The following is a 285502-nucleotide window of genomic DNA, read 5'->3' as shown; positions in this document are numbered from 1 at the left end:
AGTAAAGCTTCAAAAGAACGATTGTGGTTTGATTCCTACAAAAAACAAACCAAATAATGAACCTACAGAAGATATTTGGAAGTAAGATATTGAATTGTGTTGAAATAATTATTGAGAAAATAAATTTAATCGTTAAATTGATTATTATATTATTTGATTATTTTAACGATTGTACAAAAAATTGTGTGTATGCCATAGCCGCGAAACTTTAACGACCTCAAGATTATTTTGCCTCAGTCGGAGGCGGTCTACCTTGTGACATTTTGTTTAGTTCCTTTTGATCAATAGTTTCTCGATTAGGTTTTACAATCACTCTTCAACCTGTATAACTGATAAATTTTTTGATTTATTCATGAATTCTCCTATTTCATTGATTAATTTTTTCCTGAGTTCTACTGATTACTGGCCTATTTTTGAATTATCCCATGCTGCAGGTACACTTAGATCAAAATCTTTTATTTACTGAATAGTTTTTCCTCTTCATTTTACCTTTTCAAGAGTTGAAGAGGGTAGGTGTCCTTCTAGTACACATTTCTTTTCTTTCCAATCACTCTTTGAGACATCTGTTGAAATCTAATGATTGATCTATTCATGATCATTTTAATTTGTTCTTGAGTCCTACATTTATTGATTATTCCTGAATTTTGCTATTCCATTAATACTACCAAAGAATGATCAGATTGACAAATCCACTACATTTCATTTATTGATTTATTAGTTAATTCGTCTATTTCATCACCTTACCAAGCATATGAATTGAACTCTGTTAGATACAAAATTATCAATTTAATTTTTTTGGAGACTTTTCTATCTCTGCCGGAAGGTTCGAGATTCCTCTGCTGCGATTGAGCTCCTTGAACATGTAGTTAAATACAAGTAACAAAGATATGAACCCTGCAGTTCACAAGGGTAGTTTTGAAGGATGTATATGAAGAAATCAATTATTCACTCTGCATTTATTAGCAAAAATTGGACACCTAATATAAATAGATTATTCCATTCCATATATAAAACTTCTACAAAATTAGTGTTTCTAAGAAATCACTAGCTTGTCCTCAATACCTGCTTCAAACTAGAGCTTCAATGAAATAACATATTCAATTTCGTAAACAGTCAAACTTGGAAATATGTTTTTTAAACTTAACGGATTACATCCTAGATATTTTTTCAATAAATAAAGCTCCCAGAATTCGGATCTACGTATGATTACATATAGTTAATATTTAATATAACTTGATTAATATAAATAAAAAAATAAATCATAATTGAATATACTACAGATTCACCTCCATGGACCAAATTGAAAAAGATTTTGGTTAAAATAGATTATTGACTCGTATTTTGATGAGTTATTGAAAATTTATATTTACAACAAATTTTTCATAATTTGACAGATTTTATAACCTCAATATTCTTCTTTTCAATAGTCTGAATATATTGTATGATGAACTTGGCTGGATATCCAACTACAATACAGACATAAAGTAAAAATTTAGCAAAATCCCAAAAATATGTACTTATTAACAATTTTTCGAATTTATTACGACTTTTTGTGATGAGAAAATTTAATAGGCACATTTCAATTCAATGGTTTACATTTTTTAATAAAATCAGAAGTATGAGCTGTCATATCACTCATCCTATGCCCACTTGAAACTGGGATTTTGTTTCAACAAAGAATTAGTGCTATTAGTGGTGGCTTCATTTTGATTTCTTTTGGTGTCGAAGTGGTGATTATAAACTAAAAAGTGATTTTCCTCTATTTTTTAAACAGGTAAGTCATTTTAAATTGATATATCTTCACAAATTCTAACATGCGAAATAATTATTCATGAGATATTACTCGAAACTTATAATTTATAACAAAATAAATAATATAATAAAGTATATTCTTCGGTAATATCCCAAATAAAAGTCATAATTCTCAATACATTTTAATAATATATATTTCAAGTTTCATTGAATAAACTACATCGTTATTAAACACGGTTTGGACAACTTTAAATTTCTTATTTATATATTATAACTTTTATGATTAATCGTATCGTATTATAGTTTAAATACACGCTGGATACAAACTTCCCATATATTCTTCTATAACCCTTTAAGACCCGGAATTTAAATCATCCTCTGCCTATGTTGTTAGCATCGTCGTGCTTTATTTGCAGTTGTCTTTTCTTGGAAAGTTTCAGATGACAATCACGAGAAATCACTCTTAACAACATATTAATTAAACATAAATTAGCTTGGGCGGCAAATTTAAAATCTATAGGCTTTAGACTTCTAAACTTGCATCACAATTGTAATATTTTGAAACACTTAATAACACTATTAAAATAAGCAACACTTTAAAATAGAGAAAATGAGTGAAGTTGTATACATGAATAGGTATTTAGGACTGTATATCAATAAAAAAATTTTAAATATGTGCGATGAAAAAAAAGGAATTCCAATGTACATTCTTAATAGGGCATTCCAAGACTTTGACGTTTTTTAATACCAATATGGCCACTGAGAGGCAAACATAACCTTTTGTTAACTTTATTCGAACGGTCTTTCTCGTGTTTCTTAATAAGCAGTGACTATTTCCAAAAAATTTTAGTGGAAAATCCAGAATCCAAATAAATATTGTGGATATTTCGTCCCTTTACAGATAATGAATTGACCTTTAGTGGAAGAATTCTTTCAAAAGTGATAAATATGGACGTTGTTAGCTATCTAGAGCTTATTAATAGTTGTTATACTGCAAACAAATAAAAATTTTTAGAAGTTTAAATGATTACACATATTTTGATGCAGGCTTTGTAAGCAATTGTGGGGTGATTGTAAGAAATGAATATATCATAGTTCTGGGAAATGTTCAAAATACAACAGATGAATCCTTGTGGCATTATTCATATCATATACTCAAAAGTTTGGCTCTGATAATAATGTATCAAGATTGTGCTGCGGTTTATAAATTTTCAGTCCCAATTTTAAAACAGTCGATTTTCACCTAAATAGTTACGTGGAATGATTCCTTGAATGCAAAATGGTCAAAAGACAAAATTCATTAATCTAACACACATAATATGTAAAGTATTTTCAAAATAAGTGGAAGCCAAGTAGGGTTAAATACAAAACCTATATGCCAAATATTTATAATCTTAGTTTAATCCTAATTTAGCCAAAGTAAGTAAGTAATACGTTGTTACTTGGTGACAAAATGATGGGTCCAGTAATATAACTGTTTTCAAAAAATTGTAAGTTGCTAAGCCAGTATAATAATATGTTTTTAGATCCTCATTTTCTAAGCTTTCATAAGTCAAGGCCTGAGTCAACGTTGATGATAGAAAAGTTTCAGTTAAATGTTCAATTGTAATATCTGTTTGAAAACCTTTACTATTACTAGACAAAATGTGTTGTTCTACTAGATTGGAATCATTTTCCATACTTCCTAAATTTACTGAGTCAACCTCAAGCATATTTTAGTTTTAAACTATTTATTTTAATAAAACTATTAAATTATTTCAACTAAAAAATTGATATAAGTAACAAAACCATGCAAAACTGACAGAACAATATTCTTTGTTTGCCTCCCAGCGTACATTTGTTCCTTGAATAAGGTGTTTCTTCTTAATATTATGTGTACAGATTTTTGTATAACATTTCTTTGATTACAAATGATTTTTCATGAGTCTGATTTTACATCAAATATTTTGTCATAATATTCTTGACTCAGAGCAATAACGAATAGTTTTAAAAAAACTTCTCCTGTAGGTATTTTGTTTTCTGTAGTCTACACTAATTTTCTTATAGCTACCTCATCATCTCTACAAATATTAGTGATATTTAATGGAAATATAATTAATTCACTTGGAAAACAAAACTCTATTGAAAAATATTCCTAGTTGAAAATAACCAAATATAGTATCTATATAATAGAATTTGCGTAGTCCCAAAAATAAATATTTAAGGAGTTATCAATAACAAGATATAATGAAGTAGAAAATTTAAACAAAGTGAAACTAATATTTCATCAAATTAGAATTCTGACGTAACATATATGTAAGAATGAAAGGAAGGCTAAAAATTGAAAGACTTGTAGTGTCCCAACAGCAAAAAAACAGTTTTACAGTATAAATTGCTTTGAAAGTTCATAGAACTGACTCTGGCTCATATTTTTCATGTTTTTATCAGTATGCAAAATAAATGTATGTATATATGGAATTGGGGCAACGCAAAGGATCTATTGTGTCCCCCTTTCTTGCTGCGATACTGGAGAACCCAGTGTTTATAGTGGATCTATTAATCCCACTCCTTTTAAAAAGTCTAGAATGTGGTATGGCTTTAATTGCCTGAGATCTTTGTCTTCTATTTCATACGTATCCAGGTCTAGTGCTCTGGAGTTCCTTAGTGTTTCACTTTGAGAGAATGTGAATAGAGGTTTCGTCCTCTGTGTGACAAAATGTGCACGCCACATTATCTGCTAGGTCTAGCGTCTTCAGGTGTTTATTGAGGGGACAGTGCCCTGATAGAACTCCTGTTGTTATTCGTAGATTGTTCTTACTTAGGTTGACATAATCAGCAGATTTACTCTGGTTATATTTTCCCCGAAGAGTCTTTGCCTGTCTCAGCCACTGTAGGTTGTCCCAATAATTGGTAGTGTTTTGTTTCACTACCATTGTTGAGCTAGTGCAGGTACCATTGGCAATACTCCCCTCTGAGTCCATGCCTCAGAGGGTCATCACTGTCTTTTGTGTTTCTATTTTTTCGTAGAAGAGGAGGATTCCCATATGAGATAATCCTCCTTACTTCCACCCTCCATATATCGAGGGAAGATTGTTGAGAGGTTTGATTGGATCTTTCAAGCCATCTACATCTACCTCCGCCAGTTTTAGAGAAACCAAAATAAAAACTCTATTTCTGACAGTTTTTTAATGACATATTCAACAATATTTTTATCTTGTACACCTTTATTGATATTCATGAGAGTGAAACTGACTTTCTACAACTTAAAATCTGGATTTGGTTCTCTCCAAAAACAAGAACATTTAAGCTTATTTTACGTTTTGATTTATATATTCTGTAAATTTATATGAACTAAATCCTTATGTAGGATAAATATATATGAAGAAGCATGCTTGCATGCAGGAGTTTATTTTACAGGTGTGACTGATGACCATACAGTTTATTTAAAATATTGAAATATTTTTGTGTACTCAATTTTTTCTTTTAGGAAATCTTGTACGTATTTCAAAACCAATTGGACATTCGAAATAAACATCATGCAATGTATGAAATGGTATTAAAAAACAATTTTTAGATAGATTTTTGTGAATCCTATTGACACTTATTTTACTTATAGCTGGGTCGATGTTAAAGAGTATATTAGACTACATTGTTACCATGTCTGTTGCTCGAAATGCTATGCTAACTTAAAAAATAGTTTTTACGCATGTACGATTTGCCGTGAATTAGGTAAGCGTTTTTCAATTAATCTACAATGAACCATCAAAAATAACTGCCATATTTTATACTACTTTAATTTTGTATTATTTTAAAAAATTAGTAAGAAACTAATATTGATAATACAACAATCATCATCCAAGGATCTCATTAACAAAATTGTTGTTATCAGTGATGGTATTCATGGGCGTTAGAGCTGGACAGTTTTAATACTTCTATTGTCTTCAAACTTGCAAAAGTAATTTGATTGTGATATACCTAGTATTTATTTTTGTTGTCTACTTTCTAAGTTCTTGATATGAAATATTGTGAGAAAGTAAAATCTTTAATTAAAAGTGGAAAAATAATATGTAAATGTTTAATTGGAAATCGCAAAAATTTCAAATTTCCAACTACATAAGAAAACCATTTTCATCGGTTTTCAGTTGTGATGTCATAGGTTTAAAGAAAATATTGAGCATCTGATCACGAGGTTATCGTTGCCGACAACGTAGTGTGCTCTGTTATAATTCAGTTTTTATTTATTAGTTACGTATAAATAAAACATTTTTCTATATATATGAAAAAAGTGAATAAAGGTCAAGTTTTTACATTATTACATAATCAAAAAATAAAAATATAATAAAGTTAATACTACAAAATATTGAAATAAGTTTACTTTGAATCTTACTTACATTAAATAAAAAATAATTACACCTCGCAGGATCGCCAGAACGACCAACACTTTCAAGCCATTTTTGTTGTATATTCGAATTTCTTCGCAGCATAAATAAACTTTATCAGGTATTTTTACATTCTCGCACACAACACGATTTATATACCTTTAATCAAAGTTAATTGATAATGCTTATTTTAGAATAACTTTCGTTTTTACTTTGTATCATATGTTCATTATTTATTTTATACCTATGACGACACGTAATATGACGACCTTACTGAAATGTTTAAACTAACTACAAAATTTTTGAATTTTCAATAATTTTTTTCTCTATAAATATCGAGGAATTGAAAAAAAAAGTATAATAAAAGTATATAAACTATCCAAAACTATTTTTTTCTCAAACCATGGAAGTACCCTATTGAATAATATTAGTTCTGAACTAGTTGTAAGCAAAAAAATATAAAAAAATATTTAATTATTTTTGTCAATCCATGCAGCAAGGCATTTGTTGGCTCAATATGGAATTCAACTAAAAGAATCGTCTTCAGAGGAGAGTTCTGAAGTAGGGTCGTCTTCAGATGAAAATGAGACTTCTGAAGAAAAGTCAATAGAAAAAGGCGAGTATGTGATTTCTGAAAACGAATCGTCTTCAGATTATGGCAATTATGTGATTTCTGAAAACGAATCGTCACCAGAAGTATTTGATTTCTAAAAACAAATTTTCTTTAGAAGATAAAAATCCAGATAATAATGAAAAAGAATTACCCCAAGAAGATGTCAATCCAGAGAATAATGAAAAAGAATTACCCCAAGAAGATGTCAAACCAGAGATTCATGAAGAAGAATTGCCCCAAGAACATATCAAACCAGAGATTTATGAAGAAGAATTGCCCCAAAAAAATGTCAAACAAGAGATTCATGAAGAAGAATTACCCCAAGAACATATCAAACAAGATATTTATGAAGAAGAATTATTCCAAATAATTATCAAACCAGAGATTTATAAAGAAGAATTATACCAAGATGATTTTGAATCGATAATGTACAAGTCTTCTTTAAAAAAAGAAAAACAGAAGCATTTGATTGCAAACAACGATAAAATGACTTTTAGAGATGAGATAAAGACTGAAGTTGAAGAAATAATTTATGAAAATTTGCCTTCGACCTCTAATTATAATAGAAGGTAATAACAACACATTCATTACAATGATCAAATTGAAAATGCACATATTTTACAAGCACAATACTTTTTGTTTTTTAGTTGTCTAAATACAAACACTCCGCAACAAATATCACACATTGGCGAGTGGAATACCACTTCAAGAACAAATGGAAAATCACATACTCCAGGTATTTAATGTTATGTAATCTAAGGATTAATGAATAGATTTCTTAAAAATTGCTAATCTTCTTATAAAATATATTAAATTATTTTGATTCTATTTCATATGGAATATATAATATTGTTATGACACAATCAGTAATGAAAGCTCTTGAGGAAACTTAACATACATATTTCAATGTATATTTAACGAATTAATAAAATCAATTTTCTCTATATCACATTATATTAAATTAATAATAACATGGTATACAAAACCAACTTGGTCCTCAGTGATTATGTGTACTATCATTATTTATATGGATGTTTTCATATAGTCTTAACTGTTTTTGTATTTAAGCTCAGATACATAATATCAGTGCAAAATAATCTCTTTAAAAGTAAATAAATTAAATTTAGTAACGTGGCTTGGCTCCTTGAGCTCTAATCACAACAACGCCGTGGCATACTTGTGATCAAGTCCTCCAAGTAATTTTCACACACATTAACCTACTCCACGGTCAAAATTAGTTAAGGGCTCAATACTGTACAATGCAAAAAATGCACAATCATTTGCCAATTCAAATCAAATCTATAACGCATTTCGTAGGAATTTGATGGCATATTTACTAGAACGTGACTTCTACGCTATAAACGACTTTAATTCTAATACTAATATTTAATTCGAAGCATATTACACAATGTTGGTATTGATTTTTAATACATATTTCACTTGTACATTTTTAAAGGTAATATTGTAAACAATTTTTTCACAATAAACATCACTCACTGTTGTTGAAGGTGTGAATCTCACCCTTCTCTAAATATTGTCCAACACATACTCAATAAGGTTCAAGTCCACACTGCGTGCAAGCCAGTCTACAACTTCAATATTAACCTCTTGAAGGTACTGGTGTATCATTCTAGCGACATGGGGACGTGCGTTAATTATGTCAAATTTCTATTTGCATTCCTCTAAAAAGCGGGAAAATATGGATCAGAATAGTGACTTAACAAAATGGAATAGGGCTTTTGGTAATATGGCTAATCGTAATACGGTTTATAATAGTTGTGATGACAGTGTATTTTGGTATTCTACTGATTAGAATTGTCAGATACGGGTAATGTTTTAGTAAAGACCGTGATAAGATCCAAAATCGTCTGTACAAGAGAAAATACATTATATATTGAACTAGACTTATAATCGAGACTATTTATTCAAAAAGATAACTACAAATATGTCCAAAGAAAATTATGAAATTACTTAATATGATTAAAACAAACTTTCTTTGAAATTAGTAATGTCTTTATATGATTTTGTAGGTTATCCAAAACCATGCACTTCTCAAGATGTTAATTTGGTCAATCGATACCTGGAATCTTCACGTCAACCAAATACTGTCTCAGGTTCTGCAGAGGTTGCATGTCTAAAAAGCAAAAAAGTTGCTCAACTTCCTAGAATAAATATGGATCAGAATCGTGAATCAAAAAAATGGGATAGGGCTGATGGTAATACGGTTTATAATAGTATTGTTGACAGTAGATCTTAACATGATTAAAACAGATTGTATTTTGGTATTCTATTGATTAGAATACCAAGATAGAAAATCAAAAGTCTCTTCTAGACAAGAAAAAACATATTATTTATTGAACTAGACATATAATTGAGATTAATTATTCAAAAAGATAATTATAAATATGCCCAAGGGAAATTTTGAAATTCCTTGATGTGATTAAAACAATCTCTCTTCAAAAAAGTAAAGTCTTTATATGATTTTGTAGGTTATCCAAAACCAAGCACTTCTCAAGATGTTAATTTGTTCAATCGATACCTGGAATCTCCACGTCAACCAAATAATGTCTCAGGTTCTGCAAATGGTCCATGTCTAAAAAGTAAAGAAGCTGCTCAACTTTCTAGAATAAATATGGGATCAGAATAGTGACTTAACAGAATGGAATAGGTTTTTTGTTAATAGGGCTAATTGTAATACGGTTTATAATAAAACGGCTAATCGCAATACGGATAATCGTAATACGACTGATCGTATTACGGCTAATCGTAGATAATACGTTTTATTATAGTAGTCATGACAGAAGATCTTAATATGGTTAAAAAAGATTGTGTATAAAAAACAAAGAAGCTGCTCAGTCTTATCGAATAAATATGGATCAGAATGGTGAATCAAAAAATTGAAATAGGGCTGAGGGTAATACGGCTGATCGTTATATGGATAATCGTATAACGGGTTATAATAATACGTCTGATCGTAATACGATTTATAATAATAGTGATGACAGAAGATCTTAGCATGATTAAAACAGATTGTATTTTTGAATTCTATTGATAAGAATTGTTGGGTTAGATAATTTTTTCATAAAGACCGCAGTAAGGTTAAAAATTGAAAGTCTATTCTGTACATATTTATTATCGAATTAGATAATTTATACAAAAAGTAAATATAAATATGTCCAAGGGAAGTTTAGAAATTCCTTGATGTGGTTAAAACAATTTTTCTTTACAATTATTAAAGTCTTTATATGATTTTGTAGGTTATCCAAAATCTCAACGTCAACCAAATAATGTCTCAGATTCTGCAGAGGGTGCATGTCTAGAAAGCAAAAAAGTGGCTCAACTTCCTAGAATAAATATGGATCAGAATCGTGAACCAAAAAAATGGGATAGGGCTGATGGTAATACGATTTATAATAAAACGAGTGATCGTAATTCGGCTAATCGTAATACGGTTGATATTAATACGACTGATAATATGGCTGATAATAGTACGACTAATAGTAATACGGTTTATTATAATATGGCTGATCGTAATAAGGTTTATAATAGTATTGATTACAGATGACTTTAATAAGGTTGAAACAGATTGTATTTTGGTATTCTATTGATTAGAAATGTCAGATTCAGGTAATGTTTTGGCAACGACCGCGATAAGATCGAAAATCAAAAGTCTCTTCTATACCAGGGAAAACACATTATTTATTGAACTAGACATATAATTGATACTAATTATTCAAAAAGAATTATAAATATGTCCAAGGGAAATTTTGAAATTCCTTGATGTGATTAAAACAATCTCTCTTCAAAAGAATAAAGTCTTTATATGATTTTGTAGGTTATCCAAAACCAAGCACTTCTCAAGATGTTAATTTGTTCAATCGATATCTGGAATCTCCACGTCAACCAAATAATGTCTCAGGTTCTTCACTTGGTCCATATCTAAAAAGCAAAGAAGCTGCTCAACTTCCTAGAATAAATATGGATCAGAATCGTGAACCAAAAAAATGGGATAGGGCTGATGGTAATACGGTTTATAATAACACGAGTGATAGTAATTCGGCTAATCGTAATACGGTTGATCTTAATACGACTGATAATAGTACGGCTAATCGTAATACGGTTTATAATAGTATTGATGACAGTAGATCTTAATAAGGCTGAATCAGATTGTATTTTGGTATTTTATTAATTAGAATTGTCAGATTCAGGTAATGTTTCGGCAAAGACCGCGATAAGATCGAAAATCAGAAGTCTCTTCTATACCAGGGAAAACACATTATTTATTGAACTAGACATATAATTGAGACTAATTATTCAAAAAGAATTATAAGTATGTCCAAGGGAAATTTTGAAATTCCTTGATGTTATTAAAAACAATCTCTCTTCAAAAGAGTAAAGTCTTTATATGATTTTGTAGGTTATCCAAAACCAAGCACTTCTCAAGATGTTAATTTGTTCAATCGATACCTGGAATCTTCACGTCAACCAAATAATGTCCCATGTTCTTCACTTGGTCCATGTTTAAAAAGCAAAGAAGCTGCTCAACTTCCTAGAATAAATATGGATCAGAATCGTGAACCAAAAAAATGGGATAGGGCTGATGGTAATACGGTTTATAATAAAACGAGTGATCGCAATACGGATAATCATAATACAGTTTATAATAGTAGCGATGATAGAAGATCTTAAAACAGATTGTATTTTGTTAATTTATTGATTAGAAATGTCAGGGTCAGGTAATATTTTGATAAAGACCGTGATAAGATCGAAAATCAAAAATCTCTTCTATACGAGAGAAAACAAACACATTAGGTATTTATTGAACTAGACATATAATCGGGACTATTTATTCAAAAAGATAAATATAAATATGTCCAAGGGAAATTTAGAAATTTCTTGATGTGGTTGAAATAATCTTTCTTTACAATTATTAAAGTCTTTATATGATTTTGTAGGTTATCCAAAATCTCAACGTCAACCAAATAATGTCTCAGATTCTGCAGAGGGTGCATGTCTAAAAAAAAAAGAAGTTGCTCAACTTCCTACAACAAATATTGACCAGAATCGTGAATCAAAAAAATGGAATAGGGCTGATGGTAATACGTCTTATAATAAAACGGGTGATCGTAATTCGGTTAATCGTAATACGACTGATAATAGACCGCGACTGATCGTATTACGACTAATCGTAATACGGTTTCTAATAGTAGTGATGACAGAAGATCTTAATACGGTTAAAACTGATTTTATTTTGGTATTTTATTGATTAGAATTTTCAGGTACAGGTAATGTTTTGGTAAAGACCTCGATAAGATCGAAAATCAAAAGTCTGTTCTATACAAGAGAAAACACATTATTTATTGACCTAGACATATAATCGAGACTATTTATTCAAAAAGGTATCAATATGAATATGTCCAAAAAAAATTTTGATAGATCACAATAGTGAATTAACAGAATTGAAGAATTGAATACGGCTTTTGGTAATACTGCTAATTGTAATGCGGTTTAAAATAATACGTCTGATAATAATACCGTTGATCGTAATATGGCTGTTCGTATTACGGCTAATCGTGATACGGTTTATAATAATCCGGCTGATTTTAATACGGTTTATAATTATAAGGCTGATCGTATTAAGGATATTCGTAATACGGCTGGTAATAGTCAAAAGTCTCTTCTGTACAAGAGAAAATACATTATATATTGAACTAGACATATAATCCAGACTATTTATTCAAAAAGATAAATATAAATATGTCCAAGGACAAATTTGAAATTCCTTGATGTGATTAAAACAATCTCACTTTAAAATAGTAAAGTCTTTATATGATTTTGTAGGTTATCCAAAACCAAGCACTTCTCAAGATGTTAATTTGTTCAATCGATATCTGGAATCTCCACGTCAACCAAATAATGTCTCAGGTTCTTCACTTGGTCCATATCTAAAAAGCAAAGAAGCTGCTCAACTTCCTAGAATAAATATGGATCAGAATCGTGAACCAAAAAAATGGGATAGGGCTGATGGTAATACGGTTTATAATAACACGAGTGATAGTAATTCGGCTAATCGTAATACGGTTGATCTTAATACGACTGATAATAGTACGGCTAATCGTAATACGGTTTATAATAGTATTGATGACAGTAGATCTTAATAAGGCTGAATCAGATTGTATTTTGGTATTTTATTAATTAGAATTGTCAGATTCAGGTAATGTTTCGGCAAAGACCGCGATAAGATCGAAAATCAGAAGTCTCTTCTATACCAGGGAAAACACATTATTTATTGAACTAGACATATAATTGAGACTAATTATTCAAAAAGAATTATAAGTATGTCCAAGGGAAATTTTGAAATTCCTTGATGTTATTAAAAACAATCTCTCTTCAAAAGAGTAAAGTCTTTATATGATTTTGTAGGTTATCCAAAACCAAGCACTTCTCAAGATGTTAATTTGTTCAATCGATACCTGGAATCTTCACGTCAACCAAATAATGTCCCATGTTCTTCACTTGGTCCATGTTTAAAAAGCAAAGAAGCTGCTCAACTTCCTAGAATAAATATGGATCAGAATCGTGAACCAAAAAAATGGGATAGGGCTGATGGTAATACGGTTTATAATAAAACGAGTGATCGCAATACGGATAATCATAATACAGTTTATAATAGTAGCGATGATAGAAGATCTTAAAACAGATTGTATTTTGTTAATTTATTGATTAGAAATGTCAGGGTCAGGTAATATTTTGATAAAGACCGTGATAAGATCGAAAATCAAAAATCTCTTCTATACGAGAGAAAACAAACACATTAGGTATTTATTGAACTAGACATATAATCGGGACTATTTATTCAAAGATAAATATAAATATGTCCAAGGGAAATTTAGAAATTCCTTGATGTGGTTGAAATAATCTTTCTTTACAATTATTAAAGTCTTCATATTATTTTGTAGGTTATCCAAAATCTCAACGTCAACCAAATAATGTCTCAGATTCTGCAGAGGGTGCATGTCTAAAAAAAAAAGAAGTTGCTCAACTTCCTACAACAAATATTGACCAGAATCGTGAATCAAAAAAATGGAATAGGGCTGATGGTAATACGTCTTATAATAAAACGGGTGATCGTAATTCGGTTAATCGTAATACGACTGATAATAGACCGCGACTGATCGTATTACGACTAATCGTAATACGGTTTCTAATAGTAGTGATGACAGAAGATCTTAATACGGTTAAAACTGATTTTATTTTGGTATTTTATTGATTAGAATTTTCAGGCACAGGTAATGTTTTGGCAAAGACCACGATAAGATCGAAAATCAAAAGTCTCTTCTAGACAAGAAAAAACATATTATTTATTGAACTAGACATATAATCAAGACTATTTATTTAAAAAGATAAATATAAATATGTCCAAGTAAAATTTAGAAATTCCTTGATGTGGTTAAAACAATCTTTTTTCAAAATTATTAAAGTCTTTATATGATTTTGTAGGTTATCCAAAATCTCCACGTCAACCAAATAATGTCTCAGGCTCTGCAGAGGGTGCATATCTAAAAAGCAAAGAAGCTGCTCAACTTCCTACAACAAATATCGATCAGAATCGTGAATCAAAAAATTGTAATAGGGCTTTTGGTAATATGGCTAATCGTAATACGGTTTATACTACTCCAGCTGATTTTACGACTATTTATAATTATATGGCTGCTCATATTAAGGAGATTCGTAATAAGGCTGTTAATAGTAGGGTTACTAGTAATACCATTGATGATAATACGGCTAGTCATAATACGGATAATAATAATATGGCTGATCGTTATACTGCTAATGGTGATAAGGCTGATTATAATACTGCTAATCGTAATACAGCTGATAATAGTATAGCTGATCGTAATACGGCTGATCGTAATACGGCTGTTAAGCGTCGTTATCCATATATAAGACCCAGACGACGTACAACTTATATAATACCAAAGAAAAGGAAATTAGACGATAAACGTCCTAAATTGTAACAATTTAGTGACTTTTATAGTTATTGATGTATCCTAGTAACCTTCCTATTTTGGCAAGACCACATAAGGAAGCACCTGATAAGTGCTACATAACCTTGCCTACCATGGTTGCTACTATGGATTGCAATAGATGAATAAAGATCATATTTTGGAATTCTTGTAGGCAGTACTTTTACATATAAGGTTTGTCTTATTTAAATGGGTCGGACTGACTGATCAAAAGTATCGATCCAGAGGTGATTGCAATTTAAAAAAAGTTTAAGGATAGTTGACAAAGTATGGAGTACTTACAGTAGCTACTTTTGGTGTTAGTAGATCAGTGAGATAAAATGTACTGTTGAAATATGGAAGGGATAGGATACTTCAGTTAATAAAAAATTCAGTGATATTTGTTGTTTCTCGTAGACAAATGATTGTGTTGTATTGATGTTTGATAAGTTTGTCTACGAGCTGATTTATTTATTTCAATTTCTTCATTTTTTATGCCTTTATTTATTTGTTAGTTCGATTTATCTGTTAAAATTTGTAATAGATTATTGTTACTGATATTTTGTTCATATTTTAAATAAAATCTCTAAAAATAATTGGTGGTGTCATCTATGCTTTATTTCCTAATACTTTTCCTAAATCGATTTTTCATTATAGAATTTGCTCTACAGGCAAAGACTGTAATAACGTTGTTTCTTAAGTCAAATCAAAAGTTGTATAAACAACCAAAGGTGAATAATGAAAAATGATATATTTCATTTGCAACTCAATACATCAATTTTTTAATATCCATTTAACTTGTTTTATTTTGTATAATATAAATACTGATTTATAATAGAAATTTTCAACTTCGAATGGATTTACGGAACACTGCATCAAATCCGTAAAAGAAAGTAATTTCAATAAATTTCACAAATATAGCAGCTAGAGTAATATCCAAAATGAAATTTACATATAAATTATTAATAGCAATTATACAAGCAATATTGTCTTGCTTTAACAAGAAATACCCAGTGTTTGGAAAGTGGATAATTTAAAACCGAAAGTTCGTATTCGTAGACACTTCAGTAATTGTTTGCGCATCCTCTTTGGGAGGCCGCTTTCGGCGCTTTTGTTTTTCGTGCAAATCACAAAAAACAAAATGGTGTATATGTATTCAATGTTTTATTTTGGGTTTTAAAGCATAACTAGAAATAAAACGAACTTTTTAGGATATATTTTAAAAAACTAAATGCAGTTGAGTTAGAAGTTATGAATAAAAATGATCGTTTACATTTACGCAAGAAGTTAGGTAAGATCGTGGGAGGCATGGTGTTTCATAAACTCAACAATAACGTAAATAAATATTACGGGTTTGTAGTAAATATGTTATAAAAAAATATGAGAGAAAACTCATTTTTTTTTCTAATTAAAGCCAACTATTACTGTATTCATAATGGTTATTAGAATTATATAATTTTTAATTGTTTATGCTAGAAATAACCTTGTTCTAATTTACATTTAGTATTCTTTTATTTACTAAAAATCAGTAAAATAAATATTCTGCTTGCTTTAGGGTAATTTTTAAGTTATTGAAACTAAAGAAAACGTAGAGATGAGTGTGAACCTGTTGCACTGGTTATGTGGGGTGGGTTTGTCGAATCGCTAGTTTAGCAAAAACTGTTTTTCTGCATTATGAGGGAAATGGTAGGAGGCTGTTGTGTTTGTTCTGACGATAGAGGCTGGTCTGAGAATCCACTTGTTTACTGCGATGGACAATCTTGCACTGTAGCTGTTCACCAAGGTAATTATAATTTTGTTTTAATAAGAAGACTAAACCTAACTCTATGAGATGGATGTATAAGATTTAATTGAAAGTATTTTGTTCATAAATATTTCAGAATAACTATTTTTGTATCATTGCGTTTGGCATGAATCTTGAATATCTTATCTAAACGATCTCTAGCTATTTTCTATAACTGATTCACAATCATATAGTCTATGTACATATTTTCCTCTCAACTCACTACATAATGTTTATAAATTGTCATTGTTTATCAAAATTTTTGGTTATATTTTGATGATGAAATAAACTCTTGTGATTTACTAAACTTTTCCTCTTTTTCCGTTTATAGGAGAATGACCACAATAACTAAAACTGCTGAGGTACTTATAAATCAAAGGTCTACATATAAAACACGTGCTTTTTTGTTGATGGTTTTTTTTTGAATTTCATATTTACATTTCTGTATCATTTGTTCCAAATCTGTAAGTACATTTTCCATATTACTTTTTTTGTTAACCAATTTTTCCATACTCTATTCTTAAACCTTTGTGAGACAGAAATTTCCATATGAAAACTCTTCTGAATATATCTTTTATTCATACCAGACCATTACAAGGGGACTTATAAGTAGGACTAAATAATGTGATAAGATGGTTTTTTTTTATATTTATTGATATAAAATTTTTATGAATGCTTCATTATAATTATTCTTTCTATTTTTTCAGCATGTTATGGTATTGTAACTGTTCCAACTGGTCCTTGGTATTGTCGTAAATGTGAAAGTCAAGAAAGATCTGTTAAAGTGGTAAGTTTATTAAACACTTTGTTACACATATGTAAACTCGTTTCATAATACTGGTCGTATTTTTCTACTCATATTATTTTTAACATTATTTTAAATAATGTGGAAATTTTAGAAATGTGAATTGTGTCCCAGCAAATATGGAGCTCTTAAACGTACAGATACTTCTGCTTGGGCCCATGTGGTCTGCGCCTTGTATATTCCAGAAGTCCGATTTGGAAATGTTACAACTATGGAACCAATTCAATTGCAGTTGATTCCTGCAGAGAGATTTAATAAGGTGCATATGATTTATATAATTTTAGTATTTACATTGAATAATTTATAATCTACGTAATAATACATAAGCTCAGTCACTTGAGCCTAAGTCCCTATAGTACATCTTACATCTAAAGGTCAAATATTTTTTAGACCTCTTTTTTTGTATCAGAGGTTTCATAAATTAATAAATATTTCTGTCAAATAAGCCATGAGATTTTTTAATTTTAATCTATTACTCTGAAGAGTGAATTTCATGTTTATTTATAATTTCCCAATGTATCTGGAAGACGATTTGGGAAGAATTATTTCTATTCATAATATAATTATATAGTTTGAGATGATTCTATATTCTTAGCAAAAATTGCTAGTTTTTGTAGGTGTAATAAAATTTATATAAATACTTTTTCTTTAATTTATTGTTTTTAAATAGGTATGTTATATATGTGAAGGAAAGAAATCTTCAAATGCTACCATAGGAGCTTGTATGCAGTGTAATAAAGTTGGTTGCAAGCAGCAATTCCATGTTACTTGTGCACAAGGATTAGGTTTACTGTGTGAAGAAGCTGGAAATTATTTGGATAACGTTAAATATTGTGGCTACTGCCAACATCACTACAGTAAACTGGTAAGTAAATTAGATTATTTCAAATATTAAATAATAAAACAAAGTTTTGAATTAGGTATTGATCAAAAATAAGTTTATTTAAGCTGTCTTCTATATTTATGGGAATCAACTGTGTAAATGCTTAGACAACAGTAGCTGTGTGCAAACTGTTTTAGCTTAGGAGTTACATTGGACTATAACCTTAAGGATTATGGAGCACCTATCAGAGCTATTCTTCCCACTATCTACAGATTGATAGTTATAACAAACTTCAGTATTTGCCAAGAAGGAAAGATCTTTGCTTTTACAGGTTTCTTTTTTAAAGCTTCTCTTCAATAGCGAGGCGACTGTTACCTATAAAGAAGCTAGTGATAAGGTGTAGCTTAGATTTACTGGGAGGTGTCAAATTTCAAAGGAACTTTTTGTAATGATCCCTTCCAGGAAGCCTCTGTCAGAGTGCATCTACTTTCATCCTTCTAAAACTGTTTTTTTATTGCATTTTACTACATCACATAAAGGTGTGTAAGCTGCTGATACATCAATTTATAAACTATTTATATATATATTTAAATAATGTAAATTTAGGGAAATATGAGAAATCATATTGGTCAGCTGTTATGTATTGATCAATACAAATTAGAAGTTTGTTCAAAATTATATATTTCTTTACGAATAAAATTACAGTTTAAATGTTAATGACTAAGTATTTTTGGCTTTTTTGGCTTGATTAAGTGTATGTTGAAATTTTTCAGAAGAAGGGTGGTAACGTAAAGACAATCCCCCCTTACAAACCTGTAGCTAACGAAGCACACAATTCTGATTCAAATTCTGAGAAGGAACCTGAAGGAGGCCCATCAAATTCCAAAACAGGTGTTTCTCCACCATCATCAGGTAAACGAAAAGCCATACAGAGCAGCAGCAAAGCTCCGGCAGCAAAAAACGCTGGTAAGAACAGTTCTCAACAACAACAGCAACAACAAAAATCCGTCCATAATAACAAAACAAGTGAAAAGACTAAAGCGACTGTGAAAATATCAAAACTCGACGAAACAATACTGGAAAGTGGTGAAAATAAAAAAGACACTGAAAGTGAACAAAAAGAAACTAAAGACAATAAGGTATCAAAAAAGCGCAAGGCTAATTCAAGGACGCCTACACCTGTTAGTGGAACACCTAGTGAAGTGAGTGTTGTAACTACAGTGACAAGCATAGTTACACCAACTAGTACAAGCACAATTAATGATAAAAAAAGTGCAATAAGCGATATTATAGATAAAACAAAAAAAGTAAGTTTGATAAATTGTTAAACCTCCATTCCAGTTATTAATTATATCTACTGTTTATTTAAGTTTGATTTTCAGGTAAAATGTGATTTTTCACAAAGGTATGTTCACTACACAATTACACTCTCAGGCTCTCATTTTGATAACACAACTTTTCGAATCAAATCTCTGAAGACAATAACTTTATCAAAAAGCACTTCATACAGTGTAATTGTGTCAGTGTAGCAATAGTAACAGTGCAATCAGTATTTTTAATCATGCGGAGTATTTTTGTTAATTCTGGTCATTAAAATTTATAAATAACAGTATGATTTTTATAACCTAATATGTTGACAATGCTGGGAACTGTATTATACTGCATTCTATTTGCTTTTGTTCCTCATAATATTTAGTAAATATTTTAATCTAAATTTCTTTCTATAAACAGTATAGTCTAGCTACATCTTCAATCAATACTATACCTTGTGCAACAAATGAAATATGTATCGAATGAGTTGTATTTTCGTTATGATTTTTAGTCATCTCTACCTGACTTGATTAAAAAATAGATGCACTCTGTATGTAAATTTTGTATGTATAACTAATTCTCGTTATTTTTCTATCGCAGCTGACCCAAGATATTTTCTATTGATGTTTGCTATTTTTCTTCTATCATCTCATCAAAATTCTTGCTTATATGTTCTTGAATCAAAATGCAATAAGAGGATAGAATATACCTCTATATAAATTCTTTGCAATATTTTTATTGTAAACTTGGCAAACAATTAAAATCACCAATTTAAAAAAAAAACTTCTGTATTTTTTTTAAATACAGTGGGATATTATTTGTTATCATAGGTAAAAGTGGACACCACACAATTGATTTTAACTAATCAACCAGTGGTAGCCCTAACTTCGATATCTCCTATAAAAACAACATCTCCAGCTACAGCCATAGAGACAATAACAAGTAGTGAGCCTACGGTATCAGCTCCTCCAATCATCCAAACAACACAAGTACCATCCCAATCACTTGTAGTATCTGTTCCTTTAGCAAATACTACTCTAAGTCCTCACAAATCCATTCTCAATAATCAGACGACAACCGTCGTACCACCTGTTGTTGAAGAAAGAAGTAGTAGCATCGGAAGTACAGAAAGAAGTACTCCTGTCATTATTAGTAAGTATAGTAATTTCTAGTAGTTGAACTGTATTAATACCTGGTTTATTCTGCAGATAATATGATAGGAAGCAGCAGTAATCAGGATTTTCTAACTTCCGATATGAATTCAGGAGGTCTTAAGATAACTTATGAAAAACAGGTGGATTCCATAAATACAGAGGTAGATATGGAATTAGACCTGGAACCCACCCCATCCACTAATGTTGAAGTACCTGCTAAAAGAGGAAGGTGAGTTGGATTATTCAAGTTTTTTTTTATTCTAGAGAAGTTAATGAGTTTTATAGAGATTTTACTATTTATAAATTTAAAGAATATTTCGAAAAAGACACAAAGGTTAGGTTAGGATAGTATTAGAATAAATATATAAATAGAAAGATACTAGGCGAGAAGAGATAAAAGTCTGCAAAGATTAGAAAAAGAAAATATGATTAAAGTTAGATAGGTAGTGAAGATAACACAACTGGGGGAAGGTTGCTTGAACATTAAATACTTTTTCAAAAAAGATATGTCCAAAGAAATGAAAATTCTTGTTTATAATTTTTTTGAGTTACGGACAAGCTCCAACGTATATTTTTCCAAAGATATTGATTCAAGCTGTGTTATTAAATGTACTTATTTATTTATCATTAAAGATCTCAATCTCAATCAAATGAGAAGACTGACAGAGCAAGTCGCAGCAGAAAACGCAATAGTACTGGTGGATCCAATTCAACACCTGCAGCCCTCTTAACCAGTAACACTACTCTGCCTAAAAGATCTAGCAGATCAACGCATGTAACTCCTCCTCCCTCTACCGACTCTCCTGGTGCTTTTAGTTCCATAGTGCCTCCACAGATAAAGGATTCCCCACCTAGTAGTCCAAGCTCTGAAAGCCAAAGTGTTCCTCCAATAAGTAGAAGAACGAGAGCTAGAAAAAGTGACTCATCTATCATTGGTACTGGATCTGGATCATCAAAAGATAGCAAAGATGTTAAAATGTAAGTCCTATTTTTTTTCAATTATCAATGAATGACTGATCTTTTTTTAGATTTCAAAATGGTTTATCTGCTCCTCATATGTTGGGAAATCAATTAAACCCGAATTCGACGATGCATTCGAAAATGAATGATCATTTAAATAATGAATTAGAGGCTCACAGTATATTCAACCCTAACGAAAGCAATTCTAGTCTTGTAGGACCCCAACTACACCAGAGAGTACTTCAATCAGTAAGTTAATTCTTCTTGATAATTTTAAAATAGTAATATTATTTTCGTTGATATTCCAGGCGAGAGCTAGTAGTACTGGATCTAGTACCGCTTCTGGTGGTAGTGGATTGTCCTCTATGTTGAGTGGAGGGGGTGGTAACATACCTCAAACATTGGACCAACTCCTCGAAAGGCAATGGGAGCAGGGATCCCAGTTTCTTATGGAACAAGCCCAACATTTTGACAGTAATATGATTTTCCATAATATTTTCTAAAACTAGCTAAATAAAACAATATATTGAATTGAATGGGAACCCCAGAAAATCTAGTTTTTAATTAATAACAATTGAAATTGTTTGTTACATTTTCCTGCACATAAATACACCACAAACAATTAGTTTATGGTTATTAACTGGATTGTCAATGGTTTTACTAATTTTATTTCATAAATCTACTAATTTCATTTACAAATTTATTTAAAATCACAAAATTGTTTATATAATCATAATTGATTGAGTTATGGTTCAAATATTACCAATAGGAATAATCTGTATTGAATGTTTCACAGTCAATATTTCAGTGCATTTTATATTTAAAATAGCTTCATGTGAGTAGAATAATGAAATAAACTTCTATTATTTCAGTTGCGTCACTTCTATCCTGTTTACATCAGTTGCGAGCTGAAAATTTACGGTTAGAAGAACATGTGAGCTCTTTGATACAAAGGAGGGACCATTTGTTAGCAGTTAATGCTAGATTGGCAATTCCTCTTACCAATCAACCACCTGCAGCTCCATTATCGACGCATTCCCATTCAGGTATTTATTTATTTAGACATACAATTTTGTAATGTTACACATTTTCAACATGTTTTGAGGTACTTCACACAAAAAAATCAGGAAATCGAAATAAGGAATGTTTCCATATTTTAATTTTCTTTCCATCAAAGGAGATTTATGCTTTCTTGCTCCCTAGTATATTTATTGGTGTATATGTATTTGTATTTTTAAAATGTAAAACTATAAATTGATTTTGTATGTAGAATTGTGACTATTTCCACTGATATTTTTACTATTTCTTTTAGGTTTCTTACTATTTTGTTTAATATTTTGTCTCTTTTTTATTAAAATAATCAAATATTCGATTATCTAGTTGCTTAAATTTATATTCATAAGGTTAGGTTATGTTAACAGGATGATCTCCACTTTTCAGCCGAGATCCACTCGGAGGCCTTAGGCTCATTGTGATGCTCTTGCTGACCTTTCAGTCAGCACCATTTCACTACCCTTCCATATCTTTTCCGTTGCCAGGTCCTTGCTCCCTTTCCAAGCTTTTCCAGTTTGCAATGAAGTGATTCAGGTCCTTAACACCCTGCTCCGCTGCTTCTTCCAGACATTCCAATGTTCCACTCCCAATATATAATATATATATATATATATATATATATATATATATATATATATATATATTCATAATTGAACTGTACTTTTTCATTCTTGTTTATTTTCTTTTAAGCCTGCTGCTTCAGTTAGATATCAAACACTGTTTTCATTCGGCCACGAAACGTTTCCATAATAAAAAACAATGTACAGCAAAAATATTTTATTTTTTTGTGTTTTACTAGTTTGATTGTGAAAAGATGATGATATTGTAGAATGTGTTAGTTTGTAAAAGAGGTTTCAGAATCTTCACAAATAAATAATTTTTTAAATAAACCATAATGCATTTGGATTAATCTGCTACTGAAATTTGCTTTTAATGAAATTCTATTTCCGATTTTGTTTAGTACTCGCAGGTTGATCGTGTTTAGTAAGATGATTTTGTACAGAACTGATGAAATTTCTCGTAATTTGTAAAATCGGCCACAAATTTATATAATTCATAGTTTGGGAATCTGTAAATGAACAAAAAGTTTTACTTTAAGGTAGATAAGTTACTAAGAATTCAACCTAATTTTAGGAATTCTATCAGATTACCATGTTTCCTTTGGTTTTCTTATTATTAAATTATTTCTTCTATCTTTGATATTCCTTTGCACTTTTATTATCATGATTTGATGAAATTGTTATAAATTTTGTGTTTATGATGAAATCGCTTTTTAAACGAATCGTTTTAAGTGTAAGGGAAGATAATAGAGGAAAGAATAATATTCGAATAATATCTTCATAAAAAAATATACATAATTACCTCAATTTTCTAGTTTCACTCCGCTAGTCTTTACTAGAGGCCATACTAGAATAATATAAACTATTTTGTATATTATGATGAGCAATTTTTCAAAATATTTGTATAATTGCATGTTTAAATATCAAAATTAGCTTTTGCTGATAGTAAAATTTCAAATTTTGACATTGGCTGTCAACATCAAGTATTTTTTTCATTAGATTGGCCTTAGATATCCAAGTTCACCAGCCAGAGGTAAATTTTATAACAAATTTATGTAGATATTTTGCCAAATCCACTATTCATGTAAAATCAACTTTTAATAAATTCTTTCATTTACAAATATGAAATTTGCTCACAGTAAACAATATCCATCCATCAGTGGCCGCAGTACATGGAGAAGTACCTAGGTCGTCGAGACATGGTGGTGGTTATCCCAGTCATCCTCAGTCATCAGCTCAGCATCCCATGGAAAATGGTTTACCACCTGATACATATCCTCCTAATTCTCATCGAACCAGAAGTCCCAATAATCATGGCAGTCAACCAAGTCCCAATGTGAGGTGAGAGTACTTCTATTCAAAACATTAATATTTATGTATAAGTGAAAAAGTTTTCACAATTTCATAATTTTTCATATGGTATTGTGTTCATTATTTTGTTTTTCGATTATGTTTGTTAAATAACAAAATTCAATTGATTTTTTGCTTGTTTGTGATTTTTTTCAGATCTTTCTCCAATAAAAATGATTTTTTTTCCAATTTAAAACAAAGAGCATTCAGACTAATATAGATTACCTTATATATGTCACTGAAAATTTTCGGGACTTTAAAAGTTCCATAACATATTTATCTATAAATATTTGATTTTACTATCAAGAGTTTGAGGGAGAGTAGGATTCCTGTTATAGAAAAACTGTCTGATCATTCAAAACTTCTATAAGTTACTGACTCAAAAACCAGACAGTATAATTGTGAGTGTAATGGTAGTTGAAATAATTTATTCAGTATTTGCTGCTTGGTGAAAATAAATATCACTATCATACATGTTGCTTTGAAATGTTCTTTTGTATGTCCAAGAAGAAAGTTTTTATAAACATTCAATAACCACGTTAGGATGTAAGCTTGTAAATTAACTTGGTTTATTGCCAAAATTCTGATTTTATAGTGGTTGTAAGAAAGATAAAGTGCATTCGATATCCAATATTTGACTATTTCAGTCGTGATTCCCGAACTATACACCGGAGTCAAAAGAACTTGTCTTCTATGATTTTTTTTAGATACTGTTAGTCCTTTTATTGAGAATTAGAAAAACTTAATTTCTTTTGAATTAGTAGATAAGTGTTTTGTTCATCATCAGGTTATTTGGTGAAGTAAACTCATACTCCTCATTACTTTCACACTGGATTTCAAATCTACAACTTTATTTTAAAGCAGGTGAAATAATGAAATACATTTGTACAAATGTACAAATCAGAATTTTTATCCAGAAAGAAACTTCATGCAAACATATTTATATTTCGAATTTTAACAAAGCTGACATGTATTTTAGACATTCACCAGCTGGCGCGTACACCAATAGTAGTCTACAAAGACAGAATGCAGACGGACGTTCTGTGTCTGCACTCCGACCTCCTCAGCCTTATCTGTTGTACGATAGGGCTGGAGGACCTTCTCCCCAACAACAGGTATTTCCTCTCTCACTTCTACTCATAAAATTCTGTTCTTGCTTGAGTAAAACATGCTTGAGGGAATGCCTTAGTTGAAATACATTTTCTATGTATATATTCAAATACATTTTTTTTAAATTCTCATGGTATACGTCATTGTAGAAATAATGCTGACCTACTACCTCATTTCATTAAATTTTGTTGCTCATTATAACCATTAATTGTGATAAAAATGATGAGGAATAGGGTACTTGCTTTTTTTAAAAGTATTTATTTATTTATTTTATAAGTTCTTGATGTGAAATAATGTCAAAAAGTAAAATATTTAATTAAAAGTGAAAAAATTAAATATATATATTTATAAATATAAATATTGATCAAAGACTTGAAAAAATATAATAAAAGTTGTATATAAACTATCCAAAACTATTTTTATCTCAAACCATGCAAGTACTCTATTGTTATACAGGTAAAATTTTTTGTATTTTTAGAAGACATTTTATAATGACCTATTTACTTGAGAGTTTATTTTAAAATTAATCATATCATCTGTTTTGCTTGGATATTACGGTTCTTTGTTTTTTTTATTACTCAAAACATCTCGCTTTATGGTAGAGGGCTCGCAGAGTTCAAAAAATTTGCAACTAAAAAATAGAATCATAAGTTGACGGCTGTTACGAAGATTCTTGCATAGTCGATATAATTTCAACCTTAATTTGCAAAAAACAACATATAAGAACACTGAAGAAACATTTGATTTTTAAATGTATTGCAATTAACTGGAACTGGTACTAGTTTTCCAGTAAATGTTTTTTCTCAATATGCAGATTGACTATAGTACATTAATCAGTTGAAAATTGATTGTTAGTGCTGCAACCATTTAACCTCTTCAATATTAACCCAAAATTGAAGTTCCAGTACAACTGATAGAATCTCCGTAACAGTTCCATTGTACAACATTGAACAGAACAGAATATTTGGTATAATAATTTATCAGATGTATGTAACATTTTAAAAAGTATTGTATTGAAATAGCATTTGAAATATCTGTAATTTAATGATTGGGAGAAAATTTTACTATTTTTGTTTCTGTGTTTGTATAAATCGTTTTTACTCCAAATATTTTTGCACTGTTATAAATAGATACCGTGATTAATTGTATAGTTGAATGGAAAATATAAGTTAGTATTTATTTTTTGAAAAATCAACTGAGAAACTTTTAGATGTTTCATTACATTATTACTTGTGTCAATTTATTTTGATTTGTATCAGTACAGAATTGATTTGTGTTTCTATCATCAGAAAACAATTAATTGAAAACAATCGGTGCATTAGAATTGAGCGTATAGTTCAGTAAAAAAAAAATGAAATATTATTTAAGGAGTGAGAGGCTTAGACAGATAATACCAACTCGTGTTTAGTATTAATAATTTTTATTAAAATCAAACCTGTATGCTTATGTCTAGATTGGCATATTGTATAATCTACTGATTTGAATTTGTTAATATGAAAGGCCAAGAAACGGCCTCTTTACGAGAATTTTTATTTTACAGATGGTAATACGAAGAGACAGGGGCGATAGAGAATCGGATATGCTTCAACATGCCTCTAAACCCAGCTGAAGTCAATTTGTTGACCCATCTTTTAGTATTAATAAATTATTAGACTTGCATTGACAAATCATTAACGAAAAAAATTATTTTTTATAGGTTTGTCATAGGTATTGATTCAGAAAAATTAGAAATGTGAGATTATCAATTATGAAATTTCGGCAAAAAGAATAGTCAATTTGAATAAGGAAAATTTAACACAGAATTATATACATTCTTATATAAATTGCATCTTCTTTAATCGAGCTTCATTCCAAAAGGAATACAGTGTGTTTGGAATGTTGCTACAGAATTTGAACCACATTTTTTGACCTAAAATAACTTTATTGATGTGCTTATACAAAAGTGTTTTTCATTTGTTGTGACCGATACATGTTGCCTCTTCGCAATATCTCGAACAGTTATATGACCATCCTCTTCAATAATGACTTTGATTTGGCCATCATCAACTTCAGTAGGCCGATCAGAATATAAATCATCTTTTAGAAAAAAATCTCAAGAACGGAATTTTTTTATACCAATTCTGACACGTGCAATACCATCATAAACTTCACATATTTCTTTGTGATACGCCTAAGGGTTGATGTTCACATTTAAGTAACATGAGATTTTTGCAGTTAATTTTTTTCTGCTGAAACAAATGTTAAAAATACTTTAACAGCTCTACAAAAAATCTGAGTGTTTACTTATTTCGATAACATTTGCTGTTTAAGAGTTATTCAATGATGAAGTTGTATTCCTAGTTAAATTCATCATTTTCCTATTCTTTATTTACTATCGTTTTTTGTTTGCAATAAAATTATGGAGCAACCGTATATTTTGTAAATATACGGCCTATCAGAGTAACCGTGTATTTTGTAAATATACGGCTTATTGGAGTTACCCCATAATTTTATTGCAAACAAAAAGCGACGGTAAGTAAAAAATAGGAAAATGATGAATTTCATTATAAACACAAATTTTTCGTTGAATAACTTTTAAACGCGTTAAATTTCCTACAAGAAATAACTGTTAAAGTATTTTTAACTACGTTTGTTTGAGTGGAAAAAAATTGACTGCAAAAAGTGCAAAAATATCTAGTTGTTTAGATGGGAAATGTATATGATTTAGGCACGGTTTAATGTCAATATTAAGGATTGGTTTGGGTCTGATATTTACATTCTATTTCCAATACAATTTGAGAAATAATGGACCCCCTACTGTCTATAAGAGGCCCAAATGTGTTGATAGTAGTAGTAATCAAAAAAATTATTGATAATTTATCAAAAAAATAGGAAAATTGCATTCTCTTATTAATAACCATGTTCGATTAAAAAAGATGCAATATTTGTACAAGGTGTCCAAAATAGTATTTATTATTGAAAATGTAAGTAAGTGGCTGATTAAATATTCTTAAAAATACTTTTTAAGTTGTTTTGTTGTCAATAAAAGTTAACTATTATCATTTAGAACTCTTCCCATATAATTCGGAAAATGTAATAATATACATTGTGAAAATTATTTTTGGGCTAGAGACTCTTACCACTATTGTGATCTATCATGTAACTTGAGGGTCTCATTACCTTCGAGACAACCAAATAAAATTAATAAATTGAATTTATGAAGTTTGTGCCTCAATTTTAAATAAAAACGATATTTTGCTAATAAAAATAATTTAAATACGGCCACTAAAGTGGATGTAGTTTGATCGAAATAGAATTGAAGCATGGACGAGTTTCATATATTATTATTGCAAGGTGCAACCAAAAAACCTAAATAATATGCCACATAAATTTGATAAGACTTTTTTTCCTTCCTGGATCTAGAATTTTCTGTGTTGATAAATCTTTAGTGACATTAATGATTGAAGCTTCTCTATTTTTTATAGATCTTCATGGATATAAGTAATTGATATGTTCAGATTGACATTATTTTTATAAAGTTTCTGAAGACAGTTGTGGTCTTAGTCTAATTAATCACCCATTACATATTACGTTTTGGTGTTTGATCAATGTCTTATTTGTCATTGTTAGGAATTTCTGGACATCTTGAACGAATGAGTATGTACATACGTTTTCTAGTATTTTTTGAGGCTGATAGTAACTCATATGCCAAAAATCTAGTATTCGGTTTGAGTTTTGCTCATTTTATATATTTTTTATTAAAAAAAAACTTCACCAGTTTGTGGTTGAACTTTTGAACTGAATTATTAAATTATTACTGATTTTTTTTTTAAATTATGATATGTATGAATTCATTTTTTAAAATATGTTTTCATTTGTAAAATATTTTTACTGAAAGTTTGTTTAGGGAAATTTGTTCACGTTTTTAATTGTTACCAGTGAGTACATTACTTAAGTATTTTAAATGATTTTTATTAAAAAAAAAAACAAAAACAAAATCGATGCTTTGTAGTAATCTAAAGGGGTGGAATGAAAGATTGCATGTGAATGTATGAATTGAAAACAATACGAGTGTTTAACAATAGATTGCGAATTTTTTATTTAAATATACAAGCGCACACTTCCTATAGCGGTCCCTAACTGACGACATCTGAAGATAACAAACATTTTAATTTCTAGTTTTAGTAATAAATGTTATTATTTTTTAAAAAGTTTTCAATGTCCCAATGGACAAATTTAAATTAATAACCTGCCCAATTTTATCGACATTGCTTTAGAAACGTATTTTTAAATATGACATTATTATTTTATGTAATAAACTTACTATTTGTCAAAAAGTATATTCTCTTCTAATTTTTGTAAAATTGACGTTTTTATTTTTTTAAACTGACTAGTCCTTTTTTTTCAATATATAATTTTTTTAAAATACTTGTTTTCGTATTTTAATGATGTACCTGAAGTAAATATCATTAGTTTCTCATTAAATAACTAAGCTGTACAGAATGTCCGTCTATTATATATATTTTGCATGTGAAAAACTTGATCGTAATTATATTTTTGTTTGGCTCAAAAAATGTGAAGAGTTAAATTGCTGTATATAGCGAATCTGTCATAGTGAAATCTAAATAATATATTTTTTGTATGATTAGTCTTCATCATTTTAACATCTTATTGTTTCACTCTTCTTAACATCAAATTATTTATATTTATTTCGAAATATATTCCAAACATATAGTTTTAGAATAATTGCTAATGTATATTTATCACTTTAAAAAGATCTTGAATCATGATAAATAGATAAATATACAATATTGTTACCAAAAATCGACGTCAAGTAGTTGAAACCTAACAATACACCTGCTTAAATAAATAATAAATATTCACAGATTCTAGATTATCGAATCTTTATAAACATCTTAATTCTTATCATATATTACTTAGTATTGAGCTTGACTTGATGACTGGATAAAATCTGTACTGTAATGCCATTTCTATTTCAATATAATGTGCTGCTATAAAGTGCTGATTAAGATTAGAATTGTGATTTTCTTTTATTAATCTGAAAATTGACAAAACTCTTGATCCTTTGGGCTAATATTCTGCATTGAACCTCCAATGTCAGTTTTAAACCACAGATCAAGGTTTTAACGTTAGCGACGCACACGGGGACCAAATGCATGAGTTCTTGGCAGAAATTATTTCAAGGCATTAAATTGGTGAAAAAAGAATTAAAAGCACATGTCTAGTATTTAAGCATGTTCTATTATGGCTAGGTCATGAATTAAAACTTTATGTATTGAGGGTGGCATTGGATATCAATTATACTTTTCCACAAAGTCTTGCATTCTCCATAGCATATTTTTAGACCTTGTTCACATTAATTAAACCGTTTGATAAATCTAATATCCAATCCAGTAATCTTTGCTGCAACTTCTGAAACGCTGAAAAATCTCCTAGCCGTATTCCCAAAATTACTGCTTCTGGTCTTTCATTTTGCCAAATAATTAATTGCTGCTGCTCTCCTGGATTGCTTAAGAGCAATAGTATGAGTACAAGGGATACAAAGAAGATACTAGAGTCTTTAGCGTTTGGGTCAGAAAAGAACATTCTGACTTCAAATTATTTAAAGAATCCATTTTTGGCGCTTCCACAACTTCTTGTTGTTTTTTTTTCAACGTTTTCAAATTTCTTGTATGCCAGCCTGTATTTGGCAGCTCTTTGGCTTTGGCTGACTTATTTTTCAAATTTTTTGTGTTCCTAACAAAGGCATAACCATATTTTCATTCTTATATTTTGAATCTATATCTTTCTTCAAACGTTTGACGAGAAGCACTACTTCATTGTCAGATCTTTTTTGTTCTTGGTCCATTTTTGTTTCACCATCTTACTTAAACAATTAAACTTTAAAATCAATACAAGCAGTATTATTTTGTCTCGGAAAAGTTTATTTATATTATTCAACTATAACCTGTGAAATAGATAAAATTTGTTTATTCTTGATTTAAACTAGAGTTTATAAACTTCAGTTGAATTTCCAGTTTTACACCAGGTTCTAAAATTGATCCTCAAAGATCCATATAAAACGAGATCTTTTAATGATAGTTCTATTTACGTATACCAAAACAAAAGTGAGTTTTAGTGGTCTCGATGATGGATGGTTTTCATTCATCATCATATTTTAAACGATACTAGGTACTACATTTTGTTTCATAATCATTTTGAGACAGCTAATAATGACGGACATCCTGTTGACGAAGCGAAAAATTCAAAATTTTAACCCCAATTATATATTCAAATACTAACTAGTTTAAAATATAGAATTACGATGTGAAAGAGGTCACCTTTGATGTAGTTATATAAACAACTATTGACTGAATTGTTATATTTGGAATAAAATTGTAGTGAAAAGAAAAAATAAAGCCAAGAAAAATGAAAATCAATAAATTGTAGGTAGTTATTTATTCATTTCATTATGAACGATCACAATTGTTTGATTTTGGATTTTTTGTAAACTTTAGTTTTAATAGACGATAGATTCTAGTATCAATAGTAACATAGATTTGGATGAATCTCAGGGAAGAAAACCTTATAAATAATTAACTGTTTAAATTACTTGTTGCCAGTACACAGCCATATTAGTATATAATAAAAAAACAATTGTAAATATTAGACCTTGGTAGTTGCCATGTTTTTTTCATAAATTAGAATAAGGATCTTAAAATCTAGTTTTTTAAAATACTAAAAGGATCCCTATTTTTCTGCTTATATTTTTGGGGTTTTTGTACTTTTATAAATTTAGAATAGGGAATTTTAGATACAAGCTGGTGTGAATATACATTTTGATTATTATTATTATTATTATTATTACGTTGTTTTGAATATTGTAAAGTTGTATATTTTTTGTTTTTGTTTGTAATATAAGTATTTGTAGAAAGTATTTTATTTCACTTTCTATCTCCTTGATTAAAAAAATACACAGTACATTTTTATTTAATTTTAATTTCTAATCCTTCATTATTGTCTATATAAGGACCCAAAACGAAATTATTGGAAATATAGTGAAAGCAAATTTTCTATGCATGGACTCTAGAAAAAAATCTGTAGCTTCCATTCTTTTTCTGATTTTAGTGTATATGAAACGAAAAGGAAACTTAAGCAACGAAAAAAGGTTATAATTAACACTAAAGAAAATACAAGATTAAATTTTCCAAAATAATTATTTATTTGAAATCAACCTATCTTAACTTCATTCCACGTTTTGTTTTATGCAACAATGCGTGAATTTTTCTCCAGGTCTTCTGCAGACCCCTCATCTTATATCGATACCATGCAAATACACTGCTTTCGTCTGAGGAGAGAACAAAGCCCCATTTTTCGTCAGTCCAATTAACGTCTTTGCAAATTATAGGTGGCTCAATGAGGACTCTTCGATGGTAACGACTGGAAACAGCAGACTGATTCCTATTCAGCACACTAGTCACTTCTCACTAACTCTGGACTTGTCGCAATTGGGTGACCGTTTGAGCCAGAATTATTGTTTGTTGTTAATGGAGATTTATATCGTTTGATGGTCAATTGATAGTGGTGGGTCATGTAGATAACCTTTTATAAGGGACAATCACCCCGAATTAACACTATTGTAAACAAGAATATGATTTCATATTCAGATTTTTTGCCAGTGACTTGCGAACGCATGGGTGTCAGCTGAGTCGTTTTTTTTTGCTTAAGAGGCTATATTTCAACCATTTCCTTTTGTTTCACCAAAGAGGAAAACGTACGATAATAGCAACCAATATTATCCCATATTCTATCGCAAATCTGACAATAATCACGATATATGCTAATTACATTGTTTATATTAATTTAATGAAATTATGTGAGCCCACTTGATAATCACACTACAACACAGAACATACCTGCGGTGCTTGCCTGGGTAGGTACAAGGTGAGAAAGTAGCTCCACTAACAAAGTAACTTTGACAAAGTTATATTTCATCTATCAGACAAATTAGTGACTAAGTACAAAAATTATTCAGCCAATATTCAATCTGGGCTAACAGTGGGTGTTAATATTTGCTTTAAAAATGTATTAAGAGGGTGCGCGTGGAAATAACAAACTTCGAATTAATATGGTATGGTAAACAATTCGAGTATGTGGTCATCTAATAATGAGTAAAGTTTTGCATCTAGATCACAAGAAATAGAAAAGAACGATAATTATTCTAAATAATTGAATATTTATATACATAGACCCTCATATAATAACAAAATTTTGTATATTTAGAAATCAAATTTCAATAGTTATATGGACACAACAGTTATTGAATTATTTGGTTTATATAGATATTTTAGAGTTGGTTGATGTGAATACCAGCAAACAAGAAACCAAGGAAAAATGATTAATAAATACATTTGTTCATTTCTGTACGAAAATTCATGTAAAGAATTTCAATGTCTTCTTCACTATTATTTTTTTTACGTTATCATCTGAGTCTTCTCTGTTATTCTGGTATTCTCCTCTGCTTTGTTTCAAATATCTTCTGATATTTTTCAAATATTTGGCATTTGGGGAAATGTGGCCGCATTAGGAATGGTGAAAGACAATGTTCGCTGGTAGTATTCATTTCCAAATTAGATGCACTAGCAGATGCAATAGGATTAATCATAAAATTTGAGCTTTTTTTAGCCGCTATTCTAATTCTTCATTTAGTACATTCTCGTTTGATACTGGACTTATTCTCTGAATATTATCTGAATTGGAAAACGCGAGTAAACAGTTACTGAATTGAAAATTATAATTTGATAGTTCAGTTATTGAATATTTTCATTCAATTCCTCAATGACAAAACAAACATAACCAAACAAAAATATGAAATTTCACAATTCAATATCATTAAATACGATATTCAAGAAAATATTGTATTCAAAATTATTAAATCTAATGTTTTTTAACAAAATCTTATCTGAGAAACGGTATCAAGACTGCAACAGCACTTCACAACAATTTTCATATAATCAATCAGCTGTCTGGAAAGCATTTGGCACATCGCAGAAAAAATCGTAGTAATGACATCTAGTAACAAGTGCTGAAAAAATCGTTGCGCATTTCCTTATTATAGATTTTTAAAAAAGATTTGTCTAATAACTATGTACAGTATTTTCCAAAATCTAAAAAAATTCTATACCACCGAAAATTAGATAAGAACCACAAGTCGTAAATTTAAGGTTATTTATTGGGAGGACATTGTACAGGGCCGCACTATTATATTATATTACTTGGCACTTTCCATATAGTTTAAAGAGAAATTTGAATTTTACAAAAATTTATTTGATTGTAATACAGGATATATTTGGTATACATTGTTGGCTTCTAAATCTTAATATAATGGGACTGATGAATTTTAATCTTAAATCGACCAAATATTAATACATAAATACTTACTTATATTACATTTTATTTAGTACTATGGTAAGATGCTTATCCCTTGGACGAATAAAAATATTCGTCCAAAGCTTATCCATCATATTATAGATATTTGTATATGTACTTTGGTGCACCATTGCCTTTATGTGTTTTTTTTCAAGAGCTATCGAATTATCCACAATTTCTCAAACTGTACTTTAAGGGGTGCTCAATAAAGCTGAAGTCTCTTTCAACGAAAAGTATTTGTCGTGGTCCGCTCTACTAATTTTAAGTAATGACTTCTAACTACCATTTGCGCTGTTTAGTTGACATTTTGAAATACATCATAGAATTTATAATACATTCTGTTTCTTGGCTGGAAATTAACTGACACAGACTACGGCGTTGGGACCATACATAATCTGTTAGGGTCAGATATGAATATAAGGGTAGAGTCTATTCAATTGTATGTTATATACTAACTGAAGGCTAGTCACTTAATTATAGTGAAAAATTCTACTAGATCAATCAAATATAAACGAGCCTTGGTCAGATATTTGTGTGTGATTGGGCATTTGTAGTAGCCTTTTCTCCCACATGAAATACTTCTCCATACCTCTACTCTACATAGTCGTTAGGTTTAGATCACATCAATCGGTTTTTCCAGTGCTTAAGTTAGTAGTCCTTACTATGAGAGGGGAATCGGCCCATCTCTGTTGAGCAACGCATAATAAGGAAGTTCCTTGTCTGTAAAAATATGAAACCAGTTCGGGGAATCTACCGTCTCAAAGTTATGAGTGAAGATTTGGTAAAACGAATGAAAGCAAGGCCATCAACGTGTTACGAATCAAGCTCATACCCGTTGTCCTCGCACCAGCGTGACTAATTAAAACAATCCACGTGTTAGTGATCTCCACTACACAGTGCTTCAAATTTCGGAAAAATCAATAATCAGAAACCAATTGGGCTTCAGAAGAATTTCGTTGAGTTCTTAGGTTGCTGAATCAGAATCATTAAGCCCACTCGTTTTGAATAAGGTAAAGCTTGAAATTGTCACATATGACGACACATGGGTGCATGATACGCGTGGGGTATTATGATGCACAGTGCATTATAATACCCCACGAATCGAAGCATTATAATACCCCAGGCCCCAACCAGCTTCGACGTAACTGAAACTAATACAAATTAATTGGATAACACTCGATCATCCACTTTACAGTCCAAAAACCTGTGATTTTAACCTGTTTGGACCTTTCAAAGAGGCGATTTGAGAACAACTATCAAGTGGAAACGTTCCAGCTACCCATTCCAATACCCAGACGTTAAATCAAATGTATTGGTTGGGCAACTAAGAACGGCCGTAGGTCATATTTTAAACGGATTATATTACAGCTTCAGTTAAAAAAAGTGGCCCTGAAAAACACGTGAACGTTATTTTCAGAATTTCATGATCACCACTAGAGAGTAATTAGTTATGTAAGTTGTTAATTGTTAGATTTGTTATATGGTTTATTTATCGATTTGTTCACATTGTAGCTTTACATTTAGATAAGGCTATCTAGCGGCAATACGATTATTATGAAAATAATTTAAATGATAGATAGGCCAATGTTAGAACTTTTCATCTAGAATAAATTTTTAATTTCGATTTGGGCAAAACCAGCCTAACAGATGTTTGAAGAAAAATATCTCGGGACAGAAAAGAGATATCGACATGCGGCTTTCGCTATTTATATTAATTTAGGATACTTTTAAAAGATGTACTTAATCTTTTATGTTTCTATTTAAATTTCTCAAAAGAAATCACAATAAAATATATGAAATAACGCCCCATTTCTGGACAAAAGCTCTTCCAAACAACATTAAGTTTATAAAACTCTGCCATGAAGAACCGGGGTTACAGGCCTTTTTTCACAACAAGGTCCCCACTCTTCCCAACCTCTAATTTGAAGAAGTAAACTAAAACTTGTGGAATAGAAAGCATGCATAATTTGTTGAAGAATCCGATTATCGTAAATGAAGTGTCACTTAATTGGATAAATTGAAATTCTAAAAATAATTGCCCACCCGGTATAATAGAAGAAATGGTATTTTGTGGAAAATTTTGATAGAAATGTAGCTGTAAATTTTGTTTATTCTAAAAAGCTTGTTGTTATGCAAACTAAAGCATATATGGAAATGAGGCTAAATTATTGTCCATATTTATCAAATCAAAGATTATCTAATAAGATAAAGAAAACTGTTACATTGGTTACTTTGTTGCTAATCCTGATATTCGTACAATTTTTATGAGTAATTGACTAAAATAGAATTTATAATAAATAGGTGTGTTTACAATAAATTCATTAAAATAATCTTGAACTTAGTTTATAATTACTGTGAACTTGAAAACTACTCATTAAATCAGAGACTTTTTTATACATCAATTCTATATTCTTATACGGCAAATCTTTCCAACAATTATTTTAAATAACGTTTGATATATTGTTAGAGATATCAAAAAATCTCACTATAGAACCAGAGGGTTGCATAACTGGGGTGCCTCACTTCTTTTTAAGCTACGTCTTCTTTGGTTAGGTTATTGGCGGTCTAGAAATACTGCAAGAAGACACCCGTTACCAAAATCATGTTCACAATTTTTTGAGTAGAAAAATTCATATTTTTCATCGACAAAAGAAAGTCAAAAGCTTTCTCAATAGTTTCCAATTTCCAACGAAAACGAAAGGATCAGCGCAAGCACGAACGTTAGAGTTTATAATTCCAACTTAGGGATCACAAAATAAGATAGAAAAATTCACAGCTACATAATCATTTGTACTAGAAAATAGAGAATGCTCCTTCTATTTGAAAGAAGAAAGAATTTTCATTGATCCTGGAAATAATATTTTCTTTTTCATTTTAATGTCTTGTAGCTTTAATCTTAGTAACACCAAATTGATCATTCTCCCAAATATATAGTTTCAGAATAATTCCTAATTAGATCTTGAATTCGATACATATTGGTGACGTCAAGTTGAAACCTAACAAACCTGCTGGTATAAATAATAAAAATTCGTAAATTCTGGATTATTAAATCATGGCGTACACATGTTAATTCTTATCATATATTATTCAGCAATGAGTTCGGATTGATAATTACTGGATAAAAATATTTCTTACTATTATGTCAATATTAACAAAAAATTCCGATTGCAAGTTCTATCATCAACATAGAAATCATACATTCTCATAAGCCTCAAGCAATTCTTCAACAATAAGCTGTTGCAAGAGTCGAACTTAAAAAAAGCGATGCTACACTTGGAAGAAGAAGATAAAAAACTTCCAGTAATTGAAAAATAAAAATATTATAAAACCTGCTGGAGACCAACCTTGTATCTTCTTAATTTCTGCGAAAGATGAGGAGATCAAGGAGGTCATTGGGATTAAATATTCGATATAATGTAATAGTAAACATCTTCATTAACGAATTCAGGCAGTTACTACAATAAAGCTTGAACTTACTGAATATTTTGTAATTTCGTTGAATTCATCAAATATTTTATTAAAACCTAAGCTCAAGGCAAAATCGTGAAACATGATAACTTGAAAAAGCTAGGTTGGATTTCTTAGTTTTATGTTTGTGGGTGAACGCCTATAAAAAATGGTACCCGTGGTTTAAGCTCAAGGTATATTCCACAAAGAATAGGAATATATACTTTTATTAACCCCACACAAGCGTGAAGCTATACTTTGAAAGATAAATTCGTCAGTTATTTCATGGTTCGTTCTTATCCTATATTCCCCTTCACTAACTTTTACCGGTCCCATTATTGTTCTGATTATCTTTCTTTCCGTTCGTTTTGTCTGGGGGAATTATGATGGTTTAGTGTACTTCGAAATAATTCCAGATGGTCGAGGTTTAGTTAACCGAAAGCGGTTTCTCTTAGAACAAGAGAATTCTAAAACACACACTGTGCAAGTAACGCGGAAGAAGATCGAAGAAGTTGGTGGTATTGATCTTCTACAATCTACGACATTCAGCATTTAGTCCGGATCTTGCACCGTAAGATTACTATGGCGAAATTCTTGCAGTGCGAAAATGTTTTGTATCTAAGCCCAAACAATGGTTTCACCAAGGTTTCAAAGAGGTTGTTGAACGCTGGGTTAAAACCATAAAATACTTCGAATATGTAGGCTTTCTACTTAAATAATGATTCAATAAACAAATGAATTGGAGACCGAGATTATCTATGAAACACTCTTTATAAAATATATAATATTTTGAGATTAGAAAATTATGATTTTCAATAAATTTGCGAAATGTGAATAGATTAATAATTTGTCTAAGTGAGACAAGTGATCCCGAATCATGGGCAGTTTCAGAAAAGCCCTTAAATGTACCTTTAGCATCGAATACTTATTCTACTTTAAATCGAATTGGTTCATATTCATATCTCATATCGACTGAAATCGACTAGAATACGCGCCTTGAAACTACCAGAAAACATCAAATTTTCCATATATGGAACGAATATTTTTGGTCTATGATTTACATTATCATCAAATAAAGTGGATAGATACTATAATGGTTGATTTTGCCGGATTTTGAATATGAAAATAATGGAATTTCGTTACTATTTCGCTTTAATCCTAGTACCTACCTATATTGTAAATACGGAACAGGCGCTTACGATGATATTTATTATCCAAAAAGTTGGTAATTGTCTAAAAATCATCCCCCACCTCCTATCGACTTGGGGTTATGAATAATTTTAATTGTTAAATGACGTAACCATAAGTAATTATTATTTCAACATAGAAAAATACATATGGAAATATTGAAAATTCAATAACAATTTTTTTTTGGTAAAATAGGATAAAAGAGGATCAAGGGGTGTGGAGGGGGCTTGTTAAAAGAGCACGGAAAGATGTTGTATAAATAGTGTTCTTGAGTAGAACCTAACCTAACTTAACCTAACCTTACTTAAAAAACAATGATTAGGGGATGATTTTTAAATAATTACCAAAAAGTTGTCTAGAGAGACGTCCTTCTGTCTTTCAAGTTGAGATACTAGACAGTGGAATTTTTAAAGATCTTGAAACTAATATGTGTTAGGTGTACATAGGAATTTTGTGGTTCAGTGGAAATATATCTCAAATAAAATTGGTGAGCTCTTTTATCTTACCTTCCTCCAAAATCTTACAATTGAGGGTGATTCATTTCATATATTTTACAACAAGTTACGATTGTTAAATTGTGCGAGCAGTTTGCAAATAAATTACAAAAACATTTTTTTATTTCATAAAACAAATTAACATAAAAAAAATAATGTTTAATAAGTTGATGAGATATTTTTTATATCATTTTGGTCAAATTTATGATTTAATTATATAAGATATTCATTTTATAGTTCAAATAATATCAAAATTTTAATTCTGTTTTAGAAAATTCCCTCAATTTATATTCTTCCCGATATTTTTGTATTTTACTGAACCCTTTTTGACAATAGGATACTTTGATTGTTCTTTGTCCTATTACGAATGGATTACCCTATAAAAACACGGTTGAAATAAAAAAAATTAAACTTCAGCCTCTGCATGTGAGCATCGAACCGAGTCATGATTTGTGGTGGTTATAAAAACCAGGCCAACGCAGTCGATCCAGTCTTATTCAATTTAGAACGATTCGTCCAACGTTATACATATAACGACGTTCACTAGAATAAAAGTTATAAAATATAAAATTCGCAGTGGATGATAAAAAATTTGATCCATTGTGAATAACTAATTTTATATATAATAAAGAAATACAGTGCTTTGTGTAGGAAGATGTAGAAAATATAATACGTGCAACATGACAGAGAGACAAGATTTTGGCAAAAAAAAACGTGAAACAAAATGTACTTATTTTTATCACAAATGTACCTACTGTATTGTAACTCGTACTGAAAATTTTTTTTACAAGTAAGTAACCTAGGTTAGTTATTTTTCGTTACAATGTTGTGTGCTGGATATTGATCTATTTTAATGGCCATAACAGAGGCTGACTACAAATAATTTTTCACAATTTGTTAATTCCAATTTCACTTAATGTTTACTTGCCTTTTTGAAGTATATTATTCCTAACGTTAAGACTTGACGTTTGAGGAACTACTTCCTTAAACTACCTCCATAAAAATTGAATTCTCTATGCTATTTTATTTTACATATATCCTTTGGAGTTATACAACTTCCCCAGAATGTTTAACTTTTTCTTTGGTTGTATACAAACAAAAAGTTGTTCCTAATTATTGAGAGATTTTTTTTTCAAAATTCTGCTCCAGTTAATCGATTTATTCCAAAAAACATTCATCTTATTTCACCAACCAACCAAGATAATTATATCTTAAACTATTTGGTGCTGATACCAGAACTCTATTGTAGTAAATAGAAATGTTCCGTCCTCTAACTAATTTTTTATATGTAGAGGCATTTTTCCCAACATATTCATATCAGCTTCCTCAAACGATTATCAAACAACATCGCGACTAAAATTATATAATTAGGACATTTGGTTATTAAGTCAATTATTGGTCATTTTATAAAATCATCTACCAGTTATTTTAAAATGAACTTGGAACATTCTAAATTGTTAGTTTGTCAATGTAGTCGCCTTTAAATTAATTACCTTACAATTACATTGGGGTATTCGGGTTCAGACACGAAAAAGGAAGTAGTAGAAGCCTTATCTTCTATAAATATTGTGAAAAATTTTTATAAACATGTTTACGCATTTATTAATCGATTTATATATTATTATAAAGATCTATCTGAAAAATATAAAAATAGATTTGTTATTAGAACAATTCCAAAATATTTCTCATCATTTTTTCATGAATTCAAATATGAAGTTTGACAAAACATTTAAATAATTTAGATTACAGATAATATCGAGTGTTCCAAATATTTACTGCTCTCAGTCGATTTAGTTCCACAGATCTATTAGATCAATGATAGCATAAATATAAAAACATTCCATTATTTCTGATTAAAGATAATAAAGACCCCTCGTGTGAGACGTGGTCCACGTATCTCCGATAGTCCCGATATTAATCTAAAATCTACCTATTTCCATTATCTGTGCTTTACTTGAAAATTTGTCCCATAATATATGATTATATATTTAAATTATACTCCTGTGTTTTTTTGTTGATAATCTTGAAGAAAAATATATTTAATATAAAGTGTACTTCAGTTATTCTGGTTTTTCACAATCGAGTTTTTTATGACTACACTGTATTTTGTCGATACGTTGTTTGTTTATTATATGACCTTCAACTCTTTTTTGTTAATGACATTAACATCTCTCTAACATCCAATTAAAAATCATAAGACAAATTACTTAATACAAGTTTGACCAATAGTAATTAGTGACTAATTGGTGTAGATTTAAAAAATGCTAGTTTGATATCAAATTATTAATTATGTTCAGTGTTCAAATTTCAAGGATTTTATTGACTCAACTGTATATATATATATATATATATATATATATATATATATATATATATATATATATATACGCTTATCGAAAGCAACACTAACGTGTGAAACCTTATTATTACTTAGTTATATATATACTATACCGATTCTTTTAATATTTATTTGATTATCTGAGATAGTTCGTTATCGTCCTGTAAAACCATGAGTTTCCTTTCTTTTTTTTATTGATGCTTTTTAAATTCGCTAATTTACTCTCTAACGTACGAGCACTTGATGAGCAAACTTCTAGCAAAATAGCTTATATTCAGAATAAAGAAACTTCGTTTTGTGATGAATTTTAATAGAATACGGTACTGTGTAGTGTATTTCAAGGTCACAAAAGGCCGGGTGTGTAGTAGTATAGGGCAATCTCATCATTCATCTAAAAGAGCAAACTTATAAATGACGAATAAACAACGTAGTAATCTGGTGAGGACATTGTAAACAGAAACTTGATATCAGTTGTCTAACCATACTTGAATGAGAGGTCATTATCGCCTATCTCGTAGACACAAAAGGCGTTACGTATTAATTTGTGAAGAGGTTAAGAATTATCCAATATAAATTGTTTTTACAAAATTTTAATTACACTTTTTTACACGTTTAGGACAAGCAACGGTAAGATGTAAGATGTTGACGTGTTTGAAAGAGTGTTTCAGATTATTGAACTCAGTATTTACAAATTGACAATTTCATATTTATGGCTCGGAAATTGAAAAATTACCTCGAAAGCTGACAGTTGCCATAAATGTTCTTTGGTCTCGGGAACTTCGGATCGGCTATATGAAATATTCCGGAAAGTCGTAAAAATTGTGAAATTTTTGTTGATCTAGAAAACGACGTGAGATTTATAAAAAATTTCAAATGAAAGTTATAGATCTCTACATCGAAATACTGAACGTTGTGGTCAACAGTCACAACTTATCAAAAGGTCTACAATCAACTTTGACCAAGTTTTTTTTAATATATATTTGCAATGTTAAAAAAAATACTTGTTGCGCCGAAGATTATCTTAATAATGTTTCATCTTTTTCGAAAAGATAGAAAAGTTTTTAATGACTTGTTTGAAAATAAGGAAAGGAAATGTTTTTTATTTATTTATTTTTGGGATGTGCTAACTACACTACAATTTTCAAAAAGAATTGTTTAAGAATAAACACTGCATCTATAAACTCAATCCAGACCTAAAACCTGGCTGTAGTTGAATTTTCATCTGAAACTTTCGACATTTCGCGTCGTTTTTGAGATCAACACGAAAAATTCAGCTTTTTACTGTTTTCACGAATTCTGGACGACACTTTTTACCCGGTTAATGCGAAGAACGAGTTGATTGGACTATGTAATTGAAACTTCGGTTTTTTATTATTCAAAATATGATACTCATCAACGAGTGTTATATAATCGAGATGATACTGATATTATTTGAATTACATTGAAGTACATTTAAATTGGTCTATTTTCCTATTTCACTATTCTCTTAAAATTTCGTTGTAGATAATTACCTATTTAAAGCACCACTATGAACAAATTTATCGAAAGATCTTAAATACACAATAAGTTTCAATATATATTATTTACGAAACTATCGTGTCAGAGTTTAGTAGTGTATGTAACAAGTATATGTATTTAATAAGTTGACAATTATTTCATATAATTTCAATTGAGTGGAGTATGACTTTGGACTTTGTAGTCGTTGAAGAAACTGAATAGTTTGTTTTGTGTGGTGCCGAGTGCAGTATTTTGACTGTCCATAATATTTTTCTATTGACACTGGAAATCAGATAATGTTGATTTAGCAGCCCTTAGTAACACAATGATAATACTATATCAAATTATGCTTACTCATAATATCAAATTGAATTAAATTTTCGGACATAAAAACCATAATAATAAAAATCAAATAAAAATACAAAAGGAATTACACATTTCTGAGCAACAAGATTAACAGATCTTGCATTGTTTTTGGCAACAATGGCACAAGTGAGAAGCTTTCCTTTTTTCTTTATATCACACACAGGGTTTAAATTAAGAAGTAGTGGGGCCCGGGGCTAAAATTGACTCGAGGCCCACTAAAGAAATCAAAATCAGTTTGAAGTAAAAATAAATTGAAATCTTATCCATTTCATTTTAAATTTGTAAACAATTTTTGGTACTTTGCTACTGGATTCGTATATTGCTTTTAAAATAAATTAGGGGCATGGGGCTTCAGACCCCCCTAGACCTTTCCTAAATCCGACGCTGATCACACATATAGTATGTTTTTCTTTTTGTTTTTTTTTTCCACGATACAAATACACCGGTACGCCGAATTGTCGGCTCAAATTTGACACGCCTCGCGCGTATCGTCACGCTGGAATCAGAACGTTTTCTTGGCGATTAGGTTGGACTTGTACGTATTTACTGGTTATTGTGTGTTAATAACACACAAAATGCTTATTTTTCTAATAGTTATACTTATTTTATGTTGTTGATTCACCTGCAGAATTATAAACAAAAACGATTTCAGTCTGGTTGGAAATATTCCATATTGTTCCATTCATTTCGAAGATGATAGTTCCATGTGATGCAGTGTCTAGGTTTGAAACATTGTTTAATTTTCTATATGTATATGATTCGATCTAAGAAAAAACAAAATATACCCGTAATATATCAAAAACGATTTTTTAAACATCCAGCTCCGGTCAGTGCAAAACAGTTATGTTTATCAACCAGGTACGGCTTGAGAAAAGATTAGCTGGCTTTGGAAACTAGTAGAACTGGAAGAGCGCTTGTGGTAAAAGGTTAAGGACTGAAAAAGATTTTATGTATGTGTATAGTTTAGGGTGGTATTTACACTGCGACCCAATAGATCTATTGTTTCTCCTTTTTGGCGATGTCGGAGATCATCAGTGCTTACAGCTTATCTATCGATCCCACTCGCTCCCAGGCGTTCCATTGTCTCTCGTACTTCGATAGAGGTTTCGTCCTCCCTATCTACCTCATTTTCTAGTATTTTCTCTATTGTATTGTAGAAAATTCCATAAAAGGGTCCAGGACTTACAAAAGGTTTATCCGCTCCTACTTCATTTTGTCCAGCTCAATTAACTAAATAAATAAAGTTTGCCAAAAATATATTTTATCGTTTTCATTACAGCTTGGGGGTTATAATTGGTACACATCCGAAACGTACTATAATAATATGCTGGATTGTAGTAATATTAAGCGCACTAGGATTCTTACGTTTCCGTCAAGAAAAAAATCCTCTCAAACTTTGGATTCCTCCTGGAACTACTTTTACAAGCGATTCGGAATGGCTTATGAAATCATTACAAATTGGATACCAAGAAGAAGCAGTTATGCTTACGGGCGAAGATGTATTGACGCCTAATTATATACAGAAGGTGAGAATTACGATATTTCAATCGTAAATATATTTTGCGGCAAATCTTCGACAACGCATATACATTGCTACTTAAATTTTGAGATAGGCAAATAAAAACAAATGCTATAATTGGATATGGATTTATTGTTTTCCAAAATATTCTCAAATAAGATCAATACACTTTTGCATGCGTTTGAACCAATTGTCGAAGCATTTTTTGTTTTGACTGTTCGAAAATGTTGTTTGTTTGAAATGACGTGTGAGAGAGCTGCGATTGGTTTATCTAATTTTTTCGAACACTTCCAGCATACAAATGCTGGCGTACCATTCAACTTTTGTTGGATTTGGTTCGTCTTAAAAGACGATCTTGTAATCTCAGTTTACGCACAGCATCGACATTTTCTGGCACAATCTGTAACGAAGTACGACCGCGATTGAATTCGGAAAACCAACGAAACACGGCGACTCGAGATCGTGTTTCATCACCAAAAGTCGAAGCGAGATGATCGACACACTGTTGTTGGTTTAATCCACGTCCCAAGTCATAGAAAATCATCTGTAAACAACTCAAGTAACACTCCTATGACAACACGTACAACTGTGTACGTGCACCATTGAAAATGTAAAACTTTATAATGGTAAAGTCAAATTTGACATATTCGCATCAGTGCTGCAATATCTCAAAACTTAAGCACCAACCCTCGTACATTAAGGTGCTTGATTTTCTAGAATTTAATTAGATTATATCCGTGTATAAAAAAATACACTTGTGATTTTAAAAAAGGGGTAAGGTTATAGTGAAGCCCCACTAAGTTCCACCAAAGGAGAAGACGAAGGATTGAAAAGTTACTAGTAGCATAACGCGATTAATGACCTTTCTTTCGTTATCATTTTTTTTTTTTCAGTTATATAAATTGGATCAAGAACTTCGTGAAACAAATAGCGCTAAAAACTTAGTGTTACAAGACGTATGCTTTTTGTAAGTATTTCATAATTAATATATTTTATTATTACAAACAGAAAATTAATTATTTATTTTTATCATCGTGAGTTTGTGATTTGACTTTGTTAAAATGCTATAAAAAATAATAAAAATCAGCAATAGCTACTCAATTTTTCAATAGAATTTTTGTTTTACTGGTAATAATACTGTTGATAAGAGTAGGTACTAGTTATGAACGATTTGAGCAAAATTTCCTTATCAATTGTTTAATTTTCAATACTTTCAATATTTCCCACGAAATTAGTTTCATTGAACCACGTCATTGCTTGTTAATTGCAATTATTAAATGGTGCACTGGATATAATTTCTTCTAATTACATTTTTTATTATTTTTTTCCAAAACAAAATCATAAATTAATTTAATATTCTATTTTTGAACTTGAATAATGAAAAATCATCAACTACTTACCAATACATTATAATATGTAATAAATAATTTTGGGTAAAGACTGTTAATAGACTTTCAAATATAGTTAAAAAGAGTTCCTGTTTCTAAGGAGCATAATTCATCCCTTTTTGCTTAAGAAACCGCCCTCTAATTTCAACTTCTACTAGTTTTTATTATTTTTTTCGATAACTGTTATCTACACAAGAAAAAGGAATCTTGTATATTAAAAAAATTGATGGTTTCCATTCCGAGTCCGTTCTGGCGTTCTACCCAATACACACGTTCAATCCTCAATATCTCAGGTTCTATTCAAGATAGAGACTTCGTTTTGGTTTAAGAACACTCGCTGAAACACCTTCTTTCTTTTGAGTTTTTCAACACTTAAATCGGTTGATTTGGAGAGGAGCTAGGCGCGGACATTCAATGTGGAGTTATGGATTTTTGTAGGTTTTTGGCAATTTTTCTACATTCAAAGATCTATATCCCAGGTTCTATTCAAGATAGAGACTTCGTTTTGTTTTAAGAACACTCGCTGAAACACCTTCTTTCTTTTGAGTTTTTGAACACTCGAATCGGTTGAGTTGGAGAGGAGCTAGGCGCGGACATTCAATGTGGAGTTATGGATTTTTGTAGGTTTTTGGCAATTTTTCTACATTCAAAGATCTATATCCCAGGTTCTATTCAAGATAGAGACTTCGTTTTGTTTTAAGAACACTCGCTGAAACACCTTCTTTCTTTTGAGTTTTTGAACACTCGAATCGGTTGAGTTGGAGAGGAGCTAGGCGCGGACATTCAATGTGGAGTTATGGATTTTTGTAGGTTTTTGGCAATTTTTCTACATTCAAAGATCTATATCTCAGGTTCTATTCAAGATAGAGACTTCGTTTTGGTTTAAGAACACTCGCTGAAACACCTTCTTTCTTTCGAGTTTTTGAACACTCGAATCGGTTAAGTTGGAGAGGAGCTAGGCGCGGACATTCAATGTGGAGTTATGGATTTTTGTAGGTTTTTGGCAATTTTTCTACATTCAAAGATCTATATCCCAGGTTCTATTCAAGATAGAGACTTCGTTTTGTTTTAAGAACACTCGCTGAAACACCTTCTTTCTTTTGAGTTTTTGAACACTCGAATCGGTTAAGTTGGAGAGGAGCTAGGCGCGGACATTCAATGTGGAGTTATGGATTTTTGTAGGTTTTTGGCAATTTTTCTACATTCAAAGATCTATATCCCAGGTTCTATTCAAGATAGAGACTTCGTTTTGTTTTAAGAACACTCGCTGAAACACCTTCTTTCTTTTGAGTTTTTGAACACTCGAATCGGTTAAGTTGGAGAGGAGCTAGGCGCGGACATTCAATGTGGAGTTATGGATTTTTGTAGGTTTTTGGCAATTTTTCTACATTCAAAAATCTATATCTCAGGTTCTAATATAGCTACAGAGTTCGTTTTGATTTAAGAACACTCGCTGAAACACCCTCTTTCTTTTGAGTTTTTGAACACTTAAATCGGTTGAGTTGGAGAGGAGCTAGGCGCGGACATTCAATGTGGAGTTATGGATTTTTGTAGGTTTTTGGCAATTTTTCTACATTCAAAGATCCATATCTCAGGTTCTAATATAGCTACAGCGTTCGTTCTTCTCTATTACAATGATTTCTGATACTTATTTAATGGATTCGATGCGAGTGAAGCCGTGGGTAAAAGCTAGTAGAATCTTAATTATTCGTTACAAGATTCTTGATTATGTTTCATAAATAACTTGTCTCCCATATTGAGCTCTATACTTGGAACTTATTTGAAGTTACGTAAGACTGGTGTAGAGTAGTACTTAATACATTTTAAGCTTTATAAATTTACAAAAAATTAAATACAAACATTGTTACTAACAATATTACAAATAGATGACTTTAAATCAGTATTTCTTATATGTTTGAGGATACGTGATTAAATGCAATGCAATAATGGACACTGATAGTAAACATAATATTTCATTTCAAAACTAGTAGAATTATCGAAAAACATAGTACAATGCATAGATAACCTTTATATGCAGAATGATAATGAACAACCAGAACGGGAACCATTATAAAATTATCTACTTTCGCGTTATTTTAGCCAACTTGAAATAAAAAAATTAACATGACCTTGTGTCATTGTGAAACCGTCTATAAAATGTTTGTACGACACCCCCTTGATGCGAAAACCTTCAGTGGCAGAGAAAGCTTTAACTGAAGATAATTTGGTATTATTGAATAAACAGTAGTTAGTTCTAAAATGCATTAGATCGACAAGACAAACAAATTGTAAAAAACAATATTTTTTGCATGTAACATTCTCTGAAGGAAATTGATAGAGGGTGGTTTGTTGAGTGGAAGGGCTTTGAATACCTTTCATTTGGATATTTACTAAGAAAAGAAAAAGAAAAACCCAATTAACAATACATTCAAATGATTTATATTTGGTTTCATTCGAGACGTAGGGATTTAATATTTCTTTTGAAAACATTTTTTTTCCAGAATTCCAAAAGTTGACAGAACACTCTTAAAATTTCTCGATACGAATAATACAAAATCGGATCCGAGCAAAGATTTAAATCCCATGTTGTACTGCAGTTTCATTGAATCCATGAAAAAGGAATGCTACATGAAAAGTATATTAGATTTGTGGAATTTCAAGAAAGTTGACATAATGAATCTCACCAAACAAGATATTGTCAATGCTATCAACTCAGAATCATCAGAGTGAGTTTTTTTTTACTATATATATAAAATTATTGATTTTTTCATATCCCAATTTACTGTTTGTAGTAAAGGTATTATAATAAAATAAAAGATGTCATTATCAATCACACTATGATCATAAGAATAATCACAATCAGAATGATGTTTAATCACCAAGATTGTCAAGATTTCTCTATTTTATTCCACGTTTTTCACTGTGTCCAATTACACTAATTTAAACGCTTTTTATAACCCAGCTGAAAGTTTTACAAAAACTTTGTTTTTTTTTTTAATTCGAACAATTTATCATGAACTATAATTAAAAAATGTCAAATTTTGGTCTCATTTTTATAGTTTCTCTTATTATGGACAATTATCCCCAGCATATTTTAATCACAAAATCTCTGATAACGTTCTCCAAAAATGTTTGAACACGCTTCCCCTGTTCAGGAAATGTGTTGAAATTTTTTCATAATTTTTACTCTTTTATTTTCCATTTTTGGATGGCTTTCAACCAACTTATTCATTCACATATGAGAGACATTCAAACTAAGGATCTTTTATAATTTTAAGGAACGCAACAAATATTTCCTCTATTACTTTTCCTTCTCTAATTATTGTTTGCAAATACAGGAATGCATCACAATTCATAGCGCTACCTTCACAAAGTTTTTCTTATCCCCAGTTTAATGTGTAAAGGGGGTGGAATAATTTTTTGAAGCTTACGTTGTTCGGAGTATACTTGTTTCGAATAGACAATACTTATTTTCTTACATAATGCTCTCTTGTCCTGCTATCTCACAGACAGACAAAGGAAATAAGAGTAGAGTATTCGGTAAATCCACCTTGGAAACCCAATAACCAACCGATGACTCTGAGGATGCTGCATACTTATCTTCTTCATACTTTATTAATTATATAACATCTTTCAAATGTAGAATTTAATGAAACAATACTTGTCTTAATTTTTGTAGTGTATCCCACTGTCTTTATAACTCAAAAATAAGTCATTTTCATGATTGCCTCCAGGTTGTCTCCATGATATTTGTGAACCAACTGACCATTTCAACCTTTCACACTTTATATATTGGTTCATAATTGAAAATAATGAATATATGCACTTCTTAAAGATCTAGGTGATCTCTTTTTTAATAATTTAAACTATCAACAAAACATAATAAAAATAATAAAAACGATCAAAATTTTGTACTTTTTATTCGACATTTTAATTGAATTTGAAACAAGATATTGGATGTCGAGTAAGAATTGACGAATATTAAAGTTGAGTCACCTTGTAGGGTAGGTGAAAAAAGTATTTGGTTGAAGAAAAAAATGTGACGTGATAGAGTATTTCTGCTAAAACTTTTAGGTTTAAGGAAGGTAGGTTGATACATTTAAAAACATTTGTTTTAGGAAATATAGAAAAAGTCAAAATGTGTAAACTGGTGTTATGTTTTGTCCTATTCTAAGTGTTAATTCTTTGTTCCATTCTCATTCACCGTTCAGATTTATCTTTTTTTGCCCATTGCAGTTATTTTCTTTGCATACATTGTTATAAATCTTACCAAGGCTTTATAGATGTTTATTGTTCCTTAGTTTTTTATCAATATTGTGTTTGATAATTGTACACATTTTCTGTTATCACAACACGTAATGATACATGAATTTTTCTACAATACTTGATAATGTTCAAGTACTTGCAACTTGAACATGTTTTATGTTTACATTGTGAACGAGAAATGGTTTTGATTGTGCAAGTTTAGTTTAAACAAAAAACGCTTGTTACAATGTGATTATAGATTAAATAATCTGGGATTTAACGTCATCAGTAAAAAACAATAACTTACACTTGTCTAATGATAGATTAAAATTAAATTAAAATAGATTACATATATGTATAAAATTCTTCATCATGAATATCAAAATAAGGATAAAATCAACTTTGTTCCAATAAGAAAAATTAATTTTTTCTTTGGTTTCCACATTTTTAGAAATGGTTCAAATTTATAAGAACGAAAAAGCTGTAAATGATAAAAAAGATCTAAATAATTTAAGTAATTTAAGGTGATTTATTGATCAAAATAAATAAGCAAATTGTCAGTGTCAATATCATATTTTGATAAAGACTTGAAGAAAAGTCGAAATGTCAAAATTTATATTTCTTTTAACAACTATCAAAAAAACTATTTTATAACAGAAGAGACCTAAAATCAAGAACATTTAGATGCATATTTCTTTAATTTCTTATTTCTTAGACCTTTTGATGTTTATGTTTCTAAATCTTCTTGATTTTAGGTCTTTTCTGTTCCAAAATTAGTTTTTTTAATTAATAAGATAAAATTTCGTTTCGACTTTTCTTTAAATCTTCATCAAAATATTTTATCTGTCTTTCGGGGGTCACGAATTTATTTATTTTCAAAAAATAATATTGGTAGTTAAACCAAGCACAATACAAAAAGTCATTGATAAAACAGTACAACCGGGATAATCTAAAATAAATAAAAGTAGGTTTGTTGAATCTTTTGAAAAAATAATATACAAGGACCATGTAACATACTAAACCATGAACATCTGCCTCATACAAAATGTAGAACAAGTTTGGTTACAGCAGTATTAATATATAGCAAATAAGAACTATTCATTATTTAAAAGAATCAGAAATATGATTGTGGTGTGTAGGAAGAGGAAATGCTTTTAACGTGGCTACGAATGATACTGACCGTCCGAGTTCCAAAACCAACGACCCACTATTGGAAGACTTATGCAATATTAAACCCTAGCAAAACTTTGATAAATGAAAACATAGTATAATAATGTAGGACAAATAAATGCCATTGTTTAGCGACTTTCTTAATAACTCATAATGTCTGATAAAAAAATTATGTTTGAATTTGAAATAAATTTGAATTTGGTAGTTAGTTCAACACGAACATAGAAGCTAATATACCGAGGAATGTTCTAGAAAAATACCCATAAGTTCACAGAAAAAAATGTTAACCATTATCCCACATACTTTCTTGAATGAATTACTAGTTGCCAAAGTTAATAACTTTTGAATCACACTGTTTGGAGGGGACGAAGAATAACTAAACATACCAAATTCCCATTTCTCTCTAGACCTGGCAGATTTTATTTAATAGTCTCCATTTTTAATTTGCGTGGGTTCTCAATTTTGATTTTTCACTTTTCTGGATCACCAGATTCTCATTTCAGACCGAAAGCGATAGATTTTAGTAAAAAAATTTCCATTTCTCATTTGATGGATTTTTAGTTTTCATTTTCCACTATTCTGGATTACCAAATTCCCATTTCTGTCTAGACCTGGCAGATTTTATTTAATAGTCTCCATTTTTAATTTGCGTGGGTTCTCAATTTTGATTTTTCACTTTTCTGGATCACCAGATTCTCATTTCAGACCGAAAGCGATAGATTTTAGTAAAAAAATTTCCATTTCTCATTTGATGGATTTTTAGTTTCATTTTCCACTATTCTGGATTACCAAATTCCCATTTCTGTCTAGACCTGGCAGATTTTATTTAATAGTTTCCATTTTTAATTTGCGTGGATTCTCAATTTTAATTTTTCACTTTTCTGGATCACCAGATTTTCATTTCAGTCCGAGAGTGATAGATTTCAGTAAAAAATTTCCATTTCTCATGTGATGGATTTTTAGTTTTCATTTTCCACTATTCTGGATTACCAAATTCCCATTTCTGTCTAGACCTGGCAGATTTTATTTAATAGTCTCCATTTTTAATTTGCGTGGGTTCTCAATTTTGATTTTTCAGTTTTCTGGATCACCAGATTCTCATTTCAGACCGAAAGCGATAGATTTTAGTAAAAAAATTTCCATTTCTCATTTGATGGATTTTTAGTTTTCATTTTCCACTATTCTGGATTACCAAAATCCCATTTCTGTCCAAAACTGGCAGATTTTATTTAATAGTCTCCATTTTTAATTATGGTCTCGATTACTCTTTAAGGCACACATCTAAAACAAACTTATGTAATGTATTTTTTCATAAAATTTTGTAATTTTTAGTCAACTTCTTGGGAATCTTAAAAACTTCAGAGACTTGTTGGGAATGGTGGAAAGAAATGAGACCGGACATATAATTAGAGCACAAGCTTTATACAACTACTGGTATTTAACTAAGAATTTTTCGGCTATAGATGTTGATAAAACTGGAAATATGGCTGGAACGGGGGACTGGGTATGTAAAATGATGAATGTTTATTTATATATGAATTAAGTTATAAATTAAGGTATGAAACCGAAGTAATGGTTAATAAAGGTTAATTGTAGGTTGTTCTTAAATTTCCGCCGAATCTTAGTTTCCAAAAAACACTAAGCTTTCTCTTCCGATTCTTATATTCGATATAGCTAGTTGTTGAAAGTAGTAAATTATGAGAAATAAAGGTTTTATATAGGTTTTTTCAAGTCATATTAGTACACAAACAGATTTTATGCCACAAAGATCAGACACAATTATATTATTCCAGTTAAATAATTTTTGAATAAGCTTATGGAACCTGTACATCAAAATAGGAAATAGTGTAGGGTGTGTATCATTCAAATTATTACCTTGAGTTGGTGTTACTCAAGCTCTGATTAAAATTTACATAACGTTGATCTAACAGCTATAAACGTTGCTATTAGAATTTAACAAAGTTATGCAAATATTGGAATTTTTTATTTTGAAATAAATTTTAAATTCGGTAATAATATAGCTATAAAATCGTACCATTACTGCATGGAGTGATAGAATCTTAAGTTGAACAAAAAACATGTTATAAACTTACCATAATAAATATTTAGCCTAATTAGTAAGCAGACAAATGAATAAACAATCGGATGGAAGATTTTTTTATTTATACCATAAATTACTGAAAATCAAATATTAGTGAATAATTTACCATTGTCGTTAGAGCAAATGATACAAGGGAATTCTAAAAGTATATACCAGCAATTATAGTTTTATTTCATTCATCTATTGTTTGAATTGTTTGAATCATTACCCAATTTACTTAAATGGATTGAAAATTTTCAGGCAACAGAAGAAGCTGTTGATTGGGAAGGCATGTTTTTAAATGTGATGGAAAACTTCAGTAATTCCAACGAAATTTTTTATTACGCAGGTAGAAGGTTAGTTATTTATATTGAGTGATGCTTTTTCATAAAAAAACTAAATTACTTCTTTGTAGATTCAAAATAATTATAATATACTTATATTAATAATAATTTACATTATTTAATATAATCTGAAATAATCATATACTTTTCATTATTTAAGCTTTGGTGACATAAGCAATGACTCTTTGTTTCAAGACATGGATTTGATAATTTATGGCGTAATAGTTATGGTCGTGTACATTCAACTGGTCATATCAAAATTTAATTTAGTTGAAATGAGAGTAAGTCCATCCAACAGAGGAATTCTGTATGCAAAGATTTTTTAAACTATGATCTCTTTGAAATTTGACATAGTCACAGCACATTTTGTTAGTGACAACACAGTAAAAGAAAAATATATTTTATTTTATCAATTTTTAACAGCAATACTGATACTTTTAAGATTCTTTCCTAGGAAAAAGTCCACGTCTAGTGGTTGTAGTATATCAGAATTATTTTATGATAATAAAAACTCTTCGCTACACAGAATTCCACAATAAATTCCCGATCTAAAAAAAATAACACTTAATAAAGATTGTTTTAGGCTCTATTGGTTTACTTTCTGTGGGAATGTCTTTTATAGTTGGATCTGGATTGTGTTCTCTTGTAGGAGTAGCTTATGGACCAGTCCATACTTCTTTACCATTTCTACTCATGGGACTAGGTGAACAAAATTATTTATATATTAGTTTTTTAATAATTAGTAACCGAGTAACGGTTTTTCTAGAATTTCAAACTGTACTATTCAATTTATTTAAATTTTGTTTGTCAGAATAATAAACTTTGCAACACATCTTTCCCTGATCCATTTTAATACAAATAGTAGTACTTCCAACCCCTACTTGATTTGACCTCAAGCATTTGTAGCATTTTGATATCATGTTTAAATAATTACACAATCATGTACATCTGAAATCGAAATCTATAGTGATTACAGCTATTTTAATCTATTTATGTATCTATTCTGTGTGAACATTTCACTCTAACAATATTTGGAAATGTTTTAGGTGTGGATGATATATTTGTGATTATGGCCTGTTGGGAAGAATTATCGATGGAGGAAAAGAAATTATCAATACCAGAAAGAATCGGACTAACCCTTAAACACGCTGGCGTTTCTATAACAATAACTTCAACCACAGATGTGATAGCTTTTATTATTAGTTCCTCGACGGTTGGTATATAAATTTTTTTTCAGTATATCAACTCATATTTTTATGTACAGGAGCTGTATAAATTCCATTCTAAAATGTCTTTTATTTTTAAATAAGATTTAATAATTTTCAATATTGATTATCAATCAAATAATGTACAACACCCTTTTGACAATCTTTCAGATCAGTGTACTATATGCAGAAAAATATAATCACAATCAATACGTTTAATATTTCTATCTACCGTTTGAAAGTTTGAAGTTGATAAACTGAATGCTTTTTAAAATATATTACACAATACAAGACACTGCAATTCCTAACTAATCCCACCGAGGACATAAACTGAACTGAAACAAAAAAATCATCTCTCGTATAAAACAAGTTTCAAAAAACTAATTTTCTTCCAGATTTTACCATCCTTAGAATCATTTTGCATATATGCGGCCGTAGGTGTACTTATGACGTTTATCTTTGCCATAACATTTTTTGTTGCCTGTTTTGTTTTGGATCAACGAAGAGTTGAAGCTAACAGAAACGGCGCTTTCCCTTGGATCGTACACAATAACTACAAACCGAATGAATGCAGTCAAATAAATTTTACAAATCTCATATTTAACAAAGTATACTCCAATGTGATACTGACCATACCAGGAAAGGTAAGTCAAAGGATTTATTAATTGCCAGTTCAAAGTTTATCATTTTGAATTATTTTTCAGATAACTGTGATAACAATAAGTATTATTTGTGCTGGATTCAGTATACAAAGTACGATGCAATTAGAACAAAAATTTAACCCAGAATGGTTCATTCCAGAAAAAACTCACTTGGGGAAATTTTTTACTGCAAGAGATATGTATTACCCTCATGTAGGTTTCGACGCAGGATTATACATGGGAGCTGTTAATTACAGCCAAGAAATACCAAAAATAAAAAAAGCTGTCGATGAATTGAAACGCATGACGAACGTGACTGAAAATATTGTTTCCTGGGTGGATCCATTTCGAGATTTTGTTTTATTCAATTATCAACATGGTGCGTTCACATCATTCAACTTTTATTCTATCAGCTTTTATCTGAATAATTGTTCTGAAATCCAATATCCATTTTTTACTATGATTCACCAAAATACTATTAATACAGTCGTTAACAGATATTTTGACACCAATGGTGCGTGAATTTGTTTTGCTGCTACACTATCTGAAACTAATAATTTCACTATTCAAGATTTTTCTTTGTACAAAAATACTGTAAGGCATCAACTTCACGCGTGTTCTTAAAAATGTAGTACTACTAAAGCGATGTGGGCGTTACGTAAATTGTCGCTTTATTGAGTTATTAACAGTCCACTTATTAATAACCCTTCTTATTAGAAGGTGTCCATTCTTCGTCTTGACTCTACTCGAACTCTCTGCACTTTTACTGAAGTAAGAGGATGGATACTTAGAGATAAGTTATGTTCTATCCCACAAATACAAATCTAATGGCTTCATCTCTTATTGGATGACAAAATTAATTAAGTATCCGGTATTAATGAAGGTATATTTGAATGTTAATGATTTACTGTACAATTATTATTGTTACAGATATTTATGTAGAGCCGTTGGATGATGATAGATTTGATATATTTCTATCCAAATTTTTAATGAGTCCTTGGAACGCTCAGTATCAAGCCAATTTTATTTTCGAAAGAGATTTGGAATGCGGTTTACCAGCGCCAAAGATAAAGGTATAATGTATAATTGTAATGGTTTATTTTTAATTTTTTTAATTTTAGCTTTCGACCATTAATTTCTTTTTCCGCAAATCAGAACAAAGTAGTGACCAGATCTCAGCCATGCATAAAGTTAGAACTATTGCTGAAAACATGAATTTCACAACAGGAGATAAATTTGCAACTGTTTGGTCAAAATTTTTCGCAACGTGGATAACAGACGAGGTAAACAATGTTAAATTGTATCATTAGATTGATCACATAATAAAAGATACACGATGAACAAAATTTATAATTAACTAAAATGTAGATATGGGAGATATAATTGAAATTATTGTTTTTTAGTTGATTGGCATTGAAGTAACTCGCAATTTAGAATTAGCTCTTTTGTGTGTGATGCTGTGCACAATCCCGTTAATAGCAAATTGGCAGATTTGCTGTTTAATTTTCTTCTGTGTCCTCATAACTATGGTGAATGTTTGTGGTTTCATGCAACGATGGGGTGTAACAATTGATCTAGTTTCTTGCATTGGATTAGAACTTGCCATTGGATTGTGCGTAGATTATGCTACGCACGTTGGACATACTTTCTTGACAGTATCAGAAGGTAATAGAAGAGAAAGAGTTATTAAGTCTGTGACATCGATTGGTTCGGCTGTTTTGTATGGAGGGTTATCTACATTTATTGGAGTGTCTATGATGAGTTTATCTTCGACATATACATTTCAATCTTTCTTCAAAGTAAGTTTAAAAGTGTGAAAACATAAATATTTGTGTGTGTATCAAACACTATCAACTTTAGATACACAATAAATTGATATTTAGATGGTAACTGAAATCATTAACCTTGCTAACATATATTTTTTTGTTTTTAGATATTTTTCCTCGTTATTATATTTGGACTTTTCCATGGTGTAGTGCTATTACCTGTGATACTAAGTTTTATTGGACCTGCACCGTACCCGAGCCATAAGAAGATACCTCACCAAGTAGTGGAATTAGACCCTCTCAATGATAATCGAATTAATGAAAATTCAGTTTATTAACGAATATATTGTTTGGGGTTTTTGTTTTCATATTTAATGGAAATCTAATAATGAATTCCTCGTATATACGCGACATTTCTAGCACAATTTTTTTTCTATATAGTTATTTGCATATGTTGAGTTTTGAATAAATCTTTGTCAATTATTGTGTTTTATTCAAGAGGACATTCTTTGAAGACATTTTATGATGAAGCTTTTGTGCTAATATCTATAGTGTAATAAAATGAGGATTTAAATTACTGTAGGAAACGCTAACTTGCTTTTCTCAATACAAGTTGATATTATCATACATTTGAAGTATTTATTGTAAATTATTGAAATTCATATAGGGAATAGAAATTTATAAAGAACAAAATCCGAAATCAGTTTTTAAAAGTGTCAAAAACCCAAAAAAATTCAAACAAAAAATGTAGGGATTAAAGTTCCTCACATAATAGTTGAACGTATTAGAAATTGATAATTTAAATTCATACTTATCTGCGCGGTAGAAAATAATTGAGAACCGTCCCCGAAATCAGAATTTTTAATACATCAAACAAAAAATCTAGAGTTTAAAATGATATGTTCTATTGAAAAATCCAGTTACGCTTAATATTGGTGGTAGAAAATAATTGAAAACAAGTCCAAAAATCAGTTTTTTGAAAATAGTTCCAAACATATGGAAAAGTTAATACAGAAAATTTGGAAATTAATTTTTACATGAACGTTTTAAATCTTATATGAAATTCAAACGTGTATTTCATTTGGGTGATACTTGAAAATACCTTAATGAAAAATGTTTTTAACAAAAAATGTACCTGCTGATTAGGTTTTTTATATAGGTAATCGTTTTAAATCCTGTTTCACGTATTTGCATTTGAAAAATCCGATTTGAGAGATAAAATAAAAATTATTTTCAAAAAATAAGAAAAAAAGCCTGAAATCAAAAACGTAATGAAACGTAAAAACAAAAATGAAATGTTTCTGAAATAAGAATACATTGAAAACAGTTTCAAACAAAGAACGTGGGGATTAAAATGCTTCATAAACTGTATAGCAGAATTCGAAATATAAAATATTAAAATTTATAACTCGGCTATGTAGCATATTAAAAATTCAGAAAAAAATCGAAATATATGAGTTTTTATAAAATCGTGCCAATCGGCATAATGCGATTTCGTCAAATATTTTTCCAATTTTGTTAATTAATTATTGTGGCCTAATGGTCACTTCTGTTATGTATCTAAAAGAAACTAATATGTCGACCCCCACTCAGTTCGATTTGTTTAAAATAACATTTCAACAAATAGTTTTTAGTGAGTAAATGATTCTAATTCGGTTAAAGTACGCAGAAAATTCGTGGCTATATCATTTCAACAGATTTTAAAAAAATCTCGATAGTATAAATGCTGTATTACTATACTATATATTTTTTTTATTTTTCCTTCTGTTGTAGTGCTATTCCAGTCACCCTGTATGCGTCATCTACCCAGGGGAGTTTAAATTACTTTGTGATCCTATTGTAATTAATCGAGAACGTATATTTCAAATTATTTTTCACTCTAGGGCTGTTTGAAAGCATGAATATGGAAAAATCATCAACCCCTATATTATAAATATTCTTTTGTACACCTACACAAGGTTAATTTTATATCTATCTGTGCAACTCATAAAAGCAAACCCTGAGTTAAATACGAAGTGTAACGATTTTTCCCGAAAAACGTACGTCATTACTGGCTTTCAAGAGCATCAAGCTACCTACCACCTCCGCCTCTGTCCCGGCGTCTTCTGACGTCACAGCTCGGCGCTTGCCTGATCGTCGTTGGCTGATATCGATTTTAGTCCACTGTGTAGTGTATGACTTACGTCAACCATGCAGTCGGTATGTTCTAAATATTTCGTCTATTTATGTGAAGTGTTGTGGTATTGTTAGTAAATTGTTTGTTGAAAAAAAAAACACACTACACGGTCTCCAGAAAAATATTATTTATCTCATCCAAACGTGTACCTATCTTCTTGAAGACTTTGGATTTTTGAAAAAAATATCTCAAGTAGGATGGATACTTTTCGAAAGACAAATGTTTATCTAGAGAGATGGGGTAGGCGATACTTAATCATTTAAATTAACTGTTTTATAACTTTTTTTTTACTTTGTGAACAACATGAAGAAAAGATTTCCTTTTTAGAGGAGTATAGTACAGAAGGTAAGTTATTTTGATTTATTCTACAAATATTTGAAAATTTCGATAAAACATCCCAGTTTACAAATTTCAATTAATTCAAATAAACTTATATTATTATATGGTTGACCTGAATACCTCACTAACTTCAAGATAAAAAAGTTTAAAAATAAAAGTATTGTTATATTTTGACGAAAATTTAGTATACTAATTTTTTTAAGATGCGTGGCTCAAGAAGATAAATTGAATCAAAATAGGAGGAACTAAAAATATACGAAGATGGGGAATTCCTGCAGCAGCGGACAAGCTCATAAAGATAAAGACAATATGTCGCAAAGGTCCGAAGAGTAAGTTTTCGATTTAAAATTCTTTCTACTTAATATTAATTTCTCTTGACATATCAACTACCAAAACCACTATTTAATCAGAAATAAAATTACAACACTTATGTAATAATTGTAAAGTAACTGTCAATTTAGTCTTAAATCAGACGAGAATCATATGCACTATGGATTATTTATACAAAAAAGAAGAATAGAAGAATAAATTCTACCATCCCTTTCACGTGTTATTGATGGTTAAGGAAAAAGTAGAAGAAATCAGAGCAAATTGTGGAATATAACAAGGATTTAAAGAAGACTGCTATAAAATAAAATCATAGATGTTGAAACATAAAAACGCTATCAAAGAGACATATAAATTAGACAATATGTACAAAAACAGTACAAAATTATACCTCTGAAACAAAGATACAGTCGATGTAATGAACCACATCTGAGGAACGGTATACCAAGAAATCAAAAACCATTTTTTGCACAATAATTTATTATATTGTACTTATTTGCTAAGAAAATCGGCTTTCCATCCACTTTGGCTCCCTCTGATTACATTCTGTTCCCAAACAACAAAATAGATTGCTGGGAAGCGATTTCGAACAAATAAATAGGCGATGGCAAAGACTAACGCGTATTTTGCGTAACTTGCCAGATTATTTCTCGAGTAGTTTGAGAAAATTAGACTGGGGAGACGGTTAAATGGTCCTTGTAAGTGTGTTTCAAATTATTAACTTAAAATATATTTTTGAAAAACTTTTTTGCACAATTATATATGTACTTGTTCACAAAGCAAACTAACTGTTTGTAACTGACTGTAACTAACTGATAAAAAAAATGTATGAGAAAGTATTTTTCTATGAAGGTAAAATGAAGATGAACTCTTCGCACTGTGACTCCTTGGAAACTGCATCTTAACGGTTTTTAAAAAAATTACTTTATTCTTATAAATTATTATTATTTTTTTGTGAAAGATTCTCGGTGGGTAGTTTCTTATAGATTCATAAAAAAATTATATTACAGGTAACCTGAAACAAAAATTAGAGCCCGTCGTGGGTGTGCCATTCTAAATAACGAGATCTGACTCTAAAAGGTATTCGATTTTCGTATCGACTATGAACCAATTGACTAACGGAACGAGATATTTATGAATTTAATGTTTAGTGTCTTAGTCAAAAAAATTCCTTAATAATTGTTGTTTTGCCTTTTAAGAACGTTTAAGAATTATTTATGGCATTTAATTCGAGTCATATGAGTAATAATCAAAATATTTACATTGGACAACCGTCACAGCAAGATTGCAGCATATTTCTAAAAATTTAAATATCTAAAAATATACCGTGAAAATACGAATTTAATCAAGTAAATTTGGTGACATATCACGAATTTATGAAGGTGAGATTATTATTAGAAAGCGACACGTGATTCCATAAATGTTTCGGTAATTTCGAAACCGAGTCTTTTAAATATAATCTTCTTCAATTATATACCCTCCACTATATTTATGGAGTTAATTTTGTTGTAGTATGAATGAAAATTTTTAGAGTATTTTGGCTAATTAACAAGCTCGTATGGGGGGGACTACACATTGATTTAATACAATTTTCACGTACATATTTAAATATTCACCTATTCTAAATTGTGTTGTTTGTGAGAATTTTGTTCTTTCTGATTCTATAGCTGTAACTGTTTTACTTTTTTTCTAATTTCGTTTCTAACTTCGATTACAATCCGTTTAAATTTAAATATCGCATTTTTATTTATCTTTTTTTCAATCTCAATATTTTATACCCTCGATCTTTATTAAGTGTATCATCCCTAAGTCGGTTGATAATTTTTAAAAAAGTTTACCGTTTCGTCTATTTTTTACTTAAAAGAAACGTTTTGAGCTGAATGATAACTTATTTTGTATAGTTCGCCAATTTTTTATGTACCATTCGTATTTCAAAACGAATTTTAATGCCAAACTATTAAATAAAATGTACGTGTTGTTCATACGGTGGCCAAGTCGAAGTTTTTCTAATAAGTAGTTACTACTTATTATGTCTTCAATTAAAATTGATTATTGTTGTGTTTTTAAAAGCCAATTACGCAAATTATTCAATATCTATAAAGGTTATTTCCCTTTTGACGTACGCAAGTGTGTTTGAAATTTCGAAATGTTTGCATAAATACACTAGAAGTAAATCATATTTGAAGTTTATGAGGTTTTAATGGCGGTTGGTGTGGACGCTTTTCAAAACATAACGTAATAGCATATTTTTTTTGTTTTAGCTAATTCGTTAATTGAGGTAGATCATGTCCTGTAAATCTTTTATACAAATATAAATATTTGTGCAATGTTACCCATTTATCAGCTGCTATTCATGGTTCAACTGAAATAATTGCAACGCAAACTTCCTGATTATCACACTTTTAAAAACAGCGGTTGTGTGTAGTTATGCTTCAACTGATTGAAATTTTGTTTGAAAAAAACATTTAGTTTAATGATAACGCAAGACCTTGACGACTAGAAGCTTTAAATCATGATAAGTTAGAAAAAAAATATGTCGTTCTATTTTTTAATTGCGATAAAATTAGTGAAAGAAAACGATAACAAAGGATTCTAGACATGTCTATATATGTCTATGGAAATAGATGATTGAAGTTTTTCAAAAATTACTTTGAAACTCGCTTTAGTCATAAAGAGATCAAATGATTTAGAATTTTCATTAGATAACTGGCTCGAATTTTAGCTCAAGACCAACATTCATAGTGTTATAGTCTACGGCAGGGCTTCTTAAACTTTTGTCATTCACCACCCCATTTATGATTTATTTATTAGATAACAATATACATATGAAAATATATAGTTTTAGATTTCGTTTTGAAACATTTGAAACGTAAAAAATTTGATGAGATGAACGTGCCTGCTGGACGTAAGACCTCTTCATCATTTTTTAGAGCTGAACGATATTGGGATTTTATATGTGTTAAAGCTGAGAAAGTATGGCAGAAGTACATTTAACGCCATATCAGCGATTGTGGGGAATTCAGTTCTAGTTCCGATCCAGAATTCAGTCAAGGGCTTTTTTGAAATTGTAGTTTTAAGTTTGAGTCACTCGAAAGCTCAGCAAATTCCTCTTGAGCTTTATATTTATTATAAATATTTAATATAAAATATGTACGGAACTGTATTTCTTTGCAATAAAAGTTTTGCAATGAATTTTCTCGATTACAAAATTGTCGACACTGGAAAACATTCCGAACGAATTTTTTTCGAGCCTACTTTTCCAAATGTTGATCTTCTCTTCCAAAATTTATGATCTCAACAGCATCCCGAAGCACATCGTTCAATTCTGGTGCTAATTTTTTTGCTATGAGCAGCCTAACCAACATTTTTGCCCGTCATCGCTCTTGCACCATCTGCGCATGTTCCACACCAATTTTTCCAAATTTCCATTAGAACTTACGCGTCATGGACGAGCGCAACCGGGGTTTATGAGATACGAAATATGTCGGACAATTATTGGTTAACTTTACACTATTTAGATTGAAACCAAAGCTAATAAAATTCTTCTAATTATAATGAATTTTGTTCTTTATTTTATTATATAAATCACTACTAAATTAAAAACAAACTTATTAATCTGAAAAGCAAAACTCTTCGGTACTGAAATACACAGAATACAAAAAATTATATCACTTGTATTGCATTTGAAGATATCCAAATTAAGCTGTTAAATTTGTGTATAATTTTGACAGATTACATCAGAAACAAGACGGAAACTAACGTCGCCGTTGCGAAAGTATTACCAAGTCTAAATAGTCACTCTTCTGTTAAACCGCCCTCGTACACTTGGTAACTGATACGTCCCGGACAAAAAGTGAACTTAACAAAGAAGTTTTAGGTGTCAATTTATGCTTTCTATTATTCTACCCAATGTGTGGAATTTCGTTATTTTTTATTCTAATAAGAAAATGTTCTTTTTAATTCACCAATTAAATCAACATATAGTTCATCTGATTTAATCCTAATTTATTTATTTTCTTAAATAGGACTAATTTATTGACTTGATCCTAGCAAACGAAAGAAAAATACACCTCTTCATTTATATCTTCTTTTAAAATCAAAAATTCGGTCTATTTCTACAAAACTACAAACCACATATTTTTTCCGGGCAACTAGGTGCAGTGTTTCGAAACATTTACGTCACGTTGATGACGTCAATGGGTAACAGTGTGTAATCGTATTTGGAATCTCGTGACCTAATTTCTCTTTTCTAGGACGAGCACACATAAAATTCAGCGACTGTGTCCCTGACATGCAGGAACCTTTTAAAAATTCATGGGAATCGAATGGATACATTATTAAAACTGAATATGGGATCAATATAGAAATATATTTTTGATTATTAATGCACTATGGTTGCAACAAATACAGTGTTTATTTACTCAAGTGTCGATTATGAAATCTGTATTTACTTCTCAAATATGTTTGGAGTATTCTCTGACGTTAATACTACACCCTTCAATGATTATATATTGATATGCAATTTGCGAAAGCATTCAATAAATTTAATACTATTATACTATACAAAGAAATATTTTATCTTACGGTAGTACATCAACGTAACGTAATAATTTGTGTTTATTTTGAATAATATGAAATATACGTGTTAAAAACAGATGACGATATAATTTCGTAACCTTGAGCTAATAACCTGATCGTAATAATCAAAACTCAGTTATTTAAGCCAAAAAAAGTGGGGCAATTTCGGAATGGGAAATAATAATTTGTTATACTTATGACGTTATTAGAGTTGGTTGTCTCCAAAGTATTAGTACAGTAGAGTAAGTTCGAAAAATGAACCACACATCGATTATTTCGGAGAAGGACATATATGGACCACCAATAAATTTTCCTGAACTCTCAAATAAATTCCACTGAAGTTCAGGAAACTGGAAATTTGAGTTTTAATCTGATCTCTTCAATTTTTTTTCGACCCCTTTTTTTTAAAAAAATGGTAAGAAATTTTCAAACTTCTTTCGTTCATTTATGCTGTAAGTATATAGGGTAATTATACACTTTCACAGTCACCTGGTTTTTTGGTTAGGTTAGGTTAGGTTGGCTCTAGAAAATCGAAAAATGTGTATAATTACCATAATTTTTTGTAAAGGATTATTTTGCAAAACCGTTTTTTTTACGATTTAAAACAGTAAAACTATGAGAAATTTTCATTCCAGCTATTTCTACAAATCCGCCGTAAAATGGAACATTTTGAGACCAAGATCATTAAAATCCATCCATTTTTCGATTTTCTAGAGCCAAAAAACCAGGTGACCGTGAAAGTGTATAATTACCGTATATAGAAATAACAAAAACAAATTGATATTGAATGGAAATATAGAGAAAATGTTTCTAGAAGAGCTGGAATTACCGTTGAATTTTGGGAATTCAAAATGGAAATGGAACAATTTCAAGATGCAGTTTGCTGCGTTCAATTTTTTCGGGATGTCTTTTTTGAATGAAAATTTACCAAAATATATATTTATATAATAATAACCCGCCTCTGAAAAAACTGATGTGATTTTCCCGGACTATAATATAAATCTCTCGTACGCGTCTTAAGATATTCAAGGTTAAAATAATGGGTTTTTCTGAATATGACGATTTTAACGTCACCTTCCTAGATATGGATTATAAACTAACTTATTAATAGATAAACTACAAGGGATCGTTCGATTCAATACAGGGGCGGCACTTAGCTTTTCGATGTTAAAATTGTTATTTGGTGACTGCCTTGTAGTTTATTTCGACGTTCTGCTTAGTTTTTTGTTCCATTATTACAATTTTGGATATTCTCACTCATGGGAATTTTTGCTAAATATCTCATCATTCGTTGTTAATCGACCACACACTTAAGAAACACTGTTAATTCAAAAATCATTTGATATAGTACAGTGTTTAATAGTACGGTAAATTTATATGAATTAAGTGACACTCGGAAATGTTGAGGAATTAATAAAATATATGGTGTTGCATTGAATTATAATGGAATTTAGTCAGTTTATATGTCATTTTGATCAAGTTCCAATTGATTGAATATATTGAGTCAAAAACTCAGTTATAGAACTGAAAAAAACAGCACAGTTACGACAAAGCTAATAAGTAATTTTACTTTCATATGACACACATGTACTATATATTAGTTACTAACTATTGGAATCACTTTTTTTTCATAACCTTATAAAAATCAACATCCCAATAGCAAATGCTCGATGAACCCTTTATTCTTTGTTGTTCAAGATCGGGAAGTTATCAAGTTAGATCAAGTTTACCTACCGAGAAACAACAAACTTTGCTGAACCACATAACGCCACATTCAGGTGTTATTTTGGAACCCACTACTGCCGGAAAACCTCAACTACCATCGGGAAACATTCCATCCAGTACATCGAGTACTTTAGAAAAGAAACCAAGCTTTACGAAAGCTTTTAAAGGAGCAACTATATCCAGTGTATCAGGTAACAGTAAAATAATGGTTCACCATCAATCAGTCTCTAGTGCTCATTGCTGGACGTAGGTCTCCCTCGAATTTTTTCACCCTCACCGGTCCTGCACTACTTGGATCCATTTTCATTGGCAAAAATGTGCCTCTGCAGATGAAATCAATATGTTTTTTTGATTACGTCCAGTTCATCCTATTTAAATTTGCTTATCAAATGTATCCAGGTATTAAGTTTATATTTGTTTAAACAGTTATTTCTCTATTCCTGTTATAGATTCGGTATCGTTAAGTTCGCCGCCGGGAAATCAAAGTCCTAAGGAATTTGAGAAAATATTCGACGGGAACGTTCCCAAAGAAGTCGGCGCTTTGTCTGAGAATCTCCAGAATTTAATCATGGGAAAAATCGCTCAGTCTAAGACGGTTCTCAAAAGTAGAAAAATAGTTATATACGTTTGTGCGGCGGATTCACAAGGTAACTGTCCCTTATAACATGTCATAGGTGTAGAAGTTTATTGATTGAAATTAATTCCTAATTAATTCGGTGGATGTTTAAAGTCAGTGGCGTGGGTAAAGTGGGCCCACGTCTACGGCCTCAGTCTTAGAATATTGGTACTGGTATAATAGCAAAACAAAAATGAAAATATAGTTCTCCTGAACCTTGAGATGGATAATACAAAACATAATTTCCAGTTGTACGCTTAAAAAAGGCGCGGCAGCATTTCGCTTATTTAATCTTGGTTTATGTGACTTAAGTAAGTAAGAAAGTTTGTCTATGAATTGGGATTCCTTGATATTTGGTTGCCTCGCTGTCTCATATCCGTCACCACTACTCAAGTAACAATATGACATATGACAGAAGCGAGTTTCTGGTAGATTAATACTAGAGGACAACAACAAAGCAAACATTAATGTTGTAAACAAGGAAATCGCTCAAGTAACAAAATGCAACTCTTTATCCTTTTTTCCACTATTATAAGTAGATATACCATGTTTGATAAGACATATTTATTGGATATATCTGTGAAACGAAAGAAGGCTTCGCTGATGCGACTTCACCTATATTACTAGGCCGTTTTCTAAAACTGCCCCTATTAAGGTAACTCGATGAACAACAAAAAGAATTTAATGCACTTTGCTCACACCAAAAAAATGTATTTTCTTCATTAACTACTATGTTTATTTTTACTATGAGTTTTACTATGTGTTTTCATATAGTGTTGAAGCTATCAATTCAAAAAAAGCCTTATGCCGTACAAGTTATTTTTTCAATAAAAATTCATAGTTAAAAGCAATCGGAATTGAAAACGCGAGGTTTGCGAAGCCGTAAAATTAGATATTAAAAAAATTGATCAATTGAACTTTTCATTTAAAAAGTGTGATACGAAAGACAATTTCTCTCTCATATGTAACATGTTAGTTTTCTTTTTTTCCTTTTAATGTCCTCTTAAAGGAAATCTTGGTATGTGGGTTTGAACACGGCCACTGCAATTCCCTCCACACCGGTTATGGAGGAGACAGTCAGTGGATAGTTCAATTACGTTACAATGTAATCCATATTGACCTGAAAAAGTCTAATACGTACACGTATTTTGAGATACACTTAAAAAGTTGTTCCAAAGCTATATTTTTGGTAAGAAAGAGCTGTTTCCATCAATCAGGTTCTTAGTATTCTAGTATTCCCCATCACTTATTTGCAGTTAAAATTGGTTTTATATAATAAATATTATCTTTTTAGACTGTAATGTTGAAAAGGGGGCTCTCCATAACGTCATTTATCCTGAATTAAGGGCGAACTGTAGATCAAGAGGTTATGAATTGCATATTGTAGATTTACATTGGAAAACGCTGTTGGAAAAACAACAAGACCACGAATTTCCTGAATTATGTATTGGAGAACTAACGAGTACGTGTTATGAAGAAAAATGCAGCAAAAAATTTATTACTGTTTGTTTGTAGGACAAATGGAAGTGGCTTATATCATACCAGTTTTATATTTGAATAATTCCCTTGGTACCCAACTATTACCAATCACTATAGAATGTCAAGATTTTAATATGGCAATGGAAAGTGCTGAGAATCAGTCTGCTCAAGGTTTACTATCTAAATGGTATATTCGTTTAAACGCACTTATATTAAATAATTAACAATAATATTTTTATAGGTATATTTTAGATAGTCACGCACAACCACCATGCTACAGATTGCGACCAATATCTTGTCATATTCCTGGTTTCAAAGAAACTTCTCTACAGGATAGAGAACGGGCTTTTGCTGAATGGGCGATTGAAATCGATAAGATGTTGGCAGTACTTATAACAGTTTTTTCGCAGGAACTTCGAGACACTTATCTAACGACAGTGGTCGAACAGGTAAGTGGTAATAATAAATCCAGCAGGATCATTATTTTATTAATCCGTTTCATAGGAAGTTCATAATACAGTTTTCATGAGCCAAGAATTAGCTAAAAGATGTATATGGTTGAACAGGGTGTATACTCCTATTGCTAAAACCCCTGAAAACATGAGCCCAGGAAAAGCGGAAGCCCATAGAAGACTAGATATTTTACAAAAGGATTTGAAGGTAAAAAAACTAGACCGAGTTAGCAGAGATTCAAAATCTTCAATTTTAGAATCAACTAGCTGAGAAGCATATCGTAAGAATACCAGTGAAGTACGTGGAAGGTGGTTTGAATGTAAAAATACCAGAACATGAAGAATATTTAGCAAACGTAGTACACCATTTGAGGAAACATCTTAGCGAAATGATAAAAACGATCATAGATGAACATCAAAATAAAACGATGTTGAAACCTAGCTACGGCATAGAAGCTACATTATTTGAAGAACTAAACCAACAGACCACGTTTTGCCAAAAAGCAGCACAGTGTAGTACGGATCGAGAACAAACTATTAATAACGTTAAAGAGTAAGTATTATTTGTTCGTTAAACAAAGTCAAGTATAATACATTTTTTTAGGTATATAACCGGTAGTAGTTCTGCGCCATTAGTTATTTACGGACCTAGTGGTAGCGGTAAAACCACTCTGCTTGCTAGAGTTGCCCAATGTTGTCAGTTGTGGTTACCGGAAGCTTTTTTAATAGTTAGATTTATCGGCATCAGTGCCCAATCTAGTACCGTAGAGCAACTTTTAAGTTCTATTACCAATCAGTGTTCCATTTTGAATTATGGTCATAAGTGCTATTGTACCAATGTAAGTACTAATCAGTAGTTTTTTTATATACCAAGCCCGATATTTTCAATACAAGTCTTCCTTAACCTGCCTCTAAGAATAAGCGCTTTTTTCTTGCTAAAACGTTATTAATGATGACTGTTGTCTTTGCCAAATACTTCTTCCTTGCACAATTCTACCATCCACCCATAATACGTGGATTGCCTCTTTAATTTTTACAAAAAGTGGAACAAAAACAAACTGGTGTTTCATTGTTTTTCATTCAAATAATCAAGTGTTTGTCTTTTGTTAGATGCCGATCTTCTTTAATGATGTTGGGCACAGCGACAACTGATTTTGGCCAACCTTTTCGACATTTATCATTGACGGATGCACGACCAATAATCTTCTCTGATATTGCTTAATTTCCAAAAATTGTACGAAGCGCTACTATGCGTGCTGTTGAGCAGGGCATTTTTAGAAATCATAAAAGATTCAAACGTTAACCATCAACAACTTTCTAAATTTCAAAATTATATTATTCTAGTAAAATGGCATTCTGAAAGATTTTTGAGTATAGATAATTTGCATCCATGTTTTATAAGGCTGTATGAATGATTTGTAAGTTTCGCATTTACAAAAAGGGAGGGCGCTTATTCAGCTCTGTACTTTGTTACACATGACGGCGGGTTAAATAACGATTTCATTGTTTTATTGGCACTCTCTGGAGGTAGTTCCGTTATGTGCTTAATTGGTGTTGCCATATCCGTTTTTCCATCTGCATACAAATTTGTACGAACAGCGAACGCAGGTTAATCAGAACTATGTATGGTAAATGGTGAATACGCATTTTTTATTGGTTTCCAAGGTCCAAGAATTTCCTTGAAGGTCGACCCGTGATGCCCGGAGTGATGACATAAAACTCTTCTTAATTCATTCCAGTTAGGTTTACGATTATAATGCTTTGTACTAAGTGGTATGGAAGGACCGTGGTTGTGATTGTTACCTACCTAGTGAAATGCACCATAAATTTAAAGACTTTTAAAACATTATAAGACATTTAGAACTTTATAAAAGTTAAGTGACCATTAGTTATGCATAAAAGTTCTCTTCTTTTCCAGAATATAGAAACTTATCAAAAGGTACTTCCAACTTTACTTACAGCGAGCTGTTTGCAAAGACCTTTGATAATACTCTTAGACGGCTTAGACCAAGTTCGAGCGTACAGTTCTAAAAACATAGATTGGCTACCTACGGAGTTGCCAGATAATATAAAATTAATAATCTCTGTATCAGAGTCCAGTGATATGCACATCAAAATTAGCGGAAAACTTAACGAAGATAGTTTTATAGAGATGCCAATTCTAGGTGAGGCAGAAGCGAAGAGCATTCTCATGTCGAGCGTTATGCAGTACAATCATAGTGTTAATTCCAAAATTCAAGACTGTGTTCTGAAATCTGTCCAAGAATGTACGATTCCTTTATATTCTAAGGTGAGTGAAAAATTATTGAAAATAAAAATTGTTGATAATTTTTTGAATTTTTGCTTTGAGGTTTTGGCGTGGCAAACATCTTGGTGGGTCGATAATGAGCATGATATTCTCCCAAAAGGTCATGTTAACGATCAAATCCATCAGATGTTTGAGGAATTGGAAGCTATCTTAGGTGAAACGCAAGTTCAACATGCTTTGGCTTTATTGACTTGTACCAAACATAGTCTTACAGATTCGGAAATGATAGATTTATTAGCTTTCGATGAAAATTTCCATAGTGGGATGACTTATGGTAAGATCGTTTATATTTAATGCTCTATTAATAAAAAAAATATATATTTCATTTTAAAAAAATTTCTTTTCACTTGATTGCCCACACCTCGCTTAATAATTCCATTCACAGACATCCTTGAATGAGCCACCTTCCCGCCGTATTTTGGTCTGCACTTAAAATTTGACATTTTTAACTGAGCTTCATGGCCACAATTGATTTATTTTTCATAGTGTCGTGGTCTCCAGCATGTTTAACATGGTCCAGATTGAACAAGTACTTGGCTCCATTTCTTCATTGGACGATGACTGGGAAGGCTTTGGGTGTTCAATGGAAAGATAACTTGTTGAAGCGAGCAGCGTCAGAGAGATTCAAAAGTCATAAAAAATGGGCTCATCAGATGTTGTACGATTATTATAACGTAAGTGTATATTGCAGTTTTAATAAGCATTCTGGTAGTTAACGAGTTTTTCTTCCAGGGTCGATGGTGGAAAAATAAACCTACGAACGTTCAAGCTCGTCTAGTAGTCCAGGAAAATTTATTAGGAAAATGGTATGATGATGGTGTGGATGGTTTTCAGTTAATTTTGTTTGTTCATTATCATTTTTTTATATAAAATTTGTTTGCATATGCATGTATATAATTATTTTGTTTTTGAAATAAAGCTTTCAATTTCTAATTATTTTTATTTATACTTTGCTTTTGTGTTGGAAGCTTTTTTCTGTTCTACCAATAGTAATTATCATCATTTTTCATACAAATCACTTCGAGGAAACCAAGTTTCGGCATTTTTATGACCACCTTCACCTTACACAATAACTCTATCATCTATTTAATTTTGTTAACAGTTACAACCGCCGGAGATTGGACGAACTTCCTTACCAACATTTCCAACTCTATTCCAACCTGGAAAATTCGCCATTTCTTTCTGATATTTCTTGGATTTATGACAAAGTGTGCGGGTCGAACTGTTATCAAATTTTAGAGGATATCAATTTACATTCTCACCCGACCAACCAGCTTACGACTATCCTAAAAAATTTCATCGAAACTCACGCGGCGATCTTGAACTATGATGGAAATCAATTTTATTCGCACATGTACAAATATCTGACGGAGAAAATCAACAAAAATGAACTAACTATAGAAAATGGCGATTCTAGTTTATCGAAAGTGTATAGTGTTTGTAAATCCCCTCCCGTGTTATCTTTAATGGCTGTTACCGAAAATGAAGCGGATTTATTATCGGAAGAAGTAATGGGAATAGATAGCGACGAAAAGACTTTTGATTTAGTAGTGAGACTTCCAAAGACTGATCAATTCATCGTCACCGTTTCTACGAATAAAAAGGAACTTTGTGTCTGGGATATTATTAAGTAAGTTTACTATATATTTATATATAACCTGAACAAATGAAAAAAATCGACACATTCGTTGAATATAAACGTTTTTGTTTCCTTCAATTTGGAATTGTAAAATCCATTTTAGTTTCGAAGTATTTATGAAATTAAAATATGAAGTAATTGCACAATTATGTTTCAAGATCCGTTTTCATCTTATTATATTGGCAAGGAGCATTTAATGACCTTTTTGATTTCTAAATTGTGACGGTTCGTGTAAATTAATCTATTTTTTTCAAAACAATCAACCCGAAACTTGAGTAGCGAAGAAATATGGAGTTAAGGAAAGGTGGGCTGACCCAAAGGCAAGTTGCTCGTTATATGAACAACTCCCAAGGAGTGATCAAAGATTTTTTAAATCGCGAGGCAGACGATAACGGGAAAAATAAGACCTTCAAAATTTTGTTTTGAAATGAACCTCAAAAACAGGAGCATCCTCAGCAGTGATTATGAAGCGATGTAATCTAGGGTGTAATGATAGCTTAATCAGAATGTTGATAACGCAAGGTAATTGCGAAAATCGCAGGTTACAAAACACCATTTGCAACGCCTACTGAATTTTGCTGAAAATGCTTATTACATTGTTCGAAGAAGAACAAATAATTTTTTAGTAGGATAACGAGCCGATTTATACTGCACGCTCTACTGAACAATGAGTTGAGGATTGCGGAATTAACATTTTGTATTAGCCAGCCCTTAGTCTGGGTACAATCCAATAGAAAATTTGTGGGGAATTATGGCAAGGGGCTTCCACGATCTTCAGAAGCCAGAAATTAATTGTTGTTGTGGAGGTGAAAAAAAAATGGCAGAAGTTCTCATTATTGAAGTGAACTTACTTATTGAAGAAGCAGAGAACATTTTTTTTGTTATTTTATACTAAGTGGAGCTAATCTTGACAATATTATAAAAGTTTTTGGAACTACTGATTCAATTAAATATAAAGTAGTATCTTTTCACTGAAATTCCAAAATAAATGACTTAAACTGGTTAAAACAGTTTTTTTCCATTGAGTTTATATTTTTCCATAGAACGATATGTGACTAAAGTTAGTTGAAGATTCATCAAAAAATATTATTTTTTATCATCAGTAACTGATAAAGATATTTCGACTCACCACGTCATGAATGTGTGCATACTGAATAAGCCAATGTAATAATAATTACATTGAAGCCTTTTTTTAGGTTCAAATATTTTTATCAATCATTATTCAGATATTTCCAATTAAATACAAAATTCAAACAAAATAAGAATGAATTCTGATTGAACAATTTGATTTTCATCTTGTGTGTGTTCCGTTCAACCGTGAATCACACCTGCACCAAAGATATTTCAACAAGTTTTAAATCAAAAACTTGAATATGATTTATAAAAATTTCTGTTCAGTTTCCATTCCTTATACACATAAGTTAAAAATAACGAATCATAATAAGATGTGAAACAATGTCCTTTCAAATCACTTTTGTAACTAATATATGAATAAAAAGTAATTTTATAACCGACCGTCAATTTTGCAAAGTCAGTTGAATTTCTTGCTTTAAGACTGGCCTTTTCGGAAACTATGATCGGGTTAACGCAATCATGACCTGATTGTAAAGTAATTCGGTTCCCGTTCATTGTCGTTCGGAAACTGAACGAAGTAATTTGGATTGAAACTATATTAATCGCTATCAAATTCATTCATTAAACACCACAGACCATACCCTTGGTTTGTTCTGTGTTAAACACTTTGTCGACGAAGCCCATGGGCTCGGCACGCAACAAATATCGGTGAGTTTTGTGTCAAGTGTCAAATATGGCGTCTGAAATACTTTTTTGGGCATTCCATATAGCGATCATTGTGGTGACGGCGAGAATGTCACTCATGACGTCATCGCAAGCAACGCAGATTATAACCATGAAAATCTGTCTCATTATTTGATGCGGTATGGGATATTATAAGTACTTTTGAAGCATTCTTGTGACACATTACCAAATATTTTACTATCGCCGCAGAAGATATTTTGATTTTATTTTAATATAAATTCAATAACTTACAAATTATAACATAACCTCTTGAAGCTTTCGCTTCATTTTTTCCGTTTTGGCATTAGTTAATATTTATATCAATGCCTTGTAAGCCATTCCACTGGGGTTTACGATTATCACGCTTTGGACTAAGTGAAACAGAAAATATCGTGGTCATTAACGTGATTGTCGTGAGTGCTTAGTGGAATTCCCCCTTTTATGGACAGTTTCTATAAGTGGAAGCTGTTCCGACTAAGGAAGACAGAATTACAACGATTTCTCTAACCTCCGTGGTCCCAGCTCGGTTCTGCGCATTCTCAAGCATGTGCAACCTACAAGAGGTATCTTGAACGAGAGAAAAAATAGTATATTGTCGGCACCTTAATAGCGGGAGATTCCTTCCAGTTTAAACTGTTCATATAACCACGAATTATTAGTTTGTCTCTTCCAGTTTTCGATTAATTGCTTACAAAATATATACCTATGGAAGCACTTCTTTGTAACCATACTTTTTACTATAGATTACGTTCTTGGGCCCTTCTATAGCCTCATTGAGTAATAATGTAAATTCCGTATTTGTTATTGCATCCAATAATGTTAGAAAATATTTGGAGTGGCCTGGTTCTATTTCAAAACCACAAATGAAGCCCAGAAAGTCATCTGGTTTTCGAGGGAAAAGGGCAATTGTGTTTTACGCACAGATCTCAACATACGTTTGAGGCATTGCGCACACTTGTGCTCAAGTTGTGCGATTGGAAAGCAACAATTATCGAAACCTTTATAGCATTCATACCATACCCTTTTTCTACATCAGTGCCCTTATAGAAGGTTTCTGAATAGTTATTTATCGTATACAGCTGGAAACTTTATCGAGTTTTTTCCCATATGAGACACTCCTCCTCCTCTTCTCTCTCCATAGTCATGGATGTCAAATGTGATGAGTTGACGGGTTGTCTAGTGTTGGTTTTTTTTTTTAATATTGCAGGTTATTAATCCTTCGTACATAGTTATTTTTCATTTATTTCATTGAGCAAACTTAATAGGATAGTAATGCTGGCTGTTTTTATACGTTTTGGCTATTTGACATAAAAATACCTACCTTGATATTCAAATTTGGTGATAAACTTTTTTGATTGGGTAAATCGCTAATAAATACTTAATAATTATTTTTGAAAAACTTATCTAAAATCTATTACATAACAATACAGACTAAAAAGTTCTCATTCTGGGTTAGGACCCCCAATCAGGTGATAAGTGATCTGATCCGCCAAGAACATTGTTTCTACAAGTCTTTTTGTGTTATTACAAAAATCAGTTTCAGTTCCATTTTTAACTTATTTGGAAAAATTTTGAATTATGAGATTTCAATTAGGAATTCATTGTGAGGTATTTAAATAAATGTGCTTGTATATTATTTTTTTAGTTGCCAGCCAGTAAGAAGACTGCAGAACGTTCCACATCCTATAAATTTAATTCCTATAGATCAATTTAAATGTATTGTATTGTGTAAAAGAGAATTAAGGATATTCGATTTAAATTCTGGTAGTTTTTTAACAAAATTGAAAGGTGTCATGAACCAAAAGATGCCCTACTTCGGGCTACACGACCAATCTCATTTGGTGGCACTCAGTAGAAATAGAATGTATATAAATCTTATGAATTTAGAAAATGGTAAGTTTACATGTTTTTTATTCGAACTCGAATTTTATATCAAAATACAAATATAAGTATCTTCCCAACTGAAGTGAATTGATAACGTTCTCAACTTGTTCTGGTATGAATACTATTGAATCTTTAAAATCAAAGATTCAACTGTTCTGGCATTTACTAAATCTTTTGGGGTTTCTAAACGGCTAATATTTTCAATGCAATATGTAGTTGTAATAGCTTAGCCAGCAACAATAACAGCCAGACTATGCAATATATTTTAGTATGTCCCTGCCACTATTGCCAAACGTGTTTGGTATCGCCGCTGTAGTTTTTGTACAATTACAAATCTAAAAAGCTCAAAAATATTTGTGGCTTAACTTACCTCAATTGTTGACTTTTAAGTTAGTCAGGTTTTAGTCACAATTGAGTCTGCTGTGTGTGCAGACATGTCACTAACCAGTTGTTAACTTAAGTCACTTTTGAGTTTAGTTTATTTTCAGTGGCTCCGTGTGTATTGAGAGTAAATGTTAGAAGAAAGCAAATTTAGAATAAACTGTATTTTAGGTGATTGCGTAACCACATTCAAGGCAGGGGAAGACCGCTTTCTTAATTCTCTGCTGGTTTCAGGGGATGGGAGGTAAGTGAAATTTAATTTTCTAATAAAAAATTTCTGTAGGATTCACATTTTGAGTAAATATTGAAGGATGAAATTCTTGAAGATTTCCAATAATAACCATTTTATGTAAAAAGTTATGAAGTTGTATGGATACAAAAATTCATGGAATTGTATTTTAACTTACGTTGTGAAAAAGAACATCTTCAGACCCTCTCGAATAAATACCATGGTCATTATTATTCATCAGCTTTAATTTTCTTTTTTTTTATTTTATGGAACTGTTATTCTATTAACATTCCATAAATTCTCTTGTCTTACTCCAGTAGTGAAAATAAGATTTTGGAGAATGTCAATATGTCTCATTTATATAAAATGGTCGAACTGGAAGACAAAAGAATTTAATTTGTCAGTTTTCAACTCATGATTAGAAAGAATCCATTTTTTTAATATTTTTAGAGTCCTTGTTTGTGGAGACGAAACACAAAAACCTTTTCCATTATTAGTGTGGAATTTGAAATCTAGAAAACTATTGTACGATCTTAGAATTCCTCATCATCATTTCATAACAGCGTTATCCGCCATAACCTATGAAGGTAAATCTGAACAAGATATGTAAACTAACATCTGGTTATTTAATATACTCAGCCTTTCCATTTATTCTCGATTCCTTATATTCAAAACTTTATTTCCTGTACCAAACATTTAAACATATTGATTAATTCGTAGGTAACTACGTTTGTTGTGTTTGTTATGAGATAGCCGAACCAAATCCCAATTTTATTGTTGTCTATGATTTGCAAAGTGGTACATTATTCAAGAAATGGAAGCCATCCTGTAATACGGTTTCCTTAGAAATAAGCTCACAAGGTGGCTGTGTCATATCTGGTCTTGAGGACGCAAGAATACTTGTGTGGGACCTCATAACTGGTAAGTAACACTACAAAAAAACTTGATTATATTAAATGCTAAAAAACAACATTTTTCACAACACACATAATACAACTGCCTCAAGAAAAGTTCTTCTAAACATGCCTGTAATGTCATAAAAGTGAACATCTACTTTCTTTATGACAAGACCTATATCACACGTTTTCATGAACTTTACTTTTTAAAATGGGATGACGTTACTTTAGAAACATTCTGTAGAGTCAAACAGAAAATTGGATCTAAAGGTTGTCTGGTTTAAGGTTGAGTGCTATGTGTAGTCTTTTACTCAACCTAGTTTAAAGTGTAGTGTATAATGTAAAGTTGAACAATACTTACTGGAGCCGAGGAGAAGAAAACACCAGAAATCTTCTATTTTCACTTTCACTTTGGTTTAAGACATGTGGTGTTCGTTACATCAACTCATTTTATAATAATTCCATTCTGCTAATCTAACATTATATTTACAGGTAACTGTCGTTGGTCATTAAGTGGACATACAGCACCAGTATCATCATTGAAACTAGATCCGACAGGTGGCTACTGTCTTTCTAGAGATTTAGAATGCAGGGATAGATCAATCAGAATATGGGACCTTAATAAAGGTAAGAGTCAAACTATAGTCATTGAACTAAATCCATTACTTGAAAAATCTGGAAATTGTAGGTGATTTGGTAGCAGTCTATACACCAAAAATGAAAATATCAGCATGCGAAATTACTTCACATGGTCGATTTGTGGTCTTGGCATTGGATGGATATAAAAATTTGGTTACACTGGAATTGAGAGGACCCAATGTTCCAGAAAAGCCGCAACATGAGGTATTCGGTGAAGAGGAAAATACTGGGAAAACCTTTGTGGTGCCAGAAACGTGCTGACTAAAATAAAGCATCATAGTTTATAATTCTCAAACCCTCAATATTTAAATGAGCTTGGAATTCGAGAGATAAAACTTCACCAGAATACATAAATGGAACATCCCATATTTTTGTCATGTATTGTTTCAGACTTTAAATTCAGAATTGAATTAAAGCAGTGGCCAACTTTCCAGCACCTCCAGATCTTTTGTACACCCTTTAATACAAATATAAGTTTTCTTGTTGGTGGTAAAAAATCAACCTTATTTTACTTATGATTATCTTTCGAATTCCATTTATTTATCAAGTTTTATCTTAAAAAAATACCTGTGTACAGAATATTCAATTATCAGAACAAACAACAGGGACGGATTTGAACCGAATGGCTGTCAATTATTATAGTTTAATCATCTTTAAATAAAATAATATTACTTCCATAATTTGCAATTTTCATCAGATATTAGGAATTAGAGTAGTGAAAACGAAAAATTTTGAATAAACGTCAGATTCGTGTAAATCCGCCCCAGCATAAGGATATTTGATATAATATCAATTGAAATATATTACGATGTATCAATTTAATCAGATATATTATTTCAATTGATGTGTTTATCGAAAAAATATTTTGTAAAGGGTAAGTTGTATCTATGTAAATATTCCAATTTTTGTGCATCAAACTATATAGAAAGGAATGAACATTATTTTTATTTCAATTCATTCATTGTGTATCCACTACTGTATCTAATAATATAATTATTTGTAAGGAACTTGCATTTGTTCTCTTTAATTTCCAAGTTTCCCTAGCTGTTCCATTTAAAATAGATACAACAGACCTGTTGCCAATTCAAAATAATTTAGAGTGATCTGTGCTGGTTTCAGATCCAGTAGGGGCGCCTCGTTTAAAAAATTAATGGTGTTTCACTTACAATATAATAAGGGCTACTGTTTCTATGCATCTAATGAGGTATTGAAGTATAACTGTCAAAATTAGTCATTACAAAAAAAACATTTCATTTAATTAAAAAAATTTCAAGCAGACGTTGATATCTTTTCAAAGTGACAACTATGACCCTTCAAAACATTCACAAATATGAATGAAGCATTTGAATCTTGACAATATGTATTAAAGTTCCCTGAACAAACAATGATATTGATTCTTGGAGACCTCACTCTGCATCAGAGCCTTAAATTCAGTAGCCCTCATTCTATAGATACATTTCTATTTAATCATCTGCTGGTTTCAGATAAACAATTGTTTATTTTTAAAAAATATTTTAATAGTCTATATTGTTAAGAGTTTTGAGAATTATATTTTGGTACATCAAAATTTACTATTAATATACTCTCCAAAATTTCAAATTTATTTGTTACAGGATATCAAAGAAATCTGTTGCATGCTTTATGTACTTATGTACTGAAAATGATAGAGAACTTTTTGTGGGATGTATGTGTTCAAAACTGAAGTAAAATAAATTGTATGTAAAAAGACTTGGTTGAATTTGTAGTAATTGAAGTAGTACAAAGTAAATATATGATTTGTTTTTCTCATTATTTATAAGTTTATTTTTACTAAAAAAAAAATGTGAATTAGGTAAACTCTTTTTAAATAATAAAAAACCCTTTCCAGGTACAGTTTCCAATACAACATAACTTTGGTACAAATAAAAAAGTGGAAGAGGGTAAGCTAAATGAATTTAGTAGAAATTCTAACAAGATTTGGCACTTACAATTTACAATGGTGTTTTACTCTTCATTTTGAAATTCTCTTGACAAAAAATTCTTGTTTCAAATCCTTTTGTTTGTGCCCATTCCTGTTATTTTAGAATCCGGTGAAAAAATATTTTCTTATGTCTTAAAACTACTGTTTAGAAAGTTATCAAAATAAAAGAAAGAATTAGACCTATAAATAAATATCCAATATCTTTCTCACATTTAAATCTGAAACATACAAGTAAACTTTTCTATGCTTTCAGAGAAAGAATATTTATCTTCTCAAAATCTTATGTGTTCCTTACCTTTTCTCATTGGTCCTACAACATAAAATGATTTGAACCAATACTTAGTATCCATAATTTTTTAAATCTTAATTTGCAGAGAATTATTTTATTCCTAGTCAAAAATATCTTCTACATAACCTAAACAAATGTAATATATTTCATGAGGATAAATTTCTCTCAGATCTTCATATCAGTATTTATTATAGAACAAAGCCCTTTGCCGCGTCATTCTGTCAAAACTGTGAACTCAAAAATTGCTGATTGTATTACACCTGTGAATAAAGAAATACACCAAAAACATTTAGGTACATAATTTGTCAAAATATGACAATGGTTGGAAGTGTCAGAATAAGTCAATCATGACTGTTAATCAATTTGAGGACTGCTACCCTATTGGTGCGAAGCCAGGTTACGTTGTTTTTCTAAATTTAGTTCAATTTATGTAACACTATATATCGGGTGTTTCAAAACCTTCGCATGCGAGTTATATCGATTAATCGATTAAATCGAAAAAGATCGATTAAAAATCACCAAACAACCACATGTCTATAACGCAAAGTTCAAAAATGCGGCAGCAGCTAAATACTTTTATGGCTCTCTCACCCGCTCGATAGGGAGGAATTTAAACATTCCACAAGCTTTGATTGGCGTTATTGTTAATTTGCGATTAATCTATGCGTTATAGACATGTGAATGGCGATTTTTAATCGATTTTTTTCGCTTAATGCAGTGATATAATTGGCATGCGAAAGTTTTGAAACACCCTGTATATACACAGTCAAATTAATTTCCATCTTCATTGAAATTGGATATAGATCATATTTAAATTTAATTGAATATGTTGCTTTGTCTACTACTATAACTAATATTTGGCAATGGATAATTAATAGTAATATTTCTTCTTAAACTATGTTCAGTTATGGCCGATTCATTAACTAGACTTTCCATTTGCTGTTACAAAATTAAAAACATCGCATACGACCATTCATAGTTGCCGTTTGATGTCGCTGTTTGCCGATTGGTCTGCCGTTGGTGACTTTCAACATAAAAGAGCCCATCACATCCGTTTGCGCTTGTCACTTTTATCCCAATAAAAAAAAACTTTGGAACGGAAAGTCAAGTCTATGAATCGGTCTTTACTTATCAAAATGTTAATACATACATAAGTAAACAGTTTGAATCTTCGACTAACTCTTCATGTATTTATTTATGATGCCTCTTGTTTTCTCTGTAGTAGCATTTATATAGAAATGAAATGCCGCGATTTAGGATTGATTTTCATTTGGGGACCATACTGTTTAATTTTCTACCCTCATTCTATAGTTTTATGGTGGTTTTGGTTATTGATTTTGTAAAAAAATTAAGAAAATGAAATGTCAAAGGAAAGGTATGGATATTCTTTACTGTGTCATATTTCTTCAAATATATATTTGCTTTTTGTATTTCTCCAACAATTAAAAATCATTTGTACGAGAAAAAAGTAGATGATGTGGTTTTCTGAATTGATTATAATAATACTTAAGCTGATATACAAGTAATCAACTTATGCAGTGTTGGAAGGTTAAGTTTCATAAATTCATTATTTTTCAGATACCTACATATTTATGAAAAAATCCATTCATCAAATTTAAAGTATAAATTGACATTGATTTAAAGGTCCCTTCCTTCTCTATTCATAAAAGTTTAGTTTGTTTTTAACATTAGAGAACTTACTTTGAGTGTATTCTAATTAATTTCAATAACCACATGATTTTTTTTGTTGCTAATTTTTGCAATCAACTATAACATTTTCATTATAGAAAGAAGAGACAACCTGATAAATGATTAATCACAATCCCACTTTCCCCTTTGTCGTTTACTTGTTTTTTAAAGAGGCTTGTGATCATAATTTAAATTAGACCTATTTTGGTATTTCTATACTCATGCACATTAAAATAAATATAAATATACCATTTGCTTTTCTTCGCTGTTTATCTAACAAACTAATAATTAATTAATATTAATTATAATATATTATATTATATAATATATAATTATAATATATAATATAATTAATAATAATAATTAAGAAAACTACTAGGTAATTAACTTAAAAAATCGTTGTAATAAAGATTATTTTTATTTTAATAAAATTATCAAATCAGAAAAACACATTTTTAATCATATTTTTCAATTAAAATTGAATATTTGACAGTTGCAATATTAATTCGTATACAAAAGGATTTACTCATTTCATAGTTTCGAATTCGAATTGTATGAACTAAATATTCCCATCTGGTATGTGAAACAATATTAATTCATTAACATATTATATTTGTATGTTGTGAAATTTGTGTATAAATAAATGTCCTAATTAAATTTGTTTTTTATTTTAATAATTTTGTAACCCAATGTGCCATTAAAAAAATAATCGAACATTCAAAATTACATTGCTCGGTATTTTGAGATTTTTTGCTGGTCTCTCTCTCTCTCTCTCTCTCTCTCTCTCTCTAAATATATATATATATATATATATATATATATTTGTAGTACTCCTATGTGAACAGTTGGTATGAGAAAAAACGTCCGTACGTTACGGTGCCGACAATATTCATTTTCTCACTCGTTCCCGACACTTTACCTATACTGCGCATGCTTGAGAATGCGCAGAGCCTCGGAGGATAGATAAGTCGTTGTTATTCTGTTTTCCTTAGTCGGAACAGCTTCCACTTATAGAAACTGTCTATATAGAATTATTACATCTAAGATATATGATAATAAACAACCATTGAATTTAAAGTGAAGTATCCTTCCTGTCCAGGATAGCTGCCATCTATATACATGGACAGCAAATGAGACGGAAGTAGCCATCTTAAAAATTCAAGTCTGTCATTTTATTTTGATTTTTAGAGAGAACATGTTTGTTGTTGAACATTATCATTAATTTTACTGTGATATTGGATTGGTTTTTGTGTTTTTGTTTTGTATTTATATATATGTAATAATGAGTAATTAAATTATAAACAAAATGGTTAGTTATGTAGCTTGTAGCTGCTCCAACACTCTTAAAAATAAATCTTTAGGGATCACTTTTCACAGGTAAGTTGCTAAGTATTCCCTATTCAATTTAGCTACTAGTAATTTCAAGTATAGGTATGATATTTGAAAGGAAAATTTCATATTTTGATAACCGACATAATGATAAAACTAGTAAGTTAAATTGTGTTTAGTTGTTCTAAAGAAATTTATCATCTTAAAGTGAGAAATATATCATTTTATAGTACCTACTCGAGTTTCCCTCGAATAATTGATTTATGTATAATTTATTGTATGCTACCACTAAATAGAGTTTCAACACTAATCTAAGTACTCTACCTACACAAAAATGTTTAATTAACCTAATCTTAATCTCCTAAACTTGAACTAAATTTATTAAAAAACCCTACTTCAAAATTAAACATCAACCAAAACAGCGGATACCCAAGCAAGAATAGCAAGAAATGGCACAAATCGTATGTAAACTTTATCATTTATCGCACCAAAGTTATAGGACAACCTATCCTCTATCAACCTTGACATATCTAAATTTACTAAATTAGGGTTGTCAATGTCAAAGAACAAAACGTCAAATAATAGTAGATTCCGAATTAGTTTAGAGACTGATCGCATGCGCATAAAATGTTCATTTGCGGGTTATTCAGCACAAAATTTTCAGTAACAGTTACATTCTAACATCTTGGAAGAGGCTATAAAGAGGATAAATTCACTGTTGATTCGATATATAGAGAATCCTTAGAGTTATGCACCTAAATGCGCTTCAGTGGAAAAGCCCTGGCAGTGTAGTGGATGTACAAGTTTTTTGGAATATAAGAGTAGTAATGTTTAGATTTCTCAATATTTATATATATATATATATTTTTTTTTTCAATGTTTCAGGAATCACACATAATGGTTACATCTTTTCTGTTAAAGCCCTTCAATTTATAGATAAAATGACATGTTACATTTGGTATGTTAGCCGTAAAAAAGTGTACAATGACAGATGACAACTCGGCTGACAGACAGGAAATGAGAAATGATTACGATGCTAACGCTAGACACGTAAACCAAGCATATACTTCTTTCCTTTTCGTTTGCTGTTTGTAAGCGTATCCTCCATTTTGTTGTCGAACCAATAAGGTTACTTGTATGTTTTGTGTTACTTATAAACTTTAATGTTATAAGAAAATGAGTGATTATTCTGCGGTTGCTCCGCCACCACAACAAAATTTCAATCAGTCCTCAGCTTTTGCAGCAGCTCTGCAACGTGCCAAACAGGTAAGTGATCTCCTAAATGCATTGTTAAAGCGCCAAAATCTGTTTTTATTTTCATTCACGTTTTTATATAATTTTTGTAAATCTCTGAATCATGCAATTCTTTGCATTTCTCTCAATATCTAATTTTTGGTATAGATTGCAGCTAAAATTAACCCAGGAGCTGGTACAAACGACAATAGACAGAAAAGGCCTTTAGAAGACGGTGCAGGTATGTTAATACTCAAGATTTGTTTATTATATTACCTTTAATGTGAAGATCTGTTTGATGCAGAACCGGATGCGAAAAAGGGACCCGGTGCAGTTGGACCTCCTCAAAATCAAGGTCCTCCCGCTTTAGTTAGGCCACAACAAAATCAAGCTATGGGTGGTCCAACTGGAATGGGCGGTATGCAGCAAGTTAATGAAGACATCAGTGTACCAGATAAAATGGTTGGTCTCAGTAAGTATATAATTTATTTACTTAGCTTGAATTGCTTATCAAAGTTTTTGATCAGTTGCGTCAAGTGCTTTATGTAGTTGTTTATGTAAACAAATTGTTTTAAAATTTGTAGCAAAAAATTTACTCACATCTTACTTATTTTGTTTTGATTACATTGAATAATGACTTTGATAAAGACAAAATTCAATAGTTCTGTTAGGTAAATAACATCAATATTCTCAACATTAATTGATATGAAATAGATTAATCTGTTTTGTTAATTATTGCTTCTTTCTTATTTGTATTAAAATAAGGTGTCAGATTTGATGTATTATATTAGATATTGCAGGTTTTAACATGCAATTTTAATTAATTATAAAGTACACAAAACTGAAAAAAATTGAAAAGTTGTTTCAATGATCTATCACTTGATACCTACTACTATCTTATACTAACTAATATTGTATTAATTCTGATGTTCAAAATGTCCATCATTTTCTTTTTTGTAACTTCCATGTTTTTCATAGAATGCTGTTCAGTTAGTACTATTTATTCTATTACTAAGATTATTCAAATGAATAGTGAATAATTCTCAAAAAATGCCATTTAAGTAATTCTGTGTGTTGAAGTATCAACCAGCTATCGTTTAGATTATAATATAACAACTATTTCCTTTATTCAATTTTTAAAGATCTCTTAATATATGTCTGCATTTAAATTTACTGAAAAATATGGTTCCAATACCTGAGCATCTGTTTCTATAGGCTTTGGTAATATATCACTTAGGTGCTGAGACATTCTGTGATAATGATGAGTTTTAATATGAAAGTTTTTTCAACTTCTACTCATTTTTTAGTGGTATTTGGCGAGCTCAGTTAGAATTTTGCCTCATGAAAATTCCTCAAAATGCAATTTTTGTAACTGACCTTCAGTTTGGAAAAATATTAATGAATGAATGAGCTACTTATATATAGAAATTGGATTTTCTTATTATCTCTTGCCATGTTTGAAAGTACTGAACACACTGTTTACACTACCATTACACCAACACTCACAGTTACACTGTCCAACGCGCGTTTTAATAATCAATTTATTGTCTTCAGAGACTGAAGATAAACTGTCTCAGGCTCTAAAGACGATAACTTATAGTTATCAAAACGCACATCAGACAATGTAATTGTGAGTGTGCCAAAAATTCCAACTTAAGTATTTGAAAGTAACTGATTGGTTTTCTGCAATATTTTATATTGTCTTTTCTCTTTTATTTGGATCTTTATTCAAATGATTTCGAAGCAACTTCACAATTTTCATTCTTGGCTTACCCAGAGAAGATATTGCTTCAAAAAATATAATCAAAATTGTTCCAATTTTTCTTTAATCCAAATGACTATAATTATTGAAGAGTGACATACAATCTAATTTGGGATTCTGATCTTATGTACTTACAGAAGCATTTATTTTTTTTATTTATTTACCTTTCGAGTTTAAATAAATAAAAAAAGCGTTTTAATGTTTTATATTTCATAAGAACTAAAAATCAGAATGTAAGCTAGACCCTTTTTTGACAATTGATACATTTCTTTATGAGCTAAAAATTAAAGTATCTATATTTAGTAGTCTCTTCTACTTATAAAATTTGATACTTAAATTGTATTCTCTTGAAACTAAATTTAAATTTTATATTATATTGGTAGTGGTTAGCATTAGGTTAGGTTTAGTTTTTTTTGTTTTCACCTTTTATTTTTGTTGTTTAAGTAATGGATTTCATTCATTCATCTGTTTCTATTTTATATAACTAGTTTATGAGGCAAGTGATTGCTATTATGAGATATTTACTAATAAAATTTTAGCAGCAACACTAAAAGTAAAATTATTTTACTTTTAATGTTGCATACAATTATGAATGGGATCTGGTATAGTGTGATAAATTGAATAAATGAACTCCCGTAATCCATAAAATGATTGTTGCAGTAATAGGTCGCGGAGGGGAACAGATAACAAGATTGCAATCAGAGGCAGGTTGCAAGATACAAATGGCGCCCGATTCTCAGGGTATGTCAGACAGAATCTGTTCACTGTCCGGCCCCAAAGATGCAGTTGAAAGGGCCAAACAGCTCATCTCAGATATAATTCGACAGAGGGGTGGACCCCCAGGGGATGGTAATGCAGGCGAGGATGAATTGCTGCACTCCAACAACCATTCTGATTTTCAAGGTTATTTTCCTAAACATTTTTTTCTCCATTTATTGCATGCAGCATGCTCCAAGTTGGGCATATTGTTACGGAGCTGTGAAGCTTAGAATTCTATCATTTTATTGTTAAACTGCTTACCTGCTTTCTTTGGATTCTTAATTTCTATTCGGGGAAGTAACTAAAGTATATTTGAGTTGTAATTTGAATTCAGTATTATGTGCTTAGAGTAGTATTCTGTACGAGCTGAAAATGTTAAATTTATTGGGTCCACCCCCTAGTTTCGTAAATTGAATAGAGTTGTAGTGTATAAAAGTCATTTTAGTACAATCTATCATTCTCTTCCTATTCTTAAATATTTCATTATTAATTTATATTTTTGAGGTTATAATATGTCAATTTGATAATATATCTGTTTCCTCTCTGCACTGTAACTTATGGCTTATGTTGAAAAGTAATTAAAAATTGATTGAATTCTATTTACTATCTCGTGTTATAAATAAAATTAGAATTATCAAATTGAATTGTCTAAATCATTTTTCATGGTAAAGGATACTTGATATGGGTTACAGGTACAGGTGCTCCATAACCTTCAGTATTAACTGCTTATACTTACTATTACTAACAAATTGATTATATTTAATATAAATCAAATAGAGAGAGATTACTAAACTGCAGAAGATACAAATATTTTAAATGGTATTAGTATAATTCATGAAAGTACCATTCCAAGCCAAAAAACATTAACCTTCCATAAAATAACTACAAATCTTATGATAGTTGCTACTAGATATGATTTTTTGTCCAAGGAACTTCCTATTTCTAATTTATATCATTTTCTTTTTAAAATTTGAAATATTCAAAAATATATATTCATCAAACCCTTAGTTATATTGCTACACTCCACTGGGGGTGCATTTTATAGGTATCATTGTCAATTGAATGAGATTTGTTTCAATTGATTTCACTTACCTTAGTATTTTGTGTTCACAATTACATTCTGAATAAGAGTTCGATAAAATTATTAAATAAGTAATTTATATTAATAAATACCTTTATATAATGCTATTGAAAATATTACAGCTTTACAGAGTGTTTTCCTTCTCCTGTAAGAGATTTTCCTTAGAGATTTATAATTCAGATCGTCGAGAATTTTGTCTATATTTTGTGGATATCTTTTTTGATTTGGAAACGTTGTAGAGAAAACTCGAAGTGTCACAATATTTCATTCAAACTAGAATTTTCGTGAAATAGACATAAAAGTTTTATAGTAGTAAGTATTATATATAACTTTCTTTTTGTTTTCTCCTTTTTATTGGCTTCTTAATATTTTCATATGTTTCTTTCTCTATACATATCTTTTCTCTCTGTATATTTTTCGTTCTGTTTTCACAGTCTTTATATATTCTCCGTTTCTTTCTCTCTATTCTCTTCCAATTTCCTCGCATTTTTCGTTTTTAACTTTTGTCATGAAAAATACTCTTGCAAGTTGGGCCAATAAAAAGGATAAATTCCTTTAAATATAAAAATTATAAGATTCTTCAACATTTATATAGATATTAATATTTAGGTTTAAATGGTGTATTCATATTTTTCACAAACATTTATTTGTAGTTTTCTCAATTTTTAGACAAAATGTACAAATTGACACCTTATTTTGCTGTATATACCTATTTATTTTAAAAAATAATGGAAAGAATATATCTGTAGTGCATGTGCTTCTCATTATTTTTAACTAATAGTCTAGTTGATAAAAAATTATTGAATAAAAGTGTATCAAATATACAAATATGCTAGTGGAAATAATCACCCTGGTACTTGTTAACTAAATGTTTGTGAAACCTCATCCCATTTGTTTTAAAATGTGCTTAATAAACTAACTAGGAGATATTTGTCACTTAAGTTGAATAATACGAGGTAACTTTTATAATGATATAATTTCTCTGAAGGAATAAACAATATGGGTATGGGCGGTCCTGGAGCAGGCCCAGGAGGTCGGAATAGTATAGAAATCATGATTCCCGGTCCCAAGGTTGGTCTAATAATCGGCAAAGGTGGTGAAACAATCAAACAACTGCAAGAAAAGAGTGGAGCCAAAATGGTTGTCATCCAAGATGGACCAAATCAAGAACATGAAAAACCTTTGGTAATAAGTGGTGATCCTCAAAAAGTGGAGTACGCTAAACAGCTAGTTTATGACCTCATAGCAGAAAAAGAAATGAAAAATTTCAATCGCGGAGGTGGCAGAGGACGTCAAGGCCCTAACGATGGATATAACGATTATGGCAGTGGTGGTGGTGATTCAATAGAAGTAAGTTAGTTTTACAAATTTTGTCCATGAATAAAATATATTCAAAATATTCATATTTTAGGTATTAGTACCCCGAACAGCAGTTGGTGTCGTTATAGGAAAAGGTGGTGATATGATAAAGAAAATTCAGTCTGAAACTGGAGCCAAAGTTCAGTTTCAACAGGCTAGAGACGAAGGTCCAGGCGATAGAAGATGTTTTTTGTCAGGAAATTCCAAACAAGTAGAAATGGTAAGAAATCGTTAGTGAAAATACATTCCACAGAATTATTTTTATTTTATTCTTAAAGGCCCGTCAACGTATTGATGAACTAATAGACAGTGTCTTACAACGTGACAATGGTGGTGACGGAATGGGCGGCGGTCCAATGGGAGGTGGAATGCGTGGAGGACGCGGAGGTGGACGAGGTGGTCGCGGCGGTCATCATGGCGGTAGAGGCGGAGGCGGTTTCGATAGAGGTGATAGAAATGGTGGGGGAGACTTTGGTGGGAACCAGTGGGACGATAGGCGAGGTGGCGGGGGCGGTGGACCTGGGGGACATCACGGCGCACCCCAAGATGTTGTTTCATTTACGGTTCCAGCTAATAAGTGTGGTGTGATTATTGGCAGAGGTAAATTTGTTATTTTTTCTTTTATTTCAGCTTTAATTGACATTGCAAGGAGAATCAAATAGTACAAAACTGATTTGCTACTATGGTCAGACACCTTGCTATATTAATTGATTGTTTGATTCACTGTTTGTGTACATCAATTACCAAAAAGGCTATAAACAATCGATACGTTATTAAAACATTATTCTCTTTATGAACATGTTAGTATTAATTACTATGCCAACGCATCTTGGCTTTTTTAACTTCATTTATTTGAATGTGTAAAATATTCTTTGCTCAGTTTACTTGTAGCCCACTGTATAGCTTTGATTAACATTCAAACTGAAGTGAAACACTGATTATATAGTTTGAAATTGTGAGAAATATGTATCTTTAGGGTGTTCCTTTTGACTGGTTTGAATAGTTTCATTGTTATACACCACTAAAAAAAATTTTCCTTTTTATTTACATATTCACTCTTTTATACCATATTTGTATATATAAAAATGTTTGTTATTTTAAAGGAGCAAGTGTCAAATGTATTTTGTTTTTTAGGTGGTGAGACGATTAAACAAATCAACCAACAATCGGGAGCATATTGTAAGCTGGATATACGATCACAGAATCCAAATTCAAATGAAAAAGTATTTTTAATCAAGGGGGATCCAGACTCCATTGAAACTGCTAAGAGGATATTACAAGATAAAGTACAAATGCCACTCAATTTTGTATCTCAAGGCGGACCACAAATGAGCAGCATGCCAACGGTAGGTGTAAGTAGAAAATTTTTTAATTGGCAACATGACAAGTAAAGATACTTTTCATTTTTAGAAGTCGCTTTAAATGATTTGATTCAGCATTTTTAAATAAGAACTAGGAAAAGTAACTTGATTTCATGTACAATCTTACTTACTTTGACAGTCTTTCCATTTCAAGTTATCCTGTTAGCTCATCAATTTGAAATAAACTGTTTACTTTTGGTCCTTGTTTCTCATTTTCAGTTTCCCTCAATTCATCTGTCACTTTTCAGCAGTGAAACATCACAAAGCCTAATTTCATAGTTCCATTTATATAATTATCTATACTTGTCTTGTTCCATTCACTTAAGTAAATAGGAGACTTAATTGTTATATTTATAGGCATACCCTGGAATGGCCCCACAAAGTTACAATCCCCAAAACAATTGGGCGTTGCAAGGTGCAGGAGGTGGCGGTGGTACTCCTGGTGGTGGATACCAACAACAACAATGGGGTGGTCAACCACAGGGTGGAGATTCTCAACCAGCTCCTGGTGCCCCCGTTAATCCTTCTGGTCAACCAGACTATTCAATGCAGTGGGCAGAATATTATAGAACTTTAGGTAAATATAGTGATAAAGTTCCATCACTGATCTACTTTAGAGTCAGTATATTTGATTTATCTGTGGTTAAAATTCTCCAGGAATGCACCGTGAAGCTGACATGATTGAACAGGCTAAAGCAAAAGCAGGTGGTGCTGCTGCACCAGGAATGCCTCAAGGAGGACAAATAGCACAAGGTGCTGCTCCTGCAACTCAAGCTGTGCCTCCTTCTTCAGGTGCACAGGCCGATTTCAGTGCACAATGGGCTGAGTACTACAGAAGTATTGGTAAAATAGAGGAAGCAAAAGCGATAGAAGCTCAAATGAAAACCAAGGTAGATTGAGTTGAAAACTTCGATTGGATAGGATTGGATTGTTTTCATTTGTTTCAGACTGGAACCACAGCTCCCAACTCTGGAGTGCCTACAGCACCTGGAACTCAAACAGGTGGATATTCTCAACCACAAACACAGACTGCTTATGGGGGCTACCAACCACAAGCTACTGCTGGTTAGCATTTATTTTTACATAGTTTGGTTTATTGTTATTCAAAGTCTTAATAGTAGCAGATCGAATGTGATTAGAGCATTGGAAATGGGATTGAGATGTGAATAGAAAAAAAAAAATAATGGGACTTAAAACACTAATGTAACATGAAGTTCAACACGGAAGTCAATATCAACTTCAAAAATCTAACAAAATAACTAACACAATAACAATGAAACAACTATCATAAAAAAGTTTTATGCTTTATACTCTTTATTTTCAATATTTCTGTCTCTAAACTACCCGAAATTTTGGAAAATAGGATTGTTTTTTTCCTGATTTTCAATAAATTGCAAATTTTTTATTATTACTTTTCATCAACTATTGAGTGTTTCGGAAATTTTTTTTGTGTATTCATGTATTCTGGTCATTTATTTGGCGTTTCCTCCGTATTTATTGTTTTATGTTCAAATGCACTTTCTCACATTTCAACCACCTTGCCTAGTTTGCGATGTATTGGTAAACGGCAATTTTTATTAATTGTGCAAAATACTTCTATTTAGGGTATTATGGTGGTCAACCCCAAGGAGCTCCAGTACCCGGTGTACCACAAGGAGGATATGGTTTCCCTAGTTATGGTTACGGTGGCCAGCAAGGAGGAGGTGGTGGTGGTCCATCTCAGGACTAAAATAAAAGTGAGTTGGAGTAAATTATTAATATATTTATAATTATTTTTCTTTTACCTACTTTGGAAAACAATAAAATATTTTTATGGTGCATTTATTGATGAAAAAATTACATTGATATTTATTTACATATCTCATATTTTTTGGTATTGTATAAATGTTATGCATTTCAGGAGTATTTATATATTACGAATGCATACTTTCTTTATTAGCAATTGTTTTCTATGTAGCAATTTTTCCAATTTTTTTTCGCTTACTTTTTAGCATCCTGTTCACATATTTGATTTAAATAACTTTTTTACATATTTTATGTGTATTATAAGTGATAAGATTTGAAGTTGTTCCAGTGTGGACAGGAAGCAATAACTGTTTCAGGTGCCGATTGAAGTAGCGAGATATCAGATTTATATATTTACAGATTTTAGAGTACGGCCGCAATTGTCTACTAAGAACTTCCAGAGAAACTCATTTCTTAGACCTTAAGAATATTTTAAAGAACATACACAGCAGGTATATTTTAACGAGCAGCGTTTTATCCAAAGTAGAAGTTATTTTCAATCACTGTCTTACACACACGCTCGCGCGTCCTTTAAGCTATATCGGGAAAAAAATAATTATTTATATAGGAATATTTGAAAAGTTTATAGGCTTTATACTTTTTTCAATTTTTTCTGTTGATTATGTACACTATTGACTTTATTTGGAAACTAATTCCAATAAAAAAATTAACTTGAATCGTTTATATTTGCTTATTATTTTTATTTCCTTTATTATATGGTCCTTTTGTATATTATTTCTATTTTAATGCAAACATTGTGTTTATTTTATCTTAAATTTTTTGTAAAGGTTTTTTTTCAAAAAGTAGATGTAAGTTTTGAAATTATGAATATTTGTCAGGTGTCATGTATAGGGAATTTGATTGGGACAAGAAGAAAGGACCTACTTTATGGTAAGCTATGTCTAGGTGTGAAAACTGCTCAAAAATACTAAAGGCAACACTATTTTCATCTATGATATGCTTTTAAACAGGGTTCGTACATTTATTAAAAATACATGAATATTTTATCAAAATATTTACAGTATGAACACAAAGAATTTCAAGTTTTATACAGTAGACTTCTTATTAACAGACAAAACTTTTGTAAGGTGTTGTTGAATTATTTAATTTATCTAGAAACTATTTCTATGTGTGGTCCAAGGTTTTTTGAGCTGATGTATCCTTCACAGACCACAAAGTCATCTTCTTCCATTATTTCCATGTAAAAAGATTTGAATGACAAAATTCAGTCTTGAAATGGTTGGATTTTCAGCTTTCTTGGGAGTTGGTCTTTTCCACAGTCAATGATTGATATTATTTATTGATATTCTCATGGTTCTTTTGATGTCATCAATTGTACTACTTGCTGTAGTGGAGGATTTATTACAATTAAGTGGTTCATAATATCACTTTTTTCTTGAGATGCTAATGTTTTGTTCTTTCACTTTTGGTATTAGCTAAGCATGAAATAACTTTTAAACAATGAATGCACACTAAACACGTGTAGTTAAAACTTGAAGAACTTCCACAATACTAGTGACGTGTCTTCTTGCTGGAGATCTGTCATATTTGGTTGAAAAAACACATTTAGCTCTTAATTTATTAATTCATTCAATACATATTTGTTCTGTTCGGCATACTTTTATCTAATCTTCTAATAATTTTTTACAATTCTTCCTTTTAACGTTTTTAAATGTCACCCTGTAACTTTTATGAATTTTGTGTGTCGAAAAACAAACATGATATATTGGAACACCTTTTGACACGCAAATAAATCCTAATATTGACATTAATTTTTGCGATAATACAGAAATGTCAAAAGTTTTATTGGAAGTAATTTGATATTGTCAAATTTGAGGATTTTTAAACAAATGTAATATCTGCTTCGGGGCAACCTTGTGTATTAGGCTAATATCTGTATGATATTGACGCTCCTCGGCGACGTGGAGGCAGTGAATTGGTTAATTACTTTTACCAAAGCAAAAGAGATAGTGTGGGGATAATTTTTGCTGTTTTTACATTACAGATAGTTTTAATTAATTATTAGTTTGTTTTATTGACAACTAATGAAATTTTAGTATATTACTCTCTAAAAAACATTCTTTAATAATTATTTTTTAACCCTCGTTTCGCTTTATAGTTTGAACTAGAGCTCTTTCTGCGATGCAAGATAATGGTATTTACAATTTTGGTAGTAGAATGAGTCTCTGGGATCAAGTCCAGAGAATAAAGTGACAGAGGGGTTATTGTAGCGACTTTTTTTTGACAAAAATTTGAGTTGGTATAATTGGTTCAGATTATAAAACTAGCTATCCACTATGTTATCAAATTTTTGTCATTATTTAATTAATTATGAGATCTCTTAATTTTTCAATATTGTTTTAAATATACAGAAAATTATTTTTGCTTAATTCTTTTTTCCAAAAATTTACAGTCTTTATATTTTATATGAACGAACTCTCGTTTAAATATAATTTTGAGCAAATTCAACAACTAAGAGTTGCTTTTAGTTATGAGTTTGTTTATTGGTAAGCAAAGTTGTCCACAATGTTTATTTTTAAATTTAATACTGTATTACTACGAATTACTTGCTTCATTGTAAATTAAATATGACCTATAACATTATCGTGTTTGTTGTTTCTTTTTTTTTATTATTTTTACAGATCCACCTCATTGCAGTAGGTTGAAAAGTATTTCACCTACTACTTGGCGATCACCTTGTTTAATTGAACTACATATTTAAATTTGTTTTTCAAAATATAAAATTTGCGAACTGAATTATCTTTATTGGGTACATTTATGTTGGTGATTTTTATGAATTTCTTGGTACATATATATACATATATTTTTTTCGCCGATATATATATATTGCTAAAACAAGGTAACTTGCCATTAACCTTCATCCCAATTACATATTTTCCTACCAACTATCGTATTCTATTTGAAAAACATTGATAAAGGAACTTTTTTTTTAAATTACGTTTGTATTTTGTAGCATTTTTTACTAAAAAGGTGAGATGAAGACGTATGAAGTGAGAAGAAGTGTGGTATGGGTTATAGAAAAATAATATTAAATTGAACAACTAATTATATTCATAGTATTTTAGATATATACGATGAAAGTTTTTTAAATCCCAGACATAAGGACTTTTCGTGTTTTTTACAAAAAAAAAAAATAGTATCAGGAAAATAAGATAGCTACTCCTATGGTATATGTGTTATATTCTTTATATTCAGTTGGACACTTTTAATTGTAAAGTATTATTTTTATTTATTTGAATATACAAATCAAATATATTAACTACGTTTTGTAGGTCATCTGTTATTTTCATAAAAATTTAATTTTGTTTCAATATATCTTCTCCCTCCTATCGTTTATATTCCAAGTTTTTGGCTGTCTGATGAAATAAGCATTCTAAAATAGGATTAGGGCTTTTTCAAAAACATGACAATTCTAGATTCAAATGAATACATCTTTGGGTACATCAGTCCGAATAGAGCTTTATTTCTACTTATACTTTCTGATCTAAAATTCTCAAGCGATTGACTCATTAGAACTTTAGTTTCTTTCAAAACTTTCATTAGAATATGCAAATTCAAATTTTATAAATTGAAGAAATCCAGCAGTTTAGATATTCTTTTTTATATACAGTGCGTGTCATTTTGAGATATGTTTTGGTCAGAATTCAGCAGTTGATTTAAATAATACCAGGATATGCTACTCTACTTTAGTATTGTGCAATGGAAACTAAAATCTGTTGTTTATCTACGAAATTTGATATTTATTTGGCGTTTTGGAAGTGTTGTGACTATATTATATCTTTGCAGTGATCTTTCAATTGAACAATCAAATTTTGTTACTGTAATTTCTGAAATGAATGTATGGTTTATATTTAATAACTTATTGCTTATTAAATATTTTACACAATTGACATTTATATTAACACTAAGCTTGTTGGCAATAATGATTTATGTTGGCAGAACTTCGAATTTCTTTTTTCATGACCTTTAGGTTTTTTTAAAAAAATGGTGATGTAAATATATTTGGAAAAAATGTGTCTTATTTGGTAGCAAGTGTAAAATGATGGTAACGGTAAGAATATTGTAAGTTCATGTAATATAAATGTTGCATCATGCCCCAATTATTTAAATTTCATTTTCACTTTTATTCTTTATTATAGAACGTTTTAAGGTATATTATAATCTGATATTTCCACGTTTCTATTATAATTTCTATCGTACAATTTTTCTATTTGTGCAATTGTTGATATAATAACCGTATATATTTTTTAGTATATTGATATGTGTACACATTTACAATTTATATATTTTCGCATTCAGTCATATTTCCATTTTTTTTTATTATGATGATTATTGTGGGCTTTATTTTCTCAATTATCTTGATTCCGTACATTTGGCTCTTGATTCCGTACTTTTGCTAGTTTCTACATTATTTATATCTGATTTCATGTCAGAAATGTTGGGAACCCAAAACGCGCCCACAATGAAATTTGAGAGAAAGAGGGAGAAAAAATAAGAGGCTACCCAACAGCCGAGATAAATGCCCTCAACAAAAATATACACTATGGACGGTCGATGGTAAAATGATGAGGGGGTCGGAGCGACCGGTAAGTGAATTTTAGCCTAAACAAGTGATATCTAATTTAAAAATTTATTTAAATTTTCATTTTCCAATTATTGCAGAAAATATTTGCCTTTAAAAAAATTTGATTGCCATACAGAAATGTTTTATCAAAAATTCAAAATCAAATTTGTTGGAAAATGCAAATAATTAAAGAGGGTTTGTTTATTTATCTCTATGATTTCAATTGACTTTCATATTTCCTTCCAGGGAAGGTTGATACAAAATTGTCTCTTAACTTATGTCTTCTTTTAAATCTCATGCAATAAAAATTTTGTGTCGTTATACAACATATTTTGAGATGATAAAATTCCTAGTTGACTTACCATCATTTTATACCACCAGCAATTATTGAATCCAACTTCTCTAAAATTACAAAACAAAATTGAAAGCTGTTCGAATTCTTATCTAAAATGCCTTTCCATTTTTCGATATTAGCAGCTATCTTTTTTATACAGGGTTTTTTAATGAAACTTTAGGAAATTATTCTAAAGGATTAAAACTTTATATCTTTGATTATTGTTATAATTAATTATGTTCATGGTTAAATTTGTTTAAATTGTTGTCTACTTGTGTTATAATAAAATTTTCGTTCGGGCTGTAACCACTGACTAGTTTCGACGTTATTACGTCTCATCAGAATGGTTTAACAACTTTCGTTCGATTTTGAGACTCGAACTGAAGACAACGTCGTTATTTGTCTCATCTAGTCGAACATTCCCCAGCGATCGCTAACTTGCGCCATACCCACTTCCATCTGCGAACCACTGATCAGGTAGAAACCTAGTGTAGTCACCGACAATATAGATTCCAATGGTAAATGAGGTGTGTCAAACATATCAAAATAAATGTTTTCTACTATATACCTCTCTAAAATTTATTCTGCGGTTCTTCAAAGGAGAAAATAACTACTTTCCTGGTCAATGCATCTGCTCGGTTGAGTTTACCTTCCAGTATAGATATTACTGTTTAATGGCTTCAAAATGTTTTAAAGCTAATACTTTCTGCGATTTAAATAAATACGCCGACCTTTCTCTTTATATACATACATAGATGATGATTTTAAGTTTGGCTTTCCTTCAGGTTATTAGTAGTTTTTACTATGCTACTAACAATATCCCCAGGTTGTTTTTCTCTTCTTATAAACATGTTCTAATGAAAAAGGATCTAAAAAGTTCCTAATGGAAAGCCAAATTGATAGAATATAATTTTTACAATTTATGAATAATTTCTACATTTCTCAAAAATTCTTGCAAAGCTAACTGATACACTACTATCTAAAAATTTGGAAGCATGAAGGTCAATCGAATAAAACAAGACAAAGTCATCCAAACATATTTGTATTGTTACGCAATAGGGTACTTGTATGGTTTGAGAAAAAATTTAGTTCTGGATAGTTTATGTACAACTTTTATTATGTTTTTTTATAATTCTTTGATCAAAAAAATTATTGAAAATTCAAACATTTTGTAGGTAGCTTAAACATTTCAGTAAGGCTGCCATATTGCGTGACGTCATAGGTATAAAATCAACAATGAACATATGATACAAAGTAACTTGTGTTTTGTTTTGAAAGAATGTGTTTGGTTTGAAAGTGTTGTCGTTTTAAAGGTCCCCAAGATGAAATTTTTGCTATTTTCAATCAAATATTTAGATATTATTTTTTCTCTTTTAATTAAATATTTTACTTTCTGACCTTATTTCATATTATAAAATGCAAGTACCCTATTGGATACGAAATAACATTTTGGCGTCCACTTTCCTTTATCAGTTTCCCGTATACTCTAAGCCTAGTATTATATAACCGATTAATTTAATAATCTTCACTTAAACTTGTTGAATTCATTATCCTAAAGAAATTCAACGAAGTCTTTTCTTGACCAAGAAGTTCCATCATGTTTAGAGTGCTTATAATTGCAGGTGAAACTATTACATTATCACCACCTTCGTTTGATAGTAGATAGCGTCCATACATCAGTCTATTTTTTATTGTTGACTTATTATAGTCAAAAAATTTTAGTAGCATCGCATTTTGTTAGTCTCGTCAACACAAAACACATTCTTAATAGTGATTGAAATATGTACATTCTGTTGTAATCTCGAAGTTCATAATACTCAATTTTTAATGAATTTGTATTTTGTTTTGTCAAAACAAATGCTTCCAAACTTTTCGATTGTATTGTAACAACTCAGTATAAAAGTAATACTTTTATTTTTTTGGAAATTTGAATGTTTAAAACACTGGGAGTCGTAAGATGTCGTTGTTTATTCCCACTTCTATTAAAAACCTCAGTAAATGTGAAAATTTAATATGGTTTATTAAGTATTGACGAAATATCAGAATATTCATCGCAAATTCTCCATATTCAACAAATTTTTGCTCTGTATTTTTATTTTTAGCAAAAAATAGTTTTTTGCAATCCCCATTTCTTTTTAAAAAAATATTGAAATTTTACACGCTATGGTATATATTTCAAAATGTTTTTAAATTATATTTGATGAGTATAAAAGTGGAGTTTAACTAGTTTATTTTTATAAATACTGCTGTTTCCACATACATAGTTCTATTTGTTAGAGAAAATTTAAATCTGCAAAATTTTACCATTAATGTCAACTAAATATGAAATTAACTATAACATGAATTAGAATCTAGTTCTTAAAGGTCAAATTCAGTTTATAAATATTAGATGAACATTGTGATAAATTTTAAAAGTTTATCAAAAAATGAGTACCTATTTTTACATTCTTTTTATTTTTCTATTTTAAGCAAAATAAAATCTATTATTCAATTATTTCGTTTTTTTCTTCCAATTTGTCCCCTAAAGTACAATTTAAGTACATCTAAACATGCACTGAGTATAGCCGTATTCCCATGTCTATTAAGGGTATCAGATTTTAATTAAGTTACTTACTAAACACGTTTACTACTATACTACTCAGTTAAACCGCTTGGGGCGCGCTTACAATGAGTTATTGTCTTCAAACACAAAGTGTGTTCCAGTATCAATATTACTAACATTTCCAGTAATTAAAAAAACTAGGAGTAAAGTGCTTCAAATTAAAAAAAAATGATGGTAATGCAATTTCGTTCCAAAGGTAAGTGCTAAACATTTTCTTTATTTTACATACATAGTTTTTAATAAAGTGATCATATTGCGTCAATCTTCATCTGTATGATGGAAAATTTTTTCTCCGAGATTTTATATCACATGGGTTGTACAGTCCATAGATCTGAAACGATGCAATTGAAAATTCGCTATTACATTTTTGACAAAAAACTTATAGATCAAATTTAGCCTTTTTAATGAAAGGGAATATTCTGTGTATTTACATGTCCAGTTTGGTGGCAAATGACACGTTTAAATTATACTACTGGCTACTCCACAACTAAAAATTTTAGTTTTAACTACAGTTAAGCCGCATTATTTGCAATAACTGAAACATTAATCTACTGTTGTCATCAAGCCACTAACAAAGGGGTGCTAACACAGATGAAATTTTGTTATTTCTACTTTTTGACTTCGATTCAGAATAGATTCAGGAGCCATCGACTACCTCCGACAAACGTTAGACCGAATAGATATATCCAATCTGTAAAACTTGTTCATTTGAATAGCATTGCTGATATATGCGATCAATAGTTTTGAGGGTGGTAGTGTTTAAGAATATCAAAATCAGTAAAATTTATTTTAATGATGCAGTTATCCCAATGTTATACGTCCGTATATCAAATTCATGGAGGTAGTCTATATCGAGACTTTACCATTAATGTTGGACATTAAAAAAAATCAGTTTAAATTTTAAAAGTTTATTTATTCAAATATCTATCCAAAACGCTTTCCTTTTCACTGGCCTTCTCATTATATTCCTACATTCGTCTTCGAAAGAACTATCCGCGAAAAAACCTGTTTTGGATTTATTTTTTGGTTGTTCTTTCTTTGGAGGTGGCACAGGAGGATTAAAAGCCATCTCGGACATACTGAAATCGGTAAACAGCTGTTCGGCAGTACTAGAACAATAAAAATTAATTAGAAATAAAAAAATGAAATTAATCATTTTACTGGTTTGGCGTTTTAATTATTGAGGGTGTCATACGAGACCGTGAAGAATCCATCAAATTATCACATGCATTTTAATTTTATGACAGAAAAGTTAATCTAAGTCCAAAACTGTAATCAGTAAAATGATCCCAAAAAAGTTCTTATTCAATTAAAGTTGAGCAGATGTAAGACTCACATTACCTCTTATTATATTCTCCAGGGAGTGATGCTTCGCCTGTAGAAGGCGCACCATTAGCTATGTTTCTGGCGAATTTACCAACAATTGGATGGTAATGTCTTGTCAAATAAAGTAATTCATATAATGCACTGCTCCAAGCATTCGAATACTCAGGATCATCAATTTCTGGGTTATATTTCCCTTCACCAGTTGTAGGATCAAGATCTAGTAATATATCTGTTGATCTGCAACCAGTTGATGAAAAAATAACAAGGGTTCTATAATATTATTTAAGCCTTACCTGGAAAGTTGTATAAGGCTTTTAATTATTCCTAAACAGCCAAGTGTACCATCATGTGCCAATTGTAGACATAACTGAGATAATCTTTTTATAAATCCTAATATTCTTTTATTGGTAATCTTTTTTCTTCTTTTTATTAACGCCTCACTTAACGTTCTTATCAATATCAATATATTTTCAGAATTTTTGGAAGATACGTTTATATTGAGTAATTCTTTATAAAGTCCATTGTAAAATCTAGGGAATATTGTGTGTTAAAATAATTGATTCAAGAAAACAGTTCAAAGTTTGAAACAAAACTATTGATAAATATCAATCTTCACCAATGAAAATTAATATAGAATTCACACAAAAAATAGTTCAAAAAAAATATTTTTTCTATTTAATAAAACGTGCAATCAATTCGCTCGCAATATGTATAGTAACTTATTTTACTTTTTTGTACGCACCCAGTATATATTTTTACATCACGTGTTCACAGTATTGGTAAAACTGTACTGCCCCAAGTTACCAACAAATTATTTTACTTATTACTTGATTTTTTAACCAATTTTCTAATTCTACAGTCAAGTAGATGAAAAAATTGAATCAAATTTGACACCTTTTACCAATAAGTGCCAGTAGAATACTTACTTTCATATATTATTGTAGCAGATACAAATTTAACCTCTGTATAAACATTAAGTAAAACAGTGATTAAGTTCAGTTTAAATTTCTGTTCAGTTACATCACTAATTACAACTTCAAAATAATTTAGAAGTACACACCTTAATGGATCTAGATTCAAGGCTTCTCCTTGTCCTCCTAAAATAGCAAAAACTGTTTGAATGCAATGTAAATGTTCTCTGTAACCCAGCCAATCTTCTTTCAAAAGATTATCCAAAACGTTGACTATATCTACATAAAACTCTAAATTGATACAATGTGCATACCTGAAAACAAATTATGTCAATTAATAAGGGCTAGACTCTTTTATGCCTATCAGTTGATACCATTTGACATTGAAGTCTTCAAGGACAACTATCAAAATTTGATACTGTGCCACTCCTATTTGTTAGATATAGAAAAACATAAGTTTACAAAATACAAAATTCTTAAATCTATGCCTATTAGAGATTAGCAGAAGCAACATATACAATTCAAAAACATTTATCTGTAATTCAAATCTGAGGTTTATAGTTGCGTTCCTTTTGCATGAAATTTTAGATAATTTGAACTTATTTAAGTGTAGTTCATTCCATTTGACCCACCATACCAAAGTGAGAACAAATGAGCTGATATCAGCTCAATTTAGAAAAAATCAGATCATTTCCAAAAGGAACGCTATAAATGTGTTACCTAATAAATAACAACTGAAAATTTGCCATAATTAAGAGGGTATTATATAATATTCAAAACAGCAATTTCAGAGTGGTAAATTTCAAAGGAATAGCCCTCAATAAATTAGATTTTATGTTTTTCAAGTATTGCAACCCAAAATCCAAATTAATATTTTATAACTCTTTCTGTATGTCTTACTTTGCTAATCCTTCTAAACACACTCCAAGTGTCTTCGTATTATTGGAATTTTTCAGTATCCTGAAATATATGTTGAATACAATTTTAGTGATTTCTGTTAGATTTTTATGTTTCGCTTGTTTATTTTCCTCAGCTTTAGTTTCCAGCAACTCCTTTTCTACTTCCATTAACTTTTTCTTTCTCTAAAATTAACCATTAGTGGTATGTTTTATTCTAAAACAAACAAACTCACTTTTTTCTCTTTTTTTGATAATTGTAATATTCTTGATTTTCTTGACAATAGTTTCTTCTCCTTCACCTCTTGCTGTTTTTCTTGGTCCAAATTTATATCTTTTAAATTCAACACAAGAAGAACTTCCAGCATATCAGGATTAATGTGAGCATGTTTTTTTAAATAATTATTGATTAGCCTAAGGATCTAAAACATGATAACAAAATACATATTGTTATAAAGTCTGCACATTTACTTTTCCCTGTACACGAGGAGAGATAAATTTGGCAAATAGACGTTGTTACTGGCCAAATACCTCTATTCATGGAAGAAGAACTGACAACAGCAGTGAGATCTATGAAAAAGTAGACCTGCTAGCACTTTAACACAGAAAGAATACGTGACAAGGAAAAAGCCAACAGATTCATCAACAAAGTCGGAGTCGTGAAGTAAGGAAGAATAGTGACAATGGACCAATGGCAGCAGAGATATGAGACAGATCTTACCATATATGTCAAGGGCTGGATAGAGAGAAGTAAGGGAGAGGTTAATTATTACCTCACCCAACTGGGGACACAATTACTTTCGATCTTACCTGTTCAAACAAGGAAAAGTAGAGAGCCACACTTGTGTCGCTTGAGGACAAACCACGGACAACACAGAACAAATTCTTCATATGCAGTCATTGGGAATTACAACATGGAATATTGCAAAAAAGATAGGAAAATTCACTCTTGCGAATATTATTGGGATTATGATCGCAAAAAAAGAGAACTGGGGCGTCATAGCTGAGTACATAGAAACAATTTTATGGACAAAGAAATGGTGATAACCAGTTCACACCAAACATTAGTTGAAATATTACAGAACAATGAACATATAGAGCAAATGCAAAGCAAAGAACAGTCATGCTGTGGAATGCTAACGTGGGTCCAGCATGGGAACCTCAGAGAGTTTTAGATTAAAGAGGAAGTCTGAAAATTTCAATTACCTTCAGAGTTAATTCCTCTTTTTTATCCTCTTTGAAAATTGTTTTGATGGAAGTCTTGACAATGTCCCTAACATTTTTATCGTGATTATTTAAAAATGGAACAATAGCTTGAGCAATATTTGGAGAATAATTAAAATATGGATGTGTGATCAATAATTCACACATTGCTTGTACTGCCAGTATACCAAGTTTCAGTTCATCCTGTAAAATGAAGAAATTATTATAAACAGAATATAAATTATGTCATTAAATAATACTTCTGTTCTTGTTCTTGAATCACCTTTCTTGTTTATTAAAACTAAAGAACATTTTTCTAATTTTTGAAGGTATTTTTTGTAATACAGTAGTAAGGTGTCTTCATATTTCTGTAGCTTTAAAGTATCTTTTTTTACTAAAAATTACAAATGAATTAATAATAAAGAATTTTATAAAAGTACTGTTACTTACATTTCACTCCTTCTGTATTAACATGTTTAATTTCATATGATGGTAAAATATCCTTAAATATTTCTAATAATGATACCAGGATTAACTTTTTCACTGAAACATACAGTTGTGCTGTTTCATCTTCCATGAGAGATAGCAATGTTCTTAAATTTGTCACTTTTTCTTCGGGATTTTCTAGTAAGCCAGAACTAAGTGTGCCAATATGAATTTTTATTTTATTTATTAATTCATTACGCTTAGATAGTAACTGAGTTGCTGAAATTGGACCAGAAAATTCAAGTTCCGTATTTTCAAGTGAAAATTTTTCTTCAGCATCTTCCTGTTCTTCAGCATCTACTTTTTCTTCTTCTGCCACTTCATTTTCTTCTTCATATGCATCATCTAATAAAATATTTTGTAGATTACTTAGTTTCGCATTTGAAATATATATTACCATTTTCTTCAAAAATCTGTTGTGGAATAATTCCATTTTTAGTTTTGATAGGTAACAAAGTTTTAATTTTTTTATCAGGTTCATGTTCATCCATTTGGTCTTCATACTGATTTTCTAAAGATTCATCATTTACTACCTTTCTCCTTTTCAATTTAGGACCTTCAGAACTAAAATTACATTAGTAGACAACTCCTGTATGAAAATACAATCTTCATACTTACCTACTGAATTTAATTTTGTTAAATATATTATAAGATCTATTTGTGATTGCACTTTTTAGAAAGTTTATATCATCTTTATCAACCATATCCAGCATGTCTTCTCCTTGATCACTATCTTCAGAGTAATTTTCTACAGGTTTAGGTTTCTGTTTATTGGGTAAACTATTTAAGTTGTTGATTTTAACATGTTTGGTTTTCTTGATATTACCTTTATTCACATGTTTGTTCGTTTTTGGGTTACCCTTTTTAATTTTAGATATTTTTGTTTTCTGCAAATATATAAATAAATAGAAATAAATTTTAGATACTATCATTGAAGACTTACCACAACCATTTTTATAGTAATAGCTAATTAAATAACTTTCACACTGCAAAAAATGCACATTGATAATGTTTTCAAAGACATAACCTTAAATTTTCTTCTTTCATTTTGTGTCAAAATATAAGTGGTCTGTTCTTAAGTAATTATACAGCTTGGGTTTTTTATTTACAACAGGGCTTCCCAAACTTTATAGTTGGAGACCTCTTTTTCATGCAAAAATCCACAGCGCATGAATGAAAACAACTATAAACTAACTACGTTTCTATTTGTCTGAATTCCCATACTATGTATATGGCAAAGAAAAAGCAACATTCGTTGGATAACATTTTTATTTTTAGAACAAAAATGTCATAACAAACAAAAATCAATTAATTATTAATTATTCTAAATAAGTTTCGTTCCACTTACACTTTTTAGTTATTCCACTTCCGCGGGGTACTGCAACTAATTGAGAACTTCTTCGTCATTAATTTATTAATTTCAACAGCTTTCAACTTATATAAATTCAGGATATAAATGTCGAGGAGCGTGGTCAGCCAGAAGAAATTTTGTATATGTTTTATCATCTGATATAAATCTATGAACTTAATTTATTTTAAAACATTTTCTCAACTGATAAAAATTAACTAACAATGAGTCCGTCCTCATTCGAAAGTAATACATTTCGAGGTTATGCTTTGAATGTCACTTCAACTACCAATTTTTTTTATATACTCCAGTTTGCTACTGTTTATTTTGGATATTTGGATTGTGCTTTTGCTTTATTTCTTTTGTATTTTCAGAACCGTTTAAGCTTGTATTGTATCTAAATGATTTTTTTAAAATTCCGTTTGTTATTAAAAAGTAAGGTAAGTTCGTGTTTACTACATCGTGTTCATTGATAAATGTTTCACCGAACCCCGAATTATTTTGAAGTATTTCTGGATAATTAAAAGGGCATTTAAATGTTTTTAAATAACAAAAGTTTAACAATGGTCTAGAAGGTATTGTTGAGATACTAGGTATTAAATGTTATGTGAAAAAATCGAGCCAAAAAATCAAGGTAAATTTTAAAGGTTATATTCTGGAAAAATGTTTTGTATTAAGTTCTAAAAGTCAACATTAGGAAGATATGAGCCAAAGATTAGTACTATGATATTGTTTGCCATTTTTTGGTATTTAAAGAGAGCTCAGATACAAAAACACTCTTTAATTCTTTGTTCAAATTAGTTTTATAGAGGAGGGAACATGATTTGAAAAGCAAACAACCATTTAGTATAAATCTTTATATTTCAGAAATAAAATTAACAACAGTCATAAATCAGCGCAGTCAACTGGAAGGTACGTCAATGACTAATAAAATATTTTGGCTATCAAGAAAAAAATATATAAACAACAAATAAAAATATAATTTCAGGATTAAATGAATTCTATATTTTAAATAGACTTTTATGTACAGCCATATATTTATATATAAATTATTTATTCGCGTATGTACAGCATTAGTCAGTTTAAACTGCAAATATTTGTAAATCTGTTCATGTATACAAAAAAAGTTTCTTTGTATCTCAAATCCCACAGTTCTTTATTTATTCACTCAACCATTCAACTTCAAAACAAAATATACAACTTTCAATTTATAAATGCGAACATTAAACAATCCTCATCTTAAAATAACGTTTTCGTAGAAATCTTTACCCTCCCTCGATGAATATCTCTTGAACGGATTCCAATTTAATCTTTTATGATGATGGTGGATGTTATTGTGTTGAGCCATTGACCCAGAAGGACTAGACATGCCACTTGAAATTCCAGAACTGCTACTATGTGTTGAAACAGAGCCTTTATTTGTACTAGGAACTTTCGTTGGCTGTAAACATAAATATATGTAGGATGGTGACTAAAAAAGAAAACAATTTTCTGCTGAAGTAAGACTACTGCAGTAATAAACTGGGACAAATATTTGTAGAAGAGAAAGCAACAGTTAATCAAAAACAAGCCTTTTTGTAGTCCTGGAACAATAACTCTAAACTCACATACCAGCCAACTAAGTTGGAGATAAAGGTAAACATCTCTGATTTGATTGGTTAGTGTCTTGAGTTAGTTCTAAGACTATTGTTAGTGTTGGGTGATTGAGGCTTGGTTGACTTGTACCCAGGCTACAGTTGTCCACTTTTCGTTGTTTGGTGCTTAGTTTAAAATGATTTTTTCAAAACTAATGAGATATTTGAATACGTGAGGCTAACCTTAAGATAATTTCTATCCATGGGAGTTACTAACTTCAAATTTAAAGATTCATCAGTATTTTTGATGAGCGTTACAACTTCGTCATGAGACGACCATTTCACGTCTTTGTCTGCCACAGCGACAATGAAATCCCCTTCTTTGATGCCACCAAACTAGAATAGAAGAAAAACAGTTAGAAAGATGTGTATGAGTTATGAAAAAAGAACATACGTCTGCTAAGGAATTTGGTTCTACAACAGCTACAATAACCGGAGCATCTCCTCGCAAAGAGAATCCGAAACCGTCTGTAGTTCTGCCTTTATGCAGTTGTACCAATCGTGGAGCTGTCCAATGTCTCTTTGCCGAAAATATAGCTATGGGACCTAAACTTTTGAAGAGATCTGTTACTCGGTATTGAGCGAAATCGGGTGGTGTTAGAGATAATTGAAATTTCGTTGCAGCTAAAAAACAACAAATTTGAATCCATTGTACGGTTGTTTACAATTTATTTTAATGTTACTTACATTGAATTTGGGGAGGATCCAGTAAATCACTAAAATCGTCTTCAGTCTCAGTAGCAGTATATGCATTTAAAGCTTTTTTGTGAGCAATTCTTAACACCGATGTAAGTGCTTGTTTTCCTTTCAGTTCCCTACACATCCGATGTTGTCTCTGACTCTCCTCATATAAAACTAAGGCTTCCCTTAAGTGCGCTCTTCCTACAAACAGAAAAATATTGTATAAATACTACACTTTCAACAGTAAATAAGTATCGTGAGTAAGAGGAATAGTATCATTAAGAACTATGTGACTTACATTTTTTTCTCACCTCATTAGTTTGAGTTACAGGTTGGTAAAAGTTTCAGAAATGCGTAGTGGCTTTAAAAGCACTATAAGTATCAATTTTGTTAAACCAGTGAACTGGTACTAGGGATTTCAAAAATATGGTACAATAACAGAACTTCTCTTTTTACTAGCACATCAAATATTAAGAAAATGATACTGTTAATGTTTTGATGATATTATAACAAAAAAACAATGTATGCAATAAAATTTATTTCTTTTATCCTTAATCATGTCCCAAAAATCATCCTATATATACAGTTATATAAATAATGTTATAACTCACCCAATAATCTCCTTTCTGATGCATCCTTGGGCATTCTGATATCTAGTTGCGCCATACCATCTATTTCGACATGCATGTACAACAACGTATCTTTCGTAGCGTCCGACATTTTTGCCGCATCCTCGTGTAGAATCCCGGATGCGGCGAAATTGTGCGCCATGCCTGTGTAGAACTCCCTTTTGACTTGTATTAAAGACGACCAACTATAGGGCACGAAATCTCGCACCGTATCGTGATTGATGAGCTGAGTGACATCGTTGTAACATTCCGAAAGATGTGCCGCTTCTTGGGATAGATCTAAACAGATATCTACTGATCTATTATCTTTGGATTGGAGTTGGAGTTTTTCTAGAAGACATTCTCTGGCTTGACACTGAAAAATTATAATTAATATTCTTGTATGGAATATATGAGAAAAGTATATTTACCAGCATTAACTGTACAAACATCTCCAACATGGTTGGTCCCAGATCCATGGATGGAGCGTTGGTGAAATTTTCGTTTATATATCTAAACGTACCAGCTGCCCTCAAAAAACTATCCACGGCTGCATCAAGTCCTTTGGCTGTTGATCTATCTTGTTTTGCACCTATTTGTGTATATACAGCGCCCATATTGAATAGTACACAGGCTTTTTCAAAGGCTACGGTTCTTTGACATGATGGCACACCTTCAAATTTCGAATATTAGTTAAAGTATTGAAGAATTTTTTGATGAAACAATTTTTATCTAAATCTATTAATTCTCCTTAACTTTCTATTTCTTAGACCTTTTTATATACATATATATCTCGTGATGTTTTGTCTTCATTTTAGGTCTCTTTACATAGAAAATCAGTTTAAAATAAAAGGTAAAAATTTGACCTTTCGACATACTTCGGTTTTTAACAAAATATTCTGTAGATTTATTCTTTAACCTATTTTCTATGAAAAGAGACAAATCATCGAGAAATATGCTATTAATTTATATATTAATTATTCAACTACTTCCTTGATGTCTTTCAAGTAAAGGATAAAACTAAACATTTCTACAAGAAAAGAATGAGGTGAAAATTCCATCATAAAGGATAATAAAATCTCTATCGTCAAAATGTAGAACAGGAGCCGGTGTGATTTGAAAGGAACTGAATATCTAAATGTTGTACATATTTAAAATTGGGAGTAGTATCTTTCAAGCGCAATTACGCAATAGAGGAAGCTGTCAGACTGCTAAAGGAAAGTGGTGAGTCAAGACAAGTCAAGCCTCGTTGAACTTTCTACTCCATGCTAAACAGCATAAATATTAGCATCAACACAGAGAATTATCTAAAATTACGTGCATTTCTTAAATGTTAATCAGTGAGCTTAAAAGGCAGAAACTTTTACAGCAGAACAACTTAAGAATATCATAAACGAAGCTTCAGATGAGGAATATGGGTTCTTGTCGTGCAAATTACAGGCTTAGAAGACTTGCATTGAAAAGCTAAAGTAACACCTAAAATATTAATATACTCACCAGTTAATGAATCGAACCATTCAAAATATATTCCCAGTGATCTATCGGGTGGAAAAAATCTTCTTTCTACGAAATACAACTGGTTATAGTACCTAAAAAGTAGAGCTATTCCGCTTGAATCTCTGAGGGGAGTTCGAATGGCTTGCCGCGTATCCATAAAATCGGAAATCGCATCTTCATATTGGTTCGCATCTTCGCTATAGTGCTCCAAGATGAAATCTTTGAATGGATCTCGAAAATCGATTTCTTTTGTTTCCTTTAGGCCCAAAGGAATCATAGGCATGACAGAGTCAGTGCTGGAACATTAAATATATAAAATTAAACAATCAAAAAACACAATGGAAAAGATATGTCAACATTGATCTCTTATATCTTGAGAAATGGAGTTGAAGAGATTTAATTGTCATACAAAAAATAGCGAGCAGTGTGAATTACACGTTCAGTGAGTGCTGAAAAAAGCTAAGAATATTTGTATTCTCAATTTAACGCTTATTTCGCCGATTACCATTCATAAAAGATTAAAATTCGTTTCGCTCTATTTAATATATCGTTCTGTCTTACCGAAAGTATTTAAGAGTATATATGTTTTATTCATTTAATTATTTTAGATCATATGGAATCAGGTTTTTTATGTGAAGTATATAGAATTTATTGATGTTCAGTTGTTTCGTCCCGCCACGTCAGCAAAAGATTCTTATTTCCGCCGTTCAGACCTCTAAAGAAACCCTATTCTCAAATTATTTATTTTAGTCGATAACACGATATTGTTTTAGTAATTTCTTGCCCAAATCATATAGTTGTTTGCAGAATGTAGCAGATTAAATACGATTTCATCAATTTATTTGTTTATCTTGTAATGTCGAGTGAGAATAAAATGACACGGAAGTGGGTCAGGCCAAGAGCCCTCAGGTATTTATGAACGGATATATGTTAATAGTGTCGGCGTACGGTAAACAGCATCATTTATCGATCAAGGTTACTTTGCTTTGTAATAATAAAGATATTATATGAATAATATTTCCCATGACTTTAGAATGCAGTTTACAAAAATGCTTTGTTTTATAGAAATCATTGAAACACGTTTACTTTAGAGTGTCACGCCAAAGACATCTATTTATTTTATTTAATACAAGACAAAATCTTGGTTTGAGATAATATAATAGAGAAAAATAAAAAAAATAGGCCTATCTTTGTGTAAAAGGTCTACAACTTCCACTGTTTTTCCAAAATAAAAAGAAAACACGGTTGATCAACTTTTTCTCACTCATACCCTTTGATGATTCCAAAAAAAAACACTTTGTCACTCTTCCTGATCTATTTGGATTATGAAATATCACGTTACAAATAAATATGGGTTTCGTACATTTACAAACAGAAAACTAAGAACAATTCACTACAAAGGGATGACGAAAATCTACTTCTTAATCTTCTTTTATATCGTCGACATAAGCGGTATAAGCTTCGTATAATATGGATACATCCAATAACCACGGAAATAAAAATCTTAATAACCTAACCAATTGTTTATTTTTCTGTTCTTGTTTTGATTAAAGAAGCCTCGTCGATGAATAAGAGCTTTCAGTTTCTTGTTCAACGGAAATTTATAGTATTATTTAATTAAACATAATTCTAAAACAATGGTATGAGTTACAGAAAACTACTATAAATAGTTATGAATATACAATAAAACTTATCAAATAATTTATTACCAACAATTTCCAAGCAATAAATTATAAGTATCATGAAATTTTATCTATTCATTGCTTATTAATTTTTTGTATTGCAATTCCTATCATCAATACAAAAAAGTACTTACGTCTCGCGTCATTTTTAGTTTTTTGACACATATACCAGCAACAAAAAATTGAATAGCGTGGTACAGGGCCGGATTAATATTTTATAAGGCCCGGGGCTAAAATAATGACGGGGCCCCCTTAAGGAATTCGAAAATCCGGAAAAATTTACAAAATAATATCAATACGTTAGATTTGTGGTATCAACACATCAAAAAATACAGAATGATTTCCAAATGATGGGGCCCGGGGCTATAGCCCCTCAAGCCCCTAGCTTAATCCGGCCCTGGCGTGGTAAAAATGACCTTGAGCATTTCGAACAAGTTAGCGGTTAGGCTTCTTTGTATTGATTTGCATCAATAGTATGAAAAATAAACTTTGAAGCGTTCAAAATATACTTGAAAAATCTTTGGTACAAGTATGCCACCGCATAGAATCTGACTGTTAAATATACAGTTATTGATAGTTTTAGTTCAATAACATTGGCTATAAATAAAAAAATATGTATAAATATAATACAGTTATGTGAAATCATACTATTCCGTTCAATTTATCGCAATCACATTTTGGAAACTATAAGCAATGAAATTTAAAAAAAAAATGTGGTTGATTTTTGTTCAATAACACGTAAAATACACATATCCACAGTCTGTCTATGTCTAAGTTATAAGTAAATTTATAGTCTTACTAATACCTTAGTTGAACCAGATAATTCAACACAAGACATGTAATTCTATATTCAAGCTAATGTTTTATATAATTTCATGCTTTTAGAGACAACTTGAAAAGATTGGCTCGAACTAAGCAACCATGTTATGTTTGTAAGACGATTTTACGGTTAAAATATGTTTTAATTACACTCATTCATAAATTGTATGAAAAATATATGTAAAAGCTATACACTTGCGAGAATTATATAATTAAGAATGTCAGGGTGAAACATCATAAACAAAATCAAAAATCGGGGTATTTATGCAGAGGAAGTATTAATAAGCCTATGTCTCGAACGTACGAGGACGATTTGTCTTTCCAGAGATTTACAACACTTTACTACGGTGATTATATAGTTTTGTTCGCGGTAGATATCCTGAACATGTTCTGTCCCCAGATTAATGCGCAAATTGAGCGTTCGCAGTGCTTATAAGACAGGATTCAAAATACTGTATTCGTCGAGCACAGATTTCTAATTCCGAACGTGTTCTGAATACGTCCAATGTAACCTCGGACATGGGTAAGGATTGTATTTCAAACACATGGTAGTTGACTTTATATTTACAAATATCAAGAATAAACCTTAGACCAGTTAATTCATATATACATTTTATTCTCCTAGCTATTTTTGAATTCAAATTACAATTTTAGACATTCATAAATCGTTCGTATGTTCAGAACTTACTGTGAACAAAGCATGCGCATTTGACACGTCCAAGAAATATTCAGAATACATTCGGAATGTGTCCAAATTATCTACCGCGAACGAAGCTTATACTATTAGTTTCCGATGTTATCTGTCATGTAAAGAAAACTACTGTCGTTGTTGCTTTAAACTTTAGAAAAAAGAGTTTCCACTGATATCCGGATACTACGTAGGAACATCATTATTTATTAGAAACAAAAATACAGCAGAAACAATGGATTCCATCCTAGGATCATGCTCCCAAATAGGAAATATTGTCATGCTGTCATGGGTGACAGATTTAATGTTTATTAACTGTTCAGAAAAACGAAAGAACGATAACTAGTCAATATTATACTGATTATACGTTTTGATACCGAACTTTTTGAAAGATTATTTTTTGAAGACTTTGAAAAAAATGGAAACGTGCTGAGCTGTATAGAGTTTTCATTGAAAAGTAATCGGCCATTCTATATGAGGAGTAGTTAAGTAAAATTTATCGAGTGCCATAATTAGTACATATATTTTATTTTATTTTATCAACATTTGATATAAATAGTGATAATAACCTCTAATTCAGATCACGCCATCGGTTAGTACTTAGCACTCACACGTGCATGGTTGAAATACTTAGTGACATTAAAATGTTTAAGCCAAGGTGCCTGATTGGTTTTGTCAAGGGCATTTGCCTTGGGTCGTTTTTAGTAAAACCCGACGGGTCTCTCAGGAAGCGTGCTATCACTCACCTGTCACTCTGATACAACTCTACTGAAGAGTTCAACTCTGCTAGTTGTTCCTTCAGCAACTGAAGATTCGAGTTGACAAAACTCAATTCTACGGCCACAGTATCTCTCAATTTCTTATTAGTGGTTGCTTTAAATAAATTTTCAGCACCAGCTCGCAACCGCAACTCTTTGTTGATCTCCTGGTTGAGTTTTGATCGGCGATTTTGGAGTTTCCCTCTGCATGTCGCCACTCTCGGATCTGAACCCTGAAATGAAAGGAGTTTGGTTAATTTAGTTAAGTTAGTCCACTTTGGTGTTTCCTTGCCACGTTCCCAATAAAAAACTACCGACTGGGACCGAAAGTATTTATTTATATATATAAATATATTATAAGTATAATAACAAAAACAACAATGTTCTATAAATATTTATAGAATTTATTAAAAATATGTTGGGTACGATGGATAAACGTAACTAGGAGAAGCAATATGAAAGCCGTGATCATATTTAGTTAATTGATTCAAATAAAATGATGGCCCCATCAACAAATGTGGTAAAGGAGTTAGGAATAATATTTAGATCGTTCCTGTAACATTTTCATAACAAAGTACTTACAGGACAAATAAAAATTTCCTTTTCCTTTTTATTATTTCGAAAACTTTGTCTTTGCACCCACTTTAGCATTTTCCGCGCAACATTTTCTCAAATGAAAACACTTCTAAAAACTCACACTTTGTTATGCTGTCTTATTATCTTTAAAAGGCAATTGTATTGAATAAAGCGCGTCTTTCCGCCGTGACAGATCATCAATAAATGTAACTATGCAAGCAAAGTACAGTTTCTTGCGATATGTCTGAGAGCGCATTTAATAGCCGGGGAGATTCGATTGAAACAACCAACGTACTATACTATAATTTCAATCGTACCAAATATTATACTCTATATTTGTTCAATAACTGTTTTCGTGTTTAATTTTACTTTTCTAAAGTTCATGTATGTAAATTTGTTTTTTTAATTTCCTACGTTCTCTAACAGTTTTATTTTCTGAAGTGCTACATGTATAAAACGGCTTTAGGATAGGACCTTTTCTACCCTAGTACACAAATGGGTAAATACGATCGTTTTGTTATATGTTTGGAACTTTTGGAAACATTATTAATCGTTCCTCTGTTGTTATTTATGATTAATTCTTAAGCGCAGCGTAAGTGTGCCGGTAAGTGTGTAAGGGCCGGCCTGGTTTGAATTTCCGATATTAATAACGATCAATAATCTCATTTCGCGACGTCATTTTATTAAAACTGGAACGTGTAGATTGGTCGCACTTCGACTTCATACTGAAACCACAAAGGCGATGCCGCTCAAAAAAACGAACAAGATCGAAGTTCGAGCGGCGCGATACATTGCGTCGCGCGACGTTGAGCGGTGGTCTTTGGAAAATAGAGATAAAAAAATTGAAATGAAAACTTTCGGATGCATTCGAAAACATATTTGATTAACGCTCTTTTGAATGGTAATTGTCAGAACCAATCGTGGAATATCAAACTCAAAAAAATAAACCAAAGAAGTTCTAGTTTTGTTGTGGTAAAGGCAACATCGATTTTTTTATAATTGAATAGTTTCGGCACAAATAACTGTCACAAAAGGTTTGGGAATCGTGAAGATCATGTAATCGGACCAGCTCTGCTTACCTAAACAATTTTCTAAATGTCCACGAGAATCACTGCAGGAATATGCAGGATATGCTAAACAATTTTTATTAGAAAAAATGTAAAAATTTTGTTATTTTTCAATCAATTTCTCCATCTATAACTCAAAACTACTAGCTTACAAGTTTTCATACTTCTTAACTTATGTCGTTGATTCTAATCTGATAATCCGTACTAATACATTTATTAAACATATGCATTGTAAAACGAATATCACACTTAAGACCTATATATGTATATATAAATGAAAAACGGTTATAATTTACTTGACTAACAGTATATCTCATTTGAATTGGCTTCAATGGTAATCAGAGAGAATGCGAGCGCGTGTGCTCGACTGTATTGCCACTTTTTTGGTCTTTTTGCTGCTTTAGGCAAGTTACGATATTTAATCGTAAGTAGATTTGTGTCAGCTCTTTTCATCGCATATTTGTTGAGCTTGTAAACCTGGTTAATCGACAATTATTCATAAATCATTTAAGGAGTACTCACTGACATTAAAATCGTATCAAAAGCAAGCAGAACTCATTTTGTATGGTATTTTGTGGAGTGCGACCTTTATTGCCATAACTATTGATGAAAAACTTAACATTATTCAAAACTAAGTAGTCGGTGTTGAATTTAAGAAGAGAAATTTTGATAAATTGGCAGGGTGCACAACGAAAACATCTATAGTTTATTTCAGAAAGATATAGAGCAATAAAATCTCACTTACATAGTTTGGCATTTATCAGTGTAAATTTCTCTCGGGTTGGGGTCAATATATGGCTTTAGCCTATCATTATCCATTCACAAACACTGAAAATAGTGTGCCAAAGGCGTGCCGGTAGGATACTCGTAAAAAGGAAAGAATTTTATTTTAACAGAATAAAAATTAGTTAGGTACACTTTTTTTTATTGAACATTATACATCATAATATTATTCGTCATGACACGCGAATGTTTATTACCGTACACAAAGAAATTTTGCGCAAATTCAAATGTTCAACCTCCTCCCTAGAGCGCTGACTTGGCTCCTCCTAATTATTATGTGCATTGGCAAAGAAGTAGTGGCTTGGAAAACAACATTTCGCTGAAAATGAGAAGTGATATTTTGGCCGGTAAATAATTATTTTCCCTTGATGTGCCTTGAGATAGAATTTCTGCTTGTTGACACCGAACATAAATATAAGTGATAAAACGGTATTTTTACTATGAATTAAACATTCTGTACATAGTATTATATGAAACTAATTACATTTGATTTATAGATGCTACGGATATTGGTAATTATTGTAAATTTGTTTAATCGTTTTAATCTCTGTAAACAATTGGCGAGACAACAAAAGATTCTTCTGGAGAAAGTTTAGTGGGTATAAAAATCAAATTCTCTTTATCGACATCATTTATCGTAGAATTGGGTCCATTGTAAACGAAAAGCCCCTCGGCAACTATAAAAAAGCGGTTCAAAATGTTTTAACAACTTTTTTTATTATCAGTCAACGTAATAAAAACTATTGTTTCATATAAAACTTTTCCTATGTTTTTAAAAATGACTTCTGGTTATTACCAATGAATGCATTAAATAGAGAAAAGAAAAAGCTTGAATATGGAAATAACTAGTTGATTTTTTGAATGTAAATTTACATGAGGCAAAAAATCATCACAATTATAACATTTACAACAATAGAATTATGGTAATTGATAATTAGAAGTGTAAAAATACGTGCTATTTTAGTATAAAACACATTGTAAATATATTCAAACAAATATTATGTTGAATGGTATAATTGGTTTCATTCGTGCCGCTTCTTAATTAATTTATTTAAATTACTAGCACTATATAATGAATTTTACTATTAAAGTCTATATATAAAGTATATACAGTAACAGAACTCAGCATATGTGGTCAAAGTTTGTTAGAGCACATCTGAAAACTGTCAAGGTCAAGTGATAAGCTACGACGGTCGACTTATACTAAAATCAATAAGATTAATTTCGTATTATATAGACCGTTACATGAACAACTTAATTATTTTTATTTAATTATTATGGAAAAGGTAATAAAATAATTTCCTTAACAATTGCTTCGTTATATATTAAATTTACGAAAAATTATGTGGAAGAGAAATTATCTGTCACAAATAAAATGGTTAATCGAGAGGAACTAATAAAAATCTTTGAATTCTATTATGGTTAGTTTGTTGGTGAAATCGGAGATTATTCCCATTAGTTTTTGTTCAAGATTCAACTAACAGAGACACTTCAACTTGAATGCTTCAATAATACCAATTTTTTTAGCTTGGTAAAACTCAAATATATATTTACTCATTAGCTAATAATGGATAGAAACGTGGAGGTTTTTCTCCTTTCAGAACCAGTACATCTAAAAACCTTACACGTATTGATGACAATAAAGAAGTAGATAAACATGCACGTAATGTGAATATTAGTTATAATGGTAAATCAAACATGAACACGTTAAAAGGAAAAGCGAAGCAGATTGGGTTGAGAAAATTAAGTGCTAGAGGTACAGTACTATGATTATAAACTATTATAATTATTGGGACTATTTTAATTATTCTCCTACTAGACTCTGCTTGAATCAATTTTATTGTAGATTAACATCCTGTATGTATATTAGCTTCTTAGTAATCTTTATATGGTTGTTAAAAACTGATTAAAACAATCCAATTAAAATTAATCTGTTTGCTGTTGTTAATAGGATTAAAGCAATAGAATGAAAATAACGTTGGTTTTGCTACCGATGTAGCGATAGAACACGCGAACCACAGCAATCGTACTACAAAACTTACATCTATTTCAAAGTGTCCACTTCCTACATATATTTTCGAGATAAACCATCGCTAAGATGTGTGAAATGTTGGTTTTTCTCCAAGGCGGTTGATTATCGAGTCGAGGAAATGAAGCACAAAACTGAGAAGTAAGACGGATCAAGATGCAACAAAGTGCATTTGATTCAGTAGAACCCAGGAAATAAGAACTGAAAATTGCATTTATGCAAGTGCATCTCGATTTGATAAAGAATTTATAACTCGAAAAATATTGCGGGAAATGAGTTCAATTTTACTACAGGTCGCTGAACACGAATATCAACAAAAAAGGTCTACGAGGTACCTGGTGCATGTACGTCGTGTAAATTCATCATGAAATTGGCCGAATTTATATCTTCTGGAGGTTTTAGAGATCTCTGAATACAAATATCACGACGGCGATGAATTGCAAGGTACCTGGTTCCCGGGGCTGCTGTGTGTACAATTTTTGCGAGCGATACTGCAGTGTAAACCATGCTTCCTGTATCCACTTGCATTTCAAAATCGGTTTATATATTTCACGAGTTAAAAATTTTCCATTTTTCAACCATTCGACATTCCTGGGGCTCTTCCGATTCGAACCCACTTTGTTGCATCCGTGCTCCTGCTAAGAAATTTCTAGGTTTTGCCCATTTTCGTGCTTTATTTCGTTCAATAATCATGAAATGCGTGGTTGGTATTTTGAATCATTACACCAACAAAAAAATAATTGATGTATGTAGTTCATACACACGGCAAAAGTCATTATCATGAAAAAATTTAACTGCTGTTATGGGCCTCAATACATTTGTACTGATTGCAAATACGCATAAAAATAATGATAGAAAAAAAAAAACGAAGAAGCGCTTATTATTTCACGACAATTTGGTGATTGCAGCACGATCTCAAAATATTCAAATTATGACAAATTCCACGACTCCATATTGCGATCGAAAATCAATAGAGTTTGCAAGCAGAGTAACAACATCAAGTGAGTTTTGGGAATCTAATTCATATTCCACGGGACGAAAAATTGTATCTGTTATCAGGTTGTTTTTAAATAAACCAAGAAAAACAGCATATAAAGAGGGCGGATGTAATTTGGGCGCTAAAGGATTAATGTAATGTAAACTAGGCGCCAAGACCGAAGGGTGATTTTAATCCTATGTGTATTTTGGGCGCTAACCGACTGAAGTACATGATTTATGAAATACAGTTATTTATTAAATCACCCACATTTATAATAAGATATATTTTTGTATTTTTAGATTTTCCTATAAGAGAAATGACCTATTATCACTTAAGGTCTGAAAAAATGTACCGTTAGAGGGGGCTACTTTGCACTTTTTTTAAATGAAAAATCTGCCCTTAATAAAGTTTCCTCACAACATTTTTGTAACACTCTACAGAATAAAGTAAATTTTATATTTCTTTATATTTTTATTTAGTACTTAAGTACATATAAAATAAGAGATTTACATAACCTAACCTAACCTACGTAAAAATTTATCAACTTTCCCTCTATTGGGTTATTTTATGACTCGACCTACCTGCACTTCTTAGCGCCGAAAATACGTGTCGGATTATCTACCCTTCTTGGTCAGACAGGTAAAGAAGGATGGTTAGCGCCCAAATTACACCCGCCGTATAAAGAGTAATATAATTAACCAGTTCGCCAAAAATATTCAAAAATGATTACAAAATGTGACAAATGAATTCAGTATAGCAATATTTTATGTACAACTTATATTTTTTATAATAAAATTGATTAGAAGTTAGATAAATTTGTTTATTCATTTATTGAACCAGCTGTTCCTCGATTTTTTTTGAGACTTTCTGAAGTTATTTGCGACGATTTGAACTCAATAACAATATACTATAATAGGCATAACGAGAATGTGTCGAGGAATAGGTATATATTCTCAAAAAATATTTTTGTATTAAATTGTAAAGGGCATTTGAATTGGCTTTCCGCGGATATGATGAAAACGATATTTCGGGTAATCTTGGTATATTTCTTGGATTAACTTCAATTTTTTTGACTGAATTAGATGCAACTCGAAATAAACATTATTTTAGTGGAACTCTCTCAACATTTAATTGTTCAATATATTTTTGAAATCTGAAGACGTAAAGTAGTGCTTGGTGATCCATATTTTTGTAGTGTGGCAACCGTTTCAACAATCCATCATTTCAGGTAGATCTCTCCCCGGTTATTTTAGCTACTACTTTTCTTTTTAAATGTGGTCGAAATCTTTAATTCGTCTTGTTAAATCGTATATCGGGCGTGACAATTTTCGTCATCGATTTTTATTGACTATTAATTTTTTTCATTTCTATTAATGGACCGCAATAAAATGTCTTGTTACATAAGAATACTTTAATTTAAGAATGCCTCATATTTATAGTTTATCTCACAGAGTATTCTAAGTGCGTATTAACGAAATACATCACTAAGCACTTAACTTTCTATTGTTATTTCTGAAAATATCTTTATCTCTCGTGGAATGCTATTTTTAGAACTAGAATCTCGTGCAACAATATGATACAGGAAAGGAACTGCTTAATAAACCTAAGTATTAATTTTAATTTTTTGTATACTTCACTGAATGATGATGCTTCTGCGCTTCAGTACACGCCAGAAAAGTATTATTATTGCAATGAGATAGAATAACCATTATTATTTATATAAATGTTTTCAGATAGCCTTAACTGTAACCTAACTCTATGGTTAGTTAAGGGAACTCACCAATCGAAAAATAAAATTAGCACAAAATAAAAGTAGAATAAATTGAATTTAGAAACGTGTGTTGCCAATGCATACTTCTGATCAAGTCCTCCAAGTAATTTTCACTCACTCTGGTTCTCCAAGACCTACGAAGTTTCGTGTCCAAAAATCTGCTGGAAAAGTTCTTGCTTCAGTTGTTTGGGATTGCCATGGAGTAATCATGATTGATTTTTTGGATAAGGGTAGAATAATAACTGGAGATTATCAATCGACATTACTGATCACTCTACGGGAAAAAATTAAAGAGAAAAAACGCCTAAAGCTATCCAAAGGTGTTTTGTTTTTGCAGGACAACGCCCCTGAACACAAATCTCATGTTGCCATGAATAAAATTTAGCTTTGAATTACTAGAACACCCCCCTTATTCACCAGATTTGGCTCCGTCCGACTATAATCTCTTTCCACAACTGAAAAAAAGTTTGTAAGGTTGTAAATTTTCTTCCAACGAGGAGGTAATAAAAACTGTGGAGGTCTGGTTTGCAGAGCAAGAAGAAACATTTTTTTGGGAGGTCTAGAGACGTTGCAGGTTCGCTGTAATAAATGTATCCAATTAAGAGGAGAATATGTTGACTAATAAAATATTTTGACATTGAAATTTTGTTTGGTTCTATAGTAGGCTAAGAATTTTGAATTTTTGACTTTTTTCAATAAATTTTTGGATTAAATATGTTTATTATGTAGGTAATTTGAATTTGTATGTATGTATTTGATTTTTTCTTTTCTGCTCGCCCTCTCTCTAACTCGAAACCAGTCGTCACCTAACTCGAAATCCTCTATAACTGGAAAACTCCGTAGCTCGAATTTTTTGCCTTTCCCTTGAAGTTCGAGTTCGAGAGGTTCTACTGTATATGTTCATACCATGAATTGAGAGTTTCAACATTTAATTCAGAAATAAATAGTTTAACTTCAAGGCAAACTGATAACTTCTGATAAAACAAATTATTTTTGTGACACCATACTATATGTTTATTTCATTACCTTTCAACCTATAACCGTAGGCAGTAAATATTTGCATATTAAAAATGCCGAGACTCTCCCATTTACGAAAACCTGTTAATGTTTTCGATCGGATTTGTTTGCCATTGGTATTTGTGGCACACTTATCTGATTACCCGATTGGTTGGTTTTGTTTTAATGAAGAACATAAAAAACACCGTACGCATTTTTAGTTTTTTGCAACTTTGTATATGTTTGTATTGAAATAAATTTGCGTAAAAATTATCGGCACGCAATTTTATTGTTTGGAACGTCACACGTTTGCATTCTTTATTTTCTACGTCTGCTCAGAGATATCCTATATTCGTTATTCAGCATTATTAAAGTCTTTATTTTTTTATAGAAATCCTAGTATTTTTTTTATTCGTTTCTAGTTACGGACCTGGTACGCAATGTACAGTTATATCAGGAAGAAAAACACCATCAATGATGAATACAGAAACTACCACTGGTTCGTTAAAGGCTGTAGGTTTTTCTAATCCACACGTAGGCTACCATCCATCGTCATTCATATACATAAGTCTTATCTTTCAATTAATTATACGTATGAATTATGTATGCGAGGCCATTTCCTGTTGTTTTCGTTGAAAATACCAATCGGCATGCTATATTTTTCTCTCGCTTCTCACTACATGTTAACAAACGGAAAATATATGATTAAGGGGATTATTATCGATATCAAGATGCAGAGAAGATATTTTTTGATCAGTAAGATCTTAAAAAAAGTTTTAATTTGGTTTATGGATACTGATTTTGAACTTCTCTTGGTTGTAATGTTCGGGAAAGACCTGCTTTGGTAGCTGATTCCACATGCTTGTACTTCTCCAAAGAAATAAGTCCAATAAATTGACGTTATTGGTGTTTGCAAGCAAACTTGGTCTTCACGAGCCACGTCTGTCTGTCTGTCGAGTAGATCTTGCAAATACTGCTCTAGGCGGAATTATTTGGGACAGCTCGGAAAAGCATCTTCCATGGTATTATCCACTGTCCGAGTTTTTGATCCACTCTGAGTCGCCAATAAGTCAAATTACTCTTTTCTGTATTGAATCGAGCATCTTTAGGGTATGCTTGGGAGTCAAGCTCCAAATGTACCAGCAGTACTCCTAAGATGGACGAATCTGGGCCTTCTAGAGGATTAGAGGTTATAAATCAATGGTATTTGAACATTATTTTACTATAAATTATGATGAAATGCACTTTTTGCGTTCACTTTAGATACTAAATCACTCAATAAGTCTGAGACTGTCACACATAAGGCGCTACCATATGACGTTTAAGAAGTACCAACTTTCAAAAGTGTACTATGTGTAAAATTTCATGACATATCGATTAGTCAGGAAAAAGTGACAGCCAACCAAGTGAAGCTACTTTTGTTATTTCAAAACAATGGATTCAAAACAATTTCGTGTGTTAATTGTTTGATTGCTTCTTGATGAACCAATAGAGAATACCACACACAGTTGTTGAATGCTTTGAACGCAAAAATCATGTCGAAGAAAAAACCATTGTTTCACCAAGACAATGCACCGATTCATAAGTCGATGGCAACGATGATCGAATTGAATGAATTACAATTTCAATTACTTCCTCATCCACCGTATAGTCCAAAAATTGTTCGCCGGTCAGAAATTTAGCTCAAATGAAGAAGCAATTGATGAAACTGAAGCTTATTTTGAGGTAAAAGACAAATCCTTCTACAAGCACGGCATCGAGAAGTTTAGAGAAACTCTCGAATGAAATTAAATTCATGAATAAAATCGATTTTTGCCAAAAAAGTCTTTTTCTTAGTTAGTCATACGATTTAATGGAATCAACTGTTTTTTTTGGGAGGAAAATGTTAAATGGAAATACTTATTGCGCAATCTTAGAAATTCCATTCAGGTTATTTTCTTACAAATGTCGATTACCTCTACAGTTAGATAACAGCTTTTAACAAAATTGAACCCTAACAACACGTTAAATATCAAATTTCCACATTCCGCTAGCTGCTGGCTCAGAAATTCCACCTTTTAGAACACTTCTTTCGTCAGATTAATCGATTCGTCCTCAGGAAGTACAAACCAGACTCTAACCAGTCAAATATTGAGCCGTGGAATAAAATTGAACCCTAAATGCAAATTGATAAAAGTTATATTATTCATAGTGAAATAAATTAACTCTCAAGCCAACAATTTAAAAATAAAGTATTATTCTACTTTCCCTGTCACTTCCACCATATAACTTAAGCGTTTCTTTGAAAAAATACGATTTTTTGCATAAGCCACAGCTTTCTAAGGTGATGTTCGCTATGTCTGTCCGTTAAATCAATATTGAAACAGCGTCTTTAATTCCATTATTTTCACTTTCAATGCACGACGTAAGAATGAAGTAGACTTCCTATCTGTAGATCATATTAATGCGTTAACTGTTCATTTACCAGCTATATACTGGGCGTGTTAATACTTTCTTACATCAATTGCATTTATAGATGTAATAAAATATCTTGTGATACAAACGTGTCAATATTATCGATTGAAAAGAAAAACTTATCACTTAATTCATATGTAAAAGTGATTAATTACTTAATTTTCGACGAATCCTAATGACATTCTTATTTTTGGTCAAAATGACATATAATGATATCATCAATGTATAAATGAATTTTGTCAGGTCAGTTTTACTCTAATTACTGTTATTTCCTTACCAAGACATTTTTAGATAATCAAAGTTTTAATGTTTTTACCGTTGATAAACTGCAATTTGCTAAATTATTGTTTGAACTCTGGAATTTTTACGTTAATAAACAATCAAGTCAACCTTCGTACAATTAAAAAGCATTTAAAATAGACTAAAATTACCTCTTCGCATGCAATAATCTACATAATTAGTTACATTTCCAATTTCTATGAGAAAATCATTAATTTTACAATGATTGATCAAATTTTCAATAAATTTACCTTTGATACAGCGAACTTTTTATCTCCTAACAGTCAGGAAAACGGAAAAATACGCCATTCATATACAAAAGTCTATTGTGTACAACGCAACTACCTCAATACAAAGATATTTATTCTATAAGACAGCCTTTTAACCACTCGATTCCCATAGAATTGAGTCAAAGCTAATGTACGCAGTCTTTAAAGTCCCTGGGAAAAAACAACAAAGATGTGGGTACCCTGCCACACCGGAGTGCACGACTGTAAACAAATTGACATAAACAAGAGTAAATCAGGAACAAGGAGTAAGGTTTGAAACAATCGGAAAGATTCCTTCCTTATTCTACTAACTGGATCCAAAAGGTCCTTTCATTGAGCAAAGAGAAGCCAAGGAGAGTCGTTGTCGTTTCTGTAAGTACCAAAGGAAACAGCCGAACAATACCTCTGGGAATGCTATCCATAGATAAAGGTTACTGTACTTACTGAACTTATTTTAGTAATTTATGAAAGTAATGCAATAAATTTATTGAGTTTGACAATTTATCAGGATAATATTAATAAATACATACGAATAAAGAAAATAAACAGTTAAAAATAAACTACTTCAATAGCGTGTCATTGAAGCAGCTTGTGATAAACGACGTTGTTCATTTTGTTATCAGACGTAACAAGAAATGAAGCGGATAGTCACGTACAATTGCTTTTAAGAAAAACATCCTTTTGCTAGATTCAAGTCACAAACAATCAATAAATGGCCTTGTGATTTGTTGATAGTTATAGTGTAAAGATAAGCTCATAATTTTTTGGGATCATAAAAATATTAGTACTTCCCCTTTAAAAAAGTACCTCTCACTCAACCATTTGTTACTTTTTTGCTTAGCATCGATGTACTTTCTTGATGGGCTTATCATTCGCTGGATGGAACAATTCAGAGGAAACAACGGCAATGAATTTCTTAAATGCTCATTAGAGAATGCTTCTTCTACTACAAAGTAAAATGTACGCAAACAACGTCCATTAGAACTATGCAAACGATGGGGACGCTGTCAATTCAAATCATTGCATGAAGAAGTTCTTCTTGTGCGTCAAAGATTATCTCATTATTAATCTGTACTATAAACTCGACGATGAATGGGGCAGTGGTTCGTAGCCCAATTCAATTAATTCGACTTCAATGAGTACGTTCTCCGTATGAAGTCTACTGTTTCGACAGTTATTTAGTATCTGGTGTGTATCAGTGAATCCAGGTTTCGTCCTCTTAAACAGTGTCAAACACACCTTCAATCGGTGGCGGACCGTGGCGAAATCGTGGGACTTTGTACGTTATTCTTCGTGATAACTGTTTCCCAGGCACCCATCAAAAACCTAATATTTGTAAGAAAGATATAAAAACAAGTCAACCGTGGATATAGTTGATAGCAAAATCTACTCTATACAATATTTTTTTGAGAATATACATAAGCTTTGTTTAACGTGCGAAACAAACCCGACGATTTCTCATTATCTCACAGGGTGTGCCAGAGAAAAATTGACCTCTCCAGGAACTAATTGAGCGTCTGGTCGTCAATTTTTTGTATATACATCCTGTATGGATTTTAATATTTTAGTAATATGGATTAAAAGGTCCTTACCTGTGGTATACTGATATCGGGGATTAAAAACATCTTCTGGGAATCGAAAAGTTTTTCATTTTTCTTGAACGTGCAAAATTTATTCATGTTAGCAGTTTATTTGAAATTCACGCTTAAAATTCAGTTCACTACACAAACATGATGGAAAGTAGCTGAAGAAAAAAAATTGTTTCAAGTTGATACAAAGAGTTTGGTTTCGCTGTAACTTATTAGCAGTAAAATATATTTAAAAAGAAAGTTTAACATCCAATTAATATTGAAATGCCTTGTACAAGGATATTTGAAAAATGTTATTAAAACAATTATGGGAATATACATCATTTTTTTTTTGTTTTTCAATCACTTTTAACTGTTAGTCCGACTCCGACATCTGGCTTTTCTTTGGAATTGAATGTCAGTGAGATTCCGTAAATATAAACAAATAAAAATCTAATTACTTGTTCTCTCAGTTACGTCTCAACTTAACGGAAAAATCTTTGACACACAGCATATATACAGTGTGGATCGATCAAAAATACTAATACAGCTGCTAACCCAATTGTTTAAAATGGATGCTGGGGCTTATGATACTTCATGCAAAACTTTAATCTTCGTTACAGAAATTGACGAGATAATAAAATTAAGTTTGCTCAAGAAATTCTATTCTGATTTATGACTAATATTTTTATTTTCAGGTCTCGTATATTTATAATAACAAAAATGTAATGCATCTGGTTTCTGCAATTCCGTACAATAAGATAAAATCTTTAGTACAATTGTTTACTTTATAATCGAACGACAAAAACTCACAAGTAGCAAAAGAAGTTGGCAGTTATTACTACAAATCGCTGAATAGCAAAACATGCTTTTGTAAATCTGATCTTAAGATTCCTTCTTATGGGAATATAATGAAAGTATGCTTCTCAAAAAATGATATAACTAACTCAAGAATATTATGCCGATCACCTGAGATGACGAAGGCAAGTATGTTGAATAATTTATCGGGACTCCTTTTTAGGGAGAAGTGCAAGCATGTTTTTGCATGCTATAGATTTTATTTTTTTCTCTCCATATATGCCCCAACCTCATTTTTCTTACATCTCAGCCGCTGAATTCGTCACTTATTTCTCGGTTCTTTATAACCAATTTTACCAATTTCGACTGGTCCCACTATTGTTCTTATTGTCTTTCTTTCCGTTCTTCTCAATTTTTCTTCATCATTTCTTGTTAGTGTCATTGAGAGTTTTTCAGTCAAAGTTTAAAATTTTTGAAATTGAATCATTACAAATAGAAAGGGAAATTTGTACTAATTGAGATCGGCATGTAAGCTGCACTGGGCATCAATTGTCAAACAGTGTGGAGTCATTTCTCAGAAGATCAATAACGGGCAATGAAAAAAATATAAAATATGATAACGTTTAACTGAAACGATCGTGAAGCGACACAGAGGACTATACTATCAACCAGATTACAGAAGTAAAGTCAGAAGAAGCGTTTGGAGTAGGTCAATTGAACAGGCGATGTGTTTTATCTTTGATGACTCGCCAAAATTTGATTAGCTTTATTGGGAAACTCCAATGCACCCAGTATAGCCCAGATAATATACCATCTCATTATCATTTATATATTCATCTTTGCAAACTTCTTCTGATTAAAAAAATTGAGGAATAAATATATGGAGTAATAATGGCACATAAACTCTTGAATAACTTAACGATTGTTAATACAAAAAAATTCCAAAAATGAGCAAGAGCAAAGACGAAGAAGAAGAGACCCCTTTATATGTCGGATACTTCCTATTGTCCATGACCGTCTAAAGAGTAAAATAAATCTGGTTTATGAATGGCAGCGACAGGTAGTGACAGTCAACCATGAACGCTCAACTTTTTGTTCCCGAGTTCAACTGCAAAAAGTCAAATTCGCCCCTCTAAAAGCGGCCTTACAGTTAAACCCACTAAAAATTACCAAATTTGACATGGTCTATTAATCCTATCTTCTCGACCGTAGGACCCAAATGCATATATTTAATGGATTTACTATGAGCTTAACAAACTCTAACCAATCGGTCTTTGTTTCTTCAAATATACAAGGCGTTTCCAAAGTAATCGACTGAAATATCGTATATAATATCAAAGTTACTGCAAGAAAATATTCATACAAACATTAAATTAACAATATTATCAGCAACGTTCATAATTTTATTGATTATTGTTCATTTAATAGACAAGGAAAAGAAAATTGTATGCGGTTTGGTTATATCAAAGAATATCAGATAATAATGTAAGAAAAATATATTTCTGTAAATATGCGTAATAATGATATCAAGCTTTTTTGCATAATCAATTTTTTTGCTTACATTTTTCCAAATTTTTGAGCGTTGTAAAACTTTTAAATTAAGATATAGTTTGTGTATTATATTATGGAAAATTGTATGTATTGTATATCACCATATTTTTACAAACTCTAGATCGTTTGTTTAAATAAAATTTTATCGTTATTTTTACCACGAATTTCGAAAATTAGAGACAAAAATATTGAAAGTATTTTTCTTCAGTTACGTTCCATCTGAAGCAAATCCAGATACACATTAAAACCACTTGTTTCACTAACTCACCACGAGATTTAAAATTTTTAAAGCAACAAAAAAAAAAGATACACATAAAACCACTAACCACCTGTTCCGATCGATATAGCCGTGATAAAATACAAAATAATATCGATGAGCGACACACCGCGACGTAAGAGAACTTCTTACGGTACTTTTGGTGAAGAAATGAGGTTGGCGCATTTCTTCTCTCTCGAGAGAGAAGAAATTGAAAAGTCGTCTCGGTTGAAGAAGAACGACAGGTGGGAGGAAAATATTGTGTGCAATCAAAATGCCGAGTAATCGTATGGATGTAGTGCGATATTTTTGGGAAATTTTTGGGGCAAGGTTAATGACTCCAATAGAAGTCATGTTTAACTTTCGTGTTAATATACTTAATAATTATTAATTGCATTCCATATTTTGTCCATTAAATAACTATAAAATTGAGTTATTTTTACTCATACAGTAAAAAACCGCTTTAAAGGATTTTGGAAATTCTTTTGAGCATAAGGCTCACTTTGTGGACACCAACGAGAAGCTAAATTCTATGTGTGAGGGCTAAAGGAATATGAATCACAGATAACCAACTTTACAGGAAACTTCAAATACTTAAAGCTCATTTTTTAATAGCAAAATACGAACTCCTTCGAAAATTGAAAAATATTAGAATAAGCTTTTAATTCTCATGGATGGTACTGGACAACAATCGGATTATGGTGAGATATAGAAAAGGCTATCAGCATATGAAGCAACGAATTTTCCAGGCCTTATAGACGAGATTTAAGTCCTCTATACTCCTGAACCGAAAAAACAGTTAAGACAGTGGTTGAACTTGTTCCGAGAACGGCAAAAACATTGTCATCGGCCGGAAAAGTGATGGCGTTTTCTTCTATTTGATTCCAGGAATTTCTGAATTTTTATAATTGATTGTATGTTTGTTTGATGTTTAATGCTTGGTTAATGCAGTTTAGATTGTTTAGAAAATAGATTATGAGGTCATCAATACCATAAAAAAATACAACTGCATTAACAGACTATTAAATATCAGAAAAATACACATTCAATAACAAATATTCAATAATTTTTGAAACCTAACCTAACCTAACGGAATCAAATACAAAAATTTATAGCTCTATTTTAAAAAATTCAATGCAACTCCGAATATAATTATTGATGGCTAGTGGCTACATATTTTTGAAATGTAATTTTGTTTCGTACGACTGCCATAAAAACTTGACATGTCTGCATCTCTGTTTAATGCATTAATGTTAACTTTTTTACTGCTAAAATAATTCAAAAACTATACATGATATTGAACTTTTCGAAAGATTTATTTTTAACAGAGTCATTTATTAATTGATTATCCATCACAATAATTGATAGTAAACTTTAAACAATCACTTCCAACATAAATTCACGAAGATGTTTCATGTTGCTGCTGCTTAGAAACGTTAGATGTTTCTTGAGAAGAGATACTCCTGCCAATTTTTAGCCATTAAAAATGCTCATTTTACACACTTAATACAAAAATAACTACGTTGTGATGATTATTTTTGTTTAAATAATCATGTAGTAGGTTGCCTAATATAATTATGCAAATTGTCATTGTCGAGTAATATTTTGATGAAGACCGAAATAGGTCGAAACGTTCAATTTTTACCTGTACCTTGAAACTAATTTTCTATTTAAAGAAAAAAAAATCAGAACGATTTATCAAAAAACTTATTTTTATTTAGACGATATGTTATCAAATTGCACTTTTACTATATTTGTAATCCCAGTATTTAGTGTTGCTGAAATTTAATATCAATTTTTCGTTTTAATTCATAAATTCATTCATTCATTCATAAAAAACATATAAGAAGATATATTAAGAAAAATATTAACAACATAGTATTAGAATCAATGTATTTACCTTGAAATTTCAATAAAACGATATTACCAGGTAGATTGATCTAATTAAACAATTTATGGTAAATTTGGCTAGGATTTTTTATATCTTGTTTATCATTTACAGGAAATTCATCTTGTTTTATGTGTATCATTTCTTTGATTGATAATTTTTTGTAGCTCGTGTCTTGAGCTAAGATTTTTGTTTTTTTTTAAAGTCAAATTCATAATGCATGCATTTTGGTGTATTTGTGACCATTTATTCTGTTCTCCAAGTATTGTCTAGTCATTCCTATATAATTTTTGGGACATTTCAGACATGGTATGGAATATATAATATTTGATTTCTTAGTATCTTTAGTTTTGTTTTGGTAATTATACACTTTCGCGGTCACCTGGTTTTTTGGCTCTAGAAAATCGAAAAATGGATGGATTTTAATGATCTTGGTCTCAAAATGTTCCATTTTACGGCGGATTTATAAAAAAAATTAGTAGAAATAACTGGAATAAAAATTTCTCATAGTTTTACTGTTTTAAATTGTAAAAAAAAAAACGATTTTGCAAAATAATCCTTTACAAAAAATTATCTCATTATCAGATAAAGTTCTTATATTTTTTTTTGTATTCTACATAAATTAATGAACAATTAAAAAAAATCCAAAAAGAATGATTTTTTCAGTTTTTATAGCTTAAAATGAAATCGATGAAAAACAATCGTTAATTTTCGTGAATAGTTTCGTACTATATTCTATATAATCCGCCGTAAAATGGAACATTTTGAGACCAAGATCATTAAAATCCATACATTTTTCGATTTTCTAGAGCCAACCTAACCTAACCTAACCAAAAAACCAAAAGGGTAATTATACACTTTCGCGGTCACCTGGTTTTTTGGTTAGGTTAGGTTAGGTTAGGTTGGCTTTAGAAAATCGAAAAATGGATGGATTTTAATGATCTTGGTCTCAAAATGTTTTATTTTACGGCGGATTTATAAAAAAAAGTTTTTCTACTATTTAAGGTTTAAAACTATTAAAAACCGCAAATTCAGCCACTACCCCCGTGTTTTTCATAAATTCGTCCAAAATTATAAAATTTATCTATTTTTCGATTTTTAATGGTCAAAAACTATTAACATTGAAGAATATAGTACGAAACTATTCACGAAAATTGATTGTTTTTCATCGATTTCATTTTAAGCTATAAAAACTGAAAAAATCATTCTTTTTAGATTTTTTTTTAAATTGTTTATTAATTTATGTAGAATACAAAAAAAAATATAAGAACTTTATCTGATAATGAGATAATTTTTTGTAAAGGATTATTTTGCAAAATCGTTTTTTTTACGATTTAAAACAGTAAAACTATGAGAAATTTTCATTCCAGTTATTTCTACTAATTTTGTTTTTAAATCCGCCGTAAAATAAAATGTTTTGAGACCAAGATCATTAAAATCCATCCATTTTTCGATTTTCTAGAGCCAACCTAACCTAACCTAACCTAACCTAACCTAACCTAACCTAACCAAAAAACCAGGTGACCGCGAAAGTGTATAATTACCATAACTTTTTTGTAAAGGATTATTTTGCAAAACCGTTTTTTTTTATGATTTAAAACAGTAAAACAATGAGAAATTTTCATTCCAGCTATTTCTACTAATTTTTTTTATAAATCCGCCGTAAAATGGAACATTTTGAGACCGAGATCATTAAAATCCATCCATTTTTCGATTTTCTAAAGCCAAAAAACGATAACGTGTTGTGTGATCTATGAATTTAATTAATTTTTCTTTTATCTATGAAAACGAAACGAAGCAGATTGATAATTTTCTAACAAAATGCGAAATTCAGTTGTATGGCATTGCATACTTATTAACTGATATTTTAGTTTGGATATTAAATTAATTCTGTTTGTACTAAGACCATTAGGTGAATTCAATTTATTTAATTGATGTATCGATAGAAAAAATCGTTTTTATAAGGTGTTATTAATATCAATGAACATATCGAATATATTTACGGTTATATTGTTATATCAGATATCCGGCTTTTATTATAATGCAACTGACTGACAACTACCGTTTTCTACAGCAAAAAACACGAAAAAGTACCATCATCTCATTCATATTCTTACCAATATTAAATAGAAAGGAAATAACAACAGCACGTTCGTAAACAGATTAACGTGACTGGTTTTTTAAAAATGTTTCAAGAGTCACAGACATGTATACAATAAATACGGAATTTAATGTAGCACATAAAAGTTCTGTATAAAAACACTCTCACCTGTTTTATGTAAATATGTTAAATCGATTCATATAAAATTCTTTTTGGGTCAAAATCAATATGATGAGCCACAATTTTTTCCATAATTTCAAGTAATTTACGTTCTTTTCCTCAAATACTCATTTTTATACGGTGTGTTTATAATCTAACGTAACTTATATTTCGATTCAGACCAACTGTAAAGACGCTAAGAGGTATGCATGCGTCATGCATCATTACACGAAAATAACCTAATTAACATATTTTTTTGAAAAGTTCACTCTATATTTTCAGTATTTATAAACTATTAAATGACAAAACGGCACAATTCTACATTCAATGGGTCCTTATCTAGTCAAAAAAAGTAGTAGATCATTACTTGTGTACAACTGTGATTGTCATTCGTGAACTAACAGAAGAAATGGAAATATTAGTTACGTTACACTTTGTATATGTATATTGTATACATACAACGTCCAATTATAATTTTTAATTTATGTAAAGTGAACGTCCGCAGGTTGCGATCAACGCACTTTTGCGTTTAGTACGCAAACAAACTAAACCGAAGATTGTTTGATATAAACATCCGGAAATTGCCAGCACCGTTGCTTTACAAGTGACATTCTTCTTCTCAGCTACTGTTTATTACTCAATTAACTGTTTAAAGGGTATTATAAAATATTGAGATGTCACTTAACAGAAGACAAAATATAATTGGATTTTATTTAAGCTAGTCAAATGAATTATTATTAACCTTAAATTGCGATTTTGTAATATGTTGGAAACATTGGAGAGAAAGAGTAGCAAATAATTCTCTATATAATTTCTTTTTGAACCTTTTTTGACCACCTCAATGAAACGGTTGAGAAAAATGGTCCAATTTAGATGGATAAGAGCTATTTAAATAACGTATACTATTTTGAGCATTTTTCAAAATTGTCATGTAAGCGGTTTTTCGTTTATAAAACTAGTTGTGGGATCTTGGGATCTTTTTCTGATTTATTTTATGCCGCTTTTCATACCAACAAATTCTAAACTCCTTTAGAATGTTTTCCATTATTTCTTATATATTTCTCGGTCTCCCCATGATTTATTTACTCTCATCGTCTCGTTTTCTCGCTTTCTCCTTCCTTATTTGTCCTGTTTCCTGCGTTTCACGTGCCCCTTCTTTCTTTTTTCAGTTATTACACTATTATTATTTCTATTATTCTCCAAGTTATAAATCTCCCTTTCAATATTTCAAAATTTATAACGTTTCCTTCTCTTAATCTCATATTATAATCACAATTCAATCTCTGTCTGATTTCTTCCACTTTTCATTTGTATTAACTTGGTTTTTGTCTCATTTTCTAATGTTTTACAACCGTTTTTGTCTTTGAAGTGACCCCCGTATATTCGATACGGAAGGGATTTCTGATACTTGGTTGTTGTGTAACGTTTTGCATAATTTTTGTATTAATTGCATAAAACTGGATCCAATTATCGTATTGTAAACAATATCGAGTTCAATTTGCATCTCTGCTCGACCATTAAAAAGGAATTATATTGAATAACAAAAAATGTCATGGAAGAAGTGAAAATTATGAAATTTCTAATCATTTATCTACCAGATGAAATACATAAGTTTAGTTGAAATATGCTTGTAGTAGAAGTAATTTGATTAAATGAAGTTATCTAGAATAATAACGCTTTACTTTATTTTGTTTTCAAATTCTAGCGAATATAATCGTGGATGTTTTATCGTTAAAAGTATAATGTTTTTGCAATTAATCAAATTATATATTTTATTCGATATAAACTGACGCCCTTGATCAAACTAGTTACCAAAGAGATTCATCGCAACTTCCTGTAACTTTTTTAAATGATTTCCGACTAATTATTGTAAATTTATTGGTCGATTCAAAACAAATTAAGATATAAAAATAGATTTCAATTGTTAGAATCGAATTTGAAATTTTGGTATCGTACGAATGAAGATATGAAATACATCATCCCATTACCCGTACCTCTTTAGGTACCGTAATACGGACCTAAGGGATTAGCTTTGATCAATAATTTAACAAAACAAAAAAACATGGATTCAACAGACCATGGATATTACTGTTATTATTCTCATTATTATCTGAGTCTAATAGTGTAATTTGCTGGGATATCCAAAGCGGAACTTCTATCTATTATTATTACATAATAATTTAAAAATTGAAACTTCTGTTATATATTTATGTATGCTGAGGTACCAGTTTTTAATTGGGATTAGTATATTGAGAAACTTGATCAGCCACATGACTAGAGATTTCTTAAAAAGTTAACAGATTGAGAGCGATGATTTGCAATATGTTATTTAATCAAATTAAATGATTCTAAATATGCAAATAGCTATTGAAATATATGGAAAATACTAGAAACAAAATTTAAGCCAAATATATAGGAACAACTGTTATATTGATGTATCTGCACCGTCCCAGATCATTCGGTAAATCTGTTTAGATAGAAGATTTTTCAACAAACCGTCTGCATAAGTTTATTAGAAATATACATACATACATAAATTACGAATATATTGATGAAAGTAATATAAAATGGACTATTATCTTTATTATTTTTAACATTGGCTTAATAGTAATACATTATATTTAACGAGTCATGAAAGGCTTCTGCCCACTTTTTGAGCACATTACAACATCACATTATCCCGCTATTAGACCTCTGCAGAACAGCTGATATCTGTTATTTGACCATATTGATGTACTTATGGGGAATCTGAATAAGTTAACACTTTGTTTCATTCAATGAATGTTCATTTTAATAATATTTACTTTGTTTTTTAAAGTTATTTACGAAGAAATTATAAATATGATATTTATTCGTTTTGTTATATTTTTCAAGTTTGTAACAAAAAGACTTTTTTTTATTACAAATTTCTCATCAACCGTATACTGGTTATTAGCGATTTAGTAGAGGTTAAGTATTTATATATATATATGAGCCCTATCCTGATTGTATGTTAAATCTAGTTGGTTTCCTCCCATCATTTAAGATGGACAGATTTGCGGTCATCAAGAATATCTCCTAGTAAGCGACCTCTGTGGTTTATTGATGTGGATCCCCACATGGTGTTATGGATATTGTTCCAATAATTCCAATAATTCATCTAATTCTTTAGCATCTACTTGATATGCTGGAGGAATATATACATTGCAGATATTTACTTTTGGATTAGTGTGTAGTTCGATAGCTACGGCTTCAAGGTTTGTTAGCTATTTCAGTATTTATTCGGTTCTTGTAGAAGCTGTTGAATTGCCTGAGCGGTTCGTTGTTATTGTGTTTGAAATTGGTTTCTTGAAGACAAATAACTTCGCATTTCTGTTTGGATAGGATGGTTTGCAACATTGGTAAGTTGTTATAAAAGCCATTGATATTCTATTGTAGAATAGATGTAAGGTCCATGAGAATACAGAGAGAAAATAGAAGAAAAGGAAAAAAATATTAAAGTAAATTATTGGTTCAGTTAGTTAATATTTGTTTAAGATGATTCACTTTCTGTTTCTGAGAGGTCTGCTTCTGGTATGTTCATTTGTAGGTGAGAAAACAGTTTCTTCTTGAGTTTAGTGCATCTGCTTTTGATAGATTTGTGCTCAAAGAAAGGGTAAATTTTTGTTAGCATGTCTATTCATCCAGTAAAATCATTTATGTAGTTCTTCATTATACTAATTGGATCAGAAGAAGAACCGTAGACATTTTCAAAAAGGTCAGATATCTAGTTGTGGTTCAATATGAAAGGATTCTATTCTGAAATGACTTTTCTAATTGGTTCCATGAAAATTTCCGTAGAGATTTCTGGTTTATTTTTAGGCTTTTTACTATTTTTTACTATTTACTATTTTTACTATTACCTATTTGGTTTGGGGAAATAAGGTTTCTTAGGCTTATCTGGTTCGTTTCCTTCTCGTTGAGGAGGAGGCGTAATTATTTGCTCGTAGTTGCGTTTTGCGGAGTTTTTTTTATGTTTATGGGGGATACATTCTGGGAGTGAGGTGTTATAGGGGTTTCTGATAAGATCTCGGTATGTGCTTGGGAAGTATTGGCTTCGGTATTTTGGAGCTGCCGAGAAGGTTGGGTGGGGTTTTGTGGTAGCTCAGTTATTTGGGGTTCTTCATAAGTTTGTAATTGGGAGTTCTTACAGTTTGCTGCAGTATGACCTGGTTTTTTGCATGTAAAACATAGTAGACGGTCTTAGGATAGATAAATTATGTTATGTTATGTTATGTTATGTTATTATGTATATTCAGTCACTATTGTTGGTTGAGACTTTTTTTTGTTCATATTTATTCATTTATTTACTAGCACCAGTTTCTATTTTTGACCATATTCCATCTTGTTTAATCATTATACGAAATTACAATATTGTGAAGTCTCAACGTGTTGCAAAAATGAATTTAAAATAAATTTCATTTCATCTATTATTTTTATTGCCAATTTATACAAACTTTTACCCATTTATTCATCGTAATATATAAAACCAAAAAATAAAAAAAAAACAGATCTAATTAATAAAAAAATAAGTTACATTTTTTTTTCAAAAGACTCACTTTATTTCTAATGAACTAAAAAATTATATTTTTGGCGTAAATTTTGCTACAATTGATCAATCTAAATAATGGAAGCCAATGATGAAAAAATCAAAAGTATATTGTAAAAATATTGGTGGAAAATTGGTGTCATATAGGAACAATCACTTTCTAATAATTAACTTAAAAATCCGTTATTGAATAAAGTTAAAATTCATTGTCATGAAAAGAGTGTTAAATATTGGTGGTAGAAGTATAGTATTTAAGGATATTTATTTTTATATAGGTATCTCTACATTTAGCATGTATGACGGATCTAAGAAAAGAGTAATTCGTATAAAATCTCTGTAATTATTCTTAATTCTATTTAATGATCTTGAAAATGCTGAATCTATGGTAATAACAAAATGTCTTATGGAATATTGTTTTTATAATACCATTTTAATTATAAAAATTAAACTGGTTTCGATACTTATTACACCCGTATAACATCAGGTCAACGATCAAGAGCGATTCAACATAATTTCATAATATAGGTACTTTCATCAACAACAAAATATATATGAAAAATTTTTAATCAAAATACACGTTACCTTTATTAAAAAAGTGAATGTTTTAATTGACATATTTAAGGTTAGGTGTGCATGTTGCTTTAATTTTGTTTCCTTTTATTACGTCTTTTAATTCCACATATTCTGTGCATTTAGTGTTAATATTATGATACAATCACACCCTTATAGATAGAAGCACCTTTTTGAAATAAAAAAGTGTTGTACGGCTCTGATATATAGAATATGATGGCATTATTTATATTTATCTTAAGCAATGCGTTAAAAAAAGTTAAATACTATTTTTAAATAGTTTATTACAATAAAATATTTCCCTCCTTTGATATTCTTCAAGGAAAATTCAAACTAATTACTGAGACTACTCCATTATAATTAAAAAATAGTTTTAACCGACAATGTTTTTTAATATTATTGTTGTTCATGTATACGTATCTATGCTCATAGTATTACTACCCCAAGACATCTCAAAAGGGCTTTTCTTCTCCACACAAGTGCCGATTCAGCCCCATCTACACCGTTTGTGTCAATATAGACACAATCCTAATTCTAAATGACCTTCAAGCCTGATTCGTACCATCGAATCAAATATTGAGTTTGTTTAAAAACCCTTTTTAACCTCTGGATTCCAAAGCCCCATCTATTGCAATTTTCTGCGGTTTCCTGTAACCTGGTGAATTAGTTTATGAACCAATTGCCGACAACGAGACTAATACTGCCGTTTTTTTATATCAAAGTAAACGATATCCCACATAAAAATGTCTCTATTTTCTTCAATGGAATAACTTAGATTCTCTCTTAAATTTCTTTCGAGTAGACGACACCTTTTCCAAAAATTCCCTATCCTTCCTCGATAATTTTTATATCGCCATTAGTTGAAATCCAAATCAAAAGCCCCAATCATCACTTGTCGGTTTTCTCCACGTCCCTGTAACCAGGATGAACTGGTTCATCAGCCAAATGGCCGACGTTAAGGAATAATACATCCGAAGGTGTAACTGCCATTCTACACTTGGTTTCAGCGAAATTTTACCATCCAAAAAAATAAATGGTCTCTCTTTTGGAGTTTTGTAACTTATTTTTACGAAAGTATGAGTTAGAGTTACAAACCGACTAAATCTAGTCACATTTGGAGTCGAATTTTTTTTAGGAAAAAAGTACTAGATTTTCCTAGGGCTTTTTTGTTATTGGTACGTCAAATAAGCTAGCTTGGAACTACTATCAGTTACTAGATATCAGTTTCTTGTTTGTTCAACAACTTTAATAGGTTTTTGTAGACTATGATAGACGTTTTAAGATTTTTAAGACTAATTTTAATTAGATAATTATCTATGTAGGTACACACCTCAAAAATAATCTCTTATCTCTTAAATTTTGTCTTGGGTAAACACTGAATTTTACAATTTTTTTCATTACTCTAATTAGTCACCACTTCAACAATGAATTTCGTAAAAACTAATGCATAAGCAAGAATTTCCAGTTCAAAACGACACTTCTATATTTTTTTTAGATCGTTATCATCACATATATTCACTATTGCGTTATATTCTGCTCATAATAGTGTTAAATAAACATTTTTTATTAAATTTACAACCTATAAACAGTAGAATAAGATTAGTTTCTTATTTGTTATGTACTTAAACTGTGATGTAAGTAGGTTATAATGGCATTCTTGTGTTCAATTGGTCGTGATAAAAAGTAAACAGTATAAACAAGATTACGTTGCTGATCATCAATCTTAATTACTTCGCATATATGTTGCATGATTTGTCAACAGAATCCTGAATAAGAGATGATTTTGGCAAAAATATAATTCCTCTGATAAGTCCTCATTTTTTATGATTTTTTCATAGTTATCCATTGAGATAACGAAAATTCTATATTTGTTCTATTAACTCAAACGCCCTCACTGCTTCTGAAATCTGAACTGCATAACTTAAACACCCACGCTTAATATTTTCCTTTTTCTCCAACTATTTTTCCACACATTACTGATATTTTTTAAATAATTTTAACTCTTAACATGTCCCTAACGAAATTCAATGTACCAACCATAGGAGCTGCATTCAGGAACCATTGAGCTATTGAAGCTACTTTATGTTTGAGACAAATCCTTATGAAATGCGTGTAATCAATTTAATGCCGCATAGCTAAATCTTCACAATTAAAAAACAAAAAACTATATTCAAACTTTCAAGTTTTGTTTTGTCCTCTTCTTCTACTCTCTTTACTATTCCTCTCCATCCGTTTCTATCCTCAGTTGTTTCTCTCCACTCAGTTATTCCCATTCTTCTCAAATCTAATTTTACCTTACCCGTCTATTTCTTTTTTGGATTGTCTGTTTCTTTCTGATTTCTTTCCCTTCCATGTGCTCTTTTTTGGTAATTCTGCTTGCATCCATTCGATACACATGCCCCAACCACCTGAATCTTTGTGCTGATTAAAAATACTAATAATTGTCCTTTTCCAATCACTTATTCTCCACCTAATAAAAAGATTGTCTTTCGAGAGAGCAAGGAACTGGTATTAGGTTGGTTTTCTTCTGCTTTCCCAGTAACACCCCTTAAAAAACAATAGTATTCTTCATAGAATTAGATTATAGCCTTAACAAGTTTTTCACAAACGAAAACCGACAATACTCAAGAGACAGCCTCTCTAGTTCATCATTTTTCTATTGAATCATGTCATCAAAAGCGAGAAAGTATGCGAAATTTTAAGTCAATATTTTAACTTAGTTAAGAGTTAGAGAAAATTTGATTAGAAAATTCCATCTAAACAAACAAACAGATAAATTAACAGGGTAAGTCAAATAAAGTGTGGTAATATCAACTTCTTACATAATTGTAGGCTCAGTTTAAAGCGAGTAGAATATTAATAAATCTTATGTTTCGGATTTATAACTGTAACTTGATGAAACTATTCAGCTCCGAAGATGTTTTTTTCTTAACCGAATTAACTGTATAAACAGATGACCTCTGAAATTTTGAGAGATATTAATCAGATTCAAGTATTACGTTAGCCATTGTTCTTTTTGTTTTTGACCGGTAAACCATTTAAATTCACACAATCAAGTTAACAGTACACCTCTTAAACACAAAGGAATCTAAAAATCACATTATTTATAATGGTTTTAATTTTATGAGATTGCACGAAATTCGCATTCGAGCTACTAGAGAATGGAGGTGTTTGCATTTATTATTACCACATATTTGCAAATCAGATATTTGTTATCGTTTGTTATAATAAAAAAATAAGACTATGAAAATGAATTTTCTAAACAATACATCAGTTAAATGAATTAAATTCGTCTCAAATTAAAATCAATTCTAAACATATGATGTATGTATGTATTTGTGCAAAAAGATTTATTTAATTATTATTGTGATTTTTTAATCAAAATAGAGTATTAGGAACAACAAATTCATTTTAAGTTTGAAAAAGATTTGACTCGTCCGTATCCCAAGCCTAAATTTATACAAAATAATATATCAAGTACTTGAAAAATGTATAAGGAATGGTTTACCATATATATGATTTTCATGTTTGTCAAGCCCAGTTCTCGGATAGATTCGAACCTCTTAGTGATACCATTTTCATTTTTTACTCAGTGCAGACCGTCACATTGGCTGTTAAGTTTTGAAAACAGAGAAATATCTTAATTTTTTACAATTTTTAGTGTAAGAATGGCGCATAGAGGTGTAGATAGTGATAGATATGGTGTAGATATTCAAACGAAATATAATGACCGATTGACTGATGCTTCTAATAGATACAAACTAAAATGTGAAAAAAAAAAGGTCTAACAAAAAATTTAAAATGGTTATGTTTCATTGATGAGTGTTTCACTATCCCAGACGCCCAAAACAATCAATTTTTGGTAATTATACATTTTCACGGTCAGCTGGTTTTTTGGCTCTAGAAAATCGAAAAATGGATGGATTTTAATGATCTTGGTCTCAAAATGTTCCATTTTACGGCGGATTTATAAAAAAAATTAGTGGAAATAGCTGGAGTGAAAATTTCTCATAGTTTTACTGTTTTAAATCGTAAAAAAAACGGTTTTGCAAAATAATCCTTTACAAAAAATTATCTCATTATCAAATAAAGTTCTTATATTTTTTTTCGTATTCTACATAAATTAATAAACAATTTAAAAAAAAATCCAAAAAGAATGATTTTTTCAGTTTTTATAGCTTAAAATGAAATCGATGAAAAACAATCAATTTTCGTGAATAGTTTCGTACTATATTCTTCAATGTTAATAGTTTTTGGACCATTAAAAATCGAAAAATAGATAAATTTTATAATTTTGGTCTCAAAATGTTCCATTTTACGACGAATTTATGAAAAACACGGGGGTAGTGGCTGAATTTGCGGTTTTTAATAGTTTTAAACCTTAAATAGTAGAAAAACTCTTTTTTTTCAAAATATTCATTTTTTTATGTTGATTGCGAAAAAAAATATACGAACTTAATTCCACGACGTCAGAAACAGTTACGAAGGATTATATGTAGAAAGTCATTTTTTTGCATTTAAAGTCATGAAACTGTAAAAAATATTTATTTTTTTCAATTTTCGTATTTTTTTTATAAATCCGCCATAAAATGGAACATTTTGAGACCAAGATCATTAAAATCCATCCATTTTTCGATTTTCTAGAGCCAACATAACCTAACCTAACCTAACCTAACCAAAAAACCAGGTGACTGCGAAAGTGTATAATTACCATAATTTTTTGTAAAGGATTATTTTGCAAAACCGTTTTTTTTACGATTTAAAACAGTAAAACTATGAGAAATTTTCACTCCAGCTATTTCTACTAATTTTTTTCATAAATCCGCCATAAAATGGAACATTTTGAGACCAAGATCATTAAAATCCATCCATTTTTCGATTTTCTAGAGCCAACATAACCTAACCTAACCTAACCTAACCAAAAAACCAGGTGACTGCGAAAGTGTATAATTACCATAATTTTTTGTAAAGGATTATTTTGCAAAACCGTTTTTTTTACGATTTAAAACAGTAAAACTATGAGAAATTTTCACTCCAGCTATTTCTACTAATTTTTTTCATAAATCCGCCATAAAATGGAACATTTTGAGACCAAGATCATTAAAATCCATCCATTTTTCGATTTTCTAGAGCCAACATAACCTAACCTAACCTAACCTAACCAAAAAACCAGGTGACTGCGAAAGTGTATAATTACCATAATTTTTTGTAAAGGATTATTTTGCAAAACCGTTTTTTTTACGATTTAAAACAGTAAAACTATGAGAAATTTTCACTCCAGCTATTTCTACTAATTTTTTTCATAAATCCGCCATAAAATGGAACATTTTGAGACCAAGATCATTAAAATCCATCCATTTTTCGATTTTCTAGAGCCAACATAACCTAACCTAACCTAACCTAACCAAAAAACCAGGTGACTGCGAAAGTGTATAATTACCATAATTTTTTGTAAAGGATTATTTTGCAAAACCGTTTTTTTTACGATTTAAAACAGTAAAACTATGAGAAATTTTCACTCCAGCTATTTCTACTAATTTTTTTCATAAATCCGCCATAAAATGGAACATTTTGAGACCAAGATCATTAAAATCCATCCATTTTTCGATTTTCTAGAGCCAAAAAACGAGGTGACCGTGAAAGTGTATAATTACTCAATTTTTTATTCGTTGAAACTTTGCGACCTTTAGTGGCGTCATATATTGTGAAGTTGGCTATATAAAACCAATGTTTTCAAAAATTTTACAAAAATTGTTACAATAAGTACCGTCAAGCTTTCAAAGGAATGTAAAACAAAAAAAAAAATAGAATGTGTGATAAAAATAATTACATATAATATTTTTTAATTTATTTGGGCTTTTCTGAAATATCCATTCCTCAATAATAAAATATTGTAAGTCTAAAAGTTCTAATGATATATCGGACTTGCCATAAGTCAAGTCCTATCATTGAAAAAATATTTCAGTGTACAATTTAAACTAAATCACATAGACACAAAGAACATACAAATGATGCAACTTTTAATAACACAAATTCACAAACAACAGAATATCTATAAAAGTTTAAAAAATATATAGAAAATATGTTCTTTAAAAATCTTTTTCTCTAAAATAAGTTACTCGACTTGGAACAGTGCGGCTTTGATGTACAGATATTTGTAATATGGTATTTTTTCAATCTAAAATATAATGAAATAATTATTTGTGTATAATTTCTACCGTAAATCAGATATTTTATAGAAATAAACAAAAGAGGGAAAATAGAAAACATAAATCAGTTGATAGTTGATAAATAGAGACTACTGTCCAGTATTTTTGACGCTATATTTTTGTATATATATATGTTTAATTGTATTTTCCAAATTATTAATAATTATGAATAAAATGAGTAGTAATTATATATTATTAAAGTTTTTTACTTCTAATAAATAAAAATTCCCAAATATTTTAATAGTCATCGGCTAACTAAGGCGTTGTTTGCCCTACCCAGTTAGAAATCGGAGAAAGTTTCATTAATCGCCGGCGACCCTTTATTGAGTCATTCGCATTTCGTATAGTTAAAGATGTTAAAGAAAGTATTCACTTGCATCTACCAATTTTTTTGGTTATAAATAAATATGAATGTATACGTGAATCGTTTGCATAATTTTGTTGCAATAATTTGTACAAGGAACAGCTTTTAAATTTAAAAAAATGGAATATGTGATGGATATTTTGTTCTTTTAAACATTTTTTTCAGGTCTGCAAAGAATCAGGAGTCGCTGAGGACCCTGTTTATACAATTCAGGGTTCAGAAGCAATTATAAGATTAATGCATTGAACTTGACCATCGTTTTCATCTACTTTAATGCACTATGCACCTATTTTCTTCTGTCCAATAATATGCAGTTATTATCACTGTCGATGACCGATACGTTATGTGTATCCCAAAACACCTTGCCAGACAATTATTGCATATTTGCTCGCTTGGAAGGACTCTCACAGGGTCCGGTCCACTTAAATGATTGCCGTTTTGTATCAAGTGTATAAGGGTGAATTCAAGATACAGATACATTTTGTCTAAACGTTCTGAATCATAGATTCTTTTACTGTTACTTTTGTTCCATGGGGAAGAAACGTAACACCTGTTTGGAAAAAAGCTTTTATTTGATCAAATGCTCAAAGATTTATATCTACTAGCTCTACTAATCTCCGTATACCGGTTTATAATTGATGATTTTCCAGGAGAAGAGTTTCATAATACTTTTCAAGCTAACGCTTTACCTCAACGCAGTTTGTTCACTTTAACGAAATCTAACAAATAAACTATGTTATAAGCTCAAAAAGAAAAAAATGTGTATATATGTGATTTGTAATGACTTCTTTAAGATCTAGCACAGATGTTAGCATCTACATCTCAGTAGTTAGCTGAGCTTCGTATCAATATTTCTCTTTGGTCTGCCTATAGAGCATGTTTGGGATAATGTCTTTGACATAGTTATACGATGACACTAATTCAAAGCATACGCAGACAAGTAACGAAACACTGTTCTGAGCCAGACATTACCAAATGTTCTAGGCTTGAGTTAATTCTTGTTTCTACATCCTTTATTGTTTATTCATTCCAAAGAGTAGTTGAAAAATTCTTTTATCAAATACAGGATGATGCGCTTTTTTGTTATTTAGTATATTTACTTTCCGATGGTTCCTTATAAACGATTCTTTTATTTACGGTACCTACTAGTGATTACATTAATTCTAACGTTATTTTCTCATGAAAGTAAAATAGTTACTACTGATTTTTACAGAAAAGGTAAGTAATAGTTAACATTTATGTATCTTGTAAATATTGAACCAAGTTTGTAATGCCGATGTCGATATAACGGTGAAGCGAGTTTCAAATGGTTCTACTAAAACGGATTGCATTTACTTTCAAACACTATAATGTTTTTGAAGAATTTAAACGGTCAATATTGAAAAAAAAATGATGAAATTTAAAACGACGAAGTGTGTTAAATTTTGCTTACATAATTCTGTGACATTAACCAAAATATTGAAATGTACAAAAAAATTCCTGAAAAATAAATAATCAAATTATTCAGTAACTTTACATTGCATAATTTTTAATATCATTTCCTTGAATATCTTCCAACACTGTCCTTTCTATGAAAAAATTATCTTATATATTAAAAAAATTGATGATTTCCATTCCGAGTCCGTTCAGGCGTTCTACCCAACCGATTTGCTTAATTTTTTTTTTTTCAATTAAAGGTATTGATGCACAGATTAGCCGTCAACCATCGGATTTCATCTAATTTTCACCATTCTCAAGTTATACTCAAATGCGATTTCCCCCTGTACATTACTTATGGGAGTTTTTCACATACACACGTTCTATCCTCAATATCTCAGGTTCTATTCAAGATAGAGAGTTCGTTTTAGTTTAAGAACAATCGCTGAAACATCCTCTTTCTTTTGAGTTTTTGAACACTTAAATCGGTTGAGTTGGAGAGGAGCTAGGCGCGGACATTCAATGTGGAGTTATGGATTTTTGTAGGTTTTTGGCAATTTTTCTACATTCAAAGATCTATATCTCAGGTTCTATTCAAGATAGAGACTTCGTTTTGGTTTAAGAACACTCGCTGAAACATCCTCTTTCTTTTGAGTTTTTGAACACTTAAATCGGTTGAGTTGGACAGGAGCTAGGCGCGGACATTCAATGTGGAGTTATGGATTTTTGTAGGTTAGGTGCATCGAAGTGCGCAGGCTACCATATGATCTTACTGCAATTGTCAGAGACCTCTAGTCACCGTGGTCGTAACCCTATTTTGATTCAGATTTAGGTATATAATAAAAGAGCTTACTCATTGGTGAGACTCTACAAGAGAGCAACAAATCAATCCAAATTTTACGCACGTGCTAATTTACACACATTTTCCAAAAGTTCGAAGTTTAAATTACTTTAGAATCAAATAAAATTCGTAATAGTGGCTAAAATATTATTTAATAGTTATACATAAGGATATTTTTGTAAATAACATTGCTCCTAGAAGTTGTAAATGAATATCTTGTATAATAACATTCATGTGTGTTATTCGTTACATATTTACTGTAATATTTTTCTTATTTATTAGGGGCGAATTTATAAACACCGTCATTTCATTCTTAATTTATTTAAACACTAAATTTACTTGTAAAAAAACTAGAAAACATCAAACGGGCCGCGTCTGCGCCAAATCTTAGAATTTCATTATAACCGGACAGGGCCTACTCCATGTCGGGGACGAATTCGTAATATTATTTTACTAGGAAACCAACCTAGACGTTGCGACTGAAAAAATGATTCTCAGTACTTCTGTAGATATTGTCGATTGCAACAAATTCAGGCCATACAGCTGTTTTCCAACATGGTTACTTAGTTACATAGAAACAAGATTTGAAAAATCGCTTCATCCAGAAATATTTTGATATCATTTTATTGGTAACAATAATATTTAAATGATATATTATGGTTTAACAGAACTATCATGTGTATCTTCTCTATAAAGATCATTGAACTTATTGCAATCATTATAAACGTATAACAATAGAAACTCATAAAATAAGTAATATTGTTTTTAGTGTCGTACAATCTTTGTTTGTTACTAAACACAAACAGCTCGAAACTTACACAGTTAGTCTACAAAACTTCAGTAATAAAGGGAACTTTTTTCAAGGAAAGAGACATTAAAACAATACGTACCGCTTAGCCATCTTGTCTACTATATCTACATAAATGAAACATGATAATAACAAAACTCAAAATGAGGTTTGTTAAGTATAAACCTGAACGTGCGAAAAAAATTATCTTAAATGAAGAGAAACATTAAACAATATCATTAAAAATAAACTAAATAATGTAAAAATTTATATCTTAGGCGTAAGCTGAAGAAACTAAATCTTGTTGTCAATGTACTAATTGTCTCTATACCGGAGGCAGAATAATTTTCTTAAAAATATATCTAGATAAACTGTAGGACACTTCTTTCTCTACATAGTGAGTCACCCATATTTATACAGTCTCTAGTGGGTAAACGGTGATCTTTTTTAATAAGGTTTCACGTACAGATAATTTACCGCCCTTGAGATATTTCATTTTTTGTGAAAATTAAGAGTTGGAGTATGATGAATCCATTCAATTTAGAAAAGTGAAGTTTACAACATTGATTTAGGATACCTGGATCTATCAATCGCGATCATTGTTTCATCATTCCATAATAGGGTGTTCAAATATTGAAGATTACTTTCACTACATTCAAACATCAATTTATTACTTTAAATGGACTACCCCTTATAGTTTCAGGATATTATGACAAATATATCCTAAATGATACCATCCGTAAAAGATAAGTTTTAAAATGGTGCTGAGAAGCTTATACGAAGCAAAAGACGACGAGTTTCCACCGACGAAGATAATGAATTCTTGGTGTTAGAATCAAAAGCTTAGAATCAGAACACAAACACCAGGGTAACACACTTTATCATGCTGTATGGATCATCAGTATGGAACAAAGCTCTATGTATTAAGAAATACAGACTGATGTTCTCAGGAGTGCAAAGGAAACTAGTGATACAGGAGCTGGCAGTATTTGCATTGTTTCGACCAACGTGATATATTGGTACTGGCAGACATAACACCCATTGATCTTCAGGCTACAGGACAAGGAATTAAAGATGCTAGACATTGACGGAAATCAATAAGATCCTAGCAAAAGATATGGAGCCCGGGGAGAATAGTGAAGACTGGACAAGGCGATTGATACTCAACATTGCATCCTGAGTGAAGAGAGGACACGATGAGTTGAACTAGGCGCTCACCCAGCTTCTTACTGAGCATACGTACCTCTATTGTAAATGTCAATACGATAGAGCATACATTCTTTGAATGCCCAACTGATGAGAGACAAGTGGTGGAAAGAGATATAGGCAGCAGCATAAATTCCAATAACCTGGTGATACTAATGCTGAAATCAAAAGAAAAGGGGCGCGCTGTATCGTGTATGGCCTCTACTACAATAAGGATAAAGAAGAGAGAGATAAACTTACGGTGATCTGGGCGAAAAAATTATATCAGGGCGAAGCAAAGAAAGAATGAGAGATGTTGGGTATTCCTCTTTGTTCCAAAGAGGTACTACACAACCTTTAAGGGTCTTAGTCGGAATAGCGCTCAACACTATTAGCTGCATGAAAAGAAGAAAGTATACCTAATGTCCAGAATTGACATATGTCACTATAATGAAAAATTACTAATACATTATTTTCAGTAAATTGTGTTGGAGAGGTATGGGAGAATAACGTTAGAAAACTAAAAGATTCAATTGAATTTTATGCTATACTCTGTTAATTTAAGAAGAAATCTTCAAGTTTCTTCGATTAATTCAGTGTCATGACATATCCTATAGATTCATTTTGTCAAAATGACTTTTGAATATAACTAATGCTCTTTTAGGAGATTAGAAGGTATTAGAAGGTATTCTACTGTCAACTATTGAATGAAATACACGGAATCAACACAAAATGTTACTCCCCACTCATAATACATTATTTTATACATTTGACTATGAACAAACTACTCATCAGGTGTATTTCATAATGCGTAGCGATCATCAGAGACATACCTATCGTAAACGAATAGCAACTATTTCTTGTGACCTTCTACCGCTGATTTTATGTGTACTTCGGTGTTGTACCAAGTCGAAATGCCTATATGGAAATTATAACCTACTATCTGAATTGGTAATAAATATTGTCCTCGAAACAACAAAATTCCGATGGCTTTAGAATATTTCTCGACTGATAGAAAGAATTATTGCATTTTAATGACCTCGTATTTTACCATTTAACTTACTGATTGCTTTTCTAGTGTTATTAAGGAATGTGGAAAAATGTCAGAGGTAAAACACGTGCCTGAAAGTACGAAAATTTCGATTAAAAAAATGCATGCACGTGGTTTGTTATAAGAAATTTCGTAGATTAGGTAAGATTATATTTTTCGTTTGTTTTCAACATATATAAATGCTAACTGTGTTTTCCTGTACTACTTTCTGTTATCGAAATAATGGATGAAAGTATTTAATTTTATTTTTTCAATTTAATTAAGGAAAAAATACTGGATATGAAAAAGTGCGTCATTTATATAACTAGCAGTAATGATTATGACGGGAAATATGTTGGACAAACTAAGAAGTCTGTTAATATCCGGTTTAAAGAGCATCTAGCTCATTTGATATATGACGGACAGAAAAATGGGATATTGCAGAGCAGAGTTCATCCAAAAATAGATATCTTTTGAAAATATAGAGATTGTTAAATGTCCTCTTTATAGTATTTCAATGGAAAGAGTAAGAAGTTCCAGATATTCCGAACCGTGTAGTCAACAATTAATTCGAAAATATGCATATGAGGGATTCGTAGAAATCGTTGAATTAAAAGAAAATATTAATCTTTGCTTTATACCGAACACATTGTTGACACTATCACTACACCAACACTGATAATTACACTGTCTTATGCGCGTTTCGATAACCAAAGTATCGTCTTCGTAGGCTTATGTAAGATAATCTTTGAGTTTTCAATGTACCCAAACTAGAATAACCCCATTGAAGGATATGATTGAGAAATGAAGCACATCCAAGGACATGGAATCCATTCTATAAACGCATAATAGATCATTATCCAAAACAATTCCCTTTGTTGTCACTATTTGCTCAAGTAACAAATTTTGAAATTCAAAAGTTGAATTTGACAAAAATCATAGTTAGTTTTCTTGAAACTACAACTTCTCTGGATAACTTAAGGTCATAATAAGGCGTTCTAATGAACATTCTAATTCATTTCATTATCTCATTCTACATAGGACACCTTTGCATAATTAATAAGTTTCCAGAGAATTGATTACGGTTTTTCTAAAGTATTGTTTTGATTTCATCATTTCGGCGAAGGTTTCCATAAATCATCTAATAGAACAAAGCTTATTAGTTTTATAACCGTGACGTTGTCTTTCCTCTTATTTTTTAGTTAATTCGTTTTTAAGGTATCAATGATATCATCGATGTTATCATTATCCAGGTATTTAGTGTACCCATGATTCATTCGGATGGTTTTAATTACGTTTGTGTATTCAAAAATCTTATCTCCATTCATATCAAATCTAGACATTCAAGACAAATCAATAAAACTAATCTAATCGTATATCAAAATTCAACCTCAGATATTTTAATATGCGAATTCATCGCTATATTTTGGTTATTCGGAATCAGTTGAATATATTTATATTTTTAGGATGAAAAACGTTCAACTTTCACGTTCAGCTGTCGATTCAAATGTTGCAAACCAAATTTCACATAATGATCGTGCTGATCGTTCAATTTTGATATCACTAGTGTGTTACGAATCGAACAAACTGTTTAGGCATTACTTAACGTCATACGTTATCGGTGCTATTTCTATAAATGCCTTTAGCATCAAGTATTATCATTAGTAGGTAATTATACAACTTGGAGTTGCTGAAAAAATGTTTAGCATTTGGATAAGACTTGTTATTTTTACACTTTTTACAGGTTTTTTTTCTATATTCTATTATTTATTCAACAGAAAAGTCTCGTTTATGGACTGGTTGTTTTAAAAATTAATCTGATAATATATTATGTTCTAACAATTAGTATGGAGTATTAAATTTATATCCATCATCTGTTACTTTAACATTAGAATACGTTCTATTCCAACCATATAAAAATTCTATGTATTTAATTGGCAAAATGAAAATTTCCGTATATAAAAATGCAGGACTAAAGATTAACGTTGTTACTAGTTATATTGAAATTTATGCTCAAATTATTTAGTTCTTTTTTGATTATTGGTAGATGTCTCATTTTTATAACATAAAAATTCTCTTCTATTAATATTTGTACTTAACGCTTTTTATGCACAGTTAATTGTATGTTGTTGCTATTTCTTCATCTTCATCTTCATCTTCTTCATCACAATTATTATAAGGACCCTCTTACAGAAAATGTTTGGTGCTTTAGATTTTAGACTAGTCATTTACGTTATTTGCATAATATATTATGACTTCAAATTTACTATTTACTTAAATGATATGACAATGACTGAGAAAATGTAAGATTAAACGTTTTAAATTTTAATGTTCAAGATTTCTTTTGTTTGTTAATTGATTAATCGTTGTCTTGAAAGTGTAATTCATCACTTTTTCGGGATAATTATTATCTCTTCATACGTTTTTTTCTTGCTCATTAACTTTTCATCTTAACTTAGTTCGATAGCTCTACCAACCAAGCTAATACTCATTTAAATATCTTGAGGGCAAAATTGATTTTGTATACCATTCTATTCTTATATTATTTTTGATTTTATATACGGGTGAGTTATAGCATATTAACAAATAAACAAATTATAGCATAAAAATTTTTCTCAATCATAGCGTTCTTTCAATGAATGTTCAAAAATTCCGCCATTGACTTCTAAACATTTTCTGCTTCGTCTACGAAGAGCGTTTGTTGCTCTCCCAATTAATTCATTTTTAATTCTTCTTTAATATGGACTGCAGTAGTCTCAATTCGTCCAATTAGTGCATCCCGTGTGTCCACTTTCATTTTATAGACTTCATTTCTCATCCAACCCCATAAACAAAAATCTAGTGTTGTGAGGTCTGGAGATCTTGGAGGCCAATTAATGAGACCTCCACGACCAACCCAACGCCCTGGAAAACGTTCGTCTATATGTTGCTTGACCTGACGAGCTCCATCGTGCTGGGAAGGGGGATTTTCGGCCAACCATACACGATAGTTACGAGTGTTTATCACCCTTTTTTGTGGAATTCCCAATTGAGTGGCAATTCTACGTGAGCTGGTGGCTGCATCTTCTTCTACTAGATGCAGAATATTTTTTACTTCTACCAAACCTTGTCGAGTAGCGCGTTCGGATGATATGTTAGCACTGGGAAGCTTACCAGTCTCGCACAATTTGTTAAAAACTCTAATAAATACGTTTTCATCAGGATATCATTGGTGTGGAAAACGTTGACGATATTCTTCAGCAGCAGCTGTAGCATTTCCATTACAGAAACCATAAACGAACACCATATTCGCATATTCTAAATTTGAATAAGTATCTGGTATTTTGCAACACTAACAATCACATAAATTCGAAATTAAAAGTTCAGTTACTGTTCACTGTACACTGACAGTTCATCAAACCGTCAGAATTATCAAATGCCTTTGAGTCTCGAACATGGCATACTTTCATAATGTTAAAATTCAGATATAAGAGGAAAGCTAGATGAACATTTTTAATTTCTCCATAACTTGAAAACAAATTTTGGTCCATTAATGGAATTTACTAATCTGATGATTTATTACACCTGCACTGAATAGTGACAAACAGTGGGACATCCTTTTCGAGTTCGCTTGAAGGGTAACACTTCACCCGTAATCCTGTTGGAAAAACTCAAAGGATTACTTCTAGTTATTATGGTTTCATATTGCAACTAACTTTAATTTAATAACTATTTTTAGAACTTGCAATGTTCTATTTATTATTTATGATTTTATTGTGGGTACCTGACTGAATTAGCAATGAATCTGTGTTATAAATGGAGAAGTTGTATATTCAAATTAGGAGAAACCCAGTGATTTTCACTTGTTTTTAGTATGAATATATGGTTTAGTCTATTTTTCGTTATTTATTTAAATTTTATATGAATTCATTACTTTTCAATAATAAAAAAAATAGAAACCTCGTGTTTTTTTTTTAAAAGAACTTGATTGTGTTGATTGTATACGGCATTTTAACTTAAGCCGATATCTTAGCACCATACCTCGTTTTTTATATGAAATAAATAAAAAATTATATATAACTATCGCAAATTTATTCATGTGAACGATAAACAGAAATGACCGTGAAATTATGAGCGGTATCAGTGGGTTGTAAGAAGAAAAAAACGCGTTATCGAGTCTGAAGTGGACTTTGCGTTTCTAAATATATATTAATAAATATTTTTTTGTGGCAACCAATAATCTCGTATAGAATATTAAGTTAATATTACCCGTATAAAAGGTCTCTTTGGTAAATCGTCAAGTTCATCAATAACTCTCACATTTCCATCGCAATCCGTTTTCTTTTTAATATCACACATTATGTCACATTTTCACTTAACAAACGAAAATAAAATCACGAAATCCACTTTTCAAACTAATTTAAACATCACAAAAACGCTAAAATTAAATAATACGATTGGTATCAGACGCTTGAAACAAACTTTAAATTTGTTTAAAATTACACGCACGCCTCCGCTCACAGACCGTAAACGAAACAATAAAGTTTGTACCTTTTCAGGTGAGCATTTTGAGGTTATCTCTATGATATTTCCAATAGCGGATGGTTGTTATGGAGTGCGCGGGGCACGACGCGCAGGTAAACAAAACAATAACGCTACCGCTTTACCTTTAGATGCAAATGCACGGCCACCTACGATTCCCATGATTAGTCATAACATGCGGGGTACAGTGTACATGATCGATTTTTGTTTCGTGAGATCCCGCTAGATAATTGAATATTGAATTTCGCAATACACTGTATACAGGATGCTATGTAAAAAGCATAATGGAAACTTGAATAACATTCCATGAAGCATGAAGGGATATCAGGCCAAGAATATAAAATCCCGCTTATACCCTGCTACAGGCAATTCAAACTCACGACAATCAGCTGAATTGTTTCAAATATTATTTGTACTTTTATTTTTTAGTTAATGATAATAAATTTCGCTGCATTAAACACCTAAAGTCGGGCTAAAGCGACTCATATACTTTGTACTTGGCAAATACCTAAACAATTAGTTTTATACTTAGCAAGTTTACATGCTTTGCGAAAGCAATCAGAGCGCTCACACAATTTACAAATATGCTCTTTATGTTTAGCCATCCATGAATGACCGATTGCTCATTCTCATAAAAATCAAGAAACTCCAACACAATGTCATTTGTCCAATCCATTTCCATTAAAAAAAACACAACTGTACAATTGTGCTAGGTCTTGAAAACTACGGATAGTCGCAGTAAAAACCAATTATTTGTGCATTTAGTCAGAACGTGTCTGCAAATAGAGACTATGTACTTGGCAAGCGTACTAATAATCGTAATCACTTGACTCTGGTCAATTTTTACTTACCACAAGTGAAAACCAACGAGTACAGTTTGTTTCAGCAGACTGTCTATAACTACTTGATCATGCGTGATATAAAAAAAATTAGAAAGTCTTATGTTCCAGCAACAAATCGAGCTTGTTCTGTACCAATTTTTTGAATAAATTTTGGATGATACGGATCTGCGCATTTCATCACATATTTTAGATCGTGTATCGTACAACCTTTATCAAGTTGTAAAATATGTTTAAGATGGAGACAGATAATTAAGTCAGTAGTGGAGATGAAAGAGATTGGTCCAGTGAAAAATTTTCTACCTTCCTGTGTAAAATGTTCCAACAGCAATTGTTAGGTACGTGATCGTAGTGCACCAAAGTTAGACCTACTGTTTTAATTTATTTTTCCTTATTAGTTTTTAGTATTTCAAGTGAACCTAATGTCTAAAATTGATATAAGGCGTCTTGTTGAAACATTACTTATGAGGAAAATACATTATTTCTAATAAAGTATTGATAACATCAGAACAGTTAGAGAAAGAGATAGATCCTTATGCACTATGATAGAAAACTAAGAGTCTATTGAAAATACCCATGGTGTTCCATTTGAAGTAATAGAGTAAATAATGTTGGTCAAAGTGACCTTGAAGATTAAACACTCTATTATGAAATGATGGAACAAAAAATATTACGGTTGATTGTTCAGGGAGTCCTAAATCACTGTTGTAAACATCACTTGTCTAAATTAAATTGATTTCTCGGAATCACACTTCCAGGCCAGCTATTCGTTTAAGCAAAATATGGAATATCTCAAGAAAGGCAAAACCTTTTTCATGTGAAATTCAGAAATGTGATCAAATATTCAAAAATTCGTAGGCTTGATTTGTTCAACTACTCCTGGCACCTTCTGTACGGCTGGAAATAATTCTAGATGGTAGCCGTAATTGATGAGAAAATTATTGCAAAATGTCACCGTTTGATAACCCGATAAACACTGATTACTCATCCTGTCTATTTGGTATTATTAGTTTAATTAATTTAACGATAGCTTCACACTTCTTTTTTTTATTTTCTTTATTCTGCTACTTTTCTATTATTTAAATGATTTGGAGCAACTATAGGGGGACTAGGCAGTGTATTAAAACTAAATTAAAATGTATGTATTTATTAATTTCTCACATCTATGATAGAATAATGTATAATATAATTGTACATTAATATTTCAATATACTCACATATCGAAAACGGTTTTTAAAGAGATTTTACAACAGGTCTAGGTATGATAATTTTTCCTATTGTGCGTTATTAGTATATTTATCTAATATAGTAACAATTTCTAGAGATATATGAAAACTATAATTCATTTGACACTTTAAGTGTATCTATATGTAGATATTTTTGCCCGGTTTAATTGAAAACAATGCTGAGATGACCGTTTACAGCGCCAATAATTTCTTAATGCTTGCAGAGTTTATTGTATGTGTTTGAATCTGGTTTATACAATATAAAAACTAAGTAACATTTTGCCAAAACGAATCAATAAATGATATAAATGAATCTATATAAATAATAATAGACAAAACGCTTTTTGGACATCTGTTTAGAGCCTAGGGTCAAACTGGTAACTAAAAAAGTCGAAACATAGGTGTAATACGCATAGAGTCAATTGACTATGATGAGATCATTCGTTCTTTTGCATAGTATATAATTTTATAGAATAACTTTGTTATCTATAGCCATATAAACTGCTCAGATGTTTACTAAAGACGATAAAAAATTATATGTTTTGTTCGTTACTAAAATAAAATGGTAGGAGTACATAAATGTCAAGTGCCTAGGGGCCCAGGGTCTCTAAGTCCTGATCTGACTATGATTTTCTAAAATACTCTTATAATAAAACGTAGACTACAGATTTATCAATTTACCAATGGTTTTTCTACCTGAAGATAATTTTTTTAAGACTTCATAGCATTTCAATACCGCTTATTACAATTCCCATTAATTTTTAACCAAATTAACCAACCATTTCAATCAATATTATCATATTTTAGAAACTTCAAAGCGACAATCGCCCCGGCTATAATTTAAACGATTTTCTATAATACGGAAATTTGTTTAGGTGTATCAGAATTTTCAGGAAGACACGTCGGGATAGTATTTGACCATTTTCCATTTTTCAAACATTTTAACATAGCAGCACCTTTAAGTTGGAGACCCTCTTCACAAGTAAAAGTTATGTTTTCTCCAATTTTGTAGAAGAATTTAACAGAGGACATTCTACCGCTTATTGTAGTACCAGGATACGAACAAGCTTGCACACCTAAAATAAATTAACAACATTGAAATATATATCAGACAAAAGAAAATAACGCACATTTCGGCATCTTTCCAGACCATCTAGAATTCTCTTGGCAAGCAATAATAGGTTGACCTTCCATCATATAATCTGGATTGCAATTAATTTGAACAACATCTCCAGCTTTATATGGACCGCTACCTTGAATGTAACCATTTTCTGGAGCATTGGGATTATCACAATGTACTTCTAAAAATAATTATTAATTATTCTTTAAAAGACCTTCTCTAGTATTTATTTGCATTTTTCACTAGAGAAAACCAGATAGGAGGGAGATATATTTTCTAAGCCCATTCAAATTATTACGAAGATTTAATGCAACTCGTATCTGGTTACTCTTTTACATCTAGTTGAGAGAAATTTTGAAAGACTGACCTTCGCAAGTAGGAAATGGGGTCGCCCAATCGCCACTAGATTGGCAAATAGTCTCAGAAGAACCTCTAAGACCAAAACCGGGTTCACAACTGAAAATAGCTCTCCCTCCTACTTCTCTAGATACAACTAGTACTTTCAAATGTTCACTAAGCACTACTCCAACCTCACCACATTCTATACCTACAATTTTTTGTAAGCTAACCTAATATAATATTTATTTGAGGGAATACTAACTTTCACAAATTGGAAAAGGGGCGCTCCAGTTTCCAGAAGGAAGACAAACAACTTCTGGAGCTCCAATCAAAGCGTTTCCGTTAATGCATGAAAATTTCAGTTTAGTATTCATCTTTGTGCTCTGAGTGTTAACGGTTAATCCTCTTCTCTGTGGTACAACTGGACAATGAATTGCTGAAAATGTATAGTTTTTAAATGATATTGTAATTATTTGATACCCGTCTATCAAGATATACGATTTCTTTCCTCATCCGTTATGTACACCTCCCGCTCTCCCTTTGAATACTTTCAATTCCGAAACTTGAAAAAATTGCTAAGTGGAAAGCGATTTCTGACAAATAAAAATGTAACGGAAGAGAAAAACGTTATTTTTTTGATAATTCGCAGAAAATTGAACTGGGTAAAGGTGAAGGTGAAACGGATAAGGAGATTATGTAACTTTTTCTTTTACTCTTCCGTCAAACCACCCTTCCTGGGAAATTATAACTAGAGAAGATCTGCTGAATGTATCAACCTAAGTAAAAACAATCTACGAATACCAACAGAAGTCCTATCGGAGCAATGTCGCTTCAATGGAGACGTGAAGACGCTAGACTTAGCAGATAATGCGGCGTGCAAATTTTATTGCACTGAGAACAAAACCTCTATCTACGTCCACTCCAGAGCACTACACCTGGGAGCGTATAAAATAGGAGACGAAGATCTCTGGAAACTACAGACACCCCACATTATGGACTTTCTTGATTACTGCATGATTGGGTGTGGACAATTGTTATGGCTGTTTTATTCACGATTGCATAAACATATAAACAAATTTTCAATTGTTCATTCGATGTATACCTTTCACTTCAATTTCAACGGAATGCGTATATCTTGCTGGCGTGACGCATGTAAATAAACCAGAATCGTCTTTAGAGGCGTGGAAAATAGAGAGTCTGTATTCCAATTGAGAATCTCTGCCAGGATCCGTCGACCATCCTTCCGGATATTTCCTAGAAATAGAATTAGTTCTCACAATGAGAAGAAAATTTCAATATTAATTTCCTACCTATAATCGTGACTAACTGTCCATTTAGGATTACCGAATCTTCTTATCCACAAACATTCCATATGAAGAATTGTACCTGGGTAAACAATTAGTTTGCCTTCGTTAGATTGCGCTATCGGGCCCAATTGATGCCTAAATAGAATTGTTGGTGGTTTTTCCATCGAGTAATCATTAGCTTGATTTAAACCGAAGCAGGCTGGTTTAACTCCATCCCATTCTCCTCCCATGCATCTCCTTTTATTTGGACCTAACAAAATGATCTTATATCTCTAGAGACGTATATAGAACAAATGAAATATTGAATAACCCATAACATAATTAAATACATAAAATCTAGTTATATACCTATCATCGCGAATTTTCCTATGTCAATGCAGCGACTAATAAGTACTGCTCCAGCTGGAAATTCAACTACATCCTCGCGTATTTGTTGATCATTAAAAAACGATATAACATTAGGTTCCTGATTTCTAAAAATGCAAGTGCTGTTGTTACTCGGAATCTGTGCACCGACTACATCATCAGCATCTGCATCATTATAAAAAATATCAAAATCACACGTTGTTAAACCTTGTGGTAACGTATTCTTTTTACTAACCACAATTAAGAGATCTCCCTATCCAACTCCCGTCTTCACAAATTATTTTCCATGTCGTTTTCTCACCCATGATGCTTTCTATGCAGTTGAAAGTAACTTCGCTACCGTCGGGGAAGTTGTTATCGTCCTCAACGATCGGCTGTCCATTTCTATATATTAAGGAACCACGAACTCTATAATATAATGTTCTTAGATAATAAAAATGTGTAGTAACTGAAGATATACTGAATAAATGTATTCGAAACATATAAATATAAAATAAAGTATGATTTAATAAGTTAAGTATTTACTTAGCTGGCGGACCACAAGCGTTTCCTCCGGAGTTACCATATTGGATAACGGTTATCTCTCCTCCTTTTACAATATCACTACCACCCAAATATTGAGTCTCTACTTTGCTTCCACCAGGACCTGGGCTGCAGTTGGGTATTTTTGGTTCGAGCTCACCTAAAAAATAACCTTTCTAAAATATATATACCAAAGGCGATTTATCTATTAAATGATAACACTTATAATTGAAACATACCATCTAAAAATATCTGGATAAATATATGATAGATTACATATTACTGCCCCAATTCATTATCCCCAATATAATTTTAGTTTTATAGATTGCAATCATAAATTAATAAACAATTATACCTCCCTTGGATGTTAGGAGAAATAAACTTTGTACGCAAGTAGAAGAGATTGTATTTGTAAAATTCTTCAGAAATTAAATAGTAAAATGCCTTTGCTTCTGGGAAAACAAATAAACGGTGTAATGTATTAACAAAGTACTAGGGGTTCATCCTCTTTCACCTATGACCAATAAATATGTAAAAATCAATGTGTTTCTTTATTTTTACTTTTTCCTCTACTTCCTAGTACAGATAGTCGTCAAAATGCATTCGAATTTTGTCATATGGATTAGTAGCTACGCTCCCCAAAACCGGAAAACATGGTAAGTAACACGAAACAATTTGGGGATCTGTACTAGAATGTATAGTACATCTAAACTTACCCAAAAGACATTGAATATGCTGAGTAGCAGGTTGTTGGCCATCATTATGATTGCAATTATATGCTACACTTGAACCATTGGCTATAGTTAGACCTGCTCTGTACCCAGAAGTGTATTGGCCGTGTGGTATTTTTGGAAGTTGGCAAGGAGCTAAATGAATATTTTCGAATAGAATTTATATATATACATACATTTGTTATAAAAGTAAAATTTCTAATTTTTGTTAGATATTAACGCTAGTATAAACATTCCATGTTAGGTATTTTGGAAAACCTGCAAAAATTTGGCAAACTCTAATTAAATTGTCTTGCCATTGTAATAACAGCAAGAATTCATATTGTGAAATAATTATACTAGAATTTACTAATTATATGTGTTTTTTACTCATTTAATTGAATCATCAGTTGAACCTAGTTTTCAGTAGGGAATTCTACTATTGAGAAGCAGTGTTTCCGGAAAAAAAATTATCGTTCTAAAGTTAGAGTTGCTGAAACTTTCGTAGCGTTTGGAATTACATTGATTATTATTTTTTTTTGCAGAAACAGCGATTAAAAAAAAAGATTTTTTGCAGGAGCATTTTACGAAATCTTGTCCTGGACGAGTGGATGATTTTTAAGTAGCACTGCGTATATGGGACTCCATCCAATGGTAGAAATATCTCCGTATACAGACCTAGGTAGTACTAATTTTTTCTTTCAGTTAATACTAGTTTTCACTGCCCAATAAAAAATGTAATTAACTCTAGTTTTGACCAGTAAAAACTAGTTTGTATGGGAGGGGTTTGTAAAAAAACAGTTAAATGTAACCCCTCAACACATCATTTAATGTGCGAGGATCTTGAATGGTTGGTATATTACTCGTTCCCAAATTAATTCTTTACGCCCAAAATTAACGAACAAATTTTATTTGGACCTCTAGAGTGTTTTTTAAATTAGTATTTTTTGCAAGTTTTCATTAAATAAATTACATATGAACAAGTGCTTCGAATACGTTGGGTGAAATTTGATGTTGATGGATATTTTGAGTATCAATATGAGAAGTAGTTTTTTAAAAGTGCATCTATCTAAAAAACGTTGTTTCTCACAGAGTTTAAACCAAAGAAAAAATGTTTTTGAAGAATTTCAACAAAATTTTTAATGGACCTTCCAAGCTCCTCATGATGTTTAAATTGTGTGAGTATACAAGTTTTTCAGGGTATTTTTCGATTTTCGAAAAAACCATTACATACCCGAACAGCGATTTGGATTCATTGATATTTTAACTTATTTTTGATAGATTACTGTCTCTTGAATTAGAAAAATTGATTTGTATATATAACTACATATTCACAGTATGCAATATTAACGGCAAGCAGAAAAATCTATTAACTGTGATTCTTCTGGGGCATAATTTAAAAACCTAAACTTGAACTCGATTGATTTATTTCTAATATTTCGAAAATATCAATTAATATATACTTTCAAATAAAATTTCAATCAGTTATTTATTATATAACTAGTAATCCCTTGGTGTTTGTTAAATGCAAACTAGGCAAGATGCAAAAAGCCAAAAGCGTCGAAAAACTGCTCATCACCTGAAACTTCTATGCGTACCTGGTGTACATTCGGGAAAACTGGTAACTGCCCAGTCTCCGTGCCAACATCTCAAGTTGCTAGGACCTAGTATTTGGTACCCTTCTTCGCAAGAGAATTCAACCACTTGTCCATTTTGTATGTCAACCGTTTCGTTCAGAGGTTGATCATAGTTAATGGATACGTTGGAAGGTTGATCAGATTTAGATAGTTTATAAATACCGTATGGGGTTACAGGAACGAAACATGGTACTGAAAGAAGTTACTTAAAGAAGGGGAGAAACATAAAGTATACTAAAACTATCTGTATCTTGGAAACAATTTTCATACATGTAAAGTCGTCATATATATCATAACCTATTTATAGAGTGTAACTAAAGTCAGTTGAAAAATGTTTTGCTTGTAAATTCTCTAATGTAATTAATTTGAAAATGACAAATTATAGACGTACAAAGGTCTATGTTTATACTTTTAAAATACGTGACTCTGGATTTAAATACATTACAAGGTAGTTTGTTCACTTGGTTGGGTTATTTTTATATTATTCCAAAAATGTTCTTGTATCCAACCATTCGAAAAAAAAACTAGAATTTATTGAAGTGTTTAAAAGCATCACTGACTAACCGTGTCAGCATTTAGGCTGAATACGAGTTTTTTGTAATCGATACGTTTTTCGACCGTTTTTATATCTACTGTTTAGTTTTTCGTTTATGTGTATGTTTTGCTAACGACAAGAATGACGCTCTGTTCTTGTTTAAAGAGGTCTAAAAAGTGTATCGTATTTTTACTAGAGTCAGTCGGTTATTTTCTTTTCTTGTAAACGTTCGAGTTACGAGTTTTAATTAAAGTATTCAGTTTTCACGAGTTTATTATTTACTTCACCTGATCCACTTAAAAATTTTACAACAGAATTGGCTTCTGAAGGAAGAGGGAAGTTGAGGTGAGCAATTTTTTGGAAAAACATGAAAATTCAAGTATAAAGTTTTATATTGATGAAGTACAACAATAAATCTAATTCATTCTTCGAATTCTTGAAAATAATTGTAAAAAACGTCTTCTGTTGCTGCGACTTGACGAGAAAATAATTAAATTACGACTCATAATCCTTCAATTGACTTTATAGTAAACTAGAAATATTATAATAATCATTGGGTAGTATCCAATATACAGATAGCTTGTCGTGGCGCACCCTGTATGCAGATTGAGCCACCTGCTTGAAATATGGTTACATAAAGAAATATTTAACAAAGGTAAGATTTCATTTTCTATTTTTGAGATGCACTTACTTTAACACTGAACATTCTTTGATTTAATAATAAAAATATCTAGATTTCAGAATTGTCGATTAAGCAATAATATATCTATTTAATAATAACCAAAATATTGTTATTTTATGAAATTTAATAATGGGATTAGTGCATTGATAACCAAGTATACTGTACTTGGTTATCAACCATACTAATTCAAACGTAACTTTTTTACTTTTTATTTAGAAAAATAATTCATTGTAATTTTTGATTACACTCCATATTAACATTTGTTGCGTCATCTTAAATAACTATCAGCCTCAACCGACGTAGCTACAGAGATTCTAGGATACCAAGTGAATAAAAAGCATATGCCCACCTCAAAAAATAATACGACAAAGTGCCATTTGCGTCACGATAACACACTTAAATCAGTAATAAAGTAATTAAACAAGAATCTTGCTAGTGGCCAACGTTTTCTCACATATGTATATCTAGAACGAAAATAATTGGAAAACTAAATGTTAAATTATATTTCAATTGCTGATAACTAAATCGTTAATTTAATATATGATCTGGTGGTAAATATTCAAAATATCAAATGTGAATGTATCAAAGGTTAGAAGTGAATATGTTGCTGCAAAACTCTGAGATCATATAAAACTATGGGCGTAAGTTTCCACACAAATATCTACTTACATATCAAACACATTGGTTGGGTAGGTCTCCATTTTCCCCTAACACATTTTGCGGTTTTATTTTCCGGCATATTTAATCCATATCCTTTTCCGCACGCCATTTTAACCACAGTTCCAGCGCTAAAAGTAACGTTAGGATCTTTACCGTGTTTCACAACTTCGACATTAACGTAAGGTTCTGTAGATAACGGTTTGCAAGGTCCTTTGTTTTTCGGCTGTTTCGGTTTCTTAGGTTCGACAACTTGGTTTATCGGTTTGTCATCTTCTTCCTCTTCATATGGATTCTTTTTGTTACCTCGGCGAAGATTCAGACTTGAGCTTGAGCCTCTGTGACTAGTACCTAAGGCTCTACTACCACTGCCTCCTATTTAAGGCAAAAAATAAAAATGAAAAAAATTCGATTACAGCAATTGCGTACCTTTAAGAGCTCGCTTCCTTCTTATTTTACTTAGTTGGCGGAAAGCTCCAGTTATTCTTTCTGATAAAGATTTTCTAGCTGGTAGACTTCTGTTAACTCGCTCTTCAGCCAAATGAAGATAATTGTGAACATATCTCTTATCTCTTTTCTCATAAATTAGCTTATAATTTCTTATAAATGCTCTTTTGTATTTTTCCATTATTGCAGATCGTTTCCTTCTGTTCCAGCGTATCCTAGGATGTTGACCTAAGAGGCATCTGTCAAAAAAAATTCATCATTTGAAAGCTCTAGATATGTAATATTGAATTGCTTACAATGGTAATTCTTTTGGACTCCAATGTCCTCCGATACAAGTAGCTCCAGGTGGACCTTCAGCTAAAACGTACCCCTTATCACAATCGTACATAATTTGTTTATTATTTGTGACTTTTCGAACGTATGGGCGGTAATCATATAATCCCATATTTCCAACCAGTAAAATTTTGCCATTTTGTACGTTTCCCGGATATGGACAGTATACTAAAAAATTCTTATTTTAAGTACTATTGTTATCATCATATTTGACTAATACCTTCTTCACACTTTGGAAGTTCTCCTGTCCAGTTACCAAAAGAACATTCCATTAGATCATCACCCTTCAGTTCAAAGCCATCTTTACACTTGAATCTTGCTTTCATGCCATGTTCCATTTTGGGAGCAATAACCATTCCGTTTCTTGGAACGCTAGGCAAACGCTTACACCTAAAATATTTTATTTGAATTATAAAGTTTTTATGAGACATACTGTTTTTCTAAATTTCTTTTAGTGCAAAAGTTAATAATAATACTGAATGGTGATACTATGAACTACCTAGCAGGATCGCATTTAGGCATAGATGTCCAGGTACCGTTGTTACACGTAACTGGAGACAAACTAGCCAGGAACTCATAATGTGGATCGCAATCAACTGATAAAGCTTCACCATGTTGAACAACTGTAGATGTTAAAGCTGTTTCATTTTTTCCTATTAAGATAACACTACCTTGAGTAACGTGTGGTACTACACAAGGGGCTGAAAACGAAAAACTGTATATATATTATGTAAAAGAGCATTATTATGAAAGATTTACCTAAACATTTGGGTAGAGGGTACCTCCATTTTCCTTCTATTTGACATACTGTTGAAGAATTTCCTTCGAGAAGCATACCATCGTGACATCTGAATATAATAGAAGCTCCAAGACCTGTTCCCGCTTCAATGTTTTCCAACCATCCATTCCATAACCTTCCAGGATGACCGCAGTTAATTTCTAAAATAAAAACATCCATATTGGGATCTAGTTTATTTTCAAATTTCCTTGAAGAGCTCACCTTTACATACTGGTTGACTACCAGACCATTTCTTATCGGCACCACATCTTCTAGTGCTTTCACCAACTAGGGTATATCCGTATTTGCACTCATAACTTACGACGGAATTATAACTGCAAGAAGTGTAAATAGCCTTACCATGTCTTGGATTATCAGGCGGAGGACACTGGACTGCTGTAACGACTATACAACAACGGCCAATAAAATGATTTTTCGTTATAATATTTTGAGAAAATACTTACTAGTATCATACATTGCAAAACAGTTGAAATAATAACGTAAACAAAATGATGATTAAATAGAAAGTTGCTGTAATACTTACGAACACATGTAGGAAGTTCCTTTGGATTCCACGCACCGTCCGCTTGACAGTAACGTTCATTTTTACCAACAAGTTCGTACCCTTCTGCACAATGGTATGTTATTCTACATCCATATGTGTAACATTCACCTGCATGCCAACCGTGAGAGATATCTGTTGGAGCTCCACAAGATCTAGCTAAGAAAACAACATTCGAATCTATTAATAGGGCAAATTGTTTTATAGGAATCATCACAATCCATCTGTATAAGAAATAAGGACAGGAACATTTCCAATCATTTACGTTTTCATTGTTAAATTTAAAATATGTTTTTGAGAAAAATTTATTTCCTTACTTTGAATAATATGTATACACCAGGTATTGACTTACGTTCGCACGCTATATCAGGTCCGTACCAAGAAGCTTGACCATCTATAGCTAAACATTTAGCCCTTGGAAATCCATTCGTAACATATCCAGTATGACAATAGTACTGCAAAGTTGAATCCAAGTCGAAGGTAGCCTGTTCGGCTGGGGCGTTATGTCTGGCATGATCTATTGTTGGAGGTGACAAACAATAGACTAAAATAAAATAATACTTGGTATTATTATAAAAATAAAATAACGGTATAAAAAACAGTTGATAGTAATAATCATACAGATATGTGAAAATAATTAAGTAATTAATTGTATAGTTACTATTTTGTTTGCAGGCTGGTGAACTTCCAGCCCACTGACCGTTAGCTTGACAAGTTCGACTTTGTAGTCCTACAACATGATATCCGTGTTGACAAGTATAAGTAGCTCGTGCTCCAAATAATTTTCCGCTCGCCGTTACTGTTCCATAGGCTATCTGTTCAGGTTCAGGACATTCTCGATCTGAAAATTATCAAAAATAATGTATTGCTAAAGATAATATAGAATGGAAATAACCAAATTAATCAATAGAAAAAGAGAATTTTAGAAATAATAAATATAATGCTTTTTTTTTAAGTTTGCTTCGAAAACTCACCAGGTTTTATACAGGACAAGCCACAAGATCCATCACAAAGGCACTTTTTCTTCTTACTTTTGCAGTCTTCGTCGGACGAACATTTTCTTAGGCATTTTTGACCCTGGAAACAAAGATTGTGTGTGTGATCGAAGTGAATATGGGGAGACTTACAAGTAAGGTAGCTTGTTCTTCATCTCTTGGGCATAAAGTGGACGGTGAATTTCTGGGATTTTTGTATACTTTTCCATCATCATCTATTTCTGATGATTCCTGTTCATCCCAATCATCATCGTCTTCGTCGGTAGCAGGAGTTGTACTTGCTACAGATACATTGCGGCGTTCCCTATACGAAGTCACTGGAAAAAAATATCAACATCAGTGCTCACAATACGTGAATTGGGTTAGACCCAGGTAATTTTTAGGTTTGATTTATACTAAGAAGACTTTATAAGCAAATCAAGACTTTTTATGATTTGGTCGGGAGTTATTAGAGTTATTAGAGGAATTCAATTACAAAAAAATAACTATTGAAAATATGTTCTGATAGAAGAAGAAAGTAACAAGATTGTGAAAAAAAAAAAACATTTACTCTTAGTCCAGTGAAATGTTAAAAAATCAAGATCTTACCTTGCGTTTTTCTGAAGACGCGATGAAACTTTTAGGATGTGTAGGGCGGTCACTAGGACCTTAACTCAGAGGGTGCGGGGTCGCAACCCTTGTCCCACGGCCGCTATCTTAAAAAAAGGTGGTGGACATGGCTTGTTTTGCTTTTTACCTGATTTTAATGAGTACTTTCGCGCCGCATCAACTTTGGAGCGTTCTCAAGCTTCCACAAATGCATACAATAAAAAAATACTGCAAAATGTACGTAAAAATGCTCCGAATAAAATATACCTCTTTTATTTCGGTGATAAAATGCAAAAATAAAAAGTTATGAAGCAAGAATGTAAATTTTAGTTTAGACAAAGCGATTTGCTACAATTTATGTCTATAAAAATTTTAGTCTCATTGGTAATTTCAAAGATGAAATGAAAATAATGATAAAGGCATTTACAACCCTATTACTAATATTGCGGCCACGGGACAAGGATTCCGACCCCACAAACTCGGAGTTAATCTCCTAGTGACCCCGTCTACACATACTAAAAGTTTCAATAGGTTGGCAACTAAGTACTTTCCCTTTTTACTGATAGAGAGCGTTGCTTTATTTTTCGAAAAACTTATGTTAGTGCTATACTTTGCCGTTTGTCACGTGATACTTTAGTTGCAAGTAGTGCATGAGTTGAGGGGTAAATTTAAAATAAAGTGCAGAAACGAACATTTTCGTCATATTTTACTTTTTTAGTTCCGTAAAGGAAAGAAAGCTACTGCTGCTCACAAAAATATATGTGAAGTTTATGGTGGTGATTGTTTAACAGAGCGCACGTGTCAGAATTGGTATAAAAAATTCTGATTTTTTGCTCAAAGATGAGCAATGTTCTGATCGGCCTACTGAAGTTGATGATGGCCAAATCAAAGTCATAATTGAAGAGGATCGTCACATGTATCGGTCACAACAATTTAAAAATACTGAAAATGTCTTAGGCTAGTTAAGAAGCTCGATATTTGGGTACCTCACGAATTGAACAAATTCCAAAAAAATTAACATTTGAGGTATACACCTTAAACGAAATGGAATCGGTCCTTTCTTGAAAAGAATCATCACTGGTGATGAAAAATGGGTCCTGTAAAGTAACACATTTCGAAAACGATCATGGAGCAAACAGTATGAATCAGCACAAACCACATCGAAAGCTGAAAAATAACAAAAAAGCTCATTCTGTCAATTTGGTAGGATTGCAAAGGTGTTGTGTTTTTTTGGCTGCTTCCACGGAACCAAACGATCAATTCTGATGTTTCTTGTCAACAATTGATAAAACTGGATGAAGCAATCAAATAAAAATGGCCTGAATTTTCAAACGGGAAAGGTTTAGTGGCAACTTGTGGGAAACTATTGAAACTTAGCTGGGAAGTGATGCCACATCCCCCATACTGCCCTGATCTGTTATCATATGATTACAATTTATCTCGAAGTTTGCAGAATTCTTTGAACGGTCAAACTTGTACAAATAACGATGACCATCAATCGCACCTGGTTCATTTTATGTTGATAAGGACCAGAAATTTTATGAGCGCGGAATCATGCAGGTGAAAGAAATATGGCAAACGGTCATCGAGCCAAATAGAAAATATATAATTGACTAAAAATGAACAAAACCGAAATTACTCCAATTATATTTATTATATATGTCACTAAAACTTTTTTTCTACGTTTAAAATACTACTACTACTAAAATAAAAAATCTCAGCTCCATAATTTCTCTCAAAACATACAGTGTGGACCAGCAGGCGTATGCATTGATAACGATAATCATAAATAGAAACTAGATGTTATGTAATGCCCTCTAGATTTAAATAGAAACATCACAAGTATTATTATTATTTGTTTCTGAGAATCAGCTGAGGTTTATTAAAATTACATAAAATGAAAATAAAAATGTTTGATGTCATATTTATTGTTTACTATCCTTAATTGGGTTATATTTGGTACAAAAAAATGATTTTTTTAGATAGATATAGGATATACAGTCTCAAAAATACTGCCTTGATTAATCATTCTGTACGTAGTGACAATTTATTTCTTCAAAAAATTGTTACCGGTTTTTTTTTTAATATAAGACCAATACTGTAAGTAAATAAAAACTATCAGTTCACTTATTTCAAGAAGTTTTGGCCGAAGCTGTTCGTGATATATCTCATCTGATAGTTACTTGATAATAATAAAATATCAACAAAGATTATTGTATTACTAAAAATATTACCATCATAAATAGAAAAAGCAAAAAAAATCACAAGGCACCAGGTATACTTCCTCATATTTTCATATCGTCTCACTTAGTTTTTCATAAATATAAACTAAACTTTTTTCACATAACTTGAATTGTGTATTTTGTATTTTGTTTGTAACTGTGTAGATATTTTATGACAATTACACTTTCCGATCAAAATTCATAACCAATTGGAAGACGACTATGAGATAAAATATTTTTGTCTGATTCACTCACAGCATCTCACTGAAATGTAATTACACATTTTTGGAGCGCCAGCTATCCAGGCGATAGCGACGGCGTCACGCTGCAACCTCCAGCGGCGTCGCGATGCATCCAGACGCATTCAATTTAACAGCAAAATCAAAAAGATTAATCAATTAATCAACGGTGAATATGAATATTATAATGATATAAAGAACATTGTCATCAAATTTTTTTCTGATTATAGTTTTTATACAATATTATGATATGTGTAGTAGCTCTCAGAGGCCTACATATTCCCTTCTATTAGTCATAATATTATGGAAAGACTATAGATGAGAAAAAATTGTTTGTTACTGAAGAGTCAATAAAAGAATTCGCAAATTGGAATCTGAATAATGGATTTATTAATTTATCGAAAACATACAAGAACAATTTAAATGTTCATGTTGACATTTTTAATGTGCAAATTGAGCAGTGTATACTTTACATTTAGGCAACTCTTCATACATATTCTCAATAAGTACTGAGTTCTCAGTACTTTAGATACAATCGTTATGGATTATCATTTTGAGAAAGATTCTCAAATCTGTATAACATATATTTGGAAAATCTGATACTATCTCATTAAAACAATTCAATTTGAATAACCTATATTTTCTCTCAGTTTGATCAAATTTGTTGGAACAGTATTATCTACTGAACAAATAAAGAATGTGTAATTATAACATGGTTTGATTTCTATGAATATTCCTGAATTTTATAGGTAGTTTATATACTTTAGCACGCCTATGGTATAGAGATTCTCTAGCAGATGCCGAACATGAAAGGTGAATTTTAAACTAACGTCCATAGGCCGTTTTTCCTACAAATAAAATAGAAAAGATCTGAGCAAAAAGAGAATAGTTTATTCTTGTGAAACAACTTTTCGTGCCTATATTAATTGTGAATTCAGTAATACATGTAATGTAGATTATTTATTTACGAATATTTCAATTCCTCAGTAAATATAAAATATATAAAATGTGCACAATCGTTGGCAACATATACTGTTATTGGGTAATTTATTTTGAATAAATATTAAAAATTTGGAAGTTGAAATCATACACTAATGTTGTCCATATTTCCTTTATTTTTATTACATAACTTGAAAATCTGCCTTTATTACATTATAGGTTAGGTGTAAAAATTCTTCATTGTTTGAAAAATATAAAAACATTCAAATTTAAATAAAAAGTTACACAAGTAATTAATTGTATAAATGAATATAGTAAGATTAGGTATAACTCTATTTCAATAATGAAAATGTAGTTGAACGAATGGTAGATACAGTCTTCTAATAAATAAAGAAGAAATTATTCACTAACCTTAATCACTAGTTTACATTTTCGGCTGTCAAAAAGGAAGAACTTCAAAGTTTAGTTATGGTACAATGTCTTTGAAAAAGCATAATTTTGTTCAAACTAATTCGGTTTCGTTGTCAAGAATTATTTCAACATGTTTAGCAGCTATAATGTTGAGATATTATTTGATGCTCTCCAAATATCAAGCAGTTATAGCGAATCATGTAGAAGTATCAACGCCCTTAAATTCCTGGAAAAGGGTGTCAGAAGGACTATATTTATTATCACTTAAAATCAATCCTTACGAAGGAGATGTATTACATGAAACCCCGTTATCATTATTCATGTATAAGAAGATATTGCAGATATTTCAAGGGAAAGTACATTTGGTTTTCATTAAATTTGATATACTCACTGCCATTATATTGTATTTTGCTATAAAGAGGTACGTTTTGGAAGTATACAATGAAGAAGAAAGAAACAAACATACTTACGCTAAAGATGCTGTGGACAGTTTCCTTAGACCAGAGAAGATATTTAAAACTCCGTATTATGTACTTCTAGCTTACTTGTTTAATCCATATACCATATTGAACTCCGTTGGTTACTCTACAACTGTGTTTTACAATTTTTACTTGTCTTGTGTTTTGTTCACAATGGTAAATGGGTTACCTTTATTATGTGGCATATTTCTTGCCAAAACTGCATCAATATCTTTCTATTCTTTGGTACTTCTATTACCTGGTGTGATTTATTTCAACCATATTTTTAAAAGTGTAAAAATGTGTGTAATTTGTGTAGTAAGTTTTGTAATAAGCTCTCTAGTTATTGTGCTTATGTGTAGTGATTATGGAAAAGACTTCAGTTACTTTAGAAGTGTTTATGGCTGTATTTTAAATGTACCTGACTTACAACCGAATATTGGACTATTTTGGTATTTTTTCACTGAAATGTTTGAGCATTTTAGAGAACTTTTCATATATGCTTTCCAGATTAACACAACCATCCTTTACTTAGTACCTATTTCCATAAAATTTAGGAATCAACCATTTTTATTGATAATAGCAATTAATTTTATAATAACTATTTTCAAATCATATCCAAGTGTTGGTGATGTAGGTTTTGTATTGAGTATAATGCCAGCTTTTCCTCATATATTTGAATTCAGTCAACAAGGCTTCTTAGTTGGTACCATGCTGATTATAACTACATGTTTAGGTCCTATTGTGTATTACTTATGGATATATTGTAACTCTGCAAATGCTAATTTTTATTTTGGAGTGACTTTAGCATTTGCTGTTGCTCAAATATTTCTATTAACTGATTTGTTGTTCTCGCAAGTAAAACGAGAGTATATGTTGAAATATGGCAAAGATAGGAAAGTTGACGGGGATGAAGGAAATTTATGTTTAGAATAGATGTTCCAATACAATTGTTTATTATTTGCAAAAAGACATAAATATTTATAATTGTATAGTTTGAAATTTGTTCAAAATCTATTATACTACTGTGGTACTGTCTAAAATTTGTATTCTTGCTGCTAATATTTTTTTATATTCACCTTGTAAATCATTTTCAACTAATAGTGGATTCAGTTTATCCATTATTTGATACACCTAAAATAAATAAAAATATACTTTTGAATATTAATTTTGTTTAATATAATTACCTTTTTAATTATTGGTCTATATTTATTATCTGGACAATTTATCAGTTGTAATAATAAATAAGTTATATTACTCCAGTTTCTGGTCAAGAGAGAATCTTTAATTGCATTTATTATATTGATTGGAATGGACCATATATTGGATTTTGGATATTGTATGCTCTTCAAGCAAGTTAATAATTGTTTTTGTTTGTTACCCTGTTTCTCTTTTTGTTTCAGTTTTGAAAACATATTATTCAATTTATGCCTTTCTAAAATGATAAATGGAACTTGTTCTTGGAATGTGCTTCTCTTTTTTGATGTATGTCTAACATTTTCAACTATTTTTTCTTTATCTTCTGAATTCATTAAATTGTTCCTAATATTTAGCCTTTTTTTCTCTCTACCAATAATTTTATTGAAGACCTTTTTTTTCTTTGGTGCATATTGTTGTGGAAAAAATTTGCTTCTGTAAATTACTACTTTTAAATTTTTTAGTTTCACCGACTTAACCTTATCTACACCCTCCATATTGTAACTACAATAAAAGATTTTCAAACAGAGCTACGTTCGAGTAAATCCAAGAGCCACAATTTCCATGGCCTGTGTCGCAGTAAATTTGGCACCAATAAAAGAAGAAAATATTAGCTATATAGCCTAAAACAAAAAAGTTCTCAAAGAAGAAAATAAAAGTGACAATTGATGTTGTTCGAATTGTCAAGCTGGCAGTTGTAAAAAAAGTAAAGACCACCTCATCTAAATTTATAACGAGTTTGAGAAAGTAATATACAATTGTTATTAAGTCTGGTGGAACCATTAACATTATTTTAAAATGGAAATAACATATTTTGGACTTATATTTGTAACTTTTCTGGTATCTTCGAACTGTATTATGTGGAATTTAGAGCCCAATACAAGAAAGTGTTTACGAGAGGAACTTCAACAAAATATCCCTGTAATAGGAGAATTTGAAGTGTCTGAGGCGCCTGGACAAACGGTGGATTATGTTGTAAGTGTTTAATGCCAAATATAATTTATTTAGTACAACGAGAATGAATTCAATTTTGAGTCTCAGTAAAACAGTTTCTTTTTGAAGGTAACAGATTCTAAAGGCGAAATATTGGCAAAGAGACAAGCAATTTCAAAAGGAAAGTTCTCATTTAATACCGAAAGCTTTGATACTTATGAAATTTGCTTCATATCACAAGTTCCACAACGTAAGTTGATTATTGTTATTGTGTGTGTTTAAGTAATTGTATACTATTTTTGTAGATATCAGAGGTGTTTCACAAGAAGTTTCATTGATTACAAAGCATGGAATAGAAACAAAAAATTATGAAGCAGTGAGTATTGTGATTATTTTATCATAAAAAATAGATCATTATTTTTATATGCTTGTTAATGCTAATAAAATTTTAGTATGGGGAGGCTGCTCAATTAAAACCAATTGAGAGGGAGTTGAAAAAGTTAGAAGATCTCTCTGAATCAATAGTACAAGATTTTGCCATCATGAGGAAAAGGGAAGAAGAGATGAGAGATACAAATGGTAGTTATATTAAATTATTTCTCATTCAGTTTCTTATCTATTCTTGTTTTTCAGAATCCACTAACAGCCGGGTGTTATACTTCTCCATATTTTCATTGTGCTGTCTGTTAGGTCTGGCTACTTGGCAAGTTTTGTACTTGAGAACATATTTCAAAGCAAAGAAACTCATTGAATAATTCGAAATTGAGAAAATTGTGCAAAATTTTTATTTTTGTAATAAAACATTTCTGTAAAAATATTCAGACAATTGTATTGTGCTATTTATACGTGTACATCTTGATCTGTTTGTATGAAAGAAGTTGTTAATAAAATTTGAGAAAAGATTCATGTATATTTATATTTTGCTGGCGGGTTGGAATGTGGAGTACATATTCTTAAAAGAGAAGAAAACCTAACCTTACTTGTATGTTTGGATTTGGTTGAAAACATTTATTAGTTTATTTGATATTTGAATATATTTTCATTTAAACATAATGGATAATGGAGATAAGCAGTTCCCTAACAGACGAGATGGATATTACCAGTATGGGTATAACAAATATCGGTATCACAAAGATTACAGGTAGGTATTTTCTAAGCATAGGTTGGACAATTTTTTAAGAGTTTTATTTTAGAAATAGATATGGTCATACATTCAAACAGAATTTTGCACCTCGGTTTCGAGAAAAAAGAAAATTAGTAAAAAATAATGATTCTGAAACAGTGTCCAGCTCTCATTCACCTGATATTGGCAGTGAAGAGTACATGACTCAAAAAATAAAGGAAACAAGTGCTATAATAATGCGACACTTGTTGACTCCAGAAGATAACATTATTCCTTCAAAGAATGCTAGAAATGTTGAATTACCAGAAAATGATACTCCTGCAGTTCAAGTAACTGATAAGAAAAACGAGAGAAAACGAATTCGTAACACAGGACAATCAGAATCTGTTGGTAAAAAAACATCCTTTAATGTAAATGAGATTCATAACAAAATAATGAACCATATTAGTAATCTCAGTGATGGAAGGAAAAAAATTTTTATAAGTACAGGAACTCCTGGTTATGATGAAGCTATAGATCAAATTCTAAAACAAAGGAGACTTGAAATTTCTAGAGCTTTAAGAAATGTTGTTAACGAGACATCTGAAGTAACTGAATCTATGCATTGGATTAATTCAATTATTCCAGATATAGGTATAAAGATTGAAGATCTGCCAAAAGAAATTCTTGAAGAACTACAATCTAGTTTTAGTAATCAGGAAGATTTACAATTATATCCTGCATCCCTAGGTAAGAAATTGATTAACATGTGTATAATTCCTTATCTTAATCAGTTGTATTATGAAAGTTGGTGGTGCATTCTTTTTTAGTTTATCTTTAACTTATCAATAGATAAGATATGTTTAGTTGTAGAATATAAATATGAGCAATTGAATTATTAATTTCATTTATTTGTTTATAATTAGATACAAACTTACCTAATGATATTATCAAAATGGAGGAAAAAGATTCGCTAGTGGAAATTACAACAAATGATTTAATCCCTTCCGACACTCTGAGAGAAAATCAAAGTGATGTTGATGAAAATGTTCAGTTTCAAGATAAGACTGTTAAAATGGAAGATGATGATGATAATGCTGTAATTATCCAAGATGATAATATAGAAACCATAATAATCGATGATGAAGAACCAAAAAAGAATAAAATATTGAAAAATAATCATAAGATGACTAGAACAAAGAAGAAAACTATAACTATACAGCAATTTCTGAGAATAAACTTTCCTAGTACCCCAAAAACATTAAAAGCTTGTGTAGGGAGAATGCTAAGAATTGATAAATATATTGAACAATTGACCCAATACAGGCAGAATTTATTTAAAGTCTCTAAAACAAATACTGAGAGAGTCCCTAAGCAAAAGAAGAGAAAAAAAGTTGATAAACCAGCGTGCAAAATAAATTTATCAACTAAACAATCAGAGAAAATAAATTCTAATGAAATTAAAAGCCCACAAAAAATTTTGAATTTTGAAAATTATACAGAAAAAATATTGGTTTTAAGGGTAAGTTGATAATATGTTATTAATCAATTACTCAAATAACTCATTTTTTATTTTTATTACGACCAATTTTCTAATGCAATAAATAATCCAAAGTGATACTTAATAGAGTGAAACACTGAAAATGAACATTTTTTTTAATATAAATCAAAATGTTGTGGGTATGACGCTTCAAACAGTATGGGAAGGTCTTGGAGCTGTTCAGTGTTATTAGGTCTCCAAATTGTGACAGCAAAAATGATGATTAGATCATTGGAACTGATAGTGGTGGAAAGATATAGTTTATTTTAAAATTTCTAATAAATACTCGTATAGAAACATGAGCTTTATATCACAACCAAAAATATGGAATAATTATGGTTTTGATCTTTACAGATTTTCGGTTTCCTACTGATATAATAATTTTATTATCACATTTTTTAGATATGTGAGGATAAATTAGTGGCTGGAACAGAAAGTGGTAAAATTTATATCTTCAGTCTCAGTGATGCCAGCTGTTTAAACGAAATACAAATAACAACTGTTCCCATATCTTGCCTCCATTTTACTAAACTAGAAGAACATAGTAAACCTTACATGTTCATAGGCAGTTTTGGATCATATCTCAAAGTATATAATTTTTACAGCATTAATCTTCTACAGGACATCTTTATTGAAGATAGTATTCAGTGTATGGAACCAAAATGGGAATATTTGTTTTTAGGATGTCTTAGAGGAACTTTAATGAGATACTCCATAAAGGTGAATTTTCAAGTTTTGTAATTAATATCGAGAATAATTTATCAATTTATGTATAAGCTATAGTAAACAAATTTTATTTTCAAAATGCTTACAATTTTAGATATCTCATGAGCCTCTGAAACTGATTTCAGCTATTTACGTTTGAAAAATGTTGCAAGCAACTAAGTGATATGTTAAATTCATCTGTATTGATATTGATAATGGTAATTTTTAGAAACGAATTGTTGAGTATGAAGAAAAGTTTGATTTGAATCCGATTTTTGTATTGAGAGCTACACAAGAAGGTGCTAGAAAAGTGTTGCTTATAGGATCTCGAAATTCTTCAGTTTTGATAAGAGATGCTATGAGTGGATTACATTTAAGAACATTGGATACTATGTGTCCTACTGTATATTGTATAGTCTTGGATAAACATTTTGTATATTGTGGCACAACGTCTCATGACATTTTAAAATTCAATTTTCATGTGAGTAAATCTATACATTAGATTATATTTAATGTTGATTAATTTATTTTTTCAATCCAAAAGTTGATTTTTGACCACCTTTTATGTAATAATATTTTACCAACTTTATTATCTATGTAACAATGGATTATTGTCTTTAATTTATAACTACGAATATAATATAATCAATTTTCTTTTGAATACAAGATATTTAAATAGGAGCATGTATGATTGTGTCAAGTTCTACCCCAACTGAAACCGTTTGCTAAACTAAATTTGGCTCTGCCTGGAACAACCAACCATCTGGCAAAACTTCAAACTATTGATTTTCCTCTGTCTAGCTTATCTTTTCTTATTGGATGTTATTCATATATTCTTTTGTTTGAAATGTTTTTTTGCCTTCTAATTCTCTGTTTTCCAGGTTTCTTGGGTAACCAACATCTTGTTTACTATATTCTAAGTATAAACATTCATTTGTGGGAACCTATTTTCAGGCAATGTAGATACTTCTGGTAGTATTCATGTCCAGTTAGTAATTTAGTTGTTCCATATTCCCAGTTATCTAGGATTAGTTTGAGAGCTTCTATTTTGGGCCCTCTTTTTCCTATCAGCATTCTTCCTTTTGTGTTAGTAGATCATTGAGGGTTATTCAGATAATTTCAGAGATTTTGAATATAATGGACATAAATTTTATTATAATTTCTGCTATTTGTTGAAGTTGATATGTCAAATTTTATTTTTTAAATATTAATTGTGTTTAGAATGGCGAAATTCATGAGAGGTACAAAGCAACAAACTCCAAGGGGATAGGTTGTATGAAAATAGTTGGAAAATGTTTGTTTGCAAGCTGCCACAATGGTGATGTTTATGTATATAATGTGGAGAATAATAAATTAACTGGAAAACTAAATGGACCCGGTGGTGTAATCATATCAATGGAAGTTTTAGAAAATCAAGTAAGTGTAGACAAAACATTTGAGTTCCACATTATTAATGTCGACTTTACTATGTTTTGTTTACCCAACTCCAATTCTAACTTATTGTCATAATTAACTGAATTCTGAAAGTCAAATTTTGAATAAAATTTGTTGTAATTGTAGGGAGTTTATAGATACATTTTTTAGGTCGTTGTTGGTACGATGTCGTGCAAATTTTCTTCCATTCCTATTCCTTCAAATATTTTGAATCAGATGTAACAATCAATTGTTTACAGACAGATGCCATTCAACTATTATTTTTATAAATTATTGGCTAGTGATATAGCTATAAGGATAGAAGTAATGGACTCTGTACTCTGTAAATGAAAAACTTATTATAGTACCCATAATATAACACATAATTTATTTTAAAAGAATTTTTCAGGAAATTTCAAGTGGCGTTTTTTTATAATTGTAAATTAGTATAGTCATTGTTCTTATAAAAAATATCTAGCAATGTGATTTTTATTTCATACCCGTTCAAAAAGAGATCTTAACAAAAATTTCAGGTTGTATTATATGAATCAAAATTCTGTATTGTTAATTTATTATTTTCATTCCGTCGATGGTAAAGCCAACTCTGGGGCTGGCAGTTTCCAAAATAAAACAAACTATTGTTAAAAAAATTGGATTGGAAAACGACTTGTTACAACGTAGATGTGAAGGAAACCAGGATATATTACTAATATATCAGAAATAGTGAAACCAATGGAAGATCTATGTAAAGTTTTAATTAACCTTATTGTTTGGAATCTCCATTTGGCACATTCAAATTCACCTAATTTTTCTTTTAGTTTCAGCTATAAAGGCTATAAATACGATTTGTCAAAACAAATTGGAGAGAAAAGGCAGGGTTAGTAAAATAATAATTCTGGAAGGTTACTTGATTTATGATATTTTAAATAGAATATGCACTTGGCTGGCTCGCTTTTGGACAAAAATATTAAATTTTCATGGTTATGATGGGTCTTATTATCACTGGTCTTGATGCGTGTGTAGGTAGGAAAATACTTTTACGTATTGTCAGACCTTGCTGTTCTGCCTGGTAGATCAGACTTTGAAGCCTTTCCCATACAGTCTAAAAACCTCCTCTATCTCTGGCCCTTCTTTCTCATGCGGGACCGTTGTTAGACACTATTTCGTAGGGATTGTGGAAAATTGAATTACAGTGTTGTCAATAGCTGAATACAAATACATTAGAACATTGAACATTATATATGGAAAGTTAACAAGGAGAAATATATACACAAAATTGATTTTTCGTCTATTTTAACAATATTTGTTCAACAATATGTATTAAAAATAAACTTCCATGACCCCAACTATACTAAACTGTAGATGTATTACAAATGACTTTCAAATCTTTGAAAATTTCCTGCTGGACCCTTTATCAGTTTGCTTTTCATTTTCCAGCCATCCTAAAACAGAAAAATTGTTATCACACAAGACTAATGTACGAAATACCCAAGGCTATAAGTGATTTATTAGAAATATTTCACTTACCTCAAATGATAACTCTATTCCTCGATGTCGTAAAATATCTTCTACTTCTTTTTTAATATTTTCTTGAACAGTTCCAGCAACATTAATAAATTGACAATTAGAGTCTGCAAAATGTACTGATATGGCTCTTCTGAAATTCTGTGGAAAAAAAATTATAACCAGAATGTTATGTGCTTATTGTTATATAACATATAAATGAGAGGTACATTTTTTGATCCATCAACAGAAAAATTTTTACAAGGAAAAATATAGAATTGGAGTGCAAATGTGAAAAATTGAAAAGCTTGAGTATTTCGGAATATTACTTCCACTTACTTTTGTCATATTTGGACCTGATCCATGTAAGATCAAAGGATGGAAGAAAACAGTATCACCTTTTTCTAAAATCACCAATTTCCTAGGTAGATGTTCTTTTCCCGTAATTCCATGATACAAAGCATTATTGGAACCCTGCAATGTCAAAAGAATAAATAAAAATATCTGCCCACATGTGTTAACTAAAATATATTATAACAATCAATTGATGACACGTTCCGTGCGTTGCGGGGTCAATCGACCCCGTGCGGAACTTTCCACTAGTGCTGACTAGGGATGGGCAAAATAATCGATTAATCGAAATTTAGTTAACTAAGTACAAAAATTATTCTTAAAAAGCTCTTTACAAATTGCATTTACGGAAATAATGCCTTATAATATAGTAGTATAATTTTGAAAGACGGTTTCAAAAAATTTGTAGTTTTAAATGGAAGCTATAAATTACCCAGCAGAAACACATTGTCACAAAAGTTAATTCCTTATTTGTACAATGAAACTCGCCATTTTAAAACAAGCCAAATTTATATCTTGTGCCACCGATTGCTGGACTTCCATTGTAGACGAAAATGATCAGTTAGTAAGCGTTTGTTTGGACAGTTATGAAATGGATGAAGATCATACTGCTGAAAACTTATGTAAAATTCAGAATATTTTTGCACATAGTTGGAAAGCTGTTGGAAAAAATACAACACTAAGGAAACAAAAATTTCTCCCTTTTCTAAGACGCGATGGTGGTCTCTTTTAAATTTAATCAAGATAATTGTTCAACAAGAAGTAAATCTCTTAAATTTTTTACAAACCTATAATATAGGACATTATAAAAAGCTTATACTAAACGCTGACGATTTGAAACTCCAATTCAAAACATTTCAGAAACTCTGTCTGAAGAAAATTATGTAACGAGATCTACCATTCTACCCATTTCTTTGGAATTAGGTAAAGCATTGGTAGATGAATACGCTGAAACTGAAATTGATGAAGACATTGTAGAACTAAAAAGGGAAATAGCTTCATTAATTTTAAACACACTTAAAAACAGATATGAAAGCAACGAGAAAACTAATAAACTATTCCAGATTACCACCCTCATGGACCCACGTTTCAAAGGATCCTTTTTTAGTTTTGCAGAAAAGCAGATAATTGAAGATATAATATTACTTACAACTTAGTAGCGAATTAGAAATAATTCCAGTTTCTGAGAATAGAGCTGCGTCATCAGGAAAAAAGAAAAGCGGACTTTCATCAATTTGTAAAAAAAATTAAAAATGAAATTGAACAATATATGAATATACCAGTCATTGATGTTGAAGAAGATCCACTGATATGGTGGAAATATAACGCACATGTATTTCCTTTTCTTTCCCAGTGTGCAAAAAAGTTTCTCTGTATTCAAGCTTCCAGTGTTCCATCTGAGCGAGTATTTAGCAAAGGAGGCCAAATAGTAACTGACCTAAGAGCCTCACTAACTGAAGATCATATTGACCAGCTTGTTTTTTTAACTCTGAATAAGACTTTTGTTAACATTCCTAAAAATTTATAATAAATATCTTTCAAGATAATAATTTTTTGTTTTGCTTTTAGTTGCAAGCCTAAATCTAAGACTAAAGAGTTTGTTTTGAAACAAGCCCATTAAGCTAGTGACAAATTATCACTTTTAATTAATAATATACAAAAGAGATTATTGTGTAAGGTGGAGCTTGTGGACAACATCCTGTGAGAATTTGGTTTTATAAAATACAATATTTCTTGCCTATTTTCATTCTCAAAAATACATAATGGTTTTGGTACAGTTTAACATAATTCAATATGTATCAGTATCTTACTTCCAAATATCTTCTGTAGGTTCATTATTTGGTTTGTTTTTATTGGGAATCAAACCATAATATCTTCCGTATGTTTCTAGTGTTATACTCGCTCTTTATCTTGTTTTTTGTAGGAATCAAACCACAATCGTTCTTTTGAAGCTTTATTTCCGATTTTCGAATAATCGAAAATTGATTATTTTCGCTTTATCGATCATTTCCGATTGATCGATTATTTTCGATAAATGGATAAATCGAAAATAATCGATTATTTTATATAATCGATTATATTTTTTGATAATTGCCCAGCCCTAGTGCTGAGCCTGTAAGAGATAAACTTTAAAAATGCTGGAACCTGCTTCAGCTTTTGATTTTTTCAAAGGGTTGAAACTAATATGGCTATATGTTATAAACATATACAATATTCTCTCAAAATTCGATAAAAAATAGAACCTCACAAAAAAATTTAACTCATTTCCTGTGTCTAAAATCTCATAAAATTTAATTTCAAGAAGTTATTTACGAGTACAAATTCCATTAGGTTAATGAACTTTTGAATAAATCAATTAATGTCCTCTGCTGTGGTATACTGACCTAAATCTATGAAGTGGAAAAACAATTGATTTTTCCTAAATTAATCAATTTTCAGCAAGCTGAATACATTTAAACTAAGGAAAGAACAAGGTGCCGATTGACTCCATAACGCACTTGTGGATAGTTACTGCACGGGGTTAATCCACCATATTTTTTTATTAACAATGAACGTGATAATATATAGTAAAGGAGGTACCATGGAAAAAATATTTTATATGGAGTTCAAGTATTATCTGTATATCATATTCTTAGTGTACAATATTTTTTATAAGTAATAATTTGATAGTTGCATAAGACAATAGATCTTTTTTGATTGAAATGAAATAATTTGTTCAAATTTGAATTTCTTACCTTAGGATATTCATGTTTATAAAGAGGACTTTTGTGAGAGCCTGGTACAACATATAAACAACCATTGGATTCGTCGACTTTCTGCATTGCGGTCCATGAACCTACAATTTTATGGGCTGGTCTAAATGGAAAGTAATGCAGATCCTAAAATATGATATAATGTATGATTATTGGGACTGATGTTGGTTGCATGTCTGATATTAGTTGAAGATGATACCAAGATACCGAGAAGGTCGGTTTTATTCCTCCATTTTCAAGAGTCTTTTGGAAGAATATAAATTGAGATTTAAGTACATTCAATTCATTTCATAAAGATGATAATAACTTACTTGATGTAGGGGATGCTTTGAAATGTCAGGTTCACTATCTGGAGGCTTATTAATAAGCATAGAATGTACAGCCGTTATATTTGGTCCTATGATATTCTCTACGACATCTAGAAGGCTTTTCTCTGAAGAATATTTGCTTAAAATCGGATCATAGGTAATTTCTTGTAGCTAAAACAAAAAAATGTATAAGTAATTACCTTAAAACATACAATTTATCAATAAAGTTCAAAGGAAAATGTATCAGTAAAGTTATTTTTTCTTAAATTTCTCTATTTACAAGTTCTACAAATTGAAAAACCCGATTTCAGTATAATTACCTTATTCACAACAAATTCTCCTTTGGCTCCTTTTTTCTTGAGTATTGGGTCTTTTATAATCTGGCATTTTGCATCCTCTGCATTTCCTTCACAAATATCAATAAATCTTTGACTGAAAATAATTCAAATTTTATTGTAGCGGATTCAAGTATTAGCAGGCAAATAAAAAACTAAGTTCTATCTATTAAAAGTACTGATGTGCTAACGAATGCTCCAGTGTTTAATCTATTATAAAACTATAGAGAAAATATAGTTTCCAAAAAGAAATGTCAATTTCAGTTGTAAATATTTTATATAAAGTTATTTTCACTGTTAAATAAAATGGGGATATGTAGTATGTAGTAAACGAGATTATTACAAAATTAAATTGATTCAAATTTGTTTTTAAACCCACAAAGTAGAATACCATCAAGAGAAATTAGTCTTTTATCTTAGATTCATTTTACATGTATTAAAATTCAAGCAAATAATTTACTACCAAAGTAAAAAGTAGCTACAATACACTCTCTATTTGTATTTTATATAAATATAAAGAAGAAACTACCATTTTAAATATTTGAGTACTTACTTTAGTTCATCTATTAATTCATAGTTTATGTTATCTTTTATAATAATGTATCCATTTTGTTCATAAAAATCTTTTTGCCAATCAGTAAACTTGGAATCGGCATGGATATATTTGTAAGGCCTGCAAATAAAAACAAAATAATAAAATGGAAAAATAATTCGCATTTACAACCAACAGATAGTATAAATAAAATTTGTTTTCATATGCTTACATCTGATTGCTTCTGATAATAATTTAGAGGATAAGTAACAATATGGAACCATATGGAAAAGATATCACCAGTAATTAATAAGAACATTTTAGTTTGTTGTTCTATATTTTGAATATTTATATTTACAAATAGCAAGGTGTTCTGATTCAAATAACGATTTTTACAATGTATATACACATATTTTTAATTTCATTACATAACCTATATGTATATTATATATTATATCAAAACTTACATATTATGTACCATTCTTTAATGTGTATATAAATTACTAATTGTGTTTTTAAGAAACTTTAGTTTATAAAGATCAGAACAAAGATCATATTGTATCAATTTCACATTTTAGATCAAAGTACAAATTCATTTTTGTTAGCTGGTTTCAAGGTCATTTATATGTATATAATCTTTGTATGTCAGTTTACAATTTTCATATAAAAAATAAATTGTTTACGGAGTTTTTGAATTTGTTGAATATAAAAAATTCATTTTTTCACTTTCCTAACAGGTTTTGAACTGACTTAATAATCCAATTGTTATAATTATTAGAGACTTCCAATAAATATACGAGTTTGTGCGATAATATTTAATTGTTTTGAATAAATTTTTGTAATTTAGTAAAATTCATTTGTATGCTAGTTAAACGTTAAAGAATATACACATATTGAAAACAGCATTTATTAATTTAAACCAGGCAACGACCCAACCAATGTGACATCTTACCGCCCAAGAAGCCTTCTACCAACAATATCCAAACTCTTGAATAATTACTCCTACATAGAATGACTGAAGACCTACCTCCACAGGAACTGATTTCCTGCCATTAATTTGGATTCCGACACAAACATTCGACAGTGCAAAAAGTCCACCTACTCATACAGAGAATAAAGTGCAAAACAAAGAATATTGCTCTGCTGTTTTCATTGATATCGGACAGGCTTTTGACAGTGTGGCATTAAGGGCTGCTATTCAAAATTGAAAGAACTCTCCCCAATACCCACTTCTGAAATCTTACCTAATCAACAGAACCTTCCAAACACAAGTTAATGAGGAAAAGTCCGAATATTTTACTACAGCAGCAGGGGTAACACAGGGTAGCGTACTAGGCGCGCTACATACTGTATAAATCAAATATACTAGAGACACAGTATACAACAACAGGAACTTTAGAGGAACTTTAATTTCTTTATATGTTGATATAATTTTTATTATCATTTTCCATCATTACTTCAAATAAATTTATCATAAATTGTTACAATATGTTATTATCCTATTATTATAGTTAACTTATCACAAAACTCATTGGCTTTCCCAAATGGCTCTTCTAAAACCCTAGACAAATGAAAACTGACTATAATTTTCTGATAAGTGATTCATTTATTTTGAATACCAGACTGTGTTTTTTCTATATTGATATGCAGTTTATCTAAAAACAGATCCATGAATGACAAACATTATTTGGAAGAATCACTATACTAGAGATTTTATTTTAAGTGTAAACATTTCAAAAATTATATAAATAATTGTTAACATACTTTCGACTTATTTGGACCAGATCCATGGAGCAGGAGTGGATGGATAAAAACAGGAAGATGAATTTTTCCTGGAATTCCGTGATATCAAGTATTTTTTAAACCCTAAAACAACAAAGATACACAATGTTTTTGTTACTAAGGGTCATGATAAATGGTTACAATACATGGATGTGTGAATGAAAATAATTTCTGAATTATGAACAACAACTTAAACTTTACACTTAATAGTTTTGACTATACATATATTTTTTTATAAATTGTGCAATTGCAAATTAATGTTTCCTTTGGTTCCCACATCTCAAATATATATAGTGGTAATCAATTAAATTTATTAGAATTTACAAAATAGCGCTATTATAAATTTTACTTAAATTATTTAGATCTTTTTTATCATTTATAGCTTTTTCGTTCTTATGAAAGTGAACCATTTCTAAAAATTCCCTTTTTCGTGTATTAGATTCTGTTTCAAGAATTTTTGAATATTTATAATCGAATTTATGTTTTTTTGATAGCTCATGGTTCGTTAATGCAGTTTTATTTTTTTATCATATTGATGACCTTTTAGTCTATTTTCTAAATACTGAGATGTCTGCCCTATGTAGACAGCGTCACAATTAGTACAAGGCACTTGATATATAATATTACTTCTTTTGTTCTTTGGTGTTTTAGATTTTAATTTAGTGAAATATTTGGATAATGTATTATGTCCTCCATGACTCATACTAATATCTATCATATTTATTGAAATAATTCAATAATTGTTGGGAAAGTCCTTGTACATATGATAAGGAAAAATGTTTTATGTTTCGTTTTTGTTTTGTTTTTAAATTGATTGTAGTATCTGTTTACCCTTTTATTGAATATGTTATTCATCATTTTTTCCGGATAATTATTTTCTTTCAATGCAGTTTTTGCTTTTTGAAAAGCTAAGCATCTAAATTCAGGATCTGATAGTTGGATAGATCTATCAGCCACACCTATTATCACTGATCTTTTTTGTGATATAGGATGACACGAATTGAAGTTTAAATATCTTGAGGACTTTGAGGACCAAGTTGGTTTCGTATACCATTCTGTTCTTGTTATTGTTAATTCTATATAATGTGACATCAAGAAAATTGATTGTATTATTTTGCTAAAATCAAGAACATTTAGATGCATTTGTATATATATATATATATATATATATATATATATATATATATATATATATATATATAATTTTATTTCTTTATTTTACACCCTCTAGCTTAGTTTCACGTTCGTCTTAATATTTAATGGTAGATATATATCCAAATTCTCGTAATTTTTACCAGTCAAATATTCGAGGTTGAAAGTTCGATTCATAACTCTGTCAAATGTACTATTTATCTACTTAGATACTTTGCTCTACAACACGATTTTAATTTGTATTATACTTTGAGTTTTCGAGATTACATGTGTCGAGAACAATTATTTTTAATAATACAAATTTATGTCAAGTGTCATCACGAGTTTCAACCTAAAGACAATATAAATATGAAATTCCTATCATAGACAAATTAACGCACGAAACTGAAATAATAAAAACAAAGGTCTTTGTAGGTTTAGCTATGAATTTGAAATTTTAGCCATAAATCGAACGCGACTTTCGGAATCTGTGATAAAAATCTTTATGACCCAGAATCACAGTTTCCGAAAAGCTCTTTGATGATCATATTTTGGTATTGCAACAACTAAAAAGCTTGTGAACTGGTATGAAACTAAGGCTAAACGTCAATCTATGTTATCTTTTTTTTATTTTTAGTTCTGTAGGCATTAAGTCTATGGTTACACTAATTTGGATACGTTTCTTGTTTTTATTTAACTCTTTACCTTCGATCTCTGACGACGATAACTTCGTTACCGAAACGAGGGTTAGACTGTGAAATTGTGAGGTTGGTGTAGTGTCACCACACACCCGAATGGTTTGTATTGAATCTATTCTGTAAACATATTACAATATAAATAAGTAATCAGTTTTAAGTTTGTTTATGTTTTTTCATCACTGTCTACATTATACGAAATACCTATTATAGTATGAGATATATTTTTTTTCTCTTGACACTGATAATACTCATCAAAACATTTATTTTTGCATTTCAAAACTTGTTTCATTTCGCAACAAGCTGTGTTGATGCAACAGACTTTTCACCGCCACAAAATAAAATAAAATAAATTTACATTTTACAAAAAAACAATTTTTCCCCATTGATAAGATTCGACTTTTTTAGGTACTTCGTTTTGGCGATGTTCATTTTAAGAATGTGAAACGTATTTCCTTGCTAATATTATCAAATCTGTGTTAATTATTATAAAGAAAATAAGGTTGATGTATCGCCAGAAGAAAAGAAAACTGAAAGCACTATTTACTACTATCACAACACCAACACTCACAATTACGTCTTATAGCGACATACACTACCGGTCAAAAGTTTTTACCCACCCTATAGTTTGCGTAATGCACAATAAATAAAAGCAATACAATCGATTTTAATTTTAATATTTAAAAGAACATATATTGATAAGAATATATTAATAATAAAACTACAGTCTATAATTATTACGTATTTAAATTTTTGACTTATCGATGTAAGTTTCTATATGGTTCTATTTGTTTTTCAGTCTATTCAAAAGAGGTAAAGTGGAAGTAGGATACTGCTTTCTCACTTTCCTGCCCAATTTTTTCCACAACAACTCAATGGGATGAGGTCGGGCTACTGTGATGCCATATCATTACTTTCAGTACATTCTTCCTCTCTAATTATTTCAAATACTTTTTGCAGAGCTTCGAGGAATGCTAGGGATCCTTCTCATGCTGAAAGATAAATTTTCTGTTGACCAGGCACGGGCCAGAACGTACAACATTTTCTTTTAATATTTTTTTATAGCCTTCTTTTTTCTTAATCGAACTTCCTCAAATCATCACCGAGCATCCGTCGTGTTTTACTGTCGGGATTGTATATAGATCTAACATCCGTTCTTTCTTCCATCTGCATCATTTTTCTCTTAGACTCAAAAACCTCAAATTTTCATTCATCACTCCATAAAACTGTCTGTAGCCAGCTGCACCCTCTTAATTTTATTTGGACATCTTAAAAAGGGGTTTCTTCACTGCTACCCTTCCAAAAAGGTTTTTCTCAATATCTTTTCACTGTAGAAGTACTCAGAGGCAGTTCTCTAGATTCATTGATTTGAGCTTGAGCCGTCGAACACGTTTACTGATCAATACAATACGTTTATCTTCAGCGATTGTGGTTTTTCGAGGTTGCCCTGAACGTTTTCTATGGCTAAAGCTCCTGGTGGTTGCATATTTTTAATTCAGCGGCGATGGTAAGGTTACCTTTGCCTATACTATCAAGACTTGTGATTAATTTCAACCGATACTTCCTTATACGTCTCATAGGGCTAACTAAGACTAAACTACAATCATAAATATCGCAGAAATAATTCACAGTTAGAAACTAATGAACAAATCAGTCGTTATTTGCAAGTTTCAACTTGTCGCAGTCCCCGACCAAATTTAAACATAAACATGTTCGTTTAAAGTGAACAAATAAGGGGTGGTTTGTAAAATACTGCTTCGATCTTCTCTTGACAATTTGAAAGAGAAATTTGTTAAAATGTATTATTTTGAGATTTATTGAATGGACTATGGGGTGGGCAAACATTTTTGTAGTGCACTTATATATACTAATTTTTTCCACCTCTGAACCTCCTCCTATGGAAAATATTTCCTACAAGAGGACTACATATGAGGTATAGACGTGTTGTCTTCATTTAAGCTATTCTCACATCTAACAATGTCAATAATTATGTTCAATTATTTATTGTTGGATACATTTTCTAATAAATTTTCTTCATTTATAATTATTACATGATTATAACTGACACCGTCGTCTTTATTACTTGACTTTTCTGTCCGTCCATATTTTCAATGATCTAGGTGCTCCTCAACACAGACATTATCAGATTTCCTAGTTTGTCCAACGTACTTCCCAGCTGAGTTAATCGAGAAGGTTCCGCCGTAGACAAGTTATATATTGGTTTAGTAAATAATCTCAAATATTATTTATTTTTATGATAACGAACATACATTTAGCATTATTAGCAGACCCGAGATAGCTCCTCAACTTGAATACAACTTTCATAAAGAGCCATTGTATTGTCTTTTACCTTGATGATGCGTTTGTTTAGTTGTCGATAAACAAGCAGGCAACTGAATCCACGATTTAGGTAACTTGGTGAAAAACCATTAATATTATTTTATATAGGGATAACTCCTTTAGAGTTTAAACGATTTGGACACTTTTTTGTAGAATGTAGAGCAATAGACCGCCAGAAAGGATTTGACAAGCTATAAAAATGGAAGAAATCCTGGGAAAGCATAATTGCCAAAATTCTAAGAAAAAAAAAGAATAACACGTACAGAAACTAGTAAACAAGATAGATACTGAAAATAGTGGGGGTAATTTGTACATGAATAAAAAGACACAAATACCCGACACCTACAGCGAGTACTACATTCAGTACTCAACACTATGTGCTCAGTGCTTCGCTTTATTTTGTTTCTTCCATTTCTTCTTACCGTAAAGTTCGCGTATTTTTTCTTCTGTTTCTGTTAGTTGTTACAAACTTCTTAGTCTTACCCAAATTCTAAAGATCTTTTTACTTACTTTATATTTTTTTCTACAGTCCTTTGTATATCAGAATATTTTCTTTTACTACTTTCTGAATATTTTTATTTTACAAAACTTAATCTAGGAAAAAAAAAATATTTGATATTTAATAAGAAAAAACACGCTGATTACACTTCCTTTTGAATAAAAAGGATGTTGGTAGTGCTTTCGAGTACATTCACAAAAACTTTGTATTCTCATACATTTGGAAAGAATGAAATATTTTAGAATGGATCCATCATAATTTCAGATCAATATTTCGCTTTCATTCAGCTATACCCTGTATATTCGTTTTATATTTGTTGTTTCCAGAGCATATTTCCTATTGTTTAATTGAAATAATGACTGATAATTATGGAGTATTTATGAGCTCTTACTGTATTGAATTTTCCAAATAGAACAATTATCTATTTTGTCACATCAACTGTATAGCCCCCCTGCAAAGATAACAATTATAACTTGCTCAATTGGGTTATTACGAACCACTCAAACGCTAATTTATTTTTTTAATCTACTGATTCTAGACTTTGTTGTAATCAACATAACATATAGGGACACCTGCAAATAACAATACTAAGATTTATCAAACTTTAGAGATATCAGTCGAGTGCTGATACTTATATATATATATATATAAGTATAATATATACTTATATATATACAAATTGTCAATGTCTATTAGTTTAAGTATGAGTGTTACTGATTTTAATTAGGGGTGTGATTGTACATTTTGTGATTTTTAAAAATGGATTTGTCAATTAATAAAGGTAGGAACTGTACATTAAACGTTAATATTATGATTTATAGTCGTTTTTTGATCAGAGTAATTATTCCCAAATGCGTTCGCCCTCACCTGTATATCCTTTTCAAGTTGATAACCGAATAGACTTTTAATTTGAACACGTTTGTAGTTTAAAAATATCTATCGTTGATTTTAAACCTTCTTCGACATGGAAAAGTTAACAAAATAACAGTGTTGAATAGATCATGTGGGAAAACCCTCCCATTGGGCCGATATGGAAATTCTATATAGAGGGAGCGGATAATAATTAATTAATTAATTTCTATTATCGTGAATGATTTGCTATTCCTTAAACATCATTTCGACCGCAATTTTGTCAGTAATTTGCCGATAACCCACATGTTTTTACTAAAAACACAACTTATAAGTTGGTACGATCCGCTCGGAATCGATTCAGTTGAAAGCTGGATCGTCTTTATCCACAACACTTTTTCAAGAAGTAATGTGCTTTATAAAGAAGAGAAGAAATAATTTCATAGTCACAAATATGACAGATTTTATACCCTTGATATTGGAAAGTGTCCTGCTGAAATTTAATTCAAAGTACAAGCAATCTTTGAAACATGGTATGAAATTTCAGATGTTGATAGTTCATAAATCGGAATAGGTATAGTTTGGGAAGAAATTTAAGTTCATATATTTGGAAAAAATGATCTTTTAAACGAAATTTCTCCCCGCTATACATTTAATCTTTGCTATCTCATTAAATTCCAATCTATCTGTCTTCCTCATTTGATTATTCCAATAAATTTAATATGGTTTAAAAGTATTCTTCAGTACTCGGTGTATACTTGTATCTTAAGTAGCAATATTCAACAAAGTATCAAGCCGCTCCGATTCACCAGCCTCTGTGTACAGTTTCACCTAGTTCCAGCAACATTAGACTAGGTCCCATGTAAAGAGTGCCGGTCAAAGGCCACGGTTTCGATAACCAAGAGCTGATTGAAATAAATGTGATGAATGTGCTTGGCCATTCGACTACAGAAAATTCACCCGATCCTCCTTCCTTCAATGACTTTCTGTCCTAAACATTAAAAAACGGAAAGTGATGTCTGACAAATGAAGAGATGGTGGCAGATACAAACGCGTTTTTTGTGGAACTTCCGAAAGACTATTGTTAGGATAGTTTGAAAATATTTATAACTTGCTGGACTAGAGTAAAGTGACGTACTCTTCGTCTTTCTAATTTTGTGTTGTTCGTTTTAGAGATAGAGTCCGAGATCTATTATGTGTTTGTTCTAATTTCAGGTTTGTTAACATATATCATCTTATTATTGTCTCCAATCGTTTCGGCAAGATGTCGAATATACGGAATATGTAACACTGACGAACGAGGATTAAGCCAAAATTGTATAGTTTACGACGATGATATCGATTCAGGAATCGAACCAAGACCTTTTAATGCTTCAGATGAAAATTATGAAAAAGCTATAGAGATAATTAAAAATAGATGTCCTTTCTTCGTGGACGACGATGACAGTATGTTTTTATAAATAATATAAATATGATTATTGACATTGTTCGGATAAAAATGTTCAGATTATAGATTCAGATATTGAATGCACGTGGCATCACGCGTTATAATATTTTTTGTTACTTCATAATGGTTTTCTTAATATTCAATTGGTTCGTATTGGAAGGCATGCTTTTATATATAAAAAGTTTTGTTGGATATTTTATTAGATAATAAAAAAATTCAAATGGTATAAATTAGATTGTAATGAAAATAAAACAAGGTTTCAATAGATTATAGTGTCTCGTATACTTCATGCTCTTGAATTGAAACTAAGTTTTTAAATGTTTTATTCAGCGGTTATGGATCTGTGCTGTGATACGAGCCAGGTTATGAAATTGGAAGAAGGTTTTGTCAATATGGTACCATTTCAGAGGTGTTCTACGTGCACAATTAATCTTCAACATGTCTATTGTCAATTCACGTGTTCACCAAACCAATTGGAGTTTGTTAAAAGCTTCGAACCTGGATGGAACCCTACATATGGGCGTAAGTGGGAGATAACAATAAATATTTATCCATTAACTCATCATTTTTAGTATATGCTAAATCGTTGGATATTTATGCTAGCGAAGAAATGATGAACACCACTTATAATTCTTGTAAAGATGTATCAATGCCATCTACCGGAGAACCTGTTATGGCCAGTACTTGTGGTAGTTGGGGAGCTATCTGGTGTAATCCGCTAAGGTGAACATTTCTATTTTTAAAAATTAAAAATATTGTAATGCATTCAATTTTTCAGATGGTTTTCTTTTATGAATGATCCAAGTAACATGGCGGCTCCATTTAAGATAAATTATATACCTGTCGGCAAAGAAGTGAGTGGTGCTTTAAACTCTGTCAGTCTGCCTTGTAATCAATCTTGGGTAAGTCAACAAAGGTAGTATAACTGATATGAGTATTTGAGTGTGAGATTTTGATGTAATTGCAGCCCAATAAAACGGCATGCAGCTGTATGGATTGTCCTTCGAGGTGTTCTGCGAACCGATATAGTGACAATGATATAGATAGAACAGTTTTAAAAATTTTCAATGTATATTCGTTGGTAGTGGCTTGTATTATATTCACACTTGGATTTGGTGGTACTTTTCTAATAGTAGTGTATAGAAAAAAGATTCTATCCGGTACACAATTTTCCTATATGAGTGAGTATATTAATACATATCAATGAAATACGTAACCGGAAATAGTTACATGTTTTCAAAAGTGGATATTTCTATATATATTTTCAGCAAAATGCGTTGAAAGAGTGAAAAGAACTAGTGGAGCTGTTGAGAAATGTTTCCAAGAATTCTTTTATCTTTTGGGCTATAGTAAGTAGGCATTTAATATTAATATTGATATAAAGTTTTCTTTTATATTGAACAATATAGTTATTTTTTTATCACTGTTCTTCTCCTATTTGAGTTATCTATATTCAGGGCCGGATTAAGCTAGGGGCTTGGGGGGCTATAGCTCCAGGTCCAAGAGGGCCCCATCATTTGGAAATCATTCTGTATTTTTTGATGTGTTGATACCACAAATCTAACGTATTGATATTATTTCGTGAATTTTTCCGGGTTTTCGAATTCCTTAAGGGGGCCCCGTCATTATTTTAGCCGCGGGCCTTATAAATCTTAATCCGGCCCTGTCTATATTATGTGGTGTTTACTATTTCTCGTTTCCCACTTTCTATTCGGTCTCTTCTCTCTTCTTTCATTCTCTAGTATGTTTCATATTACTTTATTTCGTTATTTTTTATCATTTATACATTTTTATATTATACATTCAAATGCAGCAAAAAATCATCTACAGACATTTTGATATCCATTTTAGTGCTTGTTTTTTTCTATTTTAGTTGTTGCTAAAAAACGCGTGAAAATTTTGTTAATGTGTATTGTATTGGTAACAACACTATGTGCTGGAAGTTATTTTTTAAAAGTAACAGTGGATCCTGTGGAGCTTTGGGCATCTCCAACAAGTGAAAGTAGGAAAGAGAAAGATTATTTTGACAATTATTTCGGACCGTTCTATAGAACAAATCAAGTCTTTTTCAAAACAGTTGGAATAAAACCCGTGAGTGAATATACTATTTTTTCATATCTACTATCAAATCAAATCTTAAACGTTTATAATTGATACCTAGGCTTTAATCCTGAAGAGAAACACTCTTTACTGACATATAACGAAATGTTTTTTGAGATAGGAAGTTCAAAAATAACAAATTGATATTTTGTCTCGTATTGAAAGTCCTGAGAAACTTAACAATGATTTTTTTTTTCGTTGTTCCAATGGCGATACTTTTCGGAAAAAAGAATTTCCTCAATCTCACAAGTAATGTCGGTCTTCATATCCTTGAGGGGTCGATTCGAACGGAAAATCTTGTGTGTCTGCTGGGGTATATAGTGGACAGCTGATAGCTAACCGAAAGCAAGATAATGATCAAAGAACTTGGTGGTATTTAATTCCTACCACATCCAGCATTTAGTACGGAACTTGCACATTCAGATTACTATTTATTCAGAACAATGGCGAAATTCTCCCGTGAGAAAAATTTTATTCCAAAGGAAATGTTGAAAATGCAAAGCGACAATTTTTTGTTTCTACCCCAAAGAATGTTTTCAACAAGATTTTAAAGAGCTTGCTGAACGTTGGATGAAAGTTATGGAATACAATGGGCTATGATTCGAATATTAAGGCTTTCTTTTTATACGATTATTTGATAAACAAACAAGATTGTATTGAAGATCCTAATAATAATAAATTTTCCAGATTATCTAATTGATTTATTGTGATATTTTAGTTTACATTTCGATCTAAACAAGGAAATGAAGTTACTATGGGACCCGCTTTTAATGACACTTTCTTAAATCCAATTTTCGAACTTCAACAAAGATTACTGAACGTAAGAATATTTTAGATTTTGATACATATACCTACATTTTATATATTTAATGGAAATAATTAATTTCAGTGATCTCTCCATTATTTCTTTGTTGAATTTCAGATAACGTTCGAATCAACAGATGAACACGGTAAAACAGTAATAAAAGGATTAGAAAGTATTTGCTACGCCCCGATGAGAACCATTTATACCGGTCCACCAAAAACGTCTGAATGTACTGTTATATCTTTACTAGGGTTATTCCAAAATAATGTGGAATCGTTTAGGGAAAATCTAACTAAATCGTACGATACTGTAGTGGAATGTTTACAGTAAGTTTTATTTCGATATGAGTTTTTCGTCAATTTCAAATATTGCTATGATTGTGCTAACATATTAGTTTGAAATTTTAAAGACATTAAAAGAATGAATGCTTTCATTTATTCATGATGATTACCATGAGTTAATAAGACAACGAATTCCTTTGCTTCACCTCTGACCCATTTATCATCGTTTATCATTTAGTATCGTGAAGAGAACGAAATAGAATAAGTAGAACCATCGCCGAAAAAATTCAAATTGTAACATTTAGCGGTGTTTCTGCTCACCGTCTTTTGGGATTATGACAATATAATTTTGGTAGGTTACCTACAAAAGGCACCCAAAGAAACTTATAGCAATTTAGCTTCACAATTATCTAATACATTTCTTCTGATTCGATCCCCGGGTACTGGGTGTTTAAAAAACTTAACAGTTGCATAGTAAATGATTTACATCGACTAATGAATGAAGTCAATGTGCGGGAATGGATACTCTAAATATGGTTTAATATTACTACAACGGTGAATTTTTGACAAAAAAATCTTTTTAGGGCACCGTATAGTATGAATTGTCTAGCTCCATACGGTGGTCCCGTAATCCCCGGACTAGCATTAGGTGCGGCTACTAAAAACAATCAATATTTGGATGCAATAGGAGTTTCTTTGACGATTTTAACATCTAATAAAGTTAATAAATCTGAGCTTTCTGATACGTTAAAATGGGAAGAGAAGTAAGTTATTGTTTTTGATAATGCTTTGTACATACACATAATTCACTCTCATTGATGTTTGAATTTTTTAGACAAAATAATAAGCTATTTGAGGTTGTTCGGAAAAGACTTGGCTAGCAAAAAACTTATACGAACGACGAAGATATGTCCAGCAGATTTTTGCTGGACAATTCTGCTGTTCGAAGCGAATCGATTATTTTGTCCAACAAATGACATGCCCGTCGTGTAGTTGTAACTTTTTTTATGAATATCGGCTTGTATCTTGAGAAATTCATCTAACAATCTAAAAATTGAAAATCATATGGAAAATAGCGATGATTTTATTAGAAAGAAAGTTTTTTATTCACGCAATATAATCTCATTCTCAAAAATGTGAAAGAACATTGAACTTTACGTTATCTTTAATAAATATATTTATCGAATGAGATTCATTTTATTAGATATTCATTCATCTTACTCAAGATAATTGTTATCAATTTCAATAGAACGTTGAAATCCACTTTGATCAATTCACTAAATACCTTAATAAAGATTACATCTATTGTATACAAGGCGTCAGTAAATACCTTTCATAAACAAATATCGAAACCTGTTACATTACCTTTTAATAAAATGCTAATAATTCTGATTTACAAATTATTATATTTTTGTAGATTTATTGATTTATTGAAGAAATGGGACGAAGAAGAACGACCTAGCTACATAGACATTGCGTACAGTGCGGAGAGATCAATAGAAGATGAAATTGGAGAACTATCCAAATCAACTGCGTCTACTGTTTTGATAAGTTATTTGGTTATGTTCATATACGTAGCTTTCACTTTAGGAAAATTCACAAGTTTCAAATATTTCTTGGTAATTATTCTGGTAAATAATCTTATCTTCATACCTCGTATTTTCGAGCGTGGTGTGAAGAAAAATCGTGTTCACTACTCTAGCCAAAAGCTGAAATATCGATCTTGATGCATGTCAGTTCATGTCCTGACTGCAGAAATCATGAAATTTGGACAGTAGGTTCCTATTTTCCCACTGAAAATGGTTTTTGGATTTTCCACCCATAAGGGGGTTAAGTATGAAACTCTGTCAATTGGTTAGAAGATAAAAATTATATATTTCAGCGTGGGTGGACAAGAGAAAGCGAGTTTGAACGAATTTTCGATAATTTCTTCCTTTAGGGTTAAGAAGAAGATAAAATTATGTATGAAAATTCCTTTTTTACATCTTCTATCAACTTAAGAACAGCGTACAAAAATCTTCATAAATTCAACTGCCTTATACTATATCTAATTTCCTCTTTTTGTTTTTTTTTAAACAAACGAAACTAAACGGCGCTAAATTTGTAGCTAACAGTAAAATAATCTTATTGGATAATTCTTATACCTCTAATAACAACTCAGGAATTATTCAATTTGGGCTTACGATACTTTCTCATTCTACTTCATTCACACTTTTATATCTTATAGAGTATGCAGAGCATCGACGGCTTACTAAAAGGCATTTCCGTCATTTTCATCATACTTTCTCATTCCAATAATTCAGCAACTCAACCGAAAATACCAGAAACTTGAGTTAGTAGCCCACAAATATTCCTTGAGTGACGTAAGTGCGCTCTAAGCAAGAATTTTGAAAAATTCACATACTCACAGTCCAAAATCTAATAATATTTTGTTATAAACTATATTTAACTCATTTTGGGAAATTATATGTTTAATTAATAGGCTCAGCGATTAATTTTTACTAAAATTTATTGGACAACCTGAATGCATAAACAAGGTTTACGGATACCTCACAGTAATCTAGTTTGCAAGTAGAAAATAACGGAAAATATCAAAATTATTATTATATACGTTCTAGCTTAGATAATTAATTCAACGTTTTTGTGAGTGACCAACTCTGGTGAGATGTGCGAATAGAAAATATTTCAAAATTAAAAACGTCCTTTCCTTTTTTTGAATAAATAGATATTGTTTATTTTTAGCTGGACGCAAAGTTTTCTTTAGCCTTTGGTGGAATCTTAATAGTTTTCAGTTCAGTCGGTTCAACTATAGGATTATGCGGATATTTCGGTGTTGTGACCACTATGTTAACAATCGAAGTTGTACCTTTTTTAGTTCTCGCTGTAGGCGTGGATAATATTTACATTATTGTACAAACCCACCAGAGAAAAGAGAAGTAAGTAAACAGGATATTTGAGACGAAGTTTTCAACTGCCTTTTATGTCTCGATAAAATACTTCACATAATATTTAACATTAATAATTTGATCTGTAACTATATGGTTGAGTTTCATGCACAAAATGTTAATGGTTGATTGTGAACTTTTTCAAGTAATCTATGCTTATATTTCAGGCAATAATTAGTACTGTAATACAAAATTACAAATAAAGAAAAAATAGTCCTATCAATAACTGATAAATATTCAAAAACTTGTGGAGCGTTTTCTGTGCCTTTAAAGCTTCTTGTTTTTGTGGAATTTTTTCGACCTGTCTATACAAAATCTGTGATTAGCTGTTAGCTTTATCTTTAATTCTCATTCGCCAAAAAATTCTGAATTATATCCTCCTCGATAAATTCTCCAGCAGTAGCCACGTCGTCGTCAATCCTCACTCTCCTCTGGCAGAATGCTTTGTTTAATATTACAAAATCCCGTTTTCTTGAAAAATGTTTTTCTAAATTCTTGTCAGCATTGGAAATGTTGATAAAAAGAACGATTTTTTGTTTTATCATCATTTACTTGTTGACTTATTCCAATTAATATTTAAACAATTATTTGGTTTTGTATTGTTCGCACAATCAACATGTAAAATCCTCACAACTTTAAAACTTCTAGGCTACTTAGATTTCCCGATAATCAACAGAGGACGTTTATCTGTACCTGTCATATTTACACACTGTGTAAAGTACGGCGATCTTTACTTTGTTTACCCACATGGCATTTTTCAAATGTGAATGTTTCAGATGGAAGGCACTTATATAACAGAAGACTTGGTAAATCTTCTGTCCACTGGTAACATACTCCCAGATCAACTGAATTACTTTCTTTGGCTACTTTTTTTAACAGTATGTCATCACTTTTTTCAATATCCTCTAACCAGACACCAAGTTTTGGACTCCCAAATTTTTGTTTTAACAGGGGTCCTTCTATGGAAATATTTTTATCAAGCATTGGTTTTATCCATTCCATTATTCATATTTCAGCGTCAGGGTCTCAGAAAGTTTCCTCTTGACGTTTCTGTGTCCTTCAAAGTACTAAGACTTTATTAACTCTTTAAATATTAGGATTTAATGGGAATAAAATTCATTACGCGGTTTTCCCGTTTCAAAAGGATTGAAAATTTTCGGCTTATCACTGTTATTTCTTTGGAATGGAAAAAATCAAAAACCCACGCGCGTTAAATCGTCGCTTATAGAGGTACATTATTATTCCTAACTCAAACATTTTTTAGGGATCCTAATTTGAGTATACCAGAGAGTATAGCTGAAACAATGGCGTTTGTTGGACCAAGCATTTTATTGACCAGCATTTCAGAAATATTTTGTTTCGCCATTGGTTAGTTGAATAGAATATGTTTTGTAAAGTTCCTAGATACATTATTCATTTCTAGGTACACTCTCGAGTATGCCAGCAGTACATACTTTTGCTATGTATGCAACTTTGGCAGTGACCATAGATTTCATCCTACAAGTTACAGCTTTTGTCGCCTTATTATCTCTCGACGAACAACGATATGAGGTTTGAATTTTTTACACCCTATGTATTTACAAGACAGTATGCATTAATGTTTAAAATTTTTATTATACAGCATACTTCAAATATTAATCTAATGGTTTTTCACCAATCTTATACGAAATTAATTTTTAGAGTAATCGATTGGATCTAATATTTCACAAGAAAATTAGCGTACCAGAAAAACGAGAATCTGCGGATTATATTTTCCATTTTTGGAAAAATATCGTGACTACTAATTTATTGAAGTGAGTAATTATACAAGATAACGATAACAATTTAATGATCTGTTCTTTTAAACGCGAAAATAATGGCGAGGAAATTTAAGAAGCTGTTTTGATCCTTCAAATCTCATAATGAAGTAGTACAGTAGAAGTCCGATAATCCGGCACGTTTGGGACCGGCTCGGTGCCGGATTACCGAAAATTCCGGTCTATCGGGCGGAAATTCTAAGGCAAATACATACAACAAAGTTTATTTTACATTCCATATAATGTATGTACACGTACTGTAAAACGCTTAGTATAAAATTTATTTCGAATGATATGGAAATCGATAATTTATGAAGCACCGTAGCTAGTACTAGTCTATTTAGTGATTCTGTCCAACTGATTTTTTCCTTTTCTTCCGTTTCGGCATCTGAGTCACTTCTTCAAGATTTTGAGTAGGCTGAGGGTTTACTACAATGTTGATAATGTCTTCATCGGTTAGTTCTTGTTTAACAGGCTCATTCTCGTCGATTAGAAGCCACTTCTCTACCTCATCTTCAGGCAGGTTTTTCAAGGGATTGTCAGCAATGACATTCAAAACTTCAGAGTGTCTTGATGGTTTTCTTCTTCATCAGTCTGTAGAGTTAGGTCAGATGCAGGGTTTGCAGCTGGCCAAAGTTTTCTCCAGCATTTTTGGAGTGTGCAATAGCATAGACGGCATCTTTTACTGTAAACTTTTTTTGAAAATAAGTCACGTTACAGTCGGCATTTAATAGGCCTTGAATGAAAGACCTTCTATAAAAGCATTAAAAATTTTGAATAACCCCTTGGTCCATGGGTTGAATCAAAGATATTACGTTAGGTGGGAGCAGAGTAGCAACAATATTTCCAGAAACTCATCTACTGGGGGGTGGGCTTTGCAATTGTCCAAAAGAAGGATGGCTTCAGTATCTTCTGGTAGATCAAGGCTTTTGAAGGATTCCTTGACCTTAGGCACAAAGTGGTAAAGAGGGCGGCAGTCATTCACGCATTTAATCGTATTGGACAGGCAAGTGTGTAACATTCTTAAAAGCCCTGAGTTTTGCAGATTTACCTATTACAAAAGGGTCAGTCGGTGGTTTCCGGACGCCTTAGCACATACCAAAACGGTTAATCTGTCTTTGTTTTTTGCTGTTTGTCTATCCCGATGTGTTCCGGATGACAGATAATTAACTGACTACTACGGCTACAAGATTCTTTTATATACACTTTAAGAATATCCTTAATATACAGAATCTCTAATTTGCCGTAAACAAATAATAAGATTTCATAGAGCGGCCTCAATATACTGTAAATAAAATATGAAAACGATATAAAGAAATCGCCACCGTGTGTAAAAAACATAATTTGAATTGTCGTTCTGGAAATTGTACTCCCGCATTCGCCAAATGAAACATGAAATGACTTACGAAAATGTTAATGTGACTGTTCTAAAAGCAAAGCAGGTTTTGTACTTTCTTCTTTTAAAACCAACTGTGAATTTCGGGATAAAACTAGTAAAAAATCATAATGCTTGATATCGAGACCCACTCTCTTAGAATAATAACATAAATTTTCTAGTTATTCTATTTTTATTGAGAATTATTTTCTACATTTTCAAATATATTATTTTTCAGATACCCGGTGAGAATTGCGATTCTGCTGCTCTTCACAACCACAACAATACTTTCTGTTATAGCTGCTCCTTACATAGAAATCGGTCTCGAACAAGAGCTTTCCATGCCCGAAGGCAGCCACGTTTTAAAATATATGCAAGTAAGTGGATAGTGGAATTCTAAATAATTTGGAATCACGGGAAATTTATTTTTCAGAATTTAAAAGAATTGTTGGGCATTGGACCACCAGTTTATTGGATCATTAAAGGCGAAGTTGATTATTTTGATCCAGAAGTCTTCTATAAAATGTGCGGTGGTTCAAACTGTTCAGAAAGCTCTATAAGTACTCAAATATTCATGGCTTCTTTACAACCAAACATGTAGGTACCAAGCTATCTTTCTATTCAAATAACTATTATCAAATAAATTACCAACTTGCTCAATAATTAGTTTCTATAAATAAAAGGAAGTGTTCTTACGAAGAGACTGCTTTGTAGATTCCTAAAGACTACATAATATGATGACTGATACTACCTGCACTTTCTTTGCTATATTTTTGTTAATAAGTATTCTGCTTTTATAAACTTACTCTGATCAAAGAGCTTAAATGAAAACTGCACTGGATGATGTGGAGAAGCATGTAAATTAGACTAAACGCCTGTTAATTTTCTTTTGAAACTAATATAAATTGCAATGGGAGTAAAAGCGCTCACAAAATTTGGAATCCCCCAAATCTGAGTTTTCTGCAAATCGAACGATGCAGTGTTGCTGAAAGTCATCGGAGGACGCTGTGTAGACTACAGTAATAATGTTGTGAGACAATGGTGTATTATTTCAAAGAATTTCATGGTATTACCTGAATGAAATTGTGCCCACCGAGCTAGTATATCGAAAATACAATGAGAGAACCAGGTTCTTAAAGACTATTGCGACTGGAGATAAGGCTTATGTTTTGTATGACAATCCAAGAACGAATGGATTCACACGCATTCCCCCAACTACTCAAAACATTGAGCATAGTTTGATCGAGATGAAAACTGCTTCTTGTTGGTGTTTTCATGGAACAGAACGCAACAATAATAAAGAAACTCTAGTAGGATACCTTATGTCGTTTCTGAAATACAAAACAAACGAAGGGGAATTATCTTATTCGGCGTAGTTCTGATCCATGACAATGCGTAACCCATAGTGAGAAAAGTCTTTGACTACCCACCTGGCACTTCTGGTTTAGAACAGTAACTACCATTTCTTTAGAGAAATGAATAGTAGGTAAGGTGGACAATCAAGATTTTGAAAACTCACCTACATGAGAGCACTGTGGGTAGACATATTTGCAGAGGATATAGAGAAATTGGTCTCTCGTTATGATAAGGCGTTAATCTTCTATTGACTTTGTAGAAAATAGTATGACTATACAAATCTTTTTGTATATCACTAGTAGATTTATAGGAAATAGACCTGTGGACGAAATTACCTTTTCATACATACACTAAATCTATTTTAAGCTATATATTATATACAAGTATTATAATTATTGTTCACTTTACGTTTATTATCTTTTAGAACTATCATTTCTACGCCAGCAAATTCATGGTTAGATGATTTCAAAGATTGGAGTACATCCGATTCTTGTTGCAAATATTTTAAAAATACTAGCTATTTTTGCCCTCATACGTACAGCAGCGATGATTGTGAATCGTGTAGTTTAAGCAAGATGAAGGCTGAAACTAATATTACTGAGTACGAGTATTACCAACGGTTTTTACCACATTTCCTAAACGATAATCCTGACTCTAGTTGTGCCAAGGGAGGACACGCGGCTTATTCTAATGTGAGTAACTTACGTGGAATTATTCAGGATAATTTACATAACGTAGAATAAGAATATGAAGTATACATGTGATCGTAATCATAAGATTAATCGAATAGCGATTTACTAGCACTAATATATTTTCAAATAATTTTCTATTTTAGAGTGTGACATATGTAACAAATAAAGAAGGATTGTCGAGAGTTATAGCTTCAAATTTGATGAGTTACCACACTGTACTGAAATCCTCAGAAGATTATACCAATGCTTTAAAGCATGCCAGACAGATAGCCAAAAATTTGACCACAACATTGGATTTACCCGGAGTTAAAGTAGTTCCTTATAGGTAAATATAATTGATAAACTACAAACCATCCAATACCTTTCTTATTATAGCATTTTTTCAATAGGTCTTATTCAATCCTAGTTCAGACCAATGAATATTTATTACAGATATACAAATCATTAGAAATTGTTATTTTTACAGCGTTTTCTACGTTTTTTTCGAACAATATCTGACTGTTTGGGCAGACGCTTTGAAATCTCTTAGCTGGTCGTTAGCGGCTGTATGGGCTATAACTTTCATTTTATCCGGATTAAGTTTCTTGCAATCAATCGTTATCACGGTCACTGCGACGATGATTATCATTCATATGTTAGGATTGATGTACTTATGGAATATTTCATTAAACGCTATTTCTTTAGTCAATCTAGTCATGGTAAGTTATTATTCACAAATATTAAGTAAAAACAAACAACGGTAAAATCAGCTGGCTTGGGGGTCATTTTAACATAATAATATTTCGTTATATTAGAGTATGGTATCTATAATAAAAATGGAATTAACAATAAGAAGAAGAATTTTTTGGAAAACTAATTTGAAAATTAAAATAGCTGTGGTATTTTTTTCTAGAGTGTTGGAATAGCAGTAGAATTCTGCGGTCATATTGTTCATGCTTTTGAAACGTCATCAAAAACTAACGCTATGGAAAGGGCCGCAGATGCATTAGCAAATACAGGAATCAAAGTAAGTACCTCTATATAATTTCTACGAAGTCAGTGCAGGCAATATGTGCTTGGAGGAATATCGCATAGCTCATACTAAACTCAGTGTTTAGTATGCTACTGCCCCACACGCTTTTTTTCAACAGAAGAATAATGAGTGGTGAAATCGAATCTCCATTTTTGAATGTCTGGGTTCCAATCGTAAAAAACTTCGTTTGCATTTAGATTAGTAGAGGCGAATGTATTTCTTGTTGGTACAACGTTTCTAAGTTGAAAATACTTACTGTAGGTATCATATTATTTTTCGAAATAATTTTGATATGTAAGTCGATTTAATATAAATATTTTGGATTCTTTTAATCCAGGATGTTTTCGACTTATTAATAATTTTTGTATAGTTTATTTAACTTGAACCTATCAATTTCATGAATAAAATAAAAATTATCAATTTTATATACTTCTTACCAAAAGTTGTAATCCAGACAGGGACTTATAATAATTTTTACGTGTGATATAAGTTTTCGTATGGGTTCAGATTGCCAGATGTGGTCTTCACCGGTAAAGTACACCGGGAAAAAAAATTTAGGTGTGAGAAGAGATTAAAGTCACTAGGATCAAGGTCCGGGCTATATTGACGATGATCAAACACATCCCAAATTCCTGTAGGAGCTTTTCTTGTCACTTCGCAGTGTGGGGTCGGGTATTACAGTAAAAAAACAATACCTTTTGACGGCATTCTTTGGTGCTTGTTCTGTATTGCGTGGCGCAATTCCTTAATCGTGTCACAGTAAACATGTGTATTGATTGTTTGGTCTTATGGTAAAAAACCAATCAGTAAAATGCCTTTTCTGTGCCAAAAAGCAGTGCTCATAAGTTTTCGATGTGTGAAGATTTGCTTCCATTGAACTTTGGTTACTATTCAAGAAATAAAATCCGTTATTTTTTGTGTTGTTTAGTAGGAATTTTGGGTACCCAACGTGAGCATCGTTTTCAAAATTTCAGTATTTCACTAACAATCTCACGAATGAGTGAGATTTGCGGAAATTTCATACCAAGAGCACTAATTGTAAGCTTACGGTTTTGCTTAAGCTTCTCTTCAATTACGTGAACTAGTTCATCAGTAACCAAACACGAGCATCCACATTGTTGCTCATCGTGCACTTGATCACGTCCTTCATTGACATGTCATCTTCTAATCATTAAATCATTCATAGCATTTTGTCTGTAAACCTTCCGGTTTAACTTAAGAAGCACTACAAATAACACGTCTGCAGCAGCGATTTGAAAATAGGGTTCATTGCTTCTGCTTGAGTCTGACTGAGTCTGACATCTTCATATTTCCCGTATTTGAATTAGTTGGAAAACGCCAACCGCGCTATTGAAGATTTTTGGTTATGTTAGTTTTAACTATTAGCTAGCTATTAGGAAAATCACGTCTAAATAAATGAAACCGATTCAAGCAAATATATTCAACTGATCATGATCTGATCAAGTTATTTTACGGAAATATTTCCTAATACTGATAGATTAAGAGTTGTGTGATCGTGTTTCATTTGTTTATGTTTTTTTTTTAACATAACATAACAGTAGTATAGAAATTTGTTGTAAAATACATGTTGGTAAATCGCGAATAATTGTTCAATAACAGTTATTAAACAACCAGAACTATACAACTGAATTGAGGTCTGTAAACACGGAAAAGCTATTAAGTTATAAATAAACATAACTAAGGTGATCAAAAACGGAGGTTTTCGTAGTTTTAAATTCGAAATTTTTGTCGAAAACAGAACGCGACGTTGTAACATCTAAAAATGTTACTTCGTGAGTCCATTGTTCATGAATATTGATGGATACAAAAGTTTTTTAAATTAAAGGAAAAAAATTGGTTCGTGATTATTTTGTATGACATTTTTTAAATTACTTTCAGGTTCTCAATGGAATCACCCTTACAAAATTCTGCGGTATAATAGTACTTGCATTTGCCAGCTCTCTAATCTTCAGGATATTCTATTTCCGAATGTATTTAGGAATCGTGATTTTGGGCGCACTGCATGGATTAGTGTTTCTTCCAGTTGCTCTTAGTTTCATAGGTAATACAATTTTATTTTTGGTCAATTTGGAAATTTCCCATTTTCTTCATGTATTTAGGAAGACTTGCTCTATAAATTAATGAATTTCCACTCTTTCTATACTGGATACTTGTGATTTTTTCTACAAATTGATCTTTTGAGACAATTATTTTGGTTCATTTGATATTAGCTCTATCATTTGGTTATGTTTGTTTCAGGTGTATTAAAATATTCAGATACAAAGACATCAACGGTACCATAGTTACAAAATAAAGAGGAATATTTCCAAAAACTCACACAAGGAATATAAAAAGGCATCGAAAAATAGTATATTACGGAAAAATAATTACCTAAAATCAAATGTTTTTCCAAATTTTGTTGACGAATTATGATTAAATTCTGTATTTTTAACTATAAAGAAAATAATGCGAAACTTATTGCGTAAGTAGCGCATAATGTGAAAATCTCAATACAGTACCTATGTAATTTGGTAAACAGTATTCTTTATATTACGGGATATGTTAGTTTGTAATATTTTATATAAATTACTTAATTTATTTTTTTGTATAAATAGAGTGTATCAATAAATTTGTGTTTATTTATAATATCCATCAATCCACAAAAAATTGAAACTATTCAAATAGTTGATGAAATCTCTTTGTTCAAAATCATCCGCAGTAATAATTCAGAAAAATTTTTGTCGCCATCACGTCACGTCTCATCACTAGCGATCTTCACTTTCACTGCTTCACTTCCTCTGTCTAAAACTAAATCGCTCCGTTTATTTTTCAAATATTTCATATCGTTTCGAATCTTCAACATCTAAAAACTCTTCTGGCTTTTTGATATCTATTTAACTTTTCGTCTATATTACGAGAATAACTTCTATGGTTTGCATATTTATCTCAACTGAAAAATCCTTCGCATCTTCGTCTTTATTTAGATTCCTTAAGAAAACTGGATGCTCAAAAATTTTTGTATATCCTTGCCGCGGATGAAGAAAGCTTGATCCTGACATATCAGGTAGTTGTAAGAAAAAAAAATACGAATTTATTAAGAAAAAAACAGGGTTTAGCATGCAAATATATCAACTAAGATTAGGAATCAGTAGTAGAGAAACTTGATTCTAAGTAATTGAATCTGTTAGGATTTTGTCATTTTTCAATGCGATTTGAAGAAGTTTGTATTATTTTCAAAATTTCTGCAATGTAAATTGTGTAAATTGAGAAATGATTCTCAACGCAGAAGTGTAGCAATGTCAATAGAATGTACAAAAGTGACGTAAATCTAGCTTGGGTTTGCAAAAATCATAATCAGAATAGTGAGAAACAAAATAATTGTCCGTCGAATAAGGGTGGCGCCACATTAGTATATTGTAGAAGGCATTGAACTTTTCAGAACTTTTTTAACCCGGCATACTTCAATTTATCTACAATTGTTATATTTATACCTTTTGTCTACTCCAACGCTATACTGGAAGGTTTTTGAACTGTTTGAATTTTATCGGATACAGCTGGACACTTTTTCAACTTTTCTCGTATATGAAATACTTCTCCTTACCCCTCCCTTCATAATTGAAACGATAGAGAAAATATGCCAAAACGCCTATAGAGGGATCTAGATACAAATAACAGAGTTATTTCGCAGTTTACCACCACTGAACAGAGATGGGGCTAGAGATACTATTTACAATGATGTATTATGGGTGGTATAACGTCCAAACAGAAATTAAAATTTTATTTTTAGGGAATTTTATGACAAAGAGTTGGAACATTTTGTCAGTGAAAATATTACTGAGTTGTCAAATAAAATAAATAGAAAGCTCGTTAACAATAAGCGTATTTTAGAAAGATCTTTTGTTTTGTGAAATACCAAATTATGTTTCTGATTATCTCACCCTTTTTCAGTCTTTTAAAGGCTGATGCTAACGTGTTTTTGAAAACTATATGAGTAAAAAAAAGTATGAAATGTACAGTTTATAGAAATAAGTTAGTAATGAGTCAATGTCATATGCTTAGTTATAAAAATCTAGGATATAGTTGCAGTAGTTCTGTTGGGTTGACAATTCAATTAAGTGAGTTTTTCCATATACGAGGACAGTCCCAAAAGTACCGGGCCCAGAAAACACAAAAATTTTGGAAGAAAATATATTTATTTTTCAACGTAACTTCCTTTTAGGTTCATACACTTTTCCCAGCGATGTTCAATAAGCTCCATACCCTTTTTTTTAATAAAAATCATCAAGTTCCTCGGAATAGCCATTAACTGCCGATATCACTGCTTCATAGTTGGAAAATCTTTGACCACCGAGCCATTTTTTCAAGTGGGGCACAAAAAATGATCCAAGGGGCTAAATCTAGCGAATAGGGTGCACGAGGTAGCAATTCAAACTTTAATTCATTAATTTAGTCAATGAAAATTATCCTACGCGCATCCCAAAAAACCGATGCCATGACCTTGCCTACAGATGCAACTGTCCTTAGATTTTTGAAGCCGGTTTTCCCCATCTTGCACACAGCTTCTCATGTTCAGTTAATATGCGATGTACCGCATTTTTTGAAATGTGTACTATGTCTGTTAGCTCGCGCACTTTCAGTCGACGATCATCCAGTACCGTTTAAACTCTGCTACCCAATACGTTACTGTTGATAACGAAGGAGTAGTCTCACCCAGAGTAGAATCTAGTTCAGCTCTTATATTGATCGATGACCAATTTTTTCCATGTTCACAAATTCACTGAAAACGTGGTGTCTTCAAACATATGCTGTATAAATTGGCATTTGTCAAGCAATTACTGCCATCTCTAGGTCGGGCCAGGTACTTCTGGGACCATCCTTGTTACACAAAATGCTAGACAACGGTGGTACAATGTAGTAGAGCGATTGGTAGTTACAAGAATTAAACTTTAGAAATTAAATTACATTTTTTTAGGCGACTTGTTTACTTTTTCTTAGTGTATCTTGACTATCTAATTTGCAGCAACAATTACCGCTAAATAAAATTTTAATTGGATACTTTTCATCAGAAGAATTTAAGAAATACACTATAAATAATTTATAGGAATACGAATCAGTTAGATATTCAATAAATTTTTAGAGCATATGAACTGCTTTTCTAGTCTCATATTTTCAAAACATTTGATTAAACGGTTCACCTATTTCTGTATAATTATTTTTATACCAAGTACGTGAAATGATTAAAAAATAATCAGCATTGTCACCGAATATTTCGCAAATCAAAATAATACAATCATTGACTTTGTTCTATTGTAGAATGTACATTGTTGCATCGTATACTCTAATATTCAATATACAATACAATGCAGCGGCGGATGAGATGCAAAAATATTATAAATGAATATGTAAACGTTTATTTCTTTTAAATGGGGTAGTTTTTGAACACTCTTTACGGTAAATCTTTGAAAGAAAAAAAATTTTGATAATTTGGTACCACTTTACGGCCTAGGTCTACTTTTCAAAATTCCTAGAATACTAAACTTCAAATTAACAATATTTCAGAAAAAAGTCGCCTAAATACGAGAACTGTTTAACGATATAATGATTTTTTCGGTACGGTGACTATATTGTCAATCTCCGCCACGCTTTTTATGTCATTTGTCAAAAATAGACATAAATATGAAATGCTTCAACTCATAGAATAATTTGTGATTCGCTACTTTTAGAAATGGCCACGAGACGGATGATACTAAACGTCTGGATTCGTCATTTACAATTACTGGTTAATAAAATTTACGCTCTTGTATTTAGCAATCGTGGAATAAAATAATGTGAAATAAATAATCAAATAAATAATTCAATTGTCTATACAATCTTTTGCATGTATGGTTACGTATGAAAAAGCGTTTGTCGGAGTGTCGCGATTGTTAGTGCTGGCTCGCTCGAATTTAAAATTCAAACGATTTTTCGGAATCTTCAAACTTTTTTGTACATTTTAGTCGATATCTCACAGTAGATGAATCTTGAATTCACCATTATACCTTCGAAACCAAAATACAGTCGAAACAATTTAATTTATCTTAGGGACGTGCCTCTAAGAAAACCAAAACCGTTTATTCGGTTAATGACGTCAGTGTTTTCGGATTCCAAAAGAGTTGGCTCTCAAGATAAAGTGTGATACATCGCATTTTAAGTGAAAATTTGGACATGAGAAAGCTGTGGTGCAAGATGGGTGCCGTAATGGCTCACAATGGAACAAAAACTGTGTCGTGAAGATGTTTCTAACCTAACCTAACAATCAAAACAATGGACTGAAAAGGCAAAAACCGTTCCATCTGAAGACAAGGTCATGGCGTCGGTTTTTTAGGATGCGCGTGGGATAATTTTCATTGACTATCTTGAAAAAGGAAAAAATATCAACGCCGAGTATTACGCGAACTTATTGTAACGTTTGAGCGAAGAAATCAAGCAAAAACAGCTGCATTTGGCTAAGAAGAAAATGTTGTTTCATCAAGACAATGCACGTTATTGCAATGGCCAAAATTAAGGAATTAAAGTATTAATTACTACCTCATTCACCATCCCTATAGCAGGATAAAAAGTATCAAAACTATATCAATTAAAAATTTGAAAAAATCACCAAATTTTTATATTTTACTTTTTTTCTCAATATAGTCGTGTATGGAATGGAGTACGAGTAATATATATTACTAGTAATATTTCTGCTTTAGTTGAAAAAAGTAAAAATTTTGTAAAATGTGAATTTTGATTGTTTTTATGCCCTTCATTTCGTATGCCACTGGTAAAAGCGAACATTAAGCGATACTCCAATAACAATTAATATTTGCTGAAAAATTTGGAAATAAAACAGGATTTAAGCAATACACTTTCTACACGCTAGCAAGACAAGAAGTGAAGAAACCGAAGAGGTAGTAGCGTGAAGCGTGGTCTTACTCATCAGCGAATGCTGAATTTCTTCTTGCAAAAAGTAGGTTAGGAGAAAGTTTGCTTCTTATTATAAACATAGCAGTGGATTTAGTCACACTTTAACCGCTGCGGTGTGCGCTGTGTACATAACATACTCGACATTCAATTAAAAACGGTAAGTGATAAAAATTTAATCACTACGCATAGCTCAAATATAGGTGTACAGTCTAGTTTTTATCGCATAAAATAAACAGTGTTACGTATATACTTTTTATTAATTGAATCAACAGTGTTTCATGTCGTATCAAAACAAAAAAAGTAATAGTTTTCAGATTAGTAGTAGAATTAATAAATGAAATCTATATCTAGTTTAAAAGAACCTACGTTCATTTTAAAATAGGAACAGATAAAAGGACAGTTTACTTTTTTGAACAAAACTTTTACATACAGTGGTAATGTAGACTTGATGCGTTTACATTAATATTTAATATGTTAGGCAGAATTTCATCAATGTTCAATAACCTTCATTTTAGGATTAAAATCACTTTTTTGTGAATATAATATACAATATATATATATATATATATTTGGCTATCCTATTTACGCAGATAAGAAAAAGAATATGTCGAATCATTCATATTTGCACTTGTGTGTTAATATAAACGTCGTAGCTATATTTGGAATCTGTTTGAAATGAATTATTGACTTATGTATTGGAATATTAGTTGCTTTCATTTTAAAAAAACTAGAATTCTTTTCCATATTGAAATTACTCAACTGATTTTTTGGATCAGTTTTTAAAATGACTGGAGGGGGAGTTATAAGGCCTCTATCACAAGTTTTACATTTAATTACAAAGAAAATAATGCAAATTTCTAATCCTAATTTTTGTCAATACCAATAATTTATAAAGAAGAAGGTGATCTACTTGGTAATGTCAAATTTTTTGCACTGAAACTTCGGAGATAATAATCATTTCTCAATGCTTATATTGCAAATATTATCCTGATCAGAAGTTCCAAACAATTTGAATTTAAAAAAGTATATACTAAGCTCGCAAAGAAAATTTCAAAGTATTTTACAAAGGGTAGTTATATTTGGAATCCATGGACTTAACAATAGACTGTACAGGATCATGTCCTTTGAAACTTATCCATAGAAAAACGGCAAATAAGTATACAATATTATAGGATACGCCATAAAAGATTCATTGTTATTGATTTCCAAATGTTTTTGTGACTATTCAACACACAATTTGACATATTTATTGAGTTATAGGAATTATACCAAAAATTTATTATATGTAATTGATTAGTTAGGTCTATGATCTATAATATATACTTTTCTATATTATGTTTTTCCTTTTTATTTTTCATTTCCATTAATCTCTGTATTCTTCCATTTTGGTTACTTGTTGATTCTAGTTTTTTCTTCAGGATACAGTATGTTCACAAAACATATATAAAATATGTTTTTTCGTAAGGTATAATAGCTGATACATGAAAATCTATTCAAAATTTCAGTAATCTTAGGATATGCCTTTTGCAAATAAATATAATTCTAATCAATTAAATAATAAAAAAGTATTTCGTAACGGCTCTGATTTTCAATGTCGGTAAAATTATCGGAGAAAGTGCCATGAAATAAAGAAAGTAAGCCTTCGAACATTAACCTGTTTCTTACTAAACTTATGAATTTCTTCACTCATAAATTGTTTCGCTATAAATAAAAATACGAGCGGACAAAAAAAGCACTTGAAATTGTTATTCGCACAATATACTCATCATACAATAATTATGCGGTAAATGAAGACAAAAAGGAATGAATAACAAAATTTATCGGGGGAAAGTACATAATTTGATATTAGGATTAGAAAATGTGTAAAGATGACGCCTCTCAAAACTGATACATGTGATTTGAGGTTATTCCGAACGATATAATTAATAAATAAGGCCATTTAGGCACGTCCAAAAAATCAAAACAATGAAATTATTACAGCAATATTATTTTCACTTCATGGCCAATTGGTAAACACTTTTTACGTGACTTGAATATTTAGAAGCTTATTAGATCTTATTTGGAACGTAATTACTTCAACTACATTATAAATAATAAGAATGTCCATTGTTTATTAAATTGGGAATTGATTCTAAAATGAGAAAGTTGATTCGTAACCTGGTATATAATTTTTTTATTTATGTATTAATAAGTTTGGATTTCATAAGAAGCAACATACATGTTGACTAATAGAAAATTGATTAACTGAAATAACGTATCTTTTCATGTATACAAGGTGTACTAAATACAAATATTGATTTACATAGTATCCCAATAATCAATTAATGTGGTAATTTGTGGAAACGTAATTCTATTTTCATATATGTTCCAAATTCTGTTATATGTATTTTAGATTTGAAACATGGGCTTAGGAGGTAAACAAGAAGCAGAATATACATTCACCTTACCTGAACAAGACAAAAAAATTGCTTTAGAGGAACTAAGAGAAGATGACAATATTAGAGAACAATCTTTGGAGCAAATGCGAGAATGGATTGCTAAGCATCCCGCGATAAAAAAATGTAGAACAGGTGGGTTTTTTCACAAAATGCTAGATTTCCGCACATGACCTCGTCTTTATTGACTCATTGATGTAATTTAATAAGATATATAAATACATTATGTCAATTTTTTAACTGTGAGCTACAATTTGGAAAGCCATAGTCTTTGCCAGTTGTGATCAGAAAATATCGTTATAATTTATAGAAAAAACAACAACAAAATGTGCAAGGAAAAATATTATCTATTTATTCTTCTAAATTCAGACAACTGATTAAAGGAGTAACATGTTTTTCCATATCTAGGAAACATAACAAATAAAATATCTGAGTAGCCATACTAGAAAATTATTTGCGCATGTAATATTGAAAAAAAAAGTGTTTTTTATAGGTCGAAATTTGGGTGAGGTCAGGCAACGTGAGATTATTTTTTTAAAAATCCGTTACATCAACTTTTGAGGTCAATTGCAGAATTTATTTTTGCACGAAATGTTTTATAATTATATATTTTCATATTTTTTTATTTGGGAATTAGTTTGATTGAAGCAGAGATAAATTTATTCGAATGCATAATCATTGACTATTAAAAACTAATCTGTAGAACAATTTCCTGTTATATGTATTAACGACTATGGGGAGTAAAAGTAAGGAGAATCATGTAGGAATTTACCTAAAAAAGTCTAGTCCGAAACGACAGTACCACAATAATACTAATTATCTTTTTATCTTTTTTTTAGATGCTCCATTTTTGCTAAGATTCCTTCGTACCAAAAAATTTAGTGTACCGTTAGCTTGTGAAATGGTCGAACGCTACCTTACAATAAGACAAATTTATCCCAATTGGTTCCGTAATTTGGACTGCGAGGATCCAGATTTAGCAGAAATAATCAATGCTGGGTATTTGGTGCCCCTGTTAGAAAGAGATAACGGACGATGCGTTTTATTTAGCTGTGCCGGTAGGTTTAATATAATACAAGGGGTGTATAGAAAAACATATTTATTAACAATAGACAAAGAATAGTAAAGGTAATCTAGAGACATATTTATAGACATAATCTTATGGTCATTGCTTCTTCACCCTAAACTTTTATGATTTAACTAAAACTAAAAATCTAATTATAGTACCGACCTCTACACGATACCAATTTTTAAAACTACTTGCTCGTAGACCAGCTGAATAACAAGTAGCGCCATTCTATTTTTTTTAAATGAAACTATAATCTATGAAAATCTTTTTGGTCTGTAGCTAATTTTGATCCTCACAAGTATACATCAGCGCATATGATTCGTCTCCATAGTATGGTAACGGAGTCACTAATGGATGATGAAATGAACCAAATACATGGATATACTTATGTGAATGATGAGGGTGGTTTTAGTATGGCACACATCTCACTGTGGAGTCTCCGTGATATCAGAAACATTGTTAGATGCGTCCAGGTAAAATTTTTGAAATAATGTTAATTTGAATCAGATATATATCCAATTTACTTTACAGAATACAACTCCAATGAGACACAAGGGTAACCATTTTTTAAACATGAACAGCAGTGCTGCGAAGTTGTTTGAATACTCTTCACCATTACTTAGTGAAAAATTGAGAAATAGGCTTCATGTAAGTGTTTGGTTTAAATATCGCGTGTTCAGTGTCTTTTAATTTTTTCTTATTATAGGTCTATAAAAATGCGGATGAAATTTTCGAACAAATCGATAAAAAAATCTTACCTAAAGAATACGGCGGGGAAGTACCCCTGCAGGAAATGGTTAAAAAATTCCAAGATTTCTTAAAAACAAAACGAGAATCACTTTTGGCATTGGATGATCTTTATATAGAAATCGATGAAAAGAATTGCCCTCTGGTATCTGAAATGAATGAAGAACTAGGAATGGGTATAGAAGGCTCCTTCAAGAAACTCACTGTTGATTGAATACATAATTTGATTCCATTTTATTTTTCACACATAAAAATACTCTTCAATTACCAACTCTAAATAAATCTCCTGTTTGCTGCATTTTTCTTAAGCGCCAATTTACGAGATATACAAGATAGTTCATATCAAATGAATATACCATTGTCTTTATTTACTTTAGATTCGTATTTATTCGTTTTTTCTTTAGTCCGGTTTTAATCTACTGGTCGGAAAGCGTCTACCATGTACTTAGAGTAGTGCTACGACACTTAATCTCTTTCATATTCTAAGCAAGGATGGATTTGTGTCAATATCATTAAGAATTAGTTTTGAAAAATGTTGATGAGTTAATTTTAAGAATGAAGTATGTGGATTCAATATTGTTGTTAGGATGTTGAGTTGAGAAAATTTATACATGGGCCTCAACATGACGAATTAGAAACTTAATAGTTATACAAATAAATATTATTATTGGGTCAAGATATCGATGTGACAGTTGGCACATGAAGTGATTAAATACTCTTCATATTTATAACATTTTCGATAAATTTTCATATAATTCTACGTATGAAGTGTATTACTTTTTTACGTACTACTTTCACATCTATAGATAATTATAAACTAGTTAAGTATGTGATTTGTAATAAACTGTTGTGATATTCATAGATTTCTCGAAAGTATGGTTTCAGGTAACGCTTTTTCAATGATAAATGATATTTTAATGAAAGCTAGTCCTTAGTCCAACTAATAGTTAAGTATTGAAACAGAAACTAATTTTATATATAGTAGACGGAAGTTCCATTAAATATCAGATATTAATTATTAATTATTGAAATATAAAGGATCTTAATGATAGATGCTTAATTTCTTCCACTGCAGTTTGTCCATGGGCTTTTTATATTGTTTTCCACCCTATGTTCCCTTTCAATTCTTTCCTCTGCTACTGCGCTTTCTATATTTCTTTCGTTCCTATGTATCAATCTAACATTACCCAGTTATGATCCTTCCTTCCATTATTTCTGTTGCTACATTAATTATATTTTCATTACTTCTAATTATGAGTTCAGTTCCCAGATTTCCACTAGATTTTTCCAGCAAAATTTTATCCAGTTCTGAATCGCTGTCACTTTCATCTGCAATATAAACGATATTTCCCATTATTTATACCTACTTTTTAAATGCTGCTACTATTATTTGATACGCTTATCCACAGGTAATTTCCTTGCTTATTTTCTACAAATTTCTACACTTTGTCCTTTACTAAGATCTCTCTAGCTCTTCCCAATTTTTTTGTCTTAGTTCTACTTTTCATTAATTCATAATACAGTTATTTTGTGATTCTAGCATTTTTCCATTCAGGTTTTCAATTTCTGTATTCAAAGTCTTTTATTGTAAAGCCTTAGTCTCTATGATTCCTCTCTAATCTCTAACCTAACCAAATTATTCCACCTTTTCTCTGATATTAATTTAAAATTCTTTCCAAAATATGTTTTTATTATAGTATTTTTATTGACGGATCTGTTTTAATTAATTGAATTAAGCCAAGATCCTCAGATAATCTATAATTGTTATCCTGTATTGGACATTTTTTCTGAAATTGACCATTTAATTTTTATTGATCGAAATAAGTATATATTTCGGTTATTAAGATTGCTCCAACGTTCTTGTTCATGCATTTTGGTATTTTCACATCTTTTGAAGTTTTGAATGAAGATTTTCTTCAATTGAATATTTGGAGTACTGAATTCAGGTCTGCAATGTTCAACAACTGATTGTCTAATAATTAATTTAAAGAGGAAATTGTTTATTATTATTCATTATTATGTAAATAAATGTATATACTCGCCAGTTGGTGGAACAAGTTACCATTGTTTACTTTTTATGTTTTATGTGCTTTTCTTATAGTCAGTGAGTTCTCATTTTTATTACATAGTTCAAAATGGAATTTACATATATAATTTTTTGAAAGTATCCTCAAATTAAAATTTTTCTATATAGTTTGGTATGATTTTTTTCACTTACATTATAATTATTACTAAAATTAAAAATCTTGGTCGTGAAGGATTATCAAAGCTTTGGTACCTTTTTAAAAGCCTAACATAAGACACTCCCAAGTTATCTAATTTTAAACTATGTATAAAAATTGTTGAAAATGACACAAAATATGCTTTAGGAATAAATTTGTTGTTATTGTGACAATTTTATATAATTAAAGGTGAAATGAAGTTGTTGCATTGTTTCTGTATTATAAAAATTGTTGTAGTTAAAATATTTGTTACTATTTTTTACATTTTGACACCTTTCTTATACACTAGCTTGTTTAATAAAAACTGACACTATTTGATATGTAGTTTTATTTTTTTAAATATTTAAAATCCTTCTTGTTTAAAATAGTATAAATATATAGTCACAGAAACTTCTTTATGAATTGAATTTTCAATTGTTATGGCGATATTGTTCACTCAAAACTCTTGGAGAGGATGAGCAGGGCCAGATTAAGCTAGGGGCTTGGGGGGGCTATAACCCCGGGCCCCAGGTCCAAGAGGGCCCCATCATTTGGAAATCATTCTGTATTTTTTGATGTGTTGATACCACAAATCTAACGTATTGATATTATTTCGAGAATTTTTCCGGGTTTTCGAATTCCTTAAGGGGCCCCCGTCATTATTTTAGCCCGGGGCCTTATAAATCTTAATCCGGCCCTGAGGGTGAGACAGTAAATTGTGAGGACCGAATTAGTTGAAAAATTCAGATTTATTAAAACAAATTCTATATATCCATAGGTCTAAATGAATTTCTAGCACAAAAATTTATCAAATCTTAATCAGCAACGTCAAGTTTTCCTGATATGGCAATGGACGACTTATCTAAAACTCTTTGCAATGGTTTTTAGTTAACAAAAAGCATAAGAGAGAGAATATAACTGAAGTCGATATTTAAAAATTCTTTGATGCATTTGTTGGTGGTTGTGTTTTTCCTATTTTGAACTGATATATTGGTTTAGAGATTCAGATTTTGCAGCACTTCTTAGTGAGTATTATAAAGCTATTTTATATCTAGCTAACACATGAGGAGTCGTTATTCTTAGCAATATTTTATATTTTATTAAAAGTTAATACTTTGTTATGGAGTTCTTCAACAAATCAGGGAGATTATGAGAGTACGCGAGTTAATTTTCCATGTCATTTACTTTAAAAGGGATTTTAAATAACGAATTGCGATTGCAACTACTTCACTAAATAAAAATTTACAGTCTGCCAATGACAGTTCTCAGTTTATTATCACCAGTGAAAAGAATTTGTCCTGTTGTGACACGTCACGTGTTAAGGATTACATCGCAGCACTACATAAAAGTGAACACATTGGAATAATTATAAAATCCTTTTTAATCATAGTTTGAAGAAAAATTCGGTTTTGTTGTCGTTTCGTTGAAATATTTGGTATGTCTTCGTTATATGAATTAATATATTGTTTCTGATAATCGGTATATTAATAATTCTCATTTAAAAATTAACATTTAAATGACACGAAGAAATCTATCTGGCGTTAGGGTGCGAACCGCCCCCTTGTTGCCGTTCGCGATCAGTCAGATATTGGTGTGAATGTTCAATGTTTGGAATGCGAGTCTTGGTTAGGGTGGTTAACAATTTTCAATTGAAAGACGCCAACATCTTCAATATAGCAATATGAAAAGGGTCGAAAGGGAATCCGAAGAATTACTTGGACGCGTTACCATCTTATATTATAGCTACCTATATTCCGTGTTGGATTCAAATTTCAATTTGTTGAATATTTACAGAATGCAAATGGCAAATTTAAATTAGGAGGATTGTTAATGGGAGAGAGTTTAATTTATTGTTCTAAAAAACCCAAAAATGAATATAAGACAGATGAGTTAGCTGAAGTTCGATGCAGTTTTCATTTTTTCATTAATTAAAAGTATATTAATATTCATATATCATCATTTTTAGCCCTCACTGTTTCAAAAGGAAGGGAATTTATGCAGAGATTCTGACTGTCTGCTCACTCTTCTGTCTATGCACGTATTATTCACAGCCTAAACTACAAACAAAATGATTACATCTTTGTAATCAGTATAAAAACTTGGTTTAGGGAAAGTTTTGGTTGAAGAATGAAGAAACTAGCAATTGCAGTGGCATTTTCAATAACTTCATATATCACAATCAATGACGAAATCATTTTTATGAATTGTAAATATTTTATGGATAGCTTTGAAGTTGTAACCGATTTCGATGTCACGATCTCAACGTATTTGCTTTCTACAGTGAGAGCACCTCTAAGAATGTACTACTGTAAATTATATCCTCTTTTTTATTAAAAATAAGGTATTTAGTTTTAAAATCCGCACTTTATTTTTAATGAAACACTCTCGATATTTCTTTCATTTTATAACTTGATACTAGTGAACATCAAATGAGAAATCGTCAGAAAAAATCTATTTTATAAGGGTGCTCTTATGGAACCCCGTTCATCAACTATTTTCTGTTACAATTTAGTATCTGGAAGATTACTGACTGAGAAGAATATTAGGTAGAAATCAAATTCATATTGCATTAATACTTACCTCTGCAATTTTATTTTCCCACGTTCGTATGAAAAGCATATTTTACAACAATTCTGAACAAAACAAGGCTTATGACTGTGTTTGAGAAAATGGAGGGCCAATAGAATGAGCTTAACCTTAGGCCTGTTTTATATGTATGCGGTTCCATTCGGATCGGTTCGCTTTCGATAGAAACCGGAAACGAATGAAACCTTATCACACATACACGGTTATCGCAAGGTTTATATTATGTTCCTATTTTTCCGTGTATATTCAGGCTAAGTGCATTGTGCTGATTTGTGTTGTAGTAATCATGGAGAGAAGGCAAGCTATGACCATGTTTGTTTTTATCGAAGAACGATAAATAATACAAGATTTCATTGAGTGCATCCTCTCATCACTTCGCGGCAAGAATTTGGTGCATTCTATACTATTTTCCCGAAGATAAGAGAAAACGGAAATATACATTTATGACGGAAAGCATTCAACCGATTCAGCACCTGTTCGTGTCGATGGAGTATTTGGTGTTACATATACTGTTTCTATCAGGTACCGAATAGAAACCGAAGCATCGTCACACACCTTGTCGGTTGTGATCGAAACAGGCCTTACGAATCACTAATCAAATTCGAGCGGAAAGTCTTGTTATGGACAGCTGATGGGAATGTGTAGGTTTTATTGGAAAAATATGCAGGATTAGCAAACCGAAAGCGGGTTCTCTCGCAACAAGACAATGTTAAACCGCATACTACGAAAGTTACTGGGGTTACATGGGGGTATTGAACCCCCATGAGGGTTTTGCCATGGTGTTAAGAAGCTTGTTGAATGTGGGTTTAAAATCATAGAATACGATGGGCTATACGAATATTAAGGCTTTCTTTTTGAAAGCTTATTTAATAAACAAAGTAAACATTGGAAACAGACTTAATTTACGAATCACCCTCCGTATTATCTGTATACGCGTATGAGTGAGAAGAAATACATTAATCTGGTTTATAACTGTGTACATTTCACTACCGTACCTACGATATTTGCAATTAATTGGAAAAAACTATATTGTCTAACTGCTTAACGCAAATTTCCATTTAATTAATGTAATATTAAACGCTGGCTCTCGTTTGTGCATCGCGGCTACGATTTTTCACTATAAATTACTCGTAAAAACCCACAAGAGAAAAACGAATTAAGGTGTAAACTAACGAACCCCTCTCACATGAATCAGTTCAGCGCAAACCACAATGTACAAATAACGAGATCAATCAAGTGGGCTCCGAGAAAATCAGGGGTGTAGTTGGGTTTCTTGCAAGAATTTACTGTGAACAATATAAACAAACCCAAAAATTCTATATAATTAAGATGTATTCTAAGATATGCATAATTCTCTTATTTTTATGGATACTTTTCTGAAATCAAAATCATCATAAGCTCTAGAATTTGGAGAATATCAAAATATATGAATAATTATGTGGTTGGTACGTTGTTTAGTATTTTCATTACGGCCACATAATCCAAATCCAATGCGGGATACGCGCATCTAACGTGATAATGCAATTCCATTTCCATTAGTATTTGCAAATTCAAAAAATACTTACACATCATCATTATTATCACAATACATCTATCCAGATAAGAATATTATTGAAATTACCTTAGTAGTGTAAGCTCGACATTCGAACCTTTGCTTTTTATGTCTTTAAGTTATCTTCATTTGGTGAAAGTATATTTTCAACACATGGAGAGAGTACGGCGCTGTTAATATCGACAATCGTTTTATAAGGAAACGTTTTCCTGGTTGCATGGATGGGAGAGTAAATTATTTTTACGAATTTTCTCTACGCCAGTTTTTCCTCGTTATTTCAGAAATTATTGTTCTTTTCTGAACTCGATGCGTATAGTAGAGTGTGAACATATTCAAACCAAATCGTTTCTTTTGTTTTAAATCACATAACTATCCATACAAATAAATAATGAACTACCACCAAACATAATAGAAATGCCTTTTGGAATACTTCAACTATACTTTGGTTTTCACTTTGGTATTTATTACATACCATACTTACTTTTAATGAAAAATGGAAAAAGCCATTACCTTAAAAAACATTTGAAGTAGAAGAAAACGGATACTGTTAAAACAAAGTACCAACGCATTCAGCTGAACTCATTATGTAAAGTGAGCCTTTCGGAAAGAATTTAAAAATTCATTCTGCATCTGCCCGGTTAACGAACGGTTACATTGTCAACTGATTTGTTCAGAAAATAAAAATGTGTTTTTTTTTTAATTTTCGGCTGTCTTTATGAACGGGCTAATACACGTCATGTTGACCTACCCATTAGTCAGATACACTCTTGAAACTAAATACTGTGGCTTCTAAAAACAAATTTATGTTTTTTTGGGTTGTTATATTTGAAGTGGGTGGTAGTTTCAGTCTATTTATTCATCACAACAATTAGAATGTTTACTATATTCCCAGCAACGTTGCTGCTAACTTATTCTATTGAGTTTTGCGAGTTGTGTTGATATGAAAACTTGTGGGAACGAGACCTGGAGATGATGCAATGATCTGTAATACCTACTCCTTGTATATATCATGTTTATATGATAAGTACCATAATCATTAGTTTAAATAATACGAGGATGGTCCTAGAAGTACCTGGCCCAACAAAGTAAACACAAACATTTTGGAAAAAATATATTTATTTTTCAACGTAATAGCCTTTTGGTTCCATACAATTTTCCCAGCGATGCTCAATAAGTTCGATACTCTTTTCATAATAAGAATCACCAAGCTCCTCAAAATAGCAATAAACTGAAGACATTACCTCTTCATTGTTGGAAAATCTTTGAGGAACAAGCCAAATGCGGCCGTTTTTGCTTCATTTCTTCGTTGCTCGTCGTTGATAGTTTCTCCTTTTTCACCATAATCACCGGAAATTATCCCAAGCGTATCCCAAAAAACCAATACCATGACCTTGCCTGCAGATGAAACGATCTTTGAAGACGGTTTTGATTGTTCTTTTGTTTGTAAAGTGATAGAGCCACGCTTCATCCATGGTTATGAAACAGCGGGAAAATTCGGTTTTATTTCTGTGAAAAATTGCCAAACGGTTAGTTAATATACGATTTACCGCACTTTTCAAAATGCCTACTACGTCTGCTAGCTCGCGCACTTTCAGTCGACGATCATCCAGTACCACTTTGTGGATTGTTTTTAATCATTCTGGAGTCGTCACCTCATTTGGTCGATCACTGCTATTATGGTCTTCGTAGGCCGTATTGGTTGGACTAAAGCCTTTCAAATAAAAGTATTGTATCACATAACGATGCCCAAATCTTTCCATGTTTACAAATTGATTAAAAACGTTCACTATTGATGGCTTCCAAACAAATACTAAACAATGTGGCGTCTTCAAACTTTAAATATATACTGTATAGAATGTGTACTTCTAATACAGTGGTATTTTTCAAGCAGCTACCGTCATATCTAGGTCAGGCCATGTACTTCTGGGACCATCCTCGTATAGCAGCTTGAACATATTTCCGAACATTCCCAATACTGAAGTCCATAATTAAGTATGAAGAGAAACCTAACCCAAAAACATCAATTTGACAACTATCCGCTACAGAATGTGGCGCGGTATGTCCTTTTTATATGTATCTCACAACTGTCAATGTCATGTTATTATTTGAAGTTTACGTGAAAAAATTATATCTCCTCTAAATGGATATTATATCTAAAGAAAATGGAAGCTCAACGTTCTTATCTATTCTATATGATAAGAACAGCACGATAAGCAAACTTAGACAACAACTAGAAAATCAAAAGCTACAGATTTTATATTATATGAAACGCGAACTTAATTACAGAAAAATGATTGAGCTCTCAAGAACTTGCAGAACAGAGAATACTGAAGATCTACCAGTGGTATTGGATTTTGCTCAATTTACAAAACAAAATGGAATGAAAAGCATTATACTGCGTTTGTATGAGCACATGAAACATATAGACCGCAAATTATATAAATATTTGAATACCCAAGAATTCATTTTGAGGAAAATATCTGAAAAATTATACGAAGTACTGGAGAAACCCTACGAACAAAGAATATTACTTCAACAAACGATCAATCCAGCTGTTTATCTAGATTTATTCATTGCTCTTCTAGAAGCGACTGTGGGTCTTCGACAAAAATTGAATTCTTTTAGAATTTGCTGTAATCGATTGATTCTAATAGAAGACGAAAGAAACCATATCGTAGAACAAGTATTAAGTCTTCCACCTCAAGAAAGGATCAACTGTAATATTTTAATATGTATGAAACAAGAAATACTGGAGCTAAAATATAGAATGAGAGAATGCAAGGAACATGAAGTAAAACAACAGAAGGGTAATCCGAGAATGTTATCTCTCCAAATTATTGTAGCTTGGTGAGAAATTAGTTGATAAATAATTGTTTTTTTTTACTTTCAGATTTGAGAAAACTGAATAACCTGAAACATGATCTCAATAATCTAAAGAATGGAATGACATCATCTATTGAAGGAATGGGAGACCTATCAATCGTTGAAAATATGGTGGTAGGTCTAAAATTTGAAACTAAAAAAATATTAGAAGCAAATAGAAGACACCAAAAGAAGCAGAAGCTCAGACAAATTCAAATAATAGCAAATTTAATAAAATTAGCGGCATCAGGTGGAAACTTACAGACAAATGATGAAGATGAACTACTTATGTTTGATGTTATAAAGAAGGAAGTTCATAGTCTACAAACTAAATTTTCGACTGAACTCCAAATAATAAAAACCGAACACGAATGCACAAAATGTAAGCTTAAAACAGTATTACAAGAAAGAAACGAATTGAAAGTTATCGAACATAAGCTTCAAGATCGTTTAAAGAAGATCCAAAAGAAATATGATACGGAAGTCATCTCTTTAAAGAAAGAAAGAAATGAGTACAAATCTCAAGTAGAAGAGCTGACAATATTCCAAGAAGCTTATCACCAAGGAAATAATACTTTAAAACATTTGGAAAAAGAGCTATGTTCAATGAAAGAACTCATCAACCAAGATTTTCTTGATTCTTTGAATGATAAGAAACAGAAACTTTCAAAAGAAATGGATGAATTACAAGAAAGTAAAAGTTCTAAAGAAAAATCGGATCAGAAAATAGTTCGACAGCTTCCATCATCTTCATCTTCATCTAAAGTAATGGAAATAATCAAAAAGATAAAACAGAATATTCTAAACGATAACAAATTCAACAAGAAAAGAGACTTGTCTTGTTTTTCATTTGAAAGTAAACTGAAAAAAGATAAAAACAAGGTAGAAAGTTGTTCTCGTAGTGAATTTAAGCTACTGTGCGACTGTTCTCACGAAACTATTCCCATTTATTGCAAATCTACCCACACAACAAAAGATAGTGCAACATCTGGACCATCCAAAAATCTAGAAGTTTTGGCACTTAATAAAATATTGCATTCGTCTTCTGATGATTCTAGTTTCCCAGACGCTTAGCTTACGTTTCTTGACATTTCATTTTAGGAATATTCTTTATAAAAATTTTCAGTAATGGAATAAATATCTCATATAATAAAGTGTTTATTTTTATTAGTACCCAAAAAATTTTACTCCTCAAACAAACAAAAGTATTCCATGTAACGTAACCCATCCAATTATTATTGTAAATTTTGTAGATGGACCAAAATATGGAGAATCTGAATTAATGTATTTATTAGAAAGACGATAGCTACATTTATCAAAATCCTTAATTGTATTATAAAAATTGAAAGGAAAGTAGATACTTTTTCTAACCAGCACGCCCATCTTGATGCGTATCATTCACGTGTTATCTAGTACGTTTCAATTAAGTCCCAATTTTCTAACAAAAAAGAGCATCAGTTTATCTAATCGCGGTCAAAGGGACAATAGATGACATTTTTGTTGAATCCTTTTAGTAACATCATCCTTAATGTTTGTATGCTAGGACTTTTATCCTTAAACAGCGGGATTTCATTCAAGAATACACGGACAATTGTATAAAAATATTGGGTTACATTATTTGCACGGGTCTATTCAAAGATTTTAGATGGTTCATTACCTAATTTTCTAGTCATGAAAATACAGTTAAGAAAACATACCCTGAGGTTGATCTTTTGTGAGAAGACAGTTGGCAGACAATTCGTATACAGGGAGAGCCCATACTATCGGTCGTTTAAAAAGTTTCTCAAATAATTTATGTACGTTGCTTTATTACATAGTATCGCGAACTTATGCTTGAAGATGATACTCAAATTTGATGGAAGTATAGTCAAAAACTCGAACTGACATCTTCCGATCTTCCAAATATATATCTTTCATGTTAGATCAGTGAAATTCTAGGAAAAGTGTTTTGCTCGAATCAAGATAATTATTACCAGAAAAGTGAAAAATGCAAATTCATAAGCTCATACACATGAAACTATCGGAGACGTTTTGGTTAAGCTTTTTATTCGCAAATATTCAATTTGTACATAACAAAAAACGGCAAGTAGTTTGAATATTTGCATACAGAACTGGCGACAATGTTAGTTAGTAAAGAAAAATAAGTAATAGATAAGAGAAAAGGGTAAACGGTTATTAATAATAAATCGAACTGCTAAGGCAAAATCATGGAAAAATTTTGCATAGAAGTTATTTCATAAATACTGCGTAATATTAGAAAGGGATAACTAATATAAATATAATACAAAAAGAAGAATTACAAATAGTGGAGAAATAATAAATAAACATCTTTACCAAGCTGTACTAAATATGAAATTATAAAAATAAAAAAACCAAGCATTGGGAAAATTTCTTATATGAGGCAGATTCGGAAATGAGGGATATTCATTTAGAGCAATGGATTGCGACAATTTTAGAGATAACTTAGTTAAGTTCATCACTAAAGTTGTATGATCAGTTAAAAATGTGGATTTCGAAAAGCATAAATAGAAAAAGTCAAATAAGTCACAACGGGTGATTTTTAAAAACGTCACTGCACTTTTGTGTAACACAAAGAATGTTTCGTGGTGATTCTTTAATTGCTTATTTCTTAGACCTTTTGATATATTAATGCATCTAAATGTTCTTGATTTTAGGTCTCTTCTGTTTTAAAATTAGTTTAAGTCTTTATCAAACTATTTATATCATGAATATGATAAAATAAATTATTGAAAAAACTGATTTTAAAACAAAAGAGACCTAAAATCAAGAAGAGTTAGATGCATTGATATAAATATTATTTGTTACTCAATTTATTATATGTAAATATGATTTAGAGGGATACTTCCCTTCATTGTAAATGAAATTTTATCGCACACACATACAAAGAAAAACAATACAATAAAACAAGAAAACGTCTGAGAGTCCCAAAGAGTAAGAAAATAAAAGAGGGGTATCACATTTACCGACCGGAAGAAGAATGTTAAAATGCAATTATTTCTAAGTTTTCTCCAACTCCAACTCTCTTTTATTCGAGTTTCTTTATGTTGAAAATCTTTTTAAAAGTCGAGTATACCTTTCCAGTTACAAAAACCAGTGATCTCCATTGAATAATAATAATATAATAGGGACTAACATGTGCATGCAGACTCCCACTGCTTTTTTTCTTTGTTTAAACTTTTCGAAAAGCGTTTTCGATCGAGGGCAAACGTTTTTCTATTACTCAATTATTGTCCAAATTGTGATATTTCATTGTTCTCTGCCTATTGTGCTCCTATTTTTCGACAGATTACTCCATTACACTCTATTAAAACAATGTCCGATATTTTTTTTGAAGGGGAGTGACTTTCAATAGGCAACACGTTCCTTCCTTTTTAATACAGCGAGAAGTCAACCTCGTATCATTAGATTAAATCAGTTAAAATGTCACCGAAAATTAGTGGTATTTGTTTTTTATTCATTAATTAAATATAAAATTTGAATAATTCGAAATTAATAGTATAAAATTCGAAAACTGCGATGGTATATTGACAATTTTCACTGAAAACTATTATTATATACACATATAAGCTGGACTAGGTTGTTTAATATGTTCTATCACCTTCTTTAGCATTAAAGACAGTTTCCCATTCTTTGAGAAGACTGTTTAAATACTCTTGGTGATTAATAAATTCATTTTGATGCGTAACATTCCATTATAACACGTTCCAGACATTTTCAAACGGATTGAAGTCTGCAGATTCGGCAGGAAAATCTAGTAGTTGGCTCGGATGCTAAAAGACTTGGGACGAGTTTGTCAACTTCATATGGAAGCACAACAGACTGGAGTGGAAGGTTTAAGTACATAATAAACTGCTCTTAATTACTGGGTACTTTTGCCAAATCTGCCTAATATGTCACGTAATTAAGATAGAACAAAATTGAGGTCTTGTGGCATGTGAATTGTCCTCGTTCAACGTCTCCTTACAGTTTGCGCACTTATTATTATCCTGGAGATCAGAAGCTGTTACAGCAACAATTCTTAGCGTACATAAAGTGGGAATAGTCTTGATTTGAGACTGTTTATTGTTGTGGTCTCAAATATCTTCAACGTATACTACCTGGTACGATTTCTTTGTATAAGTCGACTGATGACACTAACACGGCAGTTATAGCATTCTTTCAGTTTTCAACATTTGCTGTTATGTTAAATATCTTCTAAAACATTCAAAAATATTCGATATCGACACTGAATATAGGTTTTCCATTTCGAACGTTTCTTAACATACTTCAGATGAGATAAAAAATTCTCTCTTCATATGTGTTGAAAAGATTCAGCAATTATTGAACAATTAACTTAAGGCTTAGCAAAGGAATTGGGGTGAGTAAGGCGATGAGTAAAAGTCACAATTTGATTGACCTGCTTGGAATCTCAGTAGTCAAAAAGAATAGAATTCCTTCCATATAGAGAGAAATCTCAGTGAAATAAAGCCTTACAGGAAGAAAAATAAGGTGCAAAATAAAAGAAAGTACGAGTTGCGTTAGCATAAATAAATAAATTGCATCAAACCTACAATGCAAGAATGAACCAAAGAAATCTGACGATTAAAAAACTAAATAAATAATATTTAAGTGCAGTGTCTTAGTTTTATGAAATATGTTTTCGAATTTTGAATCAGATCATTCCTCGTACATATCATATTAAATTTCAACGGGCTCTTACAAAAAAACTAACTTTTTCTTTGACGCGAAATAATTGAAAGAATACAAACAATCGAGAGGAGGTGTTCCCACGCATTTAACAAAGAAGTAGGAAAAAAAATAATAAAAAGAAATCGAACTGTTTCCACGAGATCTTTCTATCCTTGATTGAATGGTGTTTTTTGAAAATGCCAGAAGGAACTTGATATTCTTCTTCATTCGCGCTTACCGAACAATGAAATGAAAATATTATTAGTAGTAATTGAAAAGGTAACCCACGTTAAAAAAGGTACGCATTTACAATGTTTGGTATATAGTTTGACTGAATGGAGATTTTTGTACCTCAGTGTAACGTTTCAAAGTTTTTCGATCTGAACATTCTGAATAATAATTACCGATCAGGTTAGAATTATTTGTTGATAAATGGAGAAATTTAGAAATAAGAAAAACAAATCGAAATTTCTAAAAGATGTTAAAAAATAATGAAATAAATTTGAATTCAATCAGACTTCGATGATTGGGAATATTTAAATGCAAATTCATAGACCAGGTATCATTGATAATTCTTTTTAATTTCAAATATTATTTATTGTAATCATTTATTAATTGATATTATGTACTTGTTTGTCTGAAAATATGAACTATGTGCCTTACATGCGTTTCATGACCGTAGGATCGAAATCAGAAGTATCTCTGAGAGTCTTTCCCATTTAAAAAAACAGATTTTCATGTATTGATCAATCAGTAGTTTAAATAATTAATTCAGGCGACAATTCAAGTTTCCTTATTAATTTCAGTTGATGTTGATGACCGGCCAGATCGGGGCAAATCTTTCACAATTTCTCGATTGCTTTTAATTTTTCTCAATTATGTTATTGGATACTTTTACATTTGATTGCTTTATTCTAGCAACACCATATACTAATTGTCGATTTGCAATAGAATTTTCTGCTTTATTTTCAATCTTCACTTAATATTGTTCTACTCAATTTTTTGTTCTCTTCTCTCTGGACTATGACTCGGTAATCTCAATTTGTGAAGTTAATTATAAAAAATTCAAAAGAAGAATATCGACAATGATCATACTAATATTATTTCAATTAAGTTTTCTCGCGTTTTCTGATAGGAATTTTTGAACGAGTTCAGTCTGCGAGTGACAAGCAGCAACTCGCCGACGAAGATATCAATTCCCAATTTTATCTTTCTATCTATCTATCTATCTATATATATATATATATATATATATTTTTTTTTTTTCTTGTAATTCAATAAAGTCTCAATACCATCGGCAACCCTTATACAAATAGAATGAAACCTTAGTAGCGCATCACATCTATATAACTATCACTGGTTATGAGTAAACTTGGTAGATTATTCATAAAGAAATTATTATATTAAATAAGGAAAGAATTTGATGAATTAATGGAAACATAAGCAGCAATCCATTAAAAATCGAAGATATCATTTTATCACAATGAGAATAAAATTTTTCTAAGACTATCTCCCTTATTCAGAAAATTTAACGGCAAACCTATCCCCGTACATACAGGGAGGTCCGCTGCTACCTAATTCCGTAATGATACTAGTGTCGGGCTAAGCTCAATCATAGGATTAAGCTGAAAATTACAGTAGCTGACAACTTTTCAAAAGAATGTTATACGAGTTCGTGACAGTAACCGGATCCTTTTAGGGTTCTTTTTTGTAACAATCACCAACTACCTTGTTTCTTTTAGGCCAATGATACGGCTCGTTTAGACACAGGGGTCGAACAAATCTGGTTTTCAAAGCGATGAATCCATATTTGTATGTAAATATTTTTATAATCATCTATGAATGAGATTAGCTAATATTTTCGGATTTTTTTTGGTTCAACTTTTGTTCAATAGTTCACATCCACTAATTTAATAATCTTATATATTAAAAAAATTGATGATTTCCATTCCGAGTCCGTTCAGGCATTCTACCCAACCGATTTGCTTAATTTTTTTTTCAATGAAAGGTATTGATGCACAGATCAGCCATCAACCATCGGATTTCAACTAATTTTCACCATTCTCAAGTTATACTCAAATGCGATTTCCCCCTGTACATTACTTATGGGAGTTTTTCACATACTCACGTTCTATCCTCAATATCTCAGGTTCTAATATAGCTACAGAGTTCGTTTTGGTTTAAGAACACTCGCTGAAACACCTTCTTTCTTTCGAGTTTTTGAACACTTAAATCGGTTGAATTGGAGAGGAGCTAGGCGCGGACATTCAATGTGGAGTTATGGATTTTTGTAGGTTTTTGGCAATTTTTCTACATTCAAAAATCTATATCTCAGGTTATAATATAGCTACAGAGTTCGTTTTGGTTTAAGAACGCGCGCTAAAACACCTTCGTTTTTTTGAGTTGTTGAACACTTAAATCGGTTGAATTGGAGAGGAGCTAGGCGCGGACATTCAATGTGGAGTTATGGATTTTTGAAGGTTTTTGGCAATTTTTCTACATTCAAAGATCTATATCTCAGATTCTAATATAGCTACAGAGTTCGTTTTGGTTTAAGAACACTCGATGAAACACCTTCTTTCTTTCGAGTTTTTGAACACTTAAATCGGTTGAATTGGAGAGGAGCTAGGCGCGGACATTCAATGTGGAGTTATGGATTTTTGTAGGTTTTTGGCAATTTTTCTACATTCAAAAATCTATATCTCAGGTTATAATATAGCTACAGAGTTCGTTTTGGTTTAAGAACGCGCGCTAAAACACCTTCGTTTTTTTGAGTTGTTGAACACTTAAATCGGTTGAATTGGAGAGGAGCTAGGCGCGGACATTCAATGTGGAGTTATGGATTTTTGAAGGTTTTTGGCAATTTTTCTACATTCAAAGATCTATATCTCAGATTCTAATATAGCTACAGAGTTCGTTTTGGTTTAAGAACACTCGATGAAACACCTTCTTTCTTTCGAGTTTTTGAACACTTAAATCGGTTGAGTTGGAGAGGAGCTACGCGCGGACATTCAATGTGGAGTTATGGATTTTTGTAGGTTTTTGGCAATTTTTCTACATTCAAAAATTTATATCTCAGGTTATAATATAGCTACAGAGTTCGTTTTGGTTTAAGGACACTCGCTGAAATATCCTCTTTCTTTTGAGTTTTTGAACACTTAAATCGGTTGAGTTGGAGAGGAGCTACGCGCGGACATTCAATGTGGAGTTATGGATTTTTGTAGGTTTTTGGCAATTTTTCTACATTCAAAAATCTATATCTCAGGTTATAATATAGCTACAGAGTTCGTTTTGGTTTAAGGACACTCGCTGAAATATCCTCTTTCTTTTGAGTTTTTGAACACTTAAATCGGTTGAGTTGGAGAGGAGCTAAAGCGAGCTGAGTCAAAATGATTTTTGAGTAAAATCAAAAGATACATTTGAAACTTCATTGTATGTAGTAATTTTTAGATAATACAATAGCAATAAAATAGTATCATATTGATATATTTCTATTATAATGATTTCTGATACTTATTTAATGGATTCGATGCGAGCGAAGCCGCGGGTAAAAGCTAGTTATTTATATAATTTCAATAGATGGGTTGTTCTAGTGGCATATAAGTGAATGATTGATTACTCTACAGACTTCAATCAATGAAGAGGAGAGAGAGAGAGAGGCGAGCTTTGATTGTTCGGTTATCGTTTCCCAATTACCGCGACCCAGTAATCAAACGGGGCTCTTCCAATGACCCCGTATACGGCCAGTTTTCTCACAAAGACGCTAATAATGTGTCAAACGCAAGGCTAACGCTTTCGATGTATGACCGTTGGTTATCAACATCCACAAAGGATCCAGAATCGAGTTGACAACCAATGCAGGTTGACTTGACACGTCACAGTTGTCTGTCAATATTGTACACGTCACTTGACGCCCGCTATTGTCGTCATTGTTTCTCAGCATTCTCTCTATTTGATTTTGGAAAAGTGCTGCCGTTAAATGATCGGAAGGATTGTATGTACGCGCGGGTGTAGAGACAAGCAGGTAGAAAGACAACGTTAAATTACAATTCTTATTTAACCTTTTTTATGAAGTGAACTGCCAAATCTCGTGAATACGGGGGGTGTTCTAGTAATTCAAACCCTAAATCACGAATTTTTTGCATGGTAACATGAGGTTTGTGTACAGGGGCGTTGTCCTGCAAAAACAAAACACCTTTGGATAGCTTTACGCGTCTTTTCTCTTTAATTTTTTCCCATAGAGTGGTCAGTAATGTCTAATGGTAATCTCCAGTTATTGTTCTACCCTTATCCAAAAAATCAATCATGATTACTCCATGGCAATCCCAAAAAACTGAAGCAAAAACTTTTCCAGCAGATTTTTGGACACGAAACTTCTTAAGACTTGGAGAACCAGAGTGTTACTATTCCGTCGATTATTGCTTTGCTTCTGGATCGTAGAAATGTACCCAAGTCTCATCGATAGTAACAATTCGGTTTAAGAAGTCTAAATCGTTTTCAAATCGAGCACAGATCGAACGCGATGCTTCTACCCTTGCACACTTTTGGTCAACATTCAAACATTTAGGGATCCATTTCTTATGTCCAAACTGACGTGAACTATATGGTAAACGCGTTCGTATTCGTAAATATTCAGTGCTCCAAATATCCGTTTTTTTTTCACGGTCGCATACGAAAGACATTGATCACCAAGGGTATCAAGCATATCTTCGTAAACCTGCTTACCCCTTAACCCTTTCAAATACAGGTACTTGATGATGGTTCGATACTCCAATTTTTCGATTTTCACAATTTTTTTTTAATTTATGGTGTAACTTTGGTCTACTTTTCTGACGCCAAACTTTACACTGACACTTATTGTTCGTTGCTGTAGTAACACAGTATTTTACGCATGGAACTGGTCTTGGTTAACTAAGTACATCCTCATAATGGGGCTAGAATCTAGAAACCTATTATTTCAACTATGTTATAACAACTGGTTATAAATTTCAAAACGTTTATTAAAGTATATCCAATCATATTTGTGAAAGCATTTAGTAGATTTTATCAACGGGTTAAGCATATACGTTGAGGATTAATTATTGATTATTTAATCAAAAGTTGTGATGAGACAATATACCTTTTCACGTTTGACAAAATTGTACAGGTCCAATACAACTGTTGAAATCCACTAAGAATTTTTATAATTTGAGACTTTTGTTGGTAAATAAACTTTTCAATAATACAGAAATATATTATATAAGATAAAATTAATTCAAAAGTATCTTTGAATGGATCGCTTGAGAAATTTTACAAAACATTAACCAAATAAGTGGGCGCGTGATATGGAAAAGCACAAAAGCTTCGCTTATTAAAACACAATGGTTAGTTGATAGGTAGGAAGGAATTCATATTTCACTGGTTTCTAAGATAAATTCTTCTTCTTAAAACTTGCCTCTTTGTCTAGCTTGCTTTTTCAACAGAAAGAACTTTACGTAAACGCAGATCCGTAATTCATATTTTTCAAAAATTTCCAATTATCTTACTATTCCACTTTTCATATCTTTCACTTCACTCAAACTAAACTTCACTTGGTTTGGATACATTTTTTACTATTACACTTGCCATACTGCATGTACTAATCTCTGTTTACGAGGTGTGGAAACTGTGCTGAAAGTCTTCTATAAACATTCCAGAACGCTTGATCCTCTAAATATAATTCCACTTTAGGAATAGAATGAGTTGGATAATTGTCAATGGCAGTCATATTTTTAGTATATACTTTTTTTTTTTAAAATTGTCTTGTAAAATTGGCGTCACGGATTATTTATTCATTTTCATATTTCAGTAATCGTAACGCATACTCAACCGCATGTTATATCAAATCAAATTGTCAAATTTTTATCATCAGTTTATGAAGTGGAACGACAGTCCTGACGCGAATAATCTTGAAAAACCGCTCAAAACACGTGCATCCGATAAAAATTCACTTGGTACTTGGTACTTTTTCTGTAGCACCGTCATTGATAATTATTCAACGTACAATCCCGGATCTCTCTTTCTCAATTTCCTTCAAATTTATGGAGTAAAAAATGAAAAAACAACCTTTTTTTTCAAGGTTTAGATATCATGTTATCCTATTATTCCCAGTTCTACCTCGGGCTTCAAGTATTTTGCAGTTGTTACGGCCGATTTCACTATAGTATTTCTAACCTCAAAATTATTAGCTGTAACAGTGTTTTTATCAGTATCTACCTCACTTGGTATATACTGTCTTAAGAGTAATAGCATTTGACAGCTTAGCTATTAATTATTTCGCAGTTTCGTAGTTAGACTCCTACAGGATTGCTAAAAGTGTTGAATGAACTCATCGAGAGACTGAAATCCTCAATAGTCGATTTCGTATCGTAATCCATTTTGTCTATTGTCTTTTATCAGTTACTGAATACTTTGTCTAATGGGCATCATAATCGTTCGGTCCTGGATTAAACTTTAGGTAGAAAACAGTTTAAAAGAATTTGGAAATGGATTGTGAAGCTTAAGATTTCGAAGATTAAAATCCACTTTTATCCAAGCCTGTCACTTCCAAAAGTTTCAACCCCTTTTTAATACGATTAAATTATAATTTTGCCACTCCATCAAATTAGGAGGAGAAATCGGGGGTGTGTCTGACACGGTTTATATATATATATATATATATATATATATATATACGGTATTTTTGAGAACAAAGAAAACAACAATTTCCGTCCTAAAAGCAGCAAGATACAAAAAACAATAGCTAACCAATCACTAACGTTTCCAAAACGTCACAGACAAAAAGTAAGCGCGGAAGGAGGAGCGCCGGGAAATCCAAAGAAAATCCACCGGAGCGCGAAAAGCTCGTAGGGAGCGCGTTAAAACAATTTGCAAGCCACCTTTGATGCGGCAAAATAATTTGCCTCAAGTTACAGAAAATTTCACGGGTGCTGGACAACGTCTTTTCATAGCCAACTGCGCGTTAACTCGACTTGTACTACATTCCCTCCTCTCCATCTTCTCCCTACCCTTTAGCCTACTACTCCAAAACAATCATGTAACTGATAACAAGAAACGGCAACTTCGCGTTTGTTTGTTTAGTCTGGAGATAAAATTAATTTCCTGCCGTTTCGAAGAGGCATCTAACGTTTCTTTTAAACAATGATGGAAACAGATGTAAGATGAAAAGAATTCTCAATTATTCTCTTTCAACTGAAAATACGAGAAAATTATATAACATAATAGACATTTTTTGTACAGTTGGGAAATTTGAACGCCAGGGACAACCTGAGGCTATCCATCCATTGAATTGAAAAATTATTCAATTAATAAAAAACTACTTTTCATGATTCTCCAATGCACTATCAGGATAAAATAAAGAATTGGATCTTAATTTAGCTAATAGGTTTTTCACTGACGGTTACATCGTATATTGAATTTCAAAAAAATATACGGTCATTTGAAAGTCCAATATCTCGGATAAAATAGTATGAGTTTTTTGAAATTACGAGGTGATATCCATCTAAAGTGAAGAAATTATGTTCTTTTCTATTCACAACTTTAAATTTTCTCTATCTCTGTCAATTCCTTATCTCTTTTATTTTTCAAATCTGTGATTGCTCTTAACAATTTTTTTCGTCTTTTGTCCTTAAAAAATCTCTACATTCATGTTCCTCTACTTCCGCTCTGCTTACATCCCTATGTTCATGCTCTTATATGATGGTTTTGTCCAAATATCTATGAGTTGCTCCTACCTCTGTTTGTTGTAGTTAGCTAGTGTAAGCCCACATTCCAGTTTTTTCACGCAAATATTTTCTCTATTATTGATCTAGACGTTAGTCTAATTAACGTTTTGTATATTCGTTTCTTTGCGTTCAATAAATTACCGAGAGCTCTGCTATACACTGTCATATGAAAGCCTTTTATCTATTTCATCTATTTCTTCAGTTTCGTTGTTAATTGTTTCCCCATGGTAATCAAAAGTTGATTGATTTTCTCGAAACCATTTGTTCTAAATGTAACATTTTTTACCGTGTCTTTTGTTTCTTATATTCTGTTTCCTTCATGTTTATTATATGTCTTCACTCATTTTTTCAACAAATATACGTAATTCGTTAGTATGGAGTTCATATTTTATTATTATATCTTCAAGCACCATGTCGCATAAAAACGTAGATAATAGATTTCCCTATTTCAATCCTTGTCTTAGATTTTAGAGGCAATTCCTTTTGTCAATACCTTCATATATATTAATTCAAAAAACTGGTTTTTGTGGAGCTCATGGATTGTCCAATAATTCATACAATTTTGATCTCAAAGTGGAGTCATAAGTTAAAAGTCACCGAACAGTAATTTTCCTCACAGATATTATGTTGTATCATTTTAATGGTTAATATCCGACGTACATTTCTTGAATAAAATCCCTTTGACGTTCGTTTCAGGCTAATCCTTTTCATATCTCCATTTTGTGAATTGGGTAGATAATATTTTTGGTCCAGTCTGAGCTGTTGATCTTTCCATATTTCCGGATTAATTCACAGATTCTCTTTCGCACTACTGCTCCACATATTTTCAAAACCATAAATCCATCATCCTCTCCAGTTTTATTATTTTCTTTTTATTGTTATAGAAAATTTAATGTTTATGCAAAAAAACTAATAGAAATGGGTTGGATTTAAGAATTTTGAATCTTTTAGAGGCTTTTTTGAACAAGTTGCTGTGTTCAAAGAAATATCTTAAGGAGTTTAAAATAAGTCTTTTAATTCCATCTGATACCTATTAAATTTTGAGATAGAGTGACTGTAATTTAGTGTCATTGTGGAGTAGTTATCTACCTAGCCCTTGATTCCTCTATAATAGTAAATATTTACTTTATTGGTTCAGTTTATGAATAGAACAATAAATAATGGGAGAATCGAATGGAAATAAGTACAACCAGCCAGTTAACGAAAAAATATACAAATTCAATCCCTCCGATTACCAAATAAAAAACTCATCAACATCGATGTGTGTAGTTCCGAGCATCGATGCGAAAAATTCGGTGGGATACACTCGAAGAAATGAAATGTATAATGACGATATCATTTCATATAATCACCACAATGCCCTTTTTTCTCTTTATATTCAATATGAATATGGTCATTCATTCAACTCGGGGTTTATTGAATCGTATCTGATCATATAGAAGTAGGATGATGTTTTCTACTGTTTATATACGGACGTTTAATCAGCCATATTGGATTTTGTTATGCGTGTGAATTTATGTATATTTATTTTAAAAAAAGGAACTTATCTGATTTGTAAACTATGCCAAACGTTCCTGTTATAGTGATCTTTGATGTAGGGTAATAAAAAAAATTAAAGAAAGAAAAGCCAAATGTCTGCCTGTACCTACCGAATAAAAATTTTTTTGTCGGTTAGTAACGGCTATCAAAAGATGTAAAAGAAGTGTAAAAGAAATGGTTTAAAGCAGACGATCTCGTGAGGTTCAACGAAAGCTACTTTCCGCAAATTAAATATAAATCGGATAAACGCCGATTTCATCTTTCCATCGTATTTTACACTTGAAAGTTCTCGTTCTTCACCGTTCCATAAACTTCTCCCATGATCTGCTTCTTGAGAACATTCAGTTTTTTTGTATCTTGTAAAGAACCTTGTTTAATGGTATGGATATTGTTTTTTGGTTTTTAATTCATTTTCATATTTAAATTTGGCAGTTTCAAACCGTATTTGAGTAAGCAGCTACTTTGTACTGCTACTATTGGGTCAGGTAGTATTTTTAGAGAATTTAACGAGACATCCTGCATATTGTTTCACCTATTATTTTTTGGTAGGTACTTAGACCGAAAAACACATTTTTATAAAGGTTGTTTCATTGTAAAAACAAATAAAGCTAGGACCCAAAATATATATCACAATAACAGCATTTCTAGTTGTCAAATTTTCACATTTTCTTTTGTAACTCCCAAATTTCAATATCTGTATAATAAAAAATAGGCTCGTAACAAAAACAATACCCATATCATCAAAACCTCGTGAGATACCGTTTATATTGTACAGTGGAAATACTGTACAAGATTTGAAACATGGGAAAGGAAGTATTGATAAGAATATGGGAAAAACTACCTAAAGGATAATTGAACACTAAAGAAAATTAAGAAAAATGAGCATAGAACGAATACAAGGAATAACTTCAATGAATTAACCATTATAAGGAAAGAAGTAGAGAGAAGCGGAGCATTAGATTGTGAAGATTCTTAGCGGAATTTAGAATCCAGTAAATTATGTATCTTATATTAATGTCTAAAAATTTTAGCAACACTACCGTTAACGTGCCGTTTTATTAAATTGGCTGTTTCGAAGAGCACGATAAGATCAACGTTCCCATGTTGTAGTATTCTGGCCAATTTGGCTATGGTTTGGTCAACAGTTTCTAAATCGAAGTTCCTATGGAGATCACTGTTACGGCAGTACCGAGGTGCATCAACGATGTTACTTAATACTGTATTATGGAAATGTATCACTTGAAGGTTACTTTTACTAGCACAGCCCCAAAGCTGTATACTAGATGTCTATTTGTTTGTTGTGTATGGACAATTTGGAGTTTTTTTCCTAGACACCATTACATCTTTTTACATTTTATACCAATATCTTTGCTTTACTTTTCAACATGAACACTCCAGCGAAGTTTCTATCAAGTACAGTACCCTGAGGTACTTTTACCTTAATCTGTCCGATGTGTACCACTTTAGTAGCTTTGAATTTTGGCTTGATAGTAACTTGTAGCTTAGACCCTTATGCTAAACTTTATCAAAGGCCTGGGCCACGTCTAGGAAAGCGGTTTCAACATTTTTAATAGAACTGAAATCAATTGTTTTTGTGATCGATGTTCTTTCTTAGTAAGATTAACTTCTGTAGTTCTTTCCAAACGTCTGACAAACCTAGTTTAGAAAATTTTTTATTGTACGTTCATGGAAGCAATTTAGTATAAATTTCTGAGCACAATTCTTTTAAACTCTTCTGATTTAATAGCTAAAATGTATTTTGAAAGAGCAGGCGTTTATGAAAATCTTTTACTTTTCAAAGAGAAAAATGCAAAATTACGAATAAAATAAATTCCAATTAGTTTCTGTTAAGTTGCCAACATACATAAACACCTTTGAAGTTTTTATTTTTCAATGTTGCTGTGCTCTCCTCTCATTTTCAAAGAATTACAAGAAATTGAAGAAAGGCGCACTCCAATTAAGAGTATTATTAATGGAGAAATGACTATGTTTACTATTACAGTGACTGAGTTTTACTCATACAAAAATTTCGAGATTTCACACGAAATTAGAATTATGCAATTTCCTTATATTTTCCAACAATCTCAATAATAATGCCGGTCCTGTTTTCCCGTTAGAATATACATATTTTTGACTTGATATCGAAAAGACATTAGATTCGTTTGAGGCAATAAAACGCAGCAAGACAGTAAAAATTCGCCAATTTGTAACACCCCTTTATTTTTAAGGGATGTTTCAGAAAGGGTACATTGTGGTTACCCTAAATTTTTAGTCTTTTAAGTAGCTATGACGATAATATAAAACTGTCACCAACATAAGATAACTGCAGTCAGATAAAAGAAATATAATATAATAAAAATATAAAGGGGACCTAGTTGAAGTAAGTGATATAGGATTAAAATTAATCAATGAAATTAGGAAATTTTTTCAAATAGTAATAAAATATATAATGCATTGGTACTATCCGACGTAAACTGCTGTACAAAATTTTTGGTTTCATCCAACCATTCCACCAACATCTGTCGAAGTAATTTTCTCTAATTCATTTTTTATTTATATTATTATATTTTAATTAGCCCATAAGAAACATGAGTCCTGACCAAAGTACAAACGATTTTCTCTCAAATATCATATTTTTAATATACAATCAGAGCAGACTCTTGTTTTGATTGACAGACGTCTGAGTTGGTAGCAATTATCAATTGATTATGGGAACTTTGTCTTGGAAAACTCGTTAGAAAATTGCAATTTTTAAGTAATGTTTTGGAAACTTTTGGCCGATAAGCTACTCTAATATTAAAGAATTAATTTTCTGTCGTCATTATCAATGGAAATCATATTTTTGTGGCATCGTAACTGTTAGCGAACGGAAGCGGCCTTGCTTGAAATTATGAGTTAATATTTGTTTATTTCCAGTAAGTCCAAGGTATGAACCTAATAGCAATTCAATAAACTTGACATATAATCCTCGTTTTTCCGATTCTATAGTTATACAATTTCATAAAATTAATTTTATTTGTGAAAACCGCCACTCGGTAGTTTTAAATTAATTCCATCATCAATCAATTCGTCATGATTGTGAACGAGTTTTATGAAATTTATTGAATATTTTATATGTTCATGATTGTTTTCTAATTCAAGTGTGGTATTATGGTAATAGTTTGCAATTGTTTTCCTATGAAATCATTGTTTATCATATCCGAAATTGATTTATTCGGGCGAGGCACAAATATATTAAATATTGCACAAACAAAATGAAGTAAAAATTTCTCTCCTAGCAAGTACTTCTATTATTCATCAAAATCGATTGCTAACTAAGCCCCATTGTGACATAATATATTTACGCCTATAAATCATCAAAATATATCGTCCAGACTTTGTTTTTCGTATCTTCTATCATTGAAACTGGTGCCTTAGACACGTTTTCATCAGTTTGGTTTGGCATATAATTGAATATTTGAATGTCTAAAAAGTCTTCGCACATTGATCAAGACTTAAAATTGATGATAAGTACTTGTAATAAAGTCATAACAATTGTCTTCAATTATGAAAGTATCATTGTTAAAGAATAAAAAAAGTATTTATCAATAATAGTTTAAAAAACACACATTGTGCCTAATTAAACACTCGAAAATAAAGCTAAGAAACTAGAGTAAATAAGAAAAAAAGTTGATATCGTTAATAAATACCATGGGGTGCTTTTTAATGACTTTACTTTTACCAATACAATATTTAAAATTCCAACACCCCACGCATTTTTACGATAAATTTTGCTTTCCTCAACAACTCTATTCACAATTGATTGAAAATCATTTTTAACTTTTGATTACAGTTATAAAATAACGTTTTTTAATTTTTTAAAATCAGTCCACTTTTATTATACGAGTGTTCCGGGAGTTGAAGCAAAAAATTCGGAAGTGAGTAGATGACGTGAAATTAATGTTGTCACATAGAAAAAATTATCTCACTCCATCCCTCGTTTTTGAGTTATAGGCCTTCAAAGTTGCGAAATCAGACGTTATATTAAGTATATTTTCCAAATTATACATTCGAAAATTATGAATTTTTAATGGATAATTACGTATGTCCATGTAGTGTGTTTCAGGGAATTTATAATTTTATTTACCGGTGTTACATATGATCGATAATAATAAACTTCTATTATGACGCCATAAGGCAGATTTTGGAGTGTGTGTAGAAGTGCAAAGTGCACAATTCGAACATTTATTATAGTTTTTTCTGTTTTTATTCAAGTTGTAGGCTAACCAACTACAATTTTCCACATTTCAATTTTTTCTTATGTAAGTACCACGATAGTATGCAATTCAATTAGAAATGTTTGCTTGTAATACTCCCTGTAAGTAGTTTCAATAAATAATTACAATTCATAATAATTTTCTTCAGAATGTTGCATGTACAACGATCTAAGAGTAACTTTTTGTTAAAAAATCGATTGAAAAATTTATTTTTGCTCTCTTTAGATTGTATAGGTTGTCCCTGTAAAAGTTACGGGCATGAGCCGCCCCTGGCCTTTAAGTAGTAGTGTAGAATTCATAATGTTCGAATGTATAATATTTTAAGTTCTAATTTCTTAAATTTAAAGGCCTTTAACTCAGAAACGTGAGGTCGTATAAAAAAATGTTTGTCACATTATCATTTTCACGTCTTCTACTCACTCCCGGAACACCCTGTATAAAATCCAAGAAAAACTTTCGTATTAGGAATATTATAAGTAAAAAAATTGACATTTTCCTAATAAACATTTATTAAAAAATTCCAATATGTTCTCATAAAGAAATAGTATAACTGAAAATAATTGTCTGCCATTTTAATAAAAAGTTCTGCAGACGTGTTTATATTACATCAGCTGTATTATATTGCTGTAAGAGAATGAATTTAAATACAAATGACATTTTTGTAATAGAACGGACAATAAACGTCAAGAATATCAAAAAGGCGTCGTGTAATAGTTCATTTGCATTTCTGTGTCGATTCTTTGAATGAAAGGAGCCCCACACAGAATATTTTTTGGAAAGTAATTTATTTTATTTGAGGTTAACAAACTATAAGAGTTTTTACTTTACTAAGACATTTTCAAGCCATCAAAAAGACCGATCTTGACTTTACCGAGTCAAAATACAGTTAATGTTTACATTGAGGTATTTCGTCTACAAATATTACAGGCGAAGTCAAGTAGTGTATCTACTTATAGCCTTTGTTTTTTATATATTATTTTTTCCCATCTAGGAAATAGCTTTCTTGGTGAAAAATATAAAAAATGTGATCACTTTGCAGTTTTTCATTTACTTCTTCATGGTATAAGTAGTACATAATATCATATTGAAAATTGATTTCAAATGTTGTGGAATTATATACAAGAAGGTTCGAAACAGTAATATCGAGTGGAAATAGGCTATAATGAGCCATGAAGTAGTAAAATAAAATCGAAATAAATTCAAAAATAGAAAAAAAAAATGTTTAATCATATTGACATAGATGCAATAATTCTCCTTAATCGTATTATTTGTTTAAAGAAAAATTAACACTTATTATTAACCGCAACATTTTTGTTCAATAACATACTCTAAAAGGAAATTTTTGTCAATATCGTTTGGTTAGTATTATCATCCGTTTAGCATTTATTAACTTGTCAAACAAATTATTTTGTTATTACTAATCTGTTCTTGATTTTTCAGTTCAAGATAAAATTAAGTTGACGCAAATTTTTCAAGTTGTGTACATTATTATTTAACGCATTATTATTTTTCTGTATCACCACGTCAATTTAATTATCACTTTCGAATCGATATATATATATAAAAAAGATAATTTTCGATTTCGTTATAGTTTGAAAGTGATATTTCATCGATTATTTGATTACAACTAGTGCGTGAAAAGTGCAATGAAACTATTTATCCTGACCCTAGTGGTAGGAGCAGCAACTTTAATTCTATCTCACCCCTACGATGGGGATGTTGATAGAGAAAAGCGATCCCTGCTGACAGACAGTGATTCGAGTCCTAATGAAGAGGACAGAATATCCAAACGGTCATTATTCACTCAAACCGATGTTGATCTTACTGGTATTGAAAAAATTTCAAAAAGATCAACCGGAGACCGACCGAAAAGATCATTGTATACCGCAAATGAGAATTTCCTCACTGGATCAGAGAGGATATCGAAAAGATCTACAGACGACAGAGAGAAAAGAAGTCTTTTCACTCAACAGGAAACCGGATTAACTGGAGTCGAAAGAATATCAAAACGGGAAGCTTCTCCACAATTCTGGTTACCAAAATTCGCTAGAAAAAACTTGAGAAACAAAAGATCTGAAGATTTGCTAGAAGCGCAAGAATCTACTTTTGCTTTCCGTCCTAACTTTGCCAGAAGACAATTTAGGAGGAACAGGCGATCAATAGATGTAGACGAAGAAGAAAATGAGAGAACCAAGAGAAATATCGGCTTCTTACCCGCTTTTGCAAGGAAAGGTTTCAGACATAGAAGATCTGCAGATATAGATGAAGAAGAAGATGAAGACAATGAAAGAACTAAAAGAAATATCGCCTTCCTACCAGCGTTTGCAAGAAAAGGTTTCAGAAATAGAAGATCTGCAGATTTAGATGAAGAAGAAGATGGAGGCAGTGAAAGAACTAAAAGAAATATCGGCTTCCTACCTGCTTTTGCTAGAAAAGGCTTTAGAGGTAGAAGATCTGCAGATTTAGATGAAGACGAAGATGAAGACAGTGAAAGAGTTAAAAGAAACATCGGCTTTTTACCAGCATTTGCAAGAAAAGGTTTTAGACACAGAAGATCCGTGGATGAAAATATAGATTAATAAAGATCAAAGGCAAATATAGCATTTCTTTCAAGTCTTACTAAAAAAGGCACTTTAAAGGAATTTAAGCAGTATTCATGTAGTTTTTATGTACATTAATTATTTGTAAATCTAACATAAAATTCAAAATTGTTTCTAATAATAGATATATTTATTATTATTTTAAGATTCTTGTACATTATTTGGAAATTTGTAAATTAGTATTTAAAAAATGGGGATTTTACGGTGTATGGATTCAAATAAATATTTTTCTGCAAATTTATTCTTGTTGTGATGGATTTGTATTTTTCTAAACATCTGATGATCATTGTTAAAGTCTAGAAATTTGGCTCAATTATTTGCGAACCGTGAAAAAGGACATTTTATAAATGTATTAATAACCGGACATCAATACTATTATGACACAATGACAAAAATATAACGACATAAAAAAATTCGTAAGGGTCATAGAAGCATGCTAAATGTATATGGGGAAATGAAATTTTAAACGCTTTAAATGCATCAATGATGGTAGCAGATCATGCTCGAACATAACTGTACAGTGGCGTGCCCAATACTCTGAACTTCTCAATTTGGTTTTATAACTACAAATCCTTGTACGTTTTGTCATGATTTAGTTTCTACCCCATTCGATATTTTCTCAGTACAAACTAGATTTAAAGAAATACGAGTATTATTCTATTTTAACAAAGTTCATAATTAACTGCAAGGTTAATTGGCTCTCTTAAGATGGTTCGCAATGAAAAAAATGCAAATGGAAATAAGAAAGTGGACAATTTCGTGGACGATTTCCTTAAAGTAGGTCGGTAGAATATGAACCTCTTCTTTGTTTTTAGAAATACACAAATCGGAATCAATTATAGGCTAGGTCAACAGACTTACACAGATTTACAGACTTTGATTTAATTTATTACGATTATTTGAATGTTTTGTACTGTTCCACTACTTTAATTATATTCACGCGATAGCAGATTGATAAGAGTTGGGATCGTTAGATGAGATAGATGATTAGAATATCAAATTATTTTATTGCGACTGAATTTATTGATGTTTGTAGATTTGATCCGATATCGAGCCCATTATAAATTCGGAAATATTAATTCGAGTCGTACAGTATTCAAATAATAAATGTTTTCATCCTATACATATCGATAATATCCTTTAACTCCGTCCCTGATATAACTACAATATGAGTTCGGTTTCATCGTATTTAGATAACGAGATACTTGTATAGGTTTCAGAATCGGGCTGTTTACAATTCCTCCTTTTCACTCTAGAGCACTTGAGTGTCCACATGGAAAGTTCATCCTGGCCGAACAGATAGAAAAGAGAGAGATGTGAAAGAGAAATTTCACCCTTAGTCCCTCCTGCCCTTCGTATCACCGATGAACGCTTTAAGTTGTCTTTTTCAACAGTTAAAGGTTTGCTTTTGTAAAAATTTGTGAAGGTAGATGCTACTTGAGTCTGTAAATCGGTTTTCGGGGTCCATTTCGAAAAGAAGTTGATTGTATGCTTGTAAACAGTTTTTTGTAAATAGATTACTTAATTTTTTCTTTCTCAATGATTTTTATCTCTTGATTCGAGTCATGGTATACCAAAATAAGAAAAAAATTATTAATATTCATCCTGCAATATGGGTTTTGGTTGTGCTATGGAGAAACGTATTAATTCTGTTACGACACCATGGAAAAATGAGTAAAATAGGTTTTGCCGTAATTCAATTTTATTTTCAACTGCGTGAATTGAAATTGAGAGAGAAAAAATTAGATGGTAACGGCGTTACAAATATTAATTTCCATGCCAATTTCTAATTTTCGCATAATACAACAATAACTTGTGTTATCAATAATATTAAAATGTGCAAATTTCATAGTTAATATATATATATATATATATATATATATATATATATATATATATATATATATATATATATAATAACAAAAAATCTTGTGAAAAGAATAAATCAGTATCTAAAAATTACCAATCAGTAGTTAATTCTACAGTAGTTAAAACTCCTTAATTAATGCAAACAAACCACTAGAGGAATCAACCCAAAAGAGCCCTTAAGTTTTCAATACAGTATTCGTCATATCACGAGTCGTCAACAACCACCTCTAACGTCGAAACTTACGTTAATATAATTAATTTTTGAAGGACCATAGAACCCCGATCGGTCACAACAATGATTGTAACAAACGTGTCACCGTACAGAGGGCGCTCTTCGTGCTCTTTATAATTGTTATTCATTTTTAAGTAGCGCAAAATCTAGATAGCGTCGAAAAGGGGAGGATGTATTAATGTCTGTCACTACCAGAGATCCCTTTAGCCAAGAGACTGGTCGCAGAATTGTAATGAATGGGTCCTCAAGTTAATAAAATCTGAAGAAAGGTCGATTTGCATTTAGAGTGTTTTGTTTCATGTAGGACAGCTTTAGGAATACAAGTTGAATTTTCGGGTTTAATTAAATGAATCAAGATAAAATATAACTTCTATTCATTTTACTCAATGTATTATCATTACAATAATAATCATATAAACTCTAGTAACTATTTTTGTTAGGTACCACCACTTCGAAATATCATCAATTCTAGAAGAAATTTCCGAGTAATGTTTATAATGTCCCTGACAGAATCAAATGGAATTATCTACTCAACGTAGAACGGTAAGCTTCTGTTTTGCAGATCGAGCTAGTGGCTATCACTACTGCAGCCCGGCTTGCTGTACAAGATAATGTGTTCATATCTGCGCAAACAGTGCAGCGGTCTTAATTGCACATCTAAACACAGCCAGTGAACCAAAGTTGATTCTACAAGACACTCAATGAGTTTGCTGGAAAACGGGCCGTAGAGTTACTCTTGATCCCTGGATATAGGAGTTCTAGGTTATTTGGTTAGGCTTGGAGTCACTCAACTGCTGACAGGACCAAAACTTGTGCAGTGGGAAAAGTATTTATATAAATGTAATTTTAAGAATGTGGAAGATGTGAAAATGTAAGAGAACTAGCATCAAACAAATAATCCTCATGGTTTGTGTTTCAAACATACTTTCTACTTTTTTAAAATCGAAGTCTTCTGCGAATGAATAGCTCTTAAGTTGTAGACTCATCAGGAGTAGAATCTACAAATAAATTATATCAAAATATAATAGTTTTCAATAAAAAAGGAGACGTTGCTCACGTTGAACAAACTATTGAAGGGATTGTGCTCGAATGTTGATAGCTATCTTCTAAAAGACGGTACTGGTAATGAGATTTGTAAAGACCGCTATCCATCAGACCGAGAACTAATTGATTGATGTTATAGGATTGAACAATGAACATTACAACAATTTACTTAAAAATATTAGTTGTAAATACATATTACGATGAATTCTCGCGAGCAAAATTTACAATCTACCAGAAAGTAAAGCTGCATATCCCAAAGCGTCATCAGGTGAAACTAATCAACATTATCAATAAATACACCCTTCAAAATGTAAATTGATAAAATGACGGAATAACCAATTAGCCAAATTTGAATATACTTCCCAGTCCATCAAAATAAGAATATACTAGTTTTCCCCGAAATACACATTTTTGGAAAATTATATATGAATATGGATAAAGTTGAAAGAAATATATTTTGGATTATAAATATAGGTGCTAATTGAGGCTCAATCGTTCTTAAAAGGCACTAGTACTGTTATTACTGCAACAAAATCAGGGTGGCTTGAAATTTTCAATATTTTGGTATCACAAATGTCAAAATTATGAACTAAATTTATAAATAAAGTATGTTTCGACCATAATAATGTTTTCGAAACAAAAACGACAGTGTAAATATATCTACATAATAAAATAGTATAATGAAATGACATTGTTCTACATAAACAGCTGTTGACACAAAAAATATTACTTAAAATATTGCAAAATTCTAACTCCGAGCTACCAACAGCTCTAAATAATGAAGATTTTAATTGTTATGTGCCACTTTTTGAATGCAGCCAATTAGAATAATCTTCTTTAGAGAAGACAAAAATATTGTATGATACAGCATTTGATTGTAGACAATTTTTATGGATCTGTTTTCTCCTACTTTTATCAAATGAAGACTGGATCATGTCACGGATAATGTCGAATCTTATTGTTAATAATAATAACGAAATTGATACTCTGGATAAATACTTCCTGTCACACGTTTTCACATCACATTGATCCCCTCTCTACTAGCATGATGCAAATTGTGAAATTTTACATTAGAAAATAATCGAATTGAAATAGTAGTTCCAAAAATGGTTGTCATTATTTGGGAGTCTTAGGACCAAGGATGGCGAAGAGGTTATACAATAATCAAAGTTCTATTAACTACTTAAAACTTATGTATTAAAGAAATACTTGAGTGATTGCAAGACGTAGAATTGAACTTACTGATATCCCATGTGCGTGCCTCACCTGTAGAAGCAGCGTAGCTCGGCTAGAGTCGACTAAGGCCTCGGTCAAAATTCGTTTCCTTCAATGCCGAGTGGACGATTAATCGCCCAAACCCCTAATTCGAATTTTTTTCTTTGAGTTCGTGTGAATAAGAAACAGGAGGGGATGTTAGGAAATAGTGTAGAAGGTAGTTTTTCCTAAACGTGTTGCTTGGTAAATCGGAGAGGTAAATTGCACACCGTTAGGAAATTAATAAGGTTATAAAAGGAAGGTTATTTGAAATTCCCTAAAGAAGGCAACTTGGATTCTCTCGGTCAGGTGTCGGTCAGTGAGCTGCGAATATTGTTTGGTTGTTGTTCGGGGAAACGGTCAAAAAATGGAAAATGTGGTTAAAGAAAATGTACCTGTACCTTATGTTTTTCATTTTGCTGGATATTAATAATTTCGACTTTTAATATGACGCCACAAAGCCGATGACTCGATACACTCTACTCCTTTTTGAGATGTGATGTAATTTATGGAAGGCCACTTATTCCGTACCACAATTAATAGATATTGATAGAGAAATTTGAATAATTCAATGAAATCTATTTTTAGTTTATTAATAATTGTTTCAAAAACATAAGATTTATAGATTTAGAAAAAAATGCAAACATATATACACAATTCCCTTTATTGAAATGGAAACATAACTAAGTTTCTTCCGGTTCCTGTACACATTTATTGAATATAGAGTATAACAATAATTGAAAGTAACATTATCGCAAAAAATTATATGGGGTAATTGAAGCATAATTGTCCACAATACAGAGGCTTTTATTATTGAATTCGAAGTAAATTTGCCTACAAGTATTCATCATTCAATATTATCTCTCGCTCGCAAATATAAAATGTTTCGTCCATGATACTGTTTTCGAAACAACAATTACAGTAGTGTAAACTTCATAAATTACATTTATCTATATTGACAGCTTGTTCTTTTTCTATTGGTACAAGATATCACTTTTTAAATGGTACAAGTATAAATGCGGTAAATCACCTTCCAGTTCTACTGGATTTTATTGAATTAAAGAAAAGACATGAATGAATATTTAACATTTATTTTCTTATTTCGTATACAGTTTTCTTATTCCTTCCAAATAAAAATGAAAGATACAATCAAAATACTCCCTATAGATAAATATTACACAAATAATATTTATAATTTTTTCTAGCTAATAGCACTACGCGCTAAATCTCACAACACTTTGTCTATACACAATTATTTACACATGACAAGTTTTATTTAAATCTTTATAGGAATTGTAGAACAGAATTTTTTCATTTATCTAGAAATTAATTCTATTTCCTATTGAAAAATTTTTGTTTACAAAATAATGATGACGTTAAAAATATTGACAATTGGTACGAATAGTATTCAAGTACTTGGTTGGTTATATATATATATATATATATATATATATATATATATATATATATATATATATATATATATATATATATATATATATAAGGGAACGTGGCAATGAAACACCAAAGTGGACTAGCTTAAATAAATAAATGTATAACGTTTATACATATTTCTTATATTGTATTTTACCATAATTTCAGTCCCAGACGATGAATACATAAGTATTCGAAAGCTCGGAAAACATATTAGTTAATCCACTTTGGTGTTTCATTGCCACGTTCCCAGTAAGAAACATAAAATTATTCAAAAACACAAGGAAAACTGGAACTCTAACCTATAAGAAGGCCAAGTCTGACAATGGTGTCCACGATTTCTGAAAGTAACTACGGTAAGTACGTCCCCAAGAGAATTATTTTTCATGGAATGTTCAATACAATTATTCAACAGTTTCTTGCGGCATTTAATATTGAAAGATTGTATATTTCACTATTTTCACAGATGTAAAATCAGTTTTTGAAAAACTAAAGCAAGCAGTATTCGTTTTATAAAATAAAAAAAAGTTGTTGCTGTTTGTTTCATCTTCCGCTCGTGGCCTTACAGTAATTAAATTTCATTATTATGTTAGTCTATTTTTAGAATAAAATTTTGGTCTTTATTAATGTATTTTGTTCAAACTAATAATCTTTTTCAATCATATTTATCTTTTTTATATTGAGATACGATTTTAACAATTTAAACTCGAACGCTTTCAAGAGATATAGTCAAGAACTATTCTTAGGACGCGCTGATTTCGAAAACGTTCTTATCTTTAGTGACAAAAATATAATACGAGGATGTATCGATATCTAGTTAGCCTAGACCAGTTCCATGCATAAACAAAATATTGCGAAAAGTTTGACGTCAAAAAAGTAGACCAGAGTTACGCAATAAATTAAAACAAAAAATATGTCCACCACCGAAATTGTGAGAATCGAAAAATTGGAGTAACGAGCCATCATCAAGTAAGCAGATTTACGAAGATATGCTTAATACCCTTGGTGATCAATTTCCTTCGCATGCGACCGTGAAAAATTGGACTACAAGCTTCAAAAGAGGTAAATTTTCCATTGAAGATGCTGACCGATCGGGAAGGAACAATCAACGGAATGGCGACACTCTGGAGAACCAGAGTGTCGCCTAAGAAGTTTCGTGCCCAAAAATCTGCTGGAAAAGTTCTTGCTTCAGTTTCTTGGGATTGCCATGGAATAATCATGATTGATTTTTTGGATAAGGATAGAACAATAACTGGAGATTACTATTCGACATTACTGAGCAGTCTACGGGAAAAAATTAATGAGAAAAGACACGGAAAGCTATCCAAAGGTGTTTTGTTTTTGTAAGACAACGCCCCTGCACACAAATCTCATGTTGCCATGCAAAAAATTCGTGATTTAGGGTTTGAATTACTAGAACACCACCCTTAATCAACAGATTTGGCTCCGTCCGACTATCATCTCTTTCCTCAACTGAAACAAAGTTTCTTCCAACGAGGAGGTAATAAAAGCTGTGGGGGTCTGGTTTGCAGATCAAGAAGAAACATTTTTTTTGGGAGGTCTAGAGACGTTGCAGGTTCGCTGTAATAAATGTATCCAATTAGGAGGAGAATTGAAATTTTGTTTGATTCTATAGTAGGCTAAGAATTTTCCAATATATCCTCGTATGTATTTGGTTTATAGTAGTTATTTTGTATAATTTCGTGGAAAGTGGAAACGTTAGCTCTCTCTGTTATACGGTTTATAAAGAATGATGTAAGTGAAAAAACAGAAAATTGGTTCATCAGTTTCGTCGTGTTTTCGTATAAGAAAAGCGTAAAATTTTTTGGAGATAATAATAGTTTGAAGAACAAAAGACTATCTAAAATTTGACAAAATCGAAATATTGTTGGAATTTAATTCTCGTTCGATAGAGTTCTATATACGGGAACAATTAAAATCGACGGGAGTTTAGGAGGAGTTCACGGTCGAACAATCAAATCAAAATTTAATTATAAAATACATATGAATCAAGTCTCATCCCTAGCTTTTCATCGGAAAAGGGCGACCCTGTCTGTGTGTATTGAATTGAATACATGAAGCCAGTTATTAGGTCTCTATTGTTAGCCTGTAGCTACCAGATCGTATAAATTATATTGTAAACACAGTGGCGTGTGCTCGATTCAATTGTATGAATTAAACTGTGGTAATTTTACCCTCATTTGCCACTGTGTGGATTTATTAATACCGCGGTTAAAACACAGGGGTGGACTCTTTTCAACTCCTGTCTAGAATTTATTAATAAGAATTTTTCAAGTGGCTCCATTTTAATTTGAGAATAGTTTAAGTTTGTTTAAAGTCATTATCATTAATTAAGTTGATACGTAGTGGATCAAAAGACTATTGAAATAATAATATCCAAACTGAATATTAAATAATCGCACCTTTTTCTCTGTCTACTATTTTAACAATTAGCATTAATAATTGAGTATAATTTGAAATTTAATCCCTCTTAACAACATGAAATTATATATAAAGTGTTGAAATATTACCATGCTAGATTTGGAATCTATACAATCTAAAATTTCCTTGTATTTGAGATAACTAAACGTGCCCATAATTTTGTTTCACTCTGTATAATAAAAGTCATTATCATACTATGTTGATATATCGAATTTCATCGTTATATAACTTCTATATCAAGGAAATCATCTAACATTCTCAAAATGTTGCTAGGTGGAGAAAATTATGGCATTTTGTGAGAAAAACTTGGAAAGGGAAAACCTAAGCGTTATCCTCAATGCTCCGTTGCAAAGTCATTTTGCTTGAACAATCATAACATTAATTATTCTTACCTTCATGGACTACTTCGGCTTGAAATAGTTATAGTCATAAGAATATTGTGGAAAACTAAATGTTTGAGTATTTTTGATGTAGAAGAAGGTTTCTAAAACGGGCAATTATCACAATTATTCGAATTTTTTATATGTTTGAAAAAAATGTGTGCCATTTGTCACTAATTACTGTAATATGGAGGGTAGATAATCTGCATCATGGAAGATCAAAGCCTTTTTGAGACGGCTGGGATTGCATTAGAATCTCATATAATTTGCCGAAATGTAGATTTTGGGTTTAGCTCTATCTCTTATCTGCAAAAGAATGTGGAGCCATTGATAAATCGAACTATTATTATAGAAAAACATTTATTTGCCAAAGAACCCTTAGTTAACGCTGATTTATGCACGTTATCGTAAAACAACCGAAGTATGATGAAAATTCTTTACCAAAGAAGATGTCCGAAAATCATATCCTATATTTATAAATATTCATTAATCTGAAAAAAAATAATTAAATTTATGTAGAACCGACCGATAGTACAATTCTAAACAATTATTTGTTGTCATGTTTTTTATTTAATATTCAGGCTTGCTTAAATTATATTATATCAAAAAAAGATTAATAGAGCCAAGTCAGCTAATTTTCAGGAAGAAAACTACTATTGTACTAGAAAAAAATATACAAGATCATTCTTCTTATAAACGTCGCATATATAACACCTATTTATTGAAAATACTCTATCTAAAAAAACAACAACTATATATATATACATAAATTGGTCAAAAAATGTACAAAAAAATATCTTACTATCCTCCTTTATTTATGTTTGAAACACCTACCATTGAACAATGTGGACTATTCCGAATAACTTGTCTTATCCGAACCCGTATTGGAGCCCGGAGAAGAAGCGGTGGTACTTTCATTCTTGTACAAATCCGGAACGGGACCTATTAATGATAGATAGTCTGTTGGAGGTCGAATCACTGTTGGTAGGTATCCCGTACCAGCATATGGGGCTGATAAAAATCTCCTAGAAGGACTATATCGGTGGAAGTTTGTTGGAGGACCAAGAGGAGAGAAAGCTGATGGTGTTGATAGATCTTCGTGGGAACCACTCACCATCAGCTCCATTGCTTGCAGCACGTCTCCTTTACATCTGTAACAAATGAATATTTTCCAATAGAACAATCGATTTTTTTTTCAAAGGCTAGATCTACCTTTGTAAAATAGCCTCTACGTCTGATCTTCTTCGTCCTGGAAATACTCTCATGAGGACATCTATTGGACTTCTTTGAGAATACGGCGACTGATACTGAGGGGGAAACTGTCCAAAAGGATGCTGGTATGGCATGAAATTCGATGCTTGTTGGTGTGGAGGAGTTTCCGGGCTTGGAGGCTTCTCTCTTTTTACAGACAAATTTTCAGGTGCTTCAGTTTGAGTATCTTCTTCAACATCCAAATCTGGATCCGGACTTGTTACGGGATCAGGCGAAGGAGATGTAATCAAAGGAGCAGTTGGAGGGTTTGACGGAGAAGACTGTTGACTTCTTTTTATTTCTTCTTGGTCCGAATCAGATTCTTCTAAATGACAATCTTCTACATTGATTCTTGGCCTCTTAGAAGCTGGAATAAGAAATTTATCTAATGAATATAGCAGTATGTGGTTTTTTAAAATATCTCTTATGATTATTTGGCTTAATAATTTAAGAATCTACGTTCAAAAATTCAATTCTTTGTTACCAAACTTGAAAATAAAACATGAAATCACCAAACCAAATTTTGATTGAGGAAGATAGGAGGTTCACCTCGATGGAGCTGAATATTTTGAAGAAAATTAGTATGAGATAAGAATAACAGTAAGAGATCATAGAAATACTCAAATGAAAAGAATTTATGATATACTTTCCACTGGCTGTACAATCTCTCAAGGGTGCGTTAAATGAATTTCCAATGTACATGATTATCGTAGAAAGAATCATCATATTAAAAAATGTGCAGCAGAGTAAAATCACAGCAGGTAAGTAAACGTCGAACTCTGCAAACGTTATTGTACTGGTAATAAATAGTGTGTTCACTATAAATATCATTATTACATAATGTGAAAATAAGTGTGATGTATTATCTAAGAATATAATAAAATTTGCTTCTAAACGATTGAGTTTTATTCAATTTGGACACAGTTTGTTGGAAATGAGTTATACGATTAAGTAAAATAAATAACCGTTGTATATAAATTCATTGAACTAAAAATAAAGGGAAATTAATTTTTTGAAATGTAGGAGATTACAAAAAGCGACTGCTTTGGTCTCTCTGAAACAGAAAATAAAATGTCAAGTGGCCACTGTATTGAAAAAATCAACTTCGTAGTTTTTAGTCTTCTATAATCTGTTCATTTTTTTGAATGGAGGCCGTTTTCAAAAGGGCTGTTATGAAATTTTCCGTGAAAACAAATCACTTCGAGTGCGGTCAGTCCGAGATTTAATTTTAAAAAACAGTTTACATTCCCGTTCGACTTCATTAAAAACTCTTTTGAAAATGAGAACAATTTATATTTTAAGTTTGTGCCTGAGTGCTCGCCTGAGAACTGGAAAAACGACCACCCATCGGGATACAGTTTAATTAAGGAAATTGGAGGAAAAATAAAGAGATAAGCTCAAAAATCGATTTATATAATTCAATACGTCTACTTAAAATTCGAGATCGATTCTTCAATTATTGATGAGAAATATAAGTACCAAGTCTTGAGAGACGTCGATTGTTTGGTCTCGACATGATTCCCTAGAAATAAGATGTCAAATGCAACATTTGCCATGAGCGTCTTCTAAAACAGTGAGATTTTGTTTTTCTCTCTACCCAGAACGTTTCAATATCTATTGCCAACATAATTAAAATACGATGTGTGGAACAAAAATGGTATCGGAAGAGCTACCTACACACACGAGAATGAATATACAAAATAAAAGAATGGAGAATTGTTAATAATAAATTGTACACCTTTATCTTTGTTGTGAAATATTAGGAAAAGTATAATCATATTACTCTGTTTGAACAAGCTTCGTGATTTGAGGAGAAAAAAAAGTAAATTTCGTATTCTAATTAGTCTTATTTTTCACTTCAAACAATTTACGCCCACTGTTGGTCGATCGAAATTTGAAAGTGCCAGAGATTGTGGAAGCAATAGTCAACTCATATAACTTAGATGTATCAATTCTGTAGTGATAACTTGGATATGAGAAAGCTTTCCGCAGGCTATTTGTCGTTGTTACGCACACCTTAATCGAGTGTTTGGCGGCGAATGGGTTTCTCAAGGTTTTTTGGCATTAAAAAAGGCTAAGGTGGACTTGTTAGCAAATAAAATTTTTCTTTATTGCAAACGGTATAATCAACATTTAACAAAAAACAATCAATAGCGAATATTATTCTAACTTCGATATAACGAGGTTATGTAGTTGGCCAGAAAGTTCATTTGATCTAGGAAAACGCAGACGCGCAGTTTCTATGGCAAAAATCTATAAATAGATTTATCAGACATAATATTCTCCTGATTTAGATCCAAGTTATTATTGTTTATTTTAAATCCTCTTACGTGAAATACTTGTTTGAATGACCTGAGCACATTCGTATTTTTTTGGAAAGTTGTATAAAATTCGTATAACTCGTCCTTGATAAGTGATACAATACTTTTATTTGGAAGGCCTTAGTCCAACCAATATACAAATTGAACTAGATTCTACACTGGGTGAGACTGCTCCTTAATTATCAACAGTAAAACCTTGGGTAGCAGAGTTTAAACGAAAACCAGCATTGCAACGGTCGACCAAATAAGGTGACGACTCCAGAAATGTAGAAGAAAATCCACAAGGCGGTACTGGATAATCGTCGAATGAAAGCGCGCGAGCTAGGAGCGATAAAAAATTTACTGAAAAGGGAGAACCGGCTCCGAAGAAGGCAAAGACCGTTCCTTCTGTAGGCGCGTCGGTTTTTTGGGATGCGCGTGGAATAATTTCCATTGACTACATTGAAAAAAGGAAAAACTTGAAGAAATCAAGATAAAACGGCCGCATTTAGCTAAGAAGAAAGTGTGATCAAGACAATGCATCAGCTCATACATCCGTTATTTCAATGGCCAAAATTAATAGATTATTTTCTGTTCCTAGGATTGAAAAAAATTGAACGTTGAAAAATAAATATATTTTTTCCAAAATGTTTGTGTTTACTTTGTTGGGCCAGGTTCTTCTGGTACCATCCTCGTATGTAATCTTTTTTTTGTATGCAATATTTTATTTATATTTATTACTGTAACATTGAGACATAATTTAAGTTAAAAAAAGTATTTGGTAAGTTCTGAATTTCATGGTTTATTGTGAGGTATAGTGGATGGATATAGTGGACGGATGTGCAATTAGTAGTCAGGAATTTCCATCCTTGGAAGACATCAATTCAGCCAGAAATTCAGGATTTTAGACTAAAAGTGACATCAATGTTTTGAAGTATACTAATATATTCATGTGAAGATGAAGATTTCCAAACAAAAACAAATCTTTTCAAATCGCTTTTTTACTCATTCTATATATAATCCAAACTATATATATATATATATATATCAATAAGATAATTTTGGTTTCTTAATTAAAGTTTTTTCTTCGGCGCTATTAGAAAAGAAATGTCCTGGTAATTAAAACGCAATAAAACGAGGAAAATAATTCAATAACGAATAATCGAGAAGTTAGAAGTTAATCTTCTCCATTGTTGGAATTCACGAGGTTCTTCTCAGTTATTATCTCTCATTAAAAAGTTTCCGACTTTATCGACCTATTGTTACTGACATCTTAAATTTACAGCTGCTAATCGTCCCCTTAAGACTTAACATTTCTATAACTTCTTAATATTCACATTCGCGAATCGACAATTCGATATTGAATTTGGTTATTTTCAATTTGTCGACGTGAGATTATTTAGAAAAATAAGTCATATCCCTCAGTCTCTATATCAAATAAATTTCGATTGAATAGTAAAATTCTATCCATGTTTCTGCGTTTTGTACACGACAAACTGTTATAACATGTCTCCGGCAGTAGCCTATATATATTCTGACATATTGTGTAAGACAAAGCAGGCTGAGCTGATCGTTGAAAACCTCTCAAACAATAGCAAGCCGAATACACAAGAGGCAAGGGTAACTAGATTTATAACGTCTACTCTCGTGACGGTAAGGGCGTTACTTCGAAATCTGTATCATATTTGATGATAATAATTTTATAATATTCCTGGAATACTAAGGAATTTTTGAAGGATAAGTACTATTCGTCAGTAGGAACGAAAGGTATATAACAATGAGATTATTGTTTATGAACAATATAAAAATATTTAATAGCAATAAGGGTTTATATAAGAAGATATTCCAACATTAGATATAAATATTCACGAGTCAAGGAATCATCAGTATTGGAGCATTCAGGGCCGGATTAAGATTTATAAGGCCCGGGGCTAAAATAATGACGGGGCCCCCTTAAGGAAATCGAAAACCCGGAAAAATTCACAAAATAATATCAATACGTTAGATTTGTGGTATCAACACATCAAAAAATACAGAATGATTTCCAAATGATGGGGCCGTCTTGGACCTGGGGCTCGGGGCTATAGATCCCCAAGCCCCTAAATTAATCCGGCCCTGGGAGCATTTGAAAATGATGGCATAACTGTGTAATATATTCTCAGTGTTTACAATATTCGTTTGACTAACCAAGTTTTGTTTCAAAAGTTTCTTCATTTACCTTTCACTTTATTCGCTCTCCAGGTCTGTTCCAACTTTATAGTCTGCCTAAATACGATTTTTCATTGTTTCTCATTCCGCTAATTGTAAAATATTGTGTAAGAAATTGATCCTTGTTTCTTCATTATCATCATTTTCAAAAGGGGGAGCCTTTTAGTTTCTTCATTTGGTTGTGAGACGGACAATTTATTGCAGTTCTTAAAATATATTTTCGTAGGGCGCCCCCTTAGCAATTTTTCTATAATTTTAGCCCTGATTATGTTGTTGATAAAGCTGTTGTGTTTCTTAAAATAACTTATCAGTTTTCATGATTATTTTAATAACTTACTTTCCTCTCCTATTTACTTTCCTTATTTTCTGGCATCTTTATTTATATTTATAAATAAAATGTATTTAGTTTATACATATTTATTAAAATCTCTAAAATATTGATGTATTTACCTTGTAACATATCAAAATCTTTCTCAGGTAAATCGTAAATCGTCACCAGATACTTTCAGTTCAAATAAGAGGTAATCGTTTGAAAATAGATACTTTTTGTTATTCGGAGAAATACTATATACACAGTTTCCTTGGCTCTTAGATCTTGAAGCGGGTGCGCTCTGAAGTACGCGCTTCAGATAAAAAGTAAAAGAATTTCAATAAACAAACAGTTCTTTCATTTCATCTAAAAGGTAATTGTACACCCAGAGTTTCTCTGACTTGTAACACGGAATTCAATAGAAATTTTTAAGCTGTTGGGAGTCTTTTCGAAATCAAATTATTCAAAGAGATCGATGCTTCCTTATTAAGTTGCAAGTGTATGTTAAAGAAAATTTTACATCATCACTTTCGGGCGATAAAGAGATATTCATGACGTTTATTATATAATTTGAAGGATAATTTAATCAAGTTTGTTTTTCTCTATACACTTTTGGAGAAAGTCACAAAATAAAGCCATTGAAGCAGTCCAATCAATATTAGTGGTACTTGTCATAACATTTGGAAAACATTAACAATTGATAAGAACTAAAATTTCGGCCAAACTTTTCTTATACTCTTTAGTTGTTCGGATAAATTTTTTTACTTATTCTTAATCTTCCTATACTGCTTTCACTATTTTTCTCATTATTTTTTCTCAAGTATTCTCTATTCTATTCTAATAGTTTTTTTATCGTTTATTTCCTCATCCAATTCTATTTAGCTTGTTTTATTTCTATTGTTTTCTTCTCTTTCAATTTCCAGTCGAAGGTTTTCCTTCGATCTCTGAAGACGAAAAGTTGATTAAGTAAATTACGGTTTCAGAAATTTCAGTTTAGTTAATGGTTTGGGCATGCGCCAACTTGTGACTTTAATACCCACCATAAAACTTTAACTTTAACTTGTAAACGATGTAATCGTGGTTGTGATTATGCATCTCGGAATGTCCATGCCGTCCATGTAGAATGTTGCTGAGTTTTTTAAATAATTTTAATTTATTCCAGAAGTGAATTAGGTACTAAATTCCAGGTAATATTTTTTAATGAATCGGAGTTGTTGTGACCACCTTTTCATTTACCTGAAATATCCCCGTCCGGAATCCTTATCTCAACGGATTGAAAATCGTCACGAGTTGTAACGCACCCATTAGTTTAGTTTGGTTAATTTACCCTTTATTGGTTTATTTTGTATCCAAATTCCTATTTCCATGTTTTCCATGTTTTCAGGTATAGCATGTGGAAAAATTGAATCTGTGAATTGAATAGCGATTACTCTGCATACCTCGATGATATTTAATTTTTAAATGATTAGTGCAGCAATTTGTGCATACGAAAATTAGATGGTGGTATCAATTTAAATAAATCTATTTACTGAAAGGTTGAATATAAAATAAACGTGACGATTATTACCACTAATAGCGTCCTAAGGTTGGCACATAAAAGACTCCGTTAATGTCCTTTTATCTCTTCCTTTCTATATTAAATAGATACTCATATTTATAGACGCACATCTCGCATTCTTGCCTTATTGCGAATTCCACAAGTATCATTTGAGGGGCAATGAAGTGGCGACAGCGCTATTATGGCCTCTTTTCCACTTTTCCGACCTCGTATTTTCACACAATTTACTCTTACTCGTCCTTGTTAAGGATTCATTAAATTACATTAGGTAATTATTGAAGTGTATCATAATGAACTCAGATATTAGATCCCCCAAGAAATTTATAAATACAGATGAAATAAATAAATAATAACACGGTATGAAAATAAATTTTTTGATCATTCTTTTCTTTCAATCCGCCAGGTAAACAAATCACATACTCCTCAAAACTTAACATAAATCCTTAAAAGTATTTATTGGTTTAAAAATATTCATTTACACGTGGAAATTTTGCTTAATAATTGTGGTTAAATCTAAGCAGAATATTATGAATAAAAAGTACAATTTTCAAAAAGTATTTGAGATTTTAAGTAATTCAAAATTCAAATAAAAATTGTGCCCTGTGATTGCGTATTTACTCACAAACAAGAAACGAAGCAAAGTGAAGAAAATAATGTAAAAAGAAAAATTAAGGTAGAATTGAAGAATACGAGGGTTGCGAAGTTTTGAGATATGACAATACTGATGTGAATATGTCAAATATAAAATTGCCATCATATATTTTGACATTTCTAAGGGTGAGTGTCAAAAAATGAAATCAAATCACGAATACAATTTTCTATGTCTTTCGACGTAGATTAAACCACCTTGCTTCGCAGGTTTTCCGAATTGAATCGTGGACGCAATTTGCTACAGGATGAAGTTCGGACGGTCGTCCAAAATAGGCTGTTGTGCCAGAAAACATCGATGCTGTGCCAAATCCAACAAAAGATGTTCGCGCAAGAAGCACTTCGAAGCAAACGATCGCCTGTTTTTTCGGAAAAATCAGGGAAACCAATCACTTCAAACAAAAACGTTTTGAACAATCAAAATATCGAATTGATGGGTCATCCGCCGTACAGACATTTTTTGGCACCCAATGATTTCTTCTTATTTCCGCTGATCAAAAATAAATTGGGATCAAAAGCGGTTGATGCGTTCTAATCACATGGTCTCGAGGTACCTCAATTAGAATGGAAAAAATGCTTTGACAATTGGTCCAAACATCTTAATGCAGAATATTTTGACCAACAGTAAAACCATATCCAATTATAAATATTTGATTAGATGGTATCAACAAATCAAACTAGTACGTGAAAGAAACGAAAAACGACAAAACTAGTTCAATAAGAATTGAAAAATATATAAGATCAAGTATTTATTTTTATAAAGATGTTATTGTTATACATGTTTATTAGTAGTAATATATAAAAATAGTAATTGTAATATTGAACTTTCAAAACCAGTACAGGATGGAACTATTCAGGTTATATTAAAATATCTATGATATTTTTTCACCTCTTATCAAGACTAGTTTAGGGTAAAATATTGTAAAAATAATAAAATTTTAGTTGTTACGGTAGTTAGATCTGCGGGATGGAGATGAAATGCATTTTTTGAGCGGTCGGAACAAATCTCAATCATATAATTCGTGTTCTTTTGGTTAAGTTTAAACAAATAACAGAATATGCTGAATTTTTTTGTTATCACTGAATATAAAGACATATTGTGCAGCTGTTAAGCTGAAATGTTAACAAAAACATTGATCTGCTGTAATAGTATACAGAAGTTGAACTTCATGACATGATTATAGTACCAGTGGTATCGTTAAAGAGAAAAAAATTAGCAATGAAATTGCATTCCTGAATCCATATTAAGTACGCTCGTGGAATTTGGCTAATTGATTGATTTATGAATTAACTAAAGTATCAATTTCAATTTTTATTACGAAAGAATTCACCCTTTATTATTTTCATATTTACCGGAAATTAACCTCACATTTGTGCATCTGACCGTGAAAATAAATTAAGGGATACGAATGTACATATACATCTAACAATAACGTTAAAACTTGGTAAGCATTTGAAATATTCATTGTAAGGAGAAATGGAGACGCCGGAGTTGAACATGTGAAGTGTTTTATTAGTGCGGTTTGACTTCATTCATACGAATAATAATGGAAAATAATAAAGGCGAAACACTTGAGTGTTGCACCACGAGCCTAAGATTTTCAATACTTCGGTGGTTAGGCAGTAATTCTCTTTAATTGAGCCGTAAGGCACCCCTTACTCGCTAATGACTCTCGAAAACGATACACGACTCATTAGCGAAGATTTTAGTGAAGCCATGAGGGTCAACCACGTACTTAACAAAGAATCAATTTCTGCGTTTTGGATTATGATCAGTTACTAGATACAAGGAAGTTCCTTTTTTTGAACATAACCTACTACTGATGATGACCCACTTTCTTTGAATGTGAGAATAGGAATTAGAATTATTGTCTTAAAACTACCTTATTTAATCTAATCTATTTTCGATTTTTCGTACAAATCAAAAATAATGAAGAATGATGTGCTTTCAAGAAAATAATGGAAGATAAAAAGAAGAGATGTTAGTTAATATTTATGTCTAGAAGAAGCTTCTGGGAGAAAAAGTTATAATTAAGCACAAGCAAACAAAAGACTGGATAGCATCAATAGCTGTAACTGAAAACAGACACGTACGTTATGGAAAATGTTTTTAAACATTGTATAAAATACGTTTTGGTCACTCACACATATGACCTACACGTGAAATTACCAAATATTTGCTGTTCATTTAAAATAACATATTTCTGTAATTGATTACTTTAAAAATTCTTACATGATTAAAAATTTTTGAAAAAGCGGACATTGTTTGCCCAGCCATTATCTTAGTAAATAATAAAGAGTTACTCTTTACTGCGTAACAATGTCACAACGAAACGAAGAGATTGGTAATTTTCTCTGTTTGAATAACACTTATGTTATTCAAAGCTTTAATCGAAAATTATTTAAATTACGGATTCTCCTTTCAATTGTTTTCTTATGTTTTGTGTCAAGATAATCGGTAAAAGACGATACCAAGGCTGGTTATTTAATAGTAGCATTAGAAAATTTAGAAAATTTGGAATATTAATACATATTTCGCAATAACCATTTAGGTACAGCTATCGATATTCGATCTTAGCAAAAAAATAATACATACTTCATTTAAAAAGAATCCCGTATAAAAAACATGGAAAAAATAATTCAATTGGGTTGCTAATGTTTTAAGAATCCTTTCAAATGCCCTCCTCTAACGAGTTATTAAAAAATGTAATACAATAATGAAACCTAAAACACCCCAAAGTTCTTAAAGAATTCTCATCAAGTTTAATCAACAAAAAATCCTCGTATGGTATATTGTTAAGTTCTATCAAATATGAAAAGCTAGAGGGGGTTGCTTTGGTTGCAAAAAAACCGATTATCCAAACTGTTTTGATTGTGTTGATGAAGCGTAACATTTGCAGATTTCTTGGATTATATGTATTTCCTTTATACATTGATACTTGTCATACAAACGATATACATATACTTAAACTTCTGGCGTCGTGAGTTGTGGCTGAGAAAGAAATACTTAAACACAGAAAAATTAATGGAAAGTTAAACAGTAGACGTAGAGCTCACATGATTGAAAATTAGCATAAATTCTTTTTGAGTACAGTTTGAATTCATCTCGGTTAAATTATTACAATGATTCTTTCCAAAGGGGTTCGATCAAATGAGTCTCCATGAATGTTTTAAAGACATGCAAGAATTTTGCACATTTTGGAGTGACCAAATAGTTCAATTTGGAAGAAGTATCATTACAATCTATTACGTCCCTTTCAAATTCTTTTACTCTGGTTTCATCAGTTTACTCATATGTTCTAACGGAGCTACTGGTAGTTTGATAATATAACACAACTTGGATTAAATGAAGTGTTTGGATCCTGTTTTCTATTATTGAGAACTACCAACAAAACTGAATTAATCAAATTAACAGAAAATCTTTAGGTCAGCAAGATGTGAACCACTAGAAAGTGTCATGAATTTGATAAAGTAGGTAAGTGAAGCGAATTTTGAATAACGAAGAGTCCGCTTAAAAATTTATTGATATACTTACTTGGACTGGAAGTTTCCGAGGATTCGGATGTTGTGGTGAATGTACTTCTTTGCAACACTGGAGGAATAGCAAGTTCAGATGGATTGGTAACAGGGGGTGGATGCACGGCACTTTCTCCAACACCTTGTTGAAGCGGCGAAGGAAACAATATTCCCAATTCCCTAGCCTCGTTTTCTTCTTGAGCTTGTTGTCTTCTCAAAGCAACTTGAGCCGCCATCACCCTTTGACGTTCAGCAATAAGAGTACATTTGGCGCAATTACAGTCTCGCCATCTACAATATCTCTTGTGTCCTTTTAAAGCTGATACAACACCGTGGTTTCGACATCGTGCACATTTTGGCGTCCTTTGATATCTTTCTGAGGCTCTAAGAAAAAAAGCTGGAGGAATTGCACCTAATACGGGATGCTGTGACATGAGAGCAGACATATCGACTCCGCTACCCGGTATGCTCATTTTAAAACAAATCAGTTCAAAAAAACAACATACGTATAGGGGTTGGAATATAAGCCGCACCGTAGATGTTGCACTTACTAACAATTACTGTCAAATGATACGGTTACCGGTGGTGGATACTGTACCCCATCAGTTGGTCGTCTGCGCCTTGTTACATTCACCAATAGCGAGCGAAGCCTCGCCTCTAAATGGATGACGTAACGATTCGCCCCTCCTTCCAGGATATACACTCTTTTATATACAATAGGAATATACAAACTAGATTTGTATTGCTGGTATTATAATAGGGCTCTGAAAGGAGGGTCCTAGTTTCTCCTAATGTGCTATTGTTGGGGACTTTTTAAGTAGGATACTTTACATATAATTTAGTTTGGATAGATTTTATGGGAGTCTATTGAACGTTGAATGGGAATTAAATGTTTTACTATTAATATGACGCTAACAATGGTAGCGTTGCAAGATTATTTTGGGTATAGTTCGGAATTACATGAGAGGGTTTCCATTCAAATGTGTGTACTTTACTACAAATCCAAAATCGTTCCGAGGAGATTTATTTCATATCCAGCATTATTTCGATTTATGGATACAATATGAATATTACGTTGGAAATAAAAAAAAAAATATAGTGCCTACGTTAAAAAACCATAATCAGGCTACAAACTTTGATGGGGAATCTATTATTAAGAATTGTACATACTTAGTTATACTTGATACAACAAGCGAAGATAATATGAGTAAAATTAAATACAAAGATCAATTTGTTGATTCAGAGAACGACTCACAACTAACTAGTGAGTGTGAACTGAAAATCTGACTAAACGTACCTTCCTTATTATTAAAGAAAAAATATTTCAAATTATGTAGGTATAATCCCTTTTTTACGTTTATTATTTGCTCAGTACCTACTATTCGATTTATTGACTGATTTTATTCGGGAATTCGAAGGGATTAATTTTTTGTGTAATATTGTTGTTTATCTATACTTTTGGATGATTTCATCGATCCTGAAAATTGAATATTGTAATGCAGACCTAGACAAGTGGTTTACTATTCAGTTCGCAGTGGGGCCTCTGTTATCTCTTTATGTGAATAAAGTATTTTTGTTATTTGATTATACTCAAGGTACTGCTACAAAATTAACTTCAAGAATTCATAACTCGTTTGAAAAGGGTGAACCCTTACTATGTGTCTTCCCTGATCTCGCGGATGCCTTTGATACTGTGAGTCATTCGTAGTTATTGGAATCCTCAATCCCACTAAACAGACAGAAAACTATGTTAGTAGAGATGAGACTAGGCTTTATGGTGTCCTTTATGATACGGTAATAGGCCCCATCCTCTTTAGCATTTACAGGGGGGTGATTCATTGAGAATGTCCAATCTCTGAACTGTAGATTCTAGACCTCAAAATATGATGATTCTGCTCAACATGCCTTATGCAAATATTGCTAGTTTTCGAAACACGGGGTGTTCGAAGTTAAAATTTAAATTTTGATTTTCGCAATAATTTTCACAATTTCTCTTTGAAAATTGGCAATTTTACGTTTTTTGGCATGAGCAATCACAATTTGCACTCTAATTTAACATTGCTAGTTAGTACATGGGTTAATTAAATCAAGGTAAACCTTTTTTTGGACTAAACTTACAACTAAAATAATAAAAAAATATTGAAAAGCGTAAAATTCTAAAAAAAAAGTTACTCTTCTTTGATTCGTGTAACTCAATCGGTTATCGATTTATTTGCTTCTAAAAAGTCCCACAAATGATTATTTTTATAATTAAATATTCCTCGTAAATGTTGCCTAATCGGTTAAAAGAATTGTATTTTTAGAAGATCATTTTGTTTATCTTGCAAAAAATGGGCAAATTGTAGACGCTTAGGAAAATCTTGAGGTAATAAATTCTGAACAGGAGTGTACTGATATGGATGCAATTTTTCCCTCTTCAGTATTCTAAAAATAGATGATTGGCTTATACCTGTTTGCAGACTTAATCGGCGAGTACTGATATCTGGATTCTCCGTTAACACAAATTAAAATTTCATCTTCTTCATCGGCAGTGACTTTTTTTGTAGCACCGTGCTCAGTTTTAGAGGGTAGAGACCCCGTTTCACCTAAGCGGTTGTAAAGATTTCGGTACAGTTTGTAATTGGGTTTAGCCCAAAAAAAGTTTACTTTGATTTAATTAACACAAACAAGTGTAACTAGCGCCCTCTATTAGCAATGTTAAATTAGAGTGCAAATTATTATTCCTCATGCCAAAAAACGTAAAATTGCCAATTTTCAAAGAGAAATTGTGAGAACACAGAAAATTATTGCGAAAATCAAAATTTAAATTTAAAATTTGATCACCCCGTATCTCGGAAACTAGAATCTACAGTTCAGAGATTGGACATTCTTAATGAATCACCCTGTATCCCTGTAATCCTTAGAAAATTTTTAATCGATCATCGAATTTAATTGAGAAAATTCAAAAAACCAAAGAAATAATCCCTCTTTAGTGCTCCTCAATCAGAAATCAATCGCTTGGTGAACATTTAGGACTAATTTATTTCCATTGTATTACATATTGAATAATTGTAATGTACTAATTTGAACTTGAAAGATATTGTGTATCGTGTGGTACGTGTGCTTGTTTACACAAAAATCCCAGCTCTACGCTTCTGTCTTTGGGACAGATGTCTTCCCTGTTCTGGGAAAATGTCTGTTATGATACATACTGCTAAATAATTTTATTACTCTTGGAAATAAATTGAAATATCATTTCTTTAATAAATATTTCTGCAGCCACTTGGTCAAATTGGTAGATATAATAACGATGATTTAGAACAAAAAATTTATGGAGAAAACGGTAATTATCAGTAGACAAGTTTAAGAGAAAGCGATGTAATCGAAATATCGAATAAAGTATATAAAGACAAATGTAGAGATATCTCGAGAAACAAACACGACAAAGCAATTGAAGAGCAGTGGTAACAACTTTAACTAGATAAAAAAAAATCTTGTCTATAGATATTAAACCTTATTTTGTAAACGGTGATGTTAAAATTTGCGGGCCAGATGCCACGTTCTTGTCGGTTATTTTGTTTAGATAACTTATTATTTGTATTATCTCCGGACAGGTTCTTGTCTATTATCTAAATATCTAATACTCAATATTAGGGCAGTGACACGTCTAGATGGAGTCCAAATTTCCAGACTTCGAGGTATTTCGAAAATAAGTATAAATAAAAGTATGACTTCGCGATGGTATGAAAAATCTAGTATCAACAGTTTAGTATGCAAGAATGTGTGAACCTTTTGAATAAGAAGTAAGAACAAATGGAAAGAAAAATTGAAACCGTATCCTCGCTCGCTATCTTACAAGCTCTTGTTTCTACTTGAGGTCTTTTCGGAAACTACAACCCACATTAAGGTAGATCACCTATCAGCTGATTGCGGATCGTAACCCAGAACGAGATATAAGTCAAATTTAAAACATGATCTACAAGAGCTCTTAATTTTTATTATGTACTTTTTTTGTGCGTTAATATTAATTTAGTTGTATAATAGATTATTTACGTATAATAATTGTTATTGAGCAACGATTCACCCCTTTACATGGATTTTGCAACTAAAGATTAATATATAACAGAAAACTCAGTAATCTACCAATCATATCATGCGGTCCGGTTGTGAGGTCTTTCAACATAAATGGAGTGTAATATTACTGAACTGACTAACTTAACAAATCCATTCTTATCGGCGTGGTTTACAGTATATCAGATCAGCTGCAGTTCTGCCAAACTTAAAAAATTAACGTTGGTGATATCTGAGTTTACAATATTTCATAGATAATGATAATTATCAAACATAACCCGCAGATTTTCTATTTTTATGATTATTTAATGGTCAGTTTTAAATTAAATATGTAAATAGGCATCTCTAATTTATATTTACTGTGCTTTCTGTACTCTATTATGTGAAAATATTGCGTGGGAGCTGCGGTTTCCACGGTGATAGAGATAAGCCCTCTTGGCAGTAGCTTAATTCTTTATTATGTAACTTTATTGTGATACAATTAGGGATAATATTCAACCAACCATCTCTCACTCTCTATTTACAGGGCCACTGGAGATCTAATTGCTATTGTTTGCTTTTCCTATCTCCGAGTTTATTTTAGGTGGTAGGTAAAGGTAGTGACAGTTTTTCGAGTGATCTTCAATAGAGATCGATCAGATTAGAGATTAGCATCGTTGATATAAGTTTCTGTTTGTGTTACTTTTTTTTGGTATAATTCAAAAGACACCTGTTGAATCGATAGACCAATTGTTCAGGAATTCTTTGTATTTTTGTGGGTTTGTAACAGGTTGGAAAACAACTGAGGTGATGTAAATTCTGTTGATTATGAATTGGACGAAACAAAAAATTGATTCGCACTAGTATAGATTAAGGGGGGTATATATAGAAATATTCCCATGAAAAAGAGTACAGAATGCTGTAAAAATAAGCGGTAAGATTCGCAATTCTTATAAATTGTATGTACTTTACTAATTCCGGAAAATTAAAGTAAAGCATTTTAATCAAGGAAATTATAAAAATGATACCAATTGCCTTGTCGTATATACGCAAGATCACTATGTAGATACTTCAAAGATATCTCAAGTTTATTGAAAACTACAAATTTTCCTTTTAACTTTTGCCTTACCTCCTATTCTATTCCATTTTACCTTCACAATTGTCAAAGTAGGCCTCTTGTATCCTAAGAATATCCCTATTTTTCTTATATTTTTTTTCTCACAAGGATCCGTCTTCTACTTACTCTATTTTCTTATTATTATTTCTGACTTAAATCTTATAATATTAACAAGTTGATATAATGAAATTTTACGTCTAAACTAATCCTTTTCGATGTTTATAATTATGAAAGTTCGTAAGAACTAATGGAAAAGGATTTTGGAAGAAAATTCAGACAATTTCCAAGACTCATTTGCTTTTAATGATGACGACACATTATGCTTGAGTAAGATAAATTCATTTGTTAGACATTGTTAGATTCGAATTCTCAGTTGCTTAGGTAATTTTTCATTAATGATACTCAATTGTAACTTTTTTAATATAGAGCCGACTCGACAATCTTAATCAGGAAGCCTCGCTTAGGTCAATGGGTATAAAACTAGTTATTGAGCCGGTATTTTCAGCTTTTCTAACTTATTTTGTTATTTTGAATAGAATATTCAATAATTTATGGTATTGATGAAGTTTACTTTATTTCATTGTTAGATAATCTCTAGTTAAGATCTCAGATTTATGAAATATTCTTAGATTAATTAAGAAGGTTTCTCGACCATATTCATTTTGTTCCTCAAAAAGAAACTCGATGATAAAGAAACTTATTTATGCTGAAATATCTATTATACTTAGTGTCATAACGCCTGAAATACTTGTTTTTGCTAAATCACATGACAACTATGACGACATCACGACTAACGTTAACGCAAAGCTCAGGACAACCCAAGAGGTGGGTAGAATTATCAGAAGTTTTTCAACTCAAAGCAACAAAATTATAATCGTGAAGATTTTGATACGGTAATAGCAGATGTTTCTACAATTTAACCTTAATTATTAAAATTTGCTTTCTTCTACGGAGTTCGAGGCGAAGCGAAACAGGAAAAATTCCGGTCGTGAGTGCAAAAATTTAAGCACGGTAGGGGCTGATGTAACGTGACTTTGATATATCGTCAGAAAAAATTATCTACCCTGTATCACTTTTATTGACATAATTTCAAATTAAATTCAATATAAAGTATTATCTCAAATTTAATAATCCCCCTTCTGGAAATCTACATTTCGAATCGCGTTAATAATGCAGGTGTCGACAATGCCACGACCCTTTTAACAGTATTATTATCCTCGAATGTATCCATAATCCTTATTTAATGAAAATTCCATAGGAATTGTCGGAGAGCAAGAGAGACAGTGGTAGCAATACCTCCATCTCTCCCGTCATTATCCCCTTCTTTTATTCTACATATAACCTTTCACATACCGCGCTTTGTCCTCGAATTCAAAGAGACAATTTCATGTAATTGTGCATAAAAGTCCGAGAGTCTATCTCTGACGTAAGAAACCGCACGACAATGGCGCATCTCACGCGGAATGACTTCAGAAATAGCGTTCCATTGTATAAGATCAGCGCTCAGATGAAATCTCATTTGTAATTTTACTTCGAAGGATTCTTGTTAATTTCGTAGATGCGGGAGTTTTTTCTCTTTCTTATTTTCATATTCCTTTTTTACAAGATAAGTTGGAACGGTACGTCAAATTCTATCGACTGTTCCAGATACATTAACTTCAATACAATAGTAAAAAAAAATAATGAAAATTTGTTTTACCCGAATGTATAACTCGAAGGAGTCCCTCTTGTTATTTCTTAGAACTACGCGATTATCGGAAAAGATTTCCAAAAAAAAAAAAAAAATGGCTGACCTGTCAAAGATAAAAACGGAAATTGAAGTGAAATTGGGAATTCAGAAGTAGACATTTTATATGATTAACGTTCAAACTAAGTTCATTTGGAACTAAAAAGGACTATTCAAGAAGTGTTCTTGAGATAAGCAGGGTTACCTAGGAATTTTGGAGAAACTTAAAATATTTTTCCCAAGATTTATATTTTGATGTGAACCCGTAGAACTGAAGCTCTTTACTTATTAGATAAAAACAAATATGATGTGAATGAAAATACTCTTGTCTATGTACATAAACGCACCCACCAAATTTTATAATATAGTTACCTTCGCCATAATTTAAAGTGTAGCGCGGTCGCCATTTTGTTAACTTTTAAATATTTTTATTTAGTAAAATAGCAAATAAACAAAAATGATATCAAATATGGAATAAAACAACCACCACAATTAAATATTTCTTTATGATTTTGTCGGTTTGATTGGTGTATGCAAGCAAGGCAAGCACTTCCGATAAATTATCATGGATTCAATCAGTAGACCGACAATGAAAATGTTCGCCAGATATGAGAAAAACGAGAATATAATTTAAAAATATAATAAAAACAGCAGACAATACACAATCTCGAACATCAGGGATCAGTCGCCCGCAAAAGCATAAATCTAAAATCTGAATCTGAAAAACGAGGATAATTTCAATAACTCTAAATCGCAGGACCGTTTTCACAATTTTAACAAATCAAGGAATACATTGCTTTCGAATCACTACAATGGGCAAATCAAGATAAACTATTCCTACTTTATTATAGAGCTACATCTATTGATTAATTTGGAAACAGTTTGAAAAATAAACATACCTCAAATATTAACCATCTCATCATCTCTACAAGGTTCTGATGCAAAGATGTCTTGATGTCAACTAAAATATTTCATCGAGCATATCAAAGCATTTGATAAAGTGAGACCCAAACAATTAATACAAGCCCTGGATCGAAAAAATCTTGACAAAAGGTATATACAAACAATAGTGTTCTTTCTCCACCATTTTTCAAAGAAACAGAGCATTCGAAAATGAGGCGGGCGGAATAACTGAACAATTTGCGCTATGCAGACGACACGGCACTTCTCGCCGAAAACTTTATATCTCTGAAACATGCTGAATAATGTCGCCAAAGTTATATTGGGCAATATCTTTCGACACTCAACAAGTGCTGACTGCTCCATAGATTTTACCCTCGAGAAATATGGATTAAAATTAAAAAAGCAAGTGGATCATTTATAGAGATCAAGTAGCTTGTCTTTGAGCTTAGAGCAGAAAACACGAATGCTAAAATTCTATGTATTCCCAGTTCTCTTGTATGGTGTAGAATTCTGAACCCTCAACGCATATTGCGAGCGAAGACTAGAAGCTTTCGAGATGTGGGACTACCGTAGGATGCTAATAATATCATAGAACCAATATAGATAATTTGAGGAGAATGGAGAAGGACGTAGAACTTCAATATCTTGGCCATAGCATGAGATGCTCAAAATATGGGATCCTTCAGCTCAGTTGAAAATTATTATAAGAAATAAAGTAATTTACCCACACCACACCACTTTTTGTATTTCATGTATAATATAAGAGTCAAAATATTCTTCATTTTTTATTCTTACATATAATGTCTGCAAAATTATACATTTTAGAAGTTTTGCGAAATGAAGAATGTGTCTTTATTAATTTTTTTCACTTTACACTTCAGCAGTGGACTGAAATTTACTAATGAAAAACCCTCTGCATCAACTCAAAATGTGGCTTGCCATGTAGGACGATTCGGTTACGAAACTACTACAGTTTAATTAACTTAACCTAAGCTCCGTGACCCTCTAGGTAAGGTCATACACAGTATCCGAAGAAATTTAACCTTTGGGGCTGGTATTTTTGGATATAATATTATTGATTGATACCGTTATGAAAATCTAGAATATAATGGCCAACAGAATAGTCCAATTTAGCGTCTCCTGGTTTTTTCATATCTATTTGTCATAAAATAAATAAAAAATACAGTCTAGATATTTGAAAGAGTTGAAGAGAAGTATAATAGCTGAAGATTCAAGTTTTCTGAAATGTTTGAGGGAAGCTTGATGAAACGTGTACCTTTTTATCAATTCCTTTTATTTAATCGTAAAATACTCGATAAATAAAATATGATTTTTCTAATAGTATAAAATAATCAATTATTTGCTATTTTTGAATAATGCGGTTTCACTAAAACTCCTATTTCCATTCAAGATTCTAGAGGTCGAGATATATTTCAATTAAAAAACCATCCTAGAAACTGTTTATCTTAAAAATAAGTATGACGTGGCTCTGCATATTTTTGAATTATCTAGTTATTGTACTTTCATAAATTGACATCCTGGATACTTTACAAATTTCACTTCTGGATGATCAGTTGTACTGTATTCAAGCAAGTTCGGATCAGATCAAAATTTTTGCAATCTTAATATAATCCACGTGAAATTGGATTTAAATGATGGTAGTTAAAAAGTAAAACCTAAGTCCAGACCTGTGTAAGTGACGGTAGCAGAGAGAACTTTGAAAAGCGATATCCAGGAAAAAGGAGATTTATAATCTAGCGAGAATAATAGTGTCCGTGTCGGCCTGTCCAGCGTCCACTGTCCAGATGGTTTTTTTAAACCACCAGTCAATGTCGAGTCCAGATCGCCACGATTTGTATAAATCGCTAGGCTACCCTTGCGTTGAGCTGACTCTTTCATTTTTACTTTCAATGTGCTATATATTATTTAGCATAAATGCCTTTTGTATTATATCAAGGTTTTCCAAGAAGTTGGCAATATGGGTATAGAATTCATACGTCGTTTAGAATAAAATATTGGGCACCATTTGCATAGATTCCAATTGATACTTAGCGTATTTGTTATAGCTCAAATTATTTGAGCATGCATAAATGAGATATAGGTCAAAAAATATCGAATGTTTTTACCGAAATAGCATCAATCGAAACTAAAATGTTTGTTTGTAACTGTTAAAACTGAAACTAAATGAATTATAGTCCAACGGAATTTCTATAAAAAGACAAGGTTTACTTAAAATTAGTCTTCCAAAAATACATTTAAGCTTAACACAATTAGGTTTTTCACATATTTCACATAATCTCACTTGATTAATCAGGTGGGTGTCAAAAGAAAAGTAACCAACAAAAAAAATCGTACTATTAGCCCTCAATCCTAACAAGTTTTATATATAAAAGAGCGAGACGTCAATTTTTACCTGTTTTTTAAAGCACTTCTCTATAAAAAGTGACCTAAAACAGATTTATCAATAAAAATGAAAATACCTTGAACGCTTATATCGATGAGCACTTTCTTCATTTGCTGGTTTAAATAACAAAAATAACTTCAAATTGACAGGTAATCTCCATAAAAGGAACCAGGGTTTTTTGAGGGTATACAGATTTGACAGAATGGGACTTGTTCTCAAATCTATCCCAAAATTCGCCACAAATCTTTCTTACAGGTAGGAGACTTCTGAGAGAGATTATCCATGGGGTAATTGCGAGGTGTTTCTGTGATATTTTAACCTTTAAGAATTTTCGAAAAGACAGAATGAGTAAATATATTGAAATTTGCAGAGATATAATACAAAAAGTTTTGCAGAAAGACAATAGATTTATGGCTTCTTTCAATTGGTTTGTCCATTAAGATTTGAATGTAATGCATTATTATTTTCTTTGGTAGTATGAGGACGTGATGCTTGTTTTATCATCATATAATTGTTGTCTTTTAAGTATATCAGATAATAAATTGTAGCTGCAAATGTGTTATTTATTTCTGAAGAACCTTCTAGTTTTATCAGTCTAAATAAATTCCAAAACTTTGTATGGTATTTATTTTTTTTAAATGTAGATCTAAATCCACTATTAGAAATGATTATAAAATATACATGTATATACACGTGGTCCGTGTATATACATGTTGTGTCCAGCAAATTTCATTTTATTCTAAATATATTCAACACTATATATTTTGAAAATGTCACTCGATACTATTATTTATTTTACTGTCTGGATGTCTGTTTATTCTTCATACTTCTACGTTCTATTCAGTGTATCTCTGAGTCTGCCTCCTTTTTTATATAAACTTCACTATAATCTTTATGGACGAAAGAGTAATAAAACCTACTAACCTGTACTAACCAATCCAAAACTAAAATACTAATACAAATTTTCGTGTTTTCATTGGACTTTTATAACCATAAGCTGTACAGAACAATAGAAAAAGGTTTTGACCTGTCAAACCTACGAATGCTTTATAACCCTCTCATTCATAAAAATAGACCATAGACTCTTGAATTTACGTTTATACGTTTATCTAAAGATTTTTGTTCTTGCTCCATCCAAAATCAAATCTTCCAATATTCAATATTTAGTTAAGCACATTTCCGTGGATTCATGAATTTATGTTTCATTACAAAAATAGATGTTGAAAAAGAAGGCAATGATACAAAGATGCGTATTCAGTTGAGTGAAGTAGTTTTTATTTCCTATGTAGCATTAGAAGACACATGGTTAACACAATTATATATAAAAACTCAATTCAGTTGCTCTTGAATAACTATTGGAATTTTACCATTTCATTAGCTAAACATTTCTTGAATAAATACTCATTTCAAACTGTCAAACATTTTGATATAAAATAAAAAAAGCCTCCTTTAAATATTTCTTTTATTTTTCTTATAAAGTATAATAAATAAACAGTTGGTTATGCATAATTAACAACAAAAAGGCTCAAATTAATGATAGTATGCGGTAGCTGATTTTTGGTGTGCTGGTGAAGAAATACTGGAGTAAGATACTTCAGGAGCACTAGAAAAAGTTACTGGAGCTACTTTATAGGCAGGCTGAGCATAAGCAACTGGAGCAGCTACTTTGTAGGCAGGCTGAGCATAAGCAACTGGAGCAGCTACTTTGTAGGCAGGCTGAGCATAAGCAACTGGAGCAGCTACTTTGTATGCAGGCTGAGCATAAGCAACTGGAGCAGCTACTTTGTAGGCAGGCTGAGCATAAGTAACTGGAGCAGCTACTTTGTAGGCAGGTTGAGCATAAGTAACTGGAGCAGCTACTTTGTAGGCAGGCTGAGCATAAGCAACTGGAGCAGCTACTTTGTAGGCAGGTTGAGCATAAGCAACTGGAGCTGCTACTTTGTAGGTGGGTTGGGCGTAGGAAGCTAATGGTTTTGATTGATATGCAGTAGCTTCATGGTGTACAACAGCGTTGAAACCATTGTGAGCATCAGCAGTGTACTCTACAATTCTCTTGGTACCATCAGCTTCAACTAAAGAATAACTTCCTTTTACTACGTCACCATCCCGTGATTCTTGTTGGTTCTTAACGTCACCAGTATGGGGATCTTCAACAGCGTAACCAAAATTGTAGTGAGCTGGGGCTGAGTAATCTTCAGTTGCAATATTTTTTTTGTAAACAGGAGCAGAGTATGAGAATGGAGTGGAGTAAGAAGCAGGAGCAGCATATTTACTGATGGTTGGAGCGGCGTAAGATACGGGAGATGCCACTTTAGCGTAACCTGCTGTTTTATATTCCACTGGTGTAGATATACTTGAGTATGATACCGACGGTGCATCTGAATGGAGTTGTGGAGAATTCAAGATTCCTGCTTGCGTGGAAGCAAGGAATGCGAAGAAGCAGATGAACTGAAATAAATAAAAACATAAGAAAGATATTGCAGAAAATATTTTATTATGGTGAAATAGTTATTCCGATAGGGATATCAAAAGGAAAGTACTGTTATTGAAAATGTTACCTCTTAAATCAAAAGATTAGAAACTAGATATTAGAATGATGTGAAATTGTTGGGTAGATGATGTGGAAGCTATTGAAGATTTTGTGTATGTGAGAGTTAAATAATAAAATTAAAGAATGTATTCAATGTTTCATTATTTTATCACTACTTGCAACGTAAACATTGAAGAAAGAAACAGTGGTTTTATAACTAACAAAATTATTACAAATTTATCACAATAAATAATTAGCACTATCACTAACTGTACATCGATTCACTTACTTTGAACGCCATTTTAAGAGATTGTACACTGTACAAGTACCAGATACACAATGATTTGTCACTAACGGCTTAGCTTTATATACTAACAAAATTCAAAGGTGTGGTGTGTATTGTGTAAGTAATTTAGATCGCTTATGGCATTTCGTCAATCTAATAATTAAATTTCCAAATGAACTACATACATTAAAGAACATTCGATAACTTGACATTGAACTGGAAAGTTATTGGTCAAGTTGCTATACTATTTCGGGAATAGTACCTCTGGTACTCACAATTAATATTTCCCATCTGATAGACTTCACAGAGGCATTAATCATTAGTATGGTGCATATATGTTATTAAGTAATCATAGAAGTCAACCAAAATATCTTGATAGGTTTAGCAGTTTTGAAAATAATTTGATAACATTCTCTTTGTTTACAGTTATATTTATAGACGTTTCGCTTTTTTCTTCAATAAATTTGATGATTTTTTGTATGTTCAGCATCTTTAACCTTAGCAAGCGTCATTCTATTAACTGTACATTATTTTAAATCCTGGATATTACTAAATTTTTCTCCAGTTTTGGAGTATGGTTTTATTTACATAACTCATTTTTTTATATGGTTAGACTTATTGTTTATGGAACTTGTTCAATTAATAAAAACAAACATATGTTGACTCATAAATAATGACGATTTTCATTTGTTAAAATTACTACGCCTCAATTTAAACATGTCGTAACTTGTTCAGATTAGTGTCCAATTCTATGTAGAGTAAAATTGCTTCTTTTTGTTTTAATCATTCTCTATTTGTTTACTATTGCAAACAAAAGTTTGAAGAAGCCGTAGTAGAAAGAAAAATTTGAAAATAACAGAAGCAAGGAGGAACAAGATCAAAAAGATGAAATATAATGAAACAAGAACAAGTAATAATGAAGAAAACAAGAAAGAAATCAAACAAAGACTGGTACGAAGAAAAGTTTGAAGCCAGCAAAAAAATAAACATATCAAAAATGAGATGGATCGATAAACGAGAATAACAATACAGAAGAGATTATAATAGGCGAAGAAACATAGCAAATATAATATATAAAAGAAAAAAGAATTAATAATAAATTAGAAAAGATAGACCAAAAGAGATATAGACCGGAAGGGATTGGACCAGTAATTTTGATACTGAGAAACTTACACGGACTAACACCGAGGAATGTGGCGGTATTGAACTCCTACCATATCCAGCGTTTAGTCCGGACCTTGCATCGTAAGATTACAATTTATTCAGGTACATGG

At 31.2% G+C, this 285502-nt stretch overlaps 18 protein-coding genes and 2 long non-coding RNA genes across 58 annotated transcripts; 11 read left to right on the top strand and 9 right to left on the bottom strand.

Annotated features, from left to right (window-relative positions):
• Positions 1-3209: 3209 nt before the first annotated feature.
• LOC130897574 (uncharacterized protein DDB_G0283357-like) lies at positions 3210-15300 on the top strand. Its single transcript, XM_057806511.1, has 16 exons — positions 3210-3242; positions 5219-5284; positions 5348-5460; positions 6607-6726; positions 6839-7292; positions 7371-7459; positions 8754-8939; positions 9213-9323; positions 9981-10121; positions 10559-10744; positions 11141-11326; positions 11679-11819; positions 12565-12750; positions 13147-13332; positions 13683-13823; positions 14224-15300. The coding sequence occupies exons 2-16, from the start codon at positions 5268-5270 to the stop codon at positions 14739-14741; spliced, it is 2775 nt and encodes a 924-aa protein (XP_057662494.1). The 5' UTR covers positions 3210-3242; positions 5219-5267; the 3' UTR covers positions 14742-15300.
• A 490-nt stretch (positions 15301-15790) lies between these two features.
• On the top strand, positions 15791-32706 carry LOC130894581 (protein AF-10). Of its 2 annotated transcripts, XM_057801486.1 has the most exons (15): positions 15791-16020; positions 16285-16512; positions 17220-17299; positions 17412-17576; positions 17988-18182; positions 18914-19447; positions 20282-20603; positions 20660-20834; positions 21239-21583; positions 21634-21814; positions 21874-22039; positions 22438-22611; positions 24318-24519; positions 25508-25643; positions 27179-32706. In XM_057801486.1, exons 2-15 carry the CDS (start codon positions 16404-16406, stop codon positions 27245-27247), a joined length of 2853 nt encoding a protein of 950 aa, XP_057657469.1. In that variant the 5' UTR covers positions 15791-16020; positions 16285-16403; the 3' UTR covers positions 27248-32706. The 2 variants fall into 2 exon arrangements, with proteins under 2 accessions (XP_057657469.1, XP_057657478.1); XM_057801495.1 differs by lacking the exon at positions 25508-25643.
• Positions 23381-24309, bottom strand: LOC130894592 (uncharacterized). Its single transcript, XR_009059349.1, has 2 exons — positions 23981-24309; positions 23381-23687 (listed from the first exon to the last, which is right to left on the bottom strand). It is a non-coding gene; the product is annotated as an uncharacterized LOC130894592 (long non-coding RNA).
• A 7882-nt stretch (positions 32707-40588) lies between the features above and the next one.
• LOC130900076 (protein patched homolog 1-like) lies at positions 40589-59217 on the top strand. Of its 2 annotated transcripts, XM_057810418.1 has the most exons (15): positions 40589-40965; positions 45656-45902; positions 46789-46862; positions 49785-50009; positions 54031-54202; positions 55040-55134; positions 55283-55403; positions 55696-55825; positions 56169-56335; positions 56723-56971; positions 57032-57347; positions 57899-58041; positions 58090-58251; positions 58372-58767; positions 58902-59217. In XM_057810418.1, exons 1-15 carry the CDS (start codon positions 40856-40858, stop codon positions 59070-59072), a joined length of 2778 nt encoding a protein of 925 aa, XP_057666401.1. In that variant the 5' UTR covers positions 40589-40855; the 3' UTR covers positions 59073-59217. The 2 variants fall into 2 exon arrangements, with proteins under 2 accessions (XP_057666401.1, XP_057666409.1); XM_057810426.1 differs by lacking the exons at positions 40589-40965; positions 45656-45902 and adding an exon at positions 46436-46728.
• Positions 59218-60878: 1661 nt separating this feature from the next.
• On the top strand, positions 60879-81972 carry LOC130900048 (NACHT and WD repeat domain-containing protein 2). Of its 3 annotated transcripts, XM_057810371.1 has the most exons (22): positions 60879-61150; positions 61238-61255; positions 61453-61578; positions 67853-68070; positions 68329-68526; positions 69790-69957; positions 70011-70161; positions 70216-70423; positions 70479-70634; positions 70684-70979; positions 71031-71265; positions 72345-72716; positions 72777-73008; positions 73221-73408; positions 73467-73540; positions 73837-74364; positions 77816-78063; positions 78607-78679; positions 79115-79251; positions 79385-79585; positions 80053-80187; positions 80249-81972. In XM_057810371.1, exons 3-22 carry the CDS (start codon positions 61511-61513, stop codon positions 80458-80460), a joined length of 4098 nt encoding a protein of 1365 aa, XP_057666354.1. In that variant the 5' UTR covers positions 60879-61150; positions 61238-61255; positions 61453-61510; the 3' UTR covers positions 80461-81972. The 3 variants fall into 3 exon arrangements, with proteins under 3 accessions (XP_057666354.1, XP_057666362.1, XP_057666370.1); XM_057810379.1 differs by having other exon boundaries at positions 60879-61255; positions 73236-73408; XM_057810387.1 differs by lacking the exons at positions 60879-61150; positions 61238-61255; positions 61453-61578; positions 67853-68070; positions 68329-68526 and adding an exon at positions 68886-69150.
• LOC130900066 (uncharacterized) lies at positions 78912-82778 on the bottom strand. Of its 3 annotated transcripts, none has more exons than XR_009060130.1 (3): positions 82455-82778; positions 79922-82250; positions 78912-79595 (listed from the first exon to the last, which is right to left on the bottom strand). It is a non-coding gene; the product is annotated as an uncharacterized LOC130900066 (long non-coding RNA). The 3 variants fall into 3 exon arrangements; XR_009060132.1 differs by having other exon boundaries at positions 79922-82377; positions 82455-82723; XR_009060131.1 differs by having other exon boundaries at positions 79922-82778.
• A 2538-nt stretch (positions 82779-85316) lies between these two features.
• On the top strand, positions 85317-102219 carry LOC130898257 (far upstream element-binding protein 1). 12 transcript variants are annotated; one of them, XM_057807425.1, is made up of 14 exons: positions 85317-85514; positions 86352-86732; positions 86868-86940; positions 86989-87171; positions 89122-89364; positions 91290-91651; positions 91713-91880; positions 91939-92260; positions 92795-93012; positions 93379-93598; positions 93679-93911; positions 93969-94086; positions 94626-94757; positions 95167-97410. In XM_057807425.1, the coding sequence occupies exons 2-13, from the start codon at positions 86643-86645 to the stop codon at positions 94748-94750; spliced, it is 2355 nt and encodes a 784-aa protein (XP_057663408.1). In that variant the 5' UTR covers positions 85317-85514; positions 86352-86642; the 3' UTR covers positions 94751-94757; positions 95167-97410. The 12 variants fall into 12 exon arrangements, with proteins under 12 accessions (XP_057663408.1, XP_057663487.1, XP_057663474.1 ...); XM_057807457.1 differs by lacking the exon at positions 85317-85514 and adding an exon at positions 86065-86290 and having other exon boundaries at positions 87004-87171; positions 92795-93006; XM_057807504.1 differs by lacking the exons at positions 85317-85514; positions 89122-89364 and adding an exon at positions 86050-86290 and having other exon boundaries at positions 87004-87171; positions 92795-93006.
• Positions 102220-103219: 1000 nt separating this feature from the next.
• On the bottom strand, positions 103220-108201 carry LOC130898251 (nucleolar complex protein 3 homolog). The gene is made up of 12 exons (XM_057807404.1): positions 108093-108201; positions 107768-108036; positions 107547-107713; positions 107114-107494; positions 106924-107057; positions 106667-106867; positions 105697-105882; positions 105465-105646; positions 104714-104878; positions 103947-104183; positions 103669-103890; positions 103220-103436 (listed from the first exon to the last, which is right to left on the bottom strand). The coding sequence occupies exons 1-12, from the start codon at positions 108099-108101 to the stop codon at positions 103244-103246; spliced, it is 2346 nt and encodes a 781-aa protein (XP_057663387.1). The 5' UTR covers positions 108102-108201; the 3' UTR covers positions 103220-103243.
• Positions 108202-109339: 1138 nt separating this feature from the next.
• On the bottom strand, positions 109340-158057 carry LOC130898229 (rhophilin-2). Of its 6 annotated transcripts, none has more exons than XM_057807352.1 (10): positions 136398-136578; positions 129660-129811; positions 116853-117097; positions 112918-113213; positions 111852-112093; positions 111424-111796; positions 110819-111013; positions 110526-110755; positions 110315-110467; positions 109340-109938 (listed from the first exon to the last, which is right to left on the bottom strand). In XM_057807352.1, exons 2-10 carry the CDS (start codon positions 129744-129746, stop codon positions 109732-109734), a joined length of 2028 nt encoding a protein of 675 aa, XP_057663335.1. In that variant the 5' UTR covers positions 129747-129811; positions 136398-136578; the 3' UTR covers positions 109340-109731. The 6 variants fall into 6 exon arrangements, with proteins under 6 accessions (XP_057663335.1, XP_057663345.1, XP_057663326.1 ...); XM_057807362.1 differs by lacking the exon at positions 136398-136578 and adding an exon at positions 136246-136297; XM_057807343.1 differs by lacking the exons at positions 129660-129811; positions 136398-136578 and adding an exon at positions 157606-158057.
• Positions 158058-159848: 1791 nt separating this feature from the next.
• On the bottom strand, positions 159849-174133 carry LOC130892677 (sushi, von Willebrand factor type A, EGF and pentraxin domain-containing protein 1). 13 transcript variants are annotated; one of them, XM_057798221.1, is made up of 24 exons: positions 173756-174131; positions 171066-171250; positions 170913-171015; positions 170600-170779; positions 170291-170482; positions 169921-170097; positions 169599-169796; positions 169358-169537; positions 169098-169299; positions 168819-168988; positions 168562-168766; positions 168248-168504; positions 167831-168193; positions 165906-166136; positions 164314-164463; positions 163601-163757; positions 163311-163459; positions 163058-163240; positions 162713-162959; positions 162505-162656; positions 161665-161838; positions 161431-161610; positions 161074-161244; positions 159849-161019 (listed from the first exon to the last, which is right to left on the bottom strand). In XM_057798221.1, exons 1-24 carry the CDS (start codon positions 173808-173810, stop codon positions 160796-160798), a joined length of 4485 nt encoding a protein of 1494 aa, XP_057654204.1. In that variant the 5' UTR covers positions 173811-174131; the 3' UTR covers positions 159849-160795. The 13 variants fall into 13 exon arrangements, with proteins under 13 accessions (XP_057654204.1, XP_057654185.1, XP_057654214.1 ...); XM_057798202.1 differs by having other exon boundaries at positions 163311-163483; positions 173756-174130; XM_057798231.1 differs by having other exon boundaries at positions 169599-169781; positions 173756-174130.
• Positions 174134-175345: 1212 nt separating this feature from the next.
• LOC130896597 (phosphatidylinositol glycan anchor biosynthesis class U protein) lies at positions 175346-176958 on the top strand. Its single transcript, XM_057804793.1, has one exon. The coding sequence runs from the start codon at positions 175398-175400 to the stop codon at positions 176724-176726; it is 1329 nt and encodes a 442-aa protein (XP_057660776.1). The 5' UTR covers positions 175346-175397; the 3' UTR covers positions 176727-176958.
• LOC130896605 (uncharacterized) lies at positions 176730-177504 on the bottom strand. The gene is made up of 2 exons (XM_057804805.1): positions 176978-177504; positions 176730-176924 (listed from the first exon to the last, which is right to left on the bottom strand). Exons 1-2 carry the CDS (start codon positions 177482-177484, stop codon positions 176808-176810), a joined length of 624 nt encoding a protein of 207 aa, XP_057660788.1. The 5' UTR covers positions 177485-177504; the 3' UTR covers positions 176730-176807.
• Positions 177505-177649: 145 nt separating this feature from the next.
• Positions 177650-178822, top strand: LOC130896614 (transmembrane emp24 domain-containing protein bai). The gene is made up of 5 exons (XM_057804817.1): positions 177650-177962; positions 178050-178170; positions 178226-178296; positions 178373-178499; positions 178554-178822. Exons 1-5 carry the CDS (start codon positions 177786-177788, stop codon positions 178673-178675), a joined length of 618 nt encoding a protein of 205 aa, XP_057660800.1. The 5' UTR covers positions 177650-177785; the 3' UTR covers positions 178676-178822.
• A 45-nt stretch (positions 178823-178867) lies between these two features.
• On the top strand, positions 178868-183161 carry LOC130895839 (uncharacterized). The gene is made up of 7 exons (XM_057803394.1): positions 178868-179061; positions 179114-179772; positions 179949-180544; positions 180965-181282; positions 181497-181748; positions 182489-182683; positions 182852-183161. Exons 1-7 carry the CDS (start codon positions 178973-178975, stop codon positions 182921-182923), a joined length of 2181 nt encoding a protein of 726 aa, XP_057659377.1. The 5' UTR covers positions 178868-178972; the 3' UTR covers positions 182924-183161.
• A 795-nt stretch (positions 183162-183956) lies between these two features.
• On the bottom strand, positions 183957-191692 carry LOC130895846 (phytanoyl-CoA dioxygenase, peroxisomal-like). 4 transcript variants are annotated; one of them, XM_057803407.1, is made up of 9 exons: positions 191540-191692; positions 190227-190328; positions 188484-188603; positions 187916-188027; positions 187599-187766; positions 187270-187413; positions 184523-184657; positions 184208-184345; positions 183957-184122 (listed from the first exon to the last, which is right to left on the bottom strand). In XM_057803407.1, the coding sequence occupies exons 2-9, from the start codon at positions 190250-190252 to the stop codon at positions 184048-184050; spliced, it is 918 nt and encodes a 305-aa protein (XP_057659390.1). In that variant the 5' UTR covers positions 190253-190328; positions 191540-191692; the 3' UTR covers positions 183957-184047. The 4 variants fall into 4 exon arrangements, with proteins under 4 accessions (XP_057659390.1, XP_057659398.1, XP_057659416.1 ...); XM_057803415.1 differs by lacking the exon at positions 191540-191692 and adding an exon at positions 191076-191319; XM_057803433.1 differs by lacking the exons at positions 190227-190328; positions 191540-191692 and adding an exon at positions 188695-189209.
• A 3843-nt stretch (positions 191693-195535) lies between these two features.
• On the top strand, positions 195536-212213 carry LOC130904258 (NPC intracellular cholesterol transporter 1 homolog 1b-like). The gene is made up of 24 exons (XM_057816925.1): positions 195536-195690; positions 196974-197204; positions 197536-197727; positions 197778-197928; positions 197984-198107; positions 198173-198386; positions 198474-198554; positions 199079-199296; positions 200024-200125; positions 200228-200436; positions 200976-201155; positions 201809-202010; positions 203134-203327; positions 204601-204704; positions 204760-204887; positions 205017-205129; positions 206746-206884; positions 206941-207104; positions 208288-208555; positions 208699-208880; positions 209022-209253; positions 209448-209561; positions 211467-211629; positions 211827-212213. Exons 1-24 carry the CDS (start codon positions 195669-195671, stop codon positions 211868-211870), a joined length of 3771 nt encoding a protein of 1256 aa, XP_057672908.1. The 5' UTR covers positions 195536-195668; the 3' UTR covers positions 211871-212213.
• A 4130-nt stretch (positions 212214-216343) lies between these two features.
• On the top strand, positions 216344-223298 carry LOC130903975 (clavesin-2-like). Of its 2 annotated transcripts, none has more exons than XM_057816445.1 (6): positions 216344-216666; positions 218902-219079; positions 219784-220002; positions 220293-220486; positions 220545-220661; positions 220720-223298. In XM_057816445.1, exons 2-6 carry the CDS (start codon positions 218911-218913, stop codon positions 220972-220974), a joined length of 954 nt encoding a protein of 317 aa, XP_057672428.1. In that variant the 5' UTR covers positions 216344-216666; positions 218902-218910; the 3' UTR covers positions 220975-223298. The 2 variants fall into 2 exon arrangements, with proteins under 2 accessions (XP_057672428.1, XP_057672438.1); XM_057816455.1 differs by lacking the exon at positions 216344-216666 and adding an exon at positions 216688-216809.
• Positions 223299-229229: 5931 nt separating this feature from the next.
• LOC130895112 (probable DNA double-strand break repair Rad50 ATPase) lies at positions 229230-231035 on the top strand. Its single transcript, XM_057802260.1, has 2 exons — positions 229230-229906; positions 229990-231035. The coding sequence occupies exons 1-2, from the start codon at positions 229240-229242 to the stop codon at positions 231033-231035; spliced, it is 1713 nt and encodes a 570-aa protein (XP_057658243.1). The 5' UTR covers positions 229230-229239.
• A 26353-nt stretch (positions 231036-257388) lies between these two features.
• Positions 257389-271777, bottom strand: LOC130892567 (doublesex- and mab-3-related transcription factor A2-like). The gene is made up of 3 exons (XM_057798038.1): positions 271253-271777; positions 260655-261060; positions 257389-260593 (listed from the first exon to the last, which is right to left on the bottom strand). Exons 1-3 carry the CDS (start codon positions 271704-271706, stop codon positions 260293-260295), a joined length of 1161 nt encoding a protein of 386 aa, XP_057654021.1. The 5' UTR covers positions 271707-271777; the 3' UTR covers positions 257389-260292.
• Positions 271778-282942: 11165 nt separating this feature from the next.
• On the bottom strand, positions 282943-284243 carry LOC130895105 (cuticle protein 21-like). The gene is made up of 3 exons (XM_057802246.1): positions 284232-284243; positions 283690-283860; positions 282943-283626 (listed from the first exon to the last, which is right to left on the bottom strand). Exons 1-3 carry the CDS (start codon positions 284241-284243, stop codon positions 282943-282945), a joined length of 867 nt encoding a protein of 288 aa, XP_057658229.1.
• Positions 284244-285502: the final 1259 nt, after the last annotated feature.

This window comes from Diorhabda carinulata, chromosome 1, assembly GCF_026250575.1.
Source record: "Diorhabda carinulata isolate Delta chromosome 1, icDioCari1.1, whole genome shotgun sequence".
NCBI lineage: Eukaryota > Metazoa > Arthropoda > Insecta > Coleoptera > Chrysomelidae > Diorhabda > Diorhabda carinulata.
The sequence above is the reverse complement of the archived record's forward strand: the minus strand, read 5'-3'. Positions and strand labels throughout refer to the sequence as shown.

What these genes read in the sequence shown, in the direction of transcription:
- LOC130897574 (XM_057806511.1), top strand. An exon ending in TACGATTTGCCGTGAATTAG is followed by an intron (nt 5,461 to 6,606) that starts GTAAGCGTTTTT and finishes CAATCCATGCAG; the next exon opens with CAAGGCATTTGTTGGCTCAA. An exon ending in AAAATGGGATAGGGCTGATG is followed by an intron (nt 10,122 to 10,558) that starts GTAATACGATTT and finishes ATGATTTTGTAG; the next exon opens with GTTATCCAAAACCAAGCACT.
- LOC130894581 (XM_057801486.1), top strand. Translation starts at nt 16,404, where the DNA reads ATGAGGGAAATGGTAGGAGGCTGTTGTGTTTGTTCTGACGATAGAGGC. An exon ending in TTATAGATAAAACAAAAAAA is followed by an intron (nt 19,448 to 20,281) that starts GTAAGTTTGATA and finishes TTGTTATCATAG; the next exon opens with GTAAAAGTGGACACCACACA. An exon ending in CAACCAAGTCCCAATGTGAG is followed by an intron (nt 24,520 to 25,507) that starts GTGAGAGTACTT and finishes CATGTATTTTAG; the next exon opens with ACATTCACCAGCTGGCGCGT.
- LOC130900076 (XM_057810418.1), top strand. Translation starts at nt 40,856, where the DNA reads ATGACAGAGAGACAAGATTTTGGCAAAAAAAAACGTGAAACAAAATGT. An exon ending in TGGCTGGAACGGGGGACTGG is followed by an intron (nt 54,203 to 55,039) that starts GTATGTAAAATG and finishes GAAAATTTTCAG; the next exon opens with GCAACAGAAGAAGCTGTTGA. An exon ending in CAACGTGGATAACAGACGAG is followed by an intron (nt 58,252 to 58,371) that starts GTAAACAATGTT and finishes ATTGTTTTTTAG; the next exon opens with TTGATTGGCATTGAAGTAAC.
- LOC130900048 (XM_057810371.1), top strand. Translation starts at nt 61,511, where the DNA reads ATGGGGAATTCCTGCAGCAGCGGACAAGCTCATAAAGATAAAGACAAT. An exon ending in AACTATATCCAGTGTATCAG is followed by an intron (nt 68,071 to 68,328) that starts GTAACAGTAAAA and finishes TTCCTGTTATAG; the next exon opens with ATTCGGTATCGTTAAGTTCG. An exon ending in ATAAGTGCTATTGTACCAAT is followed by an intron (nt 71,266 to 72,344) that starts GTAAGTACTAAT and finishes CTTCTTTTCCAG; the next exon opens with AATATAGAAACTTATCAAAA.
- LOC130898257 (XM_057807417.1), top strand. Translation starts at nt 86,643, where the DNA reads ATGAGTGATTATTCTGCGGTTGCTCCGCCACCACAACAAAATTTCAAT. An exon ending in CTCTGCAACGTGCCAAACAG is followed by an intron (nt 86,733 to 86,867) that starts GTAAGTGATCTC and finishes TTTTTGGTATAG; the next exon opens with ATTGCAGCTAAAATTAACCC. An exon ending in GCCTTTAGAAGACGGTGCAG is followed by an intron (nt 86,941 to 86,988) that starts GTATGTTAATAC and finishes TTTAATGTGAAG; the next exon opens with ATCTGTTTGATGCAGAACCG.
- LOC130898251 (XM_057807404.1), bottom strand. An exon ending in TAATACAGAAGGAGTGAAAT is followed by an intron (nt 107,058 to 107,113) that starts GTAAGTAACAGT and finishes TGTAATTTTTAG; the next exon opens with TAAAAAAAGATACTTTAAAG. An exon ending in TATCAAAAAAAGAGAAAAAA is followed by an intron (nt 105,647 to 105,696) that starts GTGAGTTTGTTT and finishes GGTTAATTTTAG; the next exon opens with AGAAAGAAAAAGTTAATGGA.
- LOC130898229 (XM_057807343.1), bottom strand. Translation starts at nt 157,695, where the DNA reads ATGTGTGATATTAAAAAGAAAACGGATTGCGATGGAAATGTGAGAGTT. An exon ending in GGATCCTCCCCAAATTCAAT is followed by an intron (nt 110,756 to 110,818) that starts GTAAGTAACATT and finishes GTTGTTTTTTAG; the next exon opens with CTGCAACGAAATTTCAATTA. An exon ending in TGGATAGAAATTATCTTAAG is followed by an intron (nt 109,939 to 110,314) that starts GTTAGCCTCACG and finishes TTATGTTTACAG; the next exon opens with CCAACGAAAGTTCCTAGTAC.
- LOC130892677 (XM_057798202.1), bottom strand. Translation starts at nt 173,810, where the DNA reads ATGAGGAAGTATACCTGGTGCCTTGTGATTTTTTTTGCTTTTTCTATT. An exon ending in ACTTCCAAAGTGTGAAGAAG is followed by an intron (nt 168,767 to 168,818) that starts GTATTAGTCAAA and finishes AGAATTTTTTAG; the next exon opens with TATACTGTCCATATCCGGGA. An exon ending in GCTTGTGGTCCGCCAGCTAA is followed by an intron (nt 163,484 to 163,600) that starts GTAAATACTTAA and finishes ATTATATTATAG; the next exon opens with AGTTCGTGGTTCCTTAATAT.
- LOC130896597 (XM_057804793.1), top strand. Translation starts at nt 175,398, where the DNA reads ATGTCTTTGAAAAAGCATAATTTTGTTCAAACTAATTCGGTTTCGTTG.
- LOC130896605 (XM_057804805.1), bottom strand. Translation starts at nt 177,484, where the DNA reads ATGGAGGGTGTAGATAAGGTTAAGTCGGTGAAACTAAAAAATTTAAAA. An exon ending in ATAGACCAATAATTAAAAAG is followed by an intron (nt 176,925 to 176,977) that starts GTAATTATATTA and finishes TATTTATTTTAG; the next exon opens with GTGTATCAAATAATGGATAA.
- LOC130896614 (XM_057804817.1), top strand. Translation starts at nt 177,786, where the DNA reads ATGGAAATAACATATTTTGGACTTATATTTGTAACTTTTCTGGTATCT. An exon ending in GACAAACGGTGGATTATGTT is followed by an intron (nt 177,963 to 178,049) that starts GTAAGTGTTTAA and finishes TTCTTTTTGAAG; the next exon opens with GTAACAGATTCTAAAGGCGA. An exon ending in CATATCACAAGTTCCACAAC is followed by an intron (nt 178,171 to 178,225) that starts GTAAGTTGATTA and finishes CTATTTTTGTAG; the next exon opens with ATATCAGAGGTGTTTCACAA.
- LOC130895839 (XM_057803394.1), top strand. Translation starts at nt 178,973, where the DNA reads ATGGATAATGGAGATAAGCAGTTCCCTAACAGACGAGATGGATATTAC. An exon ending in CGGTATCACAAAGATTACAG is followed by an intron (nt 179,062 to 179,113) that starts GTAGGTATTTTC and finishes GTTTTATTTTAG; the next exon opens with AAATAGATATGGTCATACAT. An exon ending in TTTTAAAATTCAATTTTCAT is followed by an intron (nt 181,749 to 182,488) that starts GTGAGTAAATCT and finishes AATTGTGTTTAG; the next exon opens with AATGGCGAAATTCATGAGAG.
- LOC130895846 (XM_057803407.1), bottom strand. Translation starts at nt 190,252, where the DNA reads ATGGATCTGGTCCAAATAAGTCGAAA. An exon ending in GAGAATTTGTTGTGAATAAG is followed by an intron (nt 187,767 to 187,915) that starts GTAATTATACTG and finishes TTTTTGTTTTAG; the next exon opens with CTACAAGAAATTACCTATGA. An exon ending in GAATAGAGTTATCATTTGAG is followed by an intron (nt 184,123 to 184,207) that starts GTAAGTGAAATA and finishes TTTCTGTTTTAG; the next exon opens with GATGGCTGGAAAATGAAAAG.
- LOC130904258 (XM_057816925.1), top strand. Translation starts at nt 195,669, where the DNA reads ATGGATTTGTCAATTAATAAAG. An exon ending in TACACAATTTTCCTATATGA is followed by an intron (nt 198,387 to 198,473) that starts GTGAGTATATTA and finishes ATATATTTTCAG; the next exon opens with CAAAATGCGTTGAAAGAGTG. An exon ending in AGTTGCTCTTAGTTTCATAG is followed by an intron (nt 211,630 to 211,826) that starts GTAATACAATTT and finishes TGTTTGTTTCAG; the next exon opens with GTGTATTAAAATATTCAGAT.
- LOC130903975 (XM_057816445.1), top strand. Translation starts at nt 218,911, where the DNA reads ATGGGCTTAGGAGGTAAACAAGAAGCAGAATATACATTCACCTTACCT. An exon ending in GATAAAAAAATGTAGAACAG is followed by an intron (nt 219,080 to 219,783) that starts GTGGGTTTTTTC and finishes TCTTTTTTTTAG; the next exon opens with ATGCTCCATTTTTGCTAAGA. An exon ending in AATTGAGAAATAGGCTTCAT is followed by an intron (nt 220,662 to 220,719) that starts GTAAGTGTTTGG and finishes TTCTTATTATAG; the next exon opens with GTCTATAAAAATGCGGATGA.
- LOC130895112 (XM_057802260.1), top strand. Translation starts at nt 229,240, where the DNA reads ATGGATATTATATCTAAAGAAAATGGAAGCTCAACGTTCTTATCTATT. An exon ending in TGAAGTAAAACAACAGAAGG is followed by an intron (nt 229,907 to 229,989) that starts GTAATCCGAGAA and finishes TTTTACTTTCAG; the next exon opens with ATTTGAGAAAACTGAATAAC.
- LOC130892567 (XM_057798038.1), bottom strand. Translation starts at nt 271,706, where the DNA reads ATGAGCATACCGGGTAGCGGAGTCGATATGTCTGCTCTCATGTCACAG. An exon ending in CTCGGAAACTTCCAGTCCAA is followed by an intron (nt 261,061 to 271,252) that starts GTAAGTATATCA and finishes TTCTTATTCCAG; the next exon opens with CTTCTAAGAGGCCAAGAATC. An exon ending in GTAGAGGCTATTTTACAAAG is followed by an intron (nt 260,594 to 260,654) that starts GTAGATCTAGCC and finishes CATTTGTTACAG; the next exon opens with ATGTAAAGGAGACGTGCTGC.
- LOC130895105 (XM_057802246.1), bottom strand. An exon ending in TATCTTACGCCGCTCCAACC is followed by an intron (nt 283,627 to 283,689) that starts ATCAGTAAATAT and finishes GCTCCTGTTTAC; the next exon opens with AAAAAAAATATTGCAACTGA.